The sequence below is a fragment of the Pogoniulus pusillus genome, chromosome 4 (assembly GCF_015220805.1).
Source record: "Pogoniulus pusillus isolate bPogPus1 chromosome 4, bPogPus1.pri, whole genome shotgun sequence".
NCBI classification, from domain to species: domain Eukaryota; kingdom Metazoa; phylum Chordata; class Aves; order Piciformes; family Lybiidae; genus Pogoniulus; species Pogoniulus pusillus.
In genome coordinates this window covers 18,229,483-18,517,840 of record NC_087267.1, presented here as the reverse complement: position 1 = coordinate 18,517,840, position 288,358 = coordinate 18,229,483, and the positions used below count along the sequence as shown (strand labels likewise).

General features: G+C 45.7%; 4 protein-coding genes across 7 annotated transcripts in view; 1 reads left to right on the top strand and 3 right to left on the bottom strand.

The window, feature by feature from the left end:
- Positions 1 to 120,746, bottom strand: part of LRP6 (LDL receptor related protein 6) — a 143,060-nt gene extending 22,314 nt beyond the window's left edge. For all 3 annotated transcript variants that reach the window (XM_064142295.1, XM_064142297.1, XM_064142296.1), the window contains exons 1-15: positions 120,192 to 120,746; positions 102,620 to 103,013; positions 66,754 to 66,951; positions 51,899 to 52,095; positions 51,028 to 51,159; positions 38,776 to 39,172; positions 37,973 to 38,144; positions 21,515 to 21,731; positions 19,919 to 20,208; positions 16,498 to 16,724; positions 14,933 to 15,117; positions 12,195 to 12,521; positions 7,897 to 8,099; positions 4,471 to 4,682; positions 3,748 to 3,938 (exon numbers count right to left, since the gene is read on the bottom strand). In XM_064142295.1, the coding sequence (XP_063998365.1) occupies positions 3,748 to 3,938; positions 4,471 to 4,682; positions 7,897 to 8,099; positions 12,195 to 12,521; positions 14,933 to 15,117; positions 16,498 to 16,724; positions 19,919 to 20,208; positions 21,515 to 21,731; positions 37,973 to 38,144; positions 38,776 to 39,172; positions 51,028 to 51,159; positions 51,899 to 52,095; positions 66,754 to 66,951; positions 102,620 to 103,013; positions 120,192 to 120,246 (3,397 nt within the window). In that variant the 5' untranslated portion in view covers positions 120,247 to 120,746. The remainder of the gene's footprint in view (positions 1 to 3,747; positions 3,939 to 4,470; positions 4,683 to 7,896; positions 8,100 to 12,194; positions 12,522 to 14,932; positions 15,118 to 16,497; positions 16,725 to 19,918; positions 20,209 to 21,514; positions 21,732 to 37,972; positions 38,145 to 38,775; positions 39,173 to 51,027; positions 51,160 to 51,898; positions 52,096 to 66,753; positions 66,952 to 102,619; positions 103,014 to 120,191) is intronic.
- A 12,364-nt stretch (positions 120,747 to 133,110) lies between these two features.
- On the bottom strand, positions 133,111 to 139,509 carry MANSC1 (MANSC domain containing 1). Its single transcript, XM_064142905.1, has 3 exons — positions 139,081 to 139,509; positions 138,095 to 138,235; positions 133,111 to 135,777 (listed from the first exon to the last, which is right to left on the bottom strand). Exons 1-3 carry the CDS (start codon positions 139,298 to 139,300, stop codon positions 134,810 to 134,812), a joined length of 1,329 nt encoding a protein of 442 aa, XP_063998975.1. The 5' UTR covers positions 139,301 to 139,509; the 3' UTR covers positions 133,111 to 134,809.
- Positions 139,510 to 141,283: 1,774 nt separating this feature from the next.
- On the top strand, positions 141,284 to 205,172 carry BORCS5 (BLOC-1 related complex subunit 5). The gene is made up of 4 exons (XM_064142294.1): positions 141,284 to 141,443; positions 142,089 to 142,232; positions 183,157 to 183,314; positions 201,139 to 205,172. Exons 1-4 carry the CDS (start codon positions 141,386 to 141,388, stop codon positions 201,367 to 201,369), a joined length of 591 nt encoding a protein of 196 aa, XP_063998364.1. The 5' UTR covers positions 141,284 to 141,385; the 3' UTR covers positions 201,370 to 205,172.
- A 1,269-nt stretch (positions 205,173 to 206,441) lies between these two features.
- Positions 206,442 to 275,431, bottom strand: DUSP16 (dual specificity phosphatase 16). 2 transcript variants are annotated; one of them, XM_064142293.1, is made up of 8 exons: positions 275,275 to 275,431; positions 242,879 to 242,956; positions 232,900 to 233,497; positions 231,355 to 231,493; positions 219,691 to 219,854; positions 215,450 to 215,609; positions 214,647 to 214,770; positions 206,442 to 210,560 (listed from the first exon to the last, which is right to left on the bottom strand). In XM_064142293.1, the coding sequence occupies exons 3-8, from the start codon at positions 233,128 to 233,130 to the stop codon at positions 209,384 to 209,386; spliced, it is 1,995 nt and encodes a 664-aa protein (XP_063998363.1). In that variant the 5' UTR covers positions 233,131 to 233,497; positions 242,879 to 242,956; positions 275,275 to 275,431; the 3' UTR covers positions 206,442 to 209,383. The 2 variants fall into 2 exon arrangements, with proteins under 2 accessions (XP_063998363.1, XP_063998362.1); XM_064142292.1 differs by lacking the exon at positions 275,275 to 275,431 and adding an exon at positions 274,990 to 275,149.
- Between the last annotated feature and the right edge of the window lie 12,927 nt (positions 275,432 to 288,358).

The window sequence follows — 288,358 nt, the reverse complement described above, 5'->3', positions numbered from 1 at the left end:
GCAACCTGTTCTAGTGGGAGATGCCCCTCTTTATGGTGGGAGGCTGGAACTACATGATGCTCTTCCAACCCAAACCACTGTATGAAAATTCAGCTATGTGAAGTGTCTGTATCCTCTTTTCACTAAATGCATACAGAGCTCAGAATTTAAACAACCTTCCAAACATTTAGTAAGTGGCAACAGCTAAAGCAGAACCCAAACATTCAAATATTAATCCTCAGCTGGACTGAGCTCGTGCCCATCACTTTGGAACAACACTAGCCATAATCTGATTAAGAAAAGATGTTGGTGGATTCTGGAGAAGACTACACCCAGAATGATTTAGAAATTAACAGAATGAGTGATGCAAGTCAAACTAAACACTAAGTGCAACCATCTCTTAACCACCATCAATATGAATCATTGCATAAGGCAAGAAACAGCAACCTGCAAGGAGAAGAAAAACTAGGAAAACAAAGCTGAGAATAGGGGAAAACGCAAAGATGACAGGGAGGAATCTAGTTAGAAACAAGACCCCAATGAAGCCTGTACTGCCTTGCTCTGCCATGCCCATGTTAATCAGCATGGCCTTTTGCTCAAGAAATTTCACTCCTTTAACGTCTTAATCTTTCTTTTTCATCTTCGTGACCAAGCGTAGCTGACTTCTGATGAAACCAAGACACTGAAATCTGCCCTTCCATAAAGGAACAATAAAATTCCAAGTGGATTCATCAGGGCACTAGTCCCCTTTCTTGGGAATATCAGATGAAAGGGAGGTGTGATTAAGAGCAGCTTTGTCTTCTGGCATTGCCATTCTCTTCCCAGCAATACCTTTGACAAAAATACTTAAACCCAACCAAATAAATACAAAATCCAGGACACAGCCACAGTCCATTCTATTTCCAAACAAAAATTACTTAATTCCAGAATCATCAGATGTTTCCAAATCACACTAACTATTCTGGAAGAGAACAACTCCTTTTCAAATAGTTTCCATGGCAGGAAGCTAATTCCAGTCATCTTTTCAGAAACAAACCCTTAATCATGTGAAGAATCTGGTTAGCTTCAATAGGATCTTGCATTTGGGCTGCAGAACTAAGTCCTAATGCATGCCTGAAGGACTGGAAGACAAGGACTGCGTCACATAAAAGGCATTCTAGCTCTCCTTCTCTGGCACTGGCAACTACAGGGTCGACAGAGCATGACGCTGTGCCTCTTTTTAAGACACCAGCAAGCAGAAAAAGGACTCTTCTGGTAAAAAAGAGCCTATTAATAAGCATTCCTAAGCACAGGAATGCAGCTCAGCAGTTAGCAATTTTTCGTAGCGATTACAGCAGTCTATTTGTGGTGCAAATGCTAAAAAGCAAGACAGGTTTGGAATGATATTCCCTCTTGTTCTAGGAAAACATGGTGAGCTTTTACTACAGCATATTGGGGATCCAACAGCAGCACTTTCAGAAACACACACACAAAAAAAAGCCAAGCAGAATCATTAAACTCAGACTGAACGAGGATTCAGACTTGTCTCCAGCTCTGCTGTCCTAATTTCTGGAGAGAAAAACCAAGCACATGTGAAGTCTTGCCATTCAAAATCCACTGGAGAGAGTCCAAGGAAGAGCTAAGAGGATGAATTGGGGGATTTGAACATCTCTGCTATGAAGAGAGACTGAAAGACCTGGGGCTGGTTAGTCTGGAGAGGAAAAGGTTGAGAGGGGATCTGATTAATCTCCATCAATATCTGAGGGATGGGTGTCAAGATGAAGATGCCAGGCTCTTTGTGCTGGTGCCCAGTGACAGGACAAGGAACAACAGGTACAAGCTGGAACACAGGAGGTTCCACCTCAGCATGAGAAGACACTTCTTTACAGTGAGGATGCCAAAGCCCTGGAGCAGGCTGCCCAGAGAGGTTGTGGTGTCTCCCTCCTTCCCTGGAGACATTCCAAACCCACCTGGATGTGTTCCTGTGTGACCTGCCCTAGGTGGTCATGCTCTGGCAGGGGGGCTGGACTGGAAGATCTCTGGAGGTTCCTTTCAACCCTTAACACTCTGTAATCGCTTTTCTCATGCAGACTCTGGCTCTGGGAGAGCTCAGAACAACCTGGGATACAGCAGACCTTTTTAAAAAATGTATTTTCAGAATAATTCCCTAATTCAGGTTCTGGCCTGTGTTTTAAAACACTAAACAATCAGAATATCCCAAATTCATTAGTGACTCTGAGTCACCAGTGACACACCACATGAATCACTGGGAAAAAAATGCTATCTTGCTCAGCCTAAAGTCCAACTATCTCAAAATGACTGGCAAAACAAAAGCACACTATAGCAACTCAATAAAAAGATGAAAATCCCAGTGGTGCCAACGGGATTACACACTGCTACTTTGAATGATGGGAGCATGTCATCAGTGCAAGACATTACCACAAACCTGCTCAGAGATTGCATAGGCTGTCCTTATTTCCTTACATCTGCATTCACCTCAAGTACAGGGACGTACACTATTCAAACTGGGGATGGATGTACTGGAGAGTGAGGAGACTCTGCAGTTGCAGAGTAGCAGCAGTGTGAGGAGGGCATATATCTCATAACCTACTCAAAATGGGTATGCACATGCTTAGAACACCCTGCCACTGCCAGCAGCAACATTCAGCTCAATTCATAGTCATACCATGGTTTTGGTTGAAAGGGACCTTCAAAGCTCATCTAGTCCAACTGCCCTGCAGTCAGCAGAGATATACATCAGGTCGCTCAGAGCCTTGTCCAGTCTCACTTTGAATAGCTCCAGGGATTGGGCCTTAATCACCTCCCCGAGCAACTTCTTTAAGTGTTCCACCACCCTTATGCTAAAGAACTTGTTCCTAACACCCAATCCAACTCTGCTCTTCTCTCATTTCAAACCATTGCTTTTGTCCTGTCACTGCAGGCCTTTGCAAACAGTCCCTCTACAGCCTTTTTGGAAGCCTCTTCAGGTACTGGAATTCATATCGCAACAAATTACTGCTGATGCCACATGAGAGACTTGAGCTGATCCAGCAGCTTGCTGGACCTGGGTAGTAAGTGAGAGACATCTCAGCCTCTCTCACCCAATCTGACTGCATAGCTTTCCTTCTGCTCTTGCTCCAGTTCTGGCTGCTTGCTGGACTCTTTCCTGAATCAGTTCAGCTTCCTAAACCAACAGAACACTGCTCTCTGCTCTTCTCTTCTTGTATGTTATGTTACTATTTTGCTTACGTGAGCTGAATCAACTCATAGAAGGTCAGACAAACAGCATAACCAACCTTAGGGAGCAGGCAAAGAGGGAGATTTATTACCTTTTGAGAACAGAGAGATGTCAAATCTTCCCTATCCTCAGATAATTTCACTCTACATGACAGATACAGGAAAGATTTTTTTCCACTGACAGCAAACTTTCCTCTGGTTGACCCCTTACTGCACCAAAATCAATGCTTTCAGAAACAACTCTCTCCCTTCCCTTTCCAAACTGCTGCAGTTTATCTGTGAACTGCTTTTGGAATACCACACAAAGGTCTTGCAATGAGGAATGGAACTAAACAGCATGTGCAGCAATTAATAATGCAAATCACAGCTAGAAGCATGAGACTGTAAAGTCACAGTGCATGAATCATGCACATTCCCTGGCTGAGAATTTAGGGAGAGATTAGAATCACAGTACAGACTGTTTATAGCAGGAAGGAAAAACCAACAGCTCTCTCTTCCCTCCCCCACATCCACAGCACCCAAGTGAATCACTGAATTCAAATGATACTCTACCTGACAGGTCGCTGCTCTCAATTCTGCGCAGGTCGGAGTCAGCCCAGAACAACTTGCCCAGTTGGCTGTCGAGGGCTAAGGCTATAGGCTTGCTCAAGCCACTGAAAAAAAGCACCTCCCGTTCAGTTCCATCCAGTGCTGCCCTCTCGATTTTAGGAGACCTTTCCTGCAGGTTGGTGAAATACATGTACCTGGAACCGGAGTGAGCAGAGCAACAAAACTTTATTTGATCTTTCCATGGTTTTGCTGTATGACAAAGACACCTCAACAAATTTGGAGATTCACAGAACACTTTACATTGGAAGAGACCTCAAAGATTACCTAGTTCCAACCACCATGTCATAGGCAGGGACACCTCCCACTAGACCAGGTTGCTCAAGGCCTCGTCCAACTTGGCTTTAAACCCCTCCAGGGAGGGGGCCTTCACAGTTGTCTACCTGGACAACCTGTTCCAGCATCTCACCATCCTCACTGGAAAGAATTTCTTCCTAATCTCCAGTCTAAATATGTCCTCTTCAAGCTTCAAACCATTCCCTCTCATCCTATCACTAAAAGCCCTTGTCAAAAGTCCCCTCCTGGCTTTCTTGTAGGTCCCCTTTGGGTACTGAAAAGGTCAAAGGCGTTTTCATTCTGACAAACAGAAACCAACCCACAGCAAGCAAACAGTCTGATTCTCAAGCCCCTCAGCCCACAATTCCCCACATGGCTCTTTCAGCTACACACCCTTTCTCTGGATTCACCACAATGGCCCTGGGCCTATCCTGATCTCCTTTGAGCACCACTCCCAAGGGTCTCCCATCCAGGCGGGTGACATTGATCACATTGGTAGCTTCACAGGTCCAGTAGATATAGCGGCTGTAGATGTCAATGCTCAGGTCATAGGGCTGCATATCCAGGTTCTGGTTGGGAACTGGACTTGTCACCACAGTCAGGCTCTACACAGAAAAGAATAACAAGACACAGAAGAGCATTTAATCTGCCCTAACATGATGTGCTAGTTTGAGGCTAGTTGGAATATTTTAATGAGGAAAAAATTAGATTATAGGCTGTGAAAAGGAAAGAATGGTGATGACTACTTCCCTCACAGGCTTGCTGAGATGTGTAAAAGCAAGGACACAAACACAGATAAGACAGCATGTGCGTGTCTCTGTCTCTCAGAATCTGTGTCTGTCCCTTGGCTGCTTCTGCGTAACTAATGCTTCTGCTTCCAACCCCCCTTGCCAATCCTCCAAACTCACCTTGCATGTAGGCATGCTGTGGGATAAGGTAGAGGCGTGGAAAGAAGGAGGAAGGGTGGTTGGGAGCCCCTCTAGGGGACTGTGATTTCTGGGGAGGGTACTGTTTTTTCTGTAGCACCTTTAGCTTGCATATTTCTGTCTATAGCTGTATATATTTGTAATATATTGTAAACATCTGCTTGCATATTGTGCTAAGCTGTGAATATAAAGCTTCATTCCTTAACTTCCAGCCAGCTGCATCTAGTCTGGGTGATTTCATAAAAGTGGAGGGCAGGGTAACTCCCAAACCATCACACATGAGCAGATTCATCTGCTGTGTATGCACCACATCAAGCTACTGCTCAGCAAAAGGTTGCCAAAATATTATCATTAGCTAATGAGACACCCAGCTCCAGTTGCTCCACCAACACCTCTGATCAGATATAGACACTTAGTGCTGAGAGTTTGCTGTAATGGCAATCATGCCAGTTGGTTGCAGCTCATAAGACCTAGAAAGTCTGACTAGTAAGCTCAGCTTGTCTCTGTGCTCAACATTCAGGGTCAGCTTCTTGTTTCTTCTGTTTTCTTGACAGTTCTATAGTTTGGATAGACCAAAACTCAGCGCATGTAGCACTCGGCAACAAAAACTCATTACAACTAATTCCAAAGCTGCAGCTGACCAGCTGAAAACACAAGCAAGCCAGACAGCACTTGAAATTCATGCCCCATTCTTCTCCACCATCGCTGCCATCGCACTTGGGGCACATAATGTAGGGATGAATAAGAAACGAAAAGGCAGCTCTGCCAACGGACAGGGAGGACCTCGGCTTGCATACAAAAGCGACTTGAGAACATTCTCAGCTAAGACCTTTCCACTTAAAAGTTTTTGCCTTCTGCTGGTCCTGACCTCTACAGTTCATATGCTTGCCTTTTTTTCTTTTCCATAGCCTCCCTGGAGTCAAAGGTGAACCTAACTGATATCTTCTGAAAAATGTGAAGTGACCAGTAACAGCTGAACCACATCCTTACATCATCTTTTTGGAAAGCTATGCTTTTGGGGTGAGCAGCCTCCAACTCTCATCTCCCAAATTAAACTGCACCAGAAAACTTGCCTAACTTTATTTGGCTTGTCACCTCTATGGAAGGGTGTGCCTGCAAGTTCGACTTTTGTTTATTCTGCTGAAGCTGCCAAAAACCTGGTGCCTTCAACTAGCTTTGAGTATTCAACTATTTAGATGTTTCAAAATTCAAACCATTACTAAATTAAAAGTTAAGGTTGAAGGGCACTCAGCAGGATTCAGCTACCACCACACCCACCACCAGAAACCACACTCTCTTACAAATAAAACTCAATACAGCAGCTCTCTGTGGTTCATTATAGTCTCCTGCTCCTCCCCCATTCAAAAGCTCAGGCAGGATTTATCTGAACACGTGAAAATGATTAAGCAGGCATTGCTCATAATTCATGTCATTGAACTTGTATAATCTTTTGCCTCCTCATTCTGTACTCCTCAGTCAGATACATTTTGCCCACCCTGCTACAATTCTTACAGGTCACTAGTTTCAAATTCCTCGCTCAGCGCCTTGGTGGTTGACAATTCTTCTCCTGTCCCCATCAGAACCTGGCTTTGGACACAGCCAGATACTCACAAAGGACAGCTCTCTATTTCAGAGTCTCAGTTTAGACCTACAAGCTACCCAGGATTGAAAGACATTAATGACAGTCCTTTTGAAGAGTAAGAATGAAGATACTGCACACTGCTTGGAAGTTTAAAGGGAGATTCCATTCTTAAGTGCATACATAAAAAAGGCAATCAGGTAGAATGAGTACATCACAGTATCACAGTATCACAGTATCACCAAGGTTGGAAGAGACCTCACAGATCATCAAGTCCAACCCTTTACCACAGAGCTCAAGGCTAGACCATGGCACCAAGTGCCACGTCCAATCCTGCCTTGAACAGCCCCAGGGACGGCGACTCCACCACCTCCCCAGGCAGCCCATTCCAGTGTCCAATGACTCAGTGAAGAACTTTCTCCTCACCTCAAGCCTAAATTTCCCCTGGCGTAGCTTGAGGCTGTGTCCTCTTGTTCTGGTGCTGGCCACCTGAGAGAAGAGAGCAACCTCCTCCTGGCCACAACCACCCCTCAGGTAGTTGTAGACAGCAATAAGGTCACCCCTGAGCCTCCTCTTCTCCAGGCTAACCAATCCCAGCTCCCTCAGCCTCTCCTCGTAGGGCTGTTCTCAAGGCCTCTCACCAGCCTCGTCGCCCTTCTCTGGACACGCTCAAGCACCTCAGTGTCCTTCCTAAACTGGGGGGCCATCCACAAGCTAGACCAAGTCTATCAGACTAAAACCTTCTAGAATTCTCCACCCCTCCCACACTCAGCAGCCCCGAGAGTAGGCCAGAACTGTCCTTCCCATCTTAGGCCTACAAGGCCTCAGCAAGCTGCATGACACAGCTCAAAACTCCCTGCCAACTAGAAGCCAACTCTGCCACACAAACTGTGAGATAAATAGGGATGCTGCTCGTCCCAGAAAACAGAAGTGAAGAGAGAAAGAGGAGGGGGAGGGGGGGAGGAGAGAGGAGGAGAGGAAAGAGGGAAGTCTCTTGCGCACACTCCCATTTCTCCCAAGAACCTTCCCTTCCATTCTTCACATCTCACAAACTGAGGTTCCCAACAGTCCCCACACAGAAGACAGCACTGACCAAACGCAACAGCACCTGGAACCAAACTTCTGTTTTCCCTTGTCTTATTTCTTGCTGCACCTCCTGGATTACAAGCTGACGACCCCAGAAACCCCAGATGCCACTCGTTTTGCCAAGTGACAGTTAGAAAGCTCCAGGAAGTCCATGTATCTAAAGGACTGCTGGTTGGGTGTAGGGCATGCCTGCCCCATCTCTCAGGAACTCCATCACCCACAGCATACCTGGCTGCCGTCCTCCTGTGCCCTCCGGATGATGTTCTGCCGAGAGTCAATCCAGTAGAGCTGCTTCTCCAGGGGGTCGTAGTCAATGGCTCGAACGTTCCTTAGGCTGTGGATGGGGAGTATGATGTCTGGACTCTGCTGCTCATCTACCACCATGCGGTTAATTGCATTCTTCTGACTGAACAACAGAAAGGTTGTAGGAGCTTGATTGGGTGGGAGAACAAAAAGAGGGTGACAGGGTTACAGGCAGCAGTAACACCGGGTATTGCACACATAACTGCAGAATGTTAGAGGTTGGAAGGGACCTCCAGACATCATTCAGTCCAACCTCCCTCCCAGAGCAGGATTACCTAGGGCAGGTCACATGGGAACACATTCAGGAGGTTTTTAAAAGTCTCCACAGAAGAAGACTCCACAACCTATCTGGGCAGCCTGCTCCAGGGCTCTGCCACCCTCATGGGAAAGAAGTTTTTCCTTCTGTTCCCGTGGCACCTCCTCTGCTCCAGCTTGCCCCCATTGCCCCTTGTCTCATCACTGGATATCCCTGAGCAGAGCCTGGCTCCGTCCTGCCGACACTGCCCTGCACATCTTTATCAACATGAATGAGGGCAGCCCTCAGGCTCCTCCACTCCAAGTTAAAGAGCCCCAGCTCCCTCAGCCTGTCCTCACAGGGAGATGTTCCACTGCCTTCAGCAGCTTTGTGGCTCTGTGCTGGACTCTCTCAAGCAGTTCCCTAAGGTGCTTCTTGAATTGAGTGGCCCAGAACTGGATGCAATATTCCAGGTGCAGCCTCACCAGGGCAGAGTAGAGGGGGAGGAGAACCTCTCTTGATCTACTAACCACAGCCCTTCTAATCTACCCCAGGATGCCCTTGGCCTTCTTGGTCAGAAGAGCATGCTGCTGGCTCACCAGGCTCCCTAAGTCTCTTTTCTCTATGCCGCTCGCTCTCCAACAAATCAGCCCTCAACCTCTACTGGTCCATGCGGTTGTTCTTTCCCAGATGCACGACTCCACACTTCATCTTGGCATTGGCCTCACTCTCTGCTCAGTTTCAAAGGCCCTTCAAATGCCCTTTTTTAGCTCTAAATGTCTGAATGTGGATGTAACAGGCAACCATAATTTTTTAAGTTGCAAGACTAATGAATATGAAGACTTCTGTCACAATCACTTCAAAGAAGAACCATCAACCATGTCTCTCTAATACCTGTCCATTTTCTTTCTAAAGCAGTTCCAGGGAAATGCAGCTGCACTGTTTTGATGCTGAAGCTTTTGCTAGATGCACTTCTACTTGCAGAGGAAGCTGAATGAATGACAGCACTGATTACTTACTCAGAGGTCCAGGGAATAAAGTGCCATTGGAGTGGCTCAGTCCTGTTCCCACAAACCCTCTTTCTGCCTACACTGGAATAGAACCACAACTAACTTACAGAATATCTCTAAAGTGTATTTGCTCTTCCAAAAATTATCTATCTTTCTTATTTTTCAGTGCTGATCTGGGAATACTGAGCTGCAATCAGAAAAAAAATTCTGATTCTCTGCTCAGGCTTTCCAGATGAACAGCAAAGACTTCCTGGACAAATTATTTTGTTCTTAGAAATATCATCAAACATCAGCAATAAGAATTCTTTACTCCAGATAGCTGCAGTTTACTGGCTGTACCTCACAGTAAGTGCAGAAGGCACTCAATGCATGGTTAAAAAGAAATTATCCCTGTGCTAGGTAACTGGGTCAGAAATCAGAGGAGGCAGTTCAAGCATTTTTTCCCTTTTCACAGCTCTCTTTTCAATAATGTGCTACCTGGAGCCACTGCTGTGCAAGACAGCACAAGAGCCAGAAATGTAGTTTGCAGCCTCGCTGAAGTTTGTACAAGCAATTCTCCAGAGCACAAGTCTGGAGAGATTAGCAGTGGGGACACTGCACTGACTGAATCCACCCTGCAAAACAGGTAATGCAGCACCTTGCAAAGAGGAGGTAGCTCAAGTCTCCAGAGAACATCATCGCCTTGCTCTGTTATTTTAAGCAAACAATTTGAACGTTTGTTCTGGCTGCTGAGAAAAAGGTGAAGAGGAGTTTCCTTGGTAACTAGCACTCAGTCCTAACACCTTGTAACAAGCAGGCCTAACTGCAAGGTATTTGTGCTTTCTGGAAAATCTCTATTGTCCCTTCGAGCATTTCTCCAATCATTTAAGCCTACTATTTAGCTCTAAACTGTAGAAGAAAGCACAAGAAAAGCAAAGCAAAGTTTAGATGCACATGGACAGCAAAATCACAATTCAGAAAACATCAGTATTTTACCAAGCAGTTAGGAGAGTAATGGAAAAGATAGAGGAATGCAGGTAAACACACCATCAAACACCTACAATTCTTTCTCCTTTTCCCAGTAGTGTCTCAGACTGCCTGGCTTGCAACTTCCAATTGAGTCATTATAAAAAGCTACAGCAGAATTTCCCCCTTGAGTCCTCCAATCTCTGAAACAGCACCAGTTTCAGAAATCCCTTTCCAGTGTTCATCATTCTCCCTCCCAGCAGTCACAGATTTTAACTAGCTTTCTGGCAGGCAAATGGAGTGCAATGAGCATGTCTCCTGAGTAACATTCCCTTCAAACTTCAGGACATGTGGTAGGTCTGATGAGATACCACAGCTCATCAGAGCACTGTGTCCTTCCTATAATTAAAAGAATCTATACATGCATAAGCAGAGTAATCCAGAAGGGAGGATCTGGCCTCTAGACAGGGCTTGAGCTAAAGATAATATTCAGGAGTACGTAAGCAAGTAAAACAGGCATAGGAGGTAAAAGCAATTCACACTCAAACTCTAGTGGCCAAGAAAAAATAAATTGCATTCTATGCAGAGAAGGCCAAGTCTCCAATTACCTACAGATGACTTGGAAAGTTCACAGATTTGAACATGGCAGAAAGGAAACTCCCAATAGCTCATGAGGAGCCCTGAACTGCAGCACAGAGAAACTGGTCTGTTTTGCTCACATTTCCTGGATTTTCTGCTTTCTTTTGTTCCCAAAAGCATTTTCACAGGAAAACATGACCTTTGATCATTTTGCTATTGAAATTCTACTGGAAGTCAAACTCCCCTATCTACAAAATCAGGCATCACCAGAGAGGTGCCAGATGCTCTTCTCTATCACAGGAATGGCTGAGAATGGTAAGAGTACAAGAATGCAGTTGCAAGTGCCCCGTGTCACAAAGCAGGAAAGGAAAAGGAGAGGTGGAAAAGCAGCATTTTCTATTTTCCAAAGATCATGATACTCAAAAAAATGCCATGATGTGGCATTTGTGGAACCTGCTGCCCTGCTCTTGGTTTTGAAACACCAACTGGATGTCTCTACTCATGCATAATGTGGATGAGATGCAATTTGTCTCTCTGCACCATGAATCTCTTCACCCACTGACTAATCTGAACGACACCAGTGGAAATCAGCCATCCAATGTGGCTGCCAAAATTATGAGAGCCTCACTTGCAGCCAGTTATTGAGAGATGGATAAATTATTTGGTTAGAAACTAATTACACACAGCCTGAGGGGGCTTGCAGTTCATATCCTGCACAACAATAAAGAAAAATGGGGCTTAGCTGCACTGAGAACAGAAATCTCTGCTGTCGAGGCTCTCCTCACTGAGCAGGAATCACATGTAGGAGTATGACAGTGGTGAACCCAGCAGGAAACACAGCTGCTATAGAATGAAATCATGGCCACCTAAAGGCTCCACATAGTCCAGAGTACATATCAAACTATCACATATCCTTTACCTTTATGGCAGGCAAGATTAGAAATAAGAAAGCTGATAAATAAGCAAGTAAGCAAACACCTGAGAAGGATCTGACTGACACAAATACAGAATCCAAAGCATGTTAAGCTTTCCTGTTTACACAGATTTATCTGAGTCACTGGAACAGCTCACTAGCAGCCACTCCCCTTATTTTAAGGTGTTACTGGTATGGTTGCAAAACATTTTTTTTTCTTTCAGTATTCTAAATTTTCTCAAAAGTCAGTAGGATGCTAGTGTTAAGCAATTCTATTTAAAAAAATAAATACATCATTTGATGACCATCTTTACCCAGATAAACTTCCTGCTTCCTGTGGAGAAAGTGAGACAAAGAAACCAAACATTTTTCAAATACATGTTTAAAAGAAACTAGTTTTAACTTGGCCCATCAGCAAACAAGCTTCACCGTCTCATGCTGAAAAACAACCAAAATCAAATCCTTCTTCTCTCCAAGTAAAATGCCTACATCTGTCACTGACATCTGCTGCTCTGCTTTATATTCATTTATTCCAGCTTACCACTACAGGTCCTGTTGTCGGAGTTGAGGGAATAGTGAGCTGGACAGCCACAGATAAAACCACCAACAGGGACTGCTAAGCAGAGGTGAGAGCAGTGACCGTTGCTAGAAGCACACTCATTCCAGCCTGCCTGTCTGGAGGAATGGAAGACCAAAATGTCCATTACATAATCCAGGTGCCCTTGGATGATAGTTCTGTTCTGGCCACTGGTCTTGTTGGCTCGTTCGATGCTGCGCCGGCTCCAGTCTGTCCAGTAAATGTAATCCTGGTACTGAGTCAAGCCAAAAGGGTGAGGCAAGTCATCAGCTATAATCTCACGGTCAAGGCCTGTTTGCAACAAAGGAAGGGAGAGAAAAAGATGAATTATGTGCAAATTAAACACTCTTCAATGCTACTGGACATCACCCTGAACAGAAAGGTTAACTGTTAATTTAAGGTTATTATTTACAATTTACTTTTGTAATAATGAAGATGATGTGCACTATTCAAGGGGACACAGTCTCAAGTTGTGCCAGGGGAAGTATAGGCTGGATGTTAGGAGGAAGTTCTTCCCAGAGAGAGTGATTGGCATTGGAATGGGCTGCCCAGGGAGGTGGTGGAGTCAGCGTCCCTGGAGGTGTTCAGGAAAAGCCTGGATGAGGCACTTAGTGCCATGGGCTAGTTGAGTGGCTAGGGCTGGGTGCTAGGTTGGACTGGATGATCTTGGAGGTCTCTTCCAACCTGGTTGATTCTATGATTTCTATGTCTCAGAGCCTATCACATAAATATGCTCATCTTGCTTGTGACAAGCAGAAAACAATATGAGTTTACTAAAAAAGAAGTCACACTTTTGAAAATTATTAGGGTTCTGTCCTATACCTCCTCCCTGAAGCAAGCAAGATCATCCTGAAGGAGAGGCAGGATTCTGTGTTACCAGTTCAGCATCTCTCACACCAAATTTGAGTCTCTGGCTGCTGCTTCCAGAGAGAGAACTGAAATGAGCTTAATAATATTCTACATCATATTATGAGAAAAATTAACTGCACAAGGTTAAGTTAACCTGTCTCTGGAAAGTCTAAATAGGAAGGAGCAGTCAGGCACTCAAGGCAGGAAACAGTTAAATGTGTATACAGTGGAAATGTTAAGAGACCTTAAGGAGGGGAGGCACAGGAGGTAAATGATCTCAAACCACTTTGTTACCACGGAAATGCTGCTGCCCAGACACAGAAAATAAGTGGGGGATTCTGAAGCAAGAAGTTATTCCCCCTTTGCACAGAGCAGTCAAGGATGTGCAGCCCTGCATTCTCTGCTGTCACAAGCCATAGACACACACAGAGTGAAGTTCCAATGCTGCATCCTGTTCCACACAGAGAAACACTGAGCCAGTCTCAACAGCACACCAAAACACGAGGAGCTGAAGAGAAAGCTTTTGTTTCACATGTAATTCCTAGATTGCACGTTCCTGTTTTGACCTTTTTCTAGCTTTCTTCCACTACTGCAAACATACTGTTTAAAGCAGACTGTAACTTCTTCAGCCTGCAATACTGGCTAGGGATATTGCTTGTCTGAATAATGTGGCACACAACAAGGCAGCCCACTGCTGTGAGTGACAAGAAATGAAAGAAAAAAAAAGGTACTCTGCAAATCTGAGAGGGTTTAGGTCCTCAGTGCACTACACTAGAACAGTTACACACCAAAACATTCTGCCTTCATTTAGCTGCAATGTTATAAACCAATTGCACAGACCCCAAGTGTGAGCAGCACTAGGGCAGTGATGGCATCTCTGTACTCAGCCCTGGTGAGGACACAGCTTGAGCAGGGGCTTCACTTTTGGATGTCACAGCATAAGAAAGACATTGAGGGGCTGGAGGGTGTCCAGAGAAGAGCAACAAGGTTGGAAGGAGGTTTGGAGGGTATCATACAAGAGTAGCTGAGGGAGCTAGGAGAGCTTACTCTGGAGAAGAGAAGGCTGAGGAGAGATCTCATTGCTCTCTACAGCTACCTGAAAGGAGGTTGGAGTGAGGCTGGTGTTGGTCTCTTCTGCCAAGCAACCAGAAAGAGGAAGAGAGGAAATGAGTGAGTTGTGCCAGGGGAGGTTTAGGTTGGACAGGAGGAAAAACTTCATTAGTGGAGAGTGGTGAGGGCTTGGAACAGGCTGGCCAGGGAGGTGGTGGAGTCACCATGTCTGGAAGTGCTTCAGGACCTGATTTAGTTGCCATGGTAGTTGGGTTACAATTGAGCTAGATGATCTTGGAGGTCTTTTCCAATCTTTATAATTCTATGACTCTGCTAGCCAGGAATAGATCCTTAGTGTGCAAGGACACTAGCAATGACAGTGCCTGAACCCTCAGAATACCAAAAAAGATTAGACCCCAAATAGCATTAAGCTACATTGTGAAACATGTCCAATGAGCTGCTGTTATCTTGGCTTTCTTTCTACTCTTTTACAGGTGAAATGTTTATGTTTGCCAGTACTCTTCAGAGCAGCAAAACAGAAAACAGGAGTCTCCAAAACACTGAAAGCTGACAGCTTTGTCCTACTTGTACAGCTTGTGTAATTTTAACTTTGTGAGCAACTCTCTCACCTACAAGAAAATCGAGGCCTTGCATAAACATCAGCTACAGAAACATCAAATGTTAAAGACCTCTGAATTTAGAGAAATCTATTTTTGTCTAAAGACCTCTATCTTTGCATTATTTAAGCCACAGGGAGCTGTGGAAAAGCAGCAGCATCCTCGTGATACTGTTGTGGGGTTTACCTAACATGTTGGAGGACTCTATCAGGTTGGTGTCGAGGTCGGTCCAGTAGAGACGTCGTTTAGCATAGTCAATTGTTAAGCCATTGGCACGTCCCACATTGGGTACCAAGGTGGTCCTCTCACTGCCATCCATAGCAGCTCGGTCAATCTTTGGCTTACCACCCCATTCAGTCCAGTACATAAACCTGAGGAAAAGGACAAAACAAATCAACTAATCACATTCAGTCTAAAAGAGAACCTGAAGGGGGAAAGAAAACAAGAACAAAAACCCTTGGAAAGAAAAGAGAAAACCAAGAGCTGTGAAATATGAGCATTCTTTGAGGCCCTTCACACTAAATGTTGTTTGCAAAATACAAGCAAGGTAGTGAGGCAATTTTCATCAGAATGCTTTCAACATTATTTTTTCCACTTGGAGCTGAATTTCAACCGGCAAGTTCCATATGAAAGCACTTCTGTCACAACTAATTCAGGCATGCCAGTTGAGAGGAAAAAGGTTGGCAGTTGGGCATCCCCATTTCACCGAACAGTAGGGGTTGGAATGGATGATCCAGAGATCATTCAGTAAAACCCCCCTGCCAAAGCAGAGTCACCCAGAGCAGGTCACCGAGGAACATATCCAGGCAGATTTGGAATGTCTCCAGAGAAGGAGACTCCATCACCTCTCTGGGCAGCCTGTTCCAGGGCTCTGGCACCCTCAAAGTGAAAAACCTTCTCCTTATGTTCACAGGGAACCTCCTCTTCTCCAGCTTGCCCTTGTTGCCCCTTGTCCTAAACATCTGAATTCTGAGAAGGGTTTTTTTGAGGATAGATGTGTATAAATGCTTCCATCTGTTCTCTGTCTTTGCTTTCCTTGTCCACACCAACTGAAAGTGCTCTTACCTGAAGGAGGACGCACCTGCCTTATTCTCAGACAGTAAGCTTCACTCCCCCACTCTTGAGTTAAATCATTTAATACTTCACTGGACTCTAACTTGTGATATAAAGGATGCCAATTTTTAAAAGGACAAATATTTTCTTTTCATTCCTATCATCCTTTTCTAATTAATGAATTTCATCAGCCTACAACTGCTTTGATTCTTTGGTTAATTAAAAAAACTAAATATAAATCCCTTTTTAATGAACTGCTCTGATTTTTTTTTGGGTTTTGGGTAGTATTCTTAGTGATTGTTCAGGACATTAGAAGCATATCCGTAGGAAGAAGTTATTTGCTATGAGGGTGGTGAGACTCTGGAATAGGCTGCCCAAGCAGGCTGTGGATACGTCCTCCCTGGGGGTGTTCAAGGACAAGATGGATGAGGCCTTGAGCATCTGAGTCTAGCTGAGAGGTGTCCCTGCCCACAGCAGAGAGTTTGGAGTAGATGAGCTCTGAGTTGCCTTCCAACCTGAGACATTCTAGGATTCCTCCAGCCCCTTTACTCTAAATTACCAGGTGGTAATTTAGCTCAGTTCTCTTCAGCTCAGTTGTCTCAGGACTTCCAAGGAATGCCTAACTGCCACGCCCTAGAGAAAGCTGCACTGTGATGTTCTTCCCAGCTCCTGAACACAGAATTAAATCAGCAGCTTACCCCTCAGCAGGGTCCAACGCCAGTGCACGAGGACTGTCCAGATCTTTCCACACCAACACCTGGCGGTGCTGCCCATCCAGCTTGGACACCTCTATCCGGTTGGTTCCAGTGTCAGCCCAGTACAAATTCTTCCCCAGCCAGTCTACAGCCATGCCTTCAGGGTAATCCAAGCCAAACTCCACCACATGTTCCAGTGCACTGCCATTCATGAATGCTCTGCTGATGGTCTGCAGGGATCCAGAGATACACAGGCAAATGAGAACCTTCACCTCTCTGTCACTGGCCTGTTCAGTTGCCTTGTTGCTTTTTAAACACTTTCAGATTTTAGACATGGCAGAGGAAAGAGGAACTCACAATATGCTCCTTATTTGCAAGGCAAACAATGCTGCTGTTCAGGAGTAATGATTTACTGTACTCTGTGAATGTTTTCTCTGTCAATTACTGCAGTGTTTCACAGGGGAAATAAATGGGATATCTAGTCTGAGTCAATTAAGCAGTCTGCATGCCAAAGTGACCTTAATGACTTAGTGCCAACTTTGAAAGAGAAAGGTTTTGGCTCTCCCAGGACTCTATAAAAGCATCAATGCTATAGCACAGAACACTTCTTTAAAGCAGCCTAGAGGAAAAGTTCAAGACAGAACAGCAAACAGAACAAACCAACCAATGACCGATTCACAGAATCACACATTGTTAGAGGTTGGAAGGGACCTCCAGACATCATCTTGTCCAACCTCCCTGCCAGAGCAGGATCACCCAGAGCAGGTCACACAGGAACACAACCAGATGGGTTTGGAATGTCTCCACAGAAGAATGCTTCACAACCTCTCTGTGCAGCCTGCTCCAGGGCTCTGGCACCCTCGCAGGAAAAAGATTTTCCCTTCTGTCCCTGTGGAATCTCCTCTGCTCCAGCTTGCCCCCACTGTCCCATTTCTTATCATCGGACATCCCTGAGCAGAACCTGGTTTTGTCCTCCCCACATCTTTATCCACATGAATGAGGGCAGCCCTTAGGCTCCTCTGCTCCAAGCTAAAGAGCCCAAGCTCACTCAGCCTGTCCTCACAAGGCAGATGTTCCACTGCCTTCACATTGGTCTTCTTGGCCACAAGGGTACATTGCTGGCTCATGGTCATCCTGTTGTCTGTGAGGACCCATCGGTCCCTTTCCCTTATGCTGCCCTCCAACAGGTCACTCCCCAACCTCTAGTGGTGCAGGGGCTGCAAGACTCTCCACCTGTCCTTCTTGTATTTCATTAGTGCTTTAGCATTGATGGTTTAATTTCATTTCACTAAGGATAATTTTTTATTGTCTTTTACTCCAAAGACTTCTTTCAACTCTTGCCACCACAGATCTACCTGTGAAAGCAGAATTATATTTTAATTATATGTCAGAGTTTGTGCACTCCCTGATTTACTATGAACACCTCACAAGCCTGGAAATAAAGAAATAACATTAAGATGGTACAAAAGTCTTCTTGGAAAATGTGGGTTTGCTTCTTGTCTTCTTAATATTCCTCTCTGCAGACACTCTTCAAATTGCTAACCCACAAAGACTGATTTCTTGTTTACTTCCCAATTTGGATGCAGTCTGCTAATTATGGTAGTTTGTGACAGTACACAGCAGGTAAGTTTGCATCTCAGGCTTCAGCTCTCTCACCCTTGATCAGATTGTTGTTTTACTTTTCTTTCAATCACAGATCAAATGAATCCCACACCTACAGGGTTCAGCCAAGTCACCTCTCTCAGACTCATTTAAATCTGTGTTCTGAACTGTTACAAAAGTCCATGGGTTATTACTACCACAGAGCTCAATCCAACTGCAGAAAACTTTATTGCATTAAAAAATCATTTTTGGTGCTCCCAATTCTGACCACATCTACAACCCAGGAAAAAACACAGGGAACAACTAAGCTCACTGAGCACAGAGATGTCAGACAGACCATACGCAGATTTCTGTCACTCTCTTACCCACCACATTCCAACATCTACCCTCAACCTCTTCCAGTTTGTCAGTCCAGACTCTAGACCTGTTTCCCAAAGCCTGTGAATCTCCATGTCTCATATGCAGTAGCTACATAAGTTAATGAATAGGTAAAATCCACTTTCACGTCTTGATCCAAGACAAGACTTCACCCCATTAAGCACATCTGGAAAAACATCTGTGACCCCTAAAATCTCCTGCCATATGGCATTTTCCTCATCTTTCTGCCAAAAGAAAGCAGCTAATTTTTGCAAAGTTGCCTTTTATGTGAAAATGTATACATTAGATTTGAGTGATGTGATGGCCTGAGCCTGGCTGGATGCCAGGTGATCAGTGAAGCCCTCCATCACCCTCTCTCCAGCTGCAACAGAAGGCTTGTGCATGGAGACGAGCGCATGGAGGGCTCGCTCAGCAACTACTGTCACAGGCAAAGCAGGCTCAACTCAGGGAGATTAATTTATTTTACTAGTAATTAAATCAGATCAGTATAATGAGAAATAAAACTGGATCTTAAACCACCTTCCTCTCAACTCTCCCTTCTCCCCGAACTCAGGTTCAATCCTGATTTTCTCTACCTTCTCCCATCCAGCAGCATGGGAGGACAGGGAACAGGACCTGTGGTCAGTTCATCACACACAGTCTCTACTGCTCCTTCCTCCTCAGGGAGAGAGCTCCTCGTGCTCTTCTTGTGTTCCTGTGTGGGACCCTTTCATGGGGTGCAATACTTCAGGGTCAGACTGCTCCAGCAGAAGTCTCCCAAGGGATCATGAGTTCTGCCAGCAAACTCACTCCAGTGTGACCTCTCCTCTCTCCATATGTCCACAGATCTTGCCAGGATCCTTCCTTCCAGAGTCACAGCCTCCTTTGAGCATCCACCTGCTACAGAGTGAGATCCTGCAGGTGGCTATCTGCTCCACTGTTAATCTCCATCGGCTGCAGGAGCGCAGCCTACCACACCATGGTCTTCACTACACGTTGCAGTACCTGGATTACCTCCTCTCCCACCTCCTTCACCAGCTTCAACACCTCTAGAGTTGCTTCTCTTACTCCTCTCTCTGGCTGCAATTGCTATTGCAGGGTCACTGGTTTCCCTTCATAGAAATGTTACCACAGAGGCACCATCACATGTTGATGAGCTTGGCCTTGCCCAGCAGCAGGCTTGTCCTGGAGTCAGCAGGCACAGGCTCTATCTATAAAGGAAGCTTCTAGCAGCTTCTCATAGAAGTCCCCTCTGGAATCCTCTCTCCTGTTACCACAACCTTGCCACACAAACCCAATAAAAATGATTTAGAGAAGAAAATCCTGAGGACAAAACTGTAGGACACCCTCAGAACAATTTCTTCTCCCTATTTCTTGACTCTTGTAAATCACATTTGTCAATCCAGTCTTGAGTAGCTCAAGAATCCTGTAACAACTTATAAGTCAATATGGAATAAAGTTCTACCTTCAGTGAAATGTCAGTCCAGTAGATCCGATTGTCTGTCACATCAAAATCCAGGGCAGAAGCTTCCTTGACTCCCGTGAGCGGAATGGCAACATTGTTGTTGTTGGTTTCTAAAGAGATTCTCCTGATATCTGCTCTCCGAGAGAAGAGCAGGAAAGCTTCTGGCACAATGCAGGTCTTCATATCACTGATGAGCTCCAAGCCTATGGGGCAAGCACAGCGAAGGCCTTGGGGCCTGTACAGACACAGGTGGCTGCAACCACCGTTATCCTCGGCACACGGGTTTATACCTAAGCAGGTAACAAAAGCAAAGCAGTCAACTGCAAGCTGAAATCAGTTCGGAGAGGAAGCCAGCCCTCAAATGCATCAAGAACATGGTAAGAAAGACATCTAGTTTGTCACCTTCTATTGTCTGAATCAATTCACTTTTATCCATTCCCTGTAACCCTTCAGACAGGTGTTACTCATCTGGAAAACTAGTGCTTGTTTTCCTGACTCCATGAAACAAACCCGGTACAAGGGAAGGGATCTGAACTCCAACAGCTACTGATGTTCTCAACTCAGAGCACAAGCATCGATGGCAATAAGCAAGCATTTGTTCTGCTGCCTTTTACAGTTAAATATCCCAGTGGTGCTCCTAGAGACAAAAAACTTGTAGATCTGTTTTAACATCCATTCAACACTCTCTTTTCCCCAGGATGCTTGTAAAGCAGCTCTTTGCAATACTACCTTGTGTACTGGCACATGCTGGTAGCTGTACCATCTACTAACAGAGGTCCAGAATTACCAACCTAAGTCAGTGAAATAGTTGGAAAAGGAGATGCATTTAAACCACATGTACCTTAGGGCACCTTGTTAATGTGGCAGCAGCACTGCAAACATGCACCTCAGCTACGTTTGACTCATTTCCTGGGACACAATCCAGACACAGCAGTGAGAAGCTGCAAGTCCAGTCCACACAGCAGGATATTCAGAGAACATGATGAGTTCTGCAATTCTACACTAAACTGCTACCAGTGTTTGGAAAACCAACAAGAGCAAATGTAAAGCTAGATCCTGCTTTTTCACTCTATATATGCTACCAAAGAGAAAGTACTTCCAGTTACTTTTAAAGATGGTTTTGCAGTATTCATGTGAAAAAGCACTGAGCAGACTAAAACTGGCTTATTGTGAACTTCTGCATACCAGGAGCACATGTTCAGGTTGCAAGATGAAAAGCTGCTACAGCTGCAGCTTCACAAATATCTGGGTAACCTAATAGATGGCTGCTATAAAGAGAAATTCTCACTTCCCATGATTGTCCTTCTCCCCTTACTGGATTCAGGGTTGTTCAGACCTATAAGCTGCTCCAATTCTCTGAAAAGCATCTGTTTTGTGGGGTGCTTGGCTGTTTTCCAGATTGATACTCATCCAAGGAGAGAATTAAAGCACCTCACAAAAGACTTCACCATACCATCCAACTGCAGCTTGCAGCTCTCATGCAATAAAACTGGACACTGCCCATTTCTAAATATGTGCCCTGGGATAAGTGGTACCTGCAGAAGAGCACTGCTGACATTGCTTCATTTGACTTGCCTGGCTAGCAGACTCACTCACCAATGATCTGATGCACATTTGTAGCTTTCAGGCCCATCAGATCAGGAAGCTGATCTATGATGATCTCTCTCTCTGCTGTGCGCTTATTCACACGTTCAATGCTGCGTCTCTGCCAGTCTGTCCAATAAACGTAGTCCCCCAGCAACGTGAATCCGAAGATGTGAGGCAGCTTGTCCTCCACCAGAACTTTTCTCCCAGTTCCATCAGCATTCATGACCTGTGGATATACACACACACACAAATTTATTACATATACAGAATAATTCTGTCACCGTTTATCAATGAATCAGCTGCTCCAGTTAGATTTCAGATTAAAAACCAATCTCCTTAGCCATTCAAATGACATCAAACCTACACATCAGTCTAACAGAAGAACAGGCTCTATTGCCACAGGTACTTACTTTAAAGGTCATGGAGGATCCCTTCTGCATAAGGCTAGTTACAGAAGCAGATCACAATGTGAAATTAGGACACAATATTCCTTACATTTGCTTTAGGAACTAACATTATGTGCTTAAGTTAAATGTTGCCTCTCTCTCTTTCGCTCTCGCTTGTAGCTGATGTCTCTTGGTTTAGTTTTACGTGGCAGACACTGTTTAGCACAAAGGAAGCCAAGCTTGCAATGTCAAGCAGCCCTAGCTCAGCAGCAGGTAGTCAACAGCCTCTCCCATGCAAGACTTGCCCAGGTTACAGACAGCAACAACAGAAAGCCTCACATACATTCTAGGAGCCAAAGAGTCAAGAAGACCTATGGAATGTGTTTATACTCCCAAGTCTGAATAAATCACCAGTTTTATATTCTTCAAAAATAAGTGCTGAAAGGAACAGTGAGAGTCTGTAAATAATAGCATGCCTTTGATCAAGACATTTCAATTTACTCTCATTATTCCCTACTGCTAAAATGAAGTGTGGCAGGTTTACACCACTTACCGAGTTCAGGATTTACTCCCAAAGGTAAATGACCACAGCACTCAGAAGTTTGGATGTAAAATGAAATTATTATGCACAAAGTAGGCAAAATATAAAAGGTAATAAACATATACAAATACATATGTACATTTACAACTAGACAAAAATCCAACCAACTTCCCAGAACAAAACCCAGAGACCCCCCTGTACGAATCCAGACTCCTCTGCACAAAAGCCCAGAGCGCTGTCACCAGCTAGGACAATATTGTCTCTTCCCCACTCCCAGTCTTACCTAAACAAATTGTTGGCACAGAGCAGGCAGGGCCAGAAGGGAGAGAAACAGTGAGAAAAGCAGGCAAGCAAGAGGAGAAAGAAGACTCTGAACCTCAGATTATATAGGAAAATTAAAAAATGATGAAATGAGACAAATTTATCTCTTAGCACAGAAACATTCAGGTTGGAAAAGACCTTCAGGATCACCAAGTTCAACCAATACCCCTACTCCACAAGGTTTACCCTAAACCACATGCCCAGGCATCACATCCAAACAACCTTTAAATACATCCAGGGTTGGTGACCCAACCACTTCCTTGGGCAATCTACTCCAATGCCTGAACACTCTTTCTGTGATTTTTTTTCCCTAATATCTGGTCTAAACCTACCCAGTTGCAACTTGAGGCCATTTCCTCTTGTTCTATCACTAGTTACCTCTGAGAAGTGACCAGCACCAACCTCTCCACAACATCCTTTCAGGTAGCTGATGTTGTGCTGTCTTACACTTTTTTTACAGCGATGAGGTCTCCTCTTACCCTCCTTTTTTTCAAACTAAACAGCCCTAGCTTCTTCAGTCACAGAATCATGGAACATCAGGGGCTGGAAGTGACCTCTGAAGATCATCCAGTGCAACCCTCCCCACCCCCGGCCAGAGCAGGATAACCTATAGCAGATCACACGGGAGTGTTTCCAAATCTCTCTCTTGCTGTATGGAATTAAGAGAGCCATAGACAAGTGTGGATGGGGTTGGGTTTAATCTTCAGAGGTCACTTCCAACCCCAACCATTCTATGATTCCCAAGCTTCCCATGGCTCAGACTTGTGCAATGACAACCTTCAGGTTTAGCAACTCTCACTAAATGGATGATGTTTTGTGGTCAGAAGGCTAGTGTGGAGCAACTCCTACCTTTTGCCTACCCAAGCACAGATGGGAAGGGAGGAAAACAATAAAAAAACAGAACTGGAACCCACACAGCATACAGGATAATGTGTATGGTAATAAAGTATTTTAAAGTTTACTACAAAAAGTGGAAGAAAATGTTATAATGTTCACAGAACTACTCCTCAACATAAACTTCCTGACATTGCAACACTTATCTCAGCGTGCCTAGGAGAAGAGAAGGCTCCAGCCAGACCTAAAAATGGCCTTCCAGTACCTGAAGGGGACCAGAAGAATGCTGCAGGAGAATTGTGCCTGCAGTGATAGGACAAGGGACAGTGGATTGAAATGAGGAAAGAGCAGATTTAGACTGGATGAGAGGAACAAGTTCTGCACCATCAGAGTGGCTAGGCACCAGAGCAGGTTGCTCAGGGAGGTAGTAGGGCCCCCATCCTTGGAGACATTCTAGGCAAGGATGGACAAGGCTCTGAGTAACCTGATCTAGTGGAAGATATGCCTGCTGACTGCAGGGGAGTTGGACTGGATGACCTTTGGAGGTCCCTTCCAATCCAAATCACCCTGTGATTCTACGTTAGAATGGAAATTGGATATTGATGCATGCATTTCCCACAAAAAAATGCTAAAGAGCTCTGCATACTGCTGGAATAAACTCCCTATCTGCTTTCTTTAGAAACAGCTCCTAAGCACTCTGTGCAATCAGCTTGCCAAATCTCCTTCAGTCAAGCAGCACATCTGGCACACCTGTACAAAGGCACCAGCGCCCACACATTTTTATCCCCTGAATTCTCACTTAGAATCTTTAGAAAGTCAAGAGCAGCACTTGGACCTTCACTTCTGTTTCATTGTGCATTTACCATCCTGAAGCTGTAACTGATGCCCTTCCCACTGATAAACAAATCAAAACATAGCTTTTACTATCACAGATTGTTTAGCTGGGCTCAGAGCCCAGCATAATTGTCTAATTTCTGGCCTTCCCTCTGAAAACAAGCCCTGCTATTTCATTTATTCTGCTTCAGAAAGTCTCAGCATCTGCTGGCTCTCTCTCAATTCCTAGCAGCATGCCTCCTCCACTCTGTTTTGATAAACGAGGTTGTTCAACAAGAGACTAATGGCTAACTTTAGAACCAGGGACTGAGATTTGACACCTGTAAGATAAACTGGCAGTTACAGCCCTGAAGTGCATTACCCCTTCATGAAACCATCACCACCAGCAAGAAAAACTGGCCATGCCTCTTTGTTTACCATGGCTTTCCTAACCCTACAGCATCTTACAGCTCTGTGATGCCTTGTTTTCCCCTCCCCCTCAAAACTGCAGAGATAAGCCATTTGCTTGAAGCTAATTAATACATGCCAATTAGTGCTTGCTAAGCAGACCAAACAGAGACACAGAATGGATGGATGTTGCAAAGTGAATCAGCTACAGCCACACAGGAAGAACCACTAAACAAGCACTAGTATAAAGCAGTAGTTTTAGATGCTACACCTTTTGCCTAGTAGTTAAGAAGTGAAAAAGCTTCTGGATTTCAGGAGGGTGCTTAACTGTGAAAAAAAAAAACATTTAGTTGGAAGTTGTACATTGTGAGATGAATTTTGGCAAACTTCAAAAGAGAAGCTGTCCAAAGAAGCCTCCAGCCTCCCTCTTACCACAGAATGGGACCTCCAGAGATAACCCAGTCCAACCCTCCTCCCAGAACAGGATCATTCAGGGCAAGTCGCACAGGAACATATCCAGGTGGGTTTGGAATGTCTTCAGAGAAGGAGCCTCCACAACCTCTCTGGGCAGCCTGCTCCAAGGCTCTGTCACCCTCACAGGCAAAAAGTTTTCCCTTTTTTTCCTGTGGCAGCTGTGCTAGTTTGAAGCAGGCTAGGATGTTTTGGTGAGAAGAACTAGATTACAGGCTGTGAAAGGAAAACAATGGTGATGTCTACTGCACTCATAGGCTTGCTGAGATGTATAAGAACAAGAACTGAAAACATAGATAGGCACTTCTGCTGCTGGCTAGCTCCAAGCTGCATCTCCCTCTCCTAACTGCACCCTCTGTTTCTTTGACTAATCCACTGTGCTTCCTAACCCCCTGGATGAACCTCCATTCTTCCTTGGGACTGGGGTAAGGATGAGAAGGGTAGGGGGAAGGTGAAGGGGAGGTTGGGAGCCCCTCCTAGGGACTCAGGTTTCTGGGAGGGCTGTTGTGTTTCTGAATTACCTTTTACCTTGTCTATTTCTGTCTGTAACTGTATATACTGTAAATATCTGCTTGTCTATTGTGTTAGCTGTAAATATAAGCTTCATTCAATTTCCAGAGCTGGCTGAGTCTAGTCTGGGTGACTGCCAAAGTGGAGGGGGTGGGTAACACCCAAACCACCACAAGCACTTCCTCTTCTCCAGCCTGCCCCCATTGCCCCTGGTCCTATCATCGGGCATCCCTGAGCAGAGCCTGGCTCTGTCCTCCTGACACTGCCCTGCACATCTTTATCAACACGAATGAAAACAAGAAACACAAGGGAAAAGAAACAATCACCAAAGAAAGTATTTCAGCACCACATTTTCACACACAGAAATTCAGGTGACAGCCATGTCTCAACCACCACTGCTTTATTCATTCACTCCCCTTCCCCACCTCACCACAGTGAACTTCCCACACCAGAACCCCATCTTCTGCTGCTCTGAGGCAGTAAGTGTCCCCAACCAATTAAGCTGCTTCTAACCACACTGTGGTGTGGGTTTCACATTCTGAGGCCATTCTCAATATCACAAACCACGTTGAGAACACAGTCTACAACAGCTGTGGTACAACCACAAAATACCACCCTTACTGAAAAAAAATGAGGAGTTCCACGAAAAAAAAACACCAAACACCACAAAATAAAATGAACTCCACTGCAGTGAAATCCTGGCAAATCAGCAGCAGGAGTACCTGGAACCCTTTGTATTTGCTTCAGAAGCCGAATGCCTCCAGCCAACTGCACCATTTCTTACTGTTAATTGTTTTCTAATAGCCATTACCAATTTCTAATTTAACAGTTCCCCAGCTCCCTCCATTTCCTTTGGAGCTGTAATTATTTTTTGGGGAAAAAATATCTCTATTTGTCCTGAGCATGGATAATACTCCTAATAGGGCTGAACTGAAGATAAATATGTGAAAACAGAATAGAGATTAACTTCATAAATAGCCTTTTCAATCGTACTACAGTGTTATAAGCTCATTTCTTTCCCCATAAGAGAACTTTCCTAGCTTGCTGATCAATCACTGTCAACAGCAGAACTGTTTTCTCAGCAAGTTTAGCAACAACTGCTTGGGTTTGCAACAAGAAGGCTCAGGTCAGGTGAACTGACAAGCAGGTAGGCAAATCATAGAATCAACCAGGTTGGAAGAGACTTCCAAGATCATCCAGTCCAACCTAGCACCCAGTCCTGTCCAGTCAACTAGACCATGGCACCTTAACACCTCCAGGTGACTCCACCACCTCCCTGGGCAGCCCACTCCAATGCCAATCACTCTCTCTGGCAACAACTTCTTCCTAGCATCCAGCCTATACCTCCCCCAGCACAACTTGAGACTGTGTCCCCTTGTTCTGTTGCTGGTTGCCTGGCAGAAGAGACCAACCCTCACCTGGCTACAGCCTCCCTTCAGGTAGTTTATAACCACTGTGACACCTCCTAGGCAATCTCGTGCAAGACAAACCCCCTGCATTTGGAAGGAACAGACTAAGACAAAAAAGATAAGCTGAAATAATGAACAGGTTGGAAGAGAGGTTTTCACAGGAAAGGGACTCCTCTGAGAGGATTCAGGGGTAAAATCGGTGCATGAAGATAACTTGGCTATAGAAATTAAGGTGATTCTGCCCCTTGACTTGACTCTGCTGAGACCTCACCTCCAATCCTGCCTCCAGTTCTGGTGTTCCCAGCATAAGGGGGACACAGAGCTGTTGGAGTGAGACCAGAGCAGGGCCACAAAGATGATCCAAGGCCTGGAGCACCTCTGCTAGGAGGACAGGCTGAAGGAGCTGGGGTTGTTCAGCCTGGAGAAGACTCTAGAGGGACCTCAGAGCTGCCTTCCAGTTCCTGAAGGGATCCTACAAGAAGGATGCAGAGGGACCTTTCATGAGGCTATCTAGAGAAAGAATAAGCGGGAATGGTTTGAAGCTAAGGAAGAGCAGGGCCAGACTGGATCTTGGGAAGAAGTTCTTCAATCCAAGGTGTTGAGACTCCGCAATAGGTTGCCCAGGGAGGTTGTGGTTGTTTCCCCACTGGGGCTGTTCAAGGCCAGGCTGGATGAGCCATCCCTGCCCACAGTGGGGAGGGTGGCATAGATGAGCTCTGAGGTCACTTCCAACCTGAGCAACTCTAGCATTCCATTCTCTTCTTTGGCCCATTAATACATAGAGTAGCAACAGTCAGAGGGTGTCTTCTTCCCACCTGAAGCATCTTTCCAGTATCTTGGCCCATGAATTTCTCCTTTTAAATTGTTCTTTAACTTGGTGCTTTCCAGACTCCTTCCTAAGGAACTACGACTGAGTTTTTTGTAGAAGGAAAGAGCGTGGGAAGTTTTCTGGTGTTCTGACGTAGAACCATAGAACCATAGAATCAACCAGGTTGGAAGAGACCTCCAAGATCATCCAGTCCAACCTAGCACCCAGCCCGAGCCAGTCAACTAGACCATGGCACTGAGTGCCTCATCCAGGCTTAGTGGTTCAGGGAACAGTTCATTGAGTGACACTGTTCACCAAACCCCTTCAATTCCAAAGACTTCTGAATGTCCAAAAGTTTGGTTTTCTACCATACGTATTTACCTGCCTAGTAAAAGGCATTAACTTTCTTACCTTCCTTTTCTCACAGATCTTTGCAAAGTCACAACATCATGAATGGTATAAAAATTGCTTTAGGTTAGGACTACAAAATCTCAGAGTGAAGTAAAAAGTCTGTGTGAGCAAAGCTGCTATTGAGAGGATCACAAGGTCATGTGAATGCTTCTGAAGAAGCCCAAGTCCAAGATCAGTACAATTTCATTTTGTACAGCAATGTTAGAAAGCTTGGGAGATAAGAAACAAGCCAGAGAGCAAGGGGAGAATAGCAGATTGATAAACAGCACTCAGCTGAATCAGAAATGCATTCCCCAGCTTACCTTCAAATATTATTTCAACTATGGCAGACTCAGTGGGGTCAGATGATGGCTCCAAGTATTCAAGTTTGAGGGATTTTAGGGTTTTCCCTTATATAACTGACACCCATTGCCAGCAAAGGTTCATAACTTTCTAGATGAGACAACAGCATAAACTAAAACACAATTTCCTATCTCCAATGGGAAAAACCTAGGAAGCATGCATGGCACATTACTGGGATCCAAACACCGTACTTCAATCAACTTCACGTTGGGCCACTGGGAGCTGTAAGGTTTACAGAACTTTCACAAGCAAAACATCACTGCTCATCTGTTAGCAGAGCTTGTAAAAAACACCTCTGGATTTCCAGCACAGAAAATTTTTCGGCTAGGCTGCAGATGTAAGCAGAAAGAGGCAAACTTTTACTACTAACAGTAACATACAAAAACGTTCTAGAGTATTTTCTGCTCAAACGTGTCTCAAGGATGTGCATCAGGGCAACAGAAGGCAACTTACTGAACTGAAGGTCTCTGTATCTCATCAGATGAAAACACCCTCAGATTTCAGAGAAAAATGGAAATCTACAGCAAGAGAACCATCTTAAAATTGAAACTTGAAGTCCTCTGCAGTATCACATCATTTTTAAGGCAGTAATTTCACTTCTTAGAAAAATACCATGCTTGGTACCCAGATCAGAGTTGCGTTACTCTTGAACTAGACTCCTGACTGTACCTACCCAAACCCTTTCCTCAGTATCCTCTTTCCGTTGTGAGATTCTGGGAGCCTCTCCTTGTTCCATTAAATGACAGCCTACTGACAGCAGCTCTCTCAGGACTTGTCTGAGAACTTGTCAGCACAAGTGCTTTGTAAGAGGTGTCTCACTAACCAAACTTTTCACATTTACATGTTCTCAATTACCAAAAATAACACAAAGTTGACTCTTCAATGTTCCTGAGTTGAAACTGGCATGGACATTTAAAATGTATCTTAATTTTTACTTTTACACTAAAGCACTCTGAACAGCTGCAAAAGGTAGAGACCTAAGTGCAGTACCAGAAAAAGGAATTAAACTATTATTACTGTTATCATCATTGTCTCATAGCATCAGGTCTCAGTTCAGCTTTTGACAGGCACGACTATGAGGCCAATAAAATTCGTCTGCCCAGCTCCTCCATAGTCAGAAGACCTTACTAATAGGTGGTCTGTGGCTGTCATCCCCCATATCCTAGGTTGGATCAAGACAAGTGTGGCCAGCAGGTTGAGAGAGGTGATTCTCTCCCTCTAAAGCACTCTTGTGAGACCCCATCTGGAGTACTGTGTCCAGTTCTGGAACCCCCATTAGAGGAAAGATATGGACATGTTAGAATGTGTTCAGAGAAGGGCCATGATGATGATCAGAGGGCTGGAACTCCACTCCTATAAGGAAGGGCTGAGAGAGTTAGGGTTGTCCAGTCTGGAGAAGAGAAGGCTTCAAGAAGACCTCATTGTGGCCTTCCAGTGTCTTCAGGGGGCCTACAAGAAAGCTGGTGAGGGACTTTTTAGGGTGTTGGGTACTTAGTTGTGGTTAGTGATAGGACATGGGGGAATGGATCCAAGCTAGAGGAGGAAAGATTTAGATTGGACACTAGGAAGAAGTTCCTCACCATGAGGGTGGTGAGACACTGGAACAGATTGCCCAGGGAGGTGGTGGAGACCAGGCTGGATGTGACTCTGGGCAACCTGACCTAGTGGAGGGTGTCCTTGGCCATTGCAGAGGGGTTGGAACTGGATGATCCTTGGGGTCCCATCCAACCCTGACAACCCCATGGCTCTGTTATTCAATTGCTTTGTAATAGAGTTTTTTCCTATCTTGGGTTTGCATCATGAAATTTAATTACTAAGTTCATTCAGAGTTATAGAAAGTTTCGGGTTAGAAAGGATCTCCAATGGTCATCAGTGTAACACCTCCTGCAGTCAGCAGGGACATCCTCCACTACTGCAGGTTGCTCAGAGCCTTGCTCAGATTCACAATGTGGCCCCATGTCTGGAGCTATTCAACTACCTCCCTGGACAACCTGTTGCATTGTTCCAGCACCCTCACGCTAAAGAAGTTGTTACTCACATCCAATCTAAATCTCCTCTTCTCTCATTTCAAGCCACTGCCCTCGTCCTATCACTGCAGGCCTTTGCAAACAGCCCTTCTGCAGCCTTTCCATGGGCCCCTTCAGGTACTGAAGGTTGCTATAGGTCTTCCTGGAGCTTTCTCCTCTCCAGGCCAAACAAATTCAAGAAGTTCAAGAGAAACCTCCCAAAAGGAAATTACACAAAGTAGAAACTTCTTTGTTTTTTTTTAAGTGACCCCTTACTACAGTTGTTTTTTAAACACACACCTCCTAATTCCACAGCTCTGTAGTTTTTGCTAATATAGGCCTAGCAGGTGTTAAGAAATGGCAGAAATACCCTGACAAAGTAAGCCTTAAACTCCTGAAACTGGGACAGAGTAGAGAGATCTACCCCCACCCTCTGAGGCACACAGCTGCTGTTCTTCACTGAATGAAGTTCCCAAGTACTACAACTATCTCTAGCAAGAGGACAAAGCATGTTGTCAAAACAAACAGTAAAGCAATTTCAGGTGTTTTTCTTGACCACTTTATTTCACCCTTACCTGCAAAAGCTTCATGTTTGTCTCAACCACTTTATTTAACCCTTACCTGCAAAAGCTTCATGCAAACACGTAAAGGCAGCTGTGTTCAACAGCTGGGAATTCAATGCTTTCTGCTTCTCAATTTTCAAACCTCTGCTTCAAAGTAGGGTGGATAGGGTATGATCAGTAATCAGGCTTAGAAGTCATCAGCATTTCACAGCACAAAGACTAATTATACCGGACAAAATTTCACTGAAAATAAATGGAGAAAGCTTAGAAAACAAAATTTCCTTATTAGAGTGGGGCTGAAATTGAGGCAGTTGTCATCGGAGGAAAATGTAGCCCTGCAATTTCAGGATTAGAATATGAATTAGAGCATTCTCTAGATGCCAAGCTATTATCTCCTAGGTCAAAGACAAAGAGGTCTTCTCTGTTCAAGATGTCTGTGCTCACAAAAAGTCTTAACAGCATTTGTTTTCTGTTGTCCTGCAAGTTTCGGCTCTGAAGACTTGTGGGTACTTAATGCTGAAAAACCAGCAGGATCTAAGACTTTCCATATTAATAATGAGGCTTAGAGACAGTAGTGCTAGGCACAGCTAATAGATTTGGGAATGCAGAAGCACTTGAAGTTAGAGCTGCACTCAGAAACGACTAGCTAATGGTTGATCGGCGGAGGAGGCAGACAGTCCTTTCTTTACAGTCACCACTAGTAGGTGTCCCTCCGTGCCACCTCTGGCTCAGAGAATGGAGAACAGAAAAGAGGATGAATAAAGAAAAATGAAGCAGAGGTTGAAAATTTGTGAGAAATAAAACATATGATCATTATTCCCTCTTAATGCACCCGGCCACACACACAGGCAGCCATTTCTAATTGCTTTATCAATACAGGCTCTGCTGCCCAGTTTTAATCCATCCTATGCCTTAAAACAGGTAGCGGACGTGCTCAGAAGACAAAGATTCACTTGAGCAGGAAAACATAAGACCAATTCAACGGAGCAGATCATACATTTTTAACCTCGTAGCACGGCAGGAAAATGCTTTAAACCTGTAGCAAGTCAATGAGAAATCTTCCCTACTGGTAAGCACAATAGCAGCCATCCATTTCAATAGAAGTTTATCAGCAGTGAAACCTGACCGAGATAAATGACGAAGCTGTTGAGCCACAGCCTGCTTCTGCCTGCTGCAGGCTGCCAGATAAAATGGGAACAAAAGCTCCCTGCTGTACCCCCTACCAGTCTCCATTAACCCCTGCTGATGCTTTATTATCGTCTGGGGGCTCCAGAACAGTGTAGCATGAATCAGTGTGTAAAAAAATAAATAATAAAACCTCATGTGCAGCACAAACAAACCAGACACAGAGCTTGCAAGAAATGTTCATGCAATTAAATCACGAGTCTGAGGAATTCTACAGACTAAAAAGAGAAGTACAACGTCTGTAACACCTTACATTAAAAACTACATGCAGGCAACAGAGTGCGAGTACACAAATACCCTTCTCCTGCTTTTAGATCTCCTTCCAAATATATACCAGCACATACAAGCAAATTGGGGACCACTCATACATATAGTCTGTGCCTTCGAGTCCAATTCCAAGTTTCAAAGATCCCCTTTGTTGCATCTCCTCCAGTGCCCATTCTCCAAAGGTACATTTAAAACGTCTACTGAAGGTCAAAGCATCTTCTATTAAACTGATATAAAAAACATGATGGGAAGAGCATGAAAAGTGGTACAAATCTCCTCAGGATTCATGGTTGCCACAGGAGAGAGGCAGTGGGAGGAAGAAGGCAGACCTGAAATGTCAGCAACGTTTTAGCTATCCCAGATTTAGATATGCTGTTGCAAGGTGAGATTTCTGTAGCCTACCATAACAAAATCAGTCTTCTTAGATTACAGAGAGGCCATCAAGATTCATCAGTAAAGACACTCACCACTACATCTGTGTTGCTTAGCACATTAGAGGGGAAAAAAGAAATCCATTTCAGACTGACCCATTCACTTGAACACTCCCTCTACATCCTATAGAGCCTTTCCACGCTTTATTAATTACAGAAGTTGTACTGAACTCAATCTGATCTATCACTATCATAGGTCATCGATTTTCAACCCTTTCCTGCCCCTCTGAAATGCAGTTAGCAAGCAGCTCTATTATATCTAAAGAAGAATATGAAGTTTTTCATAAAGCTATTGCAAGAAGCTAACAGAATAAAGACTCCCCAAAGCTTCAAGGAACAGAATGGCCTCACACAGGAAAAAAGAGATGCTGTATGGGTTCAATCCAACAGTTCATGCATCCCACTATGATGTCTTGGAGGATAATCACAATGTACCTCTGCAGAACAGCACAATTCATAGATTTATAAAACGTTTTAGGTTGGAAGGGACCTTAAAGATCATCCAGTTCCACCCTCCTGCTATGGGCAGGGACATTTCCCAATAGGCAAGGTTGCCCAAGGCCTGACCTTTAACACCTCCAGGTAAGGAGCATCCATAACCTCCCTGGGCAACCTGTTCCAGTGTCTCAACAACCTCACTGTAAAGAATCCTTTTCTAACATCTAGTTTAAATCTCCTCTGCCAGTTTAAACCCATTACTCCTCGTCCTGTCATTACAAGACCTTGTCACTAGTCCCTCCCCAGCCTTCCTGCAGGCCTCTTCAGATACTGAAAGGCCTCACTGGAAAGAATTTCTTCCTAATTTCCAGTCACAATCTGCCCTCCTCAAGCTTCAATCCATTCCCTCTCGTTCTATCCTTACAAGCCCTTGTTAAAAGTCCCTCTCCACTGTCTTGTAGCCCACTCCAGGTACAGGAAGGCTGCTCTAAGGACTCCCCAGAGCCTTCTTTTCTACAGGCTGAATAGCCCCAACATTCCCAACCGGTCCTCATAGGAGAAGTTCTCCAGCCCTCTGATCAACTTTGTGGCCCTCCTCTGGACTCACTCCAACAGCTCTGTGTCCTTATGCTGAGGACACCAGAACCAGATGCAGTACTGCAGGTGGAGTCTCAGCAGAGCAGAGAGGCAGAATGGCTTCCCTGTCCTGCTACTCTCACTGCTTTGGATGCAGCTCAGCACACAGCTGCCCTCTGGACTGCCAGCAACCATTGCTGGCTCACAGGAGTTTGTCATCAGCTGACACTCCCAAGTCTTTCTCCTCCAGACTGCTCTTCAGCCACTCTTCACCCAGTCTGGCTCCTGCACTTGGGACTGTCCCATATCAGCTGCAGGACCTTGCACTTGCCCTTGTTTAACTGCAAGAGGCTGGCTTGGCCCCACCTCTCCAGCCTGTGCAGGACAGACCTCTTTCCTCCAGCATGTCAACTGGGCCACACAGCTTGGTGTCATCTGCAAACCTGCTGAAGGTGTCTCCATCACAGTGCCTATGTTGCTGAAAAAGATGTTAAACAGCACTGGTCGCTGTACCAACCCCTGGTACTAGGGTGCCAGGTGTGTGAAGCAAATACACACCGAAGCTTTTCAAGACTTTCCCTTCTACAGCAGCTTCAGGTTCAGTGATTTGTGGTTCAGAAGGCAGCTCTGTCTTCTAGTGAACTGCCCTGGAATTCCTTTCCACAGATGTATCCAGTCTTCCCAGTAACACATGGAAACTTTTAACATCCACAACCATTTCCACAACTTAGTGGCATAGCATTTGAAGAACCATCTGCTTTTGTTTGTTCTGCACCCACCACCTGCCAGTATTATTTATAAATGCCTATTTCTTCTGTCATAAAAATGCATGGGGAGGAAGCCCTAGTCACCTTAAGACATAATTTTCTTGATTTTATAGGTCTCTGCCTAAACACCCCTAAATTAACATCATCTGCAAACCAAACCAAGCAACAACCAGCCTGCAGTGAAACTCAGGGAGAATTTAATCTGTGTTGCTTTAAAGGTTTTAGCCAAACTTTTCCCCCAAGATTTTTTGGGCATTGGTAAGAGTCAACAAATGTTAACTTTTTACTGCTGCTGCCTTGTATTAAATCACAAATCTAACATTTGAAACTTCATAGGAAAAAAAACAAATCGGTAATTCTGAAACCTTAAAATGATCCAAATTCTGTGATGTCCCGCATAGATTCTACATGACAACTTGGAGTAAACTCACCCTGCTGGCTCTCTTTGGTTTAAAAACAATGAAATGGAAATGTTCCCAGCAGACACTGTGCCAGATCAGATATCATCTGCCCTGCCACAGACACTGTCATGTTGGCATAAACACCGTGTCATGTGTTCTAGCCAGGCTGACAGAACTGCAGCAGTGAGCTCATGCCTGATCTGGATGAAAATTTCTAACCACAAACTGATCCAGAACTGGATCCAGCATTGAACAGGATCATTACTAATGAATATGGAACTGGGGTATAAGTAAAACTGAAGCACATGACAAAACGTCTCTGTTTGGGCAAGCATTAGAGCAAAGAACGACCAATTCTCCTTTTGCAGAGTACACCCAAGTACAGGACAGTACTACAGAGTGGCTCAGGCTGGAAGGGAACTCAGAGATCATCCACTTGAATCCCTCCACCATGGGCAGAGACCAACCTGGCCTTCAACGCTCCCAGGCAGGAGGCAGCCACAACCTCCCTGGGCAGCCTATTCCAGAGTCTCACCACCTGAAGACTGAAGAACTTCTTGCTAAGATCCAGTCTAACCCTGTGTTCTCAGTTTCAAACCATTCCACCTTGTCCTGTCTCTAGAAACCCTGAGGAAAAGTCTCTCTGCAGCCTTCTTGTAGGATCTCTTCACAAATTGGAAGGCAGCTCTAAGGTCTCCCCAGAGTCTTCTCTTCTCCAGGCTGAACAACCCCAGTTCCCTCAGCCTATCCTCACAGCAGCAGTGTACCAGGACCAAAGAGCTCCATCTGTTATAAATAAATATCTAAGCTTAGCTAAGACTCTTCCCTCAACTCTTTTCTCAGAGCTGGTATAACATTATGTGAATATATTATAGTACAACATTATGTGACTATATTATAGTATAACATTATGTGAATATATTATAGACAAAAAACCATTGTTTTCAAGACAAAGAAAACTCCTCCCTGAGGCTCCCTCCCAGAGTGCTTTAAAAACAACTCACCTTGCAAGACTGGAGCTAGCCTGACTCTGAAGAAAAGCAAGCAGTTATGTGACCTTCCAGCACAAGACTACAACTTTGATTTATTTTTAGTTACAAATAAATAAAACAACTTTTTAAGGCTAGAGAAGACATTGTGCCGACTATGTTAAGTGCTGAAAATTCTTTGCAATGGTAAGGAATCACAAAGAAAAGGCAGAATTCATAAAAAGAAAGGAAAAACTATGAGGATATAGCAAAAGTTAGATGGTGCCACCATCACAGTATCACCAAGGTTGGAAGAGACCTCACAGATCATCAAGTCCAACCCTTTACCACAGAGCTCAAGGCTAGACCATGGCACCAAGTGCCACGTCCAATCCTGTCTTCAACAGCTCCAGGGACGGCGACTCCACCACCTCCCCGGGCAGCCCATTCCAGTGTCCAATGACTCTCTCAGTGAAGAACTTTCTCCTCACCTCAAGCCTAAATTTCCCCTGGCATAGCTTGAGGCTGTGTCCTCTCATTCTGGTGCTGGCCACCTGAGAGAAGAGAACAACCTCCTCCTGGCTACAACTTCCCCTCAGGTAGTTGTAGACAGCAGTAAGGTCTCCCCTGAGCCTCCTCTTCTCCAGGCTAAACAATCCCAGCTCCCTCAGCCTCTCCTCATAGGGCTGTGCTCAAGGCCTCTCACCAGCCTCGTCACCTTTCTCTGGACACGCTCAAGCATCTCAATGTCCCTCCTAAACTGGGGGGCCCAGAACTGAACACAGTACTCAAGGTGTGGTCTAACCAGTGCAGAGTACAGGGGCAGAATGACCTCCCTGCTTCTGCTGACCTGGAGGACATCTGCCACACCATCGTCATCGACTTTGACCCCCTGGAGGGATACATCTACCATGACAGGTAGTGGCCAAGTCTCGCCCTTCCAGATAAACTTCTGTCTTTGGAATTTGTTCAGTTTGCTAACAGTATTTTTTCAAAGATGGACAGAGACAACACATGTCACACTTATTCCAGAAAAGTTAACAAACTAAACACAACATTTTCAATGTGCAAGAGAAGAAAAACAGCACTTCCCCCCCCCCCCCCATTAAAACTTTAACAGAAAGGAAAATTTATCTCCTCCCTGGAACCATAATAAAAAAGGAGATGCAAAGATTAGAGGATTTGTGGGAACACAAATATATATGTGTGGGATTTGTGGGAACACAAGTAATTATATGTGAAATGAGATTTGGTTCTTTAAAATATATTCTCCTGGGATCTCAGCTGAGTAGCATAAGGAATGAAAGATGAAGGTTTTTTAACCTACAAACATCACCCTCAGTAAAATGCTTTTCCCCCCGCTGTGATGACCTAAGAAAATCTTTTCACACATTCTTACAAAGATGGAACTACTACAAGGATATAATTTCCATTTTACACACAATAAAATGAGGGAAGTGTAGTGAGTGTCTTGTCCAAAGACAAAGAAACTGAATTCCTTCTTAAAGAACAACTCAGTCATTATCCCGTTGCCCTTTTGGGCTAGATCAGAATTTGAATACCCAGAAAAAGACTAGCTAAGGAATTCAAAATGCAGGTGCAATTACAAACCTCTATTTTGTCTGTTTTGGCATCTCCCCAGTATATCTTGCTTTCTGCATAATCCAAAGCCAGTCCATTAGGCCAGCCAAGCGAGGTGTTCACCAGCACAGTTCTGTCTGAGCCATCTAATGCTGCCCTCTCGATCTTTGGGATTTCTCCCCAGTCTGTCCAATACATGTACCTGCAAAGGAAACACAATCTTAAGAACTCTTACCAATCCAGACTTCAGTATTCATTCAGCCTCTTCTGAACCCAGGCCATACTGCAGAAAAATACACTTCTAAGACATCCTTACTTAATAAGTGGAATGAGTTGCCCAGGGAGGTGGTTGAAGCCCCATCCCTGGAGATATTCAAGGTAGAGGCCTGGCAAGGCTCTGGGCAACCTGACCTAGTTGAGGATGTCACTGCAGGGGGAACTGAACTAGATGGCCTTTAGAGGTCTCTTCCAAACCGAACCATTCTATGATTCTACAAATTGAGTCCACTCAAACCATTCAGAAAGCACAGACATGCAAACACACTGTCCTCTATGGGTCTGCTCAGCAAGCCAATATAATCAGTGCTAGTAGCTACAACAAATTAACAGGTCCACACAGTTCCCAAACACGTTAAAATAAAATACAAAGACACAAGATGACCACCCAAGTGGTCAAGATAGAGAGGCAGTCCCTATGTCTCAGAGCCTTGACTTTCAAAGAACTCCAGTGCTCCCACTCTGAAGGTTCAGAAGCTCATCCCTGCATCCAGGTCGGCAAAGGCACATTCTTTACATTACTAATATATTTTAAATGCTCATGAACAGCTCCTCACCCAACCATGGGATCCAGCACAATAGCTCTGGGTTCTTCCAGGTCTTCTGAGATCAGGATTTTCCTCATGGTGCCATTTAGCCTTGTGACTTCAATGCGGTCTGTGCCGGTGTCTGTCCAGTACAGGTTCCGAGCGACCCAGTCCACAGCGATACCGTCGGGATGCGCAATCTGCGCTGTGACAACAAACTGACTGCCTGAGCCATCGATGAAGGAGCGGCGGATGGCCCTGACCTCATCGTCAGTCCAGTAGATGTATCCCTCCAGAGGGTCGAAGTCGATGGCGATGGCGTGGCGGATGTCCTCCAGGGGCAGAACGATATCGGTAAAATCAGGGGTGTCCAAGGAAATCCGCCTCAGGTCTGTCCGCCGCGCTAGAAGCAGCAGCTCAGTGGCACCTACGTGAAGGGAGCGAAAACATAACCATCATAAAAACGCTGTGCTGGAAGTCTGGGAGTAGTCAGTCTGAAGCAGTACTGTTAGCATAAGCTGGTCTAGCTACCTTCGTTTGGACATTAGGAACAGGTTCTTTACCATGACGGTAGTGGAACACTGAAACAGGTTGCCTGGGGAGGTGGTTGGGACCCCACCCCTGGAGATATTCAAGGTGAAGCTCAACAGGGCTCTGGGCAACCTGATCTAGTGGAAGATGCCCCTTCTGACTGCAGAGGGGGTCCCTTCCAATCCAGATCATTCTATGAATCTATAACTCTATTTCATAGGACCAAACCAAACTGATAGACACCATCAGAGAACCTCGCTCAAAAGCTTCAAATGAGAGGTTATTCTGCTGCAGAACAACTCAAATGTGTTTACAGAAATAACATCTGTGCTTTCCCCCTTGTTCAAAATCTATTTTCCTTGTTCAAAATGCATCCTGTTGTTTTCTATCTACATTGTTCCTTTCAAAGCTATTGAAATACTTACTTATTGACCACGCTGCTACTTTATGCAAATCAACAGATGGCCTGCAGCCTCTTAGATGAAAAATTAATTAGATAAATAATTTACTGGCTGTTTGCTGTTGTTGGTATAGAGGACAATCACAACAAACAAGCTGCATGTTTCAACAACATCCTTAGAAGGGGGGGAAAAGTATAGAACAGAATGTCACAAATATATCTCCTTTGAGAAAGTCCCATTGGAGAAATAAGATTTGGGAAGTGACAACTGCCCAGAGACCAGACAAAGTAAGAGGGCTATCAGCTTCTCCCTTATTTAATGAGAACAAGCTTATTCAAGACATAAAGATAGATAGTAGTGCCGAGGTTAGAGTTGAGGCATACAAAAGCTTTGCTGCTTTTTAGGTTAGAAGTCAGAATCACAATTACTAACCAGATCAGCTTGCACTGCTGAAGATATTTTCCAACAGACCTGGTTAATGGTACACGTGCTGGGCATCTGATCAGTGGCAGATGTACTCACTGGCTATTCAAATTCATGTTCGTTTCACTTTCTAGGCTATGTCACTAAATTTCCATGTGATGAAGGATAACCACCACACCCCCACTGAAACTGGCTTATCAGTTTGCAGTCTCAGGAAGATAAGGTGAAAAAAAAGTGCATTCTAAATGCAAGGAGTGTTGCAACTGCCTCATCAAACTGTGAGGGGAAATGGTTTGTCAGGGAGTGATGCAGGTGTGAGCACAGCAGTGGAGCAGGGAAGCTTTAGGAAAACAAATGCATCAACAACACTGTGAAAAAGAGCCATCCACAAGCAACAATCTGTCCATCTGTTGGACCTTAAAGAGGTATAAATACCAAGACTGGAAGACTGAAAGAGCAACAACTTAAGCAAGAAGGTTGCTGAAGAAATAGGAATTTTGGTGTTGGATGACAACTTTCTTATTTATAAAGTACTTATTGGTGGTGCTAGACAAAACCTTTCTGCATGCCAAACTTTGGCGAGATGCCAAAGCAGCCATTGCTTCATTTGCAGCAAATTTAAAACAAAACATGAAAACCATCTAAGACATTTTCACAATCTTGCAAGACACAGCACCTTTCAACAACTCGAGCTGAAAACATTATTACAAGTGTTCCTGCTGGTCCAGAACGGATGAAAATCAGCATTGGGATCCTCTGTCCTGCAACACCTTGTGTTCAGAAACACATGTACACACTACTCAATCATTCCTTTAGTGAACAATCCTTCTGCATTAATTAATATCACGAAGGGGATCCTGTAATTACATGTCTGTGCATCCTTCAACAACATGAAGCATATGATAGAGAAAATGGAAGCCAGGCCTGATAGTAAGGTTTTTCTGTAATTACAGAATCAATTAATCCAGTCCCAGCAGACAATCAGTACATCTGCATTTGTTGCTACTAAGGATATCAAACAATTCAGTATCCAGATCTAAGCACTCAGCTGCAGTGTGGCCATATAAAGTATTCATGCATAACTAATCCAAACAATTCAGATGCAAGAAAGAAATCCCTACTCTGTACTCCCTACTCACCACCTGCAGATTTTTACCCAGCTTGCCTTTTAAACACTATGAAAATTAGATTAAAAATTCACACAAGAATAGCTTTTCTGCACTATCTGGTGAAACTGAAGTTGAGCAAATGCACTCTCTTCAGATTTCTAACCAGTCAGAAAGCTAGATATGGTCTATCACATGCAGAATCCTAGAATGGCTTCAGTTAGAAGGAACATCAGAGATCATCTACTCCAATTTCCCACCATGGGCAAGGACACCTCTCAACTAGATTCGGCTGCTCAAGGCCTCATCCAACCTGGCTTTCAGCACTCCCAGGCAGGAAGCAGCCACAACCTCCCTGGGCAGCCTATTTCAGAGTCTCAGCACTCTCACACTGAAGAACTTCTTCCTTACATCCAATCTAACCCTGCTCTCCCTCAACTTCAAACCATTCCCCCCTTGTCCTGTCTCTAGATACCCTGATGAAAAGCCCCTCTACAGCCTTCCTGGAAGATCCCTTCAGCTCTAAGGTCTCCCCAGTCTCCTCCAGGCTGAACAATCCCAGCTCCCTCAGCCTGTCCTCACAGCAGAGGTGCTCCAGCCCTTGGATCATCTTTGTGGCCCTCCAACAAGTGTTGGAAGCGTTGAGTCTGGTCTCACTCCAACAGCTCTGTGTCCTCATGCTGGGGACACCAAACCTGGAGGCAGAAGTGGGGGCGATGTCTTAGCAGAGCAGAGTCAGAGGGCAAGATCCCTTCTCTTGCCCTGCTGCCCACACTCCTCTGGATGCAGGCCAGCACAGGGCTGCCTTCTGCGCTGCAGGAGGGCATTGCTAGCTCATGGGGAGCTTATCAGCAATCAACACTCCCAAGTCTGTTTCTTCAGGGCCACTCTCAACCCACTCTGCACCCAGCCTAGATTTGTGCCCAGGCTTGGCCTCACCCAGATGCAAAAATCATCTGCTCCACCTGAAGCTGAGCATCATTTTGAAGAAACAATACCAAGTCTCCAGACAGATTTGCCTTGCTGAAACCAATCCTTCAAACTAACTGACCTTTCACTTCTTCTCAAAGAGGTTCTATTTCAACAGCTTCAGCCTTCCGCTTTCAGGTTGTGTAGTCAAATGACTCACAGTATCTAAGCTTTAATTTAGCACTGGGAAATGACTGGCCTTCAGCCAACCCATGATGGACTCTGGATCACTAGGCTAAGAATTTCATGGTCTTCATCTGCAGGGCTGGCTAACATTTCAACTCCAATCAAACACCACCACCCCTCCAATAAAGCAATAAAATCTTTAAAGCTTACTTTAGAGCTGTTACCCACCCATCTGCAAACTGACACCTCAGCTGCTTAGTTAGATCGCCAGTCATTCTGTTTAGGACAAAGAAACTGAGTTGCAGAGAAGCATCTCACCTCCAGGGTTGAGGACAAGAGCGATCTGAATGCCCTCAGGCTGGTCCCAGCAAAAAGAAGAGTTGAGCACATTTATGAATTAATCTCATATGACCTTGCTAGTCAAAGAAAAGGAAGGTGGTTCTCAGCACCAAACCCATTTGCATTGGTGGTAACACCAGCTGCACAAAGCTTACCTAATTAGGCAGTGATGATTACTAAGACGACTCCCACGGTACTCAAAGTTGCCAGGACATAACAGAACCACTTTTGCTCACTTCTATTGCAAAATTCAGTTACAGTGCATGGAAGCTGTAAGCAGAGCTCTGCCCTCAGCATGTGCATTCTGCAGACTTGGAGCCGTTTCTCCTCTCAACACCTTGGACTGCACATCCAAGGACGAATGAGCTCAGATCAACGCACAGGAGACTGGGAGCAGCACTTCCTGCCTGTGCTGCCATCTTCTCTCCTGCTACCGCACACAAGGCAAGCACGCCTGTAGGTACAAGTGCACCTCAAATACAGTGCTGGGCTTGAGGCACAGCTCATCAGCAGGGCATCTGCTCACTGCCTTCAAACCATGGTGTTACAGAATTATGCAAAATTAGTAACTGATATTAACTTTGATATCCAGGTGAGGATTGTTAATAACTGTCCAATAACATTAGATCTCACCAGAAAACTTATTTACAATGTTGGAAACGGTTTGGATACTTATACACAGGAGAGAGGCAAAACTAGAACACTTTAAGAAATAATCAGCAAATGCAAACATTAAAACTGGAAAGAGGTTCCTATACCTCTTGCCCACCAGGGGACTTCAGAGGCTACTTCCTGCTACTAAGGCAGAAAGGCACAACGGAATCTAGTTAATCTAGTTCTTAGAGAGAGGCTTTGAATATTTACTCACAAAATAGTATCAGACAGTACCCAAAACTCAAAGGGAATTCTCCTGGTGTCTTGAAAGTCACTGCAGGCAAAGCAGAGCATAACACAGCAGGGCAAAGAAGGCACAGCAAAAGTGTGCATGTGGCAGAGCCAATTTGTTTTGCCCAAATGTAGTGGCTCCCTTGACCACACAAATGTGGGGAGGCCTGTGGATGTGGTCTACCTGGACTTCAGCAAGGCCTTTGACACTGTCCCCCACAGCAAACTGCTGGCTAAGCTGTCAGCCCATGGCTTGGATGGCAACACTCTGTGCTGGGTTAGGAACTGGCTGGAGGGCCGGACCCAGAGAGTGGTGGTGAATGGTGCCACATCCAGCTGGCAGCTGTCACTAGTGGTGTCCCTCAGGGATCTGTGCTGGGCCCCATCCTCTTTAACATCTTCATAGATGATCTGGATGAGGGCATAGAGTCAGTCATCAGCAAGTTTGCAGATGATACCAAGCTGGGGGCAGATGTGGCTGGGTTGGAGGGCAGAAGGGCTCTGCAGTGGGACCTTGACTGCCTGGACAGATGGGCAGAGTCCAAGGGGGTGGCATTCAATAGCTCCAAGTGCAGGGTGCTGCACTTTGGCCACAACAACCTCATGCAGAGATACAGGCTGGGGTCGGAGTGGCTGGAGAGCAGACAGACAGAGAGGGATCTGGGGGTACTGATTGATACCCGCCTGAACATGAGCCAGCAGTGTGCCCAGGTGGCCAAGAGAGCCAGTGGCATCCTGGCCTGCATCAGGAATGGTGTGGTCAGCAGGAGCAGGGAGGTCATTCTGCCCCTGTACTCTGCACTGGTTAGACCACACCTTGAGTACTGTGTTCAGTTCTGGGCCCCCCAGTTTAGGAGGGACATTGAGATGCTTGAGCGTGTGCAGAGAAGGGCGACGAGGCTGGTGAGAGGCCTTGAGCACAGCCCTACGAGGAGAGGCTGAGGGAGCTGGGGTTGTTTAGCCTGGAGAAGAGGAGGCTCAGGGGTGACCTTATTGCTGTCTACAACTACCTGAGGGGTGGTTGTGGCCAGGGGGAGGTTGTTCCCTTCTCTCAGGTGGCCAGCACCAGAACAAGAGGACACAGCCTCAAGCTGTGCCAGGGGAGATTTAGGCTTGAGGTGAGGAGAAAGTTCTTCACTGAGAGAGTCATTGGACACTGGAATGGGCTGCCCAGGGAGGTGGTGGAGTCTCCGTCCCTGGAGCTGTTCAAGGCAGGATTGGACATGGCACTTGGTGCCATGGTCTAGCCTTGAGCTCTGTGGTAAAGGGTTGGACTTGATGATCTGTGAGGTCTCTTCCAACCCTAATGATGCTGTGAAATCCACCAATCAAAACGACACTTTGCCAAACCTGACCATGTTAGGTGAAGTCATAGAATCACAGAATCAACCAGGTTGGAAGAGACCTCCAAGATCACCCAGGCCAACCTATCACCCAGCCCTACCTTTCTGACTAATGCCATAAGGGAAATGAGCGATCTTCTCTGATTGCCACTGTCAGTGGTAGAGGGGATGAGATGAGCCCCTTGGTCTGACAGTAGTCCTGGCAATCCACAATCATAGAATCAATCGGGTTGGAAGAGACCTCCAAGATCATCCAGTCCAACCTAGCACCCAGCCCTAGCCAGTCAACCAGACCATGGCACTAAGTGCCTCATCCAGGGCTTCTTGAACACCTCTAGGGATGATGACTCCACCACCTCCCTGGGCAGCCCATTCCAATGCCAATCACTCTCTCTGGGAAGAACTTGCTTTCCCTGATTTGGGAGGAACAAGTCTGGGCAAGTCTTGGACCCTCAAAGTGGTTGTCTCCAAGCCTTTTGTCTTCTTCCTGCACTCTGCTTCCTCTCCCTCCAGAAGATGGAAGGGACCATGGGATCATGCCTGGGCAAGCCAGGAAATCTTCCATGACACATGGCAGGCAAAGTTTCCACGAAAACATTTGCAGGCAGAGCAGACATGTGGCTGTCCCATATTTAAGGAATGCTCCTTCTGCCTACACTCCATGCTGATCTCCCACACAACTCCAAGAAATTTTAGGAAGCCAGCACTTATTTTTAAGAAGCCTTCCCATACTATTCAAATTGGAGACCAAGCTCAATATTTTTTTTAGTAATGCTTCCAGCCATGGGGTATTCACAGAGTTAGCAATTTTTCTAAACTCAAGTCCCTTCCTTAAGATGTCTAAATATGGACATAAAAGCTTTACTCCACTCTCTTATTTTTTTGAGAGCTTTAGCCTACTTTTCTTAAGCACTTTGAAAGCTGGGATTACAAGCTCACGGATGGTGCATTACATTAGTCCTGCAACTAATACTTTCCTCAAAAAGTCACTATTAAAAACCAAAATAATTTAAATCTGTGCACTAGCTGAAGTCAAGGGGAGGGGGAGAGAAGAGGAAACAGGGCAAGTATGTAGATACATACAGTGTCTAAAGTTCAGTGTCTAATGCCCTGCTAACCTTTAAAATTAATTAATTCTTCTCAACGATATCCAGGCCTTGGTTATTTGTAGGCTGCTGAGCTTTAAAACCATCAGTGATTGTTAAGGCCAGAAGAGCTGCACAGCCTCAGGAGCTCATATATAAGAAGTACAAGAAGTAGGATGAGATACAATGCATTCTCTGTATCCAAGAAATCAAAACTATTAACACATCCTCAACAGAATTACCACCCATGTGACTGAAATATTTCTTTCCTAAATGTCTTTCCCCAGTCATAAAGTCACTATCAGCATTGATATTAGAACAACATTTGTTCTCACCTAGATAAGCTTAACCTTAAACTACAAAAGGACAAACACCTGCAATTATTTTCCCCCTTCCTTTCAAAGAAAAGAATAAGAGCTTTACATAAACATCTTCATGTGTACAGTCAAATCAGGATTCCATACTTGTATCACAGTATCACCAAGGTTGGAAGAGACCTCATAGATCATCAAGTCCAACCCTTTACCACAGAGCTCAAGGCCAGACCATGGCACCAAGTGCCACGTCCAATCCTGCCTTGAACAGCTCCAGGGACGGCGACTCCACCACCTCCCCGGGCAGCCCATCCCAGTGTCCAATGACTCTCTCAGTGAAGAACTTTCTCCTCACCTCAAGCCTAAATTTCCCCATGCGTAGCTTGAGGCTGTGTCCTCTTGTTCTGGTGCTGGCCACCTGAGAGAAGAGAGCAACCTCCTCCTGACCACAACCACCCCTCAGGTAGTTGTAGACAGCAATAAGGTCACCCCTGAGCCTCCTCTTCTCCAGGCTAACCAATCCCAGCTCCCTCAGCCTCTCCTCGTAGGGCTGTGCTCAAGGCCTCTCACCAGCCTCGTCGCCCTTCTCTGGACACGCTCAAGCATCTCAATGTCCCTCCTAAACTGGGGGGCCCAGAACTGAACACAGGACTCAAGGTGAGGTCTAACCAGTGCTGAGCACAGGGGCAGAATGACCTCCCTGCTCCTGCTGGCCACACCATTCCTGATGCAGGCCAGGATGCCACTGGCTCTCTTGGCCACCTGGGCACACTGCTGGCTCATGTTCAGGCAGGTATCAATCAGCACCCCCAGATCCCTCTCTGTCTGTCTGCTCTCCAGCCACTCCGACCCCAGCCTGTATCTCTGCATGGGGTTGCTGTGGCCAAAGCAGCACCCTGCACTTGGAGCTATTGAACGCCATCCCATTGGACTCTGCCCATCTGTCCAGGTGGTCAAGGTCCCACTGCAGAGCCCTCTGCCCTCCAACCCAGCCACATCTGCCCCATGTAGTAGCAGAGAGTAAGTAAAATACAATAGAGGTTGAGGCAGTAGCTGAGCACATACCCAGAGATCTTGAAGCAGTAATAAAATTGTACTTCCAATGACACAGACAACCTCACAATTTTTCTCACAAAACCATCTGTCAAAGAGGTCATTTAAATTCAGCACTGCCAAACTCAGCACAGCAGTGCTTATAATGCTGGGTAAAAAAAAAAAATTCAGTATGTCCTGTACAAGGGGACAATAAATTCTGAACAGTACTATCAAATGGGTAAAATCTCTCAGGTAGAAGCGCCTGGGTGCTCAGACAGGACTCTCTGTTTCAGATCTTATTGACCAAGAAATTAAAACTGCTTCCTCTGCCTCTCTTTTCTTTGAGGTTTTACAACTTTTCACCTAGGCAGTGGGGGAGTTAAGAGCTTGCTCCATTGTCCACATCTCCGTTACTTAACTGTTTTGTTTTGTAAGAAAAAGAGAAACTGAGACATGAACCACCTGCCAGTATTATCAGTTCTTAGAAAACCAGCTAATTCATTTTATTCTCAATTATCACCCTTCTCTGAAGCACTACAGACAAGTGTTTCTACAGGAGGGGTGGAGTGGTTTCATATTCATAGCTCTCACAAGAACTGCTAAAACTCCTCTAAGGTGTGAGAAAAAAAACCTACTAAAACCCAGAGAAACTAACACTGGGAGAAAAGGGAGGGAGGAAAAGATTTCCTATAAACCAAGATTATTCAAAACTACTGGGTTGTCATGGAAACTGCTGAAGGAGGGTCAGCCAGCCTCACCTTTGGCTGCAAGGATCATCTGTCAACGCCAAAGCACTGCAAACACCACCAGCACACACTCAGAACCCACCCATCGCAATCTTTCCAGTTCAGGCTGGTACCCTTAACAGAATAGCATGAAATTAAGTTCTCTCCTCAAAGACAGCATGAAACAATTTGCTTTAGGAACAAGGCTGATTTTAGTCTACTGCTAGGAGATAAAACCACTCTAAAGAAGAGAAACGTAGCCTCATTTTTCACCTTTCTTTACCTATAAGTCACCCCTCCCTTCCTCCCCAGTTATGTACATGTTCTAATTGCAAATGGAGATTTAATCACTTCAGCATTACAGATGTATACTGAAGTGATCCAAGGCAAAACTTCATTTCTCAGGGTTCTGCTCTGCTGTCAAAGCAGATAAAGTAAACAGGCTGCTACAAAAGGAAAAAATACCCCAGGAAAGACATCAGAACCAACTCCCCTGCCTCACACACCTGGAACAGAGGAAATAAACTTATTTCCCAAGGGTCACTGAGTAGCCCAAAAAAGAAAGTCAGCAGACAAATACGTACAGATTTAAATCTCAAAATCTGATTTGTGGCCACACATGTTCTTTCAACTCCCTTCCCTGAATCAGTAATTGCAGCCTTTGCAACTGTGAGAAGAAATTCCAGTGCTTTTCCTTAAAGAGCTTTGGAAGTTGTAGATCACTTGCAAGAGCCCTAAAGTCTTCCACCCACACCCCTCTTCAGTAAGAGGAGTGCAAAAAGGTCAAAGATATTTCAATATTTTGGGGTAAGCTAAGCTCTCACTGCTGAACCTGAAGCTCCCTGATGCTCCTCTCAAAAGTCAGCTCCGCAGAGGATCATCAAAGTTAAGTGAAACCAATGGATCTGATGCACAGTCAGAGCAGATTGCTTCACCTTGCTGATGTGCTAACTGGTTTCTAAGTTTAAGAAGCAGTGCTGTGCATCACTCAGCCAAATACACACAGACTGAGGTTTGCTACCCCTGCTTCCCCATCCATCTCTGTTCTTGAAAAGGGAGGGAGGGGAAAGACACAGTAGCAGAAGGGGGTTTAAAAATGCAGCACCATATTGAGAAGGTAAGATAAATAAATGTTGTTGTTTGAAGTGTTTTGCATACAGACAAGGTGCTGAAGGGAATTGGTTAACAAAGCTGCTGACAAAAGCAGAGCTCTCTTTGGTCAGCCAAAGAGACTTTGTGGCCAACTGGGAACATCCAGTTTGGCTTCTTCTATTTTTTTTAGAAGTGGAAGAAAAGAGCATTAGCTTTAAATGTTAAGGCATAAGGCATGGCTGAAAAAGTGACCTGATGATTTTGAGTATTTCTGCATGAGAAGTCCTTTTTACAACACAGGCCTCTGGGAATTTGCTTTGGTACACTAGGAAGGTGCCATGCAGCTTTCCGCCCCAGGGCAGTGGACCTGGGTGGTAGGTTGCCTCCATAAGGCCATGGAGTTGAACTAAGCAGTGAAGTGGGTGCCTCTGTGCTACAACAACCTACTCCTTGGAACAAAGCACATGGGGAACAAAAAAGACAGTCCCTTTTGCCCAAATTCCCTGGCCCTTTTCCTATTAGCAGCAAGTCAAATGGAAGCAAATTCACTCTCTTTAATCTTTCCAGGGCTTGTTCCAACTGCTGTCCTTAGTCCTTCAGCCTCTGCTGCCTTAGCTTTCTACCTCTGCTTGACAGGTGACCAAACCTCCACCGCTCCTCACCCCTACATGGACTTTTTGTGTAGCTCTGTCTTGAGAAATGTGCCAATATTAACCCACATAGACTGGTTAATAACTACTTTAGCTATCTGCTGCCACAAAGGAGTTTCTCTGTGCCTATCAAGTATGAATTTGTGTCACATTCTGACTAAGTATGGCCAACCTATAGCAGTGTTATTAAAGCATGTTCCTTCCAGTGGAAGAAAAACATCTTGTGCATGTATTAGTAAATTCTTACAAACAACCCTGCAAGGCTAAATTGCGAGTTGCTTTTAGAATTTTACACATAAAAGCAGCAATTTATTTTAACAAGGTTCAGAGAGACACAAACAGCCACACAAAAATAATCAGCAGAGAGCATGAAATGAAATGAAGCAAAACACTGAAGAGCATCTGAGAAGCCTAGAAGACTCTCGAAAATATAAAATGACAATTTAACCAAAATTCTTTCTGTATCTGCTTTAGTTTGCCTCTGTACAGCAAGTCCTGCTATATTTGCTTCTACCTCCATTTACCTTTATTATAAGAGATGATCTCCATAAAAGATGGTTATTTATGAGAGCTAGTTATCTCCCAGTGTTTATTTTGATCTTGCTAATGCAGCACAGCACAATGTTGTGAGACCTCTATTTACAAAACATAGCCATTTAGGATCATATATATTAGCCCACAATGAGACACTAAAAACTGTTTGGGGGTGAATGCTTAGATCCCTAAGTCTCAGTCATATATCTTAAGGCCAGAACACTTTTACCACCTCTAAAAAGATGCCCTTCTTTTCAGTTCCTCTACGCAGAGGTAGGTGCCTAACCTTCTATATATGAAATGAGAGATATTCCAGGTGTAGGGGTGTGTGCATAAGGTCATAACAAAAATTGTGTTTGCTCCTAGCAGCCAAATAATAATTAATGAGCAGTGATGTTAGAAACAACACAGAGGGCAGGTATCACCTTCTCTAAGAAAAACAACAGAGCCTCCCCCCCAGATTTACAGCGAATTAGTGACAGAGAGAGAATTGCCATCTAAAATGTTGTAACTGAAGATAACCTGCCCTTCAGCTGTGAGACTCCTTCCCTTTCTGAAAATCTGAGGGTATTTTCCAATCATTTTTATCTGCACTGGCAAATCATGCATGATTTCACAATCTGTCACCTTTCAAGTGCATGCTGCAGCACAGCTACAAGCACCCCTTTCCCTCCAAAAGCTACTTTGTGCTTAATCTGTAAGAAACGTTAAAAACACAGCCTACCATCTTTGCAGGTCTTGCCATTCTCAAGAAGTTTCACACCAGTGGGACATGCACACTGATAAGAGGGCTTGGTAGGAGACATCAAACACAAGTGGGAGCAGCCACCATTATTAATTCCACATGGGTTTGTAGCTGTTAAACACAAATCACACAGATTAATGTTTCTGATAATGAATGACCTCATCTTGTGTTAAAACACATACAGCACTGGAGTGGTAGAAGTGGTGGCAACAGCAACACAGATTAAAGAAGGAAATGATAAACACAGAACAAGATAAAATTAATCCCAAGTGTTGAGTAGTAGGGTACATATAGTACCAAAAAGCATGGATGTTGAATGTTTCCTTTCTTGGGGAAGTGGCACTTGGCTCTAAGCAAAAGCTTTGTTCAGCTCTTCCCAGGCTATTTAGCACATTGGTGCTAAATGCAGAGCAGGTTGTATATATAAAAACAAAATGCAAACATAGTAAACCCACACAATGGGTAAGAGAATGGTTATTACACAGAGCTAGCCTTGCTTAATATCACCTGCCAGGTTAACACTACTTTCCATTCAGGAACTACCACTTGGAAAAAACCAAACCCAAATATGTTATGCTGCCTAAAGTTATTGCACACCAAACAGAAAATGAATGCAACAACAGGATAAATCTCACAGGCTGGAAAGGAAGGAAGGGAAGGGTTTTGCAATTAAAAAACCAACACAGAGAATACTTGGGGTTTGCTTTGGGTCTTTTCCCAATCTCTGCATTGGAAAAAACTGCATCATGACATGAGTGAAGCCACCCACTGCCATACAGAAAGACTAATTAAGATTTTTTTGCAAATCAGTTCCAACTCACAGTTAAAAAAAGAAAGCAAGACAGCTTACCATTTGGCTGCCTCTTCTGGCTGAAAGCATGGATATCCATGGGAGAGAAGATGTTGGAATGTACTTCACGCAGGTCCTCCCCAGAGTACTTGCTGCAGGCCAAGATCGAGTGCGTGTTCCAGTCAGTCCAGTACAACGTGTCCCCAAACAGCGTCAGAGCGAAGGGATGGGGAAGGGAGCCTTTAACCACTGCTTGCCTAACAGAGGAGAGGGAAGAAAATGAAGGTGCCAACAAAACTTATGTTATGGTTCTGCTTGAACAGAGCTTGAGGGAATGAAAGTGTTACAGTGGCAATCAGTGCTGATCAGAATTTTCTCTTTAGTTGTGGGGAAAAAACAGAGCACATCTACTTCAGAAAATAGCACAGGAGTCCTATTTCCAGGCTGCCTGCTGACACCAGAGTGGTCAAGAGATGCAAACTGGAAATCCTTACCCAGGTCTGCAGCTTTTTTTCAGCACCCTTCTAAACACTCAGCACCTATAGGTGCCTGTGTCACCAGGTGCAAGAAAGGAGAACACCAGTTGATGTTATGCAAGCCTAATTGCTACCTGCTGATTTATGATCTCAGTCACCCTCAGCAGATTTCAAACTCAGACAGCATTTAGCAGCACATCCATCTCTTCCAGGCTCACTCTTTTGAACCATCAGAAAAACACTCTAGTAGCAAAAAGTTTCACTGTAAAGAAATCCTTCAGGTGACTTTTTGTGTATCATTACTATAATAACTATTAAGCTGTTGTCTTTATTGTAAGCAGTGCCATCAAAGGGAGTTCTGCTGATCTGCTGGCATGGTAATGGTACCTGCTCTGAGCAAACTGGGTCACCGCCTGTCTGCGGGTTCATACACAAAATTAAAGAGCAGACCCATGTATTTTATGTATATATACAAACATATCCTCATTAGCCATGACAAAAAAGCAGCACGCATTGCTGAAGACAGTTTTTCCAGGTTCTTGTGATGTAGAAACTAATTATCTGTAACCAGGTTCCTCAGAACAGGATTAAGTAGCTTAGTTTTTAAGTTTACTTTACTCAGAATCATACAAAACAACCCAATTTAGGATAGAAATGATGCTGGAGGCCACCTGGATCAACGTCCTGTTCAGAGGAGGGCCCTACACAAGCACCACTGCCAGATGCAACTCTTCTCATCTCTTTGATCCTCACCTGTGTGGGCGCATGAGTGTTCCCATCTACACAAGCTCCCATTGAACAGCAGAGACCACCCCTCTTCTCAGACTAAAAGTGTAAGAGATAGATAGACAACACTACTTACTACTCCTTCAGGTATATCATGTGCTGTGATCACCAACCTCCTAATGTTGTTCTTGCAGGGAAGGATTAATTATCTGTGTATTTACTAAGCACCCCTATGCCCTGTGCATAGCTTCCTGCAAAGAAGCTGGGAACTGAAGTAGTTTAGAAGAGGACAAACTCACTCTTACTTTCTAAATGTTTTCTATTAAAACATAACAAAAGTGTATATTAAAGCAAGACACTTGAAGATGTCTTCTGCCAATCATTTTTAAGTACAAAGAGACTGCAGCCATCACTGCTCTTTCAGCTGAGCTTCCTCAACAAAATGTCTTCTCTGTAAAGCTTCTATTTTATCCTGCTCCCAAGCAAAACACATACAATGCCTCATTTGTCACACCAGTGTTCTAATTGTACACCAAACAAAAAATTCTACTTCTTCATATTTTACACTCAAAAGTAGGACATGTTATCTCCTCTTGCTTATCTCTGTCTGAAGTCAGGTATATATTTGCTTCTAATTAAGAGCATCAGCTAAGCATCTTATAATACAATTTACAGCTGAAACCTACCTGCCAAAGAGTGAAAGTTGAATTCCACAATATGCTGCTGCACCAAGAATAAAGGCATTCTAATCATGTAAACATTTTTATCAACCCCTTCCCCACCCATTTACCTCCAGATTTGAATGATTTTACTCTACAGCAGGTTTGGAGGCTAAGTCTTTATGACAAGTTCTGACATTTATCCTATGGGAGAAGTAATACAAGTCTAAACCCTACACTATAACCAAATCTGCACCAAAGGCAGCATTCCCATGCACAAGAGAAACCACAGTTCATCTGCAATTCACTTCAGAATTTTAAAAAAAAAACCAACAACAAACAACAACAGCAGCAACAACAACAAAAAAGAAACAAAACAAAACAAAATAATCAGAGGATTTTAAAATGCCATTAGTGCCCATCACTTCTGGTGGGAATCAATCTTAGAGCACAACAAAGAGCGCATGACATGCTCAACTTTCAGACAACCATCCATCCCTGTGACAATGCACAAGGTCACACAACTGTGTGACCCTTATTTAAACCAGGCTCACCCTGAGAGATTAAGGAGCACTTCATGTGACTGCACCTTCAGCCACAGCCTTGAAGCAGTGGTTAGGTTGTGCTAAATGAGCTGCCACAGCCTAAGGGCAGGCAGGGGGGATGGAATGCCAAGGTGCTAAATTAAAACAGGAAAAGGAAGGGGAGAAGGAACAAGAAATGTCTTTCTGATGACTGCCAAGAAGCAATGATGCTTTAGCATGGTTTGTAAGACTGCTTTTTGCAAGTGAAAACAGAAGTCCCAATTATTATTTCCAAGGGATTGCAGAATCATAGAATCACCTGAGGTTGGAATAGGCCTCCAAAGGTCACCCAGTCCAACTCCCCTGCAGTGAGTAGGGGAATCCTCAACTAGATCAGTTCACCCAGAGCACCATCACGCCTCACCTTGAGTATCCCCAGGGACGGGGCCACAACCACCTCCCTGTGAAACCTATTCCGGTGCTCAAATACCCGCACTGTGAAGAACTTCTTTAATAGACCCATGTGAAAGGGGGAGACCAGAATGTCACTCACGGCACCCAACTGCTGCACAGGGTTGACAGAAGCAAGTGCATCTCACATACATTGTGCTTCAGAAGCACAAGGGGTCAGGAAGAAGCCAGGGCTCCACGTTCCTGGCCTCACTAATAAAGCCACCAACCTTAGTACCAGGTACTGTGCTGCAGGTGTAATTGGACTGACAACCTGACAGCTTCTTGGTTGAAACCACCATCACCCTGCATATTAGCAGCCCAGGTTTGACTGGAACAAGCAATAGCACAGCAAAAAGCACCACTTCCTATTAGCTTTAACTAGGCTCTTGAGTTCCTTCAAACTGATGTACTCATACCATTGGTCTTGTTAAAAGGAGACACCAGAGATGATGAGCTAGTGAGGGATGAGGATAGGGAGTAATGTTACTGGTGCAAGAGACATCTCTAGGACTTCAGCAATATAGAAACTGGTTATACATGAGAAGTCAATAAGCACACACCAACTTTAATCATCTGCCTTGTGCCAGGCAGATAATCACACAAAACTGCCTTATATATCTTCATGGCTACTGGTATTTAAAGTACCCCCATCTCTGTACTCTTCAGGTAGCTGGGGAGGAAATGCAGAGGGGGCCAGCAGAGAAGAAGGGTAGGAAGAGAAGGAGATAGGGAAAACAAGCAGTTTCCACAGGAATTTAATTTCATCTCTGCTGTGTATCATGATTTCCTCAAGACAATTCTTTATGGCATCATCCTGGTGATCAGAGATGCATTTATCATAGTGGAGAGTTGTGTAATGCCTGAAGAAAATGCAGATCCAATTTCAATCCATCCACCTTTGCTTCCTTCTTAGGCTGCTAAAAAGGCCTGGGAACTACTTTGTGAAGAGAAAGGAAACAAATAACAAACAAGATAAAGCAGGCACTAGAAGAGAGGTTACTATGTCTGAAATGGAATACCCACATGAAAATCCACAGACTGACAAGGAAAAAAATGCTCCTGCTCCAGGAGAAAATGCATTTCAGACAAACACTAAAGTTGTCTGAAACAGAAATTAACAGCAAAATGACAAAAAAAAAAAAAAAAAAACTCAAACCAAAAAACAGATATTTTCTGATGTCCCATTACAACCAGGATTTCCTCAGCCTGCCTTTTTTCTTTTATTTCCCTCAACTAACAGTCAAACACAAATCTGGATCACAGGAAGCCTACAATAGCTTAGGTTAGAAGGGACCTCAGAGATCATCTCATCTATTCCAACCTCCCCACCACAGGCAGGGACACCTCTCAACTAGACTCAGCTGCTCAAGGCCTCATCCAACCTGGCTTTCAGCACTCCCAGGCAGGAGGTAGCCACAAGCTCCCTGGGCAGCCTGTTCCAAAGTCTCAGCACCCTCACACTGAAGAACTTCTTCCTTACATCCAGTCTAACCCTGCTCTCCCTCAGCTTCAAACCATTCCCCCTTATCCTGTCTCTAGGCACTCTCAGGAAAAGTCCTTCTACAGCCTGGCTGGAGGATCCCTTCAACTATTGGAAGGCAGCTCGAAGGTCTCCCTGGAGTCTTCTCCAGGCTGAACAACCCCAGCTCCCTCAGTCAGACCTCATAGCAGAGGTGCTCCAGACCTTGAATCATCTTTGTGGCCTCTTTTGGACTCACTCCAGCAGCAATGTGTCCTTCTTATGCTGGGGACACCAGAATTGGAGGCAGGATTGAAGGTGAGGTCTCAGCAGAGCAGAGTCAAGGGGCAGAATCCCCTCTCTTGCCCTGATGCCCACACCCCTCTGGATGCAGCCTGGCACAGGGCTGCCCTCTGGGCTGCATGAGGGCACTGCTGGCTCCTGGGGAGCTTCTCAGCAACCAACACCCCCAAGTCTCTTTCTTCAGGGCTACTCTCAACCCACTGTACATCTCTAAAATGTAAACATGCCAGCTTTACAGTAGCTAAATGCCTTTCAGGTGACCTTTGAGCTCATCTCCAGAGCAGGGATCAAGTATTTTCACCTTCAGATTTCAATCTATTTCTCCACATTCCCCTGGAGGATCCTGTGTCTACTCCCAGCTCCCATGCAACCACAGAGTGGAAACAACAATAACAATAAACCTAGTGGTGGACCAGACTTTGCAATCCCATTTCAAACACAATTGTGAAAACTAGGGAAAAAGGCAAGTAATTAATCTTAACACTGTATTTTCAATACCAAAGAGTGAACAGAAGAGATGAACCTGTATTAAAGTTCCCTCTTACACCTCTAAACTCCAGGCACCCAAAAAGAGAAAGGTAAGTAAAGACATATTATGAAAATTAAGGGTTAAAGCATCTAGTTAATGTGACACTGTGAACATGGACAACTCAGTGATGCAGCCTGAGGACAGAGCAGTGCCTGGCCCATGCTGAACAGCTAAGGACAGGCTCACAGCACTAACCTTTTCCACCAGTGGGACAAGTTCTGTAGTGGGATGAACACCCACAGCTTGAGCCAGAGATGATCAACCAGCATGCCCAATAGGTCTGTTCAGAAAGAACACAAGTACCTGATGTTTGCTTGATCAGTTTCACTGCTCTGAGATGCCTTCATTTTGTAGAGCTAATCCAACTCTCCAGCAGCAAGATAGGGAGGCACAATTACACAGAAAATGGAAATAACCTTACAGAGTCTACATAAATCACCAACTGCCATTTGCTGCCCAAGGGTCTCTCTTTCTAGATCCTGAAGAATCAGTGTGTGTTCCTGTTTTTCAGGACAGAAGGAAAGCAAACTTCCAGTTTCTCAGGGAGTTAGTTAAGAGGACACCCTGGGAAATGGTCCTAAGGGACAGGGGAGCAGAGCAGAGCTGGCAGATCTTTAAGGATGCTTTCAATAGAGCACCAAAACTCTTGATCACTGGGGCTATGAAATCAGGCAAGGATGGCTGAGTAGAGAGAGACCTTCTGGTAAAAATAAAGAGCAAGAGGGAACTGCATGGACAATGGAAGCAGGGACAGGTAACCTGGAAGGAGCACAGGAACCCTTCCTGATTGTGCAGGGATGAGGTCAAGAAGGCCAAGGCCAAGCTGAAGCTGCACTTGGCAAGGGATGCAAAAAAAATCCAAGAAGGGCTTCTGCAGGTCCATCAACCAGCAAAGGAAGGTTAAAAGAAAGTATACTCTTGATGAGCAAGGATGGTGGCCCACTAACAACAGACAAGGTATAGGCCAAGATACTCAACAACTTGCTTGCCTCAGTCTTCACTATCAACCTCTCTCCCCACACCTCCCCAGCTGTTGAACCACAAGATGCAGACCAGGAGGGTAAGATTCCTCCCACTGAAAGAGAAGAGCTGGCTCATGACCACCTACAAACCTGCACATACCTAGGTGTGTAGGACCTGATGAGATGCACCCCAGAGTCCTGAGGGAACTGGCTGATGGAGTTGTCAAGGCACCCTCTGTGATATTTGAAGTCCTGGCAGTCAGGTGAAGTGACTGGAGACTAGAAGAGGGAAATGCTGTGCCCATTTTTAAAAAGGTTTGAAAGGAGGACTCTGGAAACTACCAACCTATCAGTTTCACCTCTGTGCTCGGGAAGATCACGGAACAGATCCTCCCAGAAGCTCTGATGAGGCACATGGAGGCCAGGGAGGTGATTCAGGACAGCCAGTTCTTTAAGCCACAATTGTTACATTCTCAGAAAGTGTATTTAGCATCTAACAGGTCTAGCCATGACATTTCAAATCCCATCTTCAATGAAAGTATGATCAAGTCAATCAGGACTAAAACCAAGGCTGAGAAATAAAGCCACTCTGTGGGTCATTTTTCAGGCAAGCACCTTCCTGACAGGCAGTGCCCCTGGAAAGAGGGAAGAAGGTTGGGAAGCCAGCAGGGAGACAGGAGGGGGGTTAGGGTGACACAAAGAGGTCTGTGTGCTTCCTAACCCACACTGCTCTTCCTTCACTGTCAGCAGGGCTGGGATCCTGCACTAAAGCTGCATTTGCTGTCTCAGGTCCTGGAAGCAGTATTGATGAGCTGCTCCACTGAGCCACTTGGGCTAATGGCTCCGTGCTACAGATTTCTATTTAAAGGCTACCAACATGCAGTAAGCTGTGCCCTGGTGCCTGGTTATACACACAGAGCATGTCCTTCACACACAGCCCATCACAGAGCTTTGAAGCTCCACCTTTCCACCATTTTATTTCAGAAGCACCTTGGGGAAGAACCAAGAAATTCACCTTAGCTCTGCGTCCAAATAAGCTAATTAATTCTGCTTAGGCAGACTTCTCTAGCAGTTTTAATTAGAGCAGAAATCATCTTCTGCACTGGTGTGTAATGTGTCGCTGAGGCTTTTCACCATAGCCTAGTTCCTCTTCACTGCTGGAGGGTATTTAGCATTTTTACCTCACAGAAACACACAGAAAGCTATACAGAGAGCACAGTATTTTATCCCTTCCACATAGTGTCATTTGCTGCTTGCATTACATGCACAGAATGAAAACAGCAACCCTGCCAGATGCAGAGGGATGGTATTTTTAGTGTTTCATCAAACCTGCAACTAATCATCTGGCAGACAGACACGAGCTGATGCTTGAAAACAGAAACTGGGAAAAATCAATGCTTGGGTGCAAACTTAAGACATTCACCTCCTTGCAAGCTCTTCCCAGCTTTCTGACAGTTGCTGAATGTATGTTTTCTTACCCTCAAAACCCATCTCATTAGCACAAACACTTCCTGAGGGACCTTGTAAGTGCATTTCCCTTCAGCCAATAATGTGTTAACTTATTAATTAGAACTGCTGCTGCAGGGTAAAGGAAGAGAAAATTAATTCAAGAGCTGCCTTAGCAGGCCAACCTATCTCGGGTACTCTACTCACAGGAGAGCTGTCTGCAATTCAGTTTTGTTTAATTAGTCCCACAAAAAGCAACTGTTCACTCTGATAAGAGCAGGGTGAGCACTGCAGAAAACAAAACCATCTCTTCTGTGCACCAATTTCAGTGTTTAATTATTGCATTCTGACATGAAAATTCTCTTCAGTCCTTTCTCTCACTGGCAAACCAAGGGCATTAGTCATCAACTTCTGTGCTCTTCCTCTGGATTCTAACAAGCCCTTCACAGCAGTAGCTAGGGCTAATAAATCCCAGGGCTAGCAGGTAACGACGATATATCATCCTTGCAAAATCTCCTGGAGATGTTTCCTCAGGAATTTATGACTCTGCCACATATTTACTGTGTGCTACTGCCAGTGCTGTCATGCTGCTTACTAGTTTTGATGTGGAGGTTCAGCACCTCCAAAGAGAGCTTATCCTGGTCCTGTCCAAAGAGGTGACAAAGAAAATAATTAAAGAAGCAATTAACAAGCAAAGCCTCCTTTGTCTCTTCCCCTGCATGTTCCTCCCACCTGCTTGCTGTACTCATGCAAGTAAGAAGCAAAGCATCTACGCATATCAATGTCCTCTTCTGACATACAAATGTTTAAATTTTAATTCCTGTGTAGCGCCAGGTGTAGAGATGTGATAGTCAGCCTTGCAGGAATAGAAATACAAAAGGAGTTAGGGATTTCTTGCAGAATTAGAAACATGACAAGAACATTCCCCTTTCATTCACTCTGAATTTTAGAACACCAAGTTCTGAATCTCAGCACTTTCATACTGCCAGTGACACTAATTAAAATATTTTCCTATTTACATTGTATTCTCTCTCGCCATCCAAATCACAAAAGCGCTTTTTTTGAACTGCCTGAAATTCCTTCTTGATATGAAGATGTTAGTTCCTGCTAAATGCTTCTCACTTCCCCCAAAGCAATTAAAACTTGTGTCATCCTGCTTTGTGGGAAGCTTTACAACCACATTTATCTGCTATAGACTCTTTCCCACCTTGTGTTAGGCAGCGCCGAAAGATTTGAGACAGGTCAAATCTTACCCTGCTGCTTCCCTTGCTGAAGGTTGCCACAATGATTCAGATTCAGAACACCATATTTGTACAAATTATAGAATCATCAAGGCTGGAAAAAGACCTTTAAGATCATTAAGTCCAATCATAACCCAGCTACCATGACCACTAACCCATGCCCTGAAGCACCTCACCTACAGCTTCCTGAACGCCTCCAGGGATGGTAACTCCACCACCCCAAGTATGCCTGTCTTTCAATAACTCAGTTGCATTTTTCATTCCTTCAATAAGCTCCAGATTGCAGAAACACATTCTCCCAAACATACTGAAGCAGGTAAAGCACCAGAGAAACTACTAACACTTGGAGGCTCAGGGGTGACCTCATTGCTGTCTACAACTACCTGAAGGGTTACTGTAACCAGGTGGGGGTTGGCCTCTTCTCCCAGGCAAGCAGCAACAGAACAAGGGGACAGAGTCTCAAGTCGTGCCAGGGAAAGTACAAGCTGGATGTTAGGAGGAAGTTCTTCCCAGAGAGAGTGATTGGCATTGGAATGGGCTGCCCAGGGAGGTGGTGGAGGCACCATCCCTGGAGGTGTTCAAGAAAAGCCTGGATGAGGCACTTGGTGCCATGGTCTAGTTGATTGGCTAGGGCTGGGTGCTAGGTTGGACTGGATGATCTTGGAGGTCTCTTCCAACCTGGTTGATTCTATGATTCAATATAGAACAGCCCTGTTTTAATCAGGACAAATTTAGATAATAAGAAAAACAAACTTACTTTTGAAATATGAAAGAGCACTTAGAAAATGGTGAAAATACCTACAACAATCCATGAAGGTGCTGAAGGCAGTGGAACATCTCCCTGTTGCGGATAGGCTGAGGGAGCTGGAGCTCATTAGCCTGGAGCAGAGGAGCTTGAGGGCTGCCCTCATTCATGTGGATAAAGATGTGCAGAGAAATATCGGGAAGGCAGAGCCAGGCTCTGCTCAGGGTTGTCCAGTGACAGGACAAGGGGCAATGGGGGCAAGCTGAAGCAGAGGAGGTGCCATGGGAACAGAAGGGAAAAACCACTGTGAGGGTGGCACAGTCCCGGAGCAGGCTGCCCAGAGAGGTCATGGAGTCTCCTTCTCTGGAGATACTCAAAACCTTCCTGGATGTGATCCTGTGTGACCTGCCCTGGGTGATCCTGCTATGGCAGGGGAGCTAGATTAGATGATGTCTCGAGATCCCTTCCAACCTCTAATATGAAGTGATTCTATGAAAACCAGCAGTTTCTAAATATGCCAAAACATCTGTTTTAAGTTGGATTATGCATTATTATCCAAAGATAATGATCTTGCCTTCCCCCATTCTTAACTCTTAAGGAAAATTACTCTACTCTAAAGGTGGCCCTGCTCAAAGGGGATTCTAAAAGATGGGAGCAGCTGGCTAATCACACAATGTCACCTTTGCATAGGGAAGCAAATCTATTTGATCATTTTAGCTGTGTCTGTACAGTATCTATCTCCTTCAACTCCACAACCCAACACTTCTTGTAAATCTTGGCCAATTCAGGAAAGCAGAGTTCACAAAGATATTATTATTTTTGCTTTTTGCAACTTTGCCTTAACAAATGGATGGTCTTGAGGATGCAAGCAACTCGAAACCCCAGTATTCAACCCAGCTGAAATAAGCTGCCTAGGAACACTTTGTTGAGCTGTCAGACCCAGAAACCATGCACCAAGGAACACAGACAGCAGGAAGAGATCATATTGGGTGAAGGAATCTAAGGAGCCATGGGATGGCAAGAACAAGGAAGGAAAAAAGGAGGTGTGTGCATGCACATGGCACGTGTGCACAGAGGCACAGAGAGAAAAGCCAGAGGAAGTGCTGCTGGAGCAGAGGCAGAAATGGAAATCCCTCTAAAGCCACATGATGGTAGTTCCACTCTTCACAGAAAAACTTCATTACCTTTTTTTTTGGGGGGGAAGGAGTGTTTTGGGTTGCTTTCTTAACTTTTTTGGGGTGGGCAACGACTAGGAGAAAGAGATGAAGGTTTAGTCGAATTTGGGTTTGGATGGCTGGTTGGTTTGGTTTTCTTTTCCACTTCAGAGGAAGATCTCAAGGCTCATTTTGGGGGTTTTGTTTGCTTGTTTGTTTTCTTTGTTTGCAGCATTAGAACTTATTTTATTTTTTAGTATTAGAAAATCAGTTATTGAAAAAGATGGATAAAATAATCAAGAGCCAAAACCCAGAATTACAGCTGCAAGATATATTGCTAAAAGTGAATTTACTGAATAACTGACAGTATTTAACAAGAAAGAACCACTTCAGACTCAGAATATCTTTTTTCTTAGGACAGGCAGAGGCTATGAGGTTACAGCAGAGGAAAAAAAAAACCAACACATAAAATCCCACTGTAGAACTTCTGCAGTTCTTTCATTTTTTCCCCCTTCATGATGATGTAAATTGCAAAGAATTAAAAAAAAGCAAGCTGGACACAGATGTTGACTATTTTCTGAAGCTTAAGAACTTTCTCACATGCCTAGGGAAAAACAGGTGCTGTTAGAAGTGCTGTTTGCTCCTGAGTGCTTAAGGGAAGTCATATGTGCTTTCCTCTCTAAAGATGATTTCCCTTTCTCCCCTTCAAATGGTAACGTTTAGCCTCCTGACACGAAATATTTCTGATACATTTCAGTATGTTTAGAAATTAAACCAAACAACTTTAAAGGATTAGACTGGGTTTTTTGGTTTGCTTTTATGAATATGTAATAAAGAATTAGCAGATCTAAAAATCTAAATTTCTTGTCTATACAGGTCTTTATTACAGGTTTCACCAATGACAGAGAATTTGTTCTGGAATGAATGAGGTAACTGCTGGGACCCAGGTGACTTAACTTCTATGTCATGAGACAGCTGTTAGATGCAGCTCCCTGCATTCAGACAACATAGATCAGCCACTTGTATCAAGAAAGATCAGCACCTTCACAGCCTCATCTCTACAAGGCATCACTTCGAGGTTAGCTGAAGGTAGACCAGGGAATAAACATCAGGAAAACAAAAACAAAGCACCAAAACTGCAACACTGTTTTGCAACACAGCTCCAGGAAGGCAAGAACGGCAAAGAATGGGGAGTGGTTTGAAGTTGAAAGAGAGTAAGTTTGGAGTGGATCTTACAATCATAGAATCAATGAGGTTGGAAGAGACCTCCAAGATCAGCCAGTCCAACCTAGCACCCAGCTCTAGCCAGTCAACTAGACCATGGCACTAAGTGCCTCATCCAGGCTTTTCTTGAACACCTCCAGGGACAGTGACTCCACCACCTCCCTGGGCAGCCCATTCCAATGCCAATCACTCTCTCTGCCAACAACTTCCTCCTAACATCCAGCCTAGACCTCCCCTGGCACAACTTGAGACTGTCCCCCCTTGTTCTGTTGCTGGTTGCCTGGCAGAAGAGGCCACCCCCCACCTGGCTACAATGTCCCTTCAGGTAGTTGTAGACAGCAATGAGGTCACCCCGAGCCTCCTCTTCTTCAGGCTAAACAACCCCAGCTCCCTCAGCCTCTCCTCATAGGGTTTGTGTTCCAGGCCCCTCACCAGCTTTGTTGCCCTTCTCTGGACACGTTCCAGCACCTCAACATCTCTCTTGAATTGAGGAGCCCAGAACTGGATGCAGCACCCAAGGGGTGGCCTGACCAGTGCTGAGTACAGGGGCAGAATAACCTCCCTTGTCCTACTGGCCACACTGTTCCTGATCCAGGCCAGGATGCCATTAACTCTTCTTGGCCACCTGGGCACACTGCTGGCTCATCTTTAGTCTGCTGTCTATCAGTACCCCCAGGTCCCTTTCCTCCTGGCTGCTTTCCAGCCACTCTGTCCACAGCCTGTAGTGCTGGTTGCAGTTATTGTGGCCAAAGTGTGGAATCCTGCACTTGGCCTTGTTAAATCTCATCCCATTGGCCTCTGCCCACCCATCCAGCCTGTCCAGGTCCCTCCACAGGGCTCTCCTACCCTCCAACAGATCAACACCTGCTCCTAGCTTGGTGTCATCTGCAAACTTACTGATGCTGGACTCAATCCCCTCGTCCAGATCATCAATAAAGATATTGAACAGGACTGGGCCCAGCACTGATCCTTGGGGAGCACTACTAGTGACAGCTGCCAACTGGATGTGGCACCATTCACCACCACTCTCTGGGCTCTGCCATCCATCCAGTTCTTGATCCAGCACAGAGTGAATCTGTCCAAGCCATGAGCTGCCAGCTTGACCAGGAGCTTCTTGTGGCAGACAGTGTCAAAGGCTTTGCTGAAGTTCAGAAGAAGTTCTTCAGTATGAGGGTGGTGAGACCCTGGAATAGGCTGCCCACGGAGGCTGTGGCTGCCTCCTCCCTAGGGGTGTTCAAAGCCAGGCTGGATGAGGTCTAGCTGACAGTGTCTCAGCAGAGCAAAGTCAAGGGGCAGAATCCCCTCTCTTGCCCTGCTGCCCACACCCCTCTGGATGCAGCCCAGCACAGCCTTCTGATCTGCATGAGGGCACTGCTGGCTCATGGAGAGCTTCTCATCAACCAATATCCCTAAGTCTCTTTCTTCAGAGCTGCTCTCATCCCACTCTGCACCCATCCTGGATTTGTGCCTGGGGGCTGGCCCAACTGAAATATAAATATCCATTATCTCCATGTTTTGAATAAACAAAGCTAGTTATAATATTTATATCCAACTCTTGTTACTTCTTAAGAACAAACAGGGAGAATTTAAGAACAAAACTACCTAAGCTTTCAAAGCAGTGTTACTAGAAACTGCAGTTCAAAACAAATATCCCAGGAAGACAGTGGATATGTCTGAGTTACTACTCAAACATTTCATGAGTGCTATGTTCCTACTCACAAGTCCACACAAAACACCTGTCTCATCAATATGATCAATTTCTTTATGCTAAAATAACATTTGTGGTGAAAGGAGACAGGTCTCCAGGAAGTCAGAATGAAGAACAGAAGAGATTTCATTCTCAGGTAAACCAGCTGAAGCATCACAAAAACTTGCAAAGAATAATCTCAAAAGATGCTACGTTTCTATAGGATACTTTGGGCACAAGTAACTGTATGTGCAAACAGTACTTGCCAAAGCTATCTTGTTGAATGAAGAGGGCCTCCAGCTGAGTTAGTGATAGACCCATCTACACAAAGTACCACTCATATCCTTCATAAAGTAGCCATGACTGGATGAAAAAGAATTACATCATTGCTATAAAGCTGTTACAGGAAAACAGTAATTTCAACACAGCTCACTGTAAACTGTTTTCCACTCATTTCCCACCCTCCAGACTGATGAAACTGAAGCACTCGTATGATCCATTTTTTTCCAGATTCTTTCCTTGCTGAACACCTGTGATGGTTTGAGGCTAATTGGAATATTTTAATGAGAGAAAACAGATCATTGGTTGTGAAAAGAAAATAATGATGAAGTCTATATTATTCATTGGTTTGTTAAAAAAAATAAACAGACAAAATGTTAACAACTTCTCCCATTCTGTTCTGTGATGTTGCTTCTATTCAATTCTCCTTCACTGTGCTCTAATCTCTCCATTAACAAATAACCTAAGCTTTGCTGGTTGTTTTTGTTTGCCTGCCTGGAAAAGTAGAGAGAGAAAGAGAGGGCAGCTTTCAGCTCCTTCTGGGCAGCTTCTTTGTCCAGGAGGGAATTTGCATTTCTGTATGACTTTTGATTTGTATATAGTTATAAGTATGTGTAAATACATTATATGCTTGTAAATTTTGCTTTCCTGTAAATATAGCTTCATCCAAGCCAACTGAGCTAGTCTGGTAAATTTCAGCAGTGGCAGGGGACATTTCCTAACCCACCACAACATAACAGCCACGGAGCACAGAAGACCTGTTGAAAAGAGACAGTTTTGCTATGTACTCTTACATAGTTATGGACAGGAGTCCAGGATTTCTTTATAGGACTGGTTCTGAGAAAAGATTTATTGGGAAGCACAGGATATCCAAAAGCAGAGCACATATTCAACTTCACAGTGGGGATGAATGTAAGATTCCCATTGCAGTAGTTTGCTGAACAGTTTGTGAGTGGTAACATGCCAACTCCCAGTCACAAGTCTCAAAACATCTTAAGCAACATCTAAGAAAAGGAGCAGATTACATACACCAAATAAATCTTCTTACCTATGACTTCCATCCAGATTTGACTTGTGGATGAAGTTCAGTTTAGCATCTGCCCAGTAAAGTTTCTGTTCCTCATAATCCAACGTCAGTCCATTTGGCCAATATATGTCCGTGTTAACTATAACGGAGCGGCTTGAACCATCCATCCCAGCACGTTCTATCTTTGGCACTTCTCCCCAGTCTGTCCAATACATGAACCTAAAACCAGAAAAACAACAAAAAAAGGGAAGTTTAAATCATTTAAATCTACAGCTGTAATATTGCCTATATCTCTCAGCAAAACCAAAGGCCCTCTGTTCTGCAGAGACAGTGTCTGTGGGGTTCTGTTCTACAGGACAAGGGACACACATGTCAATCACAACAGAATCAAGTTACTTAAAATACTGAAGAAAACTTCAGACAAACCCACAGCACTAGGACAGGTCATACTTCCATGTGCTTTATTCTTTCCATGAGTCCAGTGAAGAAGTTGAGAACAACCAATGGATTTTGACAATGTCAGAACTCAGAGAACAGCGAAGAGAGACTGCAGACTGTCAGTAAAGTACAACAGCTTCTTTAGTGAAGGTCAGAACACTGGGGATGGAGGGAACTGAAAAACGAGGGGTGTGGACTTATAGTAGACACAGCAAGTTACAGGCAAGGCAGAGAAACAGATATGAAAGCAGACCAGTTCTTGCCCTTTCTTTCCAGAGAAATTCAGAGACAGGTGGCTATGCCAACATGTGTATGAGCACAGTTTGCAACTAATGAGGAAAAACACTCCATTAAAAATGTGAACATAGAGGAAGCAAGTTTAAAACCCGTTAGCAAGCATTGCCACATGTTTAAACATTGCTTAGCAGGTAGTGGGGGAGGGAAGTTATCTAGTTGCTCTTAAGTCTGAGGTGAAGCAAAGCAAACCATTTTTTTATGGCAGGAGACTAGCTGGGGGTAGAAAACAGATTTATTTTTGTGTGTTAACAGAATGTATAACTAAACAGAACTAACATACAATATAAACAGATCAGACAAGAGTGTCCACAGGGTTTGCCCTATTTTCTTGTTGCAGCTGGGGCAGGCAAGAAGACTACTGTCCTAAATTGCTTCTCATAACCTCATGACATCTGCCAGTACACCTGCTTGTGTGCATCTGTGCTCCCTAACCTGGCTCAATCTAAACTGTCTAGATTAAGAAGAATCTGCAACCTCTAAACTAACTCAGCTCATCAGACATCCACACCATAGCACTGCATGATGCCCACATGCAAAGAGGCCTGGCCACGAATCCTTTAAAGAACAACAAATGTGCAACACATTAAGAAAAAATTGCAAATGAAGTGATTCTTGGCAAAGATTTATTTGGAAAAGTCAGGAAATTCCATGTCTACAATGTGTTTGTTTTAATGCATGGCTGTATCTGTGCCAGAAATACAGCTGATCAACACAAGTAGTCACAGAATGGCTTAAGTTGGAAGGGGCCTCAAAGGTCATCTACTCCAACCTCCCCACGATGGGCAGGGACACCTCTCAACTACACTCAGCTGTTCAAGGCCTCATCCAACCTGGCCTTCAACACCCCCAGGCAGGAGGCAGCCACAACCTCTCTGGGCAGCCTATTCCAGAGTCTCAGCACTCTCACACTTTAGAATTGCTTCCTTAGATCCAGTCTAATCCTGCTCTCCCTCAGCTTCAAACCATTCCATTCCCCCTTGTCCTGTCTCTAGACACCCTCAGGAAAAATCCCTCTGCAGCTTTTCTGGAGGATCTTTTCAGCTATTGGAAGGCAGCCCTAAGGTCCACCAGGTGTCTTCCCCAAGCTAAACAATACCAGCTCCCTTAGCCTATCCTCATAGCAGAGGCACTCCAGCCCTGTGGCCTACTCTGGACTCACTCCACCAGCTCTGCATGCTTCTTATGCTGAGGACACCAGAACTGGAGGCAAGATTGGAGGTGAGGTCTCAGCAGAGCAGAGTCAAGGGGAAGAATCTTGTCTCTTGCCCTGCTGCCCAGACTCCTCTGGCTGTAGCCCAGGACACAATTTGCCTTCTGGCCAAAGTCACTCTGCATTATACAGCTGGAACTTCAGGTATTTGAATAGTTCCAAATTGAAAGGTTTTTCACAGCCATCGGTCTCACCTCTGTGCCTTGCAAGATCATGGAGCAAATCCTCCTGAAGGCTCTGCTAAGGCAGGTGGAAAACAAAGCAGAGGTGATTGGTGGTAACCAGCAATGGCTTTACCAAGGGCAAATCATGCCTGGCAAATTTAGTGCCTTTTTATAACAAAGTCACAGCAACAGTGGACAAGGGAAGGGCAACTGACATCATCTACCTGGACCTGAGTAAGGCTTTTGGCTCTGTCCCACATGACATCCTGGGCACCAAACTGGAGAGACACAGACTGGATGGGTGGAGCACTGCTGGATAAGGAATTGGCTGGATGGTGGCAGGCAGAGAGTGGTGATCAAGGGCACAATGTCTACCTGGAGACCAGTGCCAAGTGGCATCCCTAAAGGGTCAGTGCTGGCACCAGTAGTGTTTAACATCTTTGTCAGTGATATGGACAGAGGAATCAGTGCATCCTTTGCAAGAGTGCAGGTGACACCAAACTGTGTGGCACAGTCGACTTGCTAGAGGGCAGGGATTCAGGCAGAGGGGCATGGGACAGGCTGGAGAGGTGTGCCCAGGCCAACCTCATGACGTTCAACAAGGCCATGTGTAAGGTCCTGCACCTGGGTCAGCGCAACCCCAAGCACAGATCCAGGCTGGGTGGGGAATGGCTGAGAGCAGCTCTGAGGAAAAGGACCTGGGGGTCTGGGATGATGAAAAGCTCAATATGAGCCTGCAGTGTGAGTGCAGCCCAGACAGCAACTGTGTGCTGGGCTGCAGCAAGAGAAGTGTAGGCAGTAAGGCAAGGGAGGGGATTATCCCCCTTTGCTCCCATCAGACCCCCACCTGGAGTCCTGTGTGCAGTTCTGGAGCCCCCAGCATAAGAAGGACATTGAACAAGTCCAGAGAAGGGCCACGAAGATGCTCAGAGGGCTGGATCACCTCTGCTATGAGGACAGGCTACATGAGTTGGGGCTCTTCAGCCTGGAGAACAGAAGGCTTCAAGGAGACCTTAAAGTGGCCTTCCAGTATCTGAAGGGGACCTACAGAAAGGCTGGGGAGGGACTATTGACAAGGTCTTGTCATGACAGAACAAGGAGTAATGGGTTTAAACTGGAAGAGGGGAGATTCAAACTAGATGTTAGAAAAGAGTTCTTTACAGTCAGGGTGGTGAGACACTGGAACAAGTTGTCCAGGGAGGTTGAGGATGCTCCCTTCCTGGAGGTGTTCCAGGCCAGGTTGGATGAGGCCTTGAGTGACCTGTTCCAGTGGGAGGTATCCCTGCTTATGGCAGGGGGTTGGAACTGGATGATTTTTGAGGTCCCTTCCAACTTAAACCATTCTATGATTCTATGATAAAAGCCAAAGAAGCAAGCTGCTTTTCTTGGCTCCATTCTGTGCAATACAAACATAGCAAGTAACAGTTCTTCTTGCCTTAAAAAAACAAAAAAACCAACAAGAAGTCTGGGCAGAATATCCCCCATACACAGAAAAAAGCTTTCAGAGTACAAACTGCCCAGATTAAACACACTAATTCAGCAGAGATTTCCAACAGTACGCACAGAGGGAGAGAAATTCATCGCTAGCACCCATCAGCTTTGCAACTTTCTGATCCATACTGCTCCCCTACACCGATGCAGATCCTTTCAGCCCTCTTCTCCTGCACCACACTAGGCTCCTGCTAGGAATGTCATTAAAACACCATCCCTCATCGAGATGCATGCAACTGTTTCGCCCATTGAACAGAGATACCCCACACGACACAGCTGATTTTAAGGCGGTTAATTGGGACACCTCACAGGGTAGGCAATCGTTTACCTTCCTGAACATTATTCAGTGGGAAGAACACCTGCTTAATTGGGACAGCCAATTATTTGGTGAGGCCCTTCACAGTGAATGCTCCAACTTTGCAATTATGCTCGTTTCAGCCCCTAAGAACCTCTGAGCTCTACAGGGACTCAAATAGCCGCCAAACTTCAGAGCCCACAAAGGTTTCAGAAGTGTAGCAACCCCTGTGGAGCTAATCAGCTCTGCAGTGGTCCTAGTGAGCTTACAGCCTCTCCAGCTCCAGCAGTGGCAGGACTAGCTCTCACCTAATGAAGAAACACAAAGTGAAATGACAGGCACTGGAGTAGCTCAGGAAAATGATGCACAACAAATGTGTTTGGCTATTGAAAACAGCTCTTGGCTTGAAAAGAAGAAATATTCATGGTCTTTTAGGAGTTCAAGACAAGACATTCAAATCAAGTGGTCTTTCAGTTATCAGAAACTTCTTGGGGTGGGTTCACAGAGGGAAGGAAACTGGAATGCAGAAGGATATGAAGTATTGAGAGATACAGCAGATAAGTTTTTAAATATGGAGACTAAAAGTACACAAGAAGGTTTCAGAACAAAATTGCTCAGTCAAACACAAATCTAGGAAATCTCAGTCCTTCATGAGAAGCAAAAAATGCACATAAATTTAGAGATAATTCTTCATAAAAGAGATGAAGAAATATCCCTTTGGGATGCAATCAAGATAAACATGAGAGAAAAGATATTTTTGGCTGGCTGAGAACTCTCTTACAGCAGTTTGTCTCTGCAAATCATTAAGCATGGACCCTGGTTCACCACTTTCAGCGGTGCTCTGCAGTAATTTCTGACATTAACATTCAAGGCACTCAAGAGCATTTTTTGTCTGAATTAACAAATCCTACACAGCTTGACAGCTGCCTCTATGACATCACTCTTGCACACACTAGGACCAAGCTATGTAAGGAACAAGAATGAAGTAAGTAGTGAGCTACTGACATCCTAACACACAATCTCATCTTAAACCAGTTTTAGGACCCCACGGGTTCCCAATGAAGCTGCAGTTTCTCTTATCAGCTAGACACATCTGGCTGAAAACTATCTGTCTTAAGTATTGTCAAATACACCACACCAAAACAAACCAAGATTTCAAGTTTATTATTTCACTCTCCTCCAAAGCATTACACAGCCTAGCAAATGACTGAATAATCCAGGTGTGTTTAACAAGCAAGCAAGTACCAGCAGACCAAGCTGCACCTTTTTGACTTCCTCTATCCCCATCCTCTGTATCCTGGTGAAGGCTGCAAGACTGGCAGGATTCCACAGGTGCCTGCAACTCAGCTTCTCCATTTTACAGCCCAGAGTATTACTGCTCAGACTATCAAAACTAGACATAAGTCTGTCCAGTGACTGTCACAGAATGACCTGTAAGAGACATCCATCTCGTTCTGCCACTGCTGCCAGCAAATCTGCCTTGTGCAGAAACCAAGAGGCAGTAATCATCAACTACTGCAGCCTGATCAGCCAGGGACACTAAAAGATAACAGAGATAAATCAGTGGGCAAAATTCTCTCTCTGTGCAAGTTTACCACATGCCAAAAAAAAAAGGTGTTCTGGTACCTTAAGACATAAAAATACTTTTCTCAGTAGACTCTACACTGGTTCCCTCAAGAGGAAGAAGGTATCCTGGTGATAGTACTTCTCTGCAAATGACTGCATTTATCCTAGGGCATTAGGCAGCATACCAATTAGGCAAAGACCCACCTGTAACCAGTATGGCAATAGGAGTATTTTAGAGTTGACTTTAGTCTCCTATTCAGATCTTACCTAGCAGGAGAAAAAAAACTATCACCAGACCTTCCCCTTTCTTGGAATTAATTTCTAAAATAAGGGATAAATGCAAACACTTAGGTTTTGTAAAGAAGAAAACCAGTTATCAAATGATCAGAGGCTGATGCTCTTTTTGCAGCCCAGAATCATCAAGAAAACCAGGAGATTTTGGAGATGGTTTTCACAAGCCCTAAAAACAATACCTTAGCAACAACGCTGAAAGTCCTCCCTGAGAAATCAATGTGGAAGTACAAACTTCCACAATATTCTCATTTCCTAACTAGAGACAAACAATCTGCTGTGCAGGATGATCTCTTGGCTAGCACTGCTGTCTGCTTTCAGGTTTTCTGGCTGAAAGAATAAGCTGGGCAACCTGGCAAGAAAAACACCACTAACAAATTGTTTATCATTTTCACACAGACATTTCTAAGAGTCCATAGGAAGGCAGATTTGACTCCAGGGTCAAACATTCACTGCTGCACTGCAGAGAATCACATGCATATGGGTTGTCCTCTTGGTCACAGATCCCAAGGAAAAAGGGAAATAGGTTCATTATAAACCAAAGTGTAGCTTTTTTTTTGCTGAATGCTCACAAAGGCACAATTCCAATTGTTTGAGCATGTGGAAAGGTCTCTTACTCCTTGAACTTGTAAATTAACCCTTCCTACCTCCAGACACAAAAGGTCTAACAAAATCAGTTAGAAAACAGAAGCCATTTTCCATTTTCTCCTAGAGCAAGCAGGAATTAAAACTCATAAGAACTTAGCAGTATTTAAAAACAGTAATTGGAACAAAACTGTTCTCAGTTTAAGCCAAATAAATACAGGTAACAGAGAGAAGAAATTGCTTATATTTAACACCATCCCTAGACCCCAGCTGACTGCAAGATGGAAGCAAGAGGCAGATATTCTTTGAAAGGCCTCAGCCAGCCCTTTGCACTGGAATCACTCCAGAAGTAATACACCAGAGCCTGTGAAGTTCACCCAGCGTTTTAGTGGCAGTTAAGCCAAGATAAAGCTAAAATCTACGTTAATGTGACAGGAGATAAACAAATTACCAAAGAAAAATCTTGCCTTCCAACCTACCTTGGTTCTCCTACTACTAGGAGATAGCAGAGGAAAGCAAAGCAGCTGTTGGTTTTCACAGCCTTTCAAAAGACTGTAAACAAAAAATCCCAACAAATCTTTCCTCAGGAGGCCAGGAAAGAAGCTGAGCTATGATTCTAAGGACTGCCACTGCGTAGCTCTTCAAGGCTGAGATGTCTCACAGAGGTCTGCCCTGGCTGTGCCTCAGCACTGCCCTGGAGAAGTCCAGTTAGACAGAACCAGCCCTTTTAAACAGCTCGTACAAGATCTACACATCTGTGAACTGAACAAAACGTTGAAAGTTAGAAAAGAATACTTAGGTCCAATAAACCTACAAGTGGTGGAGAGCAGTAAGAAAACTCTGGCATCACTGCTCACCATTTTGCCCAGATGAAATGCAAATTCTTTGGACAATGCAAAACAACCTTCACAGGGACTGAAAATACAAGCATTTGCACTGCAAGCATTTAGTTTGTAAATAAGAAGGTAGAATTCAGTAATTTCAAAGTGCATCTGCCTGAAACTAAACAAATGAGCTACTCTGACACACAAAGATCTTTTCAGTTCAGTCATAATCAAACTTGCTTCTTACCTTTCAATTAAAAATTGTGGGAAATTCTCCTCCTTATTGCCCTATACATCCTGAATGCAAGGAGTGGATAAAGACTTTCCCTATATTTGTATCTCAACTTGAAGCCCTAGGAACAGATCTACCTCTGCACGCCAAAAGAGGGAGGCATACATTGCAACTGTGTCACCGAGTGAATAAGGGCAAGAGGGAGAAATCTGTCATTTGCCACGCTGGGCTGTTTCTTACAAGTAAACATCTAGTTATAGAATGGCATGGTTTGGGTTGGACCTCCAAAGGTCATCTAGTCCAACCCCTCTGCAGTCAGCAGGGACATCCTCTACTAAAGCAGCCTGTTGCAGTGTTCCACCACCCTCACACTGAAGAACTTGTTCCTCACATCCAATCTAGATCTGCTCTCCTTTTATTTCAAACCATTGCCCTCATCCTGTCACTGCAGGCCTTTGCAAACAGTCCCTCTGCAGTCTTCTTGGAGCCCCCTTTAGCTACTGGCAGGTTGCTCTTAGGTCTGCCTGGAGCCTCTTCTTCTCCAGGCTGAACATCCCCAGCTCCCTCAGCTAGTCCTCACAGCAGAGCTGCTCCTGCCCGCTGATCATTTTCACAGTCCTCCTCTGGAACTTGCTCCATCAGGTCTCTGTCCTTCCTGTGTTGAGGGCTCAAGAGCTGGACACAGCACTGCAGGTGAAGTCTCACCAGAGTAGAGCAGAGGGGCTGAATTCCCTCTCTTCAACTGCTGGCCACACTGCTTTTAATACAGCCCAGGAGGCCACTGGCCTTCTGGGCTGCAAGGTCACACTGTGAGCTCATGCCACAGTCAACCCACTGTATGTTACTGTGCAAGATTGAGTCACAAACTGCACAGAGAATACTCACAGATACAGCAGCTCCACTCTCAGTCAAAGAGTGCTGCTATAGCAACCCTAGCAATACTTCATGTACATGTAGCTTACAGCAGTTAAGTTTCCATCCAAGATCTACTCACAACTTTATTATCTGATTTCCTGGATTGAGCTGAGGCCCACTCATCTCCCTGCAGCTGCTCACCACACCATTCAGTGGCACCTGTGCTAAAACATGAGAAGGCAGGATGGAACATCCAGGAACGAGAGATTAGGTGAAATCAGCTGGGAAACTATCAGGGAATTGCCCTGTTTTCCATCACCTGGGGATTGTCATGTTCAATACCAGGAGATAATTCTGCAATTTTTCCTTAGTTTCGCTTTTGTTTTTCTTTTAATCATTCCAATTAAGTCTTTCATCAGTAAAACACTCCCTTGTTATTCAGCTCCTCCCTCAGTACACTGCTACAAATGGATCATTTTCATGGTTTTGATTTTTGACTCCTCTAAGCAATTCTAATGCACTGCTCTACCAAACCAAGCTGCCTCTTACTCTTCCATACCACATTTCCAGTGCTCTGCTAATTTTCTCATAGTTCCCATCCTATTGCTTGGTACATAAATTAGGCTTACTTACATGTGGCCATAATTCCTTCAGCATTTTTATAATTACTATTATCTTGATGAAATTAATTCATACTGTCTTTTAGGAGTTCAGCACACATGCAGTGCAGTTCCTGTCCTGGTCACTTGTTTATCACTTTGTTGATATGGAAACCAACCTGATGCCCTCAAATAGGCAAGGCTTGCAAGGCAGGCAATTCATTCATTTCAGCTTTTCTACAGTAGCTTTATTTGCCTTGACTGTTGGGTTTTTTCCCCCTTTTTCCCCCATCACCCACTAGACTCAGTGCATCACTTTTGCTCCTGTAAGAAAGCAGCAAGCACCAATCAGTCTTTTCAGATCACAAAATTACCAAAATATAAAGCCTTATTTCTAACCCATCAAAAGCTACAGGATGTTCACTACAAAATAAGTCAACAAACAAACAAACAAAAAACACACCAAAGGGTAAGAGTAGAGATTGCTCTATGGAGGGTAAAAAGAGTAGAAACAGACAGTGTAATTAACGCAGAATGAGACAGGCTGCATTACACTGGAGAATTGGTTCAAGCCCTACTTCTGGAAATACAAACCTAGGGGGGTTTGGCTTTTATCAAGAGGGAGAAACATTTTCAGAGAGCATTTAGAAAGACCCACTAAATGTGATCTGAATATCTGGCAAAGGCCTCAGATTCAGATGAAACAAACACTCCTTCGTTTTTAGATTGAAAACTGTCAAATAAATGAGCTGTCAGAGATTTCACTGCATCTTTTTCTCAGCTTTTACTTTATTTTCTAATCTAAACAGCTCAAGAGCAACTATTTAGGATCATTTTTTTTTTTTAAAAAGCAACTATGCATTCTACAGCAATTCCACTTCTAGAGTTTATGCACCTGGAATTTTGAAGTTAAAAAATCAATTTTAAAAACTTTAAATCCAAGTAATTAGAATCCCTCTATACAAGTTTCTTTGGTAGGTCATTCATCTGCTCATCTAGTTAAGAGCCAGCATTCACCATGCACACTGTGTACAAATTATTTCTGCCACAGAGATGCATCAAAACAGGGGGAAAAACATCTCAAATCCTTCTCCAAGCACAGGCCTCATGCATAAGACATTTTCTTACAAGGCACAAAGAAAATGCCCACTAAACTATCACACTAAGGGGAGAAAACTAAACTATACCTCCTATACAGCAACATCTATACAACTGTTCTGGGGTATTTTAAGAAAGTAATGAGATGGTGTTTTGCATTTAAATTGCAAAATCAGCTGTCACAGCAAACAAACCACTAACCACATACAAAGTAAACTGTATGCCAAATAAATGTAAAACAAGCATAAAGAGAAACCTCTGAAACAAATGGACATATTTTCTGTATCTAAAGACATTGTGAATAGACAGACCAACACTTCAAAGGGTCACTGTTAGGTATCATAGAACGGCTTAAGTTAGAAGGGACCTCAGAGATCATCTACTACAACCTCCCTGCCTTGGGCAGGGACACCTCTCAACTAGACTTGGCTGCTCAAGGTCTCATCCAACCTGGCCTACAACACTCTCAGGCAGGAGGCAGCCCCAACCTCCCTAGGCAGCCTATTCCAGAGTCTCACCACTCTCCTACTGAAGAACTTCTTCACTAGATCCAGACTAACCCTGCTCTCCCTCAGCTTCAAACCATCCCCCCTTGTCCTGTCTCTAGACACCCTCAGGAAAAATCCCTCTGCAGCTTTTCTGGAGGATCCTTTCAGGTACTGGAAGGCAGCTCTAAGGTCTCCCTAGAGTCTTCTCTAGGGTGAACAATCCCAGATCCCTTAGCCTGTCCTCACAGCAGAGGTGTTCCAGGGTATAACAGCCCCTCCTAAGTGCACAGGTGCTTTCTACCAGAAAGATGCAACTTTCCATGTAGGAATGGAAAATGGTCATCTTAAACACATGTTCTTATCAGAATATTCATTGTTGTCTTTCTGCTCACTACAGTTCATCTGTTAAAAAACTGCAGAGAAAAAGGCACAAAAAAGAGTTGGGAACATTAAACTTCAGCCCAGCAAAAGCCAAGACCTGCAAGTGGGGAAAACATCTTCCTGCTCTGAACCAGTAAGAGTCATTAACTTACTGAAACTGAGCAGCACAGAGGCAGCTTGAGCACTAACCCCACTAGAAGAGGTTGCAAGAGAGAAAGAAGAAAGTTTCAGAAGTTCCTCTTTTACTGCACTCCTTATACTTCCAGGATTTCTTAGTACTCTACCACTGCCCTAACTATATCCCTGGACACTCAAAACCAGAGGTCTGGGGAATTGGTGTAACACTATTTCTCCTCTCTATTACTATTACTTAAGACTTTCTGAAGTCGATTGAACACTGCATCCAGCTGCCATCAACTCAAGCCCACCAAGCAACTGTCTATCACTCCAGTGAACTCAGAAGCAGGAGAGTAGCCTGGCCCTGTTTTTAAGAGGACAAAATACTTCTACTACAACTCTTCAAAGAGTCACATCTAAAATCTTAAGCACAGGAAAGCCTGGGGTCAGAAGATATCTTCATTAACAGTGACAGCACTGAGCAGGACTGATGACAGCTTCAGACTTGAGTCAAAGCCACACATCACTCCTAGGTTTCTCTGTGTCTGACTTCTGTCCCAAGGCTAAGTGCCATTAGTTCCTCTATGTTTTGAGATTTCCTTGAAGCAGTAACATGCTTATACAACTTGAGCCCTCAATGTTTTGCATCAGCCAGTACTCATAGCAACAACAAGAAAAAAAAATCAGATTATGTATGGCTACAATTTGGATATTGCACTCAGATCTCAAGAAAAATATCTAACTGGGTAAGGCATTTTGCTCTAAATTGAATGTGGTGCTTTCACATCAGGTCAGATTTACCCTGTCCATTCTGTGGTCTGCAAAAGAAAGCAACAATACTTTCTTTTGTTGTAAGTCAGGAACAGTAATCCCTTCATGCCTATTATCCAATTTTACCAAAAGGCTTTTATCAGCCCTATTGACAAGCACTGTTTAACTACTCTTCTGTGAGCTGAGTTTGATCATAATAAAACAGATCTCCAGTTCTGTAAATGACAGGGGGGTGGAAAAAGTCTGGGATTACTACTGAAGACAGAAATGTCTGGAAAAGAACCAAATGAAGAAATTCAAACGAGAGGAGCTATTCTAACAACACACACAAGAGGTGACGACAGCAAGACTTCCCCCAAGTGTGTAAGAAACAGACATGGTGAATTTATTCAGGAGACTCTTAACTCTTCAGAACCTTACTCCTGTGGTTTGTTTGTAGACTGCACTGTGAGCTGCCTGAGTAAGTTAGTTTTGCACACTGGTAATACTGAGGAGGCAGGGCACAGAGACAGGCCAGGAAAGACTGGGATTCGATGGCACCCAACACTGACAGCTTGACAGAACCAGGCCAACTGCACAAAAGCAATAGCTAGACCAGAAGGAGATACTGTGTGCTTGAGATTGGAAACTAATGTGTATTTACCTCCACTTGACTCATTAAAAAGCCAAGAAAATGGGCACTGCAGCTCTTCCTTAGCATGGGAAAAGAAAAAACAACTTAACCAGGGCAGTAGGGCTCACCCTAGCTGCTGAAAGCTTCTGCTAACCAATTCCCTTCCTCCATCAATAACAATGCTTATTCCCAAGTCACAACTTAGATGTTTGGAGAAACAAGGTGGGAGTCTTGAGATATATTTTTTTTGAGTCTTAATTTTCTAATGTCTTCAGCATGAGCTGAATGAGTTGACAGAACTCCTTAAGAAAAGGCTTTTTCAAGCCAGCAAGAAATTTTCTGTAAACAAATCTTTTCTGGAAGAGGAATTGAACTGTTTTCAATACCCATGCCCTGTACTCAGAGAAGCAAAGAAGATGAATTTCAAGTAATACATAAATTTACAGAACTGTACATACTGGTGTTTTTTTAATCACTTTAAAGATTTTCAGCATAAAAATCTCTGCTCAGAGCCCTTCAGTGCCCCTCTATGCTGGACTGCAATACCTAAGAGAAGACTTTTTGACTTTGCTTTGGAAATGAATGCTACTGCAAGCATGAGGAGTTCTGTTAAAAGGATAAACAATAAGAAAGAGTAAAGGCTTCAATTTGCTTCCTATGTAAGTCACTAATTTTGAAGGAGATAAAATACAAAGATACTTGTCTTCATTGCAGCTTAACGGGGACAGTGTTTTAAATACCACAAAGGACCACAAGTCAGTCTTGCCTTCCTGAATCAAGATCTATGTCCACCAGGGAGCCTCCAGTGTGGGAATTTCTATGAAGCTCTGGTTTCTTACACTGGGATAGGAAAGTGAGACACTCTTTTTACTCAGCCTTTTACACCATACAAAAATTACCAAATAAACTCACATTAGAATCTTACAATGGTCAGGGTTGGAAAGGAACTCCAAGGGTTATCCAGTCCAACCCTCTCTGCAGTAAGCAGAGACATCCTCAATTAGATCGGGTTGCCCAGAGGCCTGTTGAGCATCACCTTGAATATCTCCAGGGATGGGGCCCCAACTACCTCCCTAGGCAGCCTTTATGTTAACATTAATGGTGGTTGCTTTATTTTAGGGAGCATTTTTAAACTTAATTGTTGAACTGCAGTCATTTTTCAGATGAAGACGACTCATTTTTGTCTCCTTGCTTTTTACAGTCCATGGAAGCAATTGCACTCACCATGTTTCACAATCAAGTAGTAATTTTTTTCCTCTGAGGTTATGTGGCATTAATCACAAGGTTAAATTTTACAATACAATTCCAAAGGGTTTTTTTCTTTTCAGAGGCAGCCACCAGCTCAAACTGAGGTCAACAAAGCTGTTTTATCTGAGACTATGTAAAGGTATTAACTTCTGCTCTTTCAGCAGGGACATCATCTCTTCCTCGGTAGGTAGCCCCTCCTAAAGAGACAGGAAACTTCTACCAAAGAGGAGACTGAGGTTTTTCACAGGGGAAAGTTAAGTGATCTAGAAAAAAATGTTAGTTCTTTGTATTGAAAAAAATTATCCAGCCTCTGCCTTAACAAAAGTTTCATTTCTCTTTAGCAGAGACTGGAGTTGGTTTTCTTTTCAGGACCAGACTCAAGCATTCTAATGGTGACTAAAGGGCTGAAAAAAGACTCCTAAGAATTCAATTTTCTCTATGAACACCGGAATTAAGAAAACTTCCTCTTCTGGAGAGAGAAATGTTACATCTAGATTCCTTGAAGGCTAATGGAAACAGAAGCACTGACAAGTTCATCCAGCTGCTAGAGCATTTGGAGCAGGTCTGTCCCATGTCACTGTCCTGTTACAGATCTATGTGATGCCACTGGGCTCCTGCTGGGAGGTGAAATTGGAATCTGGCTTGACTGAGCAACAAATTGCAAAGATCAAATTATTTTCTGTCTCAGGCTCAGATTTGGTATTTACCCAAGCATTTTATCTATTAACTACAAATGATGCTTGTCCCTATTATCAGGCTACTGCCAACTCCTGGAGTTATAATTTTTTGTGTGTGCTAGCTCACTGCTACCTTAACGTAACCCAAGCTCATATACTTAGTATAAAGAGCTGTGAACACTGCTCTTGTCAGCTACACAAACCTCAGATGCGTAAACCTGTAACCTCAGAGGAGCTCATTAAGAGTGCAGCAAAATCCTGCAGCAACCTTTTCCTTCGCACTTGTACATGTGACCCAAGGTCAAGAGTAGAACTAACCACCTATCACCAACTCACCCACACTCCTAACACTTTTTGGCTTTTAATTGCATTGGCAGAGGTAAGAAGAAATACTAGACATCCATAGCATGAAACATGCAGAGCTGCTGGTAAAGCCGATACAGAGAAACATGAGATCTTCAGCCCATCGCTCATTTCACAGAATCACAGAAACGTGCAGGTTGAAAAAGACCCTCAGGATCACCAAGCCCAACCAAGAACTCTACCAAGTTCACCCTAAGCCATATCCCCAAGCACTACATCCAGGGCTGCTGTCTCAGCCACCTCAGCCCATTCCAATGCCTGACCACTCTTTCTGTGAAAAACATGTCCTAATGTCCAGTCTAAACCTACACAGTCACAGCTTGAGGCCATTCTCTCTTGTTCTATCACTAATTACCTGTGAGAAGAGACCAGCACCACTCTCTCCGCAAGGTCCTTTCAGATACCTGTAGACAGTGATGAGGTCTCCCCTCAGTCTCCTCTTCTTCAAACTAAACAGCCCCAGCTCCCTCAGAAGCCCTTCATAAGATTTATTCTCCAGGCCCTTCCCCAGCTTCACTGTCCTCCTCTGCACTTGCTCCAGCACCTCCACATCTCTCTTGTATTGAGGTGCCCACAACCGAACCCAGGGTTAAAACCTCCATGCTGTGCCAGGGCTGCTTTTGAGCTGTGTGTATTGAAGCCAAAACCATCAGAGAAAATAGGTATTACTATGCAGAACAACCTGTCACTAACTATGCTGCCTTACCAAAACACTATGCAATGCCCATGCTATTAAGAGGCTGATACATCTGGTTAACAGCTGTCTTGATGAGGCTGGAGTGCTTCATGGGTCTCATCTTCTATTTTATTGCCAGTGTAATGCTGCTACTTCTTTTGTATCCTCTCCAGTCCTACCTGCAGAAGCAAAAATGTGCTAGAAGGTGATGGAGCAAGAGTATCTACTGAGTGATAACAAGGGTCTGCTAAGCAACAGTGTCTATTTTCCTGCTCCTATTACCATCATGAAGTAAGGCACTCAGTGTTCAGACAGAAGATGACCAAATCACAAGGTGAATTAAAAGGCTAGTGGCTGCAATTTGATGGCAACGCTTTTGACAAGAAAAATGCTTCAGCATTTCATAGAGCAGACCATGAAAATTGGACCCTTAGTACAGGTCACACAGACCTTGAAAATGTCTTAAAATTCATAATCATTTTAGAGAACAAAAGCCAGCAAACTGATAAGCAGCTTAGAAACTCTTTAAAACATACATGATTGCCTCAGCAAACAGTTAATGGGTAATTAACATTCCTATAAGATAACCAGAATTTACAGTCAAGGCCATACAAGTTAACCACCACAGGAAGGCAGAAGTTCTGACAAAGGGAAGACACTCCATCCCTCCTCAGCTGCTCTGCTCCTGTCTCTTGATAAAAACGATAATCAGTTTTTCCCCTCTATATTCTTACCACCTTCTTGCCTTCTACGGTTTGCAAGACAGGTATAAAGATTCTACCGACCCAGACATGCATTACTCCTACCTCCTACACAGGCAATACTCAGGGTGGCAAAAACTACAGGGTCAGGATGAAAAAGTGCTAACAAAGGAATGAGAAGGGGGAATGTGGAAAGAGCAGTACTGCTTCTTTTAGCAGAAAGGGCTTTGCTTTTATCTGTCCTGTTGCATTCATTGAAACAAAACCAAAGTTTACAAGGTATCACTGAAGTCGAGTAAGATTTGACATTAACCTTTGAAACCGAAAGATCTTGCTGGATAGAAAGAGGTAAGAACAGCAAGAAGCTCTTAACACTACCACAGGTGAAAATCCTCAACTGTTTTACTGGTGTACAAGCTGGCTACTGCGGGATGATTCCACCAGAGCTGGAAGCTCAACACTCTAACCATGCAAACTGGGATGACAGCCTGATGAAAAGTTGTCAAGACAGATGTTCCCACAAAACATTTCTGTTTTGATGAAACAGTGTTTATTTTTCACCAAAATAAACTGCCAGATAACTCCCCACCAACTTCAACTGCAAATACTTCAATGAATGCATTAGTTCTTACTTCACCATTTAATGCAGTTTCTATAATTCATCTCCACTAGTTAAGAAGGCAGTTCAGAACCTCTTGTTTTGTAAACAGTTCAGCGGCACATTAGCACCAGGTTTGTTGCATTTGGGGATGCAGCAATGAACTGAGGGCTTTTATCACAAGCATTTCCTTTAGTCTGTGTCAACATCCCTCAAAGCTATCTTCAAAGTGTTTATACTTACACTAGATTTAGAAACACATTTTTTCCTTCTCTCTTTCTAATTAATCTGAATTGTTTGACAAGCAGTGCTGTTACAATAAATGTGCAACAGCACAGCTGCTGCTTCAGAGGTTTTAAAATGCAATCACAAAAGGCTGACACAGCCTTGGTCCAGGCCTATACCATTTGGGCAAACAGAATTTTAGTTCCTCTTCCAGCAAGTATCTGCAGGAGTGGGAGAAGGCAAAAGGAAAAGCAGAAAACTGTGATGTGCCCACAAACCAGCTAGATAACACCAAATGTCTTGGGGAAAAAAAGTTATGGCAGTAATAGTGAGTTGCCCAAAACTTCTCCTCAAACAAAATCACAACACACTACACAAAGACGACTCAGAAACTGAGCGCTCAAGTCATCCATCCCTTGAAAAATGTTGCAGGTAAACAGTGTGTTTGCTTAGTGATACTCTTATCAGCCCACCCAACTAGAGTGATAAGGCAACTGCCCCACCACCATATCTCTTGTCTTTTCAGATCCTTTACACCAATGAACGTGTGATGCTCTTGTGACATAACATGCTTGTAACCACTGCTATTTAAGGGCACAGTCTTCTGACTAAATCTGCACACAAGCATTCCTCAGCAGCAGAAGTATGCTCTGCAAGATTTGATGATAAATCAGCGCTGCCATTTTAAGAATGACCATGCTGGGGATGCCTGCTAATTTATCATAGGCTGCTCTTATTCTAAACCCAGGAGTTAAGCTTTCTCTGTACCAAGATTTAGTACCCAGAGATTTTTTTTCTCCTTGAGAGAGTGCATATTTATTTATGCAAGTGGTTTGACAGCTTTTAACTGGAAATTAAACAGCATCTGATTCTTAACTAAAATACCTGATTGATGGACACAGACTACATTTAGATCTTCACTGTGCTGAAAACTCACACCTCATGCTGTTAGAGATAACCATACAATGGCTTAGGTTGGAAGGGACATTAGAGACCATAGAATTGTAGAACTGTCAGGACTGGAAGGGATCTCAAGGATCATCCAGCTCCAACTCCCCTCCTATGGGCAGACACACCTCACACTAGATCAGATTGTTCAGAGGCCCATTCAGCCTGGCCTTAAAGAGCTCCAGGGATCATCAACTAAACACTCCTCTAAATACCTTCCTACTCTAGGCTTTGGGTAGCGTTGTGATTTTTGGACTATCTTCTCCATGCTTAGAAAGAGAAGACAAACGTTTCACATAGAACTAAGCCACACATACCTCACAACTGCCACATTCATGTTCTGCAGAGTAAGTTTGTTTTACCATAGGGCTCTCACAACATGCCCAGCTATGTAACACAACCCAGCCAGATAATTGGCATCACTGCTATACCACCACACAGCTCTCACAACCTGCTGCTGCTTGCTCAACTGGGAAGTTTTCTTAACACTACAAGGTGACAAGACCAAAATACCAGCTGGCTTGGCTGCAGTAGGTTTTGCCATCTCAAAGAAGCAGAACACACAAGAGTCAGATGAAAGAGCATGCACTTTGCATTTCTTCAAGCCACCATCTTCAAACCACACTGTCTGAGTCTGTAGACATCAGCATTTTGAACAGGCTCCCTATAGACTATGCAGATCAGATGAGGCCATTTCATATTGCCCAGGGAGGTGGTTGGGGCCCCATCCCTGCAGATATTCAAGTTGAGGCTTGACAGGGATCTGGGCAACCTGATCTAGTGAAGGATGTCGTTCGCTAGACAGCAGGGGAGTTTCGACCATATGACCTTTGGAGGTCTCTTCCAACCCAAACCATTCTATGATTCTATATGTGGAACTGTTCAATCATTTCAACAGAACTAGAAAGAGACAGCTGAGAAGTTTTGTGCCATAGGTGTGCACAAAACCTCTACCCACCAAATGACTAAGTGTGCAAACAACAGATATCTCCAAGTAGCTTTCAATTCCAACCTAGCAGCTACCATTTCCATGTGCTGGTGTATACATTATACACACAATCTTTAAAAAGCTCACACACTTGTATCTATGCAAAAAGAAGCTGGGTTTCTTTTTTTAAAGGTCCCTACAGAAGTCTCATCTATCAACAAGCATCCCAGTAGAGGACATTCTCCCCAGTCACAGTCACATAGAAGTTGTCACAGGCTGGATAATTTTATGACTGGATTTATAACGCAGTGTTACCATTAAAATGCCAGCTCAACTGAAGGGGATTTTTGCTTCTGGCAGCAACAGGAGTCTGACTGCAGGATCATTCAGATTACTTTTGCTGACATGCTTTGCCCACTCTTGTGCTTCTAAAGAGAAACAAAAGAACTGCTTCTCTAAACAAATTCATCCAATGTGCTCTGAAGTATGTCAGGAGTGTCACAGACACAACACTACAATGCAGATTAAAGGCTGAAAAAGCAGAGGAGCTCTGACAAAAAGTGATTGGCAAAACAAAAAAAAGTTTGCTTCCTTTCATATGTGAAACCAACCCTGCTTCTGACAAGAATAATAGTAGTAAAACATTTCAGTTGCAAAGAAGTGGTAGGAAGGAGAAAATCAGAGCCTGCTGTTCATGTGTTTTTGTGGAAGACACTGTATCAAGCCACACTGTCCCCACTAGCAGTCATTTTTAAGTCAGAGCATCCTATCTTTCCACTTCAACAGACAGCACAATGCTAGAGACAAACTTCCAAGTCAGTCAAAGCTGTGAAAGAGAGACAAAGACTTAAATAAAACTGAATTCTGAAGTAACCCATAAATCTCTTCCATGACCGAGCTGCAGTCACCTATGTTGAAGGGCAGCTCTGTGCCCCAGCCAGAATGCTGCCCATACCTGCTATTGTCTCTGATTTCACCTGCTGACTACAGAGAATTTTAGGGTTTGAGAACATCAAGCACCTCAAATCCTAAAGAGGGTAACAAATCTATGCATGAAAAAAAATCCTGGATAAAAAAGACATCTCAGCTCTTAAATATAACTGGACATGGCCATTTTTGTCAACAGTTCTTACTGCTGAAGCACTGAATAAAGTACTGTAATTGAATTAACTGTACAACAGGGCATGTGAACTACATAACTCAGCCTACAGATGTTTAGGTGGAGATGGAACCAGGCCATACTTTACTACTTTATTAACTCATGTGAATTCTTGTCATGCACAGAAAGACAACTAACTTAAAAGTCTTGTCTTCAGTTACACTAAACAGGGTAATTCTAGGTGAAATAAAATTATTTAGGGTCAAAAGGCTTCTTCTGTACATAGTTTAACTAGATTTTTTTGTTGGCTCCCAACAACTGCTCATACAATTTTATGATTTTGGAGCATTAAGCTAGTACTGTTTTCTAAAGATTGACAACCCTGCATCTAGCCACACAAAGAAAACACCAAGCTAGGTCTGTGAAGATTAATACAGAGCTCTCAGCAGCATTCAGAGAACAGAAGCCAGAACTTGGTGATTTCGTAGCTCCAGAGGGACAGGTTGAAATGAAGAAAAAGGTCATGTATCATCTTCAGAGTTACTCATAAAAAGGCTAATGGTTCCCACAGATTTTCTCTATTGTTTCCAAAAAAGAAAAAGAAAGAAAAGGAGCTAGAACTTTTCTATCAGAAAACATTAGTCAAACACTCACTGAACGTGTTTGACCAGCTGTGACCCAACATTCACGTGAACTTCATGACCATGGTCACACCAAAGGAAACTTGAGAAGCAACAGAGAGAGGTGAAAGTGGCAAGTTTCAAGAACAATTTATTTGCCACAAAGGTGTAAGAGAAAAAGGTTAAATTCTTTTCACTAAGAATACCAAAAATGCTCCCTCATAGGACTAATCTTGTTCTCAGTACCTAGCTTGTGCATTTTCCAAATGCTCAGCAGAACTCCATCTTATTAAGCTATGCAATATAGAGCTTTCACCCTTCATAGTGCTTGAAATGTGATTTTGGGCTTTCCTTACTTAACAGAAAAAAATACACAGATTAAGCTTACTTATATCCTCTATCATCTCAAGGGGAAAAAAAAAATCACAGTTTATATATTCAGCAGTTTCTGAGCACAAGATTTACACCAGCACCTAAGTCCTGCCCTAAGAAAACAATCATTGAAGTCTGGACACTAGAAGGCCACAAACTCCTTGTGCAAAAACACAGCTCTCTACCTAACCAGCAGATTCTGTATTGCTATAGAGAAATAACTGCTCATTCTGTGATTTGATCTATCTGAGCTCCATGCTACACCACAAAACACCAGTCTGAAAAAACAGACAGCTCATAAAACAGATTTGAAGAACTATCTAAGATCTGAAGGGACCATAAAGCTGTTTCCAGTCCCTGAAGGGATCCTCAGGAAGGCTGCAAAGGGACTTTTCATGAAGATGTCTAGAGACAGGACAGGGGGAATGGTTTGAAGCTCAGGGAGAGAAGGGTTATACTGCATCTTAGGAAGAAGTTCTTCAACGTGAGGATGCTGAGACTCTGGAATAGGCTGCCCAGGGAGGCTGTGGCTGCCTCCTGCCTGGGGGTGTTGAAGGCCAGGTTGGATGAGGCTTTGAGCAGCCAAGTGTGGTTGAGAGGTGTCCCTGCCCGTGGTGTGGAGGTTGGAGTAGATGAGCTCTGAGGTCCCTTGCAACCATTCTAGCTTTGTATGATTCAACAGTGGAAGCAGCTGTGCTTTTAGCAGAGCAAAAGGAGTTCTTCACTATCCACATTTTCCAGAGCAGAACCTGGCTAGGTGACTTGCTCAATGTCATGCCAAAATTCTGTGGCAGAGTTGAAAGCTGGATAAGGCCTTGAGTAGCTGAATCTAGTAGAGAGGTATTAAGAGGTGTCCCTGCCCATGGTGGAGAGGTTAGAAGAGAAGATGTCCGAGGTCCCTTCCAAATAGAGTCTTTCTACGATGATATTTTGGAAAATAGAATCTCAAAAAGAAAAATGCTTAAAAGCCACAGCTCCATAGAATATGCTGAATGTTGTCTTTCAGAAAGCTAGATGTAAATCATACTCTGAAAACTGAAATTCAGAAAAGTGGAAGGGGTACATGGTGGGGGCAAGTTGTGGTCATGAGGATAACAAGAGAGAAAAGAAAGGCAAAATTAGAGAATCTTGATAAATACATCGTAAACAAAAGTCCAATAATCTTAAGAAACACATACCTTGATCAGTAAAATATTTTGAGTCTCATTTTCCTCCACTTCCAAATGCAGATATTTGTATCTATCCTTTTTAATGCAGAAACTTCATTAAACACAACTATTTTCAGAATGTTACTGAACTGTTCTATTAATACAATTTTTTTTTCCTTCCCCCACACCCCAATTCACTTCATAAATTTCCTTTACAGCTAACTGACTGTGCTAGTTTGAAGCAGGCTAGAATGTTTTGGTGAGAAGAACTAGATTACAGGCTGTGAAAGGAAAACAATGGTGATGTCTACTTCCCTCATAGGCTTGCTGAGAGGTATGGGAACAAGAAATGAAAACACAGATAACCACTCTCACTTGGGCTGCTGGCTGAGCTACATCTCTCTCACCTCACCCTCTATTTTGGACTAAGTCACTTTGCTTCTTAACCCCCCTGGCTGAACCTCTATTCTTCCTTAGGACTGGGGCAAGGTTGAGAGGGGTAGGGGGGGGAAGGTGAAGGGGTGGTTGAGAGCCCCTCCTGGGGACTCAGGTTTCTGGGAGGGGAGTTGTGTTTCTGTATTACCTTTTACCTTGTATATTTCGGTCTATAACTGTATATACTGTAAATATCTGCTTGTATATCGTGCCAGCTGTAAATATAAGCTTCATTCATATTTCCAGAGCTGGCTGAGTATAGTCTGGGTGATTTCCAAAGGGGGGGGGGGAGCAGGGAACACCCAAACCATCGCACTGACTCTCTGGATTCTTTCACTAACACAAAAGAAATAATTTTTTCTTACTCAAGTAGGCAATTGTGAATTCAGGAATGATAATCCCCAAACAAACTCTGTCTTGAAATTAACAGTAGAAGAGTCTACGTCAAATCATTCATGACCAAAAGCCAAAGATTAGACCTCTTAATCTGAAATATGACAGGAAGCACACGAGACATGATTTCAGTACAAAGTAACTAGCATAAATGATCTTCCACTTGGTTTCAGGAATGTTCTATTTAAGCCTATTTAATTTTTCAGGGTCACTTTCTTTCCTTTTGCCTAATTTTAAAAACACTATTTCTGCCAGTCTATAAAATATCTGTTAGGCAGCTTTTCCCCCTTATGAAAAGTTTTACTTCTCATTTTCATAGCTTCTTTTAGAATACCTGAAAAAGTTTCTCTCTCCTCCATTGTTTCATCCTCACAAACATACTGATAGCTATGTCAGTCTCAGCTCTATGACCACAAACTGGTAAGTAAATACTCAGCCTGGGTCCTGCAAAATACAGTTTCAATTTGCAATGAGCAGCACTGTCAAGATCACCAGAGCAGTCACGAGTAATATACAACTCTTCCCCTTCAATCTGTGCTCATAAGACCCCCACCTCCAATCCTGCCTCCAGTTCTGGCATCCCCAGCATAAGTAGGACACAAAGCTAGTGAAGAGAATCCAAAAGAGGCCACAAAGATGATCCAAGGGCTGGTGCATCTCTGCTGTGAAGATAGGCTGAGGGAGCTGGGGTTGTTCAGCCTGCAAGAGAAGATTCCAGGGGGACTTTACAGCTGCTTTTCAATAGCTGAAGGGATCCTCCAGGAAAGCTACAGAGGGACTTCCCATGAGGATGCCCAGAAACAGTACAAGGGGGAATGGTTTGAAGCTGAGGAAGAGCAGGGTTGGACTGGATCTTAGGAAGAGGTTCCACAGTAGGAGGGTGGTGAGACTCTGGAATAGGCTGCCCAGGGAGGCTGTGGCTGCCTCCTCCCTAGGAGTGTTGAAGGCCAGGTTGGATGAGGCCTTAAACAGTCAAGTCTAGTTGAGAAGTGTCCCTGCCCATAGTGGGAAAGTTGGAGCAGATGATGTTTAAGGTCACTTCCAACCTAAACCATTCTGTGATTCTATGATATGCACACGATTGTCAAGAGCTAAGTCTACAGGTTTTAAACCTCGGAGAGGCCAACACACCCATTCCAGGTTTTTCTGTAACTCCACTCTGCAATAGATGGGAGGCATTTTCAGGTTGTTGGAATGTGTGCTGTTAATGGTTTACACCGGTGATATTGACAGATACAATACTCCCACACATGGCAACAGCCACATCTGTGCACACATGGCCAAAGTAATCCACCATCTTTACAAAGCTACTTCTCTTTATCCAAAGCTTTGGCTGAGGTTATCTATTTCTAGGTGTTACCTTCTCTAAGGGAGCTTTTAATATGTCATTTATATGGAGGATGAAGAAAATGGACAAGAAGCCTTGGAAGATTTGGCAAATCGTGCAGGTCAAGAGCAGGAAAGTGTGGAAAGAGTCTTAAACTACACTAATCCAGAGGCTGTCTCATGCTTTGTGTTTTGGAGAATGAAAAATTCAGCTCAGAAGATCTCCACTTTAGATTACTGGCAGTTGTTTGAAGAGGGCCAGGCCTCAAAAGGAGAATAGGGACAAAGAACTAAAATAGGAACCAGAGCTCAAGAATCTCAGTCTGCCCATTCTGTCACATGGGTGACCCATTGGCTCCCACTGTAGCAAATGACAAGACTGTCTCTGGATCTGTGCAGCCCTTGGATGACCACAAAGCCTGTTAAAACTCAAAAATCACCAATCATTTTGCCAGGTCTTTGCTTCGCTCCATTACACCTACAAGGTGATGCACAGAAATCCTTTGCATTTTGATTTGGATTGTTCCTTTTTTAGCCTTTATTAGATAATTATATGTGTGAGAGACAAGTTGATAGCACCCATTTCATATGAAGGGAGATACAGAGACAACAAAATACGCAATAGTGGGGCTATGTGCCACAGTTTAAAGGGAATCTGGGAGCAAAGAGTCTCTCTTTGTGTTTCACAATATCAGACAGACTGCTTTTTGGATGGTTACTCAACAGTGGGTAAAATACTCTGCTTACAGATGCTCATCAGATGTCACAGGTTTTCATGAAGACAGTTTTCTGAGTCATTTCTGCCTTGAAAGAGAGGAACATTCTTCTGCAAGGAGACAACTCTTCCCTAGTTAAGTAACTCATCTCTGTCAAACCTCAAGAACACTTTCCTTTCATAGTAGCCACTTCTGTATACCCAGATTTGGGTTGTAGCTATAAAACACCGATTGAGACTATGTAATTTATTTAATGCTAAAGCTTTTAGTGGTTGTGAGCAGCAATCAGACTGGTTTAGCTGTTGACTATTTGGCCCAGCCATTCTGTGCCTGACAGCTTGACAACGAATGTTGGCTTAAACACCACATCCAGCAATGCTTCTCAGTCAAGTGACTATTTTTATGTCCATCTAGAAGCTAATAGAAATCCTCAGTCAGAACTTCCAGTCATCACTTCTGGCCACAATAAGCACATTATTAAAGGATGTTAAAAAGAGCATGGGCTACAAGGATGACGAAGGGAGGACTGGAACATCTGTTTTATGAGAAAAGGCTGAGAGACCTGTGGGTGTTTATCCTGAAGAAGAGAAGACTGAGAAGGGACCTTACTGTGAAGAAAGGCCCAGTCTCTTTTCAGTGGTGCCCTCCGATAGGACAAGGGGCAACAGACATAATATGAAGATGTTGGAGCAGACTGCCCAGAGAGGCTGTGGAGTCTCCTTTTCTTGAGACATTCAAGACCTGTCTGGATGTGTTCCTGTGTGACCTGCCATAGGTGACCCTGCTCTGGCAGTGGGACTCGACTTGATGATCTCCAGAAGTCCCATTCAACCCCTAACATTCTGTGACTTTATATCAGCCTACCATATTAACCCAACAAATCATTTAATCAGAAAAGTGTAGCACAGTTAGTGCATAGTCTGTATTTCATGTCATTACCAGAACATGTGTGAATCTCATGATCAGATGAAGCACTAGTTCATCAACATAAACCAGACAGCTCTGCATGGCTACCAGCTGCTCAAGCTCCACTACATTTCACAGAATCATAGAATATTAGGGCTTGGAAAGAACCTCCAGAGATCATCCAATCCAACACCCTCTGCCAGAGCAGTATCACCCAGCACAGGTCACAAAGGAACACATCCAGGTGGGTTTTAAAAGCCTCCAAAGCAGGCAGCTCCACAACCTCCCTGGGCAGCCTGCTTCAGGGCTCTGGCACCTTCATCATAAAGGTTTTCTGCTACTGAGGTGAAACCTTCTGTGTTCTACCTTGTACTTGATGTTTCAAGTGTTCACAATAAGAAACAGGCCAGTTTTGTTGTACACAGCTGAAGATCTCAAGATTTTCTTACAGTTGGATACCTATCAGAGCCCACTACTTTATAAACCACTTCGAACTCTTAATTCTCTTCCTTCAATTTTTATCCTTAAACTAACCAGATCTGCATTTAGATCTAAACATGAACTTCACAGGAATGTACACAGGAATGCATGAAGGTGGGTTTTGAAAATCTTCAGAGAAAGAGATTCCACAACCTCCCTGGGCAGCCTGCTCCAGGGCTCTGTCACCCTCAATATAAAGAAGTTTCTTCTCACATTGAGATGAAAGCTATGTTCAAGCTTGTATCCATTGCTCCTTGTCTTACTGCTGCATAAAACCAAAAAGAGACTGGCTCCATCCACTTGACACCATCCCCTCAGATATTTATAGTCATTGATGAGATCTCCTCTCAGTCTTCTCTTCTCCAGACTAAACAGCCCAGAAGCTCTCAGTTTCTCTCCACAGGGCAGATGTTCAAGTCCCACAGTCATCCTTGTGGCTCTCCCTTGGACTCTCCAGCAGGTCCCTATCTCTCTTGAACTGGGGAGCCCAAAATTGGAAACAGTATTCCAAGCGTGGCCTCACTAGGACAAAGTAGAGGGGGAGAAGAACCTCCCTAGGCATGCTGCACAGTTTTCCTAAACCTCAAGTATCAGCCTACTTAGAAGCTTGCCAGAGTTTAACCTACAAGTTAGACAAGGACATAAAATGATTTTATTGTGGCAAGCAGATGCAAATTCAGTAGAAGAACCTTCTACTCAAGAACTGAAGGTATTTTTACTCATCAGTGCAATTCACAGCAAAAGGACCACATAAGCTCCGTTTGCAAGCCAGTTTTCCTTAATTTTGGGCTAATTTTGTACAACCTGCTAAGAGCAGAGATCATACTTAGCCTTTAAATCAGAAAAATAAATTTCACAGATAGATTTATTTAGGGAAAAAAAAGCTCTCCGACTTAACAGGGCTTTTAGCTGCATAATCTTCTATCTTTAACACTTCTTGCTTGACGTGACAGAGAAAACTTAATGCAAGTAATATCTTATGCTGAAACATGGAATTAAGATGTAAAAGCGAGAAACTAAAAGGTTCCCATGAGAAATGAAAATGTAAAGTATGTGTTAAACAACCCTAGGGAAAGAAAGGAGGCAGTGGGGGGGAGAAGCCCAGCATGGATGCTCCTTTTTTAAAGTGTTATTAGAAGTATTCTAATTAAAGCATTAACGTCCAGAAAAGGTGTTACTTCTAAAAACTGTTTCTAGTCATTAGTCTGAGGAGGAAAAACGGTTTTCACATTTATGGGGGTTTGAAGTTTGTTGCTGGGGTTTGTTTGGGGGGTTTTTGGGCGAGGGGAAAGGAGAAGTGTTTGGGTTTTTAGGTTTTAAGGTACAAAATAATTAGAATGTTTCAAGTATAAGATACAATTAAGTAGACACAGACACCACAAATCCATATTACATATACATTCTCACCCACACATATGCATTTAAAGCACTCCATTTAAAATCTAGAGCATTACTGTGGAGCAGCATCACTGAAGTGACTGCTTCCACATCCAAAGCTCAGGGTTTGTTTTTTTTCTATTGCTTGTTTTTATCATGAAACACCCACAACTGGCCCAGATGTTTTAAGAACAGCCTGGAAGGGGGCATCCCCTACCAAACAAAGAGAGACCAGAAACTCAGCACATAGGCTACAGCAATACAACAAAGAATTGAAATGAATAAGTCTTTCTCCAAGCATCAACCAGAAACTCAAAGCATCAACTTTCACTATGCTCAGTTTATTTTCAGAACATTTATATGCAGATCCTGAAATGGTATAATTATACCAGTTCAGATGCAGGTCCAAGTGGCAACTCTGGCATGCTAAGTGCTATGCAAACCAAACACAAGACTCTGGAATAGGCTGTCCATGAAGCCTGTGGCTGCCTCCTTACTGGGAGTGTTGAAGGCCAGGTTGGATGATGCCTTGAGCAGCCAAGTCTAGTTGGAAGATGGAGTAAATGATCTCAGAGGTTCCTTCCAACCTAAGCCAACCTGTGATTCTCCTGTCCTGTGGTCATCACACAAGTTCTGGAAATTTAGGTATTTTATTAGGCCCCCTCACAATTTATGTCCCTGCTACATTGTTCTTTCTTACTAGCTATACTCTAAAAGCTGCATTTGCTTGATCCCCTCTGTATACTGTATTATCCCATGACATTTCATCTGAGCACTCCACAGAGAAGATAGTACTGAAATACTCTAATTCTCCATAGGGACAGACTTATTTTTTCCAGGAATGCAGCCAAACTAAGATGTTTTTTCTATAGATTTTTTTTTCTTTCTAAATGGTTATCAAACTTCAGCACAACTGAAAGCCATGATTTTCAATTTTTAAGCAAACACATTATAGTTTATATAAAAAATAGTATCAGTATGTTTCATATCATGCTAGCAAGTAGATTTAAATCACCTTTTGGCATGAAAAAAATCCATAAATCAATTATTTTCTGTTAATAACACAACTCAAACAATCAGCTTCCTCCAACAGGTACAAAGGAAACTTCCTGCTCCATTTTCTGCAATGCAGATCAAATCCCTGGGTCTGAAGTTTGGATCAAACTGTAAAATGTACATGTTTTAGTCATCTCCCTAAACACTGAGGATGGAGAGGGCACACAGTCCACAACCAACCAAGCAATCCTATCTTGGTTTTAAACAAAGGAAACACGATTTTTTTTTTCATTAAGCATTCCTCCTCCCATCCTCACACTGCACAAGCCCATGAACAAGCAAGCTCGTTAAGGCCAAACACTGCCACGTGTTTCTTACCCACTGCAACTTGGGCCAAATCCACACTGTCCAATTCTGCTGCAAATACACTTCTCAGGTGTAAAATGTGGTGGCCTGTACATCACAGAGAATATTAAGAGCATAATCTCATGTGATGGCAGAACGTGTTCTTGAGAGTGAAGCTCATTTAGAAAGTGAAGGAGATGGTCCCAGGATCATAGAATGTTAGGGGTTGGAAGAGACCTCAAAAGATCATCCAGTCCAACCTCCCTTTCAAAGCAAATTAAAATCATACTGCAACGAACTCTCTATGAAGCCCACTATCAGTTCTAAAATCTCTCCTCTAGAACATCCTGCCTTGAAATAGTAAAGAGATTACAAACAACTTTTCCCTAAGATGAAGTATAAAAATTTCTTGCAGCAATTTGCAATTGCTAATCCAAGTCAGCTGCAATGATTTTAGTGAGCAACAGAAAGCTCTCTCCTACAAGTCCTGCTGCATGTCAAGGATTCTCAAGAGACGATTTCCTGACAAACACTGTCAAGTTATGCTAGTTACAACTAAGGGGGAGAGGAGGACTCATTGCAACTGTTTGGTTTGCTTTTCTGTTACTCTGATCTCTTCCCCAGAAATAGCACAGATGTTCCTTTCAAGACACTCTGCTTCCTTAACAGCAATGCTACTTTGAATTTCTCAAGCAAGTATGCAGAATGAACAATATATCAAATAAGTTTCTGCTGTAAATTAATATGGCCCCTTTGAGTTCCTCTTAATGGTTATTAAAACACTGTCTTAGGATTATTTGAATTTGTAAAAGTGTGTGAACAAGCATTTTTTAATTAACATCTAGCTAGTAAAACTCATCAGAAGTCTAAAAATCATGACTTGAAAAATCACTTGCCTTGTGTTCAGTTCAAAATATTGTTAGTGAAAACTTGTTTGCTCACAGTTTAGGTTTTTATTAAATGCAACAGGTCTTCACAGTCTAGACTTAGATGCTAAGTTATAATTGTAGGGCCTGAAAATGCAGATAAAACAGAAGCATGCCTGAAGACTCATCACCAGAAGTTATTCACACAGACCAGAAATTACTACCTCAGTTTAAATATTTAGTTCTAACTTATTAAACAAACATTGCATGCAAAACTCTGAAGTACACATTAATACTTTACAGTGAGTTGCATAAAGTTTACCAATTCTGATCACCCCTATCAGGGCAGCACTGAAGCATGTGTTAAGAGACAGGCCAAATCATCCTCTTAACTCTTACTATCAATAGACCATCATTTAACTCGCTGCATTCACAGGCCTCACTGAACAGGACCAAAAGTGAAGATATGAAGTGGCAAAAAGCTACTGAACTCTGAGTTTTAAAGAACTCTACGTCTTCTAGGTCCTGCTAGCCTCTTAACAGGGAAGCTGGCAGAAGGAGAAAGCACAGCTCTAATAGCAGCCAGTCCACGGTCTTGTTTTCTAGCTCAAGCACCAAGTGAGGGAGTTAGAAACGAAAATCAAAGGCTATTTTCAGACTTGCTTGCAGCTGAAGGAATACGCAACTAGAATATCTGAATCTGTAAGAACAATGTTTGTCCTGCACAAATCAATTCTGTGCATTCCAGTTTGATTACTAACAAGCCAATTCCCTCCAATCTCCTTCTGCAAAAAGAAAATGAGGTAGAATGTCTGAAAACTGAAGAAAATATGTTAGTGAAAATGTTCCTCTGTGTTTCTAGCAACCTCCAGCAGTAGGGTGAGGATAGGCAGTCAATAGCAGTAACATCTAAAACCAGCACAGCAAGATTTACAAGAGAGGTCACCTCTCCAAGCCTTCACTCTTTTAAATATGTGGGTTTCTGGTTACTTTCTGGTTACCTCCCTTCACCTCCTCCTTCAGATGAGAAGAGAGGAGGAGAAAGGAATTATCATTTTAAGCTGTGCAGTAAAACATCACCTTTAAAATTTTAGCTTCTAGCCACATGGAAACATCCTAGCATTGGACTGGAAAACAGATCACATGAATCATACATGACAGATCTCAAATAAATCTTGCAAAGTTTTGTGAAAGAACCTTTCAAAATGAACAGGCTATCAAAACAAAACAAAAAAGCCCCCAAAACTCTAGAGTTAAACTCCAGTGCTATTACAGTAAGTGAATATTTCCAGAAGCCACAAATACCTTCACAAGACCAACAGCCAATGCCCATACACTTTATATTTCAAAAGCAGAGGGAGCAGAAGACGGCACTCCAGACACCATGCTAACCTCTTGCAGGATGAAGCACTGCTTTGCATGCTGGTAAGTTTTGAATCATGCAGCATAATCCCGGTCTAGGCAATCTTTCATTTGTAGTCTCCCATGCCTACAGACGTGGGTCACCTGACAGTCCCTGTGCTACGATCACCAAGCTCCTAGCAAGGCAGGTATTGCATTTTAGATCTTTAAAGAGTTACGAACAGTTCAAGTGCCAGGCCACTCTGTGCAGTAATACTGCAATCTTCTGTGTTAGTGTCACCAAAAAATATCTTTTGGATTGTCTAATATCCTAGCTGTTACCACAATTTAGTGATGTACTTGCAACCAACATCATCTTCTGATCAGAGCCTCCTGAGGTGAAGAAAGACTAAATACACCTTAGAAATCTATGTACCATCACCACAGCAGTCTGCAGATTTCATATCAGTTAAACACTTGTGTGGAAATCAGCTAGACAACCTTACAATTAACTCCTTACTGCGCAGCACATGATTAACCTGTGCTATAAGACAGTGCTGGCAGAAGAACAGCATTTCAGCCAGAAGTAGCCGACTCAAAGGAGAGGTGACATCAAGCAAGAGAGGCTACCTAGCAAAGCCTTCAGTTATTCACATTATTTGGGTAATTTGCACCTAAGGTATTATTTTATATAATGCTAACTTGAATGCAGTCCAAAAAACTCCTCTTCATTTGAATGGTGAATTTACAAATCAATTCTTTGGATTTTTTTAATTCATTTTTCCCCCAAATCAGAGACACTGTAATTATTATTAGAGCTGCCCATTTTCCTTTCCTTGTACTGTTGTACGACCCCTACCACTCAGCAACACCTACTACCAGTTCCCACGAATGCTTTGTTACAATGTGCTGATGAAGGGCCCATACAACCGCCTTTGTGCTTGCCATGATCAGACACAAGTTCCCAACTCTTCAAAGAAAGAAAACAAGAAGATCCATAAAGAATGAACGTATGTATTCCCTGCAAAGGCTAGCATGAAAAAAAATGATAAGAGAAAAACCTTCTGAGGGAGGGCTATGTGTTAAATCTGAAGATCTTCCCCAAGGCACAAATTATTTTACCCAGAAATCAACTTCAGCTGTTGTAAAGAGTGTTGTACCTCTTTGTACTGATTCCATTCATTAACTGAAAATCTTTACAACCTGAAAGCTTTACCAGAGTTTAACAATTAAGGTATCTCTGTAGAGTCACTTGATTTAAAACATGTCCTGAAAAGTAAGCAATTAGTCAGCACTTGTAGGAGGCACTTAAAATTCTCTTTGTGTTGAACAATACATTTGGAAGTGAGAAAAGCCAGTTCACTTTGCCGGTGCTTCTTAAGAAGAGAGTTGTCGACTTGTAATTTAGGGGGAACTGTAACAACCATAATGAAGCCTCTTCGCAGAAGACCAAAGGGCAGCAGAAATCCAAAAAAATAGCAAGAAATAGCAGTACAAATACACAACACTGCATTTCAAAGCACTACTTGCTCAAGAATATTAATTGTATTTTATTTTTGTTGCTTCTTGAGTGATGAAGCAGGAAAATAACTTTTCCACTTCCTCAACTTTCATGAGCCTAAAGCTGATGCTTTCCTGCACTTGGTAATCTAAAGCACACGAACTTCCCCTGGCAAAAAGTCAACATCGAAGTGCCAGAACACATTCCCAGCTGCTAATCTTATTAACCAGGTCTTGTGTTTTACAGAGCTTAGATATGAACAGTTTCAGAGAGGATGTCTAGGATGAAGAAGACATCCTGAAAGTACCCTGAAAGCCCCTAGTTCACTTCAGAAGAAAGCTGAACAAACACCTCATTCCCTTCCTCTTCACCTCACATTCCTTCTCCTCTCTCCTGGTACACACACAGTACTTTATTAAGACAACTAAAACGGTGTACTGTACAAACATGTGAAACGACAAGAACAAATCTCAAAATGAACATAGGAGTGATCAGTAAGAGCCCAGATATTTTAGATTCTGATGGCTTCCCAGACAAAAATACCAGAGTAAAAATTAAATTTGTCTGCTGTGTCTCAGGTACCAGCTGCAAAATATTTTCCATTAGCAAAGGTATTGCACTTCTCATTACTGCTAACAGACAAAGGACGTAAGTGGTTCCTGCTCCAGTATTTGACAAACAGCTAAGGGATGGGTTTGGCAGTATGTGCTAGTTTGAAGCAGGCTAGAATGTTTTGGTAAGAAAAATTAGACCATAGGCTGTGAAAAAGGAAAACAATGGTGATGTCTCCTTCCCTCAGAGCCTAGCTGAAGAGGAATGTAAACATTAGATAACACTCTCACCTTTTGTCTTCACTTTCTGGCTGGGCTCTGGCTGAGCTGCATCTCCCTAACCTCTCCTGCCACTCACTTTTGCTTCTTAACCTCTTGGCTGAACCTCTATTCTTCCTTAGGACTGGGGTAAGGTTGAGAGGGGCAGGGGGAAGGTGCAGGGGTGGTTGAGAGCCCCTCCTGGGGACTCAGGTTTCTGGGAGGGGAGTTGTGCTTCTGTATTACTTTTACTTGGTATATTTCTGTATATAACTGTATATATTGTAAATATCTGCTTGTATATTGTGCTAGCTGTAAATAAATAGCTTCATTTATATTCCCAGAGCCCGGCTGAGTCTAGTGGGTTGCTTCTAAAGTGGGGGGGGCCAGGGTAACATCCAAACCACCACATATTTTTATTTGGCACCCCACGTTGGGAGGCTTTTTCACAGCCTATGGTCTAGTTTTTCTTACCAAAACAATCTAGCCTGCTTCAAACTAGCACACAATAGTAACAACGTTATTTTTAATCACCTCTACTGCTGCTGTAACGTGCTTTGAAAGAGCCCAATCGTATTCCTCTGAATTAGCACAACAGCAGTAAGTAGTGACCATTGAGTATCCTATAGCAGATAAACTGATCAAATAAAACCAGGGTTGGTCAAACATTTTATTTTTTCCACATGGCACATAGACAATAAAATGCATTATTGAAGAAAACCTACTTGAGCTAGCTCACGCTGCCCTTTACACATCAATGTAGTACTCGTGTTCTCAGTAACACACACATGTAATAAATGTGTATGTACAAACACAGAAGAGGAGAGTAATTTGGCACTTGAATCACCTTGATCATAAAATACTTGATGTACACTACTTTAGATCGACTACACTGGACAAATAAACGCCAACGAAAAATTGGACTTGTGGGTAATGATAACCTTAGTGCAAATTTTGTCTCTAAATTTCTCTTCATGAATTGCAAGAGGTTATAAAACCATATCTGGAATACTCATCAACTGAATGCAACAGGAGATGGATTAGACTGCAGGAAAACGAGAGGGATTTTGCTTTTCCAAGTTTCAAATTTTATTAACTGTTCCTAGATCCCTCTACGGCTCACTCCTGCCACTGTCTGCCAGGCAACAGTGTGAAAAGACATTAACAGGACTAAAAGCCTAAAAATGGAATGCAGAGAAACAAGCATACAGGAACAGACTGGGGATTGACATTTTATTTTAATTCACATCCCAGTGCTGACATCACCCTTCCACCTACACTTCAAGCTCTGGACACCATTCTGAGATGTAACCAGATTTACTGCAAACGTCTCTCACACAACTCCATCCAAGAACTACAGTTTTCACAAAGGCAGTATGGTAGGACAGAAAATGGGTACATTACCATATTGCCTTCCTGAAGCACCCCTGCTACAAGGACAGGCTGAGATAGCTGGGGTTGTTCAGCATGGAGAAGACTCTGCAGGGACCCGAGAGCTGCCTTCAATACCTGAAAGGACCCTACAGGAAGGCTACAGAGGAACTTTTCATAAGGGTGTCCAGAGACAGGACATGGGGGAATGGTTTGAAGCTGAAGGAGAGCAGTTAGGCTGGATCTTAGAAAGAAGTTCTGCAGTACAAGGGTGGTGTGACTCAGGAATAGGTTACCCAGGAAAGTTGTAGGTGCATCGTCTGTGGCTGTGTTGAAGGCCAGGTTAGATGAGGCCTTGAGCAGCCAAGTCCCCTGCCTATGGTGGGGAGGTTGGAGTAGTTCTAAGGTCCCATTCTATGATTCTGTGATAACGTCAATAATTTACATAACATCACCAAGTACACCACTGAATTTAGAATTTCTGGCAACCATGCTTTGTTCCAGGATCAGAACACTGTAAGTCAAGTGCTGGGGCTCAAATTAAGGCTAAGAATAACTGGTCCTTTTCCTTCAAGGATGGGGAGAGGAACCCTTCTGTAACTGTTCTGGTGAAGTGCTCTTGTCTCCATTTGTTATTAATCCAATGTATTGATTTCTTGCATTTCTGCTGCTGATGCAGTAAAGTGCAAATATCAATAATGAACAAATCATGAACCAGTTCCATTACTTGCTTTACACTGCAGGCAGGCACAAGCCCAGCCACAGCCACCAGCAGGCCTTCTGAGCAGACTGCGTTAGGTTTTCTGCTAGAACTCCATTTCTGCTCACTTTCTGTACTACTGCCAAATAGGTTTCTAGTGCTTTTTACAAGGTCTGATGATTTCTAGTCGGTCACAAACCAACACGAACACAATTTCAGAAGTGCAACAAATTATTTTCAGACCACACTAACAGAAAGAGAAGCAAACAATGCAAAATGGCTTAGGCTAACTTTGATAACAATGCCACCACTTATTTAAAATCATTCAAACAAACAAGAAGTAGCAACAATTTTACTATTTGTAATTATTTTACTTTACTTAATATCTGTAATTATTTCAGACTCACCCTCTTGCAGGATCTAAGGCAATCGCTCTGGGCTGATCCAATTCTTGCCAAAATAAAACTTTTCTCAGTGATCCATCTAAGTTAGAAACTTCAATTCGATTTGTTTCCGAATCTGTCCAGTATAATTTCTCTCCCAGCCAGTCACATGCCAGCCCATCAGGTGACAGAAGTCCAGAAATGACCACATTTTGTACGTTCCCAGATTTATTGAACTCTGTTCGTTTAATGGCTTCTTCGCTGACATCACTCCAGTATATCAACCCCTTAACAAACACGAAGTCCACTGCTGCTGCATCCTCCAAGCCCCCCACAATCACCGTGGCGTTCTCCTTCCCGTTGGCAGCATCTACCAGCCGCAGATCCCGTCGGTTTGCATACAGCAACAGCGGGGAAGCTTGAAATGGGAGAAAGAAAAGGGGGGGGGGGGAAACAGGCAAACAGATTAACACCACTCATAGTAAGTGTAACTTGCACTACACAATGGTGTTTCAGGTCACAACTGCGAATTTAAGACATTTTAAACCAATAAACGACCAGGTGACATTTTGACATTTGACTGAAAAGTACCATCTCACAGCCTTTGTGTTACAAAGTGCTACAACTCAAGATGGTAACTTCATAACAGGCAGCTTATTATTCTAGGCTGTGTGTTATTAAAATAACATTACAGAAGAAGGGAGATAAGAAAATGGGATTGGAAGTGCTCAAATGACACTGTTTATAGAGAAGGATGCTTAAATAAAAATCTGGAAGACCAGGGTAAAACAGTCTTGGTGCTGGCCCACTTGAGCTAAGTTTCTTTCTTTTTCCTTTCTCTTTTTTCTAGAATTTAGTCATATGCACCCCACTTCTACAAAAACATCATTCATGTCAAGCTATCAAAGCCACCTCCTGATACTCTATGAAATTACAGATCTTGGATATACCTATAAAACAAAATACATTGCACAGAGGGAGATGAATGTTGGTTTAGAGAGCTCAAGTCAGTACTAGGAGGCAGGGAAAAAAGTAAATCTGAAGGACTAGACAACATTGAGTTCTTTCACACTCAACTCTACCACTTCTGATTAGTTCTCCAACACAAAGCCTTTCTTTTAGATGCTTGATTTGCTTACTCTAGCAGTTTGCACAGTCTGTACGCTTTTCATACACAACACCCAAAATGTCTAGTGAAAAGTAGTGACCACGAAAGCAGTCTTTTAAATGTGATGTTTCTTTAATCATTCTTAATTACAAGCTAGAGGTAACACTATGAAAATTCCAGCCTCATTCCTATTTCAACAAGATATTAAGAAAAATACTTGGCTTGTGTAAAGATGATAATCAGAGCCTTTTCAATTCACTATCAGAAAATATTTCTGCACTTTTCCTGCGTTCACTTAGGCAAGGCAGCAATAGAGCTGTACAGCACAAGGCAGTTGCACACTATGATTGGCATACTAAGTGCTCCTCTACCTGTCACCACACAGACTGAGCAAAAATCCTGCAAATTTGCTCATCAGACAAGGTGGGGAGCTTTAAACTTTTAGAAGGATATATATATACTAACCAAAGGGTTTGCATTTATAGCACCCAAAATGAGTACAAAACAACACTGTCATAAGCTACACTGCCAGAAAAGATGCAGTTCTTGGTACAAGAAACTCACACTGAATTGCTAACAGAGCCTTCAGGAAATCCAAAGTCCAGTTTCCAAGTTCAGACTACTCCTCTTGTTGCCACAAAACTCCATCAATCAATCAATCACATTGCCACATGTGCAGTGGGACAAGTTGGAGGAAAGAAAAAAAATCCTTAATCTACTTCCACACAACAGGTTTTTACAATATATGGAAGCTTTTCTTTCTTTCTGGTTGTTGTGGTTTTGGGGTTTGTTTTGTTCCTTGATCGTTTTTTTAAACCTGAATTGTTTAGGTTGTCATCCTCATTTTAGAAACATGGAAATCAATTTATGACAATCATTAGATACAAAGTTTTCCATATGGATAAGGAAGGGAAGGCTTGTTGGGTTTAATAATGCTAAATTTGTATTCTCCCCTCCAAAAAGCAAGTTCTTATCGTGCAGCAAAGCATTCAGTTCAAAGATTACATTTCTATGGAGAAGAAGTAGACTTCTTTAAATTAGAAAGCAGACTCTTTATATGAAGTATGCTTACAACCCCACTTTGCTATCTTCTTCTCTTCCTTGAATAATTTCTCACTCTCTAAAAATGTAACATTAACCACAGTAGTTTCTTAAAGTGCAAGTTGCTTATGGCCACTGTATATTTCAGGAACAAATAAAAGTGTTCCATAAACTCCAATAGATTTACAATCAGCCCCTCTATTTTCTGAACCCTGCATAGAATTCTAGCTTGACAAATCTCTTCAATAGTCACCCCAATGTCATCTAGTGCACAATAGGAAAGAGTGCAGCCGACTGGCAGAGCTCTCTCTAATCAGACAGCATGCCCAGCACTGGAAAAAAGGTAAATCCAGGCACAAATCAGTACCGGCTCCATTATTATGAGCAACACAGAGCAAGAGTACCCATGCATTGAGTTGGAACGCAAGGCATGTCAAGTGTAATCACCAAGGCCTGAAGGCACTGCTAAGCCTAACACAACCAAGCGGCACAGGTCATTCACTCCTTGCTGGAGCTCAGAGCTGGCTGAGGAAGGTCTGGAGAAAATCTCCTTGTCATCAATGATAGATGTTATTTCAATGATAACTCAGAAGAAACACAGCTACACTTACGATGCAAAGCTTAACACAGACTGATTTGAAGCTGCTTGTTAACACATTCTGCAGTGCTGGCAGATTAAGACATGAAGCTTTGTCATTTGTTGTGACATTCTGCATGAAACATCCATCACCAAAAAGCAGGTTTGTTCCCTCAACGTTCTTCAATCCTTACCAGGAAACATGAAGGCTTCAATATCCTATAAAACCCAACTACTGAAGCTGGCAGCACTTAGTATGATCTTTGCCATTATTTTGACTCAAACAGCAATGCCAAATGGAAAATTATGTCAGAAGATCCCACTCTGCTCAACATAAATCACTGTAAAAGAAGCCAGGACATTGAAAAGATGGGTTTCTCAAATAAACCAGTTAGCAACTGTACTAACAACCTAAGGGCAGAAGTCTAGGAAAAACTCTTTTTAAAGCTAGGCAACTATTTTGCAGTTTCAGTTATAAGAGGGCAAAGAAATACACCACCAGTTATTAAGAAGATAAGCTCTTTAAATGTTTCTATTTGCCTTTCTCTGGACATCATAAAAATACATATTTTAATTGCAAGCAAACAAAAAAATATACAGAAGCACGCATTCTTCAAAGAAAAAACATCCATGCTGGAAATCAACAACTGGAAGAGTAGCAAATGTTATCATATCCTCTAACACCTGAGAGGCTTGCCTGGGGTTTATTTTTCTAATTAAAGAAAGATACACAACACAGTAAAAGTTATGCTTAGTTAGAAAGTGAGGTTTTGGGGTTTGTTTTTTCTTTTTAATACACCAGCAGAAACATGTCTGTTTGGAGAACACAAGAGTTAGAAACACCCCAAGTTTTAACACTTTTGACTGCAACAAAAACAATTCCCATCATAAGAAACGCTCTTGTTACTGAGACTTAATTGCTTCCTAACTCCAAATTTTCACCCTTCTCTAAGTTTGCCACATTCAGTATTAACATCCAGACACTGCATTCTTTTGTCCCACTTTTACCAGTGCAATCCTGCATCAGCATCCTCTTCCTCACCACCCAACTCCAGTTCTTGTGCCAAATACTTCTCTTCTCTGCAACTCCTGTCTCGCTCCCTAGCATACTGAAGGTTGCTAATCAAGGTACTTCAGCGTGGTTTCCCTAACCCTTCCTTACTGAAGTCTTGCTTTGTACGTCTGATTTGCGAGCTTTAAAATGCTGCAGCACACAGAACGCAAAGTGATGAATCAACTTAAGAAGGTTACACAGAATCACAAAAACATTGAGGTGGGAAAAGACCCTCAGGATCACTAAGTCCAACCAATAACCCTAACTCCACAAGGTTCACCCCTAAACCATACCCCCAAACATCACATCCAAATGACATTTAAACACATCCAGGACTGGTGACTCATCCACCTCCATAGGCAGCCCATTCCAATGTCTGATCACTTTACCAGCTAAAAATGTTTTTCCATTTTTTTTGGTGCTTAAGTGGCAACTTAAAGCTGTCAGAATTTTGTATTTATTTTTTTTAACTAGTCCTGAGGCCTTTTCCACAAGCTCCTGCTTGCTCCCCTTCCACTTTCAATCCATGATATCTCTGTGCGCCACAAGGTCCGTGTTACCTTCAACATGCTCGTTTTCTTTCACTGATGTAGAATCCAGCCTAGTTAGAGCAATTATCATAGTCTTATTTTCCTGAAACCGTTCTTTCTCATGCCCAACCCCCAGCAAGACTGTTATGCTCAGTCACTCAGCTAGGGGCCCCTTCCCAAGGTGATTCAAGGCATTACATCAGTGATAGGTTTGACTGGGTTAGTGAGTTGAATCAGCTCAAGAAGTGGACCAGCAAACTCCAAAACTAATATAAGGTAGGGAGCTGGGAGAGCAGTTCTCCACATTCCACTGGTAGCTTGCTAGATCTGCTTGAGATGCAACTGCAGCCACATCCTTTCTCCTCAGCTCTACTCTCAGCTGTCAGATCCCAACCTCTCTTTTGCATTAGCACTGGCACTCATCCCATACCATGTCAAGACAACACAGGCAGCTTAATCAGCAGAATGATACCAAGAGCCCCTATTCCACCTTTGCTGTGGAGAACTGCCTCCTCTATGAACATCCTTGTTTTCACAAATATACTTGCAGCAAGCAACCAGTACTAGTAAACAAGCATGAGGCAGTCCAAGCTTATCAGAATGGACCTTTTCCCTCCTTTTTTCCCATTTATCTAATTATATTCCACATGTAAAGCCATCTGAGAGCTGTTCAGACAGTAACTCAAAAGGTCACAGAAACCGTCAAGGCTTGCAATGTAACCACATCAGTGCAAGAGCAGACACCAAGCAGGAACAACAGCACTTGAGATTCTGCACTAAGCTTCTACCCTTACTTTTGCAGGCTTTTGGCCATATGGGAGCTGTAGAGACCAAGACACTCTGCAGGACTAGCTGGTATAGAGGCCTGCTGAATAATAGGAAAAATTTTATCTTAAAGTGCTAGAGGGATGGAAGCAAGTGAAGGACAGGACAGGGCAGGAAAGGGAGTACAGGGAAGGACAGAATATGAAGTGGAGGCACAAAAAGCCAAGAGACATGGTAGAGTATAGCAAAAGCACACACAACAGAAGTACACCACAAACTGCATCTTATCACAGGCAAAGAACTTTCTGAATGGCAAACATTGTCCATCAAATCATGCTCCTGGCACCAAGAGACATACAGCCAGCAGCTGATGATTTCCAAATCATCACAGCATGCCTCTTCTCACTGTTGCATAGCATACTCACAATAGTCCTCTGGCCATCTTTCCATTATCTTGACTCTCCTACTCTGAACTTTTTTCCACTGCGCTCTCCTGAGGATAAACTACGCTACTTTATCAGTTGACATCTTCACTTTATATGTTGAGCCTGTCTTGCTGACAGGAACCTAGGATGAGCAGCTGTTGTGGAGGGGAAAATTAACTGGTGCAAGAGGATATTCTATAAAAATATATGTTATTAATTTTAATATTCTGAACTCTTGCCATGCCCAACCACTGAATATTAATATTTGTTCTTACATAGTTATGGAAGACATTCTAGGAATAACATCAAACAGTAACTTGTTAATAATTAGCAAACATTCAAACAATAAACAGAGAATATTTCCCTGCGGCCAAATGCCGCTTGGGGTCAATACGCCGTTTGCCCAGTAGATGGGCCCAAGCTCTTTCTGCTCTATGGCAGAAGGCAGTAGAGAATTACAGAGGTATTAAAGCATTTACTCACAAATTCTTATTAATTATCAATCACCCTCTGGGGCTACATCACAGTCTATACAAGTGTCCAATCTTCAGGGAACTGTGCCCACGGACATCAAGGCTGGAATCCTCCCGACTTCAGGGGAAAGGACCTTCAGGTGCAGAAGGAGTATGATGTTGTGCTGACCACACAGGCTGATCGTGTGCAGACAATCCAGGGTCTGCTCCTGGTAACTCACAGCAGTGGAGTCTACCAGGTAGTGATAAAGCAGCAGCCATGCAATAGGGTGCATGGCTGCACAGGAGACTGGGCTCCATAGAGAAAACAGCAGCAAGCAGTGAAGCAAGAGCAAGCAAGAAGGCATTAGAGTGAACACTGCACGTGAGCAATGCAGGTGAGCACGTTGGTTACCTGTGTACCCCTATTTATCAAATGTGGGCTGAGATTAATGGCCCCTTGGCCACCAGAATGACCAATCAGCTTGGCAATTAACCAAAGCATACGACAATAGGTCAGGGCCACAGGCCTGGCCCTCCCAAATATGGGGATAGATCGGGCATTGCACCCGGTGGGCAATGGGCTTACACAACTGCATTATACAACCTGGGTCCTGGGCAAGCCAGACTTCTTGGTGCCAGGTCTGCTGTGTTTCTTTGATAGGTAAACAAGTATAAGCTTATTTTGGGCCTATATGCCCACCACGACAGCAGTGAGCTATGCTCCCAGTTTAGACATCTACTTTCAGCTGCATTGCTCCGTAACATCACCACCTTCTTCTGTTAACCTACTGCTTACAAGAAGGGAGCCACAATGTGACAAGAAAATAAATGTGCCCTGGAAGAAACACAGTACACTTTCCCTGGCCAGCAGTAGACTCTGGAAAGCACAGGCTCCTATGGATGTGTGACCAAGTGGTACCATGACCCACATTCATGTCAGCAGAACCCTAACATTACACTTCCCCTTTCCTCAGGCATCCTCATAACCTTCCTTCAGGACCTTCCCAGTTTCTCCAGTATGTGTCAGAAGAACACACAGTGCTGCAGATGAAGTCATACCAGTTCTACAGACACTGGCAATACTTCCCTAGTTCTCCTGAAAACAGCCACATTTAAACTGACACAATATGTGCAACAAAAAAGTTAGCAAGCATACAGACTGCTGCAAAGCATCTCGAGTCTGCAAGGTATGCTTCTGACAGCTCGCCTGAGCACACACCTTTGCTCACGCAGAAGAAGAAACTTTGTTTGGCTCTACTGCACCAATTAGAGCCCCACATCCGAATAGGGAAGCTATTTTGCAATCCTAACCTGAAGCTGCATGACAGATAAGAGGACCTGACAGATAAGATGAGCAGATCGCACCGAAACAAAACTCGACCCTTCGCACCTTCTGGTGCTGTCATTTCCTACAGTACTGCTAACGGCAAGGAACCACACCCAAATCCTGTCACAGACCTCATGAAGCTGTTGAGACTGTGCAATGCTGAAGTGCCTCCACTGAAGTAGGATACCAAGACTGCACGGTACTACAATACACAATGCTGTGACAGAGGTAGCCCATTTCCCAAAGACTAAGAAGGCTGAAGGCTGTAAGATACACTTTGACCACCCTGGCAAGCTGAGATGGGAATGCTCCGAAGTTTGTTGCTACTGTGGAGCTACTGCACTTCGTTGTGTTCCCACCTGAACAGCACGTGTTCAGGGGTACACACAGAGTTAAGAATGGCCTGGGAGTGTCTGCACTTAATCACTCTTGCCTGCTCACTCGCCTCCCTAGTTGGAGAACCCATGCTGGCTGACACCAAGTAGAAACAGCTCTGGCCAAAGGGTTTCAAGCATATCAGTAATGCCAAGTAGACCAGAAAGATCCACACTCTGAGCAGCAGCATGCTGGTTTAGCTTCAAATTAATGCTTTTTCCACACAAAGAGAAGCAACGAGCTACTTTCGGGAATTTATCTGAGCTGGTATGTCTAGTACTTAAAAAATATTTCTTAAGTCTGTTGGTTTCATCAGGTAAAAATCAAAGCACCTTTATTTCTTTATTCTGTTTTGTGTGTTTGAGGATGTTTAGATTTTTGAAGCAGCACCATGAAAATGTTACAAAACACAAACACAAAATTTAGCATAAAAGACCCCAAGTGGAGGGCAGAACGACACATAAAACAGAGAAAGTTTCCAGTACTGATAAATACACCACAGAAGTGACAGCCATCAGCTGGGACACCATAGTGGAACTGATTTAGGATGGAGGGAGCAGGATGGGGAGCAGCAGTACTGCCTGGAAGGCTTACTGCATTTTCATCTCCACTTCTCTGCAATTCTCCAACAAAGAACATATCAGCTAGGCAAGGATTTCTTTGTGGCACACATGCTAGACCAAGCTTGGTGAATGGCATCTTTGTCAGTTCATCCAGCACAAGACTGACAATAAAACAAACCAGGTTGCCAGCTGGTAAAACAATTGCACTGGGTTTGTTTCTGCAGTAGTTAAAAAACCCCACACTTTCCTCAAGACAAGACAGTATCAACAGGTTTGCAAAAATATGAAGGATTCACACTGAACTAGGAAAGAGTTTCAGGAAAATGTAAAGAAAATACCCACAATACAACCTTAAAACAACTTCCATCATAAAACTGTCAAGGCTGGAAGGAACCTCAAGAATCGTCTAGTTCCAACCACCCTGCCATGGGCAGGGACACCTCACACTAGATCAGGTTACTCAGAGCCACATCCAGCCTGGCCTTAAAAACTTCAAGGAATGAGGTTTCTACCACCTCCCTGGGCAACCTGTTCTAGTGTGTCACCACCCTCATGCTGAAGAACTTCCTCCTAACATCCAATCTGAATCTACCCACTTCTAGTTTTGCTCCACTGCCCCCAGTCCTATCACAACTGGACACCCTAAAAACTCTGTCACCAGCTTTCTCGTAGGCCCCCTTCAGATACTGGAAGGCCACAATAAGGTCTCCTCAGAGCCTTCTCTTCTCCAGACTGAACAGCCCCAGCTCTCTCAGTCTGTCTCCATAGGAGAGGTGCTCCAGCCCACTGATCATCAGCCCAATGGGAAAAGAGTTCTCAAACAAAATCCATACCTTTTGTGGTCAAATTCTTAAGATTACTAAATTTACTAAAGATTAAATAAATAAAAACACAGGTTAAAGGGAACAGTTAGGAACTGTGTTTTAAGAAGGAAAGATGTGCACATACCTCAAGAACTTTGAAAATTATGACACATTTGATTGATTTTTTAACATAGTTGGGGCTACATGGCTGATTTTATTGTTTAACACTCAAAATTGTTCACATCACAGCATCACTGTTGTCAACTCTTCAACAGGCTTCCACTAGATGAACTTAAGTGGGACAAAATCCAAACAAAAACACACACATTCAGGATCCCTTCAAAATGGTAACTTAGTCTTTTCCATCTTGATTACGATTCGTTTATGGTAACCCAAAAGAAAAACAAAGCAATCTATGAACAGAAACCCATCAATTAGGATTTTTTTCCTTATGAATGTTATGATTACCTGCTACATAAAGGTTTAACTGCTGAGCCCTGTGCTAGTTTGAAGCAAGCTAGAATGTTTTGGTAACAGAACTAGATAACGGGCAGTGAAATGAAAAACAATTGTGTCTACTTCTCTCACAGTCACGCTGAGAACTTTGGGAAGAAGAAAGACTTTTTCTCCATTTTTATTTCTCACTCTTGCTTTTGCCTTAGACCTGGTCACATCTCATTAACCCTGCTCCTACTAACCTTGCTCCCTAACCTCTTGGCTGCACCTCTTTTCTTCCTGAGAACTGGGGTAAGGTTGAGAGGGCCGGGGGGAGGTGTTGGGGTGGTTTGAGAGCCCCTCCTGGGGACTCAGGTTTCTGGGAGGGGAGTTGTGCTTCTGTATTGTTTATCCTTTGTATATTTCTGTATATAATTGTATATAACTGTATATATTGTAAATAGCTGCTTGTAAATTCTGCTAGCTGTAAATAAATTGCTTCATCTATATTCCCAGGGTCCGTCTGAGTTAGCTGGGGCAAATTCAAAAGTGTGGGGGGGAGGGGTAACCCCCAAACCATCACAAGCCCCAATTAACTTTCTGAGTTGGCAGAACACCAGTGCATTTTCTAAATGGCCACAATAAGAGTCACTACCAGGTTTGCATATTTCTACTCTTCTATTATTCCTAATATCCCTACTCTATTAATCCCTGTGTGGATGAGATGATTCAGAGATTTTCAAAGTGTTACCATTTTGATTAAAACATTATGAATACAAGAGTTTTACTCACTACTTTGAAAGAACAACAAAGGGGGGAAAGTCTGAATTTCTACTCCACCTTACTAATCTGTTACCTTACATGTTCCTTTAGCTTTCAGAATGCAAGCAAATACATCAGTCACGTTCTAGAAGCCTGAACTCTGAACTCTTTGACAACAGAGTAGAATGCTAAATAATGAGGAGTTCTGGAGGTATAAACAAATGTTTCTTTAAAAAAACGAAACCAAAGCATTGTGAACTGTTTTTCTTCTGCAAACCCTGTGGGGAGGGAAGGGGAAGAGTAAGAGGAAAAATACAAGGAGAAAATTAACATTTTGGTATCAGAGACGGAAAACAATTTTTGATGAATCAAAATTATATAGCTAGTTGACTAAGATTTTCCATCTCAAATCTGACATCAAGAGCTCACACATGGCCTTCATAAACACAATTAAAACTATAATCCCATTTCTACCACATTAATTATATCATGAGGGAGTAATTCTATTTAGGTAATGTGATCCTGTAACAAGATACTTTAAAAATCCGTATGGATGCTGCCATTTTCCATGTCTGTTTATATTAAAAACATCTCCTTATTGTTCTTTCTGTATAAATAATGAAGTTCCAAAAGCATTCCATCTTTTAAACTGACATGCTTCTTTCTCCAAAGAGTTTACAACATTTTGCAAAGGAAACAAAGTATTACTCACTAAATCATTGCTTCTTTGAAACTGCACTTCAAATGGCATGTTCTCAAAAGTGCATTACAGAGGATATGGAAAAAAAGTATTACAGGATTCCCATTCCATTCAGGGACTGCTAGATTTGACTCAGTTTCAAAACTGGTAGAGAACTGTGCCAGTGACACTGACAGAGAAAGATTCATAGCACAGCCCCCCTCACAAAGAGACAAAACCCCCACTCTGTTTTCATGACCATTTCATAGGATAACAAATGGAAAAGGAGGAAGTGACAAGCTCACTTCTACTGTAAGCACCATCACCATGTTCACACTGTTTTGTCCACCTTGAGAAGAGTCAAGCATGCTCACATTGCCAATCTTTTGTCATAAATACTTATAAACTACAATATCTAGAGAGCTTACTGAGAGCTCTCTCTGTCAGCTTGCCTGCCAAATAGATAAACAGGAAAAAGTTACTTAACAGCCAGTGTGTCAATACCGAGCATTTATGTACAATCCATGATGCCACAGAAGCATGACACAGCTTCTTTGTTCAGAGCACCGTGTGTTCTGTAAGTTTGCAAGCAGTCTGAAACTACACAAGTGAAGCAGAAGTTGGGAAAAAAAAAAAAAATCAAGGTTATTATCAGAGAATGCATTTCTTCCACTGAACAGCAATTACTGTCCAAAAGAGCCATCACTACAAAATGCTTGGCACAGAACAAGTCAAAGTTCTCACTGATTGTTCATTCTAAACCTGAAGCCCACATACCAACAATTGCCCTTGGTTCAAGGGCTCAACTTTTAAGTGGGCAATGCCAGCTGCTTACTATGGATGTGAGTAGACCATCCCAGAAGTGTGTAAGCCAACTGTACTCCCCCATGTCTTTCTAAGCAACGTGTATCTCTTACAAGTAAAAGTCCATCTGTGGGGAATTCCTCATTGACATAAACTCTGCTTCACTGGCAACAACTGCCTTCACTAGGAGTGCCCCTCAGGGGTCAGTGCTGGGCCTCATCCTCTTTAACATCTTCATAGATGATCTGGATGAGGGCATGGAGTCAGTCATCAGCAAGTTTGCAGATGACACCAAGCTGGGAGCAGATGTGGCTGGGTTGGAGGGCAGAAGGGCTCTGCAGCGGGACCTTGACCGCCTGGACAGATGGGCAGAGTCCAATGGGATGGGGTTCAATAGCTCCAAGTGCAGGGTGCTGCACTTTGGCCACATCAACCTCATGCAGAGATACAGGCTGGGGTCGGAGTGGCTGGAGAGCGGCCAGACAGAGAGGGATCTGGGGGTGCTGATTGATACACTCCTGAACATGAGCCAGCAGTGTGCCTAGGTGGCCAAGAGAGCCAGTGGCATCCTGGCCTGCATCAGGAATGGTGTGGCCAGCAGAAGCAGGGAGGTCATTCTGCCCCTGTACTCTGCACTGGTTAGACCACACCTTGAGTACTGTGTTCAGTTCTGGGCCCCCCAGTTTAGGAGGGACATTGAGATGCTTGAGCGTGTCCAGAGAAGGGCGACGAGGCTGGTGAGAGGCCTTGAGCACAGCCCTACGAGGAGAGGCTGAGGGAGCTGGGATTGGTTAGCCTGGAGAAGAGGAGGCTCAGGGGTGACCTTATTGCTGTCTACAACTACCTGAGGGGTGGTTGTGGCCAGGAGGAGGTTGCTCTCTTCTCTCAGGTGGCCAGCACCAGAACAAGAGGACACAGCCTCAGGCTGCGCCAGGGGAAATTTAGGCTGGAGGTGAGGAGAAAGTTCTTCACTGAGAGAGTCATTGGACACTGGAATGGGATGCCCGGGGAGGTGGTGGAGTCGCTGTCCCTGGGGCTGTTCAAGGCAAGATTGGACGTGGCACTTGGTGCCATGGTCTAGCCTTGAGCTCTGTGGTAAAGGGTTGGACTTGATGATCTGTGAGGTCTTTTCCAACCTTGTTGATACTGTGATAAACTGCCTCCACATGCCATCAAAGTAGGTGACAGCAAAGAACCTCACCAGCCATGTGCAGTTTACTAACCTTAACCAAAACTCTTTTAGGTGAGTGGTCTGAGCTGTGGTAGTTTCCCACAGGAGAAATAGGAGAGGAGCTAGGCATGCTTCATGGCACAGCAAAGCCACCAGCTCAAACAGAAGCAGGAGCTTTGGTAACAACTGCATTTCTGGTGCCACTCAATAAAAACACCTATCCCTCCCTACAGTAAAAATTAGGGGACTCTTTTGAGGAAACCACTAACAAAGCAAACCAAATATTTTGCATTTCATAAGAAATTTCATAGGTTAAATATGTTGGGGACAAAGAATTGTCTTTAAGTCTGCAGACTGGCTGCCAGAGGAGATGAATGGTGACAAATGAGAAACTGAGATCTGTTTCTGGGTTTTTTTTTCCCCTACCCCATTCCCTCAGAAGGAAAAAAAAAAGTATTTGAGCTATAAAGTAGATCTTTTATTACTTGCACTGCAGTAGATCTTTTTCAAGATGGCACTTTTCAAGATGCGACATCACTATAAGGGTGGATTACAGATGTCAAAAGTAATCAGATCTTTTCCAGCTACCAAAGATAGAGAGTTTAAAAGGCTGCTATGCTCCAGATCCTGACCTATCTTCCTGCAAAAAGCTCCTCTACCCATTCTACAGCTTCTAGACAAATTCCTCCCTTACCCGGACCTCAGGCAATAGACATGTAATCAGTTAACTCAGGAAAAAGGAAACATGGTTAATGCCCTTCTCACCAGTATTGGTGCAAAACCTAAACAAAGCTTTATACCTGACTCTCTTTAAATAACTGCTGCTGAAAGAGACCAGACGCCCCACACTGGCATACAATTCTGACAAGATAAACCCAGCTTCATCCACACACCCAGAACTTCCCCATATCTTCAGTGCACCTTGCCAAAGATGCTGCTTCACCTTACCTCCAAGACACCGTAAAAACATTCCAGACTTTCCAAGTATCAACTTTTTCAGTTTTAGAGAGAAGGTAAAGCAATCTGATGATAAGTGAACTGTATCACAGAGATGCAATTGCAAAAACTATTAAAGTAATGGTGGATTTTGTAACACCTTAGATCACGCTAATTTCAGAGTGCTCTATAGAGAGATGAAAGAAGAAAACGCATTGAAAATCACAGCAGACAAAGGCACACTGATTTGTGAGGAATCATACAATGAAAAAACATGACTAGAATACAACTGATTGAAGCTTGCCTAAAGAAATGGACCATGATGATTAAAAAAAAATATTTTCCAAGTCTCATCCTCAAAGCCTAAGTATTGTACAATCCTAGGTGAAGAGATCCAAAATGTAGCTCCAGCTGAAATACCACACTTTGTCTCCAGTGTGGGTGCTTCTGAAGTCAAAAGCCTATTCCTTGTCCCTTTTTCTAACTTCTATTAGAAAAATATATGCAAACACCTTCAGTCACAGCATAGCAAGTCCTGAACACTATGCTCTTTTAAACTACATTACAAAAAAAGATAAAACCAAGCAAAGATTATGTTTATCAAACACAAATAATAGCAAATTAAAACCAAATGCAATATCAACAATATTAAAACAGTAAAAACAGACTAAACCAAACCCTCTTAAGAATGCCTCACAGGGTGGTAGTGTGTTAAAATATCCATCGCTAAACTACCTTTCTTCACTAACTGACCTTCAGCACAAAGACCTGCAACATTCAGGTGCACAAACATCACTTGTAAGACTCCAATTCAAGCAAGAGCCTTCTGCACTGTCTGCATGCTCAGGGTTTAAAACGAACACAAAGTAGCGATTGCATTCTGACTGGAGAGTTCTTTCTGCATGAAAATTAAGCCACAAATACTTGCAGAAGAAGAGCTATCACTTATTAAAAAGCTGAAATTGCAGTTCAACACTTCTCTGTAAGACCCCAACTGGTTTCACAGATGTCATGAAGAATATGACAAATCTGACATGCAGCAGCTCTATCTCACACCTCTAGGAATCAGCTTCAGTAAGCACGGCTGATGGTTAAAGAGAAGAAATCGCAATCCCCCAGGTCAAACCAAGGGTCAAGAGAGAACACTGTGACTGTTGCAAAAAACAAACTGTTTGCAACAGACTGTTGCAAAATCTTAGAATGATAGGGGTTGGAAGAGACCTCCAGAGATCATCGGGTCCAACCTCCCTGCCAAACTGGATCACCTAGGGCAGGCTACACAGGAACTTGTCCAGATTGGCTTTGAAAGCTTCCAGAGAAGGAGAAAAGTGACTCCTCTCCTCTAACAGTCAGAATATTTATAAAAATAAGAAAGAAAAAAAGCTAACCCCAAATGACAAAACCTCCACAGCAAGCTGCCGTATTAGAAATCCAAATATCTGCCCTGAAAATGTCAGCAGGATCTAGTTTATCACAGTCCTTGGATGACTTTGAAAGGTGCCTTGTCCTGTGCATCCATTTCTTGCTAGTCTAGTACTTAAAGTCATTAGTTTACGTGGCACTGAGCTTACGGTTACCAGTTTTGTTCCTTGCCAAATCCATGCATGTACCTACCATAAGTACCTCAGACTATCAGTTTCAGTTCAGCTGCTGTAAAGCTGAGTCCATAGGCTTTTTTCAAGTCAAACGGAACGGGGAGGCTAGTTTTGCAAGTAGGGAGGATGCTGCAATCCACAGACACTGTCACATTTTCTGCATCTCAGTCTCCAAAATTGTTGGCTTGGCATCCTTCACAGCACTGAATTCACAAAGCCAACAGTGAACTTCATAACTTTACCTCGACTTTCATGTATAAACTCATTTATACTCATGCTGACACTGCCTCTTCCTCTGCCTCATTAAGGAACTGCTGACACCTCTTCTGAACTCAACACACCTTATGTGAACCAATCCCACTCACATAGATGTTTTTTATTAGGGAGGATGCATGTGTTAAAATTTGATTTTTGTTTCTTCTGAGTTCAGCTGTTCCTGCTGTTTATCCAAAGGTAACAATCAACCAGTAAGAAAATTACCCTCACGTCACAAACAGAAGATTATGGCTTCAGGTAGATGATCAAACAGCAGGAGCACATGAGCATGAAAGAAGAAAAATGCTGTCCTCAGAAACAGACCAAAAGAACAGAAAACAAATGACTGTCTGGATGGCTTAGGAACTAAATGTTTTTTTCAGCGTGTCCTTTTAAACATCATCAGGCATACCAAAAAAATCAGTAAAAAGACGGGTCTCTATTTCAAGATTAACCTGAAGAAATGACAGTGAGGATATTATGTGACATTATATAGGCCAGTGATTTCCACTGTCTCCTAATCTGAACAGCAAGACAGTGCCAAACAAATGGTTTATTAAGAACTTGTATGATTGCTGCTTAGTGAAATGAACTTATGGGTAACAGTTTCTCCCTACACTCGAGACCCAACTCAACTTCTGAAAACTGGGATTTAGCCACCACAATAGGAGCATGAAACGTTACACAGCTCATGGAAATAAACATACTTGTATCTTTGGAAACAGGATACAATATGGCAAACAGATGCATAGGGAAAAAAACAAAATATGGAGGAAAGGAATTTTTTTTCTTTTCCAGATTACTAAGCAGCTGGAGATAAAGCAGTCACTTTGACCTAAACTACCTTTACTCTAAATAGCTTTGCTCACAGCACTGTTGAATAATTCTCTAAATCGAAGTGTGATTGATTAACTGTTAGTAATTAATCTCTGCCTTCATCAAGCATAAAAAATACTAGTAAACAGTAAAATGATAGATGTAAATACCACAGGTGATCTCTTCCTGGAAAGTCTGAATACTGATAAATAGTTACTGTAGTAAAGTTTACAACACTAAAACAATTTTGAAGCCCTCTCTTTTCTTGCCAGTTGTGCCCTATCACACAAGAAATTTTGTTGGAGAGGGAAACTAGAATAAAAATCTCAGCTACTTTAAGTGACATCCCCTTGTAAGGCATTCAACTGCCGACTGAAAACTGCACGAACATCCATGGCAGTTTCATCACAGAAGCACAAACTTCTCTGGAGTCCCAGCGCAAAGCCAGCACAGCTGAGAGGGAGCCTTCATTCCTTCCCTCCCAATCCCGCACGCTCACTTCGGGGGGTTTCAGTGAAACGCCAGGTCCCGGGCACTTTCCACCACTCTCCCCCCAACACCTCCCCGTTAAATACGTGAGCCTCCGCGCTCTCCCCCCTCGCAGCCGGCAGGATGAGATCGCACTCTCAGTGGGGATACGACAGGAGCCGAGTCCCAGCGGTATCAGACTGACACCAGCATGGCAGAGCTCCTGCCCTACGGTCAACTCTGGGGGTGCGGAGAAGCGGGGGGGAGGGGAGCAGAGGACGTGTACGGCTTATGAGAAGCGTGAAGTTTTTTACCTTCCATAAATTACATTTTTAAAAATGAAATAAAGGGAAAGAAAGGGGAAAAAAAAACCCAACCACAACTTGAAAACAACAATGGAGTGGCGAGCGAAGCGGCCGGTGTCCACTGGCAGGACGAGCTGCTCTCAAGCACGGCTGGGGCTGCCGGGCCGGGCCGGGACTCCTGGGAAGTTGCTCGGGAGCCCGGGTGGCCGCCGCGGCGGCTGGGCGAGAGCTGCCCCCGCGCCGGGCCCCGCGCCCTGCCGGCAGCCAGGCCTCTCCCCTCCCGCACGCCCAAACATGGCCCCTCGCCACCAACCCTGCAACTTTTCCCCCCTGCCCCTCCCGCTCACCTCTCATCAGGGAACAAAAACTGCAGGCAAGTAGGCTGCGCAGGACGGCCCCCATCTTCCTTCCCTCCTCGCTCTCACCGGCGGGGAGGCGGCGGCGAGGAGCAGCACCTCCACTGCCAGTTCATGCTTCCAAGCGGGCGGGGAAGGCGGCGGAGAAGGCGAGGGAGGAGGTGAATGCGGGGAAGGGCGGCCACGGGATTTTTTTTTCCCCCTCGCCGGCTCCTAACAGGCCACTTGCCCCACTATGCCGCCACGGGAGCTAGCGCTGCCCTCCATTCCGGCCGCTGCCGCCACACCACAACCACCTCAGCCGGTCCCCCACCCGCCCCTCCGCTGGCTCGTCCGGCCTTCGCCTGCACCGGGCGCGCACAGGCGCAGGGATATACTCCTCCTCCTCCTCCACCCCCGGCCCAGCCTCGCCTCCGCCTCCCCGCGCCGCGCCCGGCCGGCTCCTGGCTCCCGGAGCAGTGCCCGCCCCCCCGGCACCTCTGCCGTGAGGGAGGGAGCGGGCGGGCGGAGGGGCGGGGGCAGCCTCTCACAGGAGCGGTCTCGCACACGCGCCCGTCCGCCCCGTGCCTGACAAAAGCCCCGCGGAGTCTGCAGCGCGGTGGAGCCGGACGGCTGGCAAGGAAGTGAGCGGGTGGGCTCGTAGCATCCCCCGAGGTGCCCGCCTAGGGGTAGGGTGAGGAACGCGGCGGAGAACGGCCGCCTCTCTCGCATTCCAGCGGGACTACTTTCCTACCCTTTCCGTTGCCTGTGATACGAAGCGCGGAGCAACATCGGCTGGAGAGGGACGGAACTAGTTTCTGCCACAGAGCAGCTGCGGCCGTAGAGGGCAGCGGCACAAAGCTAGCGGCCGAGCGCGGTGCAGGTGCGAGCGGTGGGCGCTCGGTCGGGGCGTAGGGCGCCTCGGAGTCACCAGCTCCGTCGTGCGGCATTGCCTGTCATTCTGCTGGCTCTCCGGGAGGGACTCGTTTGCGCCTTCGAGGCGAGCTGCGGCGGTCCCTCGGGCCCGCGCTCAGACCAGCAGCAGGGGCACAGTGCCGGGTAAATCTTTATGGGTCTGGGCCGGCCCGACGATTGACTTAGAAACAAAACGGAGGGGAGAGCGGGAACCGGAGCAGAAGCGTGTCGCTGGAGAGGGAAACCAAAACAAACCAATATGGTAAAATGGCATTACAATTAATAACCTCATTGTGGAGGTTGGAGAGCTGTAACGTTGACCTGTCGCAGAGCGTTCCCTGTCCGCAGGGCTTGCTGCTTGCCTGATGGAGTGAGGAGTGATTTATTTCTCTTCATTTCTGGGAGTGACTTGGGGGTTTTGCCCAACCTAAACTAAATGTAGTGCCCAAGCTAAACTAAATGCAGTGAGCTGAGTTGGTACTGCTCGAAGCATAGGTGTACATGAAAACGAGTGACCACTGTGCTGTTTAAATAAAACTTACTTCCCCCCCCCACCCCCCATTTGTGTCTATGTCAGGACTCTTTTTTTGCTCTGAAGAAGTTATGATGTGCTCTATCTGGACTTCAGCAAGGCCTTTGACACTGTCCCCCACAGCAAACTGCTGCCTAAGCTGTCAGCCCAGGGCTTGGATGGCAACACTCTGTGCTGGGTTAGGAACTGGCTGGAGGGCCGGACCCAGAGAGTGGTGGTGAATGGTGCCACATCCAGCTGGTGGCTGTCACTAGTGGTGTCCCTCAGGGATCTGTGCTGGGCCCCATCCTCTTTAACATCTTCATAGATGATCTGGATGAGGGCATCGAGTCAGTCATCAGCAAGTTTGCAGATGACACTAAGCTGGGGGCAGATGTGATTGAGTTGGAAGGCAGAAGGGCTCTGCAGCGGGACCTTGACCGCCTGGACAGATGGGCAGAGTCCAAGGGGATGGCATTCAATAGCTCCAAGTGCAGGGTGCTGCACTTTGGCCACAACAACCCCATGCAGAGATACAGGCTGGGGTCGGAGTGGCTGGAGAGCAGCCAGACAGAGAGGGATTTGGGGGTGCTGATTGATACCCACCTGAACATGAGCCAGCAGTGTGCCCAGGTGGCCAAGAAAGCCAGTGGCATCCTGGCCTGCATCAGGAATGGTGTGGTCAGCAGGAGCAGGGAGGTCATTCTGCCCCTGTACTCTGCACTGGTCAGACCACACCTTGAGTATTGTGTTCAGTTCTGGGCCCCCCAGTTTAGGAGGGACGTTGAGATGCTTGAGCATGTCCAGAGAAGGGCGACGAGGCTGGTGAGAGGCCTCGAGCACAAGCCCTACGAGGAGAGGCTGAGGGAGCTGGGATTGGTTAGCCTGGAGAAGAGGAGGCTCAGGGGTGACCTTATTGCTGTCTACAACTACCTGAGGGGTGGTTGTGGCCAGGAGGAGGTTGCTCTCTTCTCTCAGGTGGCCAGCACCAGAACGAGAGGACACAGCCTCAGGCTGCGCATGGGGAAATTTAGGCTGGAGGTGAGGAGAAAGTTCTTCACTGAGAGAGTCATTGGACACTGGAATGGGCTGCCCGGGGAGGTGGTGGAGTCGCCGTCCCTGGGGCTGTTCAAGGCAAGGTTGGACGTGGCACTTGGTGCCATGGTGTAGCCTTGAGAATTGTGGTAAGGGGTTGGACTTGATGATCTGTGAGGTCTCTTCCAACCCTGATGATACTGTGATGATTTTGTAATATACTCTCACTTGAAAAAAAAACTTCTTGCCTTGCCTGTTCCCCACCACCACCATTCCTAGAAGTGATACAAAATGTAGCTTTCTTGCATTTCCTATAGATTAGAAAGTCTACTTTGGAATTCCTACAATGAATTTAAAGGGTTTTCACTAATTTCTGCCTCCCTCAGAGAGTGTGGCAGCTGGTTGGTAGGGTCATGGTCTAAGGGAGAACAATTCAAAGCAAAATTTGACATCCTTACATTCAGGGCTGTGTATAATTTTCAGGATTATTAGACACAGAAATGTTTGGTTTTGTATCTGCTGAACATACATTTCCATAGGTTTTTCTTGTGATTACAGTAGGAGACAACATCTGGGTCAGATTAAAGGCCTGGGCACTGTAGACTGACTCTTAACATAAGGCTCCTGGATTCGTATGATAATAATATCAGACTCGTCTTTAATGGGGAAAAAAAAAACAAAACCCCAGAGCGTTTTTATGAAGTCTATTTGCAACCTTCGAGGATGAAGAAAAAACCCCAAACATTTTGAAAATGTAAATAATGTGACTGAACAGCAATACCTGCCTGAGGCCAGGTCTCCATTACAAAACTCTGTCCTTGACTGTAGGATGAAATTGCCTCATCCACTCTTGCACTGTCAGCTGGGAGAATTAGCAAACACCAGCAAGACCCACAGAGATAGAGGAGGGGAATGGCTTCCCGTGCAAAAGTACACCCAGATAGTAGTTAACCTGCATCTACCCCTTGTTTTCACCACTAGATTTTGCAGGAGCGGGCAGAAGGAGCACAGCTTTATGTGTATTTTCACTCCTTGATGGGAATCAGAGGAGAAAAAGTGGTGTGTGTGGAGGGGGTTTCACTTGTAGTGCACAGCCATAATGTTGCACAATCTGTGATTAACCTCTTGGGAAGTATGGCAGATTTGTAATGAAACTCTTTGTATCTTAATCACTCAGTGCACAGCTGAGGAAAACCTCATTGAATCCCTGCATCACAGAACATTTCTCTACATGCAGTTCCCTCTCACACCACACCTGCATTTACTGGCAGAACTCCAGTATCTTGACCATCTACCTTGGGAGACTGACTCCCTATCTGATTACTGCCCTTAATCTTAAAGATGTCTTCCCTGCTGTCTGGGCTGACTCGTTTGTTTTTAGCTTTCAGACATGATATGCTGTCACTGCTCACACTGGTGCATCTCACCATTTCTCTAATTCCAACCTTTTCATTTCCTGCTTAGATTTCCCTATATCCATTTAGTGAATGTTGGCTTCACCTCTCTCAGCCTAGCCCTTTTCCCCCACAGCCTGCATAGACACAGTACTCCTCTATTCTAGCCCACGTAGCCTTTTTTGAACTCTTCTCCTTCAATGCTTAGGTTTCAAGACCAAGCCCATCCTCACTGCTTCTCAGCTTTCCTTCTAGTTCATACATGTAGAACTGAATGGCAGAGTGAAATAGGAGGCATGATTACCACACAGAGAAAAGTCTCCAAGGGACAGGGTTTTTCTGAGATGATTGTGTTCATTTATTTGAGCTTAAAGTCGATGGGAATGAAGAAGGAATGTCTCCTTTGCTTTAGTAAGAAGCTTCCCTTGTTGCTTGCAGTTACTGTAATGAACTTTAGGAAGAGAAAGCTTGATTTGCTGGGACTAATCCAATGTGAGGCTCCATCTGCAGAGAAACCTGCTAAGAAGCCTTACCCTGACCTCCAGACTGAGATGATAGCTCAAGGCCAAGAGAGCTGTCATGGGATGTACTTTGTTTATATTCAGGTTGATTTCCTGGTTTGGTTGGTGGCCCAGCTCACAAGCAGTCTTGTCAGCCCACAGGAGAACAAGGGATGGCAGCTGGATCTCCTGAAACCAGCAACAAATAGCAAAGTCATTCTGTCTCTGAACTGTGCCCCAAGTTGCAGTGGAGCCAATGTGATCTTTTGTAGGAGTGAGACCAAAGTCCCTAAGGAGCAAAAGCTGTTAGGAGAAGATGGCTGCTTAGCAAATGAATTTGTGGCTGCCCACATCACAGAAGCCACTATCGTAATTAGCTCTCTCACTGAATGTCTCAGCAAGAATTAAGGGACATGGTGTGGTGAAATCCTGGTCCCTCTGAAGGCAATGGCAAAATTCTCACCAACTTCAAAAGGGACAAGGTTTCATACTGAAACTTGAGCTCAAGTCCTCTCTTGCCCCCAGCACGAACGTCTGCAGCACAGTAGCTTGGGATATGGGATGTGATGCAGTGATGACTTCACCAATGAAGCCTATTACAGTAATTGTGCAGGTAAAACAGGACACCCTGACTTGTGGCATCATCACCTTGCCACTTTGCCTAGGTCGTACAGTTTGTAGATAAAATGCTTCATCCAACTCCTCCCCCAAGCAAGGTCATCTCTAAGAAATGTGATGGATGTGCTTGACAAAGTTTATGCTATTCCAAGAGTGTAATGTGTTCACCATGGTATTCCTTCTCCCATGAACAGACTGCTGGATCATCTCTTCTGCTCAGTTCAGTAACAAGTAGACATAACTGATCCCTCTGCTTTTACTCCCGTGCCCTGTGAAATGCAGCTTTTCCCTAGGAGATAGGCAGCTTATGAGAAGATTTCTTTAGGCTGATATTCATGTCTCTATCCCAGAAATTTTCTCCAGGTCATGAGCCCTTACTTGTTTTGCAGTGACTGTTTGCAGGGCTCCCCAGCCAGTCAAACCACAGCAAAAACTAGCACTCCTGGTACTTTTGTAGCAATTTCCCCATCAAACATCACAGTATCACAGTATCATCAGGGTTGGAAGAGACCTCACAGATCATCAAGTCCAACCCTTTACCACAGAGCTCAAGGCTAGCTCCTTTTTTACACACACAGAACCGCCTCTTCTCCCCATGTTTCAGCAGTACCTTGCTCCTCACTGTATAATACCCATTCTTTCCCATCTCCTCTCCCAGCAGTGGCTGCCTGGTGCCCAGGACAACAACTGAGTTTCTTTGTGTCTAAAAAAAAGCCTTACAACAAAAACTTCACAGAGGAGAAGGAGTTTGGCAGCCCATATAGGCAAGTGAATCCAACAGGAACCTGGCAATATCCCCAAGGGAAATATGAAATAAGAAGACCTGAAAGGCTTGGGCATTTTCTTTACACCTTTGGAGGAGTGTTTGGGCCCCTGCCGATGGTGCATCAAATGTCAGGCTGTCTACCTACTACACCTTTTCTCCTCTTCCATCTCCCAGGGAGTAGAAAACAGCACTGCATGAGGATACCTTTCTTCAGCAGTTGTGGTTTTAGTGTGAGCCGTGCAAGATTCTGACTTTAATTTGGCGCTGCCAACCAGACCACAGGGCAAGTCCAAGACCTAGCTTAGGAATATTTGGCCATGGTTCCATTTCAAAGTCAAATTACAGAAATGTCATTTGAGAAAGATGCAGTTCTAACATTTGTCAAGCATTTCAATGCTAGGTCAATGCAGCAAAAGCATCCTTTTAAAAGAGCTCACATTTCAGACAGACACCAAAACACTTATTTTGCTTTAGTTTGCCCAATCTTTCAAAACCCAGGCAGCATCTGGTCTCTATCAACCATAACGTGCGTGCCTTCTAAGCAACAACAACTTAAGAATATTTCCTTTTCAACCCCCTTTCATGAAGTTCAGCATTTTGCAACATGCATCCATAATGTTTAACAATCCTGCTTTGCACTGCAGCTTTTGAAGTTTAAAAATTAGTTACTGCTCGAGTGTTGTACATTTGCTTCTGCTTCTTTAGTCACAGGGATTCATGACTAGAATTTATGCCTATGGTCTAGAAAGGTAAGTCCTTGTGTCACAGCAATTACCAATCTTTCCTATAAGAATGTGCAGTCTTTATGCAATGTAAACAGTATGGCACACCATCTGTGCATGGGAAAGAGCCAGTTCTGGGTTACTCTGCTGTACTGTGGAAATGCAGGTTATGACAACCAAAGAGACTCAGTCCTCTTCAGTTCAAACTCTGGGAGGAAGATTATTATTCTTAGAATCACAGAATGGTTTGGATTGGAAGGGACCTCCAAATGTCATCTACTCCAACAACCCTGCCCTCAGCAGGGACATCCTCCACTCAGTCAGGTTGCTCAGAGCCTTGTCCAGCCTCACCTTGAGAATCTCCAGAGATAGGGCCTCGACTACCTCGCTGGACAGCCTGTTGCAGTGTTCCACCATCCTCATGCTAAAGATCTTGTTCCTCACATCCAATCTAAATCTGCTCTGCTCTCATTTCAAACCATTGCCCTCATCCTGTCACTGCAGGCCTCTGCAAACAGTTCCTCTGCAGCCTTCTTGTAGTCTCCTTCAGGTACTGTCAGGTTGCTCTGAGGTCTCCCTGGAGCCTTCTCTTCTCCAGGCTGAACCACCTCAGCTCCCTCAGCCTGTCCTTGTAGCAGAGGTGCTCCAGCCCCCTGATCATTTTCATGGCCCTCTTCTGGACCCACACCATCAGGTCCATGTGCTTCCTGCATTGAGGTCTCCAGAGCTGGACACAGCACTCCAGGTCTCACAAGTGGCAGAATCCCCTATGTCCATCTTCTGTCCATGCTGCTTTTGATGCAGACCTCTTAATTGCTTTCTGGGTAGTAATTAAAAACAAGGACAGAGGCATATTCTTGGTGAGGATTTCATTGGATTACCATTTTTCAGGATTTCTCAGAGAAAAATCAATGCCTCTGACAGTTCAGGACTACTGCCTGTACTCTGTTCTACAAACTTTATCTTTCACTAAGGGAAGTGTGTTTCAAGGCCTGAAAAGGTAGCACGCAGGACATATGGAAGTCCCTAGTCCCAGAATCATAACATGTTTTGTGAATGGCCTAGAGCACAACATCTCTCTTGAACAAGTAACCTAAAGGACAAAATCAGTACCTTTCTTTTAATTTAATTTTTACATCAACTAATCAACAGTACAGATAATAGATTTAATTAGTTCTTGCTCACCTCTCAGCTAATGAAATCCCTAGATAATTGACAGTGGCTGATTCTGCAGTCTATCCACTTTATAATAGGCCTTGCCAGTAATGTAGTCAGTTAATTTCTGGTTTATTAAAAGTGTGGTCTTTGCATTAAAGCTATAAGGCCTGGAGGGAATGGCTGAAGTGCCAAATTCTCCCCACCACCCCACTATCCACTCGCAGCAGCATTAAGTGCAGGGAATGATGCAGCCACCTGTCCTTCAACAAAAGGCGCTTGAAATGCAGGCACAGGACAGCTAAAACCTGGGCACACATTCACCCTGGCCATTAGCTAAAGTGTATCCCATTGAGTCCATTGCTTGTGAGAACAGGGATGAATGTGGGTCCTTAAGCTTGCACTGGCTTTCTATATAAAGGTTTCTGTGCCTTATGGCCCATAACTCACTCTTCATGTGTTGAAGGGATGGAAGAGGCAATTATATATGGCTGAAGTCTCATTTGGTGACTTTCCATCTCCATTATTTCTTTGAATAATTTTCTTACAGTGTGGATTTTGATAAAGACTCTTCCAGTCCTGATAGCGACTAAGTGTAGGTGAGTGACAAAGGAGAGCACAGAGACAGACAGACCCACTCCCCACACACGTGTGTTGTGCCGGCTAGAGAGATATTATTGAGCGTTCTTCACATTCCATTTGAGAATAATTAGATTCTATTTTCTCCTCTCAAGAAAAAATAGTGATTAGAGTGAGGCTATGCAATCCATTCCTCATCCTTCCTTCTTCCACCCCCTCCCCAGTCAAACACACAAAGATGGTATTTGGTCACATGGATCTTTGAATAAAAGACAGGGAATTGTGTCTGAATAGCCCTGACTCATAAAGCTCCTTCCAATGCCTTTTTCACTGTCAGAGCTTTGCAGTTAATGCAACTTCTACTAATTTTTTTCCTTACTACAATTGTGAAAAATCTAATACCTTTAGAATGATCTGCGAAGAGCTTACAGAGAACAAAATCCCCGTTTAATCTGGGCATATTAAGAAATCTTTTCTTTGAACAATACATTTAAAATGCTGTTTTTCCCAAACAAAAAAAAAGAGAGAGAGAGAGAGAGAGAGAAGTAAGCTCTGTTGAGAGAAATGGTGATTTAGAAATCTATCTTCCACCTGTGTTTTAGGAATCCCAGCACTTTACCTGGAGAAAACATGAGTGAGGTTATGTGCACCCTGTGATGCACTGTGGCAGTAAAGCAGGGATTCAGTATGTCAAACAGGGTTCTAGTCCCCATGTTAAAAAAAAGAATGGGAGCCACAGACCCAAACCACTTAAAGGTAGGAGGGAAAAAAAGTGTTTTCAGAGCATCATATAAACCAGTTGTTTAGTTTTTGCTCCCAATATTAGGTCTCTCCAGAGCCTTTTCTTCTCCAGGCTAAACAACTCCAGGTCCCTCAGCCTGTCCAAATAGCAGAGGTGCTCCAGCCTACTGATCATTTTGGTGGCCCTCTTGTGGACTCACTCCATCAGGTCTATGTCCTTCCCGTGTTGAGAGCTTCAGAGCTGGACGCAGCACTGCAGGTGAGGTCTTACCACAGCAAAGTGGCAGAATCCCCTCTCTCTGTTTGCCACACTGCTTTTGATACAGCCCAGGATGCCATTGCCTTTCTGGGCTGCAAGTGCACTGTTGGCTCAGTTCAGCTTTTCATCCACCAAAACTCCCAAGTCCTTTTCTGAAGGGCTGCTTTCTATTATCTCACCCCCCAGCCTGTACTGATAACAAGGATTTGATCTACTTTCAAACTCACCCTTGGGATGGGATCTCCAATGTATTTCTGGGAAAGCTTACACTCTCTCTGCTAGCCACGGCAGGTGGATAGACTTCACTTTTCAAAGTCTACCAACCTTTTCAACATTTATGTGAACAGGCTGCAGCTTTGTGTATCGAGAGCCACACATGTATCTTGTTAAGGTTTAGTAGTGAGCAGCATAGCGTGAGCTGTTCTCACTTGTTTCAAACTATACCTCACAAGCAAATTATTTCTTACCCCTGCTAAAATGGAGTGCTCCACAAAGGCAACACAGAGCATCTGTCAAATCTGGAGTCTTTCTAGAAACACTGCCTGAGTTATCACATGGTGGAAAAAACATTTGAACTCCTTATTTTGTGCCCTGAAACAAAATGAGGACAACATTGCTATAGTTAACTAATCAGAAGCAGCTGGGAGAAGTCTTTGGATTTGGATTCTTTCAGGAATGTTACCTCTGGGCTGAGAAGTCCTCTCATAAGGCAATTGTTTTGGAAAGTTAGGAACCACTAAGTGGGAGGACTCCACTTCTAGCCATAAGCCATGTGCTGGAGGACCTCCCACTGATAGCAATGGGAGTTGCAAGAGTGAAGACAGAGCAGTGCACAGCCACAGAAGTAAAGGGATCATCTCTTTCCTCACGTACTTGGGTAGTGTCAATGGAGCTTGGATTTAGGGATAAGGGGAAAAAAGCTCATAAACCCAGAAAAAACTTGCTTGGAAACTAAGTAAACAGCAGGCAAGTCTATAGGGAAAGTGTCTTAGGGGTTTTCTATGTTAGCATTAGAACCACAGAATCAGTCAGGGTTAGAAGGGACCACAAGAAGAAATGCTTGAACGTTTTGCAAATTGTCCATCTGGGCAATGCTGAGAGAAGTTGCAGAAATCACAGTATCAAAGTCCACACCTTTGATCACATCCTTCATTCAGTGGAAGTGGGACACAGAAAACCTGGTGCTGCCCTCAGTGGCTTCTGGACAGCCATCTACAACTCAGATCCTTTTCTGGCAGTGCAGGTACCAAAGCACATTTAAAGTACTTACACCTTATAGAGCCATCCTTACCAGCCTAGAATTTTAAGAACCACCTTTGTGGTTTTCAGAGTGACTGCTCCTATCAGCAAATGTTTCTAAACATTCCTCTGGTTTAGCCAATCTAACCTACACTATCTTGAAGTTGTTTTAACAGCTTGTTAAATTTCTTTGAGTGTGCTAGTTTGAGCCTTGCTAGAATGTTTTGGTGAGAAGAACTAGATTACAGGCTGTGAAAGGAAAACAATGGTGATGTCTACTTCCCTCATAAGCTTGCTGAGAGGTATAAGAACAAGAAATAAAAAGCATAGATATCCACTCTCACTTCTGCTGCTGGCAAGCTTGGAGCTGCATCTCTCTTCTAACCTCACCCTCCATTTTTTTTTTTACTAATCCACTTTGCTTCCTAACCCTCTGGCCAAACCCCCATTCTTCCTAGGGACTGGGATAAGGTTGAGAGGGGTAGGGGGAAGGTGAAGGGGTGGTTGAGAGCCCCTCCTGGGGACTCAGGTTTCTGGGAGGGCTGTTGTGTTTCTGTATTACCTTTTATCTTTTATGTTTATGTATATACTGTAACTATCTGCTTGTATATTGAGCTAAGCTGTAAATATAAGCTTCATTCAATTTCCAGAGCAGGCTGTGTCTAGTCTGGGTGATTTCCAAAAGTGTGTGTGGGGGGGAGGTAACACCCAAACTATCACATTGAGGAAATAGAGAGGGTATACATTATGTGATGTCTATTCCTCAGTGGTGTCAGAATGAGGAGTCTTTTGTTTTCTGTTAAAAATAAAGCAAAACAAGAAGATGGATCAGAACTCCTTGGACATGGCAAACCAAAACTTTTGTCACTTAAGACAATGACACTTTATAGATTGGAAGGAGAGGAGTAAGAGAGTAACAGAAGAGAAGTTAATGCTCAACCCTAGGTTGATTTTTTCATGAAATAAGCCAATATACAGGAAACTGTGATCCAGTACAGTTGGAATGAAACATAAAAATACATTTATTTATTGTTTATAATTCCTACCAAACACAAAGAGTAGTAGTTTTATGCTTTACACATTGACATCATCAAGAAATGTAGACACCTACAAGAAAAAAAAACAACCAAAATTGGACTGTGAAATTGAGAGTAGGCTTCCCAAAGATGAAGAGAAAATTTCAATATATTCCCATCCTGCAGGGGATGTACTTATGAAGAGGCTGGAAAAGCATCTAGGAACAGCATGTACATTTCTGAAGAGATGTGCAAGCCTTTGAAATCTTAGAATGGCTTAGATTGGAAGGGACCTCAGAGCTCATCTACTCTAACCTCCCCACCATGGGGAGGAATGCCTCTTAACTAGACTTGGCTGCTTAAGGCCTCATCTAACCTGGCCTTTAACACCCCCAGGAAGGAGGCAAACACACTCTACCTGGACAGCCTATTCCAGAGTCTCACAACCCTTGTACTGAAAAACTTCTTCCTAAGATCCAGTCTAACCCTGCTCTCCCTCAGCTTCAAACCATTCCCCCTTGTCCTATTGCTAAACACCCTTATGAAATGATGACGAGATGCAGCTACCCCATAATGATTAATGAACAGAGAAGTAGAGAAGTGTGTTAACTATATGTGAGAATGAGTAATGCATAGGAAGGGCCCAGCAGTCTAGACAGATTTCAGGAGTATAACAGAGCACAAAGTATAGTTCCTCTACTTGAAGGGATCCTAGGTGGAAATTGTTGACTGCTGTAATGACACTTAAGACTCCGTGCTTGTGTCAGCATACAGTGTGGTGGTAGAATCAGATCCAAATCCACCAAGGTGGTAGGAGGAAGGGAAATGAGATTCAATTTTGCAGATGTCTTCTCATGCAATTATTCTTGTTTGGTTGGGTTGTTGGTTTAGTTGTTGGTTAGCAATGTACTTGAATAAATCCCAAGTATCAGCATTTCCTAGCCTTACAGTACACTGAAGCACTGTTTGAAGACAGTCTGCAGCCCATTGAGGCAAGGACTTATGCACTCTTCTCATACCTCTCAAATAGATCTGCAATTTTCTTCATGATTGCTTGCAGTGGTTATAAAATCTGGGGTTACTCTTTCCCTTACTGTACAATATCATCAAACAGTTTTGTTCATGACAGCCTATATCTGCACACCTTATGTTTGCTCAGCACTATAAAGCATCATGAAAACAAGCAGCTATAGCATTTATTACACTCTCTAGGTGATTAAAGTCAATCAAGTTTTGACCTTGAACCATAACATAACTGGTTACTTTCAGAAAGAGCCACCCCAAGTGCACAGGTTGTCATCATAGCATGATGGCTAATGATCCAGTTCCTGTGTGGTAGATAGAAATGGGAAAACAGGAGTGCACAGATATTTTAGGTAAAGCAGTGCTGAAAAGCATAACTAGATGGATTTTTACAGTCTCTTTCCTTTCTGTTTCAGAACACAAGAGCATTGTTCAGACTCATATATAAGACTGAGAAATGTTCAGACTCATATATAAGACTGAGAAATGTATATATGTATGGATCACAGCTGCATGAATGATGATGGGAAATCTCCCTCTCCTGCTCTGTTAACTGGCAATGTCTATGTCTGAGTAATAATGATGGAAAAGGTCCAGAGAAGGGCCACAAAGCTGATCAGGGGACCGGAGCATCTCTGTTACAGTAACAGGCTGAAGATGCTGGGGTTTTTCAGTGTGGAGAAGAGAAGGCTCTGGGGAAACTCAACAGCGACCTTCCGGTACCTGAAGGGGCCTCCAAGAAAGCTACAGAGAGGCTGTTTGCAGAGACCTGCAGTGACAGGACAAAAGGCAGTGATTTGAAATGAGAGAAGATTCAAACCGGATGTTAGGATCAAGTTCTTTACCACAAGGATGATGGAACACTGCAACAGGTTGCCCAGGGAGGTAGTTGAGGCCCCATCCCTGGGGGTATTCTAGGTCAGGCTCTGTAATTCTTTGAGCAACCTGATCTAGTGGAGGATGTCCCTGCTGAGGGCAGAGGTGTTAGATTAGATGACCTTTGGAGGTCCCTTCTAACACAAACCAACCAACCCATTCCATGGTTATTAAAACAGAGAAGAAAACATGCTTAATTTTGTTGCTCTTACAGCTATCTGATTGCATGAGAAGTTTTTAAGGTCTGTTTATATAATCTTCCACCCAGAATTTCCCAATAAAGAAACCAGCTTTTCTATAAAACATTTTTGTGGTGAAACAGCCATTGACTGCAAAGTTAAAACCTGAGCTAATTAACACATTTTTCAATTACCATCCTCACAATGTGTCACTCCTATTTCATAAACTGTTGTTGCCCTCTAGTGCTCAAGCACAGCTTGGAAGTAGCCCTCCAGAAAGATCCAGACTGGTCACCTAAAGATCCTTTCTTTCTTTGTCATCCAAAAAGACAAATGGCATAGCAAGAGAAATGTTTCAGTATACCTGCCTAATACCTGCTTTTCTTTGCTCAAGCAAAAAAATAAATGTAAACAACATTTCAAGTTGTTTCACTCAAAAATTGTAAATGGCCACTCAGCTTGGCATCCTCACCCACTTAGTCATAGTACTCATGCAGCTCTTTGCTTTACTTTTGCCATTCACCATGCTCACTACATATTAGAGGGCTCTGAATGACTCCAAGATATGTCTGCCTGCCTGCTCTTAAATCTATCTTTGCTGTACCATACTATATCAGTTATTGCCACCTATCTGTCTCCAACAGATTAATTACAGCAGAAACATTTAGGGAAGTTTCAGGGCTTGTTCTCAGCATTTCTCCTGCCATTAGCTGTCATGATGGCATCTGGAATCACAGAACCATGGAACCATGCTGCGCAGGTACTCAGTTTATGAGGTAAGCTTCTATTCCACTGCTCTCATCACAGTACCAGACCAAGCTCTTTAAATGCTTTTCCCCCCGAAATATAAGGCCTTCTTGGTTTAACTTGGATTTGAGTGTTTATTTTCAGGATTTAGTCATAAATCAAAAAGCACAGGCATCATAGTTGAGAGCAGAAACAGCAGTTCTCTGTCCTACCAAAGCCATCTGTTGCTTTCCCACTAGCAGCCAGAAAACAAATCGATCCTCTGCTGAGATTTCAGTAACTACAGTTAGGTTTCAGAGTGGTCCCCTCAAAAAAAACCACCAATTGCTCCTCACAATATTGTTCTCTCCCCCCATCACACATCAGCATACATTCCATTGATCAAGTAATCCAACCTGGTATAATGACTCTTCTGAAGAGATTCATACATTTTCTTCCCTGTCAGTACAATAACTAGCAATAAGAATATCACCCCAAAAAGCAAAGCTGCTATAAGGCTGCTTTCTTCTCCCAGCTGAATAACACCTTTCCTTCTCAGAATACTCTCTAGCAGGTAGCTTTCTGAGTCAGATGGGTCATAACGCTCAGGGTTGTTTTGGGAAGATGTGAGGGAATCTTTAGTAGACAGAGTGAAATCTGAAGGGAGGAGAGGAGCATGACTGGTATGGTTGAAAAATACAACTGTTGGCTCAGCAGGGATGGCTGAAGTTTTTCGCCCTGACAGGGCAGTAGCAGATCTGGAATTTGTGGTGACCTGCTTGGTTATAAAAGAAGTAGTTGTGGGACTGGAAAGAAGAACATGAGTAACAGCAATGTGGGTGGCTGGGAGACCAGGCTTAGCTTCAGTGGTCCCAGTAGGTACAAAGGTAGCTCTGGTGGTGGTGAGAGCAGTAGATTTAGGATCATCAGTAGGCAGAGATGTTGTACGAGATTGCAGTTGAGTGGCACTTGTGGGCAGAGGAGCAGGAGCAGTACTGCTGAGTTCAGGAGATCTAGACTGAGTGGTAGGGAACAAATCAAAGAGGGTTCCAATTGGAACAGCAGAAGACATATTTGGTGGCAAGTTCTGCCTTGGAATAGGGTCTAAGCGCTCAAGATGCTTTGCCCTTTGAGACTGAGGAAGAACCGTGCGAAATTGGCTGTGGTCTAACTGCTTGCCCATGTGGTTCTGGAGTTCTGATTCATGATGAAAGACAGCAACAGCAGGATTCTGGTGGCCAGGCTGGCCAGGAGGTATAAAGGCTCCAACATCCGAAGACAAAGAATGCCCATCTGAAGAGAAATACTCACTTTTGAAGGATGGATCCTCTGGGACAGGAGTGTCTGGGAACAGGAAGACAACGGCAGTATTTCATTGTTTATTTCTGATTAGCACAGGCTTACTGTATTTGTGCTTCTTAGTAAGAGATAATCACAGAATTGTCAGGGCTGGAAGAGCCCTTAAGGATCATCTAGCTCCAACCACCCTGCCATAGGCAGGGACACCTCACACTACATCAGGTTGCTCAGAGCCACATCCAGCCTGACCTTAAAAACTTCAAGGAATGACGTTTGTACCACCTCCCTGGGCAACCTGTTCTAGTGTGTCACCACCCTCGTGGTGAAGAACTTCCTCCTAACATCCAATCTGAATCTACCCACTTCTAGTTTTGCTCCATTGCCCCTAGTCCTGTCACTACCTGACACCCTAAAAACTCTGTCACCACCTTTCTCGTAGGCCCCCTTCAGATACTGGAAGGCCACAATAAGGTCTCCTCAGAGCTTTCTCCTCTCCAGAACAAACAGCCCCAGCTCTCTCAGTCTGTCCTCATAAGAGAGGTGCTCCAGCCTTCTGATCATCCTCATGGCCCTTCTCTGGAAACATTCCAGATCTAAGGGGTATGCAGAATGCAATGACTAATGAAATTAAGGCACCATAACTTCCCTTTCTTTGGAATACATAGAATGACTTAGGAAATTCTGTCTGGGGCATAAGACCTGTCAGCCTCCAGCCTGGACACATCAGACTGCAGCTTCTCACAGAGTTTACCTGTGCAGAACAATCATCCCAGTCCAATTGTTTTGTACTCATACGTGTCCAGCTCTGGTGTGTCCAGCATGAGAAAGACATAGCTGTTGGGGCGAGTCCAGAGGAGGGTCACAAAGATAATCCAAGGGCTGAAGCACCTCTGCCATTAGGATAAGCTGAGGGAACTGGAGTTGTTCCTTCTCAACTGTAAACTCTTACATGGTGGGATAGTGTGAAGCTACAAAGCACTTGCAGCATGCTACATCATCATTCTCAGCTTGCTCACCTGGAAGCAGCTAGAAAAGCATGGAGCATGCAGGTAACACTTAAAGGATGGGTAGAGGGAGCCCAGGGATGAGAAGTCCTGTACAGAAGTATGACTGCTGCTCTGCAGCACCAATTAATTAGCATACCTGCCTGCATTAACTAACTCTGCTCCACATTTTCTGTACCAAAGATAGATTTTCTAGTACTCTGTCTCCAGCTTAGACTACAAGTTCCCAAATGCAGTTGCCCCAGACTGTCACATGTGAGGTAGAGCTGGGGTATGAGGTTAGATATGCTTGTTGGTAAGAAAGTACATAGACACTTCATAAGTCAACCTTTAAAAAGATATTAAAAAACATAAGTGGTGCAGCTGATACATCCAAGCCACTAATCTTCATTAGAAAACAAACTTCAGGTTATCTCTCTTAAAAAACAAACTAAACACCTCTTGAGCATACTTGGTAGAACCTGGGTATCTTAGTGGGGTGGAGAAGGCAAAAGTACATGAACAGCAGAACCCAGAAATGTTACTTCCTTCTTAGCAAGAACTCTTTACAACTGGAACCCGGGAATGGGTTTTTTTTTCCCAAGGGAAGTCATTCTGCCCCTGTACTCTGCATTGGTTAGACCACACCTTGAGGACTGTGTTCAGTTCTGGGCCCCCCAGTTTAGGAGGGACATTGAGATGCTTGAGCGTGTCCAGAGAAGGGCAACAAGGCTGGTGAGAGGCCTTGAGCACAGCCCTACGAGGAGAGGCTGAGGGAGCTGGGATTGTTTAGCCTGGAGAAGAGGAGGCTCAGGGGTGATCTTATTGCTGTCTACAACTACCTGAGGGGTGGTTGTGGCCAGGAGGAGGTTGCTCTCTTCTCTCAGGTGGCCAGCACCAGAACGAGAGGACACAGCCTCAGGCTGCGCCAGGGGAAATTTAGGCTGGAGGTGAGGAGAAAGTTCTTCACTGAGAGAGTCATTGGACACTGGAATGGGCTGCCCGGGGAGGTGGTGGAGTCGCCGTCCCTGGGGCTGTTCAAGGCAGGATTGGACGTGGCACTTGGTGCCATGGTCTAGCCTTGAGCTCTGTGGTAAAGGGTTGGGCTTGATGATCTGTGAGGTCTCTTCCAACCCTGATGATACTGTGATGTTTCCATCAGTTAGCAGGGTCAGGATGTTACTCCAGCTGGGAAGCTATGCCCACACAGGAGCTCACCACACACCTTCCCATCTATCTTCTCCAAAACAGAAGAGCAGCATTTTCAAATTACAGTGCTGCTAAAAACACAAGCCCCAGACATTTTCTAGTTACCACTGCAAACTCAGAGGTGCAAAAGTCATTTAGTGTGGGGATTGATGGCTCTCGCTCTCATTTACCTCTAGTTATCTTGTAGCTGACGAGTCCTGTTGCAGGTTTCATAGGACAAGCCTCTGTACTAGGGCAGTAAAACAGGTAACAGTTTGGCTGCGTGCTTGTCCTTCGAGCATCAAAAATCAATAGATTACACTTTTTGTCTCCTGCAAAACACGACAAATACAAGTTTCAGCAATGAGAACTTTATGGCACCTTGATAATGAGCCTTAGTTTGTTAAATTATTTGTTCCTCGTGTGAGTAAGAGGAAAACTACTAGCACGTTACATTCCCACAGGAAATCAGCCCAGGAGTGCAAAAGAATGGCTCAGGGCCAGTATACAAAGGGTCACACCTTCCTCTTCCTGCACAGATGAGCTCAGGGAAATAACGACTCTAATCCCTCATCCCCACCATACCAGCACCACTTTACATAATAATGTATTGCTTACAAATCCTGGTAAATCTGAGAACCTCCTTGATATCCTCATGGGGAAGGGAATTGTTTATACTCCTAATCGCATCCCAGGTTGGGCTTGTTGATGCTTGGGGGGTCATCTTTTACCAGTGTAATTTCTACTTGATGCCCTACCTCCTAGTGCAAACCAGCAGTCTCAGAGAAAGGTAAGCACTTGTACTTTTTGCCAAAATGAAACGTAGCACAAAATATCACTTTGCAGTGCTACTACTATGTACAGCTTAGGTGCCTTAAGACTTTGGGGATCTGAGAGGTTTTGACACTTAAAACGGCCACTGTTTCTTTGCTGCAACCATTGTCCTGAGCTCTGTACGATCTTGCATTAAGATCGAACATCCCCCTTGGCCAAACAGGATAGCAATCCCACGCTGGTAACAGTCACAGCGTGAATGAAAGGCTAAATGAGTATTTCTGTGCCGGAGACAGAGCTCTAACAGCTTTGTCCCTTCCGCTTGAGTACTGTGCGAGCCCAAACTTCAGAGGCAATTTCCAAGTGTTCATACGTACTAAAAGACCAAAGCGAAACCGGTTACCTGAGAACTTTTCCCCCGAGCAGCAGGCGTGAACGCAAGCCGCCGGGCTTGGGGCGTGCAGCGGCTCCGCGCCCCTGACGCCTCTAGGCAGAGATAAGTTGATATCGATAATACTGTTCTCCATCTTCTGCGCGGAGCACTCTGCACCCAGGGCAGGTCCAGCCATCCCGCAGATGGTCACCACCAAGCACACTGGCCACCAGCTGCGACCGGGAGACATGGTCACTCGGGTGGGGTCTTCACAAGCCTGGCACGACGCCGGCCTCGGGGCTCCCCGTACCGCAAGCGTGTCGAACCCTCCTCCGCCACAAACCGATTTACCGGCGAGCGCTGGTAGACGGGGAAGTCGCCGCCGAGATAGCTCTGCTCCCGGAGCGGGGATGCGTTCGGCAGCGGGAAGGCGGCGGGAAAGCTGCGGAGACACGGCCGTCGACCACGGCACCGCAGAAGCACGGCGGGCACCGCAGAAGCACGGCGGGCACCGCAGGAGCAAGGCGGGCACCGCAGGAGCACGGCGGGCACCGCAGGAGCACGGCGGGCACCGCAGGAGCACGGCGGACACCGCGCTGCCCCGGCACGTCCGGGAGGAGGGGCCGCGGGGAAGGCGGGCTCGGGCCGCCTGCCAGCCGCCCTGGCCTGCCTTGCCACCTGTCCGCCCGGCGGGGCCAGAGTGATGTCCCAGCCTCTTGAGCCGCTCGCAGGCCACAGGGGCTGGTTGCCAGCGCCCGGTGTGAAGGAAGCACAACCTGATGGAAATCTTCAGATCGAGGCGATGGTGGTGGTGGAGCTGATGCAGTTCTGCATGATGCCTTGGCCTGTCTCTTCTGCTTCTAGAGGCTGTAAACCCTTAATCAACCAAAGCCCTTTTAAAGTAGCTGAGATATAGGCTTCTTAATCTCCTGTTCTTCCTGTCTCCTTTCTGCCCAGGGAGGTGGTGGAGTCACCATCCCTGGAGGTGTTGAAGCAAAGCCTGGCTGAGGCACTCAGTGCCATGGTCTGGTTGACTGGCTAGGGCTGGGTGCTAGGTTGGCCTGGATGCTCTTGGAGGTCTCTTCCAACCTGGGTGATTGTATGATTCTATTAGGAAAATCCATAGCTAGGTCTAAGTGAACAGCTGCATATTTCACCATGTTCTACCTGAGCAATCCTGGTCAAATCACAGCCAAGCAGAGTGCTTGCTGCCTGGTAGCTGTATGGTCAGGACTGTCTCCTGAGAGCACAGACTGGAGGCTTTGCCATTCGTCCCTCAACAGCCTCAGTGCAATTGTTTGCTTAAATTATGCTTTTCCTTGGAAAAGTTTTATTTCCTCTTTTCAAAAAAATATTATTTTCAGAGCGGTGTTTAGGAGTAAAAGAGACCCAGAAAGTAGAGTGCAATGAATAGAAGGGTTGTTAAGATAGATTCCTTGTTTTTCAGGTCTCTCATCCTCAAAACGATGAGAATCGTAGGATCATAAATGGCAGGGGTTGGAAGTGACCTCTGGAGATCATCAAATCCAATACCCCTGCCAGAGCAGAGTCACCTAGGGCAAGTTACACAGACAGGCATCCAGACGGGCCTTGGAAGTCTCTAGAGCAGAGTCCACAACTTCCCTGGGCAGCCTGCTCCAGTGCTCTGACACCCTCAAAGATCTTCCTTCTCTTCCAGGTTGTATCTGTTGCTCCTTGTCCTACACAGGGCACCAGTGAAGAAACTGGCCCCTTCCTCTTGACACCCACCCTTCAGACATTTGTCTTCTCCAGACTAAACAGCCCCAGGTCTCTCAGCCTTCCCTCATTAGATGTTTCAGTCCCCTCATCATTCTCGTAGTCTTGATGCCTTCTCCTTGGGGGCATTGAAGGCCAGGCTGGATGAGGCCTTGAGGTGTCCCTGCCCATGACAGGGAGGTTGCTGCAGATGAGCTTTGAGATCCCTTCCAATCTGAGCCGTTCTAGGAGCCTGTGAAAACCCCCACACCCCACAGATCTGTGCTGTTGTGCTGCTCTCCACTTCCCCGAGCCCCCCGGCGGCCCGAGTACAGGGCCGAGCCCCGCGCTGGGCTAGGCGCCTGCAGAGCCCCCCCCAGCCCCCAGCCCCCTCACCATCCCCTTCCTTTGGCGGCCCGCTCCGCCCCGGCCTGTGGGCGCAGCCCCGCCTGCCTGCCTGCCGCGCCGTGCCGTACCGGGCGGGGCCTGCCGCGGCCCGGGCGCAGACGCCGGCCGGCGCAGCCGGAAGCCCCGTGGGCGGGCAGCGGTGGCGGCCGCGGGAGCGGCGCTGCCCCCGGCGCTGCGGCAGCTGGGGGAGGAGGCCGCTGGCCCTGCCGCCATGGGAGCGGAGCAGAGCGCAGAGGCCGAGAGCCGGCCGAGAGAACCCAATAGCTCCGGTCAGTACTCGCCGCGTTCCGGGACGGGCACGGCCGCTGGCAGGCGGCAGCCGGGAGGGCTCGGGCCTGGAGCGGCGAGCATGCCCGCGGGAGGGGTGCGCGGCTCTGCGGGGCGCGGCGCCCCGCTCCGCTGCAGGGGGCTGGCGCGGCGGGGGCAGGGGGACGAGGCGGTCGCTATGGAGACGGGAACGACTTGTGATTTGCGAGGCAGCATCTGGCGGGGCCCAGCCGGTCTTCTGAGGAGGGTGCCCAGCCCGCTGCGGGCGGCGAGGCGGCAGCACCCGCACGCAGGGAGGCAGAGCCAGCGAGGAGAGTGCACCCCAGAGCGCCAGCCGGGGCCCGTCTCTCACTGGCGAGGCACGGGTAGGAGGGAACAGAGTGCAGAGCTTGGATGGGGAGCAACGAGGAGGGCGACAGGTGTCAGAATGTGCGTTGCCTGACTTTGAAAAAGCTTTGCTGAACGCAGTGTTGTCAAAGAGGGGCTGAGAAGGGAGCTTGTAGCCTTTCAGTGATCTCAGTAATGTGTTCACACTACAAAAACTGTACCTGCAGTATGTTAAACTTTGTGGTCTTCATTTCAGGTTGAATTGTGGTGGAATATGCTCATTAATTCAGTTGTTCCCTTTCCCCCCTGTACCTGTCTAGCATCTCCATCGCCAGCTAAGCAGCGAGCGAAAATGGACGATATTGTGGTGGTAGCCCCAGGAACACAGTCCTCACGGAACGTCAGTAACGATCCAGATGTCATAAAACTGCAGGAAATTCCAACCTTCCAGCCCCTCTTGAAAGGTGAGTGTTTGTTCTTCCTCTGGTTGTGTGCTGTGCAGTAGACACTTGGTGAGCCCATGCTTTGTTGACAATTCAAGGCCTGCTGTGCTTGCTTGCATTGGCTCTAGCACTCGCTCATGCTTTGTAGGCCTGCTGTGGCAGAGAGGAAGGAGCGCAGTCCGCCTTGCCAGTGGAAGAACTCTTGATTTTACTTTATTTTGTGTGTATGTCTGCTGGATGAGGACCTTGGGACATGACTAGAAGCTGTGTAAACTCTGATAGCCCAGAGGGGCAAATGTTTGCATTTATTTCGTACTGCTGGAGAGGGAACTAAGTGTGTGCAGCACTGACTGCTGCTGCTGCAGAAGGGAAGGGCAATAAGCTGGTGAAGGGTCTGGTGAACAGGTCTGGTGAGGAGCAGCTGAGGGAACTGGGGTTATTTGGTCTGGAGGAGGCTGAGGGGAGACCTTATTGTTCTCTACAGCTACCTGAAAGGAGGTTGAAGTGGGGGTTGGTCTCTTCTCCCTAGTATCAGGTGATAGAATGAGAGGAGATAGCCTGAAATTGTGCTGAGGGAGGCTTGAGTTGAATACTTGGAAAATTTCTTTGCTGCAGCAGTGGTCAGAGATTGGAACAGGATGCTCAGGGAGGTGAGAGAGTCTCTGTCTTTGGAGGTGTTCAAGAAATGCGAACATAACATTTCAGGATGTGGTTTAATGGCTGTGATGGTGTTAGGTCGATGGTTGGACTCAGCGATCTTAGAGGGCTTTTCCAATTCAAACAGTTCTGTGATTTTATGCAACAGAAATATTTTGAGGGCTGGTACTGCCATTCCTCATGACGAAGGAAAGAAGAGTGTATTTGTTACACCACTGTGTTGTGTTTTCTCTTGAGCATTGCAGAGGACGATGCAGAAATCTGTATGCTGATGTATTCCTGATTCTTTGCCTGTAGTTCTAGAACAGACTGTAAGATTGATGATGTTGGTGGAGCATTCATGTCAGCAGCAGTCATTATGTGAGGGGAGAACATGCCTCATCTGAGTCTTGCCTTGTACAAAAGGAAGAACCAGGATCGCATCAGTGGTGATGTGGAATGCAAATGCTGGAACCCAGATCCACAAAGGAAGGAAGTTTCAGAGTCCTAGCTTAGAAGATGCATCAATATTTGGCACTGAGGTTGTTGTGTGTGTATGAGGGTGCGATGACAAAGAGTTTCAGTTCCACCCAGTCTCAAAGTGTGATGAGCAAACCTGGGTTGCATAAGAGCTGAGGAAGTCCTGGGAAGCAGGACTGGCCATCACGTCTAGAGATGATTTAGGTGCTTGAAGATCAAGGACGGAGTTTGAGGTAGGAAGTGAGAAAGGAGAAATAGCAGCAGCTGTGTGTCTGAGATAGAAAGATTGGAAAGCACTGCCTTAAATGGCCAGTCCAGGTCCTTTAACTCCTAAACATGCATGCCTTACGTTGTTTGACAGGAAGTTATCTTGGTCGCTGTGTTGTTTTTGCTGGTCTTACTTCAGACCTGAAGTGTCGGGGTACGGAGGCTGGCGAGAGGCGAGATCGGGGTACTGACGACTCGAGACAGCAGCTTCTAGGCATCTGTGCATCAGTACATCAGTACAACTTTATTAGGGTAGTGCAGCGTCTTATATAGTGCTCCAGAGGAGGTGTTTCCAGCCAGCCTGGGGCTGGCAGAAGTGGACAGTACAGATTGGCCCCAAGTTATGTGTAAGGCAGAGATAGGTTACCTGTGGTAAACAACCTGTGAGTACCACCCAGGGGGGCTGGCCAGGGTCAGCCCCCCTTGGGGCTGCGTCCGCCCCAGGGGCCGGCAGATTCCACCCCCTGACAGCTGTGCGTGGGTTGCTCATGGTTGCCAGCTTAGGCCCCTGGGAATCAGTAAGACCCAAGGACACTTCCCATCACAGGGCCTGATGTTTACATTTCATGCTCCGCTGCAGGAGAAAGCTTCCCACACTGAAGCTGTACATGAATGATAAAAACGTTTTCTATGTAGTTCTCCGAGTTGGTCTGGTAGGAGACTCTTGAGCTGTGGTGACATCTGGTGACTGCTCAGGAGTACGGCACACGGAATCATAGTCCTTTGTGTACACAGTTTTCCCAGCCTCCAGTACTTAATTCCTTGAACCGCAGAGCTGTGATACTCGTGTTCACTACAGAAAGCAGCATGGTCTGTTGAGTGAGTTGAGTCTTGAGAGACTTCAGGTCTGCCACAGGCTGGCTTGAGAATCTATTCCCTTTTGGACTGGATTCTTCTCTGTATTCTTCACACCCAAGATCATGTTCCTGGAGTGGATGAAGAAAAATACTAGACATCCTGTAGGAGTTAATCCTAAAAACTTGTGTCTTGTAATCTACCAGGCTGGAGAGCTGAAAATGCAAACTCACAGCCTTTCTGAGTTTCATTGTTCTTTTCATTTGGCTAAGCAAAAGCAAAGGGTTTCATTTTGCTTTTATATCTTGGAAGAAGCCTAATAACACTGATGGGCTGGGGAAGCACGTGGTCATGAAGAGACTGCATGATTTTGAGAGACAAAGCACTTAAGAGCCAAAGCATTCATCTTTCCTAGCCATATTGAGTTGAGCCTTGTGGTCAGTGAAGCTGGAGAGCTTTAGAACTGAACATCCTTGCATGGAAGAAAATGTTGGTATTGTGTCTGTCGTGTGTGCCATGTGTGTTGTACTGTATTTACCTTGACTTCTACAGTGAAAATTGCACCTCAGAGTTGCAGCTGTGATTGTGTAGGTCCTTGTGAGTAATGTTTGCCTCCTCCCAAGTACTGTAATTGTTACTGAGCATGCACAATAAGAGGTGCTTTAAGCATTTGTTGATTCCAGTGTTTGCACCTGTTGGATGTGGGCATTCCATGGGGTGGGTGCTACTGTCATGAAGTGGTTGTGTAGCATCTATGGTGAGTCAAGGACTGGAATGTCTCCTGATGCCATGGACTATCTTCTGGGGTGGTACATGCGTGTAGACAGAAAGAGAAAGCTTTGTAGCTGGGGCATTTTTAGCTAACAGCAAGCTAATGATACATTTTCATTTTAATGCAATTAATGCCTGCACTGGTAGGGCCATGAAAATGATCAGGGGGTTGGAACACCTCTGCTACGAGGACAGGCTGAGGGAGCTGGGATTGTTCAGCATGGAGAAAAGAAGGCTCCAGGCAGACCTACGAGCAGCCTGCCGGTACCTGAAGTGGGCTCCAAGAAGGCTGCAGAGGGACTGTTTGCAGAGGCCTGCAGTGATAGGACAAGGGCAGTGGTTTGAAATGAGAGAAGAGCAGATATAGATTAGATGGGAGGAACAAGTTCCTTAGCACGAAGGTGGTGGAACACTGGAAGAGGTTGCTCAGGGAGGTAGTTGAGGCCCTTTCCCTGGAGATACTCAATGTGAGGCTCAAAAGGACTCTGGGCAACCTGCTCTAGTGGAGGGTGTCCCTGCTGACTGAAGAAGGCTTTGAAGTAGATGAGCTTTGGAAGTCCCTTCCAAACCAGACTGTTCTATGAAATGAGAAAGCAATGTAGAGGGTTGAAAAGAAAGGGTGAATGTTCTATTGTCTTTTTTTCTATGCAGTTTTTCTGGGTGACTAAGATGGGGGAGGGTAATGAACTAAACATTGACACAACAATTTCTGAAAGCTTTTGAAAAGGACATTTAGGCTTTAAGTTTTTGTGAAAAGAGAATGCTGATTGCATCTTTCCAGAGAGTATCATCATCTCTCTCAAGCCTCATGTAGGGTTGAGGTCTGCATTTCTGGCGTCATGAAGAGTTACAGTAAGCAAAAAAAGATGGGTGCATGTAAATTACCTTTTGGTGTTGGTTAATAATACAGGAGAAACTGTTTGAGTGAGTCATCCAACAAATACAATTCCTATTCAGTGCCAAGGTCAGCAGGACCTTGGGAGCTTTATACTAGGAATAAAAACTTTGGCTGGTGTATCTGTTAATTTAATAATCAAATTGAAATGGGTTGAGACTGACACTCTTGTTTTCCTTGACTGATTAGCTCTCAGAAGGGATGCAGGATGTGGGGGAGGTTGGAGCGTGTGTGTCTGAGGCTTTGTTTTGGGCAGCTGTCTTTTAAAAATAATCTAACAATAGTAGTAGTGAAAAGGAAGACAACAAAAGGAGAAATAAATCCCAAGAAAGATGAAATTACATACATACACTGCCCCACGCTCAGCCAGTCCCTGAGCAGTTATGCACCCCTTCTGGCCTGCTTTTCCCCATTTGGATACTGTAAGTAATTCAGTGTGCGAAATTGACAGTAGTGTGTAGCATTTCTTAACTGCTTCATGAACTCAAACCCAACTAAAGCACTTCCTGCTGGGACAAGAAATTAAATGGCCTACTATGTATGAGTATTTTGTGATGACTTAAAAAAAAATTGAAATCCCTTAGTTGTAGCAGTACATGCTGCCTTGAGAATGGTTGACAGCATGATGCTTTGACCTAAGCCTGAGTCTCAAATGAATTAGGCTGCCTGGTCCAAAAGACCAATGCGCTTAACTCCAAGTTCTGTAGCACTCGAAGAAAGCAGAGATCAGCCTGGAGAAGAGGAGGCTCGGGGGTGCTCTCATTGCTGTCTACAACTACCTGATGGGAGGCTGTAGCCAGGTGGGGGTTGGTCTCTTCTCCCAGACAACCAGCAACAGAACAAGGGGACACAGTCTCACGTTGTGCCGGGGGAAGTACAGGCTGGATGTTAGGAGGAAGTTCTTCCCGGAGAGAGTGATTGGCATTGGAATGGGCTGCCCAGGGAGGTGGTGGAGGCACCATCCCTGGAGGTGTTCCAGAAAAGATTAGCTGAGGCACTGAGTGCCATGGTCTAGTTGATTGGATAGGGCTGGGTGATAGGTTGGACTGGCTGATCTTGGAAGTCTCTTCCAACCTGGTTGATATTATGATTATGTGCATGGAGCCCTGTGATATGGAATATCCCTTTAACTAGTTTTGATCTGCTATCCTGGCTGTGTCCTCTTCCAGCTTCATGTGCCAATCCAAGCCTTGCTGGCAGGACGTGAGAAGCTGAACCGTGTACTGACTTAGGGTGAACACCACTTAGCACCAAGGGAAAACACCCCATGTTATCATCGTTTGTGGACGCGAGTGTTGAATCTTGGCCAGCCTGCAGTCTAGATGACTGCCACAGGGTGTCAGTGAAATACAGAAGGAGCAGTGGATGTGGTTGTAGAAGGCTGGAAACCTTGCTCTCATAAGGCGTGATCAGCAACCCCAGATCCCTTCCCAACGGGCTGCTTTCCAGCCACTCTGCCGAAAACCTGCAGCATTGCACGGAGCTGTTGTGGCCCAAGTGCAGGACCTGGCACTTGGCCTTGTTGAAGCTCATCCCATTGACCTATAGATCCAGTCTACCCACATCTCTCTGTAGAGCCTCCCTCCCCTCCAGCAGATCCACACTCCCACCTAGCTTCATGTAGTCTGCAAACTTACCGACAGCACACTCTAATTCCTCAACAAGATCATTGATAAAGATATTAAACAGAAGTGGTCCCAGTGCTGAACCCTGGGGGCACCACTTGTGGTCAGCCACCAGCTGGATTTGACTCCATTGGCCACCACTCTTTGGGCCTGGACAGCTAGCTCGGAAGAGTTTGTGCCCATCCAAGCCCTAAGCAGCATTTTTTTGTCATAAGAGTTCTGTGAGAAACTGTGTCAAAGGCTTTAGGGAAGACCAGGTAGACAATATCCACAGCCTTTCCCTCATCCAGTAGGTGGATGATTTTGTCATAGAAGGGGATCGGGTTCATCAAGCAGGACCTGCCTTTCATAAACTCTTGCTGAATGGGGCTGATTGTCCTCTGTATGGTGGATAATGGCACTCAAGGTCATCTGCTCTATGACCTTGCCTGGCACTGAGGTCAGACTGACAGGTCTGTAGTTCCCCAGATCTGCCATTCAGCCTTTCTTATAGATGGATGTCACATTTGCTACCCTCCAGTCCACTGGGACCTCTTCACTTAGCCAGGACTGCTGGTCAATGGTGGAAAGAGTCTTGGTGAGCACATCCACTAACTCCTTCAGTACTCCTGGATGTAACTGGTCTGGCCCCATAGACTTGTATATGCTTAAGTGGTGTAACAGGTCACTGAGCATTTCCTCTTAGATTGTGAAGGTCTCATTCTGTCCCCTGTCCCTGTCTTCAGCTCAGGAGCTGGGTGTCTAGGGAACAACTCATTCTAATGCTAAAGACTGAGGTGAGGCCAGCATGGAGCTTCTCAGCCTCTTCCCCATCCTTACTCACTGTCCTTCCCCCTGCATCCAGTGCAGGATGGAGATTGTCCTCAGTCCTCCTTTTGTTGTTAATGTATTTATAGAAACACTTTGATGTTTCCATGTATAGAAACTTTTCATTGTATAGAACATCTTGAACCTTCATCTCTGGGAAGTGTCACTTAAGATATCTTGTCTCCTGTCCCATCATGCCAGTGAAAGCCCTCTGGTTTTGCAAGAGATTTATGTGGTTCTCTTCATTAATGCATGAATGGGAGGTATGTACCCAAACGTCTGGACATGAGCTGGAGCACAAAGTCCTTCACTCTGTGCTTTGGAAGGGACTGGCACTCAACCAGGCTAGAAGCTATTTGCATATGACAAGTTTTTTTGTTTGTGTTGTGGTTTTTTGTGGGGTTTTTTTTTGTTTTTGTTTTTTTTTAATGCTAATGTAGGCAGCCTTTAAATATGCCTCAGCTTGGGTTTTGGTGAGACACCATGCAGAATTGCTTCTGTTTGTTCTCCTGGTCTCGCTGTTTAAAGTGGGATTGCTGGCAGGACAAACCTCTTCTTCAGCACTCAGGCATGGGGATAAAACTACTGAGGCCTGAGCTTCCTCATTTAAAATTCCTCGTTTCTGCAAACTCAGAAGTCATGTGCCAGCTATGAGGGAGGGGAAGCTGTGTTTTAAGTTAAAGCAGAAGCAGGCTGTCAACTAGAGCCCTTCTCCTGAGGAGTTTCCCCTTTCTTTGTCAGCTACTACTCAGCTCAGCCAAGAGGCCATCTCTTCCCACTAGGTTTTTACTGTGTTATGTTCTTATTGTGGGACATTATTTTCTGTGTGTGCAGGCAATCCTCTAAGGACAGATTCCCTCTGTGATTGACCCTGGCCAACGTACCTTGGCACATTGCACCTCCTCTGTGCCTATTGTGTGTAGCTTGAAGCTGATCTGGAGTTCATGGTGCTGCAGATGCATTTGCAGTTGTGGCAGTATAAATGGGATGTTTCCAAAAAGCTACCTGGAGAGTGTGATCTTATGGATCAGAGCCTTGTAAAGACTTCTAAGACATCATAATATTTGATCTGACTGCTTCAGTGGATGACTGAACTTCTAGTTCTTGATGAGACCAGGAAGATTACAGAATGAACCAGGCTGGAAGAGACCTCTAAGATGACCCAGTCCAACCTGTTACCCAGCCCCATCCAGTTGACTAAACCATGGCATTAAGTGCCTCATCCAGTCTTTTCCCAAGCACCTCCAGGGACAGCAACTCCACCACCTCCCCAGGCAGCCCACCCCAATGCCAGTCACTCTCTCTGTGAAGAACTTCCCCCCAACATCCAACCCATGCTTCCCCTGGCACAACTTGAGACTGTGTCCCCTTGTTCTGTTGCTGGTGCCCAAAAGAAGAGACCAACCCCCACCTTGCCACAAAGCTTCCCTCCCCAGGCAGTTATAGACAGCAATGAGGTCACCCCTGAGTCTCTTCTTTCCAGGCTGCACACCCCCAGCTCCCTCAGCCTCTCCTCATAGGGCTGTGCTCCAGCCCCCTCACCAGCTTTGTTGCCCTTCTCTGGACATGTTCCAGCACCTCAACATCTTCCTTCAGTTGAGAGGCCCAGAACTGGACACAGCACTCAAGGCGTGGCCTGACCAGTGCTGAGTACAGAGGCAGAATAACCTCCCTTGTCCTGCTAGCCACAGTGTTCCTGATCCAGGCCAGGATGCCATTGGCTCTCCTGGCCACCTGGGCACACTGCTGGCTCAAGTTCAACTTTTACCTACCAACACTCTCAGGTCCCTTTCTGCCTGGCTGCTCTCCAGCCACTCTGTCCCCAGCCTGTAGTGCTGCTTGGGGTTGTTGTGGCGAAGTCTGGAACCTTACACTTGGCCTTGTTAAGTCTTATCCCATTCACCTCTGCAGAAACAGAGAATGGTGGAGGTTGGAAGATATCCCTAGGAATTATCTAGACCAGTCCTCCTGCTAAAGCAGGTTTACCTTCAGCAGGCTGCACAGAAATACATCCAAACAGGTGTTGAAAGTCTCCAGAGAAGGGTTCAAGTGTCTGTATCTGGAAATTCAGAGCTGTCTCTTTTGTAGCCAGGTGGGGATTGGTCTCTTCTACCAGGCAACCAGCAATAGAACAAGGGGACACAGTCTCAAGTTGTGCCAGGGGAAGTACAGGCTGGATGTTAGGAGGAAGTTGTTGGCAGAGAGAGTGATTGGCATTGGAATGGGCTGCCCAGGGAGGTGGCAAGAGAAGCCTGGATGAGGCACTTAGTGCCATGGTCTAGTTGACTGAATAGGGCTGGGTGCTAGGTTGGACTGGATGATGTTGGAGGTCTCTTCCAACCTCGTTGGCTCAATGATTCTATTCTATGAATGAAGTCCAAATCTCCCCTGACATATGTCTAACCTAGTAAGCAAACCCTTACCTTTTTTTTTTTCATGTTGTTTTTAGGACTGTGAAGAAGCTTCTAATGGTTTGATGTGCTCCAAGAAATAGAGAGCTGCAGTACAACTTATCCTGATGACATGTTCCACAGGCTTAAAACATAGGCAATATTAATTAAAAAGATGTCCTCTTCAGTATGAAGTAGACATGACCAATATGATACCAACCATGGATAAAACTGCTGGGATGGCACAGCTGACATGCTTGTTGCTGACTGATGTCTCTTTGCTGGGTATATTGTGGCCAGTGCAAAAAGAGAGGTGATTCTGCTCTGGTGAGACCTCACCTGCACTGCTGTGCCCGGCTCTGGAGTCTTCAACACAGGAAGGACATGGACCTGATGGAGGAGGTCCAGAAGAGGGCCATGAAAAAGATCAGAGGGCTGGAGCAGCTCTACTGTGAGGACAGGCTGAGGGAGCAGGGGGTGTTCAGCCTGGAGAAGAGAAGGCTCCAGGCAGACCTACGAGCAGCCTGCCAGTACGTGAATGGCACAAGAAGGCTGCACAGAAACTGTTTGCAAAGGCCTGCAGAGACTGGACAAGGGCAATGGTTTGAAATGAGAGAAGAGCAGATTTAGATTAGATGGGAGGAAAATGTTCTTCAATGAAACACTGCGACAGGTTGCCCAGGATGGTAGTTGCGGCGCAGTGCCTGGAGATCTTCAATGTGAGGCTGGACAAAGCTTTGAGCAGCCTGCTCTAGGGGTGGAATTCCCTGCTGAGGGCAGGGTTGTTGGACTAGATGACATTTGGAGGTCCCTTCTAATCCAAACCATTCCGTATTTCAAAGTCTGTCTGCTTAAAATATAGAAACTTCTGGATGCTGAGGAGTAGTGATTATAACCTTAAGGCTTGTATTCACTAGGTTGTAATTCTTACAACTGCAGTAAATGCAGAATATAGATCAGTAATGCAATAAATGTCAGAGCACTTAATGTTTAATGAAGACTAGCATATTAATAAATCAATGTGGCAGATATCAGAGGTGCTGTTGGAAACAAAAATTAGCAGACCTGAAGTGAGGAAAATGGGCAGATTCTTCTGAAGCAAACTGCAGAGGCAGGTGAGCTGTCAGTTGTCAAGAGTGGACTTGGGTTCATTTTGGTGTGTTTTCTGTGATTCTTCTGGTTTAAGCACAGCAATATGCCTGATTTTTGCAGTGATGGATGGACACGTGGGCTCTCTTGAACCCAGAAGGCAGAAGTTTTCAGGGACGTTGGCCTTGAGTTTCTTCAGATCTGGTTGTGAAAGACATGGGTTTTCTCATCTGAAGAAATTCAGATCAAAAGTGTAAAAGCATTTTAGAAACCAGCCAAACAACATGATTCAAACAGAAACCACACCAGAGCCCTGCTGGTTAAAGCTCTTTGTCTGAACTCTGTTTCTCTAGAGGGCCTCTTAGAATGGCATGGCTGTGATAATGTCCAACAGGTGAGACGTGACGTGGGCCCAAAAGCTGGGTACCTTGCATGGTTTTGTGGATTAATCACTTGGGTGCAGAAGTTATTTCTTCTGACTAATGATGTCTGGTACATCAACTGATGATTTGGCTCCAGTGGTGTTTTAGAGTTCCTGTTCTTTATTTTAAGTTAGTGTTAGTATCCAAATTCAGTTACTTCTGTTGTTAGTGTTTGCATATGAAGAATGTGAAGACTTAACCTAGCAATGGGATAAATTTGGGAAGAAGAGATCTGTTTTTCATGTCATAGCTCCTACCTGTGCAGAGAAACTTGTGGTGTTGCAGCTACCTTTGTACCCTCTCATCTTGCAGAATCATAGAATTGTCAGGGTTAGAAGTGACCTCAAGGATCATCTAGTTCCAGCCCCCCTGCCATGGGCAGGGACACTTCACACTAGATCAGGTTGCTCAGAGCCACATCCAGCCTGGCCTTAAAAATGTCCAGGGATGAGGCTTCCACCATCTCCCTGGGCAACCTGTTTTGGTATCTCACCACTTGCATGGTGAAGAACTTCTTCCTAACATCTAATCTAAGTCTATCCTCTAGCTTGGATCACCAGCTTTCTTGTAGGCTCCCTTCAGATACTGGAAGGCCACAGTACGGTCTCCTCTGAGCCTTCTTTTCTCCAGACTCATGCTAGAAGAAAGCCTCTATGAAGATACAAGTGAAAGTTTTCATTCCTTCAATGACTTAAGATCTAAATTAATTTTCCCGTGGAGTGAATCAAGAGGAATGTGCCAGACCTAGAGGTGCTGTACCACAGCAGTAGGACTGATGTGGAAAAGGTTGCTCTCTTAATAAAGCTACAGGAAGCTGGTTGGATGAGCTGGCCAAGAGTGGACTGTGTTCGTGGGTGCCATCATGGTCAATGTACAACAAGGAAAGATAAGGATATGCACACGGGACAAAAGGAAAGGGAGAGGTTGTTAAATATTGACTGATCAAGTATACTTTTGGGAGAAGGGAAGAAACCAAGGGTGTTTGTTTTCCAACCTTTAATCAATTAATATTTAACTAGTGGTCTTGGGCAACTCATCACTACTATCTCTGCCTTGTAAATGCAATTTTAGAATGGAAAAAGAAATGGGGAGATAAGATAACCAGGTCATTATCTGGGAAATAAAAAAGGGAAACTCTTTCTGGCAGGCAAGGAATCTGAATTGGTTCACCATGAGGTCTGGCAGGCACTGGAGCTGCTGCGGGGAGAAATCCCAAGGGTTGTAGAGTGAGCTCACATTTGGGTCAGCAGAGATTGGATTCACCAGTGCTGCAGCTACAACTTCATGTGGCTGAGTAATGCTGGAGCATTTAGGCTTAGGGCTGTAGTTGCTACATCATTGTTCATAAATGCATCACAGAGATTTTCATCTCAAACATCTGGCACTATGCTGATGCACACTAGCAGTCCCAGCTAGGTACTGCAGAAATGAGGAGACTCTTGTCTTGGTGATTTTCAAGTGAGCATGTTACCAAATTAGGTTCTGGACTCGATGTAGAGAGGGTAAACTGCAGAATTTGAGGTGCTTAGGTTTCCCATCAAGTGTCCTGGCTGGCCAGCTTAACCCTTTGAAACTGCTGAGCAGGGTGGGAGTGTGGCCATGCAGCAGCTGTGGGTGGTGGTGTGGTGGCAAAAGCAGAGGTCTGGCTGTCTCAGCTGGTCTAGTGGACTAGCACTTCTGTGGCTTTCTGTACAAATACTTGATGTTCCACTCTTTGATTCCCTGTTTGGTTTAGTGATCTTTCCCAAAGCAAGGGTGAACATACTAGGCAAAACAAAGGATTTGGGATTCTTTTTTCCCCAAAAAAAATCAGCAGAATTGATCTTTTCTTTGGAAATCAGCCATTAGAGGGAACTGAGATTGAAACAGGTACAAAGTGCTGAGACTGTTCACAGACCTTTTGTATAGCAGCTGTTTTGGGGCTATTTTGCTTTCCCCCTCCCTCACGTTCTTAACTGTACTAGTTCAAATTTTTGTCCTTATTGAAGGTTTTCCAAAGGCCTGTCACAAACTGTGCTCTGCTGAACTGCCTCTTTATTGTTCACATTGCTAAATAATCTTTTTCTCACTTTGCAAAATGAGGTCAAGTGAGATGGAGGTAAGAGTGCATCATTGTGATCATCATTATGATCAGGTTACCTGCCTGGTGAATGTGGGGAAGGCTGTGGATGTAGTCTACTTGGACTTCAGCAAAGCCTTTGACACTGTCTGCCACAACAAGCTCCTGGCCAAGCTGGCAGCTCATGGTTTGGACAGATTCACTCTGTGCTGGATGAAGAACTGGCTGGATGGCAGAGCCCAGAGAGTGGTGGTGAATGGTGCCACATCCAGTTGGCAGCTGTCACTAGTGGTGTTCCCCAAGGATCAGTGCTGGGCCCAGTCCTGTTCAATATCTTTATTGATGACCTGGATGAGAGGATTGAGTCCAGCATCAGTAAGTTTGCAGATGACACCAAGCTGAGAGTAGGTGTGGATCTGTTGGAAAGTAGGAGAGCCCTGCAGAGGGACCTGGACAGGCTGGATGGGTGGGCAGAGGCCAATGGGATGAGATTTAACAAGGCCAAGTGCAGGATTCAACACTTTGGCCACAACAACCCCAAGCAGTGCTACAGGCTGGGGACTGAGTGGCTGGAGAGCAGCCAGGCAGAGAGAGACCTGGGGGTACTGATAGACAGCAGACTAAAGATGAGCCAGCAGTGTGCCCAGGTGGCCAAGAGAGCCAATGGCATCCTGGCCTGCATCAGGAACAGTGTGGCCAGTAGAATGAGGGAGGTTATTCTTGCCCTGTACTCAGCACTGGTCAGGCCACACCTTGAGTGCTGTGTCCAGTTCTGGGCTGCTCAATTCAAGAGAGATGTTGAGGTGCTGGAACATGTCCAGAGAAGGGCAACAAAGCTGGTGAGGGGCCTGGAGCATAAACCCTATGAGGAGAGGCTGAGGGAGCTGGGGGTGTGCAGCCTGGAGAAGAGGAGGCTCAGGGGTGATTTTATTACTGTCTACAACTACCTGAAGGGACATTGTAGCCAGGTGGGGGGTGGCCTCTTCTCCCAGGCACCCAGCAATAGAACAAGGGGACACAGTCTCAAGTTGTGCCGGGGTAGGTATAGGCTGGATGTTAGGAGGAAGTTCTTCCCAGAGAGAGTGATTGGCATTGGAATGGGCTGCCCAGGGAGGGGGCAGGAGAAGCCTGGGTGAGGCACTTAGTGCCATGGTCTAGTTGACTGAATAGGGCTGGGTGCTAGGTTGGACTGGATGATGTTGGAGGTCTCTTCCAACCTGGTTGATTCTATGATTGTATTGTTCAAGCCCTGGCTACCGGAAAATAAAATGACATGAATGTTGCTCTGCGGTTGAAAGCCACAGGAAGCTCTCTCTTTTCATTTCCCCAGCTCCTAGGCTCTGTGTACCACCATGCCTTGAATGAAGCTTGAGTGTGTGTGGACTTCTGCCTCTTTGACTAAAGTCTCTGTGCATGTAAGAACAAATTCCATTGTGACATCTTCTCAGGATGAAGGGTGGTAGTTTTAAATTAAAGGAGGGTAGATTTAGATGGTAGGAAGAAATTCTTTACTGTGAGGGAAGTGAGGCACTGGAACAGGTTTGGCTAGAGAAGCCATTGATGTCCTGTCCCTGGAGGTGTTCAAGGACAGGTTGGATGGAGCTCTGAGCAACCTGATCTAGTGGAAGATGTCTCTGCCCATGGCAGGAGGGTTGGAATCGAATGATGTTTTAAGAGCCCCTTCCCACCCAAACCGTTCTATGACTCTGTAAGTGCTGATGTTCTCAAGAGTAATGTGTGATGTTGAGGTCTCTTGGTTCTTTGGATACTTGATTTTAATAGTGTCTTTATACTGTCCTAAAATAAAGATCCCTTTTGACAGCCTACAACCCCTTGATTGTAAGGTGGTAAACTAGTGGTGAAAGCATCCCCAGTGTTGGTGGCCATGGAAGTGGCTGGGAATAGTCAGACTGCAAGAGTCAAAGCCAGTAGATAACTCCCTCCCTGAAATGCTTTTACACCAATGCACAGAGCGTGGGGAATAAGCAGGAGGAGTTGGAAATCTGTGTTAGGCTGAATGATTATGATATAATTGCCATCACTGAAGCATGGTGGGACAGCTGCCACAAGTGGAATGTTGTCATGGATGGCTGTGTACTGTTCAAGAAGGATAGATCAGCAAGATGAGGTGGGGGAGTTGCTCTCTGAAGCATGCTGACTTCTATCCAAAGAGGGAGGCCGATCAGGTTGAAAGCTTGTTGGTAAGAATTAAGGGACATGGAAAAGGAGGTGAAATTGTGGTAGGTGTCTACTATAGACCACCAAACCAAGAAGAAGATGTTGATGAGGCCTTCTAAAGACAATTGGAGGTAGCCTCTAGAGCTAACTCCTTTGGTATTCACGGGAGACTTCAGCCACCCTGATACTTGCTGGGAAGGTCACACAGCCAGGCACAGACAGCCCAAAAGGCTCTTGCAGTGTATCAATGATAACTTCTTGATGCAGGTAGTGGAGGAACCAACAAGGAGAGGTGCACTGCTGGACCTTGTTAAGGTAGGGAACAGCCTTGGGGGACAGTGATCATGATGTGGTGGAGTTTAGTATTATACAGGGTAGAATCAGAGCAACAAGTAGAATTGCAACCCTGGACACCTGCAGAGCTGACTCTGTGCTCTTCAGGGACATGCTTGCAGAAATCCCATGGGCTAAGGCTCTGGAGGGCAAAGGAGCCCAAGAAAGTTGGCTAATTTTTAAAGACCACTTCCTCCAAGCCCAAGCTAGGTGTGCTCCCCTGAGTCAAAAATCGGGTAGACATGCTAGGAGACCTGCATAGCTGAGCAAGGAGCTCCTGAAGGAAATCTCAGGGAAGAAAGAAACTTTCAATTCATGGAAACAGGGTTCTGTCACTTGGGAGAACTATAGAGAAGTAGTCAGGGCTTGTAGGAAGGCAGCACGGAAGGCCAAAGCCCTCTTGGAACTGAAGCTGGCAAAAGATGTAAAAGAGAACAAGAATTGCTTCTTCAAATACATCAGCAGGAAAAGGAAGCAGAGGGAAGGTGTGGGGGCACTGCTGAACGAGGAGGCAGCCCTGATAACTGAGGATGCAGAGAAGGCAGAGTTGCTGAATGCCTTCTTTGCTTCATTCTTTACACCTAAGGTTGAACTCCCCTACGTATTCCAGATCCTGGATGAAGGAGTGGAAGCCTGGAGGAGGGAACGCTCCCCACTGGTCAGTGCAGACTGGGTTAGGGATCAGTTACACAAATTAAACATTTGCAACTCCATGGGTCCTGATGGGATGCACAGGAGAGGTGCCTGGAGGAGAGCCAGTGTCACTCCAGTCTTCAAAAAGGGCAAGAAAGAGGTTCCAGGGAACTCTAGACCAGTCAGCCTCATCTCCATCACTGGAAAAATGATGGAGTGGCTCCTTCTAGAGGGCATCTCAAAGCACTTGGAAGAGCACAAGGTTATCAGTAGTCAGCATGGATTTACCAAGGAGAAGTCATGCTTGACTAACCTGATAGCATTCAATGATGCCATAACTGAATGGGTAGATTCAGGGAGACCAGTGGATGTAGTCTACCTTGACCTTAGCAAGGCCTTTGGCACTGTCTCCCATGACATCCTAGTGAGCAAGCTCAGGAAGTGTGGGATGGAAGAGCAGGCAGTGAGGTGGGTTAGGAACTGGTTACAAGACAGAGTTCAAGGAGTGGCAATCAATGGTGGCAGGTCCAGCAGGAGAGCTGTGACCAGTGGAGTCCCCCAGGGACCAGTGCTGGGTCCGGCGCTGTTCAACATCTTCATCAATGACACTGATGAAGGAACAGACAGACAGAGTCTGATCAGCTAGTCTGCTGATGACACCAAGCTGGGAGGCTTGGTGGATACAGCTGCAGGCTGTGTGGCCATCCAGAGAGACCTGGACAGACTGGAAGCTGGGCACAGAGGAACCAAATGAGCTTCAGCAAGGACAAGAGCAGAGTCCTGCACCTGGGGAGGAATAATAAACTGCACCAGTACAGGCTGGGAGGTGATCTGCTGGAGAGCAGCCCTGTGGAGAGGCACCTGGGAGTGCTGGTGGAGAACAAGTTATGCATGGCACAGCAATGTGCCCTGGTGGCCAAGAAGGCCAATGCGATCCTGGAGTGTGTTAAGAATGTATTCAGAAGATCAAGGGAGGTTCTCCTTGCCCTCTTCTCTGCCCTGGTGAGACTTCATCTTGAATCCTGCTTTCAGTTTTGGGCTCAAGAGGGACAGGGATCTGCTGGAGAGGGTCCAGTGGAGGGTTATGAGGGTGATTAGGAGGCTGGAGCACTGCCAGGTGAGGAGAGGCTGAGGGACCTGGGACTGTTTAGTCTGGAGAAGAGAAGACTGAGAGGGGATTTAATAAATGTCTACAAATATCTGAGGGCTGGGGGTCAGGAGTGGAGGCACAGGCTTTGCTCACTTGCTCCCTGGGATAGGACAAGGAGCAATGGGTGTAAGTTGTGGCACAAGAGGTTCCACGTCAACACAAGGGGGAACTTCTGTAACAGGCATCTGTTCACAGAGCACTGGAACAGGCTCCCCAGAGAGGCTGTGGTGTCTCCTTCTGTGGAGAGTTTAAAGGCCTGTCTGGATGCATTGGTCTGTGACCATATGGTCCTGCTGTGGCAGGGGGGTTGGACTCGATGATCTCCTTGAGTCCCTTCCAGCCCCTGCCATCCTGCGATCCTGTGATCCCCTATTGGTTCAAGGAGGGGTTTAACAAGTACTAATGAGGATGGGACCAAGTAGTCAGGAGCACAGGAGTGGTATGAGGAAGAAGGACACTGCTGGTGGTTGTGGGCTCTTGGGCTGGCTCCACTGGTGTTTTTTTCTGGCAGGTAGAAATAACCAGGTGACTGTACGTGGAAACACATAGAATCACTAAGGCTGGAAAAGATATTTAAGGTCATCAAATCCAACAGTAACCCAACTCCCATGACCACTAAATCATCTCCTGAAGCACCACATCTGCAGCTTCTGGAATAATTCCAGAGATGGCAACGCCACCACCTCCCTGGGCAGCCTGTTCTAACCCCTCACCACTCTCTCAGTAAAGAAGTACCCCCCATAAAGGGGACTCCAGCGATCTGCTTTGCTTGTAAGTGTAAAGTAGCTTTGGAGATCATTTTAAATGACTGTAACCTTCTGTTGAGTGACTTTATGTGCCTTTTTACTGTTAAATGTTAAAAGCAAGGTCACAAAGTTGACTCTGCATTGAATGCAGATCAATCATTGCATAGCTCTTTTCTGGTGCCTTTGAAAAGATGCTCTTTGTGCAGAGTGGATACAATCTGTTTTCTGAGAAGCAATTCTGGGTGGCTGAACTGCTGAACAACTCCTGTGCAGAGAGGAAGCCTTGAGTACAGTTCAGAAACATTCTAGATTCAACACTTCTTTATAGAGGGATCAGTCTGATGTGTTTCTTTTTGGCCAAGTCTAGCAAACTAGCACCTCATGGAGGATTTGGAAAAGTAAAGTAAGGAAATACTCTGCTTTTATTTTCCTGTCTTCTTAAATTAACATTTGATTCCTATCAAAATGACATTTGTTGCTTTGAAATTCTGTATCCCTCTTGTATTGAAGTGAGGCAATCACTGCAAAAGCACAGATTTAAAGGGTATTTGCTCTGAAAGCTTGCAGAAGTCAAAATTTCTCTGGCTGTGGGAGTGAAGTGCTTGGCTTGAGCTCCACCCATAGCATGAGTACTATGGGGATTGTCGTTCACTTCTCTTCTGCAGCTTATAGCTAAGGTTTATGTAGTGTATTTGCCTGTGCTGATGGATGGGACAACATGAAAATGGTTCTGTAGGCAACTGGAAAACTGATCGCAGAGACTAATGGAGAGGCAAAGTGGGACAGTGTGGCTCCTCAGGGTCAAGTTATGCAGTGTAGCTTAAGCCAATGTAATGGCTCACACCTGTCCCAAAGAAGAAGAAAATACCCTCTTCTGTTCCTCCTCTCTGTGTCTTTTCCCCTTCATTCATCCTCACTGACATTTATCTAACCCTGTGTGAAGCCATTTTGTTCCACTGACCTGGCAGGAGACTAATTTGTGGAGGCACCGTCCCTGGAGGTCTTCAAGGAAAGCCTGGATGAGGCACTTAGTACCATGGTCTGGTTGACTGGAAAGGGCTGGTGGATAGTTTGGACTGGATGATCTTGGAGGTCTCTTCCAACCTGGTTGATTCTATGATTCTATGATACTCTTAACCAGGTACAAGCAAGGAGATAGATGCAGGGCCACCCTTTCTGATAACGATGGGGAGTGAGCTGATACAACTTCATGCCAACGTTTGGCTTCTGTGACACTTGAGTGAGTGTTTTGCTGCTTGATGACCCAGCCCCTTCCCACTTTGCCTTTATGCTGGCTCCAGCACTAATTTGGATAATGTGCTGAAGCATGTTGGCACCTAAGCTGCCATGAAACCATCGTTGCCAAGTGTGATGAAAGAACTTGCATCTCTATTGACCAGTTCAGCTCTACTGGTGCATTACTTTCCTGTCTTTTCTTTTTCTCTCTTTTGTCTTTTCCCTTACCTTTTCCCCCTTCTCTTTTATTCCCCTCCCTTTCCTCTCCCTTTCTCCCCTTTTTTCCCCTTTTTCTTATTGTTTCTCTTCCTTGCCCTGTGTTTCTCTCCTTGTTTTCTTGCCTCACTTCCCTCCCCCCCTTTTATTTTTTCTTGTTTTTTGGTTCCAGCAAGCTACAGTAAGAAATAAATCTCCAGTGGAATAAGATTAGATTTTTTTGGCAATGGCTGCAGTCGTTCTGGCTATCAAAGACTCTTACTAATTCTTTTTTGTTTTTCAAGTAATTGAATAGCTTGTTCATTCTTGGCTGTTTTCTTCTATTCCTCCTCCTCCTCTCAAGTGGTTGCACGACTTGACATTAAAATCAATAATTCCTCATTGATAATTGCTCTCAGACTATGACATCAGGTTTTTCTGGCAGTATAAATCCATGGTGTTGATAGCAGACTATATGATTTCATTCTGGAAGCTGGCCAGTACAGTTGGGCTCCCTGATGTACAGGATACAAGGGAGAGGATGATACAACATTAACGTGCATATGTGCCTGACACATTTGGTCTTGGTTTTCTAGGGACTGCCATATGACAGGAGCACATCTCTAATTCAGGTGTGCTCTGATCAAACCAGAGCATCTCCTTGCTCTTGATTGTTTGATGTTTTTGTTGTTCTGATTCAGCCTTCCTGTTTTCTATCTTTGTTTTCCTTATTTTTGTCTGTCTGAGTGAATTCAGAGCTTCTTTAAAAGTCCTGCTGCAGGGCTTAGCCTGCCGTAGGCATTCCATTTCTTGCCTTGCCACAATCCCTAACAGGCCAATCTGTGGCTATCAGAGGCCTGGTACAGGCCTGCACTGAGGCAGCACTCTGCTCCAGAGCAGATGTGTTCAGCAGCATTATCAGCAACATTCTTCATTTGCACGTGGGTGGAGTGAGCTTAACGTTCAAGTGAGAAAGGCTAAGGCAGGCAGTTCCAGAAGTTAGGAATTGCAATTAGATGCTGGAACAGCCAACCACAGGATGCTGATGGGGCCAAGAATTTATCAAGGTTCAGAAGGGAGTTGGATGTTTGCTTAGGGGTTAGGAGTGGAGGGAATTGTCAGACTGAATGATTACTTAAATATTCTGAAGGGAGTCTCAAACCTTGTATTTTTGAGTCTGTGCTAGTTCCTAGGTATTAGGGTAGGTTACCCAGCTTCTGCTGATTGGAAGACTCTTTAGTACTGCAAGAGATGCATCACATCTCTAGTTAGTGATCCACTGTGGCAGTTCTGTGGTCACAAAACTATGTCCAAATCTTTTGGGCACTGGAAACATCAAATCTGTAGGTTTGACTTGCAGTGTGATGTCCTCTTGGTTGCAAACGTTTGAGATACTTACACCCTCAGTGGTACCACTGCACCATTGCTATGTAAGCCCTCAAAGTGCCGTGGTGAGGAGGAACATGTGTTTAAGGGCTGACTTTTAGACATTGCAAGGCAGTGTCAGGGAGCCTCTAGGCCAAAGCAGTGAGGCAGAACCATTCTTGGCTAGTCAAGGCAGGAAGTGTATCTCTGAGCTGCCTCCAAACCTAAGCCTGTGCCTTTCACAGGATACAGGCTTTGTAGCTGTCCCTGCTTATTGACTCAGGGCTCTTCACCAAGCTCTCTCTTTTTGAAGACATTTGCCTCTCCCACACACACTGTGCACACCTCAGGCATTGCAGTGGGCTTTGGGGAGTGCCATGAGCACAGCAGGTTTCATCTCCTGACATTCCAGCTGACTGGCCAAGTTCAGTTTGAGCTTAAAGCTGGTTAAAGGCAGGCTTGTTTTCCCTACTCTCATGTATTATCCCTGCCTCTCGAACAGCCAGATAGGGAGCTGAGCCAACTGAAAACTTAACTCTATCCTCTCTAAAAACAGCACTGCTTTTCCTCAGCCTCAGTTCCCAAAATGAGCTTTCCACCTATCACAGAATCACAGAATTAACCAGGCTGGAAAAGACCTCCAGGATCATCCAGTCCAACCTATCACCTAACCCTTCTAATTAACTAATCCATGGCACTGAGTGACTCATCCAGTCTCCTTTTAAACACCTCCAGGGATGGTCAGTCCACCACCTCCCCAGGCAGCCTATTCCTGTGCCAGTCACTCTTTCCATGAAGAACTTCTTCCTGATGTCCAGCCAAAACGTGCCCTGGCACAGTTTGAGACTGTGTGCTCTTGTTCTGTCACTGAGTGCCTGGGAGAAGAGATCAACCCCTGCCTGGCTACAGCCTCCTTCCAGGTAGTTGTAGACAGTAATGAGGTCTCCCCTTAGCCTCCTTTTCTCCAAGCTGAACAACCTCAGCTCACTCAGCCTCTCCTCACAGGGCTGTGCTCCAGCCCCCTCACCAGCTTTGTTACCCTTCTCTGGACGTGTTCAAGCACATCAACATCTTTCTTAAATTGAGGGGCCCAGAACTGGACACAACACTCAAGGTGTGGCCTAACCAGTGCTGTATCTGTAAACCAGTGCTGTGTCTGCAAACCCACCAGTGACAGTGGAAAGGAGAGGTCAATATAGTGTGGCCAAATGTACATGGAGGTGTAGGGCAGGAGGTTTGGCTTAAAGTGGCTTACGCTGGATGCTGGGATGCCATATTTCATAGAATGGTCTGGGTTGGAAGGGACCTCCAGAGATGTTCAAGTCCCCCAATCATCCTCATAGCTCTCCCTTGGTCTCTCTCCACCAGATCCCTGTCTCTTGAATTGGGGAGCCAAACACTGGACACAGTATTGCAGGTATGGTGTTAACAGAGCAGAGCAGAGGGGCAGGAGAACCTCTCTAGCCCTGCTGGCCACACTTTGCTTAATGTACCCCAGGATGCCATTGTCCCTCTTGGCCACAAAGACACATTGGTGCCCCATGGAGAACTTGCTGTCCAGTAGGACTCTCAGGTCGTTTGGGTGACATGATTAAGTGACAATGCTGCCTTTGATAGAGGATGGTTAGTACCAGGACACTTCAGTTAACATTGTGATTTTGTGCTGCAGCCATTGCTGAGAAGTGATTAGTTTCTCCTGAGCAAGGGCTCTCTGCCCAGTGGTTTTCTGTGCTTTGAACCTGTCTAGGTGCCTGACAGTGCTCAGGTGAAGGACAATATCTGGGTTGCACACTGCTTGCTTTCATGTAGGTCCTCTACTAAGACCCCTCCTCTCCCTTTTGGAACTCTTGCAGTGAAACGTGGAGGATACACCCCGCTGCAAACCTAACTCCTCAACAAACAGGTTGGTTAAAGCATGCAGAGGAATGACAGGGCAGCTTTCTTCTTTCTACTTTTCAAATTCTGCTGAGACATGATGGTATTCTGGGCTCAAAACTGGTGCAGCCTGCAAAACGTGTTCTGTGGTATTGACCTGGTGGAGAAGCAGGTGCAGACTGAAGGTGGGGAAGCTGGAGATAAATGGCCATGAAGTTTGGTGTGCTCTGGGGGTTAGAGGCTGGGAGAAATGAAGCAGAAGGAGAGTGATTTTCTGACCCAGAGTTTTGAATGATCTTGGAAAAGAGGAACAGAGGGAAGCTTTAGGTGATTCATTTGGAGGAGTGAAGGGCAAAGCTGCTGCTGTTTGAAAGAGGCAGTGGGTGTGAGTGGCAGAAGTTGTGTGAGTCAGGGAGCGTTAGTAGCTAGCTCCTGTGTGACCTCAAGGAACATTCTTGTGTTCAATTCTGGATGGTAGCCGTGCATGGTTTTTAAGAGCTTACGTGGGCATCACTGGAATTTTAAGTTGAAACACCATCTTTTACTTTATTTATCTCTAATGAAGGACTTGACATGGACTGACGTGTTCTGGTTGAATGACAGCTGCCTTTATCAGCCCCAGGCACTACAGAGTTGCAGGCTAACCATAAAAATTGCCACTTGGGAATTTGGGGTTTTAGATGAAAAAAAAAAATCAAAAGGTAGATGGAGAAGTATGGGGAGAACATGTGTTTCCAAACTCTCTGCAGCCAGCATGGCTGGGACAGAATCACAGAATGTCAGGGGCTGAAAGGGACCTTGAAAGCTCATCCAGTCCACCCCCGCTGTCAGAGCAGGATCACCTACAGCAGATCACACAGGAACACATCCAGGTATGTCTTAAATCCAGAGATGGAGATTCCACAACCCCCCTGAGCAGTCTGTTGCAGTGTTCTGTCACCCTCACAAAATTTCCTATGCCTCAGTTCCACCATTGCCCCTTGTCCTGGCATTGGGCATCACCAAGCAGAGCCTGGCTCCACGTCACCCCTCAGTCTCCTCCAAGCTAAAGAGCCTCAGCTCCTTCAGTCTCTTCTCGTAACAGAGATATTCCAGTCTCAGAATCATCTTTCTGGCTCTGGACTGGACTCTTTCACGCAGGTCCTAGAACTTTGCTAATGCTGCCCATGAAACTTGCAGGGCAGTTCTGGACATGTGGGGCAGGTGTGTATGAGCATTCACACATGCAACAGTCATTACAATGGCCTGAAATTCGTGCCCTGGCCACAGTGATATTGTTCCATTTTTCAGTAACTAAGAAAGGAATTTTGCCCAGTGAATGAGTTTGAAAAGCTCTCAGCTGGCTTTGGGAGTGATCCCAAAGCATTGCTTAATGTTAGCAGAAACATGTGCAGTTGATGTTTGCAGGCAATGATTGCTATAGAGCAGCATGCAAAATCTCCCTTGCTGCTGCTGCTGCTGCTTCTTTGACTCAGGCTGAACTCGACTACTCTGCATTAACCAAGGAGGCATGGTGCAGGCACTGAGTTAGGGCTGGGTGTAAGTTTAAGTGTGAGCCTACTGCAAAGGAGTAATGTGCAGAGTGGTTTTCTGATCTTCTGTGAGAGCAGTAGTGTTACAGAAGCACTGTTTGCAAGTCTTCAATGCCCTTGCAAAGCCTGATTTTTGTCCTTGCCTGTTGCTCAGAACTGCTGAGAGTGATGTGCCTCTGCAGGCAGCCTACTCCAACTGCCCTGTTGAAAGCAGGATCAGTAAAAGTGGGTTGTTGCCCAGGACCCTGTCTGGTTGTGTTTTGAGTTCTTTTCAAGAATGGAGACTGTGCAACCTCTCCAGGTAACCCATTTCAATGTTTGATCACCAGAAAAAACCTAAAGGCAAACTAAGCTTACATTTCTGTGGGATGTTCAGTGTATCAATGCATGTCCATTACCTCTTGCCCTTTCACTGCATACCTGGGAAGAGCCTGATACCATCTTCTTTACTGCCTCCCATCAGGTGTTGATATTGATCAGATTCCTCCCCACACATTCTCTTCTTGAGGCTAAACCACCCCAGGTCTCTCAGCCTTTTCCTGTGTGACAGATATTTGGTTCCTTAATCATCTCTGTCGTCCTTCACTGAACTTCTGCCATTGTGCCTCTCTTGTACTGGGAAACCCAACGCTGGACACAGCCCTCCAGTGTTGAGTGGAAGGGAAGGATCACCTCCCTCAGTCTGCTGGCAACTCTTCCCAGTGCAGCCTGGGATCTGTTGGCTGTCTTTGCTGCTTTGCATGCTGTTGGCTCATGTTCAATTTGCTGTCTACCAGGACTTCTGAGTCCTTTATGGCAAAGCTGCTTTCCAGCCAGTTGGCCCCCAGCACATGCTGGTGCTTGGGGTGGTTCCTCTCCAGGTGCAGGGCACTTCACTTCTTGTTGCTGAACTTCATGAGATTCCCATCAGCACATTTCTCCAGCCTGTCAAGGTGCTTCTGAATGGTAGCACAGCTGTGGTGTTTTCATCCATTCTTCCCAGGTTTGTATAATGTGAAAGTTTGCTGAGGGTGTGATCTGTCCCATCATCTAGGTCACTAATGAATGTGTTAAACAGTGCTGGCCCCAGTGTTGCTCTCCAGTAACACCACTAGTAGCTGTCCTCCAGATGGGCTTCATGCTGCTTACCACAACCCTTTCAGCCTAGCAGCTTAGCCACTTTTCAGTCCACTTCACGTTGTGCTCATCCAGCCCATTTAGAGGTTGTAAGAGATTAAAATCTGTATCAGTAAATAAGGACCCATCAAACTATTGCTGAGTCAAAACTGCAGATAGATATTGTTGAAAACACGAGATTAAACAACAAACAGCAGAGGAAAAGCAGATAGAGAAGGCTGCAAAGGAACCAGGAGGGGAAATGAAGCACAGAAGTACAGTTTGGGATGGGAGTTCTGCTAATGAGCTGTGGCTCAGCTTTTCCTTTGCCTAGAAGAGATTTTGTAAGTGTAGACTGATACATTTGTGTGCTTTTAAAATCTATTTTAGAAAGTAAGCCAAAATGATTGGAAGGACAAGTTAAATGATTGGAAGGACAAGTTCACAATCTTGCTTGGAGATCTCAAAAAGCTTCTCAAAAATACTTAAGCCTTGCCATGGCTCAGTTTCACAAGGACAACTGGCAGAAATCAATGTCCTGGATTCAAACCCTGCTGGTCCCCAGAGGAGAACAACTTTCCTTTTCGGTTACTGTTGATAGAGACAAACTTCTCTCTCTTGAGTATGGGAAATAATCCAGTACTTAATTATTAGGCATTGTGGGCCTCAGGGTTATGCATGTTACATACATGTTTATCTCAGCTTATTCTGTTTAAATTGATACTAATTGGTTTTGTTGAAAGCACAGCTTCTGATAAGATGTTTCTTTGTCAGTGTTGGTGTTCTGCTAATTAAACCCCTGAGACAGCACTGCTGTATTTTGGGGGGGGGTTGGGTTGTTTTTTTTCCCCCTTTCTGTCATGAAAAAAATTGTTTGTTTTGCTCCTGGGCATAGGAATTTCTTGTATTGCAACTCTCACCTCTCTTGTTACACAGAGTTTTATCTTGCTGGGAGGTCAGCTCTGGCACATTCTGCAGTCAATCTGTTGAAGCAAACCAGCTAGAGAATGTCAGAGAAGCGTTGGTCAGCCAAATGTCACTATAATTAGCTGGTTAATTATAGTCAAGGGCTTTGGGGAATTTGTGGCCCTGTTAGTATTTCTGTAACCAAACATCCCATTTCCAGATACTGGAAATACTCAACTATCATAAACCATGATGCTTTAGAAAAGAAGTTAACCCTTAAATGAGCAGGGGTGTACATATCACCACTGGAACAGGTTGTCCAGAGAGGCAGTTGAAGCCACATCCCTGAAGATACTGAAGGTCAGGCTGGACAAGGCTCTGAACAGCCTCATATAGTGGACCCTGCTGACTGCAGGGGAATTGGTTGTAATTGATATTCCATGTTCAGCAATGGATTTGCAGGGTTGTTTCTATGTAAATCATTGAGGCATCAGGCTGCCTGTTTAATTGTGAAGGGTGACAACAGACCTTTGAGGGCAATCTGTTGCAGTAGAGATGTGGCATCTTCTTAGACCTTCAGGGCAGGAGGAGAATTTCCATTCATTTAGATGTCTTATTGAAAAGAGAGAGAGGGAGATTACAGTAAGTAGCAGCACAGAAAGTCAGCTACTGGAGTCTGCTTTGCAAAATACAGACCTACAGGCTAGCTGATGGCTTTGGTGTGTTTTAAACTACTACTACTGTTTTCAAGTTTTCAAAGGGACCTTCCTAAAGAGCCTTCTCAAAAATAAGCTACATTCCCATTAGAAACTGATTTAAAATAGCTCTTATTTGTTGCTGAAAGTGTTATTTGAGAGCCTGTGTTTCCTTCCTTAGGGTTTGAGAACATATTTCTTGGCTGACGTCAACTACGGTTGTTACTTGTACTCTGCCTACTTGCTCAGGGCACTGACATGGCTGTGAACTTCAATGGGAGCAGTGAAGGCCTTTGGAAGTTGAGGATGAGTGGAGGAACTGTCTCATCTGTTAGCATTTTCTGTCCGAAATAAGAAGCTGTAGTAAGAAAGGAAGCATGGAAACTCAGGAGAGACTCCTCAAGGCCAGTGCTTGCTGTTCATAGAATGGCTCAGGTTGGAAGGGACCTCAGAGATCATCTACTCTAGTCTCCCCACCATGGGCAGGGACACCTCTCAACTAGACTCTGCTGCCCAAGGCCTCATTGAAGCTGACTTTCAACATCCCAGGAAAGAGGCAGCCACAACCTCCCTGGGCAGCCTGTTCTAGAATCTCACCACCACCCTCCTACTGCAGAACTTCTTTCCTAGATCGAGCAGGCTGTGCCTCAGCTTCAAACCTTGTCCTGTCTCTAGACACTCTCAGGAAAAGTCCTCTGCAGCCTTTCTGGAGGATCCCTTCAGCTATTGGAAGGCAGCTTTAAGGTCTCCCTGGAGTCTTCTCTAGGCTGAACCTCAGCTTTTTCATCCTGTGCTCATAGCAGAGGTGCTGCAGCCCTTGGATCATCTTTGTGGCCTCCTCTGGACTCTTTCCACTGTGTCCTTGTAATACTGGGGACACCAGAACTGGAGGCAGGATTGGAGGTGAGGTCTCATCAGAGCAGAGTGAAGGGATAGAATCCCCTCTCTTGTCCTGCTGCCCACACTCCTCCAGACGCAGCCTAGGACTTGATTTACCTTCTGGGCTGCCTGAGGACACTGAGGATGCTTCAGATCACCCTGTGGCAGCAGCTTTGCTAACATTTGTGGATTTGTAAGAGTGGGAGGGTCCAAGTTATTGCAGCTGCACCACTCAGAATTGGAGACATTAGTGTGCTAATTTGAGGCCAATTGGAATATTTAGTGGGAGAAACTGGATTATAGGCTGTGAAAAGAAAACAGTGGTGATGTCTACTTCACTCATAGGCTTGCTGAGATGTATAAAAACAAGAACAAAAACATAGATAAGACAGTGTGTGTGTGTCTGTCAGTCTATGCTTTCTCCCTGAACTTTTGCTATGTAACTAATCCTTCTGCTTTCTAACCCCCCTTGCCGATCCTCCAAACTCACCTTCCACGTAAGGTATACTCTGGGATTAGGTAGAGGGGTGGAAAGAAGGTGGAAGGGTGGTTAGGAGCCCCTCCTGGGGTTTCTGATTTCTGGGAGGTGTGTTGTGTTTCTGTATTACCTTTAGTTTGTGTATTTCTGTATAAAGCTGTATATATTGTAACTCTCTGCTTGTATATGGTGCTAAGCTGTAAATATAAAGCTTCATTCTTTAACTTCCAGCTTGACTGAGTCTAATCCAAGTGATTTCATGAGGGGGGTGGGTAATACCCAAACCATCCCAATTAGAAAATCCCAGGATAGGTTGACTGCCCCACCTAACACTGCATTTCTATGTTTTGTTTTAAGCCAGGTCATCATTTTATCTTTCTTCTAGTAGGTTCCTCTAAACAATGGTGGCAGGGAGTAATTTTCTATGTCAGTTTTCTCCTGTACTTCATAGAATGGTCTGGGTTGGAAGGGACCTCTGAACGTCATCTAGTCAAACCCCTTCTGCAGTCAGCAGGGACATCCTCAACTAGATCAGGTTGCTCAGAGCCCTGACAAGCTTCACCTTGAATATCTCCAGGAATGGGGCCTCAACTACTTCCCTGGGCAACCTGCTGCAGTGTTCTAGCACCCTCATAGTAAAGAATCTGTTCCTAACATCCAATCTAAATCTGCTCTTTTCTAGTTGGAAGCCATTGCCCCTTGTCCTACAGGCCTTTGTAAACTGTCTCTCTCCATCCTTCTTGAAGGACTTGTTTAGATACTGGAAGTACACTATTAGATCTCCCTGAAGCCTGCTCTCCTCCAGGTTGAACAATCCCAGCTCCCTCAGCCTGTCTTTGTAGCAGAGGTGCTCCAGCACATCCATCGTCCAGTAAGTTCCAAGCACTGTAGAGTGCTTCCTCTTCAGTGGAACTGTAGATAAGAGCCACTGCAGCTGAAAGCTCTCTGTTTTCATTCTTTGTTCACTGATAGATGTTTCAGGGTTCTTGACTTTTGCTCAACCCTATTGCTTTTGTGAAAATCTTCTCTCCTTCTTGCTTTAATAGATTGCCCATGGACTGACTGCACATTGCTGGGACAAACAGTTGCTCATTTCACTTGGTGCTAGTTGCCCAGAGGCACAAGTCAATGCACTTCAGATGAATGTCAGCTTGGATGAAACTCTAGAAAAGGATCATCTGCTTCCCTTTGCTCTGGAAAGATGATGGCTTGTGAGGAGAGGATGGAAAAAGAGGGAGAGGAGAAGAAGAAAACATATGAGGTGCTTTATCAGATGAGGATCAGCCCAGAAGCACTGAGAGTGTAGGTGCCAGATGTGAGCAAATATTGCGGAGTCTTAGTGGAGAGAGCTGTTGTCCACGGAGAGCAAAGGACATCAGCCTGTTAATCAGCTGTGCCTCTTTGCAAACTTCACAGCATCCTAGGGAAGGACACAAAAAAGTTCTGTACAAAAAGGAGAAAACAAAGGTCAGAACTTCACAGGTCTGCACTCCTGCATTGCTTTCTGCACAAGCGTTTTCCATGGCTTTGGCTTCTCCACAGTATCAGCTTTTTGTTGTTCATAGAGAGACAAACAGACTGTTGTTCCAGAGAGAAGGGAGCCATGGGAAGACCCGGGTAAGCGGGGAGGAATGTCCTGCTCGCTGCCTGGCTCTGGCTGCAGGTGAAAGACACGGTGGGGAGGATTTCAGAGTGTAAGGAGCCACAGAGTGTCAGAAAATAAGCAGCAGTGAAAACAAAGTGTAGCCAGTAACCTTGGGGATCTGACACTGAGCAAATGTTTATCAGAGGAAGATTCTGCTGGACATCACCAGATAAGAATGAGTTGATGTCACACTTGGCAAGGGCGAGAGCTCGTTTTTTTCCACACAAACAGCACAAGACAGCAAGGGGGAAGGAGAGGGTAGGGTGGGAAGAAGGGGAGGGGAAAGAGGAAGAGAGCGCCGTTTGCTATAAACTGGACTAATAAAAATACATAGAAGCATGGCTTGCTTTGTTGGCAGGGGTCTCAGTGCTGGGACATAAATAGACAAAGGTTAAGGATGCTTCAAGGTTCCTCCTCCACTGCAGTTCTGAAGAGCTCTACCGAGTTTCCTGATAGCCGTTGCGTAATTTGTTTTGACTTGCTCTGAGTCCAGAGTGTGCAGTGGATTTCTTCCTGTGGCCCTTATTCAATAAAACCTCGTTTGCCTTTAATGGCATTTTTTGTTTCAATAAACAATTTCAGCATTTTTGGCCCCTGCTAACCTCCCCTTGCCCTCAACCCCTGCATGCTCTTCTTCTAAAGTTTCGTTGTGTTTTATACTCACAAGTAATGCAAAAGGAGAGAATTGGTCAGGCAGGCAGCACGACAGGGGAAGCTGCCTGTAACAGGTCCCAATCTGAAGCTAAGAAGTAACTACTGGTATGCAGTGAATATGATGGTGACAAAAAGGAGTATTTGCCTGGGAGCAAGGCTGGGATTGGCTTTACAACTCATCTCTTCCTGGTGTTTTATTTCTTATCTGAAGTCAGAACCATCTGAGCTGAATGTAAGACTTAATTGCTGTCATTGTCACAAAGAAAGCTGCTGCTTGAGATGGTGAGTGAAGAGAAATGGAACTTTCTGGGGATACATGTATATGTAGATATGTTAATATAGAATGATGTGGGTTTCTTGAGGTGCTTTTCTGCCTGGTGTTATGTTGCAAGTGTCTGTCTAGTTCTTTTTTGCTTGTATGCTGCAGAATCTGGAGGCCCTGGGTGCTGCTGGCAGAGCAGTCCTGTGGCAATGGGCCACTTGGGGCTGAGGAAGCGAGTGCTGCCTTTCCACTGTGGCAAGAGGCCTGAGCTAGGCAAGCTTTGCTTCTCAGTGCCTAGGCTGCAGTGGCCAAGTGCTGCAGCTCCACACTCTGACTCAGGCCCCTTGTTAATCTTGGGTTACAGTGCTGGAGCCTCACCAGGAGTTGTAATTGGCTCTATGCACAAGCTGTACCCGCTGGAGATGTGCTGTGTGAGATGCTCCTAAGTTTCTCTTATAATAAACTAAGTCAGCAAATCTGGTTTGTTTGGGTATTTTTGAAGCCATACCAGATAAAATACTTGACAGTTGAGTAACTGTTCAGTGGTTTTGGTTTTATTTGGCTGTTATACATATTTTCTAGTGTTAGGAGCACAGAAGGAGATGAATGTCTTCTTGTTCCCTTAATTACTCTAACTGGTGGTACTCTGATGCTGTAAGCATCCATACCATGATGTGTTTTCTCATAATGTAGGCAGAGCATGCTCAAAGTCTTGTGTGCCTGGCTCTGTCTTTCTGTCCTCTTGATCATTGTCAAATGATCTGAGAGCAGCAAGGCCATACCTATAGCTGTGAGGTTTTTGTTGTTCTGAGGCTTGTTGACCTCCTTGTGAGCCAGTTTGGCTGGGTGGGCTGATGGGGAACCAGTGACAATGAGTGGGTGGTTCTGGGGTTGGTTCATAAGCATCAGCGCCCTGGAGCAGGCTGCCCAGGGAGATTGTGGAGTCTCTGTCACTGGAAGCTTTGAAAACTCACCTGGATGTGTTCCTGTGTGACCTGCCCTGGGTGATCCTGCTCTGGCAGGGGGGTTGGACTGGACGCTCTCTGGAGGTCCCTTTCAAGCCCTAACATTCTGTGATTCTATGAGTTGCTCAGTGAGAACCAGAACTATAACAAGGTCAAGGCCTGACTTGCATTGCAAGGAGGGTGGCAGATCAACAAGATTCATCTGCTTCTCAGTGTCAGAGGGCTCAAAGACCAGCCAGGATGTAGCTCTGTGAGTATACCACCTTAAACAGAGACGGGGGGGCTTTCCCTGACTGCTGGGAGGCTTTCCAGCTATAAAGGCTTTATAGGTCTTGTAACCAACCTTGTAAGTACCTTGAAGGAGATGTGCTTTAGCAAAACTCAGCTACCATGTACTTAGAACTAGTACAGTGGGGAAATGAAGTTTTGCTATGAAATGACTGGTACTTAAGATGACAGAGGTAGGAAAGAGGTTAGTGCTGTGTGTGAGCACACCACCAGCAGCCTGTATGTTAAAACCCAAAAGCATAGGAGGGGGATGTTTTTACAGCTGTACTGTGTGCAGTGGGAGGGGGCCAAGTGGAGGAAGAAATGAATTGCTATATTCTGGGTATCTCCATCCACAGAGGGAATGATGCACATGCTTGGCAGTGCTGGAAATGTGGAAGCTGTGAAGGCTGCCTCCAAGATGCAGCTCAGTGGGCTGATGGCCACACTGAGACTTGAGTCACTGTCTTTCAGCACGTGGAGATGGGACTCCAAAAGCTCTCAGGCTAGCTAAGCCTGTGCTGTTACTTGTTGGAAGCAATAGAAGTGGTACTCCTAGATTACCTATGTGTTGCCTGTGAGGACAGGGTCATGCAAATGCTGCTGTTAGGTATTCAAACTTTCCTTAAGTAGCAGCTTGGTTTAGTAGTAAGATGATGCTCTTTCATAGTATTTTACCAGAGAGTTCATTTACTGCAGTGCAAAGGGAATTCAAACAGTTACTACAGAGGAGGTGCAATTTGCTTGATGTTTTGTTGGGTTTTTTCCCGCCTCACCTCCCCTGGGGATTTTAAAACACTTCATGCTAGGGATTCCTCATTGTGCTTTGTATTCCTTCAAGGCACTGTGCCACTTGACAGTGTTGGAGAGGAGATGACAAACACAAAGGTAACAGAGAGCACAGCAGGCCACTTACCTCTGTGTAAGTGTTTCATGGTTAAGGTGGCCCACAAAGCTGAATGATTATTTTTTTTAAGCACACTGTCAAAAGTCATTCTTGTGTGCCTTGTCTCCTTCTTCCCTCCTGATTCAACCTTTGAGTAGCCTAAATTTAGTTGCTAAAATTTCATGCCAGCTCCATATTTCCTTCTGGCAGGGGAAAATACCCTTACGTTGCAATACAATGCTGGGAATGGTAACAGCAATTCAGCTACTGATATTGCTGGGAAAATGACAGTCATTGTATCTCTCAAGTTACTGCTAAAATTGGTTCTAAGGGATGTGGGAAAAGAATCAGAGCAGGCTCAGAAAAAAAAGTCTATCAGCTAACTTGAACTAGGAAGGTAGGGACAAGGCCTGTGTGTTTAAATACTGGTGAGAGAGCTAGGACTGGGATGAACACCTTGGTTCAGACGTTGGCAGCAGCCATTCACAGAAGAAAGGTTGGATGGTAGGATCATTCTGATATAAAATGGCTCTTCCTGAGTAATTTTGTGCTGTTTGGGCAGTGGGGTTGCCAAAGAAGTTTAATTGTCTGAGGGCATCTGGGTTTTCCCAAAGTGCTGCCACTTTGCTTTGTATTGAACTGGAGAAATGCAGTGGGGAGGCCTCTCTTTGCTTTACCCAGTTGGATTTGCTAGTAAAAAATCTTCTTACCTTAATGAGCAGAGAATAGTCTAGTTCTGAGAAAAAGGAAAAATTCCTGAATTTTGCTGTGAAGTACATGAGGAATGGAGCTATGGATGGATTGGTTGTGTCATGGTGAAAGTTTCATCAGCCTCAGTTGGACTTTGCTGCTCTTGACTGCTGCAACCATTCCAGATTATGCTGGCAAAAGACATCAGAGAATGACAGAATGTTAGGGTTTGGAAGGAACCTCCAGAGATCATCCAGTCCAACCCCCTCCCCTGCCAAAGCAGGATCACCTAGGGCAGGTCATACAGAAATACATCAAGAGAAAGTCTGCAGAGAAGGAGACTTGCTCCTGGGCTCCAGCACCCTCACCACAGAGAAATGCCTCCTTGTGTTGAGGTGGAACCTCCTGTGTTCAGGTTGTACCTGCTGTTCCTTGTCCTATCACTGAGCACCAGCACAAAGAGCCTGGCACCTTCATCTTGACACTCCTCAGATACTGACAGACATTGGTCAGATCTCCTCTCAGCCTTCTCTTCACCAGACTAACCAGCCCCAGGTCTCTCAGTCTCTCTTCACAGCAGAGATGTTCAAGTCCCCCAGTTGTCCCAATAGCCTCTGTTGGATACTCTCTAGCAGATCCCTGTGCATCGAATTAGGGATCTCAAAACTGGACATGGTATTGCAGGTGTGATCCCAGCAGGGCAGAGCAAACTGCATTTTAATAGAAGCTCAAAAGGGTTGAATCTTCTTGATTTTTTTAATGATTTTTTTAAAAGAGAAATAGTGGAAGAAGAAAAAGGGAGGTAATGTATATACTTGGTGAGTGATGTCCTACAGGCAATGGCTCAGACTGTATTAGAAGGCTGAGGTGCGGTGGTCCTCTGGAGAGCATACTTGAGCTCAGCAGTCAGTAAAGCTGCCTGTTCAATGGTGTGACAAGATCAGAATCTTCAGCTCATCTGTCACCCATGCATAAGTAACCCATCACACAATACCAGCTCCAAAGCAGAGAGAAGATCTGCCACTCCAGCCAGCGCTCCTTGCCACAACACAAACATGTCCTTTGCTCACATAATAGCTATTCAGTTTGCCTACAGTCCTTGTGCTCCCCCATTAGAGTTCAAAGGAACTGAAAACACCCAGTTGGCAAAGCCAACTTTTGTCTTGGAATGAAGACACTTTGTGATCAAATAGGTTTTATCAGCCAGACTTTATAGAAAAGAAACTGGTCTGTGAAATGGATCATCTTAGTCACTGCCACCTGAGCAAAAGATTTTGAGTGCAGGGATTTGTTGGTGATAGGGTTTTTGTTTGGTTTGTTGGTTTGTTTTTTAGTATTTTAAAATGATTTGGGTGTTTTATGGGTTGAGGCCCCATCCCTGGAGATGTTCAAGACTGGACTCAATGTGGCACAGGGTAGCCTGATCCAGTTGGAGGTGGCCCTGCTCATTGCAGGGGGTTTGACAAGATGACCTTTGAGGGACCATTCCAACCTAATGCAATCTCTGAATATGTAACTACAGACTCCTAGAATGGTTCAGGCTGGAAAGGACCTCAGAGCTCATCTACTCCAACCTCCCCAACATGGGCAGGGACACCTCTCAACTAGACTTGGCTGCTTTAGGCCTCCTCCAGCTTGGCCTTGAACACACCCAGGGATGAGGCAACCACAGCCTCCCTGGGCAGCCTGTTCCTGATGGAGCAGGCCCAGGGGAGGGCCACGAAAATGCTCAGGGGGCTGGAGTACCTCTGCTGTGAGGACAGCCTGAGGGAACTGGGGTTGTTCAGCCTGGAGGCAGACCTAAGAGAAGCCTGTCAGTGCCTGAAGAGGGCTGCAGGAAGGCTGTAGAGGGACTGTTTGCAAAGTTCTGCAGTGACAGGACTCCAACCTCCCCACCATGGGCAGGGACACCTCTCAACTAGATTCAGCTGCTCAAGGCCTCATCCAGCCTGGCATTCAACACCCCCAGGGAGGAGGCATCCACATCCTTCCTGGGCAGCCTATTCCATAGTTTCACCACCCTTACACTGAAGAACTTCTTCCTAAGATCCAGTCTAACCTTACTGTCTTCCAGTTTTGAACCATTTCCTCTTGTTCTGTCTGATGAGAAGTTCCTCTGCAGCCTTCCTGTAGAATCCCTTCAGGTACTGGAAGGCAGCTTTATGATCCCCCTGGAGTCTTCTCCAGGCTGCACAACCCCAGCTCCCTCAGCCTGTCCTCATAGCAGAGGTGCTTCAGCCCTTGGATCATCTTTGTGGCCTCCTCTGGACTCTCTCCACCAGCTCTGTGTCCTTCTTATGCTGGGGACTCCTGAACTGGAGGCGAGGTCTCAGCACAGCAGTCAAGGAGCAGAATCCCCTCTCTTGCCCTGCTGCCCACATTCTGGCTGCAGCCCAGCACAGGGCTGCCTTCTGGGCTGCATGAGGGCACTGCTGGCTCAAGGGGAGCTTCTCAGGATTAGTTTGATAGCTGAGTACGATGGTTTGTGCCTGAAATTTTATTTAACAAATTTTGGAGACAGGAAATTTGTAGAAGAGGAGGAACTACTTCTTGAAGATGCTGTTTTCTAAATGTGCACTGCTGTAAAACATTGGAAGCAATGTTCTGGGTAGACTTCTGGTCTGATGAAAGGAGGAGTTACTTTTGAAGTCCCCTCCACAGAGAGCTTGGTTAGCTGATGACAGCAACCCTGTCTGACCTTAAAATGAGCAACAAGACCACAGCATTGTGTGCTTTGCTGCAGTGTCTGCTGTTAGTGGTTGAAAACGGACTTGTCAAGTGCATATCTAGAAGTCAGGTAGGAACCAGAGTACTTCTCAGGTTGGAAGCTGCTCAGGTTGTTTTAAGGACCATCCATTAAAGCAGCAGAACATAACTCTAGTGGGTTACTATGTTCTGTAGGTGTGTAGGATCAGTAAAGCATAGAATCCATTTTTCCAGAGCTTCAAGTCATAAAAGTGTGGGGTTGTTTTTTTTTTTAAAGCAACAGCTTTCTTCTGCTCAGTAGGATGTGATTTGCTGGAAGTATATGTTGACCTGGAACCAACAAGGAGATGACTAAGTAGGAGGAAAATGGTTTGAACATGCCTCTGCTTTGCCAGGGAATATGGAAACAATCATGGATTTATCAAGTCCCTGGTTCAGCTGGCCTGGTGATGATGGATGGTGTTTCTCCATGCACAGCATACTTGGTGCCTGGCTTGGGTTTGGCTGAAGCACCGCTTATGAGCTGCGGTCCGAATCTTCCTATGTCTCAGATGCTCTTTATCACCTTTATGGGCTCCCTGTTCACTGATCAGGTGTGTCCAGGCTAGGTGGGAGATCTTGACTTCTCTTCACTGTGGCAGGCACAGAATGTGATCTTCTTACTTGTTTTACAGTATAATTGGGGAGTCAGGACTGTGTATGTTTGGCAGCTGCCTGAGCATTTTTTGTCCATGTGCTAAAGCTCTGCAGTAGTCCTCCTGTTACCCCAGCTTTGTTTTCCACAAGCCACAACATCCTCTACACTGCCTTTCCTTATCGTGCTGGGGGATGTTGCATCAGACATGTGCCAAGCAGATTCTTCTTGAGGTTTCAAGTGGTGTAAAGATTATTCCCAGGATGCTTCCTTCTTTGGGAGAGAACCAAAAGCTTGAAAAATGAGTATAATAAGAAAGTAAAACCTCAGGTGCTGTTTCCTTTCCATTTAATAGCAGAAACTTGCTCTCCTGGGTCAATGAATAATAATCACAGAAACATCCAGGTTGGAAAAGATCCTCAGGATCACCAAGTCTCATCTATTACCCTACTCTACAAGATTCACCTTAAACCATATCCCTAAGCACCACATCCAAACGACTCTTAAATAAATCCAGGCTCAGTGACTCAACCACCTCTCTGGGCAGCGCATGCCAGTGCCTGACCACCTTCTCCATGAAAAACTTTTTCCTAATGTCCAGTCTCAGCTTGAGGCCATTCCCCCTTGTTCTGTCTCCAGTTGCCTGTGAGGAGAGACCAGCAGCAGCTTCTCCACAACTTCCCTTCAGGTAGTTGTAGACAGCAATGAGGTCTCCCCTCAGCCTTACCTTTTTCAAACTAACCATCCCCAGCTCCCTCAGTCAATCCTCACAAGATTTATTCTCCAGGCCCTCCCTCAGCTTCGTTGCCCTCCTCTGGACTCACTTCAGCACCTCCACACCTCTCTTGTATTGTGGTGCCCAAAACTGAACACAGTACTTGAGGTGTGGCCTCATCAAAGCTGAGTACAAGGGGACAATCACCTTCCTACTCCTGCTGGACACAACATTTTTGATACAAGCCAGGATGCCATTGGCCTTCTTGGTTGCCTGGGCACACTGCTGGCTCATTCAGCTGCTTGTCTATTGCAATCCCCAGGTCTCTTTCTGCCAGGCAGCTCTCCAGCCACACTGCCCCAAGCCTGTAGAATTGCTTGGGGTTGTTGTGACCCAAGTGCAGGACCTGGCATGTGGCCTTGTTGAAACTCATCCCATTAATGTTGGCCCATTGATCTGGACTATCCAGGTCCCTCTGTGGAGAAGCTGATCCGATATCTCGCCACTCTTAGCATAAAAAAAGTCTTCCTTTTGTCTCATCTAAACCTACCCTGTTTCAGTTTAAAACCATTGCCCCATATCATACTGTAGGTAAGACTTCTCTTGGTCTGTTTTGTAAGCCCGCTGTGATTATTGAAAGGCCACGATAAGGTCTCCCTGGAGTCTTTTCTTCTCCAGGCTGAACAACCCAACTCTCAGCCTTTCTTAACAGAACCTGTGCTCCAACTCTGACCATTTTCCTGCCCCTTCCTTGGACCTGCTCCAAAAAAGCCATGTCTGTCTTGTGCTGGAGGCCCCAGCGCTGCTGGATGCAGTACTCCAGGTGGGATCTCATGAGACTGGAGTAGAGAGGGATGTTGATGGTAAGAAAATGCTAATATTTGTAGTGCGAGTGGCTCCTATGAACGACAAAACATAGTGGATGGAGTTTGTGACAGGGGGAATTTCTCCACAGTGGAAGGCTGCATGGCCTCTTTCATGCTGCTGTTTACTTCTTCCTTTCATGCAAGCTTTGGCATTGTCAGCATGAGCCCAGAGGTCTTTAAAGAAGCTAATTTCTTTGGCTTCTCCTCACTACATCACCTAAAAGAATACTTTAGCCTATCTTTAAGCAGCGTATACTGCTTGTTTTTATTGCTAGTCCAAACATTTGTACTGGATTGTATTTCCACCTCTGACTTCTTCTGAAAGAATTCCAGCTGAACAGTTAATTTGAGCTTGTGTTTTTCTGGGTAGTGAATGAGAGGCTCTTTACAGTTAATTAATTTTGCTTTTAGCATTATGTAACTTGCACAGGGCCATAAGTAAATAAGTTTCAGTAGCATATTCCTTTAAAGCTCACTTGGCAGTCCTTGGCCTATTCAGCTGCTACATTCTCATGAGGAGAATGTAAGCTGGCCAAAATACACACATCTGGTTAATTACATCTCTTAAACAGACTCTTAATTTTCTTCCTCTTTTTGAAGTTGGTGAGAGATTAGTAATAAAAGACAATTAGTTGGTTGACAGCATCGTGTGCTTGATCAGGACAGAAACAGGGTAACCGCCTGGGGTGTGTGGTGAACTCTTCATTCCTGTGTGAACATTCAACATATTAAAAGTTGTCAACATTATTTGACCATTTATCCTGACAAGATAATTTGATAGATCCAAGTGAACAAACTGAGAAGCACTAGGAGGTGTAACATTCACAGCTGAACAAAGTCTTGCTGCCTTCAGTGAGATTGCTCCCGCGAGATGTTTGCACCGCAGCTGGAAGTAGGCTTGAAAGATTTGCTGTTGATATTGCTGGACCTAAGGTTTTGTTTGAGATGATTCTTTCTAAAACAGAAAAAAATCATAGAATCCTAGAATGGCACAGGCTGGAAGTGACCTCAGAGCTCATCTCCTCCAACATCCCCACCATGGGCAGGGATATCTATCAACTAGATTTAACTCAAGGCCTCATCTAACCTGACCCTGATCACCCCCAGGCAGGAGGCAGTCACAGCCTCCTTGGGTAGCCTATGCCACAGTCTCACTATCATTGTGCTGAAGAACTTCTTCCTAAGCTCCAGTCTAACCCTGCTCTCTCCCAGCTTCAAACCATCCCCTCTTGTCCTCTCTAGACACCCTGATGAAAAGTCCCTTCGCAGCCTTCCTGTAGGATGCCTTCAGGGATTGGAAGGGATTTCCTGTCTTAGTTTTATTTTCTCTTCTCTCTCTGAATGTTTTCAAGGAGGTTTAACTTTCATAAGATGCTTCTGACTTATGTCTTGGTTTCTGTCTTATTCTTGTGTTTTGGCCAAAACTCCATGTTACCAGCTGTAGTTTCCAACAAGCATGGGGGCCATTCAAAATAGTTTCCATTTCCCACTGAGGTCCATTCTTAGAAGGACTTTTGCAATACAAATACGTGTCATTTATTACTTTTGAATTGCTTCATGTGATACTTGCTTACATTTGTTATTTCAGTGTCTTTTTCTCTCTATAACCCAAGAATCTCAGAGGGCACAGGAGTGCAGGCACTGAATTCAGTTTGTGTGGTTTTGGACAAAGCAGGTTGTGTGCCTGTGCTGTTTGTCACAGATGGTGTCCCAACAAGAAAAAAAAATGTTGTCTCAGTGCTGAAGGAAAATTAAATGAAAGCAAATAAATGAAAAAGCAAAAAAACCCCAAACCTCCAACACCTATGGCAGTGGAGTTTAGCAGCAGCAGCTCTGGAGAAAGCAGGCAGTATGGCACACAAATGAATCATAGAATCAGCCAGGTTGGAAGAGACCTCCAAGATCATCCAGTCCAAACTAGCACCCAGCCCTGTCCAATCAACTAGACCATGGCACTAAGTGCCTCATCCAGGCTTTTCTTGAACACCTCCAGGGACAGTGACTCCATCACCTCCCTGGGCAGCCCATTCCAATGCCAATCACTCTCTCTGACAACAACTTCCTCCTAACATCCAGCCTAGACCTCCCCTTGCACAACTTGAGACTGTGTCCCCTTGTTCTGTTGCTGGGTGCCTGGCAGAAGAGACCAACCCCACCTGGCTACAGCCTCTCTTCAGGTAGTTGTAGACAGCAAATGCTTGAGCTCAGCAAAGGTTCTCAAACTCCGTTATTCAGGCATAACAAACAATGGGTAAGAAAAATGTCTCTGGACTTTTTTTTCGTTGTTCCTCTGTGTATTACCAGTGTCCCAATTTTAAGTCTAATACTAATCTTTTTTGGTGATTTTTTGGTGAAACTTGGTCATCTGACTAGGTAAGGATAGAATCATAGAACGGTTTAGGTTGGAAGGGACCTCAAAGATCATCCAGTTCCAACCCCCTGCATAGACAGGGACATCTCCCACTAGAATCTTAATGCCCACCCTCAAAAAAAAATAGTTTTCTGTAAAACACATAAAAAACCTTAGAAGGTGAAGGAGTTATAAAACTTAAAGTCAAAGTAGGCAAACCAGGAATATTTCACCCCTAACAACTGAATTGAGGTGGGTCACTTAGTATTCAAGTTAGTTTTGGGGGGAAGAGTGATTTTTTTGGAGCTCTGATTTTGACAGCATGCTTCTATTGAAAACAGTTTGAGCATTATGCCTGTATGGGAACGCAGATCTCAGCTCCTTCAGCTTCTGGCATGCAAAAATGAGGAGGGAGTTCTTTTTGCCCAGTTCAGCATTGTTTGTGGAGGACAAGATGCAGGGCTCTAAAAGTTTATGCAACACATCCCTGAAACCCAAGCTGGTGGATCTGCCTTTGGAGTTCTGGCAAGGAGAGCTAAAGTGTATGCTGTTTGCACTGCTGTAAGCCCTAAACAGTCATAAATATTCAGTTTACACCCTACCCACTTTTAGCCTTCAGCATTACATTGCTAAGGTCCATTCAGTAGCTTAACATCCTGAATTAGTTTTTCATTATAAAGCTCTTCTTCTGGGTTTGTTCTCATGCTTCTCACTGCAGCTAAGCTGGTGATAGGAACAGTCAGATTAACTCTGTTCCTCCTCTTTCCTTGTAGGCCTCCTCAGTGGGCAAACCTCTCCTACCAACACCAAACTGGAAAAGCTGGACCCCCAGCAGGTGCTACAGCTGTGTCTACGATACCAAGATCATCTTCACCAGTGTGCAGAAGCAGTTGCCTTTGATCAGAACGCCCTTGTGAAGCGGATCAAAGAGGTAGTGCCTGCAGCATACCTGCTTCAGCTGGGGCAGGGCTTGGGGCACTGGCTTGGGTCTCCTGTGCTGTGAACGCCAAGTGTTTGCTGTGGGTGGTTGTGGGTAACCTGGAGCAGTCCACCTCTAAGCAAACCGTGTAAAGAAACTTAGTGGGTGGGCAGCTGAAGCTGAAGTTTCCTGACTTTCATTGTGGTTATCACAGGAGGTTAGGGCTTGGAAGGGTCCTCCAGAGATTATCCAGTCCAACCCTCCTGCCAGAGCAGGATCACCTATGGCAGATCACACAGGAACACATCCAGGCAGGTTTTGAATATCTGCAGAGAGGAAGACTCCACAATGCCCCGGGCAGCCTGTGCCAGTGTTCTGTCACCCTCACAGTGAAAACAAATTTCCTCATGTTTCCATGGAACTTCCTATGCCTCAGCTTCCACCTATTGCCCCTTGTCCTGTCATTGGGCATCACTGAGCAGAGCCTGGCTCCAGCCTCTTGGCACTCATCCTTTACATGTTTATAAACATGAAAGAGGTCACTCCTGCAGTCTCCTTCTCTCCCAACTAAAGAGTCACAGCTCCCTCAGTCTGTCCTCACAGGGAGATGTTCCACTGCCTTCAGCATCTATGTGGCTCTGCTGGACTCTCTCAAGCAGTTCCTTGAGGTCCTTCTTGAGCTGAATGACACAGAACTGGACACAGTATTCCAAGTGCAGCCTCACCAAGGCAGAGTAGAGGGGGAGAAGAACCTCTCTAGACCCTTATAATCCACCCCAGTGTGCCATTGGCCTTCTTGGCTACAAGGGCACATTGCTGACTCATGAGCATCCTGTTGTCCATGAGGACTCCCAGGTCCTTTTCCTGTATGCTGCTCTCCAACAGTCCAGTCCCCAAACTCTACTGATCAGTGAGGTTTTTGTTTGCCAAATGCAAGATTCTAGACTTGTCTATGTTGGATTTCATTCCATTTTTCATTCAGTTTCTCCATGCCTATCTCTGCAGCCTGTCCAGGTCTCACTGAATCGCAGCACAGCCTTGAATGTTGCAATTGGATTGTCTTTCTCATGTGTATCTCCTGATGCTGGAACCTGTAGGATGGCCTTTTTGCAGTTTGTGGGGCTTTTTTGTTGTTGTTGTTTTCTATTTTTTAAAGTCAAGCCAGACTGGCATGAGAAGTGATGCTTTGGAGAGTGTTTTTCCCCATACTCCCAGGTGTGGAGGATAATTGGTGAATGCTGCACAGGTCAAAAGTCCATGAGCCCAAATTGCTTTTAATGCCAAAAGCACAATTTGTGAGCAGGTGGTTAATTTTTATTCATGCAATATAATGACCTTGGTTTATTGTTTCTCTCTCTCAGCTCAGAGTTAAGAAATTCCCACATGACACATTGGATACTAAATGTTGATCCATGGGCTGTTTTGAGAAGCTGCTGTCACTGTGAAGTTGTTAAGCCCAAAATAACGTGGGAGCCATTCAAAAAGGGCCTTTTTACTTTGTTGTGTCAAGATCTGAGGCCAGCTATTACACAAGATGTAAAGATATTTGCAGATGTTGGTGACTCAGGTCATACAGCCTCAGAAAAGGCATTTAATTGCCAGCCTAATGACAGTGTACTGCATTAACCCAAACAGGTTGTAATTCTTCTGGCTGTTCAAGTGTGAGAGGGAATACTGACACGATTGAAGTTGTAGTAGATGTCACCAGTGCAGCCTGCATTAAGTTGGGTTTGCCTTCTCTAGGGTGTTAGGATCCCTTTCAAACAATGGTGTGGTTTTCTTCCAGTTGCTGAGGCTTAGGTTTATTTTTCATGTCCAATAACTAAAGTGAGGATGTTGTCACTACTTTGTTTATCAGAGACTCCTCCCTGACAAAGTGAAGGAGAAATGAGCAACTCTCTAACTCTGGTAACTGACAAGGCAGTTGAGTCAGAGCTGTTTTTTTGGTCACAATGCTTAAGTGACTTCAGATGCTCTCAGTCCCTCTGCCAGATCTGGTGGGGTTTTCCTGTTCATTTCCCTCATAGTCCCTAAGTGTTCTTGCATTGGCTGTTCCCTCTGTGTGTGTTCTGGAGGAGCTGGGTGGGATCTGCTCAGCTCAAATCATTCTTTCCAAATCGTTTGGGCTCTCCTTGGTGCACTAAAAGGGAACTGCTGTTGGCAGCTGTACTAGAGCAGGGTCTCTCTCTTCTTGCAAGTGTAGACAAAGGAAATTCAGTTGGCTGTACCCACTTAACAACAACCATTTAGTTCCACCTTGTAGATGAAGCTTTGACCATTGGTAAAGAGTAAAAAAGACAGAGAAAATGAAGTGTATAGTGGAGAGCATCAGATGTGCATGAGCTGGACAACAAATTCTTTTATCCTTTTAGTAGTCAGTGTTTCTCTTTAGCAATGTAAGAATGGAAGGGCTTTCTTCTGCTAACAGATTTGTCAAGTGACTGATGCTCCTAACTTGCCTACAGAATGTTGCTGAGCTTCAATCCCTGATGGAGTGGGTCCAGAGTGGGCCACAAAGATGATAAAGGGGCCGGAGCACTTCTGCTGTGAGGGTAGGGTGAGCGAGCTGGGATTGTTCAGCATGGAGAAGACTCCAGGCAGACCTAAAGAGCAGACTTCCAGTATCTGGAGGGGCCTCCAAGAAAGCTTCAGAGGGACTGTTTGCAAAGGCCTGCAGAGACAGGACGAGGGCAATGGTTTGAAATGAGGGCAGAGCAGATTTAGATTGGATGTGAGGAACAAGTTCTTTAGCATGAAGGTGGTGGAACACTGCAACAGGTTGCCCAGAGAGGTTGTTGAAGCCCCATGCCTGAAGCTGCCCAAGGTGAGTCTGAACAAGGCTCTCAGCAACCTGCTCTAGCAGAGTATATCCCTGCTGACTGCGGAGAGGTAAACTGGATAACCTTTGGAGGTCCCTTCCAACCCAAACCATTCTATGATACTTCGAGCAGCACATCCACTCTGCCAGCATTTGAACTCTAAGAGGAAATGCTGAAGGTCTTTTCCCTCAAAGCTTCTCTAAGAGGAGCAGAGATAGCTGTTCCTTTCCTAGAAAGAAGCTCTGTGCCAGTGTCACTTCAGAGAATGGACTCCAAGGGAAAGTTTCATGGAAGTGTGTTTTGCTTGGCCTTTGGTTTTATTTGTTTTAGCACTGTGCTGAGTGAGCTGTTTGCTGCCATTCCTGTTAGTTATGTTCCATGTAGAGTGGTATCAGAATGGAGCTTACAAAACAGTTTGTGAAACCTGTTTTCAGTGGGCATGCCCTGAGCATGACTCACCTGCTGACTAAACTGAACTGGGCCAGCCAAATATGAATGGCCTTACCAAATTCAAAGTGTTTCTTTGACTTCAGGCCTTTGCTTCAGGGTCCATGTGGTCTCTAAGCTACCTTTCATCTCATTAAAAGCAAGGGCTCAGGGGATCAAAAGTTAGCCTGCAAAAAGTGAAAATGAAAATGGAAAACTTTCTAGATGAGACCATGTTAACTTGCAAGCAAAACTGAGCCTTTGGATTCACAAACTTAAAATTAGCAATGCCTCAAATCCAAGAAAAGAGACCTGAGAATTCCTTGGAACGTAGTTTTCTGAACTGGGGAGGAATCTGGGTTGAAATACCACTTGTATTTTTAAGGAATTTAATCTCATGCTGCTGTGCTTTTCCAACAAGCTAGTGAACATGGTGTTCTGTGAAGAAATCAGTGCCTCCAGTATAGTCTCTGGTAGTTTGGAATTAGGAGATTGATGAGGACTGTGGCAGTCTATCAGGCTCTCTATTTCTCCTCTCCTCTCTGATGAAGTGTGATTTATAAAGGCTGGAATCATAATTCATCAGGCACCATCATGCAGAAACAAGCATGAGGGTGGTTAGTTTGGGAGCCACCATCATGTCATTAAGCTGATCTTACAGCATCACAGTCACAGAATGTTAGAGGTTGGGGAGGATGTGCAGAGATCATCCAGTCCGACACCTCTGCCAGAGCAGGTCACACAGGAATGCATCCAGGTGGGTTTTGAAAGTCTCCAAAGAAGGAGACTCCATAACCTCTCTGGGCAGCCTGCTCCAGGACTCTGGCATCCTCACCATGAAGAAGTGTCTACTCTTGTTGAGCTGGAAGCTCCTGTGTTCCTTGTCCTATCACTGGGCACCAGCACAAAGAGCACCTTCATCCTGACACCCACCTCTCAGATATTGATAGCCAATGATCAGATCCTCTCTCAGCCTTCTCCTCTCCAGACTAGCCAGCCTCAGGTCTCTCAGTCCTTCTTCATAGCAGAGATGTTCAAGTCCCCCAAGCATCTTGCTCAGTTTTGTACAACTTGATATGCAGGTAGCTCAAATTCTCAAGTGCTGGGGTGATGCCTTCACCAGCCAGCACCTGAATGGGAAAAGCATTTTGTCAGAGCTTCCCAGCTGTTACTTTAATACTTGAATGTCTTGCTGGGTGTGCCAGAGGCAGATGGCCAGAGCTCTGCTACACACAAACTTTATGATTTAGCAGTTACTAAGGAAGAGGAAAGATGGTCTGTGTTTGTGACAACTTAAAATCTGCTGTGCTAACATGACTTCTTCATTTGTTGCCATAAAAAAGACCAGCCTCTCCCTCACAGAATATGTCTGAAAAGGCCTTTTGAGAGAAGATGTAAACTGGAATCCTTTCCACTACCAAATTTCCAAGGAAGACTTAAACAAGCATCTAGCAATCACAAAGGTTTGTGTTGTTACAGAACTCAGCTGCTTAAGAGACTGGCACTGAAGAGTGGGAGTCTGCTGTGCTAAGCCTTCCTCAAGATTAATGTGTGGAGATTATGGTTATCAGCTACAAGAAGGAGCAGAATTCAGTTTCTTCTCACAGCTTGTTTAAACTAGGAATTTTGTTCTTATTCCAGCCTTGTTTCTCCAGGTGGGAAATACTCTGAGGTAACAGAAAAATAGTGGTAAAAAGCATTGAAGTCTGTTCCAGAGTTAGCAGGCTTGATGCTCAATTGGGGTATGAAATAGGTAAAAATAAGGCAGGTGTCAGCTTGGGGTGCATCACACAGGGCAGTCCCATGAGAAATAGGAACATATTGGTTGTGTTGCACAGGCTGAGATAGTGTCATAGAATGGTTTGGGTTGAAAGGGACCTCCAGAGGTCATCCAGTTCTCAAGTCCCCTGAAGTCAGCAGGGACATCTTCTTCTAGAGCAGGTTGCTGAGAGCCTTGTCCAAACTCTCCTTGAACAGCTCCAGGCACGGGGCCTCAACAGCCTCCCTGGGCAGCCTCTTCCAGTGTTCCAGCACCGTCATGCTAAAGAACTTGTTCCTCACATCCAATCTCAATCTGCTCTGTTCTCATTTCAAACCACTGTCCTCATCCTGTCACTGCAGGCCTTTGCAGACAGCCCCTCTGCAGCCTTCTTGGAGCCCACTTCAGGCACTGTCAGGCTGCTCTTAGATCTGCCTGGAGCCTTCTCTTCTCCATGCTGAACAATCCCAGCTCCCTCAGCCTGTCCTCATAGCAGAGGTGCTCCATCCCCCTGATCATTTTGGTGGCCACCTCTGGGCTTGCTCCATCAGGAACAGGCTGCCCAGGGAGGTTGTGGCTGCCTCCTCCCTATGGGTGTTGAAGGCCAGGTTGGATGATGCCTTAAACAGCCAAGTCTGGTTGAGAAGTGTCCCTGCCCATAGTGGGGAGGTTGGAGCAGGTGATCTCTGAGGTTCCCTCCAACTTCAGCCATTCTAGGATTCTGTGATCTTGCTTTTCATGAAGGGTAGGATTTGCTTAATGTTTCTGTGTCACTGGGGGCAGGAGGGTTTCAGTGTTTCTAGATGAGAAGGTTGTTATGCAGTATTTCAACACTGCTATAAAGGTATGAAACATATAATTTACTAGTAATTAATTAGTGTGAGTGTTGTTTCTGCCTGGATGTGTCATCTGCCTCTGCTAGCCTGGATAAAATGCTGAATGACAGTGTAGTAGTATACTCTGTAATCAGGTGTATGAACTGTGCCAAATTGCTGTAGGAGACAAGAAATTCAACTTTTAAATTTTTTCTTAACCAGAAAAGTGATGTATTTGCAGAGCAGATGCTGAGAACAGCACATTATCTGCAAGATAAAATCCTGAATTGAGTGAATTTTCAGCTGAAACAGTTGCCCATGTTGTTGTTGTTAAACCACTGAACATAGCAGCAGTGTATGGCAAGGAACTTAGGAGAGATTTTACAGTCAGAAAGGATTCTTGGGTCAGAGACTTCCCTTTTGCTTAGTAGAATCATGAGATCATAGGTTGGGAGAGACCCTTGAAGGTCATCTTGTTCAACCCTTCTGCAATCAGCAGGGACAATTAGATGAGGTTGCTCAGGGCCCCATCCAGTTTGACCTTGAATGTCTGCAGGGATGGGTCCTCCACCACATATCTGGGCAACCTGTTCCAGTATTTCACCGCTCTCAATGAAGAACTTCCTTCTGATGTCCAACCTAAATCTCTTCTCATTTCAAAGCATTGCCCTCATCCTGTCACTGCAGGCCTTTGCAGACAATACCTCTGCAGCCTTCTTGGAGGCCCTTCAGGTACTGGCAGGCTGCTCTTAGGTCTGCCTGGAGCCTTCTCTTCTCCAGGCCAAACAGTCGCAGTTTCCTCAGCCTATCCTCACAGCAGAGGTGCTCTGCCCTCCTGATCATCTTTGTGGCCTCCTCTGGATCCACTCCATCAGGAATTGAAGCTCACCAACACTTTGTAGGTGTCACTTGACAAATCTTATGAGGTCCATATCCTTCCTGTGTTGAGGGCTCCAGAGATGGACACAGCACTGCAGGTGAGGTCTCACCAGAGCAGAGCAGAGTCACTTCTCATCCTGCTGGTCACACTTCTTGTGATGCAGCTCAAGCTGCCATTGGCCTTCTGGGCTTCAGGTGCACTCTGTTGGCTCATGTCCAGCTTCTCATCCACCAGCACCCCCAAGTGCTTTTCTGCAGGGCTGCTCACAATCTCATAATCCCCCAGCCTTGATATCTAGGATTGCCCTGACCTGGGAGCAGGACCTTGCACACTGCCTTACTGAACTTTATGAGGTTCATCTGAGCCCTCTTCTCCAGCCTGTCCAGGTCCCTCTGGATGGCATCAGTTCTCTGCCATGTCACATGTCATCTGCACCACTGCTCTTGGCACCATCAGCAAACTCGCTGAGGGTGCCTCAATCTCACTGTCTCTAGCACTGATAAAGCACTGAACTTTTCAGTGCTGAGATCTCCTGCCAGATCCCAGGGTAGATTTTCAGATGCCTTGTTGCTTTTGATCAGTTTGCTCCAGAGATCCATTCTTACACATGGAATACTCAGGCACTGCGGCTCCATGCAGTAACAATGGATGCTCTGAGTGGGTTGGAGCTGCCACTGCTTACTCACTGACCTTCTGTCTGAGCTCTTGGGTGGTGGTGGAAGTACTTTTGTTAGCTGATTTTGAATAATAGTCTGTAGCCTCAGGAGAGCTTGCTATGAAACTGATCTACAGTGCCCAGAATTTCTTTGAGGCTTTCCTGAAGCCAAAGACTCACTATCAGATGTTGTGACCTCCAGAAAAGTGCTGGGAATATCTGAGCTTCAGCACTGCCAAAGTATGGTGGAGTAAGTCTTGAAAGTAGCTGTTCTGGGACTGAAGAAGTAGATCCTCCCCTTCTCATCATCACTGGATCTTTTCAAGTTGTGTTTGAACATGAAAGAGCTGCTGTAGAGCTTCAAAAAGAGACTTGAGAAATGTTTCAGATTACCAATGGCTAATGTGATTAGAGCTGACATACCTTGGAGTTTCCCTGGTGAGATGTTGTTGATTGGTACTTTCACATGAGAACTGTGGCTGTTGGGGAAAGAAAAAAAGCTTCATCTGGGCTGTCAGATGACCAGAAATTTCCAGCCCCTGACTGCTGGGTTTGTGCCTCTGCACATCTCACGCTCCAGCCTCCTCGCGTGTATGGAGGCCATCTGCACAGCACATGGGAGGTAAGGCTGGAGGAACCACATGTGCTGGGCTGACTGTGGAAGTGCAGCAGCAAGCTGCATGAACCCATCTTTGACTGCAGCTGCCCAGTCCAAAAGACAAAAAAAGGAGTTCTGGATAATCCTTTTATCAGATCACAAACTGTAGGAAACAGTTGAACTTCAGCTCCCTTGCATTCTCTCAGCACAGATTTAAGAGCTTTCTGCTGTGTCCACCTGTGACTAGCCACAGCATAGGCACAAGTATGAAGCATAGGAAGTTTCAATTAAACATGAGGAGGAATTTTCTGTGAGGGTGACAGAACACTGGCACAGGCTGCCCAGGAGGGTTGTGGAGTCTCCCTCTCTGAAGATATTCAAAACCCATCTGAATGTGTTCCCTGTGTGATCTGGTATAGACGATCCTGCTCTGCAGGGGCGTTGGACTGGATGAGCTTTTGAGGGCCCTTCCAGCTCCCCTGACATTCTGTGATTCTGTATCCTCTTCTGCACATTTTCTGTAGGGCATGGGGTGAGGAAGACCTACAGTTATCAGGTCCCACCTACAGTTATCAGGTCCCACCTACAGTTACCAGGTCCAGGTGTGAAGCTGAGAATACTATCATTTGGTCAGATGGCCTTCAGATGGAATGGTGCCAACAGCTTCAGATGTTGCCTTTTCACTCAGAAACCAGAGTAGTGCTGTCTTAGGTGAAATCATAGAATCATAGAATCAACCAGGTTGGAAGAGACCTCCAAGATCATCCAGTCCAACCTATCACCCAGCCCTATCCAATCAACTAGACCATGGCACTAAGTGCCTCATCCAGTCTTTTCTTGAAGACCCCCAGGGATGGTGCCTCCACCACCTCCCTGGGCAGCACATTCCAATGGGAAATCACTCTCTCTGTGAAGAACTTCCTCCTAACATCCAGCCTATACCTACCCTGGCACAACTTGAGACTGTGTCCCCTTGTTCTATTGCTGGTTGCCTGGGAGAAGAGGCCACCCCCCACCTGGCTACAGCCTCCCTTCAGGTAGTTGTAGACAGTAATAAGATCACCCCTGAGCCTCCTCTTCTCCAGGTTAAACAGGCCCAGCTCCCTCAACCTCTCCTCATAGGATTTGTGCTCCAGGCCCCTCACAAGCTTTGTTGCCCTTCTCTGGACATGTTCCAGCACGTCCAGTAGTCATAGAATGGGTTGGGTTGGAAGGGACCTCCAAAGGTCATTCAGTCCAACGACACCCTCTGCTAGGTTAGGTTGCTCAGAGCAGCTTTGAGCAGCTAGGTCTAGTTGAGAGGTGTCCCTGCCCGTGGTGGGGAGGTTTAGTAGATGATCTCTGAGGTTCTTTCCAACCTGAGCCATTCTAGGATGCTATGAATTTTAACAATGACTTGTTCAGATGGCTGCAGATTGTTCTCTGAAAGCAGCAGCTGAAAACTCTGAAAGACCTGTTCTTCAAGTCAATGAGCAACAGGAAAATGACAACTCAGAGAACTGATAAAAGTGGGCCTCTTTTTTTTCTTTTCTTTTTCTCTTCTTTCTTTAGAAGCTTGTTATGGAGACTTTCAAAGCCAACCTGGACATGTTCTTGTGTGGCTTGCCCTAGGTGATCCTGCTCTGGCAGGGGGCTTAGACCCGATGATCTCTGGAGGTCCCTTCCAATCCCTGACATTCTGTGCTTCTAGTAAAAGTCTGACATAGGCACAACAAACAAGTTAGGATGCAGGGATCCAGGAGAAGATGCAGTGGGAGAGATGGTGCTTCTCTTAACCTGGTGGTGCTTCTGCTTCTGTGCCTGTCGGGTTGATGGGCCAGTCAAGCAGGCTGTTGAGACAGAAGGAGAGTGAGCTTGGGAAGACAACTCGTTTCCTGCTTCTCCTCTGCTGTTTTAGGTGCAGAACTGAGCCCATGGTTCTGCAGCTAATTTGAAGGAGGAGGGTGGGACCTCAGGTTATGCTGGATTCTGTGTGATGTGAAGCTGCTCTGAGCTTCACTTGCCTGTGAAGAGTTTAGCCCTTTGGAGAGAGCAGGATGCTGAGTAGCTGAGGGAAAAGTAAGTAGAGAAAGCTCAGTAGATCAGGACTGTGATGTGGGATGTATCCAAGATGGAAAGCTGGCTGTACCTACAGCACCAGATTCCAGATAGCTGCTGGGTGTAGGCTTTGCTGTCCATCTTCTCCCACCTCTGTGATGTGAGGCCCTGCTCTTTGCAAGCACTAGTGGTGGGAGGTAGGTTTTGGTTTAATTGTAGCTTTAGGACTTGGGGGCTTTTGTTTTTTTTTTAGCAGTAGTTATTGACAGTCATAACTTAGGCTGGGGGACTGCCAGTGGGCAGAGAGATGCTGGTGTCTCAAGGAGGGAAGGCTAGAGTTGGAGCTGTGAGGCAGATATGAGCTGTGGAGGTCAGAGTTTAGGGCAGTTATAAATATTCCCAGTCCAATAATGCAATCAGCAGGAAAAGATTCACATACAGCTGGAAATGCTCTTTTCAAGACTGAACCTTCTCTGGAATTCTGAATTATTTTGTGCAACCCAAGGCCTCCTAGAACAGCTAAACCAGGTGCAGCAGCTATCACTTAGACACTAAGCTCTAAGAGACCAAGTCTGGATTTAGCTGTTTTAAAGTGAAGGCTCTGATGTGCCTATTAATACTGCTAAAACTCAGTGTTAAAGGAAACTCAAATGGTTCCTCTTTGCTCTCTTGATGATGATCAGTGCAGTGCTCTGCCAGAATAACCCAGGAACATTTTGGCTTGGGACTTAGTCTTGGAAAGCAAAACTTAAACACAAATTACAGTTGTTTACCTGAAGTGGCACAGAGGAAGGGTACTTATGACTGATGCTGAAGAGAAGGATATGGGATCCTTGGCTGGGATTGCAGAATCACAGAATGGCTCAGGTTGGGAGAGACCTCAGAGCTCATTTACTCCAACCTCCCCACCATAGGCAGGGGCACCTCTCAACTAGACTCAGATGCTCAAGGCCTCATCCAACCTGCCCTTCAATAAGCCCAGGGAGGAAGCAGCCACAGCCTTCCTGGGTGACCTATTCCAGAGTCTCACCACTTGAAGACTGAAGAATTTCTTCCTCAGATCCAGTCTAACCCTGCTCTTCCTCAGCTTCAAACCATTCGCCCGTGTCCTGTCTCTAGACACCCTCAGGAAAAGTCCCTCTGCAGCTTTCCTGTAGGATCTCTTCAGCTACTGGAATGCAGCTCTAAGGTTCCCCTGGAGTCTCCTCCAGGCTGAACAACCCCAGCTCCCTCAGCCTGTCCTCATAGCAGAGGTGCTTCAGCCCTTGGATCATCTTTGTGGCCTTCTCTGGACTCTCCACCAGTGCTGTGTCTTTGTTATGCTGGGGGCACCTGAAATGGAGGTAGGATTAGAGGTGAGGTCTCAGCAGAGCAGAGCCAAGGGGCAGAATCCCCTCTCTTGCCCTGCTGCCCACACTCCTCTGGCTGCAGCCCAGCACAGGGCTGCCCTCTGGGCTGCATGAGGGCACTGCTGGCTCATGGGGAGCTTCTCAGCAACCAATACCTCCAAGTCTCTTTCTTCATAGCTGCTCTCAACCCACTCTGCACCCAGCCTGGACTTGTGCCTGGGTCTGTTTTTTCTTACCCTGGCAAAGATACTCCTGAGTAAGTTTACCGCTTAGCAGTGTGTGTGATGAGTGGCAGAACCAAAGGATGTTCCCATCATCATGAAGTCATCACCATCCAGTGTGCTAACTTTGCGTGACTTTATCAAAGAGAGCAGGGAAGAGGGGGGGGAAAAGCCCTTCATTGAGCACATTTGTTTTGCAGCAGTACAGAAAGAAGGGCTGTCTTCAGCTTCCAGTGTGTTAATTGAGAAGTATTTTCACACCAGCGCATCGTGACTAATATTCCGTGCAGTCATGTTCCCGCCTGTCCCTTTCTGATGTGGGTTGTGTGCAGCTGCAGGAAGGAGTTCATTTAACCTCAGCCAGGCACCTGACAGCATGAGGGGACAGGTCACTTGTGCTCAGAGTGCTGGGCCAGCAGGTCAGCTTGTTGGAACAAGGTTTGCACCTTAACTCTGTGTGTGTGTGTATGAAACAAAACATTTTCTTGTCTTCTGGCCATTGCAAGGAGGCAGTGGAGGAGCTGGACACGACAGAGCCGTGCGATCCTCCTGTGAGAGGGGTTTGTTTTGTTACCAGTGTCAGCAGTGCCTCTCTAGAAACCTGACTCCATGAAATTCCAACAGGGAAGAAGAGTCTGCCTGCAATTTTCAGTCTCAGGCACTGAACTAAGGAGCTGTGACCTCTCTTGCCCATGACAGAGGTGCTGTAGAACTATGCCAAGCAAGAGGTATACGCAGGGCACTGGTTGGTTTGCAGTGTGGTCTCTTGAAAAGAGTTGGGTGGTGTCCAGCGCTGACCTCAGTCTTTTTGTGGGCTAAATTAATGTCTTTATTCTGCTTGGCAGTGTGGGACAAGAAGAATTTTTAAATGATTGCAAGAATTTGTGGTGTGTGAGATCATCTGAGAGCAGCCTCAGTTGTTTTTGTGTTTCCTCAGCGACAAGTGCCCTGTGTAGTGCAGAGGTGAGTCTGCAAAACCCTCAGCCTGTGGCAGAGGGCTGTGCCAAGGCGCTTGTAAATAGGGCAGGATCCATCCTGCACTGTTACTGGAAGGAATTTTTTCACTGTGAGGGTGACAGAACACTGGAACAGGCTGTGGAGTCTCCCTCTCTGGAGATACTCACAACTTGCCTAGATATGTTCCTGTGTGATCTGGTATAGGTGATCCTGCACTAGATGATGTTGATCTGTTGGACAGTAGCAGAGCCCCACAGAGGGACCTTGCCAGGCTGGATGAGTGGGCAGAGGCCAATGAGATGAGATTTAACAAGGCCAAGTGCAGGGTTCTACACTTTGGCCACAACAACCCCAAGCAGCACTACAGGCTGGGGACTGAGTGGCTGAGAGCAGCCAGGAGGAAAGGGACCTGGGGGTACTGGTAGATAGTAGCTGAAGATGAGCCAGCAGTGTGCCCAGGTGGCCAAGAGAGCCAATGGCATCCTGGCCTGCATCAGAACAGTGTGGCCAGTAGGACAAGGGAGGTTATTCTTGCCCTGTACTCAGCACTGGTCAGGCCACACCTTGAGTGCTGTGTCCAGTTCTGGGCTGCTCAATTCAAGAGAGATGTTGAGGTGCTGGAACGTGTCCAGAGAAGGGTGACAAAGCTGGTGAGGGGCCTGGAACACAAACCCTATGAGGAGAGGCTGAGGGAGCTGGGGGTGTGCAGCCTGCAGAAGAGGAGGCTCAGGGCAGAGCTCATTGCTGTCTACAACTACCTGAAGGGAGGCTGTAGCCAGGTGGGGTTGGTCTCTTCTGCCAGGCAACCAGCAACAGAACAAGGGGACACAGTCTCAAGCTGTGCCAGGGGAGGTCTAGGCTGGATGTTAGGAGGAAGTTGTTGGCAGAGAGAGTGATTGGCATTGGAATGGGCTGCCCAGGGCGGTGGTGGAGTCACTGTCCCTGGAGGTGTTCAAGAAAAACCTGGATGAGGCACTTAGTGCCATGGTCTGGTTGACTGGCTAGGGCTGGGTGCTAGGTTGGACTGGATGATCTTGGAGGTCTCTTCCAACCTGCTTCATTCTCTGATCTTTTGAGGTCCCTTCCAGTCCCTGACATTCTGTGATTTTGTGAAGTAGTTCTGAATCTGTTTTCATCTGAAGAAAAGCTCAGGAGATGTCATTTCATATTTCAAATGTGAAGTTCAGGCATAAATTAGTGTCCTGCTACTGCTGAGCCACAGAGCAATCGTGAGCTTTGAAACAGGAACAGACCCAAATTCTGAATGTTGCTGGCTGTGTTAAAAAAAAAAAGGAATTAGCTGAAAGAGGAGTTTGAGGCTTGTCTGGTTTATAATGTCATACTCCTAAAAGAAAAAGTGAAGAAACTCTTCCATCTTTTTTGGTGTAGGAAGGAAAAAAAAAAATCTGTCTTCTACTCTGGGCATGCCCAGCCTCAGGTTTTCTACTTTAAGAAGCAGACAAGGAGCAATGGATGTAAGTTGCAGTACAAGAGGTTCCACCTCAACACAAGGGGGAACTTCTTTACTGAGAGGGTCACAGAGCACTGGAACAGGCTGTGGAATCTCCTTCTCTGGAGAGTTTCAAGGCCTGTCTGGACATGTTCCTCTGAGCAAGCAGGGAGGCTGGACTCGATGATCTCTTTGAGTCTCTTCCAATCCCTGACATCCTGTGATCCTGTGAATTAGCTCTGGAAAGAAGTCAGAAGTACATTGTGAGCTCTCAGTCTTTCACTGACAACAGGTCTCTTCCTCAAGACCAGGCTGGGCAGACCCTCCTGCTTTGATGCAAAGCAGGAGCCTGACATGGAGTGCTGGGTTCTGCCTTCTTCTTTTGTTCTGTTGCTTCTTAACAGTCTTTGACTCCCTAAACTCTTCTGTATCTGCAAGCTGGGGATGGTAATAGCTTACTCAGTGCTGATGTTTGAAGGAGAAATTGGTGATAGTGGAGCCTCAATGGAGGGGCTGTTGACAATGCAGCTCCACATCTGTCATGGCTTATGGGTAGAGTGGTGATCTCTGGATGAGGAACTTGCCCACAACTGTAGTGGCCTGGTGTAGTAGGAGGCTTAAAGCAAGCAGAGCAGAAACAATGGTTCAGATAAATGTTTACAGATGGTTGTAGGGCAGTGGCATTTCTGCTGGCTTTGAGGTGTCTTGCTGGGCCTTCAAGACAGCTGCTCAGCCAGGGGGTAGGCAAGAAGGCTGAGACCCAAATGTTTTCCAGAAGAGAAATGTGGCAGGGCCTCGTGTTGGGGTAGGTGGGAATTGATGAGAGCTTCTCAGAGAAGGCAATTTCACTCCTGTGACACTTGAGGGTGTCTTGATAAGCTTGGGGTACCTTGGCTGTAGGTAAGGGAATAGACTCTTTGCCTCTAAGCTCTTGTCTAGATGCCTTTGATGCCCCGTGTGGAATTACATAGATGGGAATTAAGCAGATTCTCATGCATGTTCCCTGGTTGTTGCAGATTCCCAAAGGACAGTTTTCATCTCTGGTGTGTTAATAGGTCTGACCCTCCTGAGTCCTGCAACTGAAGGCCTCATCTGAGTGCCAGAGGAATGGGATTGCATGCCAGGAGTGGTAAAAGCACAAGGTCTGGCATTGGCAGGAGTTTGCTTGGGGAGTGAGGAGCAGGAAGGATGTAAGTGTGTGTTTAGACCTGCTTCAGTGCAAGCTGCAAATAGGCACTGGCATTTATAGATAGGAGTTAGCACTTTCCTCACTCCCCCCTACTTGAAAAGACCAGACTGAGTGAAAACTGACCTTGTTTCACAACTCCTCGACTTCAGCCCTCCCTGTGAAGGTGCTGGCTGTACAGCTGCCGTGGGCTCCCATGGCAGGCAAACTTGAACACAAGGTGTAGGGAAGTCATAGGAAATGCTCACTTCCACTCTTTCTCTTTTTTTGTGAGGCAGCTTTTTTACAGCCATTGTACATTTGGCCACAAGTAGCAAAGAGCCGGGAAGGCCACTCTGCATTCCTTCTTCCTTTAGCAGGTCAGCTCCAGCTTCTCCCCAGGTTCCCCTCCAGTAAGAGGATGTTACACAAGGAGCTTGAAAGTCAACGTATGTAAATTGCTGGAACGGAGACAAAAGGGGGGCTTTAGTTTTTCTGCTGTTGCAAAGCTTGGTAAATGTGAGCTTTGCCTCTGCTGTGAGGCCACGTGGCAAACCTGCCCGTGGAGGAGAACTTCAGCACCAGGGGAGACTTTTGCTCGGGTCTCTGCACCACTCAGTTTAATGAAGCGTGCTGGCTTTTGGCAAGATCCTAACTGGCTGCCACTCCGTGCCACTGTCTCCATAGGCAGGACATTTTTAGATGCTGGATTGAATTTACTTCCACCCTATGCAGGCCTGGTGGTGGTCTGCCTTTTACACACTTCAGTTTACAGAGCTAGCACCAAGCTACTCAATTATTCAGCTGAGGTTTTAATGGAAACCCCTGTGTAGGCTTAAATTGTTTCCACTCTATTTCGAGTTTCCTGCTCTGCTGGTTTTTATTTTGTCCTGAGCATGAAAGTGTGAAGGAGGAATTCACAGGAAAGCACAGAGGCAAAGAGGAGGAATTCAGCCTGAGAGAACTAGAAAATATAGATGAACTAAAAGGTTAATTGGTACTGGATGCAACTCTGATGGAAGTGATAGGCAAAAAACCTGCTTCCCGTTCCTCAGGAAAGTTCAGCAGAAACGTGTGTTGGTTTTCAGTGCCATTTGGAACTTAGGATTCTCAAAAAGCATTTTCTTGCTTGTTTTGGTCTTGAGTTCTTCTCCAGGGCTTTAAAGGGATGTTTGGCAGCAAACAGCTCCCGCACTTTTACCCCTGGTTTCAGTGCTGAGATGGCAGTGCTCTGTCTGCTGCAGCTTCCCTCCTCAGGGGATGCCTCTTCCAGCTCTGCACCATTTGCACCCAGTCCTTCCCTTGCGATGGAGTCTCTCCCCTACAGCCCTGCACCATTCCAAACAGCGTCAGGATTGAGCCTACTAATTCTGTATGGTGCGAGTCCCTGAGGCTTGGTTTTTAGCACTGGACTGATACATTTGTATTGCCCCTGGTGACAGTTGCTGTCCCCCACCAAAGGGCTTGATTCTCCTGCTTGAAGTGAGTGCTATTGTTGGAGCCTGTGCCTCCTTGTAGACCGTGAGTCCTCAGCACTGCTTCCCTCAGGCTGCTTCACCATGGGCGGTGACCTCCTTTCTCTGAGGGTAGCTGAGATGCACACAGTTTGGAACCATGGTGGTAAGAGGGGTGTCAGTGGGCTGAAAGTGGTCAGTAGTCTCCTACCCTTCATTCAGCAGTCACTGTGGGCATGTGCTGAGTTCCAGGTAAGGGGGCTGCTTTTCGCAAGGTTGCAGGTTGCAAGACCACTGTTCAGAAATACCAGCTTGAAGAGCTAGCACACTGGAATGAGTGGGAGTGCCAAGCACAGCTACAGCAAATCAAAGCAACCAAGCTTCATGTGGGCCCTTGAGGGCTTGGAGTAGATCTGTTGTCAACTCTATGAGTGTGTGGTACAGCTCATGACACACAAAGGAACTCTGTCTCTCTGACTCACCTCCTGTGGGGCAGCAGCAGCAGCTATCAGGTGAACTCTCCTTGGAGTTTGTAGGTCTGGCTGAAGAGAAAGGGGCTGTGAATGACCAAGAGCACCTTCATCACTCAGTGGCAGGAATAGCACCGGATTCCTGTCATTGTCATCATGCTCCAGCCATGTATGGGTACTTACTGTGCTTAATTGCATGGCTGATTTGCTTAATGCCTCTCCTGGGCTCACTCCTAACACTTTTGTTTGTAGGATCTGGGGAAATTGAGGACAGCAGCAATCCATTGTGGTTGTCTCTCAGAACAGCAATTTTCTAGATGACAATGGCAACCACAGCCATGGCTTAGTCACACAGTAACCAGACTAAGCTGATGAAATTAGCACTGCTAAATGTGGTAGAACTTAACACTTGCAGATGAGTGACCTCCACTGAAAACATACTGCAGGTGTAGATGGAGGGCTTGGATAACCTGGAGGATATATGTGTCCTTTCTTGGGAAATCTCCAGCAGTGCCTATTGGGTTTCAGCCCTGGAAATGAAGAATCATCTGATCAAACACTCAGTGTCTGGGTATAGAACTGGGGTGCTGACCCTGCTATGCAGCTGTGAATCATCCCATTTCATGACAAGCTGGTTGGGTGCCTACAGAGGAGCTCTTTCTGATGTCTCCAGTGGGGCATCTGAGATGCTTCTCAGTTGCGTGTAGCAAAGACAGTGCACTGAAAGGCCTGCAGCAGCAGTTGGCCTAATGCACCTTGTTCTGCTTATTGTTTTGAACAGATGGACCTCTCCGTGGAAACTCTTTACAGCTTCATGCAGGAGCGCCAGAAGAAGTATGCCAAGTATGCAGAGCAGATCCAGAAGGTGAATGAGATGTCTGCCATCCTGCGCCGCATTCAGATGGGCATTGACCAGACGATCCCACTGCTGGAGCGGCTCAACGGCATGCTGCCGGAGGGCGAGAGGCTGGAGCCATTCAGCATGAAGCCTGAGCGGGAGCTCAGGTCCTAGCTGGGCAGGCAGGCTCCCTCTCCTTGCTTTCCACACTCCAGCGTCCTGCACAGACGTGCTCCCGGCACAGACGTGCTCCCAGCAGGCTGCCCTGGCAGATGTTGGAAGCGCACGGCAGCGCCGCCTGACTCTCTGCCAGAGCACTGGAGGAAGAGCAGCGTCAGCTGCCAGAACTGCACAGCCAGGAATCCAGGAGCTCCCCAGTCCTGTTTGGATAAAATGATTTACTGTTCCTACATCTCCCTCCTCTTGCCCTCTTGCCCTCCTGCCTCCTAGACCACGGCCACCTCCTGTGCAGAGACATTTGTTTCGTTGCTGACTGGATGGGGGTTTAGAGAGGAGGAGTTTGCTTCCAGCTGACCTTTTAATTGCATTTTTTTTAAACTAGAGAAATTCAAAGGGATATGGGGTGTGACAAACCCTCTGAGGTGGTTTTTGTGCTACAATGAGATGGCTGGCAGATATTTCTGAGCTTCCCTGGCTTTGGAAGTGTGTGTGTTTTATAGGTGGAAGTGTGGAAGCCAGGAATTAGCCTATTAAAATCTGCCTATTATCATAATGAACATGGTTTGCATGGCAGGGTTTTGGCATGTCCTTCTTAAGGCTCCTGGCTTTATGGGCTCACTAATTTATGAGGCTATAAAGGACTAACTGTTGTAGATCTGTGTGTCTGGTAATGTTCAGAAAGCTTTAGTGTTCCTCTGGATGTCCCTGTGCCCCAGCTGCTGTAGGGAGACACCCCCCACCTTGTGTCCTTCACCTTGCATGGTGATTCTGACAGGCTCTGGCGCTGGCCTGCTCACTTTGCATCCCAGAGTTGGACTTGAGGTATCCATTTTTTCCTGGCTTTATTAGGGCACTCCAGTTATCTTGGTGCTGTTGGTTTTTTACTTTCAAGTGTGTGAAGTTTGAGGAGGGAAACACAAGAAGCCCTTTGGGTTTTGCCTCAGCATAGGTGCTGTCATGCTGCAAGTTCACCTGAGCTCAGTGTTCAGCGACTGAAACCATCTGGCCCTTTGGGACTGCACTCAGAGAATTGCTCACAGGGCAGCAGAATCTTCTTTTGCCTTCTCCCTAGCTGAGCACCCCATGGGAAGGCAGACAGTGTGTTCACACTGCCCAGGTGCTGGGTTGGCCTGTAGGAGATGGGTTGGTTGCCAAGTCTGCCCCTGGTCTGCTGGCTGCGGCAGCACTGTCCAAGCCTTGTATAAAACAGGGGATGGTTTACACAGTGCTGTAAAAACACAGATTTAGAAACATAGCTCAACAGCTGGGATCACCTTTTTGTGGCAGCTCTTGTCCACAGCAGAAAAAGCTTGAAAGCAGAAGTGAGGAGCCCAGGGTTTGTTGGACCAAGGGTAGGTTTGCATTTGTTACATTAGTCCTGGGATGCTTTTGCTGGTGAGGAGGCCAAAGTGTGCCCAGGAACCCCAAGGACTGTGAGAAGCATAGTTCTAGCAGTGAGAGTAGCCCTCTTTGTGAGAGCTGAGTGCAGCCCAGAACAAAGTGAGATGACTTACCAAAGGCAACTTGCTTTGATACCTCTCAAGTACTTAAGAGCACTTAATCAGCAAAAGATGGTCTCTGAGCATTTGGGAATAAGAGCACAGTAAGTTTTGATGGTATTAATAATTGCTTGGTGGCAGGAGGCAGCAGGCCCTTCTCTCACTGCACACTCAAAGCCCATGTAGTCCAGAGTGAACTTCCATGATGCAGACCACAGCCAACTGCAGTGCATATCTGGACCAGAGTGGTACTTGGACCCTAGGACCTGCTTGAACACTGTCTGAAAGCAGAGTCGCAGAGAAAGTAAGTCCCCTGGGAATAGCAGTTGACTGCTTTAGAGAGGGCAAGGAACTCGGCAAGAGATTTTCTAGTGATGGCCCCTGAGGGGGCTGTGTTGTCATCTGTGGCCTCCACCCCAGAGTCATGACACGGTTGTATCTACACAGGCTATTCTGGATGTTACACAGGATTTAACATGAGGCTTCCACCCTACAGTTTGCAACTTGGTTTGTTAAAGAAGACTGAATACAAAACTTAACCCATGCAAACCTGCTTATCATGGCCATCCCCCCGAGGGTCCTTATTGCCCATCACAGAATGCCTTTGCCTCCCACCGTCAGACGCACCAGAACATTCAGCAGCTTTAAATAGCAGCTGCAGGCGTTTTTGTGCTCCTTGGCCAGATGATGCTGTCTGCAAGTTCAGAATGTGCAGCCTTCAGCTGTCTGCCAGACAGGATTGTGGATACCCCACACCCTGGCATGCTGGAAGCCTATACCAGTGGGAAGATCCTGACACTTCATCTCCAGGCAGAGGCTAAGCTGCAGATGCACTCTCTCATAAAGTTCCTCGATGTGTCTGGCCTCATGCTAATAAGCATCAGATCAAAACATTGCTTCTTGTGGTGCTAATGAGGGCAAGCAAAGAGCCTTCCTGTCTGAGGGCTGCAGATCAACTCCTTCCTTATTTGCTGTAGAACACCCAGGCAAGGGGCTGACAGTGGGAGAAAATGCTTCCTATCAACACTGCCCTTCAAGCTCAGGGATCTGCTGCTGGGCCTGCCAGCTAGCATTCTCTCAGCAGCAAAACACTGCTAGCTTAGCTGGAAAGAGATAGGAGGTGCAATGTGAAGGCAAGCAGGTCATCACCCTCTTTTCAGAGGTGCTGAAGGGCTGTGTGGGTCCTGTGAGATGGTGTGTGTCCCCCAGCTGTGTTCACATGGTGGTTTACAGCTCTATTTAAAACGTGGTGACTGGCTTCATTAACTGTAAAGCCTTTGGACCCCTTGCTGAGGGGAAGACCTCTCCTGCTGTCTGCTGCTTGGCTGCTCTCTGTGCTTCGCTCTCTGCACTGCTGTTGGCTGCACCTCAGATGCAGACAATGGCCAAGGTGAAGCTGTTGTTTTGCTCCCCACTGCTTAGCAGAGGATTGAAGTTGTGACTGGAACTAACCTTTCTGCTTCTGAATTTTCCTTTCCAAGCCAAATGCTGTTGGAGAAGGCCTCAAGTATCTTTCTCTCATGAATCTTAAGAGCCATTATGTCTACCACAGAGTTTGCACTATCAGCAGAGAATAATCTGGTGTGCTCTGCTCAGAACAAACCTTTCTGCTCCTCTGCTGTTTGTGGTGGTGTGGGCTGGGGTAAAGGTGCTGCCTCTTGCTATGCAACCTTCTGAAAAGCTGGAGGACAGGACAAGTCTAGGAGACTGTGGTACACTGCTGGCCTGAGCTGCTCTCATTCTTCATCTGCCTCCACCATTGTCACCCCTGCTTTGTTCTGCTGCTGGTGCTTGCTGCATCCTCCCTTGCTCAGTGTGAGACACAGGCAGAAGAGGTTTGCTTTCTTGTTTCCCTTGGGTTTGTTATTTAATGCATTGTCAGGGTGCTGAAGTGCCAACCTAGCTGCAGGGCAGTTCTGTGAAGATCTGGTGAAGGGGATAAAAAGGAAGTTTGGAGTTGTTTTTTTTAAATATGTGTATTTAAAATTAAATCTATTTAAATACCTGAAGTGTGTTTTCCCTTCCTTGGAGATTTCACACAGAAAGCAGCAGTGGCTGTTTCCACAGGCCCAGTCACTGTGTGAGCCAGCTCCTCAATGACTGTGTGCCAGTGGTTTCCTGCTGTCATATCCCTCCTGTTCTGAGCTGCCAGAATGCATTCTGATTACCAGCCCTGTGGCTGAGTGCTGCTTGGTTTATGGGTGGTTATCCTGTCTGCAGATGTGCTCTGCTTTCAGCTCTCTCCATGCCATGTGTTCCACAGCTCCTCCAGCATTAAAACCTCTACAATTGCTATTTTCCAGGTGTCATGTTTCTCCACTTGCTTTGTTTGTTCTTTACTTTCACTTCTGGCTCTACTGTCTGGGGACAGTGCACAGGATCTAGCATGGGATCTTGGCTTTACTGCTGTGTGCACAGAACACAGCTTGGTGCAGCAGAGATGGATGATTTCAACTCTTCTGGCACTGCCTCTGCCCTGGGACTGTAAGGAAGCATGTCCTGGAATGAATATAAATGTTGGGTCTCTTTGGATGCTGTCCCACTTCAGGTTGGCACTGGTGTCCAGTTTAAATAAATGATGTGTGCAGCTAGGCTCATGACTTGCCAGCAGTGGGCTGGGATCATAACTCAGCTGGCTGCATACCTGTTCTGTGCTGGGAGCCTCCTGGAGGTGAAGAGGGTTTGAGGCTGATGGACTCAGACACTTGTGTGAGACTGCAGCCTCTCTGCACAAAGCCCCTGTGGTCTGAGGCACTCTGCCTGTTCTTGTCAGGGCACTTGCACCTCGTGTGCACTCGATGGCTTCCCTAAGATTCAGTGGGAAGACTAAAGATAAGCAGCAAATGATTTCTCATTTCTCTTTTGTGCCCGTACACTGACCTCTCTGTCAGAAATCATGTCCTGACAGCAGTTCTTTGTCGGATTGCAGGAGGAACTAGAGCTGGGTAGCCTTGGGCAGCTTGACTTTGAAAGGCCTCTACCCTGCCTTTGCTCATCTCCTGAGTGGGTCAGTTTGTGCATGTAGCAAAACTTCAGCCTCTTTTCATCTGGCCTGTGCTCCTTCTCTGGGGACTGTTGGTTTGCCTTCAGCTGCCACAGGGAGGTTTTAACTTCATGACATGAGCCTAATCCTCAAAAACGTGACACAGAAAGGAGAGAAGCTCACTCAGTGGTCTCCAAAGCCTGGGCAGGTCTGAGGTGCTCAGTGCGCCTATGGCATCACAGAGCTCATCTTCCTAAGGTGTGGGAGAGGAGCACTCCAAGGGCAATTCTTGATGTCAGCCCCAAAGTAATCATTTTTGTCTTTTCAAAAACTTTATATACTAACAGCTGGTGCATGAACTCAGGTCTGACAGGGAAGTTGTGAAGGTAAGGAACGATGATGGCCTGCCAGAGGACAGTAACACAACCAGAAATGGATGAGGATGGTTTCCCAGTCTGTGTCGCTCAGTAACAGACGTGCATCTCCAGAAGACACCTACACTGTGGACAAGCTCCCTGGGAGCTGTGGAGCAGGCAGGTAAGACCACTTCATGGCCAGGGGCACCACAGGCTCCTTGTTCAGCCTTTGTCTAGAAACAGGTACCACTTCTGCTTTTATTTCATTGTAACACACAAGTAATGCTCATGACACAAGATGAGAAACTCACATCTCAACCACTGAAGCAGCTTCCATACACCAGAGAACATTATATTCATATGGAACATGTACACATTGCCACCCTCACATCCTCCACTTTGCTTTCCAAACGTCTGCAAACCATTCCCAGCATTGTTCAGCTACAGGACACTCATTCAGGTAAGAGTCAGGGCATCACCCTGTACAGAATGTGGGGTTAAGGCATCCTCCTACTGGAAGAAAGTTACTGAGCCTACAGCTTTTATTCCATGACTGAAGTGTGTTGGGAAATCCCGAGCCAGAAGAGCAGACTTCAGTTCCTCAGGAGGCCATTCACCAAACCAACCCCATCCATACATCTCTGCATGTACAGAGAGTGGGAAGGAACCAAGTGTGGAGGTAAGGGGCACAAAGCAGGAAGTCTGGGTTCCTGCCTCTAGGAAGTGTTTGTGTTAGCCCCCACTGACTGATGGAAATCCCACTCGTGGATGCTCACTGAATTCTGGCTGAAGGGAGCACTGCTAGGCCTGTTCACATGGGCTGTACTCACAGCAAGTGTCAGTACATGCTGCAAACAGCTGTCATGGACTTGCCTTTATGTAAACAGAGACAAGTGGCAGTGTTTAAATAACAGCCCAGACCTGACATGCTCCCCAGTCTGCTGTCCACCTCTCCCTTGCCCAGCCTGCTCCTTCTTCCAGCATCACAGACACAGCATGAATGCAGCCTCTGGGGTCAGTTACTCTTGGTGCTGCCTCTCTGTGCCTTTTGCACTTTTTAGGATCAAGTTAATCAATGCTGTAGCTTTCAGTGCTGTAGGGAATTAAAGTCACGTCCTAGCCACAAAACAATGACAAAAATCTTCTCCACTTTTCAACAGAGTAAAACCTGAGATTTGAGTCACAAACTAGCTACACGTACAGTAAAAAAAACAAACAAGCCAAACCAATCGAACCCAAGCTGGTGACTTGAATTAGGGCTTCAGTTTGCTGTTGACAGTCTCTTTAAAGCTGTTGGCCTGGGGGAGGTTGCTACATGAGATTTAAAGTAAGTTTTCAGCTGCCTTCACTGAAATGAGACAGGCGGTTGGGGGGGTGGGGTGTGTGCTGGGTGCAGGGGGGATGAAGCTTTAAGGTCTGCCACTGGTACCACCCCTGCCTGACTGTAAACCTGCAAATAGAGCAATTTGAGCAGCAGCAGCCAAAGTACCACAGGAACCTCCTCAAAACGAGAAGGGCTGTGCCTGATCTCCCACGACACAGCCCCACTGGCAGCAGGAAAATGACACCACCTCCATCTGGCCAGGGCCAGGACGTGGGACTGCATAGCAGCACAGTGCAAAAGGTCTACAGCCGTGTGGTACACTGGCATGCTGAGAAACCAAGACACTGTACCAGGCCAGGGGACAACTTCCAGGAGCTGCAAGCACAGGAGGTGAGCAGGCTGCCCATTGAAGCTGTCTGCTCTCAAACCCCCCCCTTTCTCACAGCACACTACAAGATAGGATGCTAAAGGGTTTCTCTTTCCTTCAACAGCCAGCCAGGCTTCTCTTTCTTAGATGAAGTCAGTAAAAGGAAGGAGAAGCTTCCATCTCCAAGTCCCCACAGTCTGAGTGAAGATTTTGGGGTGAAAAAACCCCAAGCACTTCAATTGCCTCTACCCACGGCTTAGGAACCATCTAAGGAGAACAGTTGCTTAATGGTACTGCTCAGTTAAGGACAAAACCCACCCCAAAGAAATTTTGGCTTTAAAAAAAACCCAAAGAAACTCCAACAACAACCAAACCGAAACCCCCAAACAAGAAACAATGGAAAAAAACCCCACCCACCACCGAAGAAAGACAAGCCTTGAAGAGCCATCTGTTGAGTTGAAAAGTGGCGAGGCCAGGATGCTGTGGTGTTGAACCAGCCACTTCTCTTGCACGTAACCCTAAGTATTGCCTATTCCACTGCAGCTTAGGAGCCAGAGCAGCTGCCCTTTGCTGTAAACCCACCCACGCTGTTCATTTCTCTTTCAAGAGCCTGGGGGAACAGGCCTCAGCCTGCTTTACTTGGGGGGCTGGGGATTTGAAGAGCTGCTGCTGAGCCAACTGCAACTCTTGTGCGTAGACAGCTCCAGAACATCAAACCAAAGGCACGTGGCCAGTTGTCACTTGTTCACATTGCTTCTGAATTGACTACCAGCAGCTGGCAGCCAGCAAGCCCTACTTTATTTTTTGTAATTTTGAGGTATTGGGATTTATTTTTTTTCTCTCTCTGAAGCAGCTCTCTAGCAAATCACCTAAAGCCTATCATCAGTTAAAACAATAGTTACAACAGTATTTACACTTGCCTGGGCTGTCTGCTCAGATCAGCCTTGCCGTGACCAATCCCTACCTCTTTTGGAATCTCTCCCAGTCTCCTTTCTGATGAGGAAAAAGGTCTCCCTCCAGAAGTTGGCTCAGTGTCAGGGCTAAGGTGCACCGGTGAAAACATGGGGCATGAGGAGGAGAGAACAAAACTAGCTTTGAAGGGTAGGAGCACATTGCAGTGGAACCAGCGAAGGGTTGTCTGCCAAGAGAGCTTGCTTTTTAGCAACCACTGAGAAGTTGGTTGCTTATGATTGCTGCTTCCATCAGGGGCAGAGCTGTGCAGTGTTCTGCCCTTCTCCAGGAAAGAGAAGTAAAGCCCAGCATACATCTGGGGCTCCTCCAGCAGATGCTCACTTGTCACTTCTTTGCTATGCTAACCTAGTCACTGTGCTCATGCTGAACCCTAACATTTCTTCCCTCCTCCTCCACCTGTTTGCACAAAGTTTGTCCTTTTCAGATTTACAGGGACAGCTCAAATGCTGGAGGAGAAGCATGAAGGGAGGAGGCAGCTCCACTACAGTCACAGAAGCCTGCTGCCCCTCAAGACACTTCAATAATTTCCATGCTGCCTGAGAAGCTGGACTGGCTGCCTACTTTCCCCAGTTCTTCCCTGGATCTGTTGTCTGACATGATGCTCTCCCCAAACTCCATCTGGCAGCTTCTGCGTTTGAACTGCTTTTCAAAAGAGCTTTCCTCATGCCAGCTCCTCCTGGAGTCACCTCGATCAGCCTGCTTTGCCCTCCTGCGCACCGAGCAGGCCTGGTCACAGCCTGTGGGCAGCTGGCTGCAGCTGCAGGCAGAGTAGGCAGCGCTGCTCCCATAGACGGCTGAGGCAGAGTAGAAGCGAGAGGACTCTGCTGCAAAGTACCAGCTGTTGGTGAGGGATGCAGCCGACGTCTGAGGAGCCAAGATGTCCGAGTGCCAGCCCTTGAGGCCCAGCCCAGCAGCAGACTTTGCCAAATGCTGCTGGCTGGTGGAGAGGCCAAACAAGAAGTTTGTTTTGTAGTTGTCTTCCATGCTCCCGCTCCGGTGTAGGGGGTAGAGGAGCGAGCGCTGAGTGGTGGCACTGCCACCGGCTCTCCCCAGGTGCTGCCGCTTGCTCTGGCTGTCCAGCTGCCAGGTGCTCTGGGGTTCCGAGGGAGAGTTTGCTTTTTCCTTGTCAGGGCTGCATTCTGGAGTCTGCTCCAAGACCTCCTGGACAGGGGAGAACTGGCACAGCTTGCTGCTGCCCTCCAAAGCTGCCGCATGTTTGTAGTACTCCCGGGTGTCTTCGGAGGAGGAAAAGCCCGGAACGGCTGTGGCCACGCAGCTGCTGCTCGTGGCACAGGACACGGATTTGATGTCCAGCGAGAAGGAGCGCTTCAGCCGGTTGCTATCTTCCACCTGGTCCAGGGAGACGTGCAGCCCATTGATGCCCTGTACCAGGGGGCTGTCCTCTGGAGGGGACAAGTGCCCACGTGCTGCACTGATGCAGTCCCCAGGCTGCTGCTCCGTCCTCTCGGAGGTAGCAGTGATGCAGAGCTGGTTAGAGCAGAGGCTGCTCTGCCCCCCTTCTGGGCCCAACACGTGCTCACTGGTCTTCTCCAGGTGCAGGAGCTTCAGCTTGCTGATATGTCCAGGCTGACTGCTCTGGGTCTTGATCTTCTTCTCAAAGTCCAACAGCTGTCCCAGAAAGTTGAAGTTGGGGGAGATGGTTGGCCTTTTTTCTTTCACAAATCTGGAAAGAGAGGACAAACAAACCCAGAGTTAGTTTAAGAACAGAAAGAGTTTAAGAAGAGGAGAATAATTCCTCTGCACACACATCAAAGACGAGTGAGAAGAAACAAAAGGAAGGGAACTCTTTAGCAGATGAAAAAGATACTGGGTTAGCTTCAGATTTGGTTCACAGGGAGCATTATCTCAGGTCTAGTGTCTGCAAAACATCAATCACAGACTACAAATTAATCCATGGTATACCTTCAGCTATGACTGGCTTGTATTCCATAGTTGAAGACCAACCATAGGATGCACAGTCTTACTTTTGTGTGACTGCTTTTTGCTGTTACTTTGCACTGTTTTAATTACATCTATTAATAGCCAGCTTCTTTTGCCACACTTATGCAGCTCTCACCGCATGAAACCTAGAAGTCCCAGTGCTGGTACAAATTCCACTTGGCTGAGTAACAGCCCTGTGGAAAGGGACCTGGGGGTCTTGGCAGGCAACAAGCTCAGCAGGAGTGCGCAGTGTGATACAGTGGCAAAGAAGTCCAACAGGATGCTGGGTTGCAGCAACAAGGGCATCAGCACAGAGAGAAAGAAGTCATTGTCCCATTCTGCTCAGTGCCGGTTAGATAAAACCTGGAGCACTGTGTGCAGTTTTGGTCCCCACTGTACATAAAAGAAGTGGACAGGATGGAAAGTCCCCAGAGAAGGGCCAGAAGAATGATCAGAGGAACTGGAAGCCCTGTCATGTGAGAAAAGCCTCAGAGAGCTGGGTCTGTTCAGACTTGAGAAGACTTAGGGAAGACCTTATTACCATGGACCAGTACATAAAGGGTACCTACCAGGAGGATGGAGACTCCTTATTTTACAAGGAGTCCTGTAGAAGAGATAAGGGGTGATGGGTACAAGTTATTGCTAGGGAGATTCCAACTGGACTCCAGAAGAACATTTTTTCCCCATGAGAACAGTCAGACATCTAAATCATCTCCCAGGGAAATGAGTGGATTTCCCTACATTGGACAGTTTCAAGACTCATCATGACAGGGTCCTGGGACAGCTCATTTCAATTCCACTGTCACCTAGAAAGGTTGGAACAGACGATCCTTGGGTTCCTTCCAACCTGGCATTCTGTGATTCTGTAAGGACATCAGGCTCAGACCTGAGATAACCCTAAAGTGACTCTTAACAGCCTGATCTTGTCAGCAGGCCTGGATTCAGGGTCAGTAAAGCACAGGAGGCATGGATGAGAAAAAACAAAAGGCAGCCTTCAAGACCGTGCAGGATGCTCTCAAAGCTCTGTGTAGCTTACTTAAAGGTGCTAAAAAGAGAAGCCATTCTCTTTCTACCTCTATATGATGTCCACAACAAGGTTTGAAGGAGTAACTTTCCTTATATTTCCTTTAACGAGTTGCATCTCTGCTACCTCAGTTTCTGACCAAAGTTAAGAGCTCAAGTTCTGCATGAACATCATCAGAGCATAACCTAGGAGACCTTGGCCTCCCCGATGCTGCAGAAGGTGAATCACCTTTTCCTTGCTGAAAGGGTGAAATCCCATGTTCCTTTCAGCTCATGCTGTTACTGCAGTGAGCCTTCCAGCCCTGATGACCTTTGTCAGGCAAGACAAAGAGCTCTGACACACGTTGGCCTTATCTACTAGCAGTGATAACTACCATATGCTGGTATTGACCACTGAAATCACCAAGAAAACCAGAAAGAAGCAAAGGCATCATTAGAACAAAAATACTCTCTCAAAGGCTGTGGGTGCTCAGTAGTGAAGGGTCACAGTCTTGCCAACCCCCTGGAAGAGTGAACCTGTAGGAAGTATCCTGACCCACCTGCCTGCACCAATCTGAGCATGCCCTTGCCTGCTTGGGTCGAATGTGGAGGTGCAGTGCATGCTTCATGTATTGCCCTGAACCAGGACTCTCAAATGTGTGAAAGCCTGAAGTATTAGAAGTCATGGCAGGTACTGCAGAGCTCAGGCCAAAGGCAATCTTCCTGCCTGAGCTGCAACAGAGCTAAGGAAGCACTCTGCTTTCTAACAGGTTGTAAAGCAAGGAGCTTCCCAAAGCCCTCCTCCTTCGGCATCTTGTTCTAACACCATTCCTGAAACTACAACGAAGCAGCTGAGAAGGGAATTCACAAAGGAGGAAACTTTCCAGAGCTAAAGGTACTACAAGCACGTGGGGATACGAAATGTGATTCAGGTATCTCCAAGGATGGGTACCAAAGGTGAGTGTGCAGGCATGAATCACAGCCAGAGAACAACTCAGAGATGAACTGCTGCAAAACATGCAGAGAAGCATAAGACAAGTATCAACCCAAACCTAACCAATATTAGGAACAGCCAAGCTGACAGGAACCCCTGGAATGTCAGGCTGCACAAACTGGAAGTGGAAGGTTCCACCAAGGAAATGTGACACTACCAACTGGAGGAAACAAGGAATTCACCTCAGCAGAGATTCTTGAGCTCTTAACATTTAATTTGGGGAGTGGGGTTAGTGCAGCATAAGTAGATTGCCCACAAGCATTCACACAATCTTCATTCCCTTGGGTTTTTCTTTCTGGTCAAAGATAGTTGTTACTGGGCTGGTCATGAAAAGCAATGACTTGCTGGGCAGCACTGCAATTTTGGGCTTGTGTTATGGTAGCCTCTTCCTCACTCTGGTTCCTTCCACCTTCTCATCCTGCCCATGTATTGGGCAGTCCCACATTTAAATCTAGCTTTTAAAGGAATGAGAAAGTCTACTGCATCCCTCTGATGATTTTGAAAGCTTTGCAAACTTCTTCCTTTCCAAACACCCTTTTTTTTCTCTTGTCCAATTAGAAAAGGTGCCTAGCTGCCTTTCCCTGTTTGTTTCCCTCATGCAGTCAAGATTGAATACTTTGATTTCCTCAGATCTTTCACCTCAAGTAACAGTGTCACCTCTTTCTGTTTGTAATAGCATCAGACAAACATTTTCTCCAGAGACTCCTCTTTACTCTGAGTATTTCTCTTTCAAGCTTCGCCAAGGAGAGATCCCAAACCAATGAGTGCAGTTTGCTGCAGCTGGCTCTCACTAAGCTCTAGCAAAGAAAAGCTGGCAAAACAGAACCTATGTTTTACAGCACTTGTGCAGTGTTTACAGTGCAAAGAGAAAAAGGCCTGGCCTGATTAATCCTTCACACTCTGGGTTAAGAGCCCAGACCACTGCAGCGCAAACACCCAAGCCCACAGGCATTTGTTAGTGACTCAGGCTCACACCTTACACAAGATCCATTCACAGCCACAGTCTCTGTACCTCATAGAATTAATCAGGTTGGAAAAGACCTTTGAGATCAAGTCCAACCTATCACCCAACATCATCTAGTCAACTAAACTGTAGCACCAAGTGCCACATCCAGTCTCTTTTTAAACACTTCCAGGGGTGGTGACTCCACCACCTCCCAGGGCAGCCCATTCCAATGCCAATCACTTTCAGTGAAGAATTTTTACCTCTGTAACACTCAGCTTTCAGCTGTGGCTCCAGCCAAACCTGTTTCACCATCCACACTGAACTCATTGCACACCCACCCAGCTGTCAGCAGGGCCCCAGTGAGGAACTGGGAACTCTCTAAATGCCATGGCAGATGGCTGAAGTGAGGCACTTCCTACATGCATCTTTTTCACTCTGTACATGATTTTGTTCCTCAGCTAAAAAAGGAAGTCCAACAGAAATAATGTACCAGAAGGGACTAGAAAATGTTCATCTTTGTGTCCCCATAAGGCTTGAGAGGTGGGTCCCAGTTCAAGAAGGCCAAGTGCACTGGAACAGATACCCTAGGGAGGTAGCTGAGGCCCCATCTCTGGAGCTACTCAAAGTGAAGCTGAACAAGGCTCTGAGCAACCTGCTCTAGTGGAGGATGTCCCTGCTGACTGCAGTGGGATTGGACTGGATGACCTTTGGAGGTCACTTCCTATCCAGACCATTCTATGATTGGAAGCAAGAGTGTGCAGAGCCCAGTCAACTGCCAGAAAATTAATACATTTGCTCCTACTCTTAGTTATACAACATTTTATCGTGCACCTTAAAAAGAAGCCAACAAGCACAAGAATTAGTATGGGGGTAAAGGTTGTGCCTACCTGTAAGCTTCATCCAAGGACATATCCATTCTCTTCATGATGTAAGCGATGGCGATGGTGGCAGAGCGTGATATTCCAGCCAGGCAGTGCACCAAGACATGGCCATTTGAGGCTTTTGCTTTCTCTGCACAGCAAAGAGATGAGCAAGTGTCAAAGCCAGCAGCATTACAGCATGGTGGAAGGCTTGCACAGAAAGCAGTCATTTGTAACTGTACAAAGCAGCCCAATGTGCCACAGCTAACTGCAGACTTCATGGAAGCTTGGCACAAAAATCCCTTCTTTTCTCTAGCACTGCACAGCACCAAGTGTAGAACAAACTCTTGAGGACATGAGAAGCTTACTGCACCTTGTGAAGTACACACAGACAAACCTCTTTAGATGGCTGTGAGAGGAGATTGCTCCCAATTTTATATGCCAGTACAGAGCACGCATTCCTGCTGGAACCACTTGGCCAGTTCAGATCTGACTAACTCAATTCTCAAAGCTGAGGACAAGATTTGGATGTCCATTCATCTAATTCGCTCTCTGCAGATGTAGATCAGGCATCTACCTGGCTGCCAGGAAGCAGAGTTGTGCTCTTTAAAGGTGTCTTTACTCCATAGGTGATGGAGCACGTAGTGGCAGAATCTCTCCCTGTTATTTTACTTCTGTGCTTACCAAGTACTGGTGCTATGTAGGTAGATCCTTAGGGTGTATTCATACCACCCTGGAAGCACTCAAGTCTTCTCCAGTCAAAACAGCAAGGCAGACTAAAATGGAATCCAGAAACTGTTTTAAAGAGAGCAGTGAAATTTTCTCCTCACCTATAAAATCCACTGATTTATCCAGCCAGGGCAAAATCTTCTCACAAAAGCTGTCATTCACAGGCACTCTCAGGAAATGGGATTCTGGAATAAAATCAGGCTTTGGACAAGTATTGCTGGCATTCAGTACGTAGCAAATGTCATTCTGCTGCATCAGCTCCTGTAAAACAGAGAAAGATTAAGCCTAGAGAAGTCAAATGGGACCTCTGTCACACTGTGAAGCTAAAAAAAAACCTGCAGGTTGTGGTGGGACTGCTCTAGGTGCACTTTTGTGTGTGAAAAAGATAATTCCTCAGCTTTTAATTCTCCGTGTTTTACTGAGAGCCCTCAGTGTGTGCAGGTAACACCAAGAGTGCAAAGCCCATAGAAACCAAGCTAACATCAGCAAGGATGGCAGAATTCTTCCTGCCACAAGGAAGCATCACATTATGGAATGTTTAGCTTAAATCCTCACCCTGCAGTCTGACTAGACAGCCACACACTTCCCATAGAGAGTTTGCTGCCTTCAATATCTGTTTTCTGAATCCAACATCTAAGACTTAGCTTGCTCCAGCACAGATAATGGTGAGAAACACCAAAGGAAACTGATGCCTCCTGCAGTCACTTCTTGAAGTGTTTGTGGACTTACTTGTCTCTAAGGCAATGCACAAAACTCACTCAAAGCCCTGCAGGAAAAGAGCTGAGCTGGGGCTGAAGACCCTGATTAAGATCATTTTCACATAATGCTAATGGCAGTTCTGCAGGAGTTCTGCTTCATGGTTTACAATCCTGTAGTTACATTCTGGTTCCCCCAGCATGAGAAGAGCACAGAGCTGGTGAGAGAGTCCAGAGGAAGCCACAAAGATGATCCAAAGGCTGCAGAACCTCTGCTATGAGGACAGGGTGAAGGAGCTGGGGTTGTTCAGCCTGGAGAAGAGTCTGGGGAGACCTCAGAGCTGCCTCCCAATCCCTGAAGGAATCCTCCAGGAAGGCTGCAGAGGGACTTTTCCTGAGGGTGTCTAGAGACAAGGACAAAGGGGAATGGTTTGAAGCTGAGGGAGAGCAGGGTTACACTGGATCTAAGGAAGAAGTTCTTCCATATGAGGGTGGTGAGACTCTGGAATAGACTGCCCAGGAAGGCTGTGGCTGCCTTCTTCCTGGAGGGGTGTTGAAGGCCAGGTTGGATGAAGCCTTGAGCATCTGAGTCTAGTTGAGAGGTGTCCATGCCTACGGTGGGGAGGGTTGAGTAGATGAGCTCTGAGGTCCCTTCAAACCTGAGCCATTCTAGGATTATGATTTAGATCACTACACTGAACCCCTGCCCTGCAGCTGTCACTGCAAAAAGGTGGGTGAAGAAGACCTGAAATAGCAGCTGTGAAAGAGTATGCAAGGTCATGAACTTTATCATGGATAAAGAAGAGAGGCAATGAAGGTATCTCTAACAAATGGACTGCCATGATCTGTGTTTGTTCAGAACATGGCTAAGGGGTGCTGTTAGGCTTGATACATTTGGAAGAACAGAAATCCTCATTAGTTTTTTTAAAGCAGAAGTGCTGGTGGCCTGGAGAGTCCAACCACCATGATTCCACAGGGGTTTGAGGTGGAATTAATTATCCAAACAGGAAAGAGAAGGCTGCTGCTGCCAAGCCTGAAACCTCTGAGCCAGAAAGCCACCCAAAAGTGTGTTAGTGCTTGTGTTTGAGAGTAAGGCTAAAGAAATAAGTTCTGCCTTCCTCTGTTGTGAAGCATCAATCATTCTTGTGCCAAATGCTCCCATATAATAACCATAACAGTGCCTTCTTTGTAAGGCACATGGGAGGACGAAGTGAGTTATGATGGGAGGAAGATCCTGAAATGCCAATGCTAACAGATTTGTGAGAAGAAGGTAAATGCTCTTTTGTCAGCCTATGTACACTTTATGACTTGTTTAATCTGAAAGCTGATGGCACTCTGAAATGTTATTTTGTTCCAGGAAATAAAATCCAGGTCTGGAAGAAAATGAAATAGTTCTGCAAGTAGCTTTTAGGTTCACAGTTTAAATGCTGGTACAAAACATGGGAAGTAAGCAGGAGGTTCCTTCAGGCTCATAACAGCAGGATGTTTTCTCTTACGTTAGAGTCCAGAAGGGACACTGTCACTCCTGTCTGGGTTAGTTTGCCTTTCACACAGACCAGCAAAGATCTTCTTTAAAAGGAAGTAAATCTCATCAGGAGTAGTAAATATAAACTGGCTTGCATACAGCTCTCTAAGAAATCATAGAATGGTTTGGGTTGGAGGAGACCTCCAAAGCTCATCCAGTCCAACCTCCCAGCAGTCAGCAGGGACATCCTCCACTAGATCAGTTTGCTCAGAGCCTTGTCCAGCCTGACCTTGAATATCTCCAGGCATGGGGCCTCAACTACTCTTGTGGAAGGCCAATAGGCCTAAAACATGTCCAGCTTGCCCTACCCTTCTGCTGATGGGGGAAGCAAGGGTGGGAGGAAAACAAAGGCTTGGGCCATTATGTCCCCTCCCAACGTGATAAACAGGTACCCACAGGTGTTTATGCAGTTATTGGTGTCTTGCCCAAATAATGGTAAGCAAGCCCTGGTTTCACCTAATATGGTCAGTTTTGGCAAAGTGCCATTCTGACTGGTGAATCTCTGTGGACAAAGGAGCCATTACACTTGGGCAAATAACATAAATGGAGCTAAGTCGCAAGCACTGTATTCTGCTCTGCTTCACTGCTTTGTTCTGCCTCATTCTTCAGACCAGCTTAGCTTTGATGTCTGAGCTTTGACTACCTGGAAACTTGCTGTGCCTCAGGTTTACCAGGAGAAGGCATTAAGTGTCTCACAACGTGGAGAGAAGTCTGCAAGACATCCTGCCTGTACCTCTGCACCGAGTCTGGAGTCAAAGAGGAACCAGGATCAGTTCAGAGATTGTCTGCCTCTTTCCCAGCACCCTGTTAGAGCCTGGGAAGATCTAGAAGCCTCAATGCTACTAAGACACTGACAGACTCCCTTCAAGTGTTTGGGTACTGTCTGGAAACTCGAAGTCAGTCCCAGGAATCTGGAGAGGATGCTTTGTGAATAAATATTCAAAAGCCTCTCTAGAACTGAATTCTATTGTGCCTTCTGCCTCAGCAGAAAGGAGCCTCTCAGGTCTCCCTTGAGGGCAAGTGACATATTGGCTGCAAAATTCTCTTTCCAAAATAGTTTAATGTTTGTTATATTATTGCTAGTAATATTTTAAGTGTTCTAGATTCTCTGTTTATTTCCCTTTGTGTAATACTTTCCATGACTGGGCAAAGAACCTATTATTAAAAAATACGGTCTGTGCTGAGATTGCCAAACATCAAAATTAATAAATTATATTAATTTAGGAACAGATCCTGCCCATACCATTACAATGGTACTGGGAGCTGGGGTTGTTTAGCCTAGAGAAAAGGAGGCTCAGGGGTGACCTCATTGCTGTCTACAACTACCTGAAGGGAGGTTGTAGCCAGGTGGGGTTGGTCTCTTCTCCCAGGCAAGCAGCAACAGAACAAGGGGACACAGTCTCAAGTTGTGCCTGGGGAAGTATAGGCTGGATGTTAGGAGGAAGTTGTTGGCAGAGAGAGTGATTGGCATTGGAATGGGCTGCCCAGGGAGGTGGTGGAGTCACCATCCCTGGAGGTGTTCAAGAAAAGCCTGGATGAGGCACTTAGTGCCATGGTTTGGTTGACTGGATAGGGCTGGGGGATAGGTTGGACTGGATGATCCTGGAGGTCTCTTCCAACCTGGATGATTCTATGAACTAACTCCCAGGGCAACCTGTTGCAGTGTTCCATCACCCTCATGGTTCAGAACTTGTTCCTCCCATCCAATCTAAATCTACTCTTCTCTCATTTCAAACCATTGCCCTCACCCTGTCACTGCAGGCCTTTGCAAACAGTCCTTCTGCAGCCTTCTTGCAATCCCCTTCAGGTACCGACAAGCTGGCAGATCTAAAATGATGCACATTTGGTCTAAAACCTGTATGAAATCTAAATGCATTATTAATAATGCATAAATGCATAATTAAGCCAATATGCTAGGGTGAAGCCCTCCTTCCCTCTCCCCAATCCAAGTATTTAATGCCAAATGTGTTTCACACAGTTTTCCATAGCTTACTCTAGACAGCTATTTATTTACTTTAGATGTTTAAGAGCTGTGAAGATGCCATAGGACAGAAGCATGGACAAAGACATGAGGAGGTTGTACACTCATCCAAGTGAATAACGTGGCACCCAGAATGCTCACCTTGTTGAGGACGTCCCTCTGACACCCCAGATAGAGGTGAGGCAGGATTCTGGTTGGGCCAGTGTTGGAGACAGGTAGGCAGGGCTGAGAAATGCAAGTAGGGATGAGTGGAGATTTTCCTTCACAGAGACCCGGGAAGGAGCTGGAGAAGTCAGCAAATCCACCTAGGAGAAGAGCAGGATGGAATTAGTTTACAAGCAGGTTTGTGGGGCTTAACCCGCTACCAGAAAGCAGCATTTCTGTTGCAGGAGATGGGGCAGTGTTAAGGGGCAGCATAAGGAAAAGCTTTCTCACTGTGAGGGTGCCAGAGCCCTGGAACAGGCTGCCCAGAGAGGTTGTGGAGTCTCCTTCTCTGGAGACCTTCCAAACCAACCTGGAAGTATTCCTGTGTGACCTGGCCTGGGTGATCCTGCTCTGGCTAGGGGCTTGGACTCAGTGATCTCCAGAGGTCCCTTCCAACCCCTAATATTCTGTGACTCTGTGTGTCTCTTCCTGAGGTACCATGACTGTGCAGAACAAGCAAGCAAGGCCTGGTTGTGACTTCCCACTCTGCTTGGAATGTTTAGTTCTCTCTATTTCCATCTCTCAGGAGTTTTTGGTGTTTCTTTTTATTCTTAATGATATATGGAAAGGAGACTTTAAAACAACAGTCACAGCACCCACCACACCAACAGTGCACACACCTTTTCCTTTCCACCCCAGCAAGCTGTTTTCAGAACAGCTCCTTCTGTGTCAGGTCTATAATTAGACTTCATTAAGAAAATGTCTGTTTGGTAAAGACATCAAGATGGGCTTATTGATGTTTGCTTTTTACCACATTCTAAACTCCAAGCCCAAACCATGCTCATACTTCATCTTTGTAAGTCTGAAAGAGCCACTGGAGGAGGCAGCTGCTAAAACCAGTACATTCTAGGCCTTTCTTGACTGTTTTCACCCTTTCACAGCCAACCAGAAAGGCTGTAAGTTGCAAATCACAGTGAAAATCCCCAGCTACTTCCTCAAATTAAAGCATAAAGTGGAATTTTCAGTGGAGGAAGAGTAATTACAACCTGTGCAGAACAAGGCACCCTTTTTATCACCCAAGAAGTGAAGTATTAACATGCCAAATCTGCCAGATGCCATTATCTGCAGACAACAAACTGTTTTGTCCAGGCTTGCACTGCCATTACCTAAATCCTGCTTATTTTGGGGATTTAAAAAACTCTATCTTTAATAAATATAGAAAAAACACATTGGTGTATCAGCTCAATGAGAAGAAGCAGCCAGCAAGCAGATTTCAGAACAAGAAGTTTTATCAGCAACAATTCCTGCTCAGTCTCCTGACTTAAAAAATTAAATTAAAAAAAAACAGGAAACCATTTGTCTCTTCTGCTAGGTAACTGACCTGAGACAACCAGGACAGTGCTTAGAATGAAAATAGGAGTGTGAGACTGGACTGCATGGGAGCAGTGGGGGGAATGCTATGCTAAGGCACTACCTATCACAGAGCCATACCCCTGAGCTGAAGGATCTAGTCTAGGAACACAGTAAAGGCTTGGCTCTGACATACAATCCTAGAATGGCTTGGAAGGGACCTCAGAGATCAGCTCCTCCAACCTCCCCACCATGGGCAGAGACATCTCTCAACTAGACTCAACTACTCAAGGCCTCATCCAACCTGACCTTCACCACCCCCAGGCGTAAGGCAGCCACAGCCTCCTTGGGCAGCCTATTCCAGATTATCACCACCTGAAGACTGAAGAATTTCTTCCTCAGATCCAGTCTAACCCTGCTCTCCCTCAGCTTCAAACCATTCCCCCTTGTCCTGTCTCTGGACTCCCTCAAGAAAAGTCTCTCTGTGGCCTTCCTCGAGGATCAGGGATTAGAAAGCAGCTCTAAGGTCCTCCTGGAGTCCTCTCCACAGCAAGCTGAACAACCTCAGCTCCCTCAGCTGTCCTCACAGGAGAGGTGCTGCAGCCCTTGGATCACTCAGTCCACCAGCTCTGTGTCCTTATGCTGGGGACACCAGAACTGGAGGCAAGGTTGGAGATGGAGTCTCCCAAGAGTGAGCAAAAACTGTGATCAACAAGCTGACACTGCATTTCTTCTGGGATAATTTCTTACCACTTCTTTGTAAAGGCAGCCATGAAATGGAATTTGGAATGAAAGAAAGGTGAGAAAAATGTGTTCACATCACTTCCTGTGATACCCAAGAGCCTGTCAGCTACAGCTCAAAGCAGAGTCCTAGCAGTTGCTCTTTGTGCCCACAGCCTGGCAGCAAAGTCTGACATCCTCTACAGCTTTTGGAGACCAGAAGAGCAGCTCTTCACTGTCACACTAAGCAAACATGGTTTTCAAACAAGTAATTTGAGGGGTTGCAGAATTGAAGACTTCCCACTTGCTTTCAGTGCCCCTGTCACAGCAGATTCTTGGGAGCTACTGCAGCCTCAGCTCCCAAGGGCCTTTCCTGAATAGCTGGGTCCCACGTGGCACTGCTGCTTCGTCACACCAGCAAAACCACAATCAGCTCAGCTCAACCCAAAACTGCTACTCAGGGACAGACACTAATTTGAGGCTCTGCACTACAGCAGTGCTCATTTCCATAGGGCTTACAAGAACTTCCATTACTTTTTTCATTTAATTACTCCTTTTGTGAAACCTTATTGAAGCTTACCAACAAGCTTAAACATCTTTTGTGGGTGACAGCAGTGAGACAGACAACATGGCAGCTCTTGTGAGCTTGGCTTCCCTAGAACTCCAGGGTAAGAAAAGCCTGTGAAGTGTTTTACACAACATCCTCACGGATCCAGCTGGCCCTGCAGCCCTAAATGCTGCACAAAGCATGCACAGGAAGATACTGCCTTGTGCTGCTGATGGAGAAATAAAGAGACAGTAAATATGTTTGGTTGTCAGAGGTCATGGAGGCTGCTGCAAAAGCCCAAGGACAATGCAGACTGGTAAGGGAGAAATGTGATTTCTCTTAAGGACCATTTCAACTGGATGCTTCTTTCCAGCTCCGCTTTGGATTCTGACTGTTCAGAAAAGGCAAGCCAAAGGGAAAAAATCAGCTTTATCTAATGAATCCATGAAAACAGATTAGAAAAAACTCCCCTCCTTTTACCACAAGGCCTAATGGTCTGCCAGTTCATCAGTGTTAACTCAGCATCAAACACAATTATCTTGAAGCAGGGAGTGGGAAAGGTCTAAAATCCAAGTGGTGAGTCAAACCCCACAGACTACATGCATGTACTAGAAAAGGATTGCAAGGTGGAGACTTTGGAGCTTGTGGATTTGGCAGAAGAGTCCAATGACTTTGGTTAAGTCCATCTTCATTAATGACACCAATTATTCCTACATTTTATATAGCCATTTATGATCACATGATATTAAGGGTTGGAAGGGACCCAAGGAGATCATCAAGTCCAACCCCCCCCTGCCAGAGCAGGAACACACAATCTAGCACACATCACAGAGGAACACATCCCTTTGGAAAGGAAGACTAAAAGAGCAGCAAAATTTGCAGCTGCCTCTACAAACCAATATTTAGACCCTGTCATTTTAGGTGAGCCTTACTCACCTTTGCATCCACCAAAGCTATGCACTAGAGTGCATTTTCATCTTGACCTCTTTTCTCTCTTTTAGAATTTGTTGCTGTAAATATTGGGTAGTTTTAGGCACATAACACAGCACTACCGGAAACTATGCTAAAGAAAATAAAACCCACTTTAACCAGCACTGCAGCTAAGAGAAAATACACAAAACTAGCGTTTGCTTTGCCTCCCAACAAATCAGAGCCTCTTAATGCTGGGACTTCACAGCACTTCCATAGGCACGTTCCCATGGAACATTAAATGTTTATCTAAAAGCTGCAGTATAGATTTTTCCCTTGCCCTGAGGAAGGCAAGTTGTAAACTTTCTGACTAACACGTTTTATGAATCTACAATGTTTCCACTGTTGAAAGGAGCTGCAGACCTCCACCGGCCTTTACAATTGCAGCATTCCAGCGCTGCTCCGCAGGGACACTTGCCGTTTTCCATGACACAGGCTGAGGCTGGAGAGCCCGCTTAGCAGCACTGCCACCCCCTCCCCCTCTACATCCCCTTCTCATCAGCCGCAGGGAGTCCTTCCACTGGATTCAGGGTTTGCCGGGTGTTTTGCTTACAGCAGCTCTCAGAAAGTGGCCCCCTTCTGCCAGGTGTTTTACAAGCACAGTAGCAAGGGAAGTTCTTTGCCCTGGAGGGTTTCTGCCTTTGGTAAGACGAGGTTAATAGGCAGGTTAAATAAACAAGGTTGGGGGGGGGGGGAGAATGAAGTCAAGCCCCCTCTCCCACCCAAGTGGCACACGGGCAAGTCAGACTAAGGAAAAGTAAAGAAAGCACATTGGACACTCACACTTGCCCTCTCTGACTTTTTTTCCTCTTTACCTCTCCCCCACATCCAAAACCCCTTCATCATCATTTCAGTCAATGAAGTTTCACAAGCATACAGAGGTATCCAAAACAAAAGTAAATTTACCGAGTTATCCTCAGGTTTGGGAAATGTTGTGAGAGCTCCAGACGGGTCAAACTCTGCTCTCTCACAATAGACAGTGAGTAGATATACATCTGAAAGTGATAAACCCTGCTCCCATTCTGCCAGTGCTTAACACCATCAGGGCACAGAGCTGCAGCTGAAGTACCAAGGGGGGAGGCCATTCACACAGCACTGCTGCCTGTAGCCAAGGGTCCCTGTTTTTCTATGCTCATTAAAAACTGATGGAGAGGGAGACTTTTGGAGAGGCTGATTCAGAGCTGAGCTTGTCTCTGGCTCTCATCTCCTCCCCAATGTCACTGGCTGGCTTCCTTCCATGGGTTGTGAGATCACCCAGGGAATGCTATGCTCCTGTGGCAAAATTTTTACCTCTTCCATTTGAGATTTGCTTCTGATGGCATCAACCAGTCAGAGCATCAGGGAAGCTGGCATCAGTGTGCAACCATCCTTTCCTTCCTAAACACTGGCAGGAGATCTGACAGCTCATTCTTGCTGTAATTATTTCAACTTGCAGAGCAGCTGAACAACCCAAGCTCCCTCAAACTATTCTCATAGCACAGGTGCTCCAGTCCTTGGATCATCTTTATGGCCCTCCTCTGGACACTCCAATAGCTCTATGTCCTTCCTATGATGGGGAACACCAAGTATTTAATCTCCTGGATCATGGAACAATTTCTTTACTGCAAGGGTAGTGGGACAGTTTGCCCAGGGAGGTAGGTGAGGCCCCATCCTTGGAGTTATTCAAGGCTCAAGAGGGTTCTGGGCAACCTGATCTAATCGAGGATGTTCCTGCTTTCTTACTGCAGAGAGGGTTAGACCAGATGACGTTTGGAGGTCCCTTCCAAACCAGACCATTCTATTACTCTATGATCTCTGTGTCCCTCTTAGGCGAGGGCCACGTCAGAGGTGAGCAATGGCTTGCAAAGTTGCAGCAGAAAGGTTGCCTTTTGCAACAGTCCCTGGCTAATCCCTCACCGCTCTGTCTCCAGGACCTTTGCCCACTGGCACTGAACTCTGCTGATTCCTTCTGTACTCACTCAGCTTGTGACTTCACTCCCTGCCCACTGCACATCACCTGCACTCCTCATTGAACAGGACATTAATAATTCAAGCATTTCTGCTTATCACAGTGGCAGCTTATTAGAGAGCTCTTGTGTTAGCAAAATCCATTCAATAGCTCACTGCTGACATTTTTAACAGGCAGGAGGGATCAGCAGGCAGTTCACTGCCAGCACTACCTCCTGACAGGGTGACTGTACCCACAGTTCAGCCATGGGCTTGGGAGGAAAGCCTACAGCTCCCCAGCTCAGTGCTCCTGCAAGTACATAGGTGGGCTTTATGCTGGGCAGCTAGAAAAATTTGTCATTCACTGCTAGTAAATCTCTGGCAACCTGTGTAGCAAGCTGCACAGAGAAGTTTATGGACCCCTTTTCAAGTGGAAGGGATAAACAGCTTCATCTCCAACCATGAAGCAAGTTTTCTACAAACAAGACTGCAGTAATACACAACCCTGATTAAATCTGCAGCTCAGGGGGATTCTCTGTAATGAAAGGCACGGCTCCAGTTTTACAAGGACTTGTAGTGATAGGAGAGGGAATGGCTTTAAGCTTGAGGAGGGCAGATTTATACTGGAGATTAGAAAGGAATTCTTTACAGTGAGGGCGGTGAGACACTGAAACAGGTTGCCCAGGGACGTTGTGGATGCCTCCTCCCTGGAGGTGTTCAAGGCCAGGCTGGATAAGGCTAGTGGGAAGTGTCCCTGCCCATGACAGGGGGATTGGAACTGGATAACCTTTAAGGTCCCTTCCAACCTAAGCCATTCTATGACTCTCAACATAGTCATGTACAAATCTATACCTCAGCAGATAGGTCCTGAGTGCAGGTTCTAACAAAACACTGAACTCCTCTTCTGCCCTGACACTTCAGGTGGTGGTACATTACTTAAGTTTTACACACTGGTTGTTCTCAGTGCCATTCAATTGTCATGGTGCAGCAAGTCTAAGTGTCAGTTCAGTAACTTACAGAAAAACATGGGTTTTGTGGTGTCCTGGAAATGCAGCCTACTGGGCCTGCAGCACTAACAAGTTCTTTAGAGTTCAGTGAAACTGTCTCTGTGATTCTGAAGGACTCTGAAGCTTGGCTTAGTCCTTCTTGGATATTTACTGTTGCTCTACATCCACCCCAGAAGAACTACAGACTGATTTGGGTTGGAAGGGATTTCCAAAGCTCATCCAGCCCAACTCCCCTGCAGTCAGCAGGGACATCCTCCACTACAGCAGGCTGCTCAGAGCCTTGTCCAGCCTCACACTGAATATCTCCAGGGATGGGGCCTCAATCACCTCCCTGGGCAACTTGTTGAAGTGTTCCAGCACCCTCATGCTAAAGAACTTGTTCCTCACATCCAATCTAAATCTGCACTTCTCCCATTTCAAACCGTTGCCCTCATCCTGTCACTGCAGGACTTTGCAAACAGGCTTGTTCAGCCTAGAGAAGACTCTGTGGGACCTTACAATAGCTGAAGGGATCCTGCAGGAAGGCTGCAGAGGGACTTTTCATTAGTGTGTCTAGAGGAAGGACAAGAGGGAATGGTTTGAAGCAGAGGGAGAGTAGGGTTAGACTGGATCTTAGGAAGAAGTTAACTCTTATTTAACTCAGTGGAATAGATGCAACAATAGAAGTGGGGTTAAGCCTTCAGTCTCCACATTTAATTATTTCATGCACTGTTAAAAAATGAAGAACCAAACCAAATATTTAAATTCCTGAAAACATTCCCCACTGGATTATAAATATTTTTATGAGGTTAGATCAAGAGCTTAAACTAATTGGAAAAGGGTTCCTTTGAGGTCTTTACATTAGTTACCTCAATGAAAAACACCCTCCAGGGCAGAGCATACCTTTAAGAACAGCCTAGAGAAAACAAACAAACAAAACAACCACCAAAAAACCAACCACCTCACTGAGTGCTCACAAATGAGAGGAAGCAGAAAGAACAGATGCAGGAACTTCAGATATTTCTTAATTGTTACTTATTCTATTCCAACCCCCAAAAAATATTTTTCTACCTCAAAACATTTAGTTAAGGTCACTATTGGAATTAAACCAGATTGAGTGTCACAGGGGAAGCTCAAGTCCAAAGGTTTTACTTTTTACACAAGGCACTGACCTCTCTTCTCATTATGGGCCATAAACATTAATGAGGGTTCGTCAGCAGCCTGCTGAGGCAAGATATTTTATCTGGCTTCCTAGAGCCACCTATCAACAACCCGCACAGAACCTTCCAGAAGACCGTATCTAGCACCTTCTCCTTCAACCCACAGCCCAAAAGGCTGTGTTTGTAACGTGGACAGGGTTTTAGTAGATGTAAAACAACAAGGAGGCTGTGAAGTGTATTTTGTCACGTAAAGCTTAAAACCAGAGCAAACTCGTTAGCAGAGATGGAAATGGCTGAAAGCTGAAGGAATAGAGTTGGCATTAATCACTCTACTACCAATTCACCTTTGGGGGCATTTCCTGCCACAAGCACCCATAAAAAAACACTTTCCTTGGATGTCCCTTTTGTTCTTACACTCTGCTACCACTCGTTTTCAAGTCAAGGTTGTTTCTGCACTCAGAAATACTACTTAACAAAAAATAATATTCAGTTCTTTACAAATGCTTCTGACATGCTAAAAGAAAGATCCTCCTTTCTGTAAGAGCTTTAACACACCAGGGTCCCTTTCCCTCCCCCTCTAACATTCAAACTAATCTTTACCAGCTGTATGTGGCTAAGTTCACCTCTGCTAGCTACTGTGCATTAGTGTCTTGCACATGGTTTAACTTGCATTTTCAGCTTGAACAGACCATTACCATGAGATAGACATAAAAAGATAATTAACTAAGTAACTCATTCTCCTAGTATCATTGTGATACATGCAACTGGTGTCTGCCCAGACTGTGAGCTGAGGAACAGTTCCTTCCTGATTCTGTCCATTCCTACAGACAAGTCTGAGGATGGAGACACTCTGATCAGGAAAAAGATCAAGGACATGTCTCCTGCAACTCATTTCTAGATGGACAGCAGAAGGAAGGCAGTGACACTCCTCGCTGCTTGGCCTTATTAATGCCAACTAGGCCCCCAATTCCTTGCCACAAGATCTAACTCCCAGTTATTAGAGAGCTGTGTCCCTTTCTATCATGGAACTTGTGAATAGTCTTTATTGCTGCATGGAGTTTTATGGTGCTTCTGATTATTAATCTCCTTCAGGATAGATGAACAGAGGGGAGTATGTGAACAAAAAGAGAGTTTCTTAAGAGACATGAACTACTTCTAGGCTGGCCTGGTTTTTAAGTACCAGTTTTAAATTCCAAGGAATACAAATCAAGTATTTAATCTTGGGGCCAATAACTGCGCACCTGAGGGATGGCAAAGATCTCAGGTCCAGCCAGCATGGGTTTAGGAAGGGCAGATCCTGCCTTTCTAACCTGATCTCCTTCTATGATCAGGTGACTCGCTTGCTGGATGTGGGGAGGCCTGTGGATGTGCTCTATCTGGACTTCAGCAAGGCCTTTGACACTGTCCCCCACAGCAAACTGCTGGCTAAGCTGTCAGCCCGTGGCTTGGATGGTAACACTCTGTGCTGGGTTAGGAACTGGCTGGAGGGCCGGACCCAGAGAGTGGTGGTGAATGGTGCCACATCCAGCTGGCGGCCAGTCACTAGTGGTGTCCCTCAGGGATCTGTGCTGGGCCCCATCCTCTTTAACATCTTCATAGATGATCTGGATGAGGGCATCGAGTCAGTTATCAGCAAGTTTGCAGATGACACTAAGCTGGGGGCAGATGTGACTGAGTTGGAGGGCAGAAGGGCTCTGCAGCGGGACCTTGACCGCCTGGACAGATGGGCAGAGGCCAATGGGATGGCATTCAATAGCTCGAAGTGCAGGGTGCTGCACTTTGGCCACAACAACCCCATGCAGAGATACAGCCTGGGGTCGGAGTGGCTGGAGAGCAGCCAGACAGAGAGGGATCTGGGGGTACTGATTGATACCCACCTGAACATGAGCCAGCAGTGTGCCCAGGTGGCCAAGAGAGCCAGTGGCATCCTGGCCTGCATCAGGAATGGTGTGGTCAGCAGGAGCAGGGAGGTCATTCTGCCCCTGTACTCTGCACTGGTCAGACCACACCTTGAGTACTGTGTTCAGTTCTGGGCCCCCCAGTTTAGGAAGGACACTGAGATGCTTGAGCGTGTCCAGAGAAGGGCGACGAGGCTGGTGAGAGGCCTTGAGCACAGCCCTACGAGGAGAGGCTGAGGGAGCTGGGATTGTTTAGCCTGGAGAAGAGGAGGCTCAGGGGTGACCTTATTGCTGTCTACAACTACCTGAAGGGTGGTTGTGGCCAGGGGGAGGTTGCTCTCTTCTCTCAGGTGGCCAGCTCCAAAACAAGAGGACACAGCCTCAGGCTGCGCCAGGGGAAATTTCGTCTCGAGGTAAGGAGAAAGTTCTTCACTGAGAGAGTCATTGGACACTGGAATGGACTGCCTGGGGGGGTGGTGGAGTCGTCGTCCCTGGGGCAGTTCAAGGCAAGGTTGGATGTGGCACTTGGTGCCATGGTCTAACCTTGGGCACTGTGGTAAAGGGTTGGACTTGATGATCTGTGAGGTCTCTTCCAACCTTGGTGATACTGTGATCTCTTACATGAAGCATTTGCTGTGCCTAGACACCAGACAGTTACCTTGTGGCTCACAGAGAGTTCCTTAATGTAGTCCACAACCCACTGCTTAGTTTGCTGTAAGCACAGCTCGCACCAGCACCAGGTGCACTGCTCCAGCTGCAGGAAATTTTCACTTTCTCTGTACTCACTTTGGAAATGGTTCAAGAAAGGTTCTCTCACTAACACAAACACCTCCCTATCTCCACAAACCTCAGTGAAACCTTGCTATGAGGATGCACCTCACTGGATTCCTTTCCCTTTCTCTCATCATTATTCAGCCCAACAGCAGTTTTAACATTTCTCAGAGGTTCTGGATACCCTTTACTAGATCACTGACTGAGCAACTGCAGTGGATTCTCTGCTTACATTCCTCATTCTCTCCTCTTTCATCATTGCATCTACTCTGCACCGCTCCTTGTTCCTTCTGTTCTGGTCTACTGTGCCATGACAAAATTAACGATGTAAGTGCATGGAGTGGGTCCAGAGGAAGGAAACAAAGATAATCAGGGGCTGAAGCACCTCTGCTATGAGAACAGACTGAGGGAGCTGTGGTTGTTCAGCCTGGAGAAGGGAAGGCTCCAGACACACCTAACAGCAGTCTTCCAGCACCTGAAGGGGGCTCCAAGAAGGCAGCAGAGGGACTGTTTGCAAAGGCCTGCAGTAACAGGATGAGGGCAGTGGTTTGAAATTAGAGAAGAGCAGATTTAGATCGGATGGAAGTAACAAGTTCTGCATCATGAGGGTGCTGGAACACTGCAACAGGTTGCCCAGTGAGACAGTGGAGGCCCCATCCCTGGAGATACTCAAGGTGAGTCTGGACAAGGCTCTGAGCAACCTGCTCTAGTAGAGGATGTCCCTGCTGACTGCACAGGGGTTGGGCTGGATGAGCTTTGGAGGTTACTTCCAATTCAAACCATTCTATCATTCTATGTGAACATAACAAATCCTGCATTATAAGGACCTGCATTTCCATGGATGTTTTGACCTGGGATTAAAAACAAAAGCAATGGGGGCTGAGGGAGAGCTTGCTAGAGTACTGCCAGTGAAGGAGCTGAAGTTTAAAAAGCTACACAACATCATCTCCATTACTCTGGGAGATCATTCCTCTTCTTATTGTAGTCACTACTAATTCAGCAAGGAAAAAATTTTCCTCTAAGCACATACACTATTGAAAGTCCAGGGAAGCACCTTTCTTTTTCTATTTTTGACCCTAAAATGGCAGATCTGTCTAAAAAACCTTCAAGCAATTTGCATTTACAAAGCATAAATACAGCTCCTGAAGGAGGCAACTGCTAAGCACTGTAGATACTGCAAGTGTCACTAGGTGCATAAAGAACCAGAGAAAAAGCTGGGCGAGGATTGAAGTCCATATCAGCATTGTCGCAAAGCTGTGCACACATCTATTAGAACAATAACATTTTCTTTCTTCTCTTTAATCAGGGAATTATTTTTTTTCTTGATATCATACCTGAAAGCAGATACACAGAGCTGAAATTCTTCTCCAATTTGCCCAGGAGCACAGTAAGAAAGCAGTCAGATGAAAGAGAGGTCACATCTTTAGAGTTTTGGTCATACACCACCACTTCCTGCTTGCAATCAATCTCAATCTGAAACACAAGTAACGCAGGATCAGATATGAAGGAGGGAAAGGATTAAAGCACCACTTCATCACCTCTTTTAGGGTGCCCACATTTGCTCTCCAGCAGTTTGGGTACACATACTGCATCCAGCTCTGGAGTCAGCACAGCAAAGACAAAGAGCTAGTGGAGCAGGTCCACCAAAATTATCAGGGGGATGGAGCACCTCTGCTATGAAGACAGGCTGAGCGAGCTGGGATTGTTCAGCCTGGAAAAGAGAAGGCTCCAGGGAAACTTAAGAGCAGCCTGCCAGTAACTGAAAGGGGCTCCAAGAAGGCTGCAGAGGGACTGTTTGCAAAGGCCTGCAGTGACAGGACGAGGGCTATGGCTTGAAATGAGAGAAGAGATTTAGATTGCATGTGAGGAACAAGTTCTTTAGCAGGAGGGTGTTGGAACACTGCAATAGGTTGCACAGGGAAGTAATTCAGGCCCCATGCCTGGACATAATCAAGGTGAGGCTGGACAAGGCTCTAAGCAACCTGCTGTAGTGGAGGATGTCCCTGCTGACTACAGAGGAGTTGGACTGGATGAGCTATGGAGGTCCCTTCCAATCCAAACCATTCTTTGATTCTATGGTTTCATAGACAGCTGTATGCAAACCAGATTTTATTTTACACTTCATAGACCTGATGAGATTAAGATCCTCTTAGAGTTCGTAAATTGATTATTTGTCCCAAGCTGAAGCCCTCTCTGCAAATTTCTGCCACGAGACAGTTTTAGGTCACTTGTAAAATGCTCTCTCTTCAGCTTGGTTGGTTTGTTTAAAAACTAAGCTTTCTTAAAGAAGGCCCTACCTCAGATTCTGTTTCTGGGGTTGTGGTTTGGGTTTTGTTTTGCATACAGAGAGTAAAGGGACCTTAAATTGCCTAAAGCAGGCATATGTTGGCCATTGATACAACTGTATGTGTAAAATAGGCTTTAGATACATACTACTACTAGAAGAAGCTCCAGTTTTTATCATGTCAAAGCAAGACTATAATGGATTAGTTCTGTACCCAAAACATTTGAAAGAAGGACCAATGGATATAAAACCCCCAAACCAGACCCCAAAGAAGCCTTCCAAGTTGAGAAGCAGAATGTTTCCTGCCTTAGCTATAGACATTTTAAAGACTGTACTTTGCAAGACATTATGAGAACCCTGAGAGGATTCTGAGTCATTTCTAAATCCTTCCCCATTACTCTGTCACTTATGGGAGAGAGAAGGCTACAAAAAATCCCAGAGATAAGAGTCTCTTGGAACAGCTAAGAGCCCAGTAAAATTCAGTCTCCTAGTTTTGGGGGTTTGATAATTAAATACCTAAATAGAAATTCTTTGAAGTTGCTTTGCAGGCAGTCCTTTAAACAGATAAAAGGAATAAGAGGAAAATGAGCCCTACCTTGTGTTTTGCTGAATGCTGAATGAGCTCCGTAATCAAAACTTTGTCCTGCTGCAGCCTCCTCTTCATCAGCTTGGAGCAGTTGATGTTGATGGCATCCAAGACGTGGGACGTGTTGTATTCCACAAAGGGACGGCTATCAATCAGCAGCAACTTCTCAGTGCCACCCTCCAGCAAAGCCACCAACTTCTCAGCCACGATGAGTTGAGTCCCGATCATCTCATCAGCCATGACAACAATGAGGCCTCTTTCACCACCTCCCTCTCCAATGCACTGCGATGATGTAATGGCTGTGTACTCAAAGGCTTAGCCACAGCATTGTACCAGCAGTGTATGAGGTCATGCTGGTGGTGACCGGCAAAAGCGAAGTTAAATCCATTTTCAGCAAGGGCTCTTCAGCTGAATGGTTCCTCTTGCTTGCAGGGGATGTGCTGTTAGAGAGGGCTTGCTCCACAAAGCAGCCCCTCACATCTGATTCAGCAGATGACTATGGAGTAGCCATTTCACAACTCACACAAAAGATGCTTTCTGGCTGCTGCTGCATGACATCATTGTTTACCTTTGCTCCCACCCATCAGCCTTACGCTGGACTAAGAGCCTGGAAGAGGGGGAAGATGAGAAAAAAACAAAACCAAAACCAAACAGAAAACAGATGAGGCCATGAAAATTTCCAGAACAAAACACTGAGCTGTGAGGCTGACTGCACAGTGATCTATACCAACCAATACATGCACTCCTGAAGAGGCTCCCCTCTCTGCTACATGTGCCAAACACCTACTGAGTGTATTTGCAAGCACAGCCTCTGAATCTATTCCAATGATCTTGCCTAGACAATTATCTTCTATTTCAGGCGGCATACCCTGCCTTAATTGCAGACTTTTGTTGCCACCAGCTCTGTCTCTCCACAAGACTCTGTCAGAATATAATGAAGAGATACTGCCCTAAATCGTGGTGCTCCTTTCAATAGCAAAAACTAATTAAATGCATTTCAGCATTTCACCAAGTTGTAAAATGAGTTAAGATAGACTTTCAAAGTTTAAAGCTTTGGAAAGAATTTCACAGACCAGCACTGCAAGTCAGGGAACTGAAACTGTAAAAAAAGAAAGGGCAAAACTTAGGTCCAGCTCTCTCCTTGAAGAGCCTGGTTGAAGAGAAACCAGGACAACAAGATGCTACACCAGGACACAAGCATGGTGTTTGAATTAATGATTAGACATGGAGGAGAGGTCTTATGAACATACTGCTGAGAGGCACAGCAGTGAGCACTGTCTCTGGCTTTTATGGAGTAGGTGGGACAGTTACAAGAGGCGCAGGACACCTCTCACACATGCCAAATAATACCTGAAGCAAACTGCACTTCTGTAAAATTAGAGCCTGGCAACATCTGAACCACATCTGCTCAAACAGCCAGCATCAGAGCAGCAGAAAAACCTGATGTTCTTCACTGCTTCTTTGTATTCCTGTCTGAGAGTTCTCCTCAGGCTTTTCATACTCACAAAACACACTTTGACAGAACAAGGTCCTGTAGGAACACTCCTCAAAGGAGCTACCACAAGAAATTTAACTGCATTTTAGCAGCTACAGACACAACAGAAAACATGAGTCAACTTGCTTTTTGCTCTCACAGTTCAAAACTTGGCCTCTTGGTGCAATTAAGGATTTTGAGAGACAGTTGTCTCCTTAAGGATGCGAAAATCCACTCTAAAGGAATCAGAAGGCACACTTTCAGCTGCTCTTGTACTCAACTCCAGCAACAGGGGACATCTGACACCTGAGGGTGGTGACTTCTTCAGTGGACGTTGCAGAGCTCACAAGTGAGACTTTGTGCATAAAAGGACAAGTCTGACAGAGTTCCTCACCTCCTTAGTGTGGCAGACTGAAGTGAGCAATATGGGCTCAAATCAGTGGAGAGTAAAAGGCAGCCAAGCAAGAAACCAGGTTTCTCTGGTGTGTGTGTGTCTCACAAGCATTCCCCTTTCCTGTTTGGGGAAGCAATTTTAGCTCAGCAAAACTAAAGCAATGTCTCTTGCATGAGGCCAAGTTTGTCTTTGAGCAACTCTCAGGTCATTTTTGGGGCATGCCACTCAGCCTGTGACCCAAGCAACCTGTCACCTCTGCTTTCTGCTAGCTGAGACAAAGTAAAGTAACACAAAATGGAAATGGACAGAGGAAATAAAAAAATGTAATGGATTGACACGCTTGAGACACCAAAGCATTTGCCAACAGAAGCGAGTTAGGAGGATACAGCTCCGGAGCCCTCACAACAGGAAGGACACGAAGCTGGCGGAGCTGGCCCAGAGGAAGGCCACAACAATGATCAAAGGGCTGGAGCACCTCTGCTGCAAGTACAGGCTGAGAGATCCAGGGTTATTCAGCCTGGAGAAGAGAAGGCTCCAGGGAAACCTAGTAGCAGCCTTCCAGTACCTGAAGAAGACTACAAGAAAGCTGGGAAGGGACTTTTGAAAAGGGCTTGTAGTGACAGGATGAGAGGAAATGGAATGAAACTTGAGGAGGACAGATTTAGAGTGGAGATAAGGAAGAATTTCTTTACAGTGAGGGTGGTGAGACACTGAAACAGGTTGCCAAGGCAGGTCATGGATGACCCCTCCCTGGAGGTGTTGAAGGCCAGGTTGGATGAGACCTTGAGCAAGCTGGTCTAGTGGGAAGTGTCCCTGAGGTAGGGGGTTGGAACTGGATAATCTTTAAGGTCCTTTAGAACCCAAACCATTCCATGAATCTATGAGACCTCTACTGTTTACTTAAAGTAGGAGCCTGCCAGGTTCTCTTGTTTAGATACGTCCCAAAGAAGAGTCCCAGAGTCTGACAGTACCAGAAACAGAATTAAAACAAAAGCCCACTTGATACAACTGTTGTTCCTCCCCTGCCCAGTGGAACTGTTTCTGTCAAAACAGACTTGCAGTCACAGTAACCTGAGGTGACATCCCTGGTAATACTTTGCAGCCATGGGCAGAATGTTGTCAGGGTTACCAGGTAGCTAGCTGATCATCTGAAAGCCTTAGTTAAAATGATCCTTGTCTGGTAGCTAACTTGGCTTAGGTTCCTTACATGCTCTTTACCCAGTCACCTTACATCACTAGTTTGAATTCTTAAGAGCCTACTGAAACACAGGTCTATCAAAGGAGAGTGAAATCTGAGCAAGGAGCAAGCATTTAGAAGGTATGAAATGCACCCACACTGAAAGCTGTAACTTGAAGTTCGTATGTTTTTAACAGTCTCCTTTTCAGAATTCTGTAGTTTGTCAGCTGCTTTGTTTTCCTGTTATTACTTAGCCTTTAAGTCAGAGCTTTACCCATCAAAACAAACTGTCTAGCTCACGAACAAACTGTCTAGCTCACAAGGGAGCTGAAGCCAATTCCCACTAGAGTCAGTGGAAAAGTTTTCATTGAGTTCAGTGGGGTTGGTATCTGCCAGCCTTTGATACAAATAAAAGAGAACCAAAATTCATGACAGAACACGTTACAGGAAACAAATAAATAAATAAGAAACAGAAAAAGCAGAATATTTATGTCTGAAAAAGAACACAATCATCAAGTTTCACTTTTATCACACCCCCCTGCATAATGGCAGAGTCATTTGATAGCATAAAAGCTCTGGCTCTGTAGCATTAGAGCCAGAGCAAAGAATAAACCCAGTTCTGTCAACCTCATGGCTGCCCATGGGAAATCTCCTGCTCCGGTTGCATTGCTACATCAGACTGGCATGAAATAAGCTTCCTTTAGTTTTCTTTTTGTATTCTTAAAGTGAAGTTGTACCTTTTGCAGAATTTAATTTCTTGAAGGCCAGTGGCACAATGGGGTGTATGAAAAGGGGTGTGGTGAGTAGGTAGAGAGTTCAAGAGGGACAGGGAGAGAGTCCAAGGGAGGGCCATGAAGATGATTAGGGCACTGGAGCATTTTTCTTATGAAGAGAGAGGCTGGGAGACCTGGGGCTCTTTAGCCTGGAAAAGACAAGACTGAGAAGGGATCTGATCAATGCTTATCAATATCTACAGCATGGAGGTTGAGAGGAGGGAGCAGGGCTGTTTTCAGTGGTACCCAGCGACAGGACAAAGGGCAATGTGTACAAACTACAACACAGAATGTAAGGCAAAAATTTTTCACTTTGAGGGTGATGGAGCATTGGACCAGACTGCCCAGAGAGGGCTCTTTCTCTGGAGACTTCCAAACTCCACCTCCCCAGGAAGTGTTCCTGTGCAACCTGCTTTAGGTGAACCTGCTTTAAACAGGAGACTTAGACTCAATGATCTCCAGAGGCCTCTTCCAAGCCCTACCATTCTGTGCTTCCGTGATCTCCCATACAAACAACACTGCATCTCCCACTGCCACCACGAACTACAGGATCTCTCTTTGCTTCATGGATTCTGTCCTCGTCCCAAATGGCTTAGACGGAGGGAAGAAGGCAACCACATACCTGGAAGCCTGATGTTTAAGTTGTGCAAGTGATTCTGCAGTCACAATAACTCCCAATTTCTACAACCACCACTTTGCCTCCAAGCAATTCCTTTCCATCACAGCACAACACCTGGAGTTCTCTCAGCCTTCGGCTCCTACGAAAGCAACTATTTTGAAAGAGGCAGGTGTAGTAAGAGTATATTTCTAACATTTTCAGGATGACATTCTAATTCTGCTTGGGATAAGGAACTAGCAAAGAGCTTCAAGAAGCCTTCCAACAGTGGCTAACAGACTTAGAATCATAGAATCAACCAGGTTGGAAGAGACCTCCAAGATCATCCAGTCCAAACTAGCACCCAGCCCTGTCCAGTCAACCAGACCATGGCACTCAGTGCCTCATTCAGGCTTTTCTTGAACACCTCCAAGGACAGTAACTCCACCACCTCCCTGGGCAGCCCATTCCAATGCCAATCACTCTCTCTGCCAACAACTTCCTCCTAACATCCAGCCTATACTTCCCCAGGCACAACTTGAGACTGTGTCCCCTTGTTCTGTTGCTGCTTGCCTGGGAGAAGAGACCGACCCCACCTGGCTACAACCTCCCTTCAGGTAGTTGTAGACAGCAATGAGGCCACCCCTGAGTCTCCTCTTCTCCAGGCTGCACACCCCCAGCTCCCTCAGCCTCTCCTCATAGGGTTTGTGTTCCAGGCCTCTCACCAGCTTTGTTGCCCTTCTCTGGACATGTTCCAGCACCTCAACATCTCTCTTGAATTGAGGAGCCCAGAACTGGACACAGTACTCAAGGTGTGGCCTGACCAGTGCTGAGTACAGGGCAAGAATAATCTCCCTCATCCTACTGGCCACACTGATCCTGATGCAGGCCAGGATGCCATTGGCTCTCTTGGCCACCTGGGCACACTGCTGGCTCATCTTCAGCTACTATCTATCAGTACCCCCAGGTTCCTTTCCTCCTAGCTGCTTTCCAGCTACTCTGTCCACAGCCTGTAGCGCTGCTTCGGGTTGTTGTGGCCAAAGTGTAGAACCCTGCACTTGGCCTTGTTAAATCTCATCCCATTGGCCTCTGCCCACCCATCCAGCCTGTCCAGGTCCCTCTGCGGGGCCCTCCTACCTTCCAACAGATCCACACCTGCTCCTAGCTTGGTGTCATCTGCAAATTTACTGATGCTGGACTCAGTCCCCTCGTCCAGATCATCAATAAAGATATTGAACAGGACTGGGCCCAGCACTGATCCTTGGGGAACACCACTAGTGACAGCTGCCAAATGGATGTGGCACCATTCACCACCACCCTTTGGGCTCTGCCATCCAGCCAGTTCTTGACCCAGCACAGTGTGAATCTGTCTAAGCCATGAGCTGCCAGCTTGGCTAGGAGCCTGCTGTGGCAGATGGTGTCAAAGGTTTTGCTGAAGTCCACAGCCTGCCCCACATTCACCAGGCGGGTAACTCGATCATAAAAGGAGATCAGGTTGGTGAGACATCTGCCTTACATAAGAAGACAACCATGGAAATTGAACCTTGGTGTTGTAAAAACTCAGCAGTATCGTTCCAGACATCACTAATGTCTGCTTTGTCAGGTGCCTACAGCAGTGATCCCAGGTACGCCACAGCTACATGGCAAAATACCAACAAAACCACTTTACAGCACCTGAACATGAGAAGGCCCTGAAGAGCATCTTTTGCCTGCTCAGCCTGAGATACCTGCAGGAGTTGATTTTTTTTTTTAGAAGTGTATTTTCTGCTTTCTAGAGGCAAAGAGATACAGATGCGAGAGAAACAATATCCTCTCCTCCAGTCAAATCCCCTTCCAGGTTTCTCAGAATGATTGCTAGCATATGAAACCCACAAGCTGAACCAAAACACAGAAGTAGGAGACCCTAAACTGCAGGACACATGCCACTGCTGCCACATCAGCTGTTTCCAAATGACTCCTTTGGCTTCAGCGTCATTGAGCTGGGAGCTACCAGTGCCAATACCATCAGCAGCAGGTCCTCCTAGCACAGTCTGTGCTAGTTTGAAGCTAGCTAGAATGTTTTGGTGAGAAGAACTAGATCATAGGCTGTAAAAGGAAAACAATGGTGATGCCTACTCCCCTCAAAGTCTTGCTGAAGAAGAAAGGAAAACATTAGATAACACTCGCCATTTTGTCACACTTTGCCTCGGGCTGCTGACCGAGCAACATCTTACTCCCTAACCTCACTTTCCATTTGGACTAACCTTTGCTTCTTAACCTTTTGGCTGAACCTCCATTCTTCCTTAGGACTGGGGTAAGGTTGAGAGGGGCAGGGGGAAGGTGCAGGGGTGGTTGAGAGCCCCTCCTGGGGACTCAGGTTTCTGGGAGGGGAGTTGTGTTTTTGTATTATCTTTTTACCTTGTCTATTTCTGTCTATAACTGTATATACTGTAAATATCTGCTTGTCTATTGTGCTAGCTGTAAATAAAACAGCTTCATTTATATTCCCAGAGCCAGCTGAGACTAGTCTGGGTGATTTCTAAAGTGGGGGGGGGGGGGGCGGGGAACACCCAAACCATCACACAGTCGCATGTGATACTCAACAAACAAGCCTGCACACACTTTAGCAGCAGAGAACAACTCCTGGTCTAGGGATCACAGAGTAAACTCCCACCCCTGCAAGATGTTTTTGCCCCTCAACATCTACGTCAGCCATAGCACTCCCTCACCAGCCTCAGACTGAAACAGAAGTTGTTCTGGACAGATGCTTGGAATGTATGCTACTAGAGACTGAGTGTCAAGGATAGAGGAACAATCTGTGCTCAGGTTGCCACTCATCAGCAGAGAGAAACATAAAATGTCTATGGAACACAAGAGAAATAAGATTTGTATGTGACAGTGAGGAATGGCTACACTTCTGACTTCAGCAAGCAAGCCAATCCATTTCTGAGATCAACAACTGTGTAATGAAGTGTAAAGCTGGGGAAATAAAATGGAACTGAGGTTACAAGAATCCTATGTCTTGCCTGGCACTGGGAAGGAACCACACAGGAAGGAGGTTACAAATCCCTGTGAATTAAAAGAGATCTGTTAACCAGAGTTTAGCAGAGCTGTGGAGAATGAGGGTGTCTTTTGGGTTTTCAGGTGATTCACCTCACAGGCATGTAATTTTCTTCATGTTGCTTGATGAGGTGGAAGAACATGAGCTCTCCCTCAAGTGCTGAGAGACCTGGGGCTTTTTAATCTAGAAGGGAGAAGACTGAGAGAGGATCTTATAAATGTATATAAATATCTGAGGGCTGGGTGTCAGGAATGAAGGCACAGCCTCGGCTCACTTGTGACAAAGGGCAATGGATGTAAACTGCAGCACAGGAAGTTCCACCTCAACACAAGGAAGAACTTCCTTACTGTAAGGGTCACAGAGCCCTGAAGAAGGCTCCCCAGAGACTAGCTGTGGAGTCTCCTTCTCTAGAGACTTTCAAGCCCTGACTGGATGTGTTCCTGTGAAACCTGTGCTGTATTCTATGGTCCTGCTGTGGCAGGGGGGTTGGACTTGAAGACCTCCAGAGGTCCCTCCCAACCCCTAACATCCTGTGATCCTGCATACACTCTACTGCGATAGAAGAGGCAAGAGAAGCAAGGAAGTCACCAGAAAGTAGAAAGCTAGATGTTTTGGGGTTTAATTTCCCTTAGGTACTGTATTCATACAAGAGAGGCATCATTTTAGCCTCCTTTCCCTTGCTTATCTGTATGACCAGAATGGCTACTCCTTGCTCTCTACTTTCAGTGCCTCTGTACTTCAAATCTCTCTCTGCAGCCCAAATGGACAGTGTTAATTTTCATTTCCTTACAGAAAGAGCAGCCACGTGCATTTTTTATTGCATGTTGTACAAACATGAAAATAAAGATGAGAATTTTCTGTTCACTATCCTGCTGTCCTTCATCCTAATTGACCAAGTAACTCAGTTTTTAATTACTAGTCCTAAAAGTCAACTTCATTGTGCTCACCAACTTGAAAACTGAGACATGGAGAGAGGCAGTCATGAAAGCAATCAACTTTCCATGAATAACAGGCATAAAAGACTTCCAGTTTAGATGTTTAAGCTTGCTCTATTTCTAGACCTACTGCTCAGCAACACCAGCAGCACTCTAAGATAACTGAGTTAAGTACCATGAATGGACCTTCTCTGTAGATAACAGTAAGCTACTGCTTGTCATACACGTAGTGGTACTGGAAATACTCTCCTGTGTTCTGCCAGCAAAACAAAACTAAAAACCATGCTACCGAAACACCACCTTTTGCTGACTTACTCAACACAGCCCTCAAATACACCCAGTGTTCTTGCAAATATCCATGCCCCACTGCCAGCTCCTAGCAATAAACCAGATAATCATCACTTCCATTTACCAAGAAGCCAACCTTTGACATTTACTGTGGAACAACAAACATTTATAAAGCATTACAGTAGGAAAGCCTGACTGATAGAAGGTGAGCTCATGGGCAGTGGCAGAGCCTGCTCTTGAGATGTTACATCACTCTGTTCAACAGCTAAGAGACTTTAGATGGGGATGGGATGAGCTTCAACGAGGCCAAGTGCCAGGTCCTGCAGTTGGACCACAACACCCCCACGCAACACTGCAGGCTTAGGGCAGTGTGGCTGAAAAGTTGTCCAGGAGAAAGGGACTTGGGAGGTTCTAATGGACAAGAGGCTGAACATGAGCCAGCAGTGTGCCCAGGTGGCACATAAAGCCAATGGCGTCCTGGCTTGGATTAGAGATGGTGTGACCAGCAGAAGCAGGGCAGAGATTGCCCCCCTGTACTTGGCAGTGGTGAAGCCACCCCTGAGTGCTGGGTTCAGTTCTGGGCACCTCCATACAAGGACATCGAGGGGCTGGAGTGGGTGCAGAGGAGGGCAGTGAAGCTGATAAGGAACAATACAGGGAGCTGAGCCTATTTGGTTCAAAAAAGAGGTTAAGAGGAGATCTCATTGCTCTCTGTAACTACCTAAAAAGATGTGGTAGAGAGATTGGTGCTCACAGATAATTAGGGGTAGAACAAGAGGGAACAGCCTGAAGCTGTTTAGGCTGAACATGAGGATAAATTTTTTCACTGCAAGAGTGGTAGAAGAAGCTGCCCAGGGAGGTGGTGGAGTCACTAACCCTGGATATGTTTAAAGGTTCTTTGGACGTAGTGCTTGGGGATGTGGTTTAATGGTGAACTTTGTAGACCAGGGTTAATGGTTGGACTTGATGATCCCAAGGGTCTTTTCCAACCCGAGTGATTCTGTCATTCTGTGACTCCCTTCTCAATTCAGGCAAGCAAGAAGGTCTTTTGATTTCAAAACACTTTTCATTGCAGGCTCACAGCACACAGTCCTGTGACACCCAGAATGAAAGCTTACCACTCCTGACAGGTACTGGAATAAAGAGTAATTTTTGTTTCATACTGCCTGGGGTACTAAGGCAACCATGAAACGCATCAGTGTTGTTTTAAAAGCTGATTCTCCCTTTATGACTTCCAAGTCAAAGCAACTGAAACTTCTGGAGGATTTTTATATGAGTTCATTATTGTTTCCTATCAAAGGTAATTACTTACCTACATGCAAGTCAAAATCTGAATAGGCAGAACAGGAGGGAGGGTGGTCCACATTGAAAGGGCAGCAGAGGGAAATACCTAAACACAAGAGAAAAAAAAAGTTCTTATTACAAGACAAAAAAAATCCCAGAAAATTGATTTTACTCTTTCAGTGCAACTGTTTGCTGTAAAAGTCTCCCAAGAACATGAAAACCTGGGCAAAACAAGATTTAGAAATCCTAGCATTCATTTAGACTCTGACATACAAAGTGATAGTATGCTGATCATCTCAAATCAAACCAAACAAACACCACCACAGCACAGCAAATCTCTCAACTATCTTTAAAATGAAAAAAAAAAAAAAAAAAGGCTGGGTGATTAAAATAAACAACAAGCAAACAAACAAATCCCCAAACAACTAACAGCAGCCTTCCAAGCAATCTGACACTTCAGCCTGCTAGAAAATGAATCTGTAAGAAGCAAACTCAAGCAAATTCAGAGTCTGGTTCAGTGCATGTTAATGTGGGAGGATGCCACAGGTAAGACTAATTCTGTAATATAAGCTGCATTCTCCATGGACAAAGACTTCATGAAACAGAACACAGAATGGAGATTGGTTTGGGTTGGAAGGGACCTCCTTAGGTCACCCAGTCTGCAGTCAGCAGGGACATCCTCCACTAGATTAGGTTGCTTTGAGCCTTATCCAGCCTCACCTCCAACAGCTCCAGGGATGGGGCCTCAACCACCTCCCTGAGCAACCTGTTGCAGTGTTCCAGCACCCTCCTGCTAAAGAACTTGTTCCTCACATCCAGTCTCAATCTGCTCTTCTCTCATTTCAAATGATCATCTTGTCCTGTTACTGCAGGCCTTTGCAAACAGTCCCTCCACAGCCTTCTTGGAGCCCTCTTCAGGTACTGGGAGGCTGCTCTTAGGTTTCCCTGGAGCCTTCTTTTCTCCAGGCTGAACAACCCCAGCTCCCTCAGCCTGTCCCTGTAGCAGAGGTGTCCCAGCCTTTTGATCACTTTTGTGGCCTTCCTCTGGATCTAGCTCCATCAAGTCTACCTCAGGTAATTAAATCCATTTTTCCATATGCTAAAAACAGCTAACACTGGAGATTGGCAACCCTGGTGTCCCCCATCATTATATAGTCATACTCAGACAGCTTTCATACCACACACCTGCTTTTCATACATGGGCAAATCAAATTATAACCTTCACAAGAAGAAGGAAAAATAACTGCAGTGTCGAGTGCAAGCTGTTTCCTAGGCAGCTAAAAACATGATTCAAACCATCACTATCAAGAGATGACAGCTCCACTGAATCACTGTAACATAAACCATGATGATAACTTCTTGCCAAGCCTTGCCTCATTACAAAACCCAGGAATGGCTCTGCACCACGTAGTAAACAGTACAACAACCATAAAGAATCACTGCAGCAGAGGGCTGAGAACATTACAACACTTAGGGAAGGGATTCCAAATCCAAGGCATATCACAAGGAAAGGGCTGCAAGAATTGCTTCCTTCTTTGGGCAACTGTTCTACAAACCTTGCAAATGCCAACAGCAGAGTATGAGGCTAGAGTCCTTCAGACAGAGGAGCAAAGAGCATGCCAACCAGAACACTCCCTGCTCAATGGCATGGACACCTTCACTGAGATTTGCTTTTTTATCCCTACACAGACCTAGCCTGGAGGTCTTCTCACTTGTCCATCATTAGCACATGGCTGTATGTGTGGGAGAGCAGCAGGGCAAATACCTGTTGAAGATTGTGATAGGTCTGTTTCTCCCCCTGCCTGATCCAGCTGGCAGACATCCTTTTGAACCCCCAAAAGAAGCTCACAAGATCTCCCCTGCTCTTTCCTGTCCAGCAGCAGAAGCCTGGCAGAAGGCAATGCAGAATCCTAGAATGGTTTATGTTGGAAAGGACCTCAGAGCTCATCTACTCTAACATCCCCACCACGGGTAGGGACGCCTCTCAACTAGACTCAGCTGCTCAAGGCTTCATTCAACCTGGCCTTCAACACTCCCAGGCAGGAGCCATCCACAACCTCCCTGGGCAGCCTATTCCAGAGTCTCACCACCCTTACATTGAAGAACTTCTTCCTAAGCTTCAGTGTAACCCTGCTCTCCCTCAGCTTCAAACCTGTGCTATTGCTAGACACCCTGATGAGAAGTCCTTCCACAGCCTTTCTGTAGGATCCCTTCAGGGACTGGAAGGCAGCTATAAGGTCACTCCAGAGTCTTCTCTTCTGCAAGCTGAACAACCCCAGCTCCCTCAGCCTGTCCTCACAGCAGAGGTGCTCCAGCTCTTGGATCATCTTTGTGGCCCCCCTTGGCAAACTTGCAGTGGATGAAGAGAGCTCATCCTGCTCATGGCAGCTGCTGTTATCTTTTTATCTCACCTCTGCAAATCAAAGCCAACCTCGTGCCTAAGGCAGATTAGGCTCTGCCTAGACACTAGACCCAAAGATCAGAAATTGTCCATGGAAACAAAATACTGGGATGAAAGCAATCTCCTTCTTGTTCCTTAGGACTTCCTATTGTTTCTGAAAACTGCCAGGTACTCTTCACAGTCACTGGTGCCTCTCCAAAGCCCTTCCAAATAAGCTAGCTACCACCTCAGCAAACCATACACTGGTTTTCCCACTTTCATGAGTAGAATTAAATCAGGAGTTTAAAGCAGACCCCCAGAGCCCTCATTTCACCACAATTCATTCCGCTGAAGAGCAGTTGAGAAACAAAGCACATACTTCATTTCATCAGAGGTTACTGGAAGGAGGTGTCACGTTTTTAGAACAGGATCTGCTGGTGATTGAAGACTAAGCTGCTGCAAGTTGAGCCCCAAGCACTCAGTGCACTTGGAAATTCCCTGGCAATGCTGTTAAGAAGGAGCAGACATTTCCTGTAATTTTCGGAAACATTTTATATCTCCCCTCCTCCTTTTTAGCCTTGGTGGTAAGAAGGGGGAGGGAGAGAGGATACCACATTGCCATGAAGTGCAATATGAATGAATCACCCAGGTTCAAAGTGGAAACTTCATCTGTTTGTGCTCAGGAGAAAGTTTAAAGAAAAGTATCTCATCATGAAGAGGCCAGAATTTTTCTGCTGACTGTAGGAAAAGCAATACACACACTTTGAATTGGAGGGAACTACAAAAGAATGTGAACTTGCCTTTTCAGTCACTCCTGGCAAAAGAGAAGTCCTCCAGGCCTTACTGAAATACCCTTTTCTGCTTGCTGAAATTAGCAGTGCAAGCCTTTTGTTCTCCTCTCTTGCTCAGGGCCCTTGCTAAACTGCAGTTAAATGAACCCACCCAGTGGGGACACACAGAGAATTCCTTCCACAGCTATGCAGGGATAGTGCATCAAGCAACCTAGAAGCCAGACAGAGACTGAACAGTCAAGCATGTCCTGCACTTGAGTCACAACAACCCCAAACAATGCTGTAGGCTTGAAGCAGTGTAGCTGGAAAGCAGCCTGGTGGAGAAGGATCTGGGGCTGCTGGTGGGTGGCTGAACGTGAGCCAGCAGTGTGCTCAGGTGGCCAAGAAGGCCAAGGGCATCCTGGCCTGTACCAAACCCAGTGTGTCCAGCAAGAGTGGGGCAGTGATTGTGCCCTTGTACTTGGCCCTGATGAGGCCACAGCTTGAGCACTGGGTTCAGTTCTGAGTGTCACAGGACAGGAAAGACATTGAGGGACTGGAGGGTGTCCAGAGAAGAGCAATGAGGCTGGGGAGGGGTCTGGTGGGCATCGTAGGAAAGGCTGAGGGAGTTTGGGTTGTTTACTGTGGAGAAGAGAAAGCTGAGGGAAGATGTTATTGCTCTCTACAGCTACCTGAAAGGCTGGAGTGAGGCTGCTGTTGGTCTCTTCTCCCAAGTCATCAGCAACAGGACAAGAAAAAATGGGTTTGAGTTGTGCCAGAGGAGGTTTAGGTTGGACATGAGAAAAAAATTTAGTGAAGGAATGGTGGAGTCACCATCCCTGGAGCTGTTCAAGAAGCTGCAGATGTGGTGCTTCAGCAGATGGTTTAGTGGTGATGGTAGATAGGTTATGGTTGAACTCGATGGTCCTAAAGATCTCTTCCAACCTTCATGATTCTATGGTTTCATGTGATTGCATCTTTCTCAGGAGCTCAGTATCTACCTCTCCTTTCCTAAAAGTTTAATCCTGCCCTTTTTGAATAAACCTGACCTTGTATCTAGAATCTGACATAAAATATGTAACATTTCCTGCAAACTTTAAAATTATTTTATTGACCTATGTACCAAGAGTCTGAAAAGATCCAACCCAAAGCCACAGCACACAACAAAAGAATTCACAAAGTGAATGAAAGTCAGAAGACAACTACCTATCCTTAACACCCGCACCACAAGTGTTCTTTGGGCCCTCTAGTCTGAATGGTGAAGGTCTGCTGCTTCTACCAGCAACTGGATTTTGGCTTTTGAGTCAAAGGCACAAAGACGAAAAAGAGAAAATCTTAAAGAGTTGAACTACTTTATAAATCCTGAAGCTGCTGACATTTCAGGATGTCCTTACTTTCTGTAGGACAAGACAGCTTTACAGCAGCCCCTTTTATAAAACCAAGTTTTCACAGAATTCATCGACCCATAGAATGGTTTGAGCTGGAAGAGATCTTAAAGATCATCTAGCTCCAAACCACCCGCCGCAGGCAGGGGCATCTCCCACTAGACCAGCTTGCTTAAGGCTTCATCCTACCTGGCCTTGAACACCTCCAGGGAGGGGGCATGCACAACCTCCCCAGGCAGCCTGTTTCAGTGTCTAACCACTCTCACTGGAAATAACTTCTTCCTAATCTCCAGTCTGAATCTGCTCTCCTCAAGCTTTAATCTATTTCCTCTTGTCCTATCACTACAAGCCCTTGTCAAAAGTCCCTTCCCAGCTTTGTTGTAGTCCCCTTCAGGTACTGGAAGGCTGCAATTAGATCTGCCTGAAGCCTTCTCTTCTCCAGGCTGAACAACCCCAACTCTCTCAGCCTGTCCCTATAGCTGTTGGGCAGCTCCAACAGTTTGAGATCTCTCTTATGCTGCAGACACCAGAACTGAATGCAGTGCTCCAGGTGGGGTCTCACCAAAGCAGAGGGGCAGAATCCCCTCCCTCATCCTGCTGGTCACACTTCTTTGGATGCAGCCCAGGATGTCCACTGCACAATCTGCACATCTCCAGTGGACTGACCATGTAGTGCAGATCTGCACACCAATACAACCAGGGACTCTGGCATTTCATATGGTCATCTTTTACCTGAGAAAGAAATTAAAAGGAGCGCTCTGAAGAGCGGTACTGAACAAACATCAAATTCAATAGTCTGTGCTACCTCTTTAGAAGGCCTTCTCTGAAAGGCACTAAGATGGGACCTCAGAGTCTTCAGGTAATGATTAGCCTTGAAGTTTCAAGGCGTTGAGCCTAGTAAGAGACTTTAAGGGGTAGACATTCAAATAATATAGGTCTGCAAATAAGCAGCCAAAAATGCAAAAACCAGAGAAAAAGGAAGCTGATCTGCTTTGTAGTCACTCCCTGATGAAAACAGAAGGAGCATCTGAAGCCTTTGTGCAAGAACCAGGCCAGATTAAAGGCAGAGGATAATGACGGTAATTTTATTAGGGAAATAAATCAGAATAGCTTCTGGGCAAGGCAGGGGTGAATTTCTTGCAACAGGCTTTTTAATGACTCGTATCTTAAATTGAATTGAATGACTAAAGATCACAGTGAGCCAATCTCCTTGAAGAACAAGAGACTTCTGAAGTGCTTCAGAGAACGGTAGGCTGCGGGTTAAAATGTTCTGCTCTTTCACCCATTTGAGGAAATGACACTGGCTCTCCCGGAAGACAACATCCACATTCAACCCCTACACATCAGGGCATGAGAAAGTTTGGAAGGAATTTCTTGGGTGTTTTTTTTTGTTTGGTTTGTTGTTTGGTTTTTTTTTTGGTGAACTGTCAACATGAATACTTTGTTTCTTCCTGCTTATGTCTGAAAACACAGCGCTGCGCTGCCTGCACGCCCTGTCAGCTGCACAGAGAAACAGCTAGAAAGTTCAAACCCCAAAAATCTAAATAAGTATTTACTCAACCTAATGTCAAATTCATTTAAAAAAAATGAAAAACAACAACAACTCTGCATGTTCAAAACAAAACTAGAGTTATGAGAAGGGTATGGTATCTAGTGATAAAAGCACACAGAAGCATCTAGGAAGGCATGATAAGCACAATGCAACACCAACACTACGCAGAATGGCTCAGGTTGGAAGGGACCTCAGAGCTCATCTGCTCCAACCTCCCCACCATGGCCAGGAACATCTCACAATTACAATCAGCTGCTGAAGGCCTCATCTAACCCCACCCCAGGCAGGAGGCAACCACAGACTCCCTGGGCAGCCTATTCCAGAGTCTCATCACCCTCCTACTGAAGGGAAGATCCAGTCTAACCCTGCTCTCCCTCAGCTTCAAACCATTCCACCTTGTCCTGTTGCTAGACACCCTGATGAAAAGTCCCTCTCCAGCCTTCCTGTAGGATCCTGATTCCAAAAGAATTCTGAAAGGCAAAGAGCAACAAAATGTGTTCCCTCACATGCCATTTGTATTACCCATTTGAAGCCTACTTCCACATATGCACAGCTCCATACAAATCCCTAAAGAGCATTTGATATTACTCCAGAATTTGCAGAGGTGCTCTGGTTTACACAACCCTTTAAAAAGGAACAGAGAAGCACTGACTCTTGTCAGAGAAGTCCCAAGCTAGGTGAGCTCGGTATCCTACACTAACTGAAGCAACATGGCAAGAGAACGGAGCAGCTTCAGTGAATGCAGAGCCAACTAAAACACTTGGAAAGAAATGAAGCAGCTGCAGTCTGCAGGACCTTCGTACTTCTTAGGTGCTCAGCAACAGAAGCAGCAGCAGTCATTTGTCAACAATCATGGGTACATCAACACAGAACACTTACTAGTTTTACAGTTCCTCACTGATTATCCATCAATTCCTGCTAACACTGCTGGCAGCTGCTGGGATGGCTATCAGACAGACTTCTAGGCTGCACGTGAGCAGCGCAGAAGAACAAGTTAAGTTTTGGTACGCGATCCTGAGGTTTCTACCTCCAGGAAACCGCTCCTGAAGGATAAAGGTGTAAGATGGGTGGTCCTTAAACATTTCCTTTATGTGAAGATTGAGGTCTGAGTGGAAAAGGAGCCAGGGAAGGAAGTCTGCAGCACCCCTCGAACACACACACATACACACACACCTTCCTCACAAACTCCTTCAACACTTCAGATGGTTAAACTTGGGAGTTTAACCTCAGTAGTCAGAGGTTGGGGCAGAAATAAACAGCTTGCAAAAGCAACACTCTCTGCTATTAAGTTTTTAGAAGCGACTTAAAAATTAGGTCAGTCTAATTTGTGGCTGCCACTTTGTTCTTTCACTGCTATGAACTCACAATGATGTCAGTCTCATGTTCAAACATGCCACATTTAGCAGCGTGCAGGCTTCCTGAGAGACTCTCTCAGCCTTCCTTTGTGCAAAAGACTTCTGCCAGATTCTTAGCTCATACCTCCCTGACTCAGCCATGCCACTCCAGTTTCAAGGGAGTTGCACTGGCTTCCCGTCAAATGCTGCAGACTTTGGGGGGGAGGGTTTGGTGGTGTTTGTTTGGGCTTGGGTTTGATTGCTTTTTGTGTGTTTGTGACTTCTTTTCTTTACTGACTACAACTTTAAGAACATGTAGTCATCTTCAGAATACCATTTCAGGCTTCAGCTTCATGAGACAACATCCAGCAGAGTACTGGCCCTTAAAAGGTGGGGTGGGGAAAGGTGATTTTGAACTAATTCAATCCACCTTTCGGTACTCAAAGAAAACCTACAAGAAAGATGGCAAGAGACGTTTTACCAGGGCCTGTAGGTACAGCATGAGGGTTAACCACACAATGTCAGGGGTTGGAAGTGACCTCCGTAAATCACCTAGTCCAAACCCCTTGCCAGAGCAGGATCACCCAGGGCAGGTCACACAGGAACACATCCAGGTGGGTTGTGAAAGTCTCCAGAGAAGACGACTCTACAACCCCTCTGAACAGTCTGCTCCAGGGCTCTGGCACTCTCACCACATAGAAATGTCTCATTGTGTTGAGGTGGAACCTCCTGTGTTCCAGCTTGTACCCGTTGTTCCTTGTCCTGTCACTGGGCACCAGCACAAAGAGCATGGCACCTTCATTTTGACACCCACCCCATAGATATTTACAGACATTGATCAGATCCCCTCTCAGCCTTCTCCTCTCCAGACTAAACAGCCCCAGATCTTTCAGTCTTCACAGGAAAGATGGTCAAGACTAAGCATGTCAGTAAAGATGCCAGCTTGTAAAGCACAAGGATACTGTTGTCTGTCTAGCTACAAAACTCCATGTAAGCCTTGGACCCAGCAGTAAGCTTTTGCAGGTATCTTCAATTAGACCCATGCAAAGCAGCTGTTTGAAACACCACTGCTGTTTGTTATTCCCGGACGGCGAAAGATGGGGAGATTTTAAAAGCACTTATTAGTCCCTTTCCCTTCTCACCTACCAGCAGGAGACCCAATCTGAGGTGCCACCCAACCTCTTCCCCTCCGCTTTCCCCTCATCCCCTTAAGCAGGTCCTATTGGCCTCCTCTTAACTTGAGGGCAAAAAAGGTCAAGTGGGAGTAAAGGAAAGCCATCAAAAAATATGGAAGTAGAGAAAAAAATAGGCCACTGTTTGAAAATGGCAACCTGCAAGCTCGTTCTTGGTGCTCCTGATGCCATTTCCCTCACGCATCTTAAGTGCAGTCAGCCTTTCCCACTGCAGCGCTCACCACAGAAACTCGACCCCAGAAACTCTTTTGCAGAAGCAAAAGACAAAGCAAAGGATGACCACTTCTGTGCTGCTAAAGCATTTCTCTCAGGGCTAAACTACGAGCAACATACTTCTCCCACTCCCTTGTTCATGATGCTGAAGTACCCAGCTGGTACAGGTATTTGTCTTTGGGTTTGGTTGGTTTGTTTTAAACTATCACCTCCACATGTTCAAATCAGTATTAGACATCCAGGGGACAATGCTACTGCGTGAATCCTTAACGCAGTTAGGAAAGCATCTCACTGCGTCAGGAAAAGCTGTGTTATCTCGGGGGCATTTCCAGCACCACAGTGAATTCCATCTGCTCTATGAAAGGAAACACACAGGCGTGGCTCACAAGAGCTGCACATCCAATAGATACTCACTGTTACTCCTGTATCTGCGACTGCCCAAGGATACAGAACAGGCAGCGAGAGGAGACTTCTTTTATGAGCCATAAGAAGAGGGACGACATGAACTCCAGAAGACCCTCAGCCCCGCACCTCCACAACGGCCCCCAGACCCACACCTCCACAACGGCCCCCAGACCCACACCTCCACAATGCCTCCAGGCCCACACATCCAAAACGCCTCCAGGCCCACACATCCAAAATGGCCCCCAGACCCACACCTCCACAACGGCCCCCATCACTGCAACTCCACAACACCTCCAGGTCCACACCTCCACAACACCTCCAGGCCCGCAGCTCCACGATGCCTCCAGACCCACACCTCCACAATGGCCCCCACCACTGCAACTCCACAACACCTCCAGGTCCGCACCTCCACAACACTTCCAGGCCTGCACCTCCACAACAGCCTCCAGGTCCGCACCTCCACAACACTTCCAGGCCCGCACCTCCACAACAGCCTCTAGGCCTGCACCTCCACAACGGTCCCCAGACCCACACCTCCACAACAGCCCCCAGCCCTGCAGCTCCAAAATGGCCCCCAGCCCTGCAGCTCCAAAATGGCCCCCAGCCCTGCAGCTTCAAAATGGCCCCCAGCCCCGCACTTCCACAAGGCACCCAGCCCCATACCTCCACAACGGCCTCCAGCCCCGCACCTCCATAATGGCCCCCAGCCCCGCACCTCCACAATGTCTCCAGACCCACACCTCCACAACGGCCCCCAGCCCCACACCTCCACAAGGCCTCCAGGCCCACACCTCCACAACGGCCCCCAGTCCCGCACCTCCACAATGTCTCCAGACCCACACCTCCACAACGGCCCCCAGCCCCACACCTCCACAAGGCCTCCAGGCCCACACCTCCACAAGGCCCCCAGTCCCGCACCTCCACAAGGCCTCCAGGCCCACACCTCCACAACGGCCCCCAGTCCCACACCTCCACAAGGCCCCCAGCCCCGCACCTCCACAAGGCCTCCAGGCCCACACCTCCACAAGGCCCCCAGCCCCGCACCTCCACAAGGCCTCCAGGCCCACACCTCCACAAGGCCCCCAGCCCCGCACCTCCACAAGGCCTCCAGGCCCACACCTCCACAAGGCCTCCAGGCCCACACCTCCACAAGGCCCCCAGTCCCGCACCTCCACAAGGCCCCCAGCCCCACACCTCCACAAGGCCTCCAGGCCCACACCTCCACAAGGCCCCCAGTCCCGCACCTCCACAAGGCCCCCAGCCCCACACCTCCACAACGCCTCCAGCCCCACACCTCCACAAGGCCCCCAGTCCCGCACCTCCACAAGGCCCCCAGCACCGCACCTCCACAACGTCTCCAGGCCCACACCTCCACAAGGCCCCCAGCCCCACACCTCCACAAGGCCCCCAGCCCCGCACCTCCACAAGGCCCCCAGCCCCGCACCTCCACAACGTCTCCAGGCCCACACCTCCACAAGGCCCCCAGCCCCGCACCTCCACAACGTCTCCAGGCCCACACCTCCACAAGGCCCCCAGCCCCGCACCTCCACAACGTCTCCAGGCCCACGCCTCCACAATGCCTCCAGGCCCGCAGCTCCACAACGGCCCCAGCCCCGCACCTCCACAACGGCCCCAGCCCCACACCTCCACAAGGCCCCCAGCCCCACACCTCCACAACGGCCCCAGCCCCACACCTCCACAAGGCCCCAGCCCTTCCCTCACACAGAAACAAAACCCAGCACTTCCAAAACACCTTCACACCCAGCTTGCCCCTCTTTCCAAAGAGGAAAAGAAGCGCAAAGCACATCCCAAAGTACACAACAAATCACTCAGTGAATCCCATTCCTCATGGAAGCTGCCTGGCTGAAGCAAAGATGCAATAAAAGACAGCAAGGAAGCTACAAGATAACCTCAAAGAACAAACACTCCCCTCTCCCCAAATTCCTGGAGTTCAGACCACAACAAGAAAATCCTGGAGTCACCGCCAGACTTCCTGGATTTGTGGCACCTTGTTCCCATCAACAAACTTCTCTCTGGACAGCAAAGTTGTTCATTGTGATTAACTCAAGCTTGGCCTAGGTTTAGATGTATATTCTCGTGGTTTGCCCCAAGTTTTACGTGGGGTGTTTCTGAAACCTTACTTGACACCTTTAGCTGTGGTGAGACTTCAACTGCAGTGCTGCATCCAGCTCTGGAGCCCTCAGCACAGGAAGGACACGGACCTGATGGAGTGGGTCCAGAGGGGAGGACCATGGAGGTGACTGGGGGCTGGAGCACCTCTGCTACAGGGATAGGCTGAGGGAGCTGAGGTTGTTAAGCCTGGAGAGGAGAAGGCTCCAGGCAGACCTAACAGTGGCCTTCCAGCAACTGAAGGGTCCTCCAAGCAGGCTGCAGAGGGACTGTGTGCAACAGCCTGCAGTGACAGGATGAGGGCAATGGTTTGTAATGAGAGCAGAGCAGATTTAGATTGGATGGGAGGAACAAGTTCTGTATCATGCAGGTGCTGGAACACTGCAACAGGTTGCAGTGCAGTGAACTCTTAGGGCATTCACTTCTGAAATCAAGTAATCCATGAACTGGGAGCTGGACAAAGGCAAGCACAAAGGGAAACAGCTGAGGCCCCATTCCTGGAGATACTCAATGTCAAGCTGGACAAGGCTCTGAGCACCCTGATTGAGTAAAGGATGTCCCTGCTGACTGCAAAGGGGTTGGACTAGATGAACTTTGGATGTCCTGTGCAACCCAAACCATTCCATGATTCTATGATATGTTTCCCTGCATTCTTAGTGCACACAAAAGTTCATATAGAGATGAAGATTTTTTTATATTTAAAACAATTATATATAAAATAAAAATTCACATCCTCAGGAACTCTGAGTGGCACAAAAAGACTGGCCCTGGTGGGACAGAGTCATCATTTCAAAAACTCACTTGAGAGCAGCCAATTTCTACCAAAGATTGCCAAAAGCATTTCAGATGTGCAGCCCTAGGTGAGAAATCTTTTCCAGAAGAAGCTTTCTCCCTGCCTGCAGTTGCCCTCTCTGGTAGGATTCTAGCACAGGTCAAAACGTGCAGGAAGAGCTGAATGCAGCCACAGAAGTGGAGGTCACCAGGAAAGAGGGGAAGGAGAAGCACTCCTCCCACCCACTTCAGGCTTCTTCCTCTGCAACCACACCACCAGGCTCAAGCTAGTGCAGTGAATTCTTAGGGCATGTACTTCTGAAATCAAGTCATCCATGAACTGGGAGCTGGACAAAGGCAAGCACAAACCCAAATACTTTTGTAGAACATAACAAGTTTCATTTATCTTAGACTGCTTGCACCTAGAAGGGTCTATCTGTGGCCACAAAGCCTATTTTAAGACACCACCATTCTTCCCAATCTCACTCTCACCATCAACCTGAAGCATAGTTCTGCCAAAGTTCAGCTTTCTGGCACTCTACTGAAAGCATAAACCACACAGGATCACATGAGTTAGGGGCTGGAAGGGACATCTGGAGATCTTTTGAGTCCAATCTTCCTGCCAGAGTAAGACCATACAATCACATACAAATCATTCCAAGAAGCAGTTTTACGTTTGGAAGACCACCTGGCACCAAAGATGAGCCTATGGCCACAAGCCTGCAGTTTAGTCAAAAAGCAAGAAGCTGAAGAGATTTTTTTTTAAATTATTACTTTTAACACGTTTGGCAGCCACATTTTCCTGATACTGCATGAATGCTTCAGTGTGGGGACAGACAGCATGCAGAGGAGATGCCTAAACCTAAACCTCACAAGTTAGCTCTGAATTAAACCAGCAGCTTTGTGTTTAAACTCAGCCTTGGATAGGAGAGAAAGTTAATTTATGCAGGCTCACCCCATGGCACCGCCACAGAGCTTTCCACACTTGGGGTGAAGTCTCTCTCCACAGCACAGGGCAGATGGATGAGGCCAAGCTGCACTATGCCACTCACCACCACAGCCAGAAAGATTTGTTCTGCAGTTGCTGTGTGCCACCACGGTATCAAACACCAGACAAAGTACCCTTTGCACTAGATGATCTTGTGAGGTCCCTTCCAGCCCCTGACATTCTGTGATCTCTTCAGCTTTCATTGCTACTTCTGCTCAGACACACAAGCAGTGCAAGGAATGGAAAATCAGCTCACCTCCACCACACAGAAGCTGCTGCAGACAGCTGAAGCAGTCTGTGTATGAAACTGAGCGCAAAGTAAGCTGGAAGGAGAAAAAAACTGCACTAGTGCCCTAAAAAATGAACCTGGCCAGCAGGCAGTCTGTGATACCTACTGCTGTCCTGAGGGGCTGATAGACCTTTGGCTTTAAGCAAAGTACACGCTGCTCAGATAGGAAAAGTAGGCTTCTCCACCAGGAATTCCTGCTCTGCTAGTACCAACAGACGGTGCCTGCTGCCTAGGTCTAGAGACCTAAAGCCCCATGACACAGTTCAAAGTGGACAATTGCCTCTCACGCTCAGTGGCCTTAGTTTTGTGGTGTGTTTTAGGTAGAATCCAGGTTAATCAATGCTTTCAGCACATCTGTACAGTCAATGTGAGAAAGCACCAGCACAATGATCGTTCATGGGCTCCCTGCATCCTGTCCTTGCTCTTATGCAGCACAATAGGGATGTTCCTTAGGCACCTTTCTCAGGGCAGTGCTTGCTCAGCCAAGGACTACTTATTCAACCACAATCCCATCTGCTTTGCATTCCCCTTAAAGAAAATCTTACACAAAAAGGTTAAGAACTTGGCCCAAAGATCCTCCATACCAGCACTGTGCTGCTTGCCAAGTCATCAGTGACTGTAGTTCAGAAGTTTGTAGCAGACAGATCATGCCAGACTGGAAGAACTTTGTCATTAAAACAAAAGCTTCAAGCCTAACAGTAGAAAGTGCTCTCCCTGCTTCACTAATCTTGCCAAACTACACTGTAGGCAACTACAACTAACAGAAGTGTTCTTAGGAAGCTTAATGACAAGTTTGGAGTCATGGTTTCTCTGCTTCGTGTAGGCTGGAATGAAGGAAACAGAAAGGTTTGCTGCAGAAATTTCTCCTCCTGTACTTTGGCCCCTCACAAATACAGAAAAGATTTCCAAGGAAGATGGCTCCACTACAGACAGCAACTGAAGGGGTATGGGTCTGCACCAACTGGAGAGGTACAGTGCTACCCAGGAACATCAGCTTCTCTTTCTGCCTCCCCAGGGGCAATACCTTTACTACCAGCACCTGAGCTTGCAGCCACAGAACGGCAGGACTCTATTGTCAATTAGCTACCAAAATGCATTTGTGGTGTTTCTTTGGAGTGAACAGACAAAGATCACCAACTCCAAGAACATAAGGAAAAGCCACTTGTGCTGTCACCACTCAGTGAAGACAGAGATGTGCAATAATATGGCATTTTACACCTACTACTGTACTTACCTCTTATATCTTAGGGGTTAGACTAGATGACCTTCAGAGGTCCCTTCCAACTCAGACCATTCTATGATCTTCAAGCAGTGGTTCCCAGACAGATCAGTGAATGGCCTGGGTGCTGACCATAGAATCAACCAGGTTGGAAGAGACCTCCAAGATCATCCAGTCCAACCTATCAACCAGCCCTGTCCAGTCAACTAGACGATGGCACTAAGTGCCTCATCCAGTCTTTTTCCTGAACACCTCCAAGGATAGCAACTCCACCATCTCCCTGGGCAGCCCATTCCAATGGCAAATCACTCTGTCAAGAACTTCCTCCTAACATCCAGTCTAGACCTCCACTGTCACAACTTCAGACTGTGTCCTCTTGCTCTGTTGTTGGTTGCCTGGCAGCAACAGAATCTTCAGCACATGTCTACTTGGACTAAACCACAGCCATATCCAAACTTCTTTAGAGGAACAACTGACAACAAGTAAACAATGACATCAAGAAAATGACAGGACAAGAGGCAATGGCTTCAAACTAGAGAACAGCAGATTTAGATTGGATATTAGGAACAAGTTCTGCACCATGAGGATAATGGAACACTGGAACAGGTTGTCCAGGGAGGTGGTTTGAGCTCTGTCCCTGGTGATATTCAAGGTGAGGCTTGACAGGGCTCTGGGCAACCTGATCCAGCTGACAGCAGAGGGGGTTGGCCTAGATGAGCTTTCAAGGTCCCTTCCATCTCAGACCACTCTATGATTCTATGGTTTACCACCTTAGAACTCACGTTTCTTTTCAGGAAGAAATGACCACAGAGCACCAGCTTAACTAATAATCTAAATATGAGTACCTTTACTATTTTTAAGGCACAATTAAATAATTCTGGAGCCTTTCACAGACTGTCTGTCCATTCAATAAAGCTAAAGGCAATTTCCATGGCGCTCCACCTAACACTCACTCTTTTTAAACATTTAAATACATTGAAGTTTTGCCATGAGAAAGCTTTTTTGCAGAGTTCCATGCCTGAACCCAGCAATTAGATTACCAATAGTTTCAGACACAGACAAACTTGGAAAAAAACATCTCTAGAGTGCTGATAGCCCTACTAGGAATGGTATGTTGCACCCACTATGACAGAAGCATTCCAGACTTCAAAGAGGTGTGGTTAGTAGGTCAAGAGATGTTCTTCTCCCCCTCTGCCCTGGTGAGGCCACACCTAGAATACTGTGTCCAGTGCTGGACCCCTCAGTTCAAGAAGGGCTTCAGGTGACTGCTTGAAAGAGTCCAACACAGAACCACAAAGGTGCCGAAGGCAGTGGAACACCTCCCTGTGCGGACAGGCTGAGGGAGCTGGGGCTTGGAGCTTGGAGCAGAGGAGCCTGAGGGCTGCCCTCATTCATGTTAATAAAGATGTGCTGGGAGGACAGAGCCAGGCTCTGCTCAGGCATGTCCAATGACAGGACAAGGGGCAATGGATGTTGTGATGCTAGGAAGGGAGCATCCAACGTGCCACCATCAGGTTACTATGACAGGAATCTTCCAACTGTCTGGCAACAATGAAGGAAACCTTACAATTAAAACATTATGAGGGAGAAAAGCAACTCTGGGCCATGGAAGTTTCACAGGTTTCAACTACACTATAAAGAACAGGAGGTTAACCTTGCTGAAAGGTCTGGTTATTTTATTAACCTATTTATATTAGTATCACGATCAACTATGTTTTGATTTTAATTTCTGAATCCAGAGGAGAGTTATAAAACTATAAACATTGCTCAAGTGTTTGAGGTTGGCAGCCACACCAAGAGAGAAATGAACTTGTGGCATTCCACACCAACATTTCAGTGAAACCCCAGCATTACATCTTAGCACCTGGCTGGCATTTTAAAGACACAGTCAGATTTGAAAGTTCAGTGAGAAACTTTTCTGAGTCCTTGGAGCTTTGGGATTCCTAATAAAAATACCTTGAAAGCAAATCTCAGTTGAACACGGGTATGTGCTACACCACTAAGTTCATGTGCACTGCTTCACTGAGTTCACAGAGAACAAAGTTGCTAACAGTGATCAAAGGGATGTGTCCCACTGGAGCAAACCCAAGCGGGGACTGTCAGGATGTAAACCCATACTTCTTGACACCAGGCCTTGCCTTAAGATTGCTGTCTCCCAATTTACTTCTCAAGGTCGTCCAGGCCAACCTCCCTTGTCATCAGCAGGGACATCCTTCACTAGAGCAGGCTGCTCAGAGCCCTGTCCAGCCTCACCTTGAAGATCTCCAGGGATACGACCTCAACTACTTCCCTGGGCAACCTCTTCCAGTGTTCCACCACCCTCATACTAGAGAACTTGTTCCTCACATCCAATCTCAATCTGCTCTGCTCTGATTTCAAACCATTGCCCTTGGCCTCTCACTGCAGGCCTGTGCTCCGCAGCCTTCTTGGAGCCCCCTTCAGGTACTGGCAGGTTACTCTCAGGTCTGCCTGGAGCCTTCTCTTCTCCAGGCTGAACAATCTCAGCTCCCTCTGCCTGTCTCCATAGCAGAGGTGCTCCAATACCCTTTTGGTGGCCCTCCTCTGGACCCACTCCATCAGATTAAGATACGGCCAGGCCAAAAGATCCTCACCTCAAGAAGAGAGAGGAAATTAAGAGCTGGATGTTTAGCTTCCAGCTGAGTCTGAAAGTTGTGGAAGGTATACATAGCACTTCACAAGGAAAGGGAACAGGAAGCCAGGGAAGAAAAGAGTCATTATGTTCAAATGGTAACATTTTCATGAGGTTACATAGGCCAAATGAGCATATCCCAGAAAAATGTGAATCCAAGCACGGGTGAAAAACCAGAAAGCAGAATATGTGAGAGCAGATAGGAAGAGAAAAAAAAAAAGGGGGGGGAAGCCTTAAAAGACCAAAGTCTATTAGATGGGAAAATATATCATAAGAAGAAGAAAAATTGCAAGAAATGGTGAAAAAGAAAGAAGGCTGCAATTAAATTGGATACTAGCAACCAGATAATGCAACCAGATACTAAGAGCTGAGAAAGCAAAAAGAGGTTTCTTTGCAAGAGCCTCTCCCACACAGGATGCTGGCAAAAGTTAAGTTTAAGATGGACTAAGATGATCTACTGTCAGGAGTGACCTATTGAAGAAAAGAAAACAAGAGAAATTGATCAACACTAAGCCAAGATTTATTAGGGAATTAAAGAATGTAAGGGCTGATCAGAAAAGAGAAATAGGGAATGCTTCTTAAAGCTGTGCTAGCACAGGTACACAGTGTTTGTAAAATATGCTGGAAAGGGAAGGGGGGGGAGATTGAACAAAAGGGAAAAAGTACTTTTTAAAAGGGAGAAAAAAATTTAAATCAGTGAACTTCAGTTCTAGAAAAACTTATTTCAAACCAGCCACATAGAGACTCTGTCAGGCTTGGTGATCATCACAGAGCAGCAGACAGAAGAAATCTGGAGGGGATACAGCAGCAGCCTTTGCTACCCACCTCCAACCTGTCATGAGATCTACCTGTGTGTTTTTGAGCACTGGTTAAAGGAACTTTCTGTAGATTGCTATAGGCTGTCTAAAAGTTCCACAGAATCTAAGCGTGAAGAATGCCACTTTGACAGCCACATGCACACAGCCATGCCCTGCCACTGGGGAGATGAGAAAGAAACCTCAGAGAAGTAGTAGAGGGGGAAAAAAGGGCAAATGGATGCCGCTGTTGACAGGAACAACATTGGCCAATATTATTGGTGAGGAAGGGGATAAGAAGAACCCTTCACCTGGGTCAGGTGAGGACAGCACTGGGAGAGGAAGAAGGGACAAATGGACAGCAAGGAATTTGGGTCAGCTACAAGGAAAGACTGGGTGAGGCCATTAAGCATGATGGGTCCTACTCCATGCACCTCCAAGATCAAGATCTGCAGCTTGCCCAGGTGAATGGTGTTTGAGACAACCACAAACCCTGGTTCTCAAGTACTCAATCAGTTGGGCTTGCTGATTCTGAGGGTCTTTTCCAACCTGATTGTTTCTGTGATTCTGTAAATACTGGTGGATATCCAAGATCAAGTGAAACTGGAAGAGAAACTGGAGATGAAGAAGTTCTTGACAGTGAAGGTGGGAAGACACTAGAACAAGCTGCCCAGGGAGGCTGTGGACACCCCCTCCCTGGAGGCGTCCAAGGCCAGACTGCATAAGGCCTTGAGCAACATGGGCTAGTGGAAGATGTCCCTGCCCATGGCAGAGGGCTGGGAACTAGATAATATTTAAGGTCCCTTTGAACCCAAACCACTCTATGAAGCTATGAATCCTCAGTTATATGAACTACAAATGAAAATACAGAGTCAGAATGGTGAAATGCAGAACCCAATCATTTTTAACCATCTTCAGGAGCTATTTTCTAGATGCACAGGAGCATTTACTGCTATGAAGCCATCCTAAGGTACTCCTTTCCCTCTACTTCTTAGATCTTGTCATTACACTTCATTTCAATGGCCTGTCAAATGGCTTTTCCTCATGCACAGAGTAAAACACTACTATAAGCTTAGTTTTACTAGCCAAAGTGGAATGATTCCATCCTGTTGTCTGTGTCTTCTGTGATTTAAAAGGTTCCTTTTTATGTGCAACTAACACAGAAATTCTCTCTCCCTTTTAAAAAACATTTCTCATCTCTCTTGGCTCAACTTTCTTTTTTCTTTCCTCCTTTATATAGCACATCCAGGTATAATTTTCCATCTGACCAACACCTCTTATTTTCCATTATTGCCTCTTCTTTATCTCTTTCCAGTTCTTTTCCTTACACTCATCTCCCTTTTCTAGTATTTTCATCATGACAGATGCTAACTCTAAAACTATGCAGCTTTTGAGGGTGGACATACTGTTTGCACCCTCAGCTGGAGAAAGCGATAAGCCTGACTGTTTTTCCACTGCAGTGCCATTTAATCACATTCTGAGATAAAGCAGAAGTATCACAGCTCTGCCCACAGACATGAGAATTGCAAGTTGACTATTTCAACACAAATCAGGGCAGATACTGCAGAATTCCACAGCCAAGGACGCCTGCTTTGCTGAAAGAGGTGTTTCTACGTTAGGGTTTTAATTCCTTTACTTTCATCAGGTCCCAAAGCAGCTGATCTACTCGATGCCCATCCCACTCCACCTGCCCAAAAAAGTAATCACAGAATGGTTTGGGTTGAAAGGTAAACCAAATGTCATCTAGTCAAACCCTGCTGCAGTCAGCAGAGACATTCTCCACTAGAGCAGGTTGCTCAGAGCCTTGCCCAGACTCACCTTGAGCAGTTCCAGGGATGTGGCCTCAACTACTTCCCTCGGCAACCTCTTGCAGTGTTCCACCACTCTCATGCTAAAGAACTTGTTCCTCACATCCAGTCTCAATCTGCTCTGCTCATTTCAAACCATTGCCCTCCTCCTGTCACTGCAGGCTTTTGCACGCAGTCCCTCTGCAGCCTGCTTGGAGCCCCCTTCAGGTACTGGCAGGCTACTCTGAGGTCTGTCTGGAGCCTTCTCTTCTCCAGGCTGAACAACCCCAGCTCCCTCAGCCTGTCCTCATAGTAGAGCTGCTCCAGCCTCTTGATTATTTTGGTGGCCTCCTCTGGACCTGCTCCATCAGCTTCCTGTCCTTCCTGTGTTGAGGGCTCCGGAGCTGGACAAAGCACTTCAGGTGAGGTCTCCCCAGAGCAGAGGAGCAGAATCCCATCTCTCCATCTCTGGCCATGCTGCTTTGGATGCAGCTCAGGCTGCCATTGGCTTTCTGGGCTGCAAGTGCTTACTGATGGCTCCTGTCCAGCTTCTCCTCCACCAGCACCCCCAAGTCCTTTCTCACAGGGCTGCTCTCAATCTCATTCTCCCTCAGCCTGTGTTGGCATCTAATGCTATTTTCTACCAATAGGTAGACCTGTCCAGCTGTGCTTTGATGTGTAACAATTGACATTTGAAGGGGAGAGACCTTTCAAGGAGGAAGTCCTGCTTGTAGGTTTTCCCTTTGCTAATATAAATAGAGAAACATGAGGTAAATAAATGATAAACAGCTAGGTAAGAATAATGTTTGTACTGCAAAGCAGTACCACCAGCCAAATATGAAAGCATTGAGTAGAAATACCTTACTTTGGTGGATACAAGATTATATTTGTAGTTGTATTTTCTAAGTCAGTCAAGCAAAGACACATTAAGAATGTGCTGCATTGGATATACATTCCAGTATTAGGCAGGTTCCAGGTCAAGGAAGGCACAATAAATTATTTTTTCCTTCCTTGAGACCTATGACATCTCTTACATACTTTAAAGTGTTTTGTTTTAACCCAAAACTGAACTGCAGACCACTCATGTTAATACTGAGGTGTAACTACTGCTGAACAAGTACACACACACACACACACACACACAAACTTAGATGTTCAACATCCCTCCCAAGTTAATCCATAACATAAATTCTTGGTTTTGAACTATTCAAAGACTTAAATCAACAGCATCTTGACATTTTTTACTGAATTATCCAGCAAGCCATGCAAGCCATTTTTATTGCCAAAGTACACAGACTCTTTAAGGAAAAAGGAAGGAAAAAAAAAGAGGAAAAAAAAAGAGGGAAAACCACCAGCAGCAGCCTTTAAAAACTCCCAAAACAAACACTGTGTCTCTCTAATCTAGCAATTGCTAAGTGTCCTTGCATTCAGCTTTTTTTGAGTGCCTGCCACTAAGCAGCACATAGGAACAGATAGTCCCAAAGCTTCCTGAAAGGACAAGACCTGAAGCTTTAAACTGGACCAGTCCCCCCTCCCAACCCACCCACCTCCCCTATTGCATTACCTCCTTACTGCTGACTGCAAGAGAAGACAAAGTCAGTGCTTTGTAAAGAACATTCTGCCTATTTCAATGTGAAATCTTGAAAATGCTCACCACAGCTCAGAGAGATCAGATGATCACTGGTGGAACCCTCTCAAAATTCTGTAACTAAAAGAAAAAGAGTGTAGAAGAGCAGCTGTATTTTCACTTAGCTATGCAGACATTTCATAGCCACTTTGCCATACTGGCTTATGTCTGGGGCTCTGAATAAAAATAGCTAATGTGCTTGCTTGCTTGGTGTGCCACTAAATAAAGTGCACAAAGTTGTTGCCAGGACTGCTTTTACCCATGAAAGGCAATGGTCATTAATAGCCTGTATTTGCAGAGGGCAGTCAGAGGGGACAGTGTGCCTGAGCTTCCTGCACAGCTCTCTATAGGCTTAACCACACATGAGGCAGCAGGGAGAAGACACTGACATGTTTCCTTGATCCAGCACAGGTCACACCTCCAGGAGAGTTGGCAAATCAAACAAGCCTTAGCTAAAGAAAAAAGATTCAAGTCCTGTAAACTTGAGGGGGCAGAACTGTAGCACCACTAAGGCTGTAAAAGACCTTTAAGATTGAGTTCAACCATAATCCAACTACCATGACCACTAAACCATCTCCCGAAGCACCACACCTACAGCTTCTTAACACCTCCAGGAATGGTGACTCCACTACCTTCCTGGGCAGCCTGTTCCAAGCCCTCCCAACTCTCTTGTTAAAGAAGTTTTTCCCTGTGTCCAAACTAAACCTCCCCTGGCACAACTCAAACTCATTTCCTCTCATCCTGTTGCCGGTTACTTGGGAGAAGAGACCAACACCAGCCTCACTCCAACTTCCTTTCAGGTAGCTGTAGACAGCAATAAGATCTCCCCTTAGTCTTCTTTTCTCCACACTCAACAACCCCAGCTCCCTCAGCTGCTCCTCATGTGGCATGGCCTCCAAACTCCTTCCTAGCCTCAAAAGATGTCTCATGGCAAGAGTATCCTAGGGAAAAAACACAGTGCTGTTACTAGTTAGTGTTAGTATTCTTACACTCTGTTTTGCTGTCACAAGCAGCATCTTGGATATTGGCACTTTTATTACTATTATTTTTACAACCATTTTGTGCTTCAAGGAATTAACTTCCTGCTATATTTTGTGGGGAAGCAGGTAACAAATCAGCTGCTCATCCAGTCATGACTGAGCTGAATAAACAGATTTGGAAGTCAGGAACAAGTTCTGCATCATGAGGGTAGTAGAACACTGGAATAGTTTGCCCAGGGAAGTGGATGGGGCCCCATCCCTGGAGATATTCAAGGTGAGGCTCGACAGGGTTCTGAGCAACCTGATCTAGTTGAGGATGTCCCTGCTTACTGCAGACGTGGTTGGACTAGATGACCTTTCGAGATCCCTTTCAACCAGACCATTCACCTTCAAGCACATCCACCTGGAAATCCCAGCAGACAGGCAAAGTGAGCCACACTGAGGAAAAAGGCTTTGGCAACTAGATGGTATCCAAACATGGACACACTAAGAAGCAAAATGGAGAATTGAGGTGACAGCATGCTCACAATGTGTCAACCATGAGAATGTCATGGGGCCTGACAAGATCCACCCGTGGGTCCTGATGAAACTGGCAGATGAAGTTGCTAAACCACTGTCCATCATATTTGAAAGGTCATGGCAGAGTGGTGAAGTTCCTGGTGACTGGAAGAGGGCAAGCATAAGGCCCAGCTTCAAGAAGGGAACTACAGACCAGTCAGTCTCACCTCTGTGCCTGGCAAGATCATGGAGCAGATCCTCCTGAAGACTCTGCTAAGGCTGAAGGCTGAGTCTGAAGACTTTGCTAAAGAAATCAAAGCAGAGGTGATTGGTGGTAACCAGCAATGGCTTCACCAAGGGCAAATCATGCCTGGCAAATTTAGTGCCTTTTTATGATGGACTCACAGCAACAGTGGACAAGGGAAGGGCAACTGACGTCATCTACCTGGACCTGAGTAAGGCTTTTGGCTCTGTCCCACATGACATCCTGGGCACTGAACTGGAAAGACACAGACTGGATGGGTGGAGCACTGCTGGATAAGGAATTGGCTGGATGGTGGCAGTCAGAGAGTGGTGATCAAGGGCACAGTGTCCCCGTGGAGACCAGAGCCAAGTGGCATCCCTTAGGGGTCAGTGCTGGCACCAGTAGTGTTTAACATCTTTGTCAGTAATATGGACAGAGGGATCAGTGCACCCTCAGCAAGTGTGCAGGTGACACCAAGCTGTGTGGTACAGTCGACTTGCTAGAGGGCAGGGATCTATCCAGAGGGACCTGGACAGGCTGGAGAGGTGTGCCCAGGCCAACTTCATGACATTCAACAAGGCCAAGTGTAAGGTCCTGCACCTAAGTTGGTGCAATCCCAAGCACAGATCCAGGCTGGGTGGTGAATGGCTGAGACCAGCCCTGAGGAAAAGGACCTGGGGGTCTGGGGTGATGAAAAGCTCAATATGAGCCTGCAGTGTGAGTGCAGCCCAGACAGCAACTGTGTACTGGGCTGCAGCAAGAGCAGTGTGGCCAGCAGGGCAAGGGAGAGGATTATGCCCTTTTACTCTGTTCTCATCAGAGCCCACCTGGAGTCCTGTGCGCAGTTCTGGAGCCCCCAACACAAAAAAGACATTGAGCTGTTGGAGCCAGTCCAGAGGAGGGCCACGAAGATGATTTGAGAGCTGGAGCAGCTCTGCTATGAGGACAGGCTACAAAAGTTGGAGGTCTTCAGCCTGGAGAACAGAAGGCTTCAAGGAGACCTTACAGTGGCCTTCCAGTATCTGAAGGGGACCTACAGGAAGGCTGGGGAGGGACTATTGACAAGGTCTTGTAATGACAGGACAAGGAGTAATGGGTTTAAACTGACAGAGGGGAGATTCAAACTAGATGCTAGGAAAGGGTTCTTTACAGTGAGGGTGGTGAGACACTGGAACAGGTTGCCCGGAGAGGTTGTGGATGCTCCCTCCCTGGAGGTGTTCAAGGGCAGGCTGGATGAGGCCTTGGGCAACCTGTTCTAGTGGGAGGTGTCCCTGCCTATGGCAGAGGGTTGGAACTGAATGACCTTTGAGGTCCCTTCCAACCTAAACCATTCTATGATAAGTCAAGGATTTTCACCAGCTGGGCAAGACAGCTCATTCCACATACTAAGGAAATATCTCATCAGACATATTCAGATTAAATGGAAATGAAAGTTAACATTGAATTGTATGAAAATAACATTCATGTAAAACCAAAATAAAAAAAGGGAGATAATGAGGAACAAACAAGGCAGCAGAGGAAGCTTTGTTAATTTGTCTAAATACACCCTAATTATGTCTCCCACTAGCTAGGAGAACATGAACTTGGGCTGCCCAGGGAGGTGGTGGAGTCACCATCCCTGGAGGTGTTCAAAAAAAGACTAGCTGAGGCACTTAGTGCCATGGTCTAGTTGACTGGATAGGGCTGGGGAATAGGTTGGACTGGATGATCTTGGAGGTCTCTTCCAGCCTGGTTGATTCCATGATTCTATGATGGTTGTCCATTTGCCTTCACCTGCTGTGTCTTTCTCAGCTATGGAACTATGAACCTGTAGGTTAGTAGTTCTTGATTGCCTCTTCTCAGTAAGGTTTCAGTGTATTCTGTGTAAAGTTTGAGAGCTTAGTAGAGTGGGAGAAAGGGGAACTACTCAGGTCTGCTGCTATGAGAAAAGCCTTGTCATCAATGCAGAACTCGAGCTATGGGAAATGAGATATTCAGAGTCTATCCTCAATTCGGAGCGCACCAGCCTTGCACTCAAGGACTTGGGACAAAGAAAATCCTACTGAAGTGGTGACACTATCTGTCTGCTGCTAATCTGGATTCAGTCCAGTGCACACCTTCAGACTTACTGGTACCTAAAACATGTTAACTCAATGCCCTAAGATTCCTGCTCTAATTGTTTTCTGCAATATGCTTTGTCCTGGCTTAAGAACTGGCAATGCTTTAGGAATCCTTCTTGAGACCAAGATGAAGTTTGTTCTCTTTGTCTCCCAAGTATTCCTAGTAAGAGGCCTCTACCTCAATTCTCCTCTTTTACCAAGGTACTTTTGAGTAAGATGAGGCTAGAAGAGAGACGTGTAACAAAGTTCCAACTCTCTTCCCTCACAGTTTTCCAGAGCTCAAACAGCCTCCCATAAAACTATCAGGGATAGCGGAGCTGCAAAGGAAGAGAAAACACTGAGTCCCAAGCATAAATTGTACAGAAGGAAGGTAGGAAATTCCAATACTTGAGCAGGTTTCCATCTGCAACAAAATCATTGAGGGAACTGTAGAGGTGATAAGTGCTCTATCTATTCTAACCAGCTTCGATGCAAGTGGAAAGTAACCTCATGCTTGTTCTCTTGGAAAGCATTCTTCATGCTTATGACCCACCTCTGAACCCAAGGCTTGTTTCAATAGCAAGATGGCCTCCTGAGAGCATCTAAACCTGCCCTGGCACAATTTCAGGCCATTTCCTCTCCTTCTATCACCTGAGACTACAGAGCAATGAGGTCTCCCCTCAGCCTCCTCCTCTCCAGACTAAACAACCCCAGTTCTCTCAGCTGCTCTTCACCAGCCCTGTTCTCCAGACCCTCCATGGGTGCCAAAGCCCTTCTCTGGACCTGCTCCAGCCCCTCGGTGTCCTTGGAGTGAGGGCCACAAAACTGAAGCCATTATTTGAGGTGTGGCCTTACCAGTGCCCAGCAGAGGAGCACAGTCACTTCCCTACTCCTGCTGGGCACAGATGAGATCCTCCATCTCTTTGCAGGGAGGTAGGGGAGGAACTCTTCCTACCTGAGCCTTAGCACTCAGGACAGTGCATAAAAGACCTTATGGAAGAAAACAATGACATATACTCTCAACTAACAAAAGCTTCTGCACACCACCACTTCTGTGTCTTTATTTGCTGAATAACTGACAGAAGTTTGTAACTTAGGCTGGAGACTAAACATAAGCAAAGATTTACCTGAGGAAGTCAGCGCAAGGAATTGATTTTACTTTCTGAGAAACAGGATGAAAACTTTTTTTGCACAGGGCAAACTTAGTTCCAAGAACACACCAAGGAGAAGCTGCATAGGTGACCTGCAATGTATGGCTCATATTGTGACCAAGAAAGAGCAGAGATAACTGACTTCCTCTCAAAGAAAGATCTTGTTTCAGCAGTTCCTTTCACATATTCACACAGCACAAACATTACAGCAGAGAAAAGCAACAGCAGAGTATCTGGAGAAGGTCTGGGTCAGAAGAGATCGTTCTGCATCCCCACAGCCCCATGAGAAACCTCTAAAAACTGAGGGAACACTCCTTTCCCTCCCTCCTAGCCTGTCCAATTATTAATTTGGTGGTTTGGTTGGTGTTGGTTTTTTTTCTAGCTGCCAGAGCATTTCGTAGGGACACAAGCTGGAAAGCTGCCAGTCTTCCCAGAGCCAAGTCCGAGTAGGTCAGTCTTGGCTCAGCAGCAGACCACATAGCACAGCAAAAGGAAACACAAGGCCTTGAACTCCTGCCCATCTTTCCTCTCGCCCTACGCACACACACACACACACACACCCTGGACTCAACTCTTCTTTGATCGCTGAGGAGCAGTAATTCACTGGTGGCCAACACCATCTCCACTGGAGACTCTGGCAGCTGCCAACAGACCCCAGCCATGAGTAAATCAAGAACTGCTCAGATTAATATTATGCAAATACAGTAGTTGCCAAACTTTACCATTAATGTGCATTTTTTGCTTGCTTCAGGTGTCATGGGAAGTTACAAAGTAACTGGAATGGAGAGTTCTTAGCTGGAGCTGCCAAACTAATACCAATATGAAAGATCAGGTTCAGTGAAGAGAAGTAGTGATACAAACTTCCCTGTTCCCTGTCTTCAGACAGCAGCAATGCTGTGGCATTAGGGGACAGCTCTACCTCTAGCCTTCCACCAGAAACAGCTCAGTCTCCATTAGCTTTGGTATCAGGGTGCTGATACTATGACACTAGTGATAAGGAAAACTCTGAGGATAGGGTACTTACTAACGACTAGTAGCTAGCTTCAAGTTAGTGCTCATGAACTGGAGGTGTTCTGCCTGGAGAATGCTCCACGCAGACCTAAGAGCAGCCTTCCAGTGTCTGAAGTGGGCTACCAGAAGGCTGCAGAGGGACTGTCTGCAAAGGCTTGCAGACAGGACAAGGGGCACCGGTTTGAAATGAGAGAAGAGCAAAATTAGACTGGATGTTAGGAACAAGTTCTGCACCATGGGGATAGTGGAACACTGGAAAAGGTTGCCCAGGGAGGGAGTTGAGGCCCCATCCCAGGAGATACTCAAAGAGAGACTGGACAAAGCTCCAAGTGACCTGATCTAGTGGAGGATGTCCCTGGTGACTGCAGGAAGCTTAAAACCACAGAATCACAGAAACATCCAGGTTGGAAAAGACCCTCAGGATCACCAAGTCAAACCTGTAACCTTACTCTACAAGATTCACTGTAAACCATATCCCTAAGCACCACATTCAAACGACCCTTAAACACACCCAGGGTCGGTGACGCAAGCATCTCCCTGGGCAGCTCATGCCAGTGCCTGACCACTCTCTCCGTGAAAAACTCTTTCCTAATAACTAATCTAAACCTACCCAGTCTCAGCTTGAGGCCATTCCCACTTGTTCTGTCTCCAATTATCTGTGAGAAGAGGGTTGGACTAGATGACCTTTGGGGGTCCCTTCCAACCCAAACCATTCTGAGATTCTATGCCACCGCCATGCAAATGCCTCCTGGTCTTCAGCTAATTGCTGGCTTTAGTCCAGGTAAACATCCTGATACATATCACCAGACCAGCCATCACCTATGGGTTTTGATTCATCAGAAAGGAGAGGCCACATCTGTATTTGACAGCCCTATAGAATGATGCAGTCCCCTTTGTTTATGAAGGAGGACACCAAATAAACCAGAGAAATACCACAAATGCTGACACAAAACATACTGATACTTAAAACATTCTACAGAAACCCTCTGTGATACTGTGCTAAACCTGCAAACCATCCCTACGGAATTGTAGGGAAAGTGAAGGTAACATTTGACACATCAGGGACACTGCTATTTCCCTATCACACAGAAAAGCAGCTTCTTGATCATTCTCCCTAAATACCATGGACACACACAACCATTCACAAAACACTTCAAGAAGCATTCAGTTCTTTGATCAGCCTCCAACAAATCTGTAGAGGCAGATTCACAGGATTTGCAGGCAACAGACCTGTGTCCTGGGCTGTATCAACAGAACTGTGACTGGCAGGACAAGGCAGGTGATTCTGCCCCTCTGCTCTGCTGAGACCCCACCAGAAGTACTGCAGCCAGTTCTGGCGTCCCCAGCATAAGAAGGACATGGAGCTTCTGGAGAAGATACAGAAGAAGCTACAAAGATGAGCAGAGGGCTGGAGAACCTCCCCTGTGGGGACAGGCTGAGAGAGTTGGCGTTGTTCAGCCCAGAGAAAGCTCTGGGGAGACCTAAAAGCAGTCTTCCAGTACCTGAAGAGAGCCTACAAGAAAGCTGGGAACGGACTTTTTACAAGGGCTGGTAGTAATAGGATGAGAGGGAATGGATTGAAGCTTGAGGAGGGAAGACTTATACTGGAAATAAGGAAGAAACTCTTTCCAGCGAGGGTAGTGAGACACAGGAACAGGTTGCTCAGAGAGGCTGCGGATGCCCCCTCTCTGCAGGTGTTCAAAGCCAAGCTGAATGAGGTCTTGAGCAACCTGGTCTAGTGGAAGGTGTCCCTGCCCATGCCAGTGGGCTTGGGACTAGATGACCTTCAAGGTCTCTTCCAACAAAAAACATTCCATGAATATGAATCTACTAATATCTTCCTGAGAGGCGAAGCAGAAATGAAAAAGGAACAGATGTGCAAATCCTTCTACATTACATCCTTTGACAGTAACTACTCTATGCCACCTGGCTTTAAGGACTGTCAGCACTTGAAGATGATCCATGCTGCCTTCCTAATTGCTGAAAGAAAGAAAGAAAGAAAGAAAGAAAGAAAGAAAGAAAGAAAGAAAGAAAGAAAGAAAGAAAGAAAGAAAGAAAGAAAGAAAGAAAGAAAGAAAGAAAGAAAGAAAGAAAGAAAGCCTAGAAAATTCAACAGCCACACTACTAAGTGAAAGCTACCACCCTGCCTCCTTGTTCTTGAAGATAAAAAAACCCAAACTTCAGCTGTCCTTACTGTATTTTGCAAACTGTGAATATTTCTGCACAGGTCTGAAGATTAAGTCATCAGACTTTGAAAAGACAGGTGCCTGAGCAAGGCCCTCACCTTGCACAATGCAAAGTTTGCTTGAAGGCCAATGTAAGTAACAGAAATCAATGGCTAATCTGCCTACCCAGTACTTTCTGTGGCTATCTAGAGTCACAGAACATTAGAGGTTGGAAAGGACCTCCAGAGATCATTAAGCCAAACTCTCCTGCCAGAGCAGGATCACCCAGGGCAGATCACACAGGAACACATCCAGGTCGACTTTGAAAGTCTCCAGGGAACCCCACTGTGCCCTCTGAGAGCTCCCTAAGGCCTACATGAAGAACTTGTCCTACAGGTAGTAGAGTGGCTGACCCGTCCCACCATTCAGTCCCCAGGAACTCCACATGACATCACTCGCCCTGTCTCCAGTTGCTGTGCAAGTAGAGAGACACAGGACACCCAGGGCAGAGTTATTTTGCCAAGGAAGGTGCACACGGCCCACGGCAGATATAAGCACAACACCTCCCAGGGCCTGAGGGCTGCTGCAGACCCAAAGGAGCCAGGGTTGGCTTGGGAGCCAGGACTGCTAGGGAAATCCATTTAACACATTCCTGCACGGCTACTGCCGGTCCCGTTCCTATGGACAGTTGAAGCTATTCTGGCTAAAAGCAAACATCCTTGCCAAGCTAGTTGCCTTCACTGAAAGAGGAGTAGGCATTTTACAGAAACAAAGATGAATTGAGCTCACTTTCTTCTACAGAAGTTTTGCTGGTGTGATTTTGTTTCATTTTATCTGCTTAGTCAGCTGACAAAACCAGAGCAGGAATGAATGTATTTTTGTATCTTTATACAACATGTTGCAATTTCAAATGCTTCCTTGGATTTTCTGGCCCTTTATTAAACTGTACAGCATTTCTGCAGCTGCCACCTCTAATTAGCACTGGAACTGGCACCTTCTCTCTTGCTTTTACTTATTTGTTCATTTTAAAAGAGACTTTGAAACTGTGCCTTAAGAGATAGTGAAGCACTACTGTATCAAATAAGCGTAAGGACCAGACTGTATCTCACCTGACTTTTTAAATAGGTATTAATGAGCATACTCAGCACATGCAGGATTTTTATTTTTTCTTGAATAACCACTGTTCTTTGTATCTTTTCTCAGTAAATATTAAAGCTAAAAATACCTGTACATGCTCCCTGCTGCACACTTCTTTCACATTCAAATGGAAACCAGCACAACCAACCGTGATGAATGCTTCGACCTCCAGTGGGAAGTGGGGTGAACACCCTAAGAAGTTAAAACTTACTGGTTTTCCCTCTCCTCTCAAAACACAAGAGTTTAAACCAAATCCTGCTCTGTGTCTACCAAACCACATGCTTCCAGGAATAGCTTCCATCTTAAAGCAAGGACTGCAAAAATTAATTTGGAGTTTTGGTTGGGGTTTCTTCTTTTCAAGAACCCCCTAAACACACATATCCTTACAAAGAAAATCAGTTCAATCCGCTCTTAGCTTTCTGCCCCAGCACAGATCTATTTATTCTACAGGGTATATACACAGAGTGTTTGAACAAAAAAAAATAGTTAGTCATAGGTCAGACAATGCAGCTCACTACGACTACACCCTTCGCTTGAAGGAAAACCCAAAGATTGATTCTGTTTTGCTTCAGCAGGTTGAAACGACAATGAAATAAAGTAATTTCTCCTGCCTCCACTCTTGTAAAGAGAACAGCTTCCCATCTGACTGCTACCTAAATGTTTTCTGGCGCTTGAAAAAGTCAGTCATTGGTCAGGCTTTGCAAGCAGGCGCATCCCATACACCTTTCTCTGGCACGCAATGGTGCACGCTCAACTCCTCATCCCTGCTGCTTCTACAGGGGAAAAAAAGCATTAAGCCAGGAGAGCATCTGTCAGGCCACATCCTGGCATGAGCCACGGAGCTGTGAGTTTACAGGACCCCAATACCAGGTTAACAATTTGCAATCTGCTTCACTCCTGGACTCCATGGCAGCCCTCCATTTTGTCAACCGCCTCAATTTAAATGTTTTCCAAGTTGAAGGCAGAACTTGCAACGTTTCTTCAGGAGCATCCTCGAGCATTTTACGCGGTAGAAAGCCTCTTCCGAGCCAACACTGTTTCCCCAAAGTTTAGTACCGCAAACGCGCACGCCAAAGCTGATCAGCAGCCTCCCCAGACATCCCCTGCGGACGGTTTCGGGGCGCGCTGAAGCAGCCAGCGGTTTCCTTCTCACCCCTTCCACCGGCGACCTGCCTCCTCTCACCCGCACCGAAGGCTCCCGCCTCTCTCTCCTCTCCCCTGCCTTTAGCAGGAGAGGCAGGTGTACACCGGGAGGTGAGCCACGAAGGGACGACGAGAAGGCAGGAGCCGCGGCGGGCAGCAGGCTGCCGGCCGGCCGCAGCAGGTAGGGGACGCGCGGTGGGAGCCGCCGGTGCCGTACCCTCCTCCCTCTCGCCCCCCATCCTTACCACCTGCGGAGGCGGCCGGAGCCTGCCCGGGCCGGGGCAGAGACCTGTCGGCTGCGGGCGCTCTCCTCCGGAGGTGAGGGGGCGGCGGGGAAGGACATGCGGCAGGAGGGAGGGAGGCAGGGAGGAAGGGCTCCCGCCGCCCGCCTCTCCCTCACCTCCCTCCTCCTCCTCCCCGCCCAGCCCGGCCCAGCTCAGAACCCCCCCGCACCCCTCGACCCCCTGTCCGCGCTGGCTACCACGGGCCGGTCCCAGACGAGGAGTTCCAGAGCTCCTGCCGGCACTTACGGTTTAAGTCCCTGACTGTCTTGTCTGTCTGTCTATCCCCCTCCGCGGGCATAAAAGTTGCTGCCACCGGCCTCTCCGCTGCCGCTTGGAACAACTTTGTCTCCTTCCAGCAGCTGGGAAAGTTCTTTTTGCCTCCTTCTTCAGTTAAAAAAAAAAAAAAAATATAAAAAAAAGGACAACCCCAAACACCCATAAAAAAAAAAGAAAAGAAAGAAAAAAGCCAACCCAAACCCCAGCAACTCAAAAAAAAAAAACCAAAAAACCCAGAAAAACTGTATTGGCTGTTTTGGGTTGTTTTTTTTTTTTAAGAGGAGGAAGAGTGAAGGTGGGAGGGCAGAGAAGAAGAAAAAGGAAACATTTGGAGCTTTTTTTTTTTTCCCCTCCTCTTCTCCTCCCCCCCGCCAAGATGGCTTGAGAAAACTAAAAGGGGACAGTGATGGAGGGGCGTGGGGCTGCGACACGGCACCGAAAAGCTAAGGAAGAGGGGACAAGGAGGTTTGGGGGTGGGTTTGTGTGTATGTGTGTGTGTTTGTTTGGTTTAAGCCTTCGGTTCCCAGAAGAACCCAAATGCTTAACAAACAAGCGGGCAGAGCAGGGAGGCAGAAGGAAGGCAACGAGCGAGAGAAGAGTTTTGCTGGTCAGTAAACTTGAAGCTGCTGGGATGAGGTCATTGGTGTAAAAATAAAACGATGGCGTCATTTGAAACCAATCCCAGTGAATTAACTCACCCGGGGGGTGAAGGTGGGGGAAGAGGGAAGCAGGAGAAAGGGAGGAGCGGGGACAGAGGATCCCTGCGAAGAGACGGAGGCAGCAGCCGCCGCGCAAGCCGGGCGGCGATGGCGGTAGGGGCACCGTGGCTGGCACAGGGAGGGGGGCACACGCGGCCGCTGACCCCGACCTCCGCTGCAGCCGCCGAGCCGGCCCCTGGGAGGCGCCGGGGCCGCGGAGCGGTTCAAACGAGGCGGGGCCGCAGACCTTCACCGCCCCTCGGCCCGCTGGGAAGGCTTGCTGGGCACGGCCTGCCCTGGCCCCTCGGCACTTGTGTCTGCTGAGCTGGCTCTACAGGGGCCCGTGCCGCCTTAGGGTCCCCTTCTGCCGTGGCGCCGGGGCCTGCGCCGGTTCCTCTCGACCAGTCGGGCGCGGTGCTGTGAGCCTCGCACGGCTGCCGTGGCGAGTCCTGTCCTTCAGCAACCTCATGTCGCCGCTCCCGTGGTCCAGCCATGTTCTGCTCAGCACTGCCAGCTAAAGAAAACTTAGGTCTCACAGCGAAGGCGTAAACGCTACTCTCTCCATTCACAAAACAACGCTGGGCAGGGTGGTGGAGAACCATTACCGTGTGAAGGTGTCGCGTCCTCGATGTTAATGCTGATGTGAGCTGTTGGCTGCGTGGCACATTGAGGGCTTTTGTCCTTCAAATTGCCTCATGAGCTAATCCATGCATTTTTAAAGTCTAAACCAAATGAGGATGGTGAAAATGAAGATAACAGAAATGCAAATATTTTTGTCGAACACGTACCTGTCCTGGCCAGTACCGATGTTTACTAGGAAGTCACATCCTTTGAAAGTTTAACAGAACCACAGAATTAACCAGGTTAGAAAAGACCTTAAGAGTCCAACCGTTCACCAGCACCTTCTAATTAACTAAACCATGGCACTAAGTGCCTCATCCAGTCTCCTGTTAAACACCTGCAGAGATGGTAAGTCTCCCTGGGCAGCCCGTTAACTGATGAGTCCTTAAGTATTCCTTCTCTAGGTAACATCAGAATATTCTGCAGCCCTCCCCCTCAGGGGCATCGCCTCCTTAGGCATTGTCCCTAAGAGGGTCCTGCTGGAATTGCTAGGTATGCAGGACAGCTTACACAGCAAAATTCAGACGCCAGCCAATTGCTTTTGAATCCCTGCACCATGCCACAGACCTTAGACGACAGGATGAGAAAGAGACGTGGGTCCCTATGCTCTTGATGGCTACCTTTGCAGACAGAGTGCCTCGGGAAAGGCTGATGGCTATCACGGTAGAAGTTTGTGTGGTCTGTGTTTCAAGAAGCAGGCAAATAATGCAATGGTGGACTCTGTCCTGACAAAACTGAACAAGAACCATCTTGATTAAGGGTCTGATGTTAAGGAGTTGCAAAGTGTCTCTTTTGAGGAATCCTTGTTTGCAATTGTAGTGAACAGTTACTCTGCAAGAAGAGTGTAGAGCCAGCAGAGAGAGAAGTTCCAAGCAAGCCTGCCTGCAGCAGGCAGTGACAAAAAAAAGCTCAAAAGCAGTGAAGAAATTATGCTAAAGCCATTTACAGCAATCCAGTCACTATTTTGTGTGTGTTGGTCTTGCAGTTTTGCCTTTTTGTTTCAGGTCATCAGTGTCCCTGGGGATACCTTTCACAACCCTCACAAGTGCCCACAGTGTTGAAAGTCTGCACAGTTAACTGCTGCTTAAATGGAGCTAGGCCCTGACCCATTTTGCCGGCTGGGATCAGAGAGTATGCCAGAGGAAGTGGAGGTGACAGCCCATGCCCCTGCTTATTCAGGCTGGAGCAGTCCGGGAACAAGTAGTTCCAGCATGGTTATCCTCACAAAGAGAAGTGAGGAGCAGTGGAGAGGGGGAGCATGGCAAGGAGGAAAGACATTTCAGTTCTCTCTTCCCTCGTGCTGCCTCAGCTCAGTGACACCTTACATAACTCTGCTTTGTTGGGGGTTTTCTGGTTTAATTATATGTAACTGGGAGACTGAAAATGTTGCCTTACTGTACAGCTGTAAGACTGAAAAAGCAGTTGTGATCTTTTTTGAAGTGCTTTTATTTTTAGCTGAAAAAAAAGGATATGTAGAGAAGCCTCTAGGACTGCAAGCCAAAGCTTTTCCAATACAGAGTTAGAATATTTATCTTATTTTAATGTAATAGAAGATGCAACTAAGCCACAGTGAGATCACAATTAACTCCTGCAGGCCAAAGTTCTCACTAAGAATAACTTTTTATTTTCAGCTGAGCTTGAGCTGAGAATCTGCTCTGGGTGAGCAGTAGATAGTGAAACTGTTCGTGTTTGTTGCTAACCTGAAGACACAAACAGAAGAAGTCTGGAGGACTCAGACACAGCAACATCTGACCCTGCTTTATGGACATAAGCAGCCACGTCCTTTACCTCCTGCTCACAGCGGGTGAAGTGTGCGTGTCCTGGCAGCTGACATGCTTCAGCTGGCAGGTGGTCACTTGTGAAGGAGCATGTCAGAGTCTAACTCCATCTCAACTTTTTTTTTCCCCTTCCCTCTTGAAAGCCTTTCATTCCTTTCGTTCCTTCCTTGCACAGCAAGCTCCTGAAAACAATCTCAGCTGTAGAGCACACTCCAGGGACAGAGTCAGGCTTTAGTCTGGTAATCACCTGAACCATCTGAGAGAGGGACTGCCTGGCTTTGCCGGTGTGCTTGCCTGCTGACCTCCCCTCAGGTTGTCAGAGGTCTGTCAATTCTATTAAATGTATTTTTTTGTGTTTCTGGCAATGGATTTTTTTTTTGTTTCAGCATTCACCGCCCCTTTTTGGCAACATGGTACTGAAAGAGTTAATGTTAGCCTCTGTTTCTATTGCCTCCTTATCAAGCTCATGAGATAACGAGACCCGAAGTGCCTATATGGGGTAAAACAAGGGCAAAAGACATTTTGGTGGCTATCCAGCAGGCTCTGTAAAAGCACTCGAACTTTGACACTCCTCCATGTCCTACCAGTTCATGCCTTGCTCCTGCCAGGAGTGGCTGTGTCATCCCCCTCACTGCCCCTATTGTTGGGGGGCCAAAAAGGGGGATTAGGTGGGTCCTTTCAAGAGCTGGAGGTCATGCACCTTGTTTACAAATGCTCTATTCATTTATTCATAAAAGCTGCCCTAACTTTTTGTTCCTTTCTCAGCTAATGGGTCTTGTGGCACTTCACCTGGTTAATCAGTTAGCAGTGATTAAACAGGAGAGAGATGAATGACAGCCTGAGTGACGTCATCATGTTTGCTTCGTGCTGGGAAGGAGTGGTTTGCCAGGGGAACCTCTTGTGAAATAAGTGAGAACTGAACTTACAGCACAGAATTTATCACACTTCAAAATCCCCTTGTGGGTGCTCACTTCCTCCACAGGCTGAAGTGGGGCTGATGAAGGGATTACCATTTCCAGACAGGTTTCAGTTGCTGTCACAGTTGACTTCTACCAAAGGTTACTACCTCTTCTGCAAGGTGTTCATGCAACCCCTCCCAAACTTGTTTGGGCCAAAGTCAGGCAGAGTAGCTTAAGCAGTTCAAATAGTAGATGTCAGCTGAACTGGTTTGTTTTGGCTTGGATGTGGAGTTTGGCTCAACTAAGGGAGGCCCCAGTTAGCAGACAGGAAGTGAGGTGATGACCTTTTCATGGACAGCTTCAGGGGCAGTGAGTAGTTAGACCTAATCTGCTTTCAGAGCAAACTGCTGTACCAGACATGACTGTTACCAGCAGCTCTTCAGGATATTTAAATGTAGAAGGGTCGCTGAGATACCCACGTTGAAACTTCATAGCAATTTTAGATACTACTGGATTTGCTGGCATGGAGACCAGGGTATGGCACCTGGAACAGCACAGACTTATGGAAGAGCAGCAACAGGAACATGAGGATTTGGAAACTGGTAGGAGGAGAAGATGTAGGACTTTGGAGTGGAGAAGGAGATGAAGAGGGAGAAAAATTTGCAGAAGGATATCAGTGGGAGACCAGAGAGTTCAGTCTAGAGAGGAGGAATTTGAGTCCTATGCGAAATGCAGGCATCAGAGATGCAGAGTAACAATGCTCAGGGGAAAACAGTGAGTGGAGAACAACCAGTATCTCCCATTCTTCCTTTCACTTGTGCATGAGGCCTTGGGAAGCTCTACATCTGTGGAAAATTCTTGAAAAAAAAAGTCTCACTGGTCTGTCACTGCAGGGACTTTTCCTACCCCTACTTCCCTGTAGCTCCTTGAGCATTGCCAGCATGTCAAGCAAGCTGGGCTTAGGTAGTATGCAACCAAAGAGCTCTAGGTTCAGTGCAGATATGTGGGTTTGAGTTTGGAGAAGTGTAAGATAGGACGGAGCAATATTCTTCCGTAAGGCCACAGTGAATCATTTGGAGCAGTGAAAGAGAAAGGCAGAATTCCAGGAACCAGAGTAACAAAAAGTACAGAGAATAAGGAAGGAGAGCATCAACTGCCTAATTCCTTCTATCTGCTTATCTTGTAAATCTTATATCCATTGCTCAGGAGGAGTTTATGTGATTTCTATCTCTATAGTTGCTGCGTCCCCTTTACTTTTGTAAGTCTCTTGTGGAACAGAAGGACTATCATCATCCTGTGGTTTATGTGTATGAGTTGCTGAGATAGTGTAACTCATTCATGGTAGTCTAGCAAGCTGAACCAAGACCTGAACCAAGTTCTCTTCAATTCCATGTCTCATCAGTACCTCATCCTTCACCCTCTCTTCCCTCTCTCCAAAGAAATAACATCTTTTTCCTCACTTAAGCAGGCACATTTTGTACAGTTTAAACACTTGCACAGAGGTTTGATGGCTAAGTTTGCAGTTGGATACACACACACACACAAAGGCTGAGACACAACAGAAGACAATGAGAAAAGACAATCCTAGAATGGCTCAGGTTGGAAGGGACCTCAGAGCTCATCTACTCCAATCTCCCCACCATGGGCGGGGACACCTCTCAACTACAGCCTCCCTGCCCAGTCCCCCTGGGCAGCCTATTCCAGAGTCTCACCACCCTCACACTGAAAAACTTCCGAAGATCATCACCCTGCTCTCTCTCAGCTTCAAACCATTCCCCCTTGTCCTGTCTCTAGACACTTTCAGGAAAAGTCTGCAGCAATCCCATAGGATCCTTTAGGGATTGGAAGACAGCTCTAAGGAAGGCAGCTCTAAGGTCCTCCTGGAGTCTTCTCTTCTCCAGGCTGAACAACTCCAGCTCTCTCAACCTGTCCTCATATCAGAGGTGTTCCAAGGAGGAAGTACTATTTTCTGGTTCTGTGGAAGGGCTTTCTAAAGCTTTGGGGCTTTTGATCAATCCTAGCAATCTTGAATAGAAATTTGAGATCATAATAAATATTCTTTACAGAAAAGGCACATAATAGCCTTTGACCTGGAAACAGAACAATGAAATGGTGTTCTCCAGAGACAGCAAGTTCATACAAATCTACAGCCACTGAGAAATTTAACAGCTATCTTTTCTCATTTTTCTGTGTACTTTCATATATATATAAATAAAATATTTAAATTAGAACCACAAAAAAAAAGTGTTACATTAAAAAATGAAATCACAAACATGTTCCAGAGTTGTCACAATAAACACCTCCCTCACCTGCTGTCTTTTAGCTCTTACTCATTTGCTAGTCACTTGTCTGTAGGCTGATGGAAATCAGTTTGTAGTGGGCTGTAAGCACAGATGGTTGTAAGTCATCATTGCTCAACTAACACTGGAGTTGCTATGCAAATTTCTACTATCTGGAGAGCAGCTTTGTGTGTTCATGTTTTGTTTATGGCCAGTGATGAATCAGAACTAAAATGTGTTTGTGTTTATGATGAGTGCAATATAAAATGCATGAGGTATTTGACTGTTCATATCCTTCTTTTTAACCAGCTGAATTCTTCAAATGATCATAGAATCATATCAGAGAATCACAGAATGTTTAGGGTTGGAAGGGATCTCAGAAATCATTTAGTCAAAGCTCAAGACCTCATCCAGCCTGGCCTTCCAAATCTCAAGGGAGGGAGATGTTGCACCCACAATGTCAGAAGCATTGAGAACTTCACAGAGAGAGCAGCCAACATTTCACTCTCAGGTTACTACAACAGGCATCTTCTGATTGTCTCACAACAATCAAGAAAACCTTGAAGTTAACACCTCCAGGGAGGAAGCATCTACATCCTCTCCATGCAGCCTATTCCAGAGTCTCACCACTCTCATACTGAAGAACATCTTCCCCAGATCCAGTGTAACCCTGCTCTCTCTCAGCTTCAAACCATTCCCCCTTGTCCTGTCTCTAGACAGCCTCAGGAAAAGTCCCTCTGCAGCCTTCCTGGAGGACCCCTTCAGGGATTGGAAAGCAGCTCTAAGATCCCCCCAGAGTCTTCTCTCTAGGCTGAACAACCCCAGCACCCTCAGTCTGTTCTCACAGCAGAGGTGTTCCAGCTCTTGAATCATCCTTGTGGCTCTCTCTTCTCTGGAATCATTAAAATGCACTTAATTGATTAAAAGACATGTTGAGAAAAGAAAAAGAAAATAAAAAGAGAAAGGAAAAGAAAACAAAAGAGAAAATGGGAATAGACAAAACATATAATGAAAGTTACAAAACCCCTTAAGTTCCAAAAGGGAAAATAAACCCAAGTTAATTACTATTTGTTATTGCTGTGGGAAAGAAGGGCAAGATCACTACAATGACCCACATTTAGAAGCTTTCATTCATATAAATCTTTTAAGTGGATAACACCCAGAACATCAATATTTTGTCCTCACAGTAAAAACATTAACGAGGAAAAAAAAATCCAAGCCACCAAAGACTGTTAGCTCTGAAGACTGTTAGTCAGAAAACTGTCAGGCTGATACCAGCCCCACTGTGAACAATAGCCAGCAGAGGTTCTTGAGGAGCAGGTGAAGAAAATATCACGTTACAGGGAAAGGAAGCATGTGAAGATTTCAGAGCCTGCCCTTTTTATTTTGTTTAGGATGCCAGGTTGGAATAGGCCTATTTTAGTAGCAGTCTGAGTCAAAACTCCAAGGTGGAGGTGAGGTGAAGGACTGCTTGTTTATTTTTGTTATAACTTCCTTGCCTCCCCTCCTGATGCTCAGGATCGAGCTGTGTTAGGTATGAGTACAACTCTTTTAGTTCCAGGGAGGGGGGGACATGTGGGAGGTTGAAAATCTTGGAGGAATGTTTCAGCTTCAGAGCATTTTGCCCCTTGTTCTCCTTGGAGCCAGAAGAAGAATCATTAATATACTAAAAATATTTAAAGCCTTGGGTTGTGTTCAGCCTGCAAAAAAATGAAGGGAGGGTAAAGCATAGGGCTGCCAACACAAGGCTTCATTTCCTGTGGCAAAGTCTGCCTCAGACATCTCAGGGCTGCACTCACCTCACATCTACACACATCTACACTCATCTACACACATCTACACTTGGCTTGTTGATACTCTGCTCATTAGAAAAAAAAATCAATCAAGCCACTGATCAGATGAGCTCCAGATAAACTTGTGCTGAAGAGTATGAATCTTCATGACTATTTAAAACCTAAATGGAATATTATGAAATCAAATTGAGCAGAAAGTGTTTTAACAGGGGCAGTTTCTGATGGAGGACCTGACTTTTCAAGACATAAGTAGCTCTGAGCAAAAAAAAGACTTGGGTGCATTGGTTGATGAGAAGCTCCCCATGAGCCAGCAGTGCCCTTATGCAGCCCAGGAAGCAGCTGTGCTGGGCTGCATCAAGAGAAGTGCAAGACAAGAGAGGGGATTCTGCGCCTTAACTCTGCTCTGTTGAGACTCTACCTCCGGTACTGCCTCCAGTTCTGGTGTCCCCAGCATAAGAAGGACATAGAGGTGATGGAGAGAGTCCAGAGGAGGACACAAAGATGATTCAAGGGCTGGAGTATCTCTGCTATGAGGATAGGCTGAGGGAGCTGGGGTTGTTCAGCCTGCAGGAGAAAAGACTCTGGAGGGACCTTAGAGCTGACTTCCAATAGGTGAAGGAATCCTCCAGGAAGGCTGCAGAGGGACTTTTCCTGAGGGTGTCTAGAGACAGGACAAGGGGGAATGGTTTCAAGCTGAGGGAGAGCAGGGTTAGGCTGGATCTGAGGAAGTTCCTAAGTAGGAGAGTGGTGAAACTCTGCAACAGGCTGCCCAGGGATGTTGTGGCTGCCTCCTGCCTGGGGGTGTTGAAGGCCCGGTTGGATGAGGCATTGAGCAGCCAGGTCTAGTTTGAGATGTGTCCCTGCCTGTGGTGGGGAGGTTAGAGCAAATGATCTCTGAGGTCCCTTCCAACCTGAGCCATTCTAGGATTCTGTGATATTTCTTAGCAACTGTATAAGCGTGGAAGGTCTTCCTAGACAGGAACATATGGGAACAGATTCTTTTGAGACCCTCTCAGTGGAGAGTTCTATAGGAAAATAGTAGATACAACTTAAATTCCAGAACATGAAAGGGAAAAGGGCTTAACAACGAAGTTGCAGAAATTGTATCTTCGCTCATCTGTTATTTGGTACTGGAACTGACAAATTATGTCAGCTACAGTTTAGGAAAAATATTTATTGTAAGTGATGATTCATTTGAAATGCCTTTTTACCATATACTGCTAGCAGCAGATCAGGATGCAGTTGCACAGACACTGTCAGCTGGACCTCACTGAACAAAGGGCTTGGTCCTGTTTGGTTTATGATATGTGAGTGAACCACTGCAGGGGCAATGTGGGAACAAGGGTACACAATGATGGATGGGTAAAGAGTAAAGCAATGTGTGTCAGTGGCAGGCCCTACTCATAGGGTTGTACAAAGTTTGAGAAGATGCAGGCAGATGATTGGATAGAGTCCATCTAATAGGTTGCTCATGCCAAGAGCAGTGCCCTAGCTCACTGCTTCTTACCCTCTGTTTCTAACCATGAGTTCCTGCCCCTCCTCTTGCTGTGCATATGGTATTGTTAGAGGATGATGTGAGATGCTTCATCTTGCCAATCCAGCAGAAGCAGAGTTCCTCTTTTTAGCATTCATTAGGCTGATGTTTGCCCGCCAATAATATTAGAAAAGATCTCTTTAGAATGAGAATGATCAAACACTGGAGCAGACATATAGACAAGCTGTGGCTTTGCCATCCTTGGGGATGGTCAGTGCTGGACTGGACAAGACATTGAAACTTTGGAGTTGCATTTAATGTTGAAGTTGGCTCTGCTGTGTGCAGGGATTTAGACCATCCAGCCTCCAGATATGCCTTCCAACCTAAATAATTATATCACATGAAGGGGACAATCAGGATTCCCATGTCTTGTATCCTTATCTTAGACTGAGAAATCTCAGTGCATCAGTATCCCTGGCTGGAAATGTATCTGTCAAACACCAAGGTAGTCTGGTCATTATTATGCCATTTCTATGAATAAATTCCTTAAATCAAAACTATTTTAGGAGGCAGGATGCTTGGATGGTATAAGTCACTAACTTAAATAGAGATATTGTAGGGTTGATCTCATTTTTGTTAAACATTATAAAGTCATGTTATTAAATATGAATTTATACTGTAAAAATTACTGAAGTAATGTATCATAGAATGGTCTATGTTGGAAGGGAGCTCCAAAGGTCATCTAATCCAACCCCCATGCAGTCAGCAGGGACATCTTCAAGTAGACCAGGTTGCCCAGAGCCCTGTCAAGCCTCACATTGAAGATCTCCAGGGATGGGGCCTCAACTACCTCCCTGAGCAACCTCTTGCAGTGTTCCACCACCCACCTGCTAAAGAATTTGTTCCTAACACACAATCTAAATCTGCTTTTCTCTCATTTCAAACCATTGCCCTCGGCACTGCAGGCCTTTGCAAACAGTCCCTCTGCAGCCTTCTTGGAGGCCCCTTCAGGTACTGGCAGGCTGCTCTTAGGTCTGCCTGGAGCCTTCTCTTCTCCAGGCTGAACAACTCCAGCTCCCTTAGCCTGTCCTTGTAGCAGAGGTGCTCCAGCCCCCTGATCATTTTTGTGACCTCCTCTGGACCTGCTCTATCAGGTCCATGTCCTTCCTGTGTTGAGGGCTCCAGAACTGGATGCAACACTCCAGAAGAAGTCTCAAAAGAACAGAGCAATGGGGCAGACTCCCCTCTCTCCATCTGCTGGCCATATCTTGCCCTTTATCTAACAGAGCATATAACATGTTGTTAATTACCACACTTGAACTTAATCTTTTGTCTGGCCTTCAAAATCCCGATCATTTTTATAGGAAGCTGGGTCTTATGGCTAGTTTAGAGCAGCTGAAGATCTCTTTAGGAGCATCTTTGTAACTCCTATACCTAGTTGAAGATGTCCCAGTGGGAATCAAATGGTGAAACCAGAAATCAGGCAACTGAATCTTGGTAGTATCATACATTTGTGAGTCTCTGTTGTGCCCAGCCAAACTGTGTTTGGAAGGGTGAACTTGTGAGAGATTCAATCTCCAAGTGGAGCAGAGCTGATCAGTATCAAGCTTGCTCTTTCAGTAACATCTCTCTGCAACCAGACACAACAATGCAGTTTCTTCTAGATGTTTGGTTAATGAGAATGTTACTCATACACATAGAGCATGACATTTCCTATTCCTTGTCCATATAGTTTGAGAGTTAAAGGATATAAAAATACTTAGGAATTTGCCACCTGTCTACTGAACACATTAGAGGGGGGAAAGGGTGAGTTGTATTCCACTGAAGAATGCTGTCTGAGGGGATCTGAATAACATCTCTGACACTGTCAGGGGAGAATTTTCCATAGCAGTCTCAACACAGGCTCAGCAATAGGGTCTTTCCTCCCTGATACAGCTAGACATTTAAAGGACATCAAGAAGGATGGGAGGAGGATAGAAGTGAATGATTTCACTGGAAAAGTTTACAGTGCTCTGGACCTGACACTTGATTGAACAAGACAAGTCACTAGGCAGCTAAGTGGTGCAATCACAATGAACATTTACCAAACAGCTGATGATCTGTGCATGGATTCATCACTTCCTTGGTTTATGTTTATACCTGACATTGTAGCAGTTGGCTAGTAAGCAGCTCCTTTGTGTGAGGAACTGGGGATGGGAAAAAACAATCAACAAATCTGTAACAAACACACACACGTCCCCCACATGCACTGCATCTTGTTAAATACCTGTCAGACTGATAGCGAAGGTGCTGGGACTCTGGAATAGGCTGCCCAAGGAGGAGACAACCACAAAATGTTCAACACCAGACTGGATGAGGCCTTGAGCAGCCAAGTCTAATTGAGAGGTGTCCCTGCCTATGGTGGGGAGGTTGGAGTAGATGAGTTCTGAGGTCCCTTCCAAATACAGCCATTCTAGGATTCTCTAGAGTGAAGAAGAGAAGGCTCCAGAAAGACCTAAGAGCAGCCTTCCAGTACCTGAAGGAGACTCCAGGAAGGTTGCAGAGGGACTGTTTGCAAAAGCCTGCAGTGACAGGACAAGGAAAATGGTTTGAAATGAGAGCAGAGCAGATTAAGATTGGATGTGAGGAACATGTTCTTTAGCAGGAGGGTAGTGGAACACTGCAACAGGTTGCCCCTGAAGATATTCAAGGTCAGGCTCGACAGGGCTCTGGGCAATCTGATCTAGATGAGGGTACTCCTGCTTACTGCAGAGGTGTTTGGGCTAGATGACCTTTGGAGGTCCCTTCCAACCCTAACCATTCTGTGATTCTGTCATTATGTGATGCTGTAATTCTATGAATCTGTTCTGTAGCATGACATCAGTTGGTCAAGTGAGATGATCACCGTGGGGTCTGCTCACAGCATCTATAATTAGCTGCTTGCCTGCAAGTTGCAGTGATCTTGAGAAGCAGACTGATGTAAGGGCTTTAAATCAGCCTTTGGAACCACACAGACTAACACCTAAGATGGACACCAACACTACATACCTATGTATGGGCCTCCCCCTGCAGCTTAACCTGGACCTTAAAATCATGGAAAAGGCGTGGAGAAAACTCAACCATGTCCTGTTTGGAAACAGCTCCTTTTGCTACAGGTTTAGTATCCTTGAATTATTTCACAGCATCATTTAGCTCTTTTCTAGAGGTATGCCCCAGGAGACTGAAGCCACTGATGATCCCTTGTGCAGTGATATAGAAGTGAAACCATTCAGGAATGAATAAAGCTTTGATGTATGCTGCTCCTCAGTCTGTCAGAGAACGTGCAGGAAAGGGGCAGAGTGCCACAGAAAGCTTCTGCTGCTTGCAGAACTACCCTGCACAGTCTGACCATGGATGTTTTGTAACTCAAGAAAGCAGAGATGTAAACAGAGTAGCTGTTTTATACAGTTTCCTGAAACTCTGCTGTCAGTCCCCAGTAAAAGTCCCCAATTTGAAGTCCTCATGAGGAATGCTGAAGTAGAAGTTAAAAACAA

What these genes read in the sequence shown, in the direction of transcription:
- MANSC1 (XM_064142905.1), bottom strand. Translation starts at nt 139,300, where the DNA reads ATGTCTCCCGGTCGCAGCTGGTGGCCAGTGTGCTTGGTGGTGACCATC. An exon ending in CTCGGGGGAAAAGTTCTCAG is followed by an intron (nt 138,236 to 139,080) that starts GTAACCGGTTTC and finishes CGTGTTTTGCAG; the next exon opens with GAGACAAAAAGTGTAATCTA. An exon ending in CAGCTACAAGATAACTAGAG is followed by an intron (nt 135,778 to 138,094) that starts GTAAATGAGAGC and finishes TCCTGTTCCCAG; the next exon opens with ACACTCCTGTCCCAGAGGAT.
- BORCS5 (XM_064142294.1), top strand. Translation starts at nt 141,386, where the DNA reads ATGGGAGCGGAGCAGAGCGCAGAGGCCGAGAGCCGGCCGAGAGAACCC. An exon ending in GAGAGAACCCAATAGCTCCG is followed by an intron (nt 141,444 to 142,088) that starts GTCAGTACTCGC and finishes GTACCTGTCTAG; the next exon opens with CATCTCCATCGCCAGCTAAG. An exon ending in TTGTGAAGCGGATCAAAGAG is followed by an intron (nt 183,315 to 201,138) that starts GTAGTGCCTGCA and finishes TGTTTTGAACAG; the next exon opens with ATGGACCTCTCCGTGGAAAC.
- DUSP16 (XM_064142293.1), bottom strand. Translation starts at nt 233,130, where the DNA reads ATGGCTGATGAGATGATCGGGACTCAACTCATCGTGGCTGAGAAGTTG. An exon ending in AGCATTCAGCAAAACACAAG is followed by an intron (nt 231,494 to 232,899) that starts GTAGGGCTCATT and finishes CTTGTGTTTCAG; the next exon opens with ATTGAGATTGATTGCAAGCA. An exon ending in AGAGGGACGTCCTCAACAAG is followed by an intron (nt 215,610 to 219,690) that starts GTGAGCATTCTG and finishes TCTGTTTTACAG; the next exon opens with GAGCTGATGCAGCAGAATGA.